The sequence below is a fragment of the Scaptodrosophila lebanonensis genome, unplaced genomic scaffold (genome assembly GCF_003285725.1).
Source record: "Scaptodrosophila lebanonensis strain 11010-0011.00,11010-0021.00 unplaced genomic scaffold, SlebRS2 tig00000043-arrow-pilon, whole genome shotgun sequence".
Lineage (NCBI taxonomy): Eukaryota > Metazoa > Arthropoda > Insecta > Diptera > Drosophilidae > Scaptodrosophila > Scaptodrosophila lebanonensis.
Window position 1 is genome coordinate 10,063,013 of NW_022060545.1, and position 288,358 is coordinate 10,351,370.

General features: G+C 39.4%; 9 protein-coding genes and 2 long non-coding RNA genes across 18 annotated transcripts; 3 read left to right on the forward strand and 8 right to left on the reverse strand.

Moving 5' to 3' along the window:
- Positions 1–30,751: 30,751 nt before the first annotated feature.
- On the reverse strand, positions 30,752–109,596 carry LOC115622449 (titin). The gene is made up of 37 exons (XM_030516391.1): positions 109,274–109,596; positions 104,364–105,942; positions 104,059–104,288; positions 102,633–103,997; positions 99,773–102,571; positions 95,755–99,710; positions 94,095–95,697; positions 93,748–94,035; positions 93,454–93,685; positions 93,219–93,390; positions 92,972–93,158; positions 91,784–92,132; positions 90,397–91,708; positions 90,152–90,281; positions 81,194–86,227; positions 79,729–80,964; positions 79,299–79,366; positions 78,919–79,222; positions 78,468–78,542; positions 69,545–74,891; positions 69,396–69,409; positions 66,574–69,129; positions 52,864–64,443; positions 52,367–52,591; positions 43,581–51,806; positions 37,958–42,988; positions 37,683–37,724; positions 37,363–37,614; positions 36,269–37,237; positions 34,513–36,180; positions 34,308–34,449; positions 33,220–34,235; positions 32,842–33,147; positions 32,516–32,620; positions 32,259–32,453; positions 31,671–31,973; positions 30,752–31,600 (listed from the first exon to the last, which is right to left on the reverse strand). The coding sequence occupies exons 1-37, from the start codon at positions 109,455–109,457 to the stop codon at positions 31,416–31,418; spliced, it is 59,265 nt and encodes a 19,754-aa protein (XP_030372251.1). The 5' UTR covers positions 109,458–109,596; the 3' UTR covers positions 30,752–31,415.
- Positions 109,597–113,691: 4,095 nt separating this feature from the next.
- Positions 113,692–166,677, reverse strand: LOC115622947. 4 transcript variants are annotated; one of them, XM_030517079.1, is made up of 19 exons: positions 166,597–166,677; positions 162,300–162,959; positions 146,012–146,134; positions 144,637–145,944; positions 144,236–144,577; positions 143,284–143,460; positions 142,181–142,939; positions 140,349–140,543; positions 138,943–140,287; positions 137,907–138,067; positions 134,160–135,963; positions 132,678–132,884; positions 132,015–132,175; positions 129,851–131,593; positions 126,886–128,359; positions 125,894–126,352; positions 124,661–124,743; positions 124,367–124,547; positions 123,916–124,277 (listed from the first exon to the last, which is right to left on the reverse strand). In XM_030517079.1, the coding sequence occupies exons 2-19, from the start codon at positions 162,696–162,698 to the stop codon at positions 124,174–124,176; spliced, it is 11,025 nt and encodes a 3,674-aa protein (XP_030372939.1). In that variant the 5' UTR covers positions 162,699–162,959; positions 166,597–166,677; the 3' UTR covers positions 123,916–124,173. The 4 variants fall into 4 exon arrangements, with proteins under 4 accessions (XP_030372942.1, XP_030372939.1, XP_030372940.1 ...); XM_030517080.1 differs by lacking the exon at positions 129,851–131,593; XM_030517081.1 differs by lacking the exons at positions 125,894–126,352; positions 129,851–131,593.
- On the forward strand, positions 148,344–148,628 carry LOC115622948. The gene is made up of 2 exons (XR_003995364.1): positions 148,344–148,386; positions 148,441–148,628. It is a non-coding gene; the product is annotated as an uncharacterized LOC115622948 (long non-coding RNA).
- A 4,280-nt stretch (positions 166,678–170,957) lies between the features above and the next one.
- On the reverse strand, positions 170,958–182,632 carry LOC115622760 (SEC14 domain and spectrin repeat-containing protein 1-B). 2 transcript variants are annotated; one of them, XM_030516815.1, is made up of 9 exons: positions 182,466–182,632; positions 180,503–180,698; positions 179,976–180,089; positions 179,732–179,906; positions 177,088–177,912; positions 176,659–177,023; positions 175,077–175,600; positions 173,283–174,192; positions 170,958–172,082 (listed from the first exon to the last, which is right to left on the reverse strand). In XM_030516815.1, the coding sequence occupies exons 1-9, from the start codon at positions 182,630–182,632 to the stop codon at positions 171,423–171,425; spliced, it is 3,936 nt and encodes a 1,311-aa protein (XP_030372675.1). In that variant the 3' UTR covers positions 170,958–171,422. The 2 variants fall into 2 exon arrangements, with proteins under 2 accessions (XP_030372675.1, XP_030372676.1); XM_030516816.1 differs by having other exon boundaries at positions 171,423–172,082; positions 173,283–173,592.
- Positions 182,633–194,164: 11,532 nt separating this feature from the next.
- Positions 194,165–195,216, reverse strand: LOC115623044. Its single transcript, XM_030517220.1, has 2 exons — positions 195,159–195,216; positions 194,165–195,096 (listed from the first exon to the last, which is right to left on the reverse strand). The coding sequence occupies exons 1-2, from the start codon at positions 195,180–195,182 to the stop codon at positions 194,287–194,289; spliced, it is 834 nt and encodes a 277-aa protein (XP_030373080.1). The 5' UTR covers positions 195,183–195,216; the 3' UTR covers positions 194,165–194,286.
- A 620-nt stretch (positions 195,217–195,836) lies between these two features.
- Positions 195,837–197,782, reverse strand: LOC115622790 (probable serine hydrolase). Of its 2 annotated transcripts, none has more exons than XM_030516852.1 (2): positions 197,648–197,782; positions 195,837–196,903 (listed from the first exon to the last, which is right to left on the reverse strand). In XM_030516852.1, the coding sequence occupies exons 1-2, from the start codon at positions 197,669–197,671 to the stop codon at positions 195,884–195,886; spliced, it is 1,044 nt and encodes a 347-aa protein (XP_030372712.1). In that variant the 5' UTR covers positions 197,672–197,782; the 3' UTR covers positions 195,837–195,883. The 2 variants fall into 2 exon arrangements, with proteins under 2 accessions (XP_030372712.1, XP_030372710.1); XM_030516850.1 differs by having other exon boundaries at positions 195,837–197,180; positions 197,648–197,698.
- Positions 197,783–201,038: 3,256 nt separating this feature from the next.
- On the reverse strand, positions 201,039–203,591 carry LOC115623046 (synaptic vesicle glycoprotein 2B). Of its 2 annotated transcripts, none has more exons than XM_030517224.1 (10): positions 203,337–203,591; positions 203,079–203,241; positions 202,838–203,016; positions 202,247–202,428; positions 201,998–202,194; positions 201,787–201,943; positions 201,611–201,725; positions 201,390–201,549; positions 201,211–201,338; positions 201,039–201,154 (listed from the first exon to the last, which is right to left on the reverse strand). In XM_030517224.1, the coding sequence occupies exons 1-10, from the start codon at positions 203,533–203,535 to the stop codon at positions 201,099–201,101; spliced, it is 1,536 nt and encodes a 511-aa protein (XP_030373084.1). In that variant the 5' UTR covers positions 203,536–203,591; the 3' UTR covers positions 201,039–201,098. The 2 variants fall into 2 exon arrangements, with proteins under 2 accessions (XP_030373084.1, XP_030373082.1); XM_030517222.1 differs by having other exon boundaries at positions 203,310–203,591.
- A 12,497-nt stretch (positions 203,592–216,088) lies between these two features.
- On the forward strand, positions 216,089–216,605 carry LOC115623167. The gene is made up of 2 exons (XR_003995380.1): positions 216,089–216,170; positions 216,227–216,605. It is a non-coding gene; the product is annotated as an uncharacterized LOC115623167 (long non-coding RNA).
- Positions 216,606–225,825: 9,220 nt separating this feature from the next.
- LOC115622864 (probable serine hydrolase) lies at positions 225,826–228,249 on the reverse strand. Its single transcript, XM_030516949.1, has 2 exons — positions 228,104–228,249; positions 225,826–227,174 (listed from the first exon to the last, which is right to left on the reverse strand). Exons 1-2 carry the CDS (start codon positions 228,149–228,151, stop codon positions 226,185–226,187), a joined length of 1,038 nt encoding a protein of 345 aa, XP_030372809.1. The 5' UTR covers positions 228,152–228,249; the 3' UTR covers positions 225,826–226,184.
- Positions 228,250–243,426: 15,177 nt separating this feature from the next.
- Positions 243,427–243,911, forward strand: LOC115623171. Its single transcript, XM_030517388.1, has one exon. The coding sequence runs from the start codon at positions 243,549–243,551 to the stop codon at positions 243,909–243,911; it is 363 nt and encodes a 120-aa protein (XP_030373248.1). The 5' UTR covers positions 243,427–243,548.
- Positions 243,912–277,771: 33,860 nt separating this feature from the next.
- On the reverse strand, positions 277,772–279,657 carry LOC115622970. Of its 2 annotated transcripts, XM_030517121.1 has the most exons (3): positions 278,971–279,657; positions 278,713–278,925; positions 277,772–278,472 (listed from the first exon to the last, which is right to left on the reverse strand). In XM_030517121.1, exons 1-3 carry the CDS (start codon positions 279,607–279,609, stop codon positions 277,840–277,842), a joined length of 1,485 nt encoding a protein of 494 aa, XP_030372981.1. In that variant the 5' UTR covers positions 279,610–279,657; the 3' UTR covers positions 277,772–277,839. The 2 variants fall into 2 exon arrangements, with proteins under 2 accessions (XP_030372981.1, XP_030372980.1); XM_030517120.1 differs by having other exon boundaries at positions 278,713–279,657.
- Positions 279,658–288,358: the final 8,701 nt, after the last annotated feature.

The window sequence follows — 288,358 nt, forward strand, 5'->3', positions numbered from 1 at the left end:
AATGGGCACTTCTTATAGTTTTATAGATTTATTACAATAAGACTTTTTATTCTACTTATTTTTTTGTGTAAGAAAATAGTTCTGAAGATAATTTGGAGACTCTATCCTATTAAGTAACATTTGCTGCCTAGAAATTATATTTAATTTAATTAGAAAATCTTAAGGGATTCATTTATCGTCCAAGCATCACTGACCTATACTTGTAGATATAATTTCGATGTAAAACTGAGACTGCACAAATGAGTCAATGGCGGTTAAAAGAATTAATGAAGTTAACTTAAAGAAGTCAGGGTCATATAAATTACTCCTGCTTTAGCTATATTAAATAAGTACATTGCGTAAAGTAAATTATATATCCGCGTATATTTTATAGTTCGAAAGATCTCCCCGCTCATACAGTCAAACATATTTGTGTGATTAAAAAAATTATGTTTTCTGTTGGAGCTGTCGTACGTCCGGTTGTTACATATAATTATATGAAATGCACATTTTACTATTAAGTCCACATGGCATTAAACAATTTGTTTATTTCTTTGCAGATTTGTAGCCACAACATGCCGTTTCAGTTTCGTAACAACTCCATCAATTTGTGCAGTGTATATATCAATGAGATCCGATATAACATTTCCGCCAAGTCTATGGCCGTAATGCTCTGCTCGGTTTGCATAAACATTATTGTGGCTTTGTTTGTTGGCCAGGGCAATGGACTGGAATTGGCAGTCGACTGTGACCACGGAGCAAAAAATTTGTTTTTCAATTTCGAAAATCGGACCACGATCGGTTGTGCCCTTACACTGAGCGCACGCATACCTTTAATAATTTGAGAGCGGTTGCTTCAAGTTGTACTTTCGAAATAAATAAAAGTAAATTATGAACGTCACTAAATCTTTCCCTTTGCGAATCCCCTGTTTTATATGCAAAGCACGCACTGTGGTCGCTCAAATGAAAAAAGGGTAAAGGCAGCTATAAATCAAGCAAATTTAAGAAAGTACCCTTAGGGTGGTGTGTGTTCGTCTTTGGAATATTTTAGAAACTAGCTAAGATGTTTCTGTACACATAGTATTTAGATATTAGGAAATTATTTCGTAATATTTATGTTTTCAATCTGGCTTTGGGTATAGATTGCTAAGTAAAATAAGTTTTAAATGAAATGTTGATGAGTTGTTTCCGAGAAGAACAGAAAAGGCCACACTAGTTTTTAAAGTTGTTCAAGCGCGTAGCACTTGGCTAGAGACACAAGCACACAAATAATACACACACTCTTTTACGAACACATATCGTATTTATTAATTTGAGTCGAGTGCATAAAAAGTGTTAGGCGAGCTTGTACGAAATCGCTTGAGTTCGTGCCAACCTAATTAGCCCATGGCCGTAGCCGTGCCACAGGGCGTATGATTAACACGACTAATGAACATCGTTGGTGAGCTGTAAATGATTGAATTAGAACTCATTGGATTTATACCAGCCATAATCAATGAAATTATTAGCAATCAGGCAACGCCCAAACCTAATGAGAGGAGGTTCCAACTAGGTGGACGATTGAGAGCCAGCTCCAACCAGCTGCAGCTTCAGTTGGCTGCACACGCACCAAACTATTTCCGTGCTGATTTGATTTCCATTTGCATTTGGCCTGCATTGGAATTGCTGGTTGCTACCACCAGACTTAAATGAAAACTTGCAGTGAACTCAAATTAGGAAAACGAAATGCAGCTGCACGGAAAATATTTCTATTGGCTGCATTATGCGACGGTCTGTGTTGGTTCGCATTGCACTTCCGTTGCAACATTAATGAACTGCTGCCATGGGTACAAGGGAAATGGAAATGGACCACCGTCCCCTTATTGTTCTCCCGTCCCATTAGCCATGCCATTGCCATCAAGAGCTGCATGCGGCATGCACGAGTACGCGTTTAATTGTCACTCCCACGCAATTTGGTGGCTCCTAATTGATATATGTATGTCGTATATTATATGTGTACTCGTATGCTCTTGGCACTGTAATGAGCCCGAATAATGTATGCACTGTACACACGAAACGGTCATGCTGGCCCCTTTATGTATTTTTTAACGAAAGCGCACAATATTTGGTACATACACGGATGTGAGCCATAAACAAAAACATGCCAGCAATTCCATTATGTGCATTTAATTTGTGTTATTAAAGTAGTCCAACACGTGCCTTTGTAGTTTTGCATAATTTATATTTATATTTAGAAGAACAAATATCCATTATTGTTACAAAATAAACATGCTTTTATATGTACATCCTATGTTTATTTACAAAGCATGCAGTATTATTAATTGAAGTGTTGTCTATTGGCATAACATTTAATTTAAAATTTGCTTTTGTAAGACTAGAATAACATTTCGTTTTGCTTCAAGAGAACTAAAATGTTTATGAATATAAGTATAAAGATTGTGCATGTGTCAATGAATTCTGACAAGAATTTTTTAATTTTTTTACATAATCATCATAGGTTTTAATTGAAACTCAAAATGAAACACTGCATTTATTTATCCGATTGCTTGTTAGCAGAATTGTGTTCAATGATTTTCAAAATCTAATAACTCTTAAATAAAAAAATATATTTAATATATTTGTAATGTGTAAATATTGTAATTGTTAATGATAGTTTGCAAGCTCAGGTCCGTATTAAATGCAGAAAAAGAATGATTTTCAGAAACTCTACATAGGGCTACAAACTTGAAATTGTTGTTGTTGTCTTAACTGAAAAATAACTGAAGTGCAAATAATATTCCCCCACCGGGTCGGAGGCGTTAATTAGATATTACCGTAATTTGATTCGATTTCTCCTTGTTAGGCTTTTCTAACTTATAAGATGCTTTTAATAATTTTTATACATATATTTTCCCCCCGTGTCGACAGTCAATGTTTGTTGACATACAAAAATAAATAAATAAATTTAACAGATAGACTTGATACAGTTTTACTTAAAAATGTTTTGAGTACTTTGCTCATTTATGCATAATATCAACAGAAAAGATTCAACAAACCCTACTCAGTTCCATTTTAATGTGAAATAGTACGCCATAATAATGACTGTGTTGTCGACTTCAGATTGCGCCCTTGACGACTGATCATCTAGGCACAATAATCATAGGAATTGCTAATCCATAATAATTATATATTCATCTTTATCATACACATTAAATACTTATCAACTTAAAGTGCTTTTCATTCACGCTTTTCGAGCATCCTAGTAGAGCAGCTTATGGTCGCACACCCTTGACTTATTTCTCCTATTTGTGTAGCCTCTACTGACCGATTTAGATGTCTGTCATCTAGCTTGTTGCCCAATAAATTTTGCAATAGTCGGTTGCGTTTTTGTCAGCATCAAAGTGAAAAGAAATAATAGCTGAATATTGCAATTTGTGCAAAATGCAAATTTCCTCACTGATGACAGACACAAATTCGTACGACCATTGGTGCTGTTTCTGTTGTTGTGGTTGTTGTTGGCACTATTACTTTGTTGTTATTTTCCATCTGCAAAATCCATTGTTTGTTTTGCAATATGTATGCATGAGTGAGTGTGGACATGTATATACTCGTAGGTATGTAAAGTATGTACATACAAGTATAACAAAAGGACAAGCCCCGTTCAATTTCCAGCTGTGTGGCCTAACGATGACATGGCAGCTGGCATGGTCATGGACATGGACTACAACAATAGATAATGGCTGCTAGAAAGGGATGTTTGAATGTGTATGAACGTCCCTTTGATTAGCAATGATTTGCATTATTTTTCCCCAAAAAAAAAAATTGTATTTGGAAAGCGTTGACATTCCATGCATGAACAATTTGGCTCAAGTTGCACTTTATTGATTTATTGTATGGCAGACGCATTATTTCAGAAATTGTGCAGAATTCAGTGCAAGTGCTCAATCATTGTCAAGAACTCACTACAAGAAAAGTATAAAATTTTCATTTTGAAAAGTTGACTTAGATTAATTTTACTTCGGGTTCTTACGAGTATGTTGATGTGCTTTATTTTCAGTCGTCTTTTAATTAAAACAGAAAGTTAGCTCAACAAAAACAGATTAATTGGCTACCTACTCAAATGAATGGCCAATTTTTAAACATCATAAGGCAACTTCTTTTTTGTATTTTTGATTTTTACTCAATATAATTTTTTTAATGGATTAATTTCTTAGATGACAGTACAATCTTGTTTTCCTGTCCCACAAACAGTGCGGCCGGATTTTATAAATATTTTACATTTAAATACAATTGGCATACGTTTACTACCGCCAATAAGCCGAATCTAATAAGTTTCTGTTAAGAAAGTAGCTTAGCATATATAAAATTTATTTTAGCCAATTTCTAATGATACATTCTATATTTGTACTTTCAATGCTAAATAAAGTAATTTTTCATCAAGCGTAATATTTGAGAATGAGTTTTTTAAATATTAAGATATATAGATTTGAAGAATTCAAATCACGTGGAAGACTTAATAAATTAAAATATACTTTATGTATAAATATATGTACACATATATGACTTTATTACACCTTTAGGTATTTATTTATATCAATTTCGTTAATTAAAGGCAGCATTATTATTAACATTTCATGGTAAAAATGAAATAATTGTTTTTAATAATACAAGTAAACGTACAAATAAACATATTTCCAAATGCTTTTTAAGTTTAGAGTAATTTATATTTAAGAATAAATTATCAAGATGTTGAACCATTTTTTTTCGAGTGTATTTTAAGACTAACAATAGAAACATTGCTCATGGTCAGCACACGGCCATAATTGTGCATTTGCTGCAATTTATGAGTGTGCATGTGTGCGGGGGGTGGGTTTGATGATGATGAAGAGAAGGCCTTGGTTGGCAGCGGAAGCTTTTAAACAAACCGGATATGCTTGTGAGCAGCTTTGGGCATTCGTAGGTAGAAGGAGGAGCTCTAAAACAATGCTCGATAAACAGGACAGGGCACGACTCAATGGAAAGCTGCTTCGAGTGAAAAACAAAACATTTGTTATGCAAAGCCTTTGATGTTGGCCTTCGGCTTGTGCAAAGTGCAGGCCCATAGTGAGAGGCTCTAGCTTCTTCCTCAGAGCCCATTTCCGTGTGGGTTCTGTAGGCGTGCGGCTGCATTGGTATATGTGTGTGTGGGTGTGTGTGTGTGTGCAGAAAAGTTTTGGTCCGACAGCAAGTTGTCCGCCTGGCCGTTGGGAAATGGCGAAAATGCGCAGTCAATGACAAAATGATGCCACGCTTAGCCAAAGTGTTTTGCTTTTTATCAACAGGATTGTTGAGCGCCTGCCAAATGGGTCAGTAGTGGAAGCCACAACAGCGCCTTAAAAGTTTACTTTCCCTCGCTTTCGACTAACTACAACAACAATAACAACAACAATAGCAATACTCGTAGCAGAAGCACAAAAGGGGCAGCAATGTGCACAAAATAATTAAGGTCCTTCAAACTTATTGACTTTGTTGTTATTTTTCTCGCTCTCTGCTTATGCTTTTGCTTTTTGTTTTTGTAGTTGAGAATTTGTAAAAAGTTTGTTTAGAAATTTCTGTGAGATAATAATTAGGCCAGGCACAAGAAAAAAGTACAAAAACAGAACAACAGCAACAGAGACATAATAAAAAAATAAAAGGACAGCGGACAGTGAGTGGCAAAGGCAGTGCACAATAAATAAATAATGTGTGCACAGGCACAAAAACATAGAAAGCAGCTCAGTCTTTTAATGCCTACAACATTTTGGCTAAATTTCTACATAAACGAATGCCTCCGCACTTAGCAGGCAATTGCGAGATAATTTAATTATGTGGCAAGATAGGCGGGTGAACCGAACAGAATAAAATAGACCGGACCAGAGCACACCGGAGGCTGGGCTGCAAATTAAGCGCACTTGCCAAGGATAACAGGATAATGCTAGCAAAAATAACTAAGCAAAGCAAAAAGGCTTGCGCGACGGACGAGCAATAAAAAAAACCAAACATAAAAATAAAAACAAAAAATAACAGTCTTCCATAGAACAGAGAGTGCAGATAAAAAGCGGTAAATTAAATGAAAAATGGCCGCAAACGTTGCGGCCAGAAGCGCACGGCAGTCTCTCGCAATGGTCGGCCGCTCAACAGACCGATAACAGCATTATCGGGCTAGCTTATATAAATTGCGAGCTTTAATTGTAGCTGCCCACGGCGCGCACAGGTAGCAATAATAGCAAAAACAACAACTATACTGCAAACCCATTGAATTATGTTGTGTGTGTGGCAACGGAAGCTCAAAACTTGTCGCCGGAAGTGGGCAGCAGGTAGCATTAACAGTTCCTACATCTGACGCACAAACGTTGTGGCTTGTGTTAAGTATTAAGCTAATTAGCTGGCCATTTATTAAAGCCATAATTGAAATGTCTATTTATTCATGGACAGTGAGGTTTAAGATAATAAGCATTAAATAGCAAAATATTTAACCATAGCCACATAAAACTTAATTACTCGCAATAATAAGTACTTCATTTATTCAGTTTTCAGTTTTATGCTATCAATTAATGTTATTATAACAATTAGATCGTCACAAAAAAATAACTTATTGAATTAAAATTTAATGGGACAGTGTTGTTATCTTTAAAGAAATATTTAAATATTGATAAATACTTTATTAAAGCAAAATGTAAGCTATTACATTTATCTAACAAATATACCGATATAAAATAGATTAACAGATTAATTGTTCATAAAAGTAGCTAGTAATGGTCGCCTGCATTAAAATTGAATTTTTACTTTTATCGCAGCTCGGTGTAACAAAATTGGCATTTGCGATAAAAGGGGTTAATATTTGTCTCAAAGCGTTAGGCCCCAGTCAGTTTCGGTTGTACAACTCTGAGTTTTAGTTAGAATAAAAGCGCCACCGACTTTGCGTATTTCCCGAGAACCGGGCAATGCTCGTGCTTCAAACTCCCTCTTTTGATCGACCTACTTCTGGCCTAGCGCAACGCCGTATCCACGCCCGCAGAAAAACTCCAAAGGAGGTCCCCCTCCTCATTGCGGCTGGACTTAATCAGCGCGCATCCCAGACAGCCGTGGAATATTATTATTTCCCTGTCCAAAGTCGCCGTCGCCATGATGAGACTTAGTTGCTGTGCCGCCCGTTTTCGAAGAGATCCAGCAGTTCCAGATCCAGCCGAGCTCCCTGTTTAAAGAGAGAGCGCAAGAGTCCAGAGCATTTCCCAAGGCTTGCTCTTGTTGTTGCAGCGCCATCCAGTCAGTCTTGCCTTAACGCCCACGCGTTAACAACCGCCCTCTCACCACCACGTGCTAGTTCCCCGCTCAAAAGAGAAGAAAAAAATTTAACTATTAAATTGATGAAGTTTCTACCCCAAAAAAGTTATATTTCTATAAAAATGCCATACAAAAAGAAAAATATAATATTGTAAACGTCCAAAAAGTGTACAAGTATGTATAGTGCATCAAACCAACATCAAACCAAACAAAAAAAAGAATGCCAAAACCAAAATAAAAAAGACATGTTTGAAGTGAATTAAAGTCAGCACCAATCTAAAGAAACCCAAAGAAATACATTTAAGTAATGTGTTTAAGTAATTAAAAGCTGAATATAAAAATACAAAGAACGCTAAATGATCTAATCATTTAAATAAATGAATGCTTATAAATCATGCTTCAATGTTGTGAACATATTTATTACACCAACTCTTCAACAGCAACAACACCTTTGCTGGAGGGCCCTTCATCGCTGGAGTTTGCTTGTAAGTTTATATTCCGTTTTTCTATCGCTTCTTATCTGATTTGTAATGTATGTGTGTATGTACATGAGCTGACACATTGAGCTTTTACTATGGCTCGCTGAGTGTCAATTTAATTTCGACTACTACTTACTTTTAATTTTCTCTTATACTAACATGTCTTCGAGAGCACCAAATATCAGTAAAATGTAAACAAGCCAGGGTCAACGCACCTGGCATGCGCTAATCGCGGTACTGCCCTGCTGCTATGGCTCGCCCGAGTATCAATTTAATTTCGACTACTACTTATAATTTTCTCTTATACTAACATGTCTTCGAGAGCACCAAATATCAGTAAAATGTAAACATGCCAGGGTCAATGCACCTTGCATGCGCTAATCGCGGTACTGCCCTGCCTCACTATCGGTAATGTGTTTTTTCCGCATTTAATTGCATTTTAAATAAACCGGCGCTGCATCGGTCAACTCACTTGTTTGCATATTTGGCTAATTTGCGAACTACAGTAAATCTAAATATTAATGGGTGCTGCAAACATTTTCTGACAAATCAAATATATATGTATAAAATGTAGATTTACATTTTAAACACTATCTATCTGATATAACTTTATATACTTGTATATACTTGCGATGTATGTATATATTACTATTGTAATTTCTACATCTTATAGTTGCAATGAAGGCACGTAAAGTTTCTATCATTTTTCTTCGGCTCTTGTTAGTTGCGTAAGTTTTTTTTCTCTAAATATTACCCGACAATAAATCCTGAAAAATGTATAATTTTTATTTAAAATTAATTGGTAACGTGTGTTATGCCATAATGTAGCTAGAACATGTGGTTTAGGGGCACTCCATAAACAATACACAATAGGAGCTCTATGGTTGCGTGGATATAGAACGCAAGCATCGACTATCATTATAAAATCTCGCAAACGTGCTGGCCATATATTCTGATGCAAGAAGCCATATCCTGTACCGTCACATCTCCGTCTACGCATATTCAGCTTTTGATTTGTTTTAGTTGTTTTTTTTTTTGTTGAAATTGGGCCTTTCAAAATTTAGTTTCAGCAGGGGCTCTGGTTACTTGAAATAGGCGAGTACTTGGAACTATAAGGCAGTTGGTAAAAATTTATATTTGTTACAAAAACAACAACAAGTCTTGAGCAGAATATTTTGGGTGTCGAATCTGATACTGATTCCATTGCTAAAAAATAAATAAATTATTAACTGATAATAATCTGCCATGAATCTGCCATCAAACCGGGTAATTTTTTTTTTCCTCATAATCCCTAATTAATGGTAACGAGTTATATTTTTGTGGGAATGCACTCAATCGGAGTCACACCCCCCTCTCTGAAAGCTATTATTCCCCTTTCTCCGAAGAATCTGTGAGAATATATGTATATTCCTTATTAATATATGCAGCTTCCTCAGACAGCCCTTATGTCGCAATTGGGGCATGAATGCAAATGAATGTACGCCCAATCAGACATTCCTGTGCGTCGCGTTAATTAGCATGACTTTGAAGTTGTCACGTACCGTAAACATGTATAAACATTAAGTATTCATATATAAGTATAATTTATATATGTATGTGTGGCCTTAACATTTAAGATTCATGTTTGCCATTGCAGCCGTTTAATGTGCGGAAGAAACAGCTGCAGTTGTTGTTCTTTCCACATATGTTTGTATCCTTGTAGCCTTCCGAGCCAAGTCAGGACAAGTGGGCCGGAGTGGGCGTTGGGTGTTGGGTCCTCCTTTGAGTTTCTTATGCAATAATTAAGTGAGTGCCAAGTAGAGTCAAGCGTGTAAAACGCGCGCTCCCAATATTTTTTCTTCAGCCGCTGCTGCTGGTGCTGCTGCTCCTGCATTTAAAATAAATTCATGCGTTAAACAAACGGAGTGTGTGTTATTTCGGCTACAGGCTCGGAGCTCAGAGCCTTGAAGCTCTTTGGCTGAGTAAACGTTGCACGCATGAGAAATCAAAAGCAGTTGCATGAAAAAGCCAGCCATGGGCATGAAGGCGCAACTTGGAAGCTCCACCAAGAGGGTAGATGTGGACCGAAATGCACACATGCCACTGCCTCAAGTGCTACAGAAATTCTACTTATGACTGCGGACTACACACACACACACACACACACACACACACACACACACACACACACACACACATGGGCGGTGCGCCAAAACTTCTCCACGTGTTCCCTTTTATTTTAAAAAAACAAACAACAAAATCCAACCTGCCCGCGCTTCAGTGCGTGTGGGCCGAAAGCCAAAAAGAAAAACTAACTTAGAAAGAACTTAAAATTACTCGCCTTCATGGCTTACTGCACTTAAAGTTACTTATACTTATACCTACTCGTAATGACGCGCGGCTGCCCGCTATGCAACGCGTCGTTACACGTCCCCCCTTCCTGAGCGGGGCACGTTTCCCCTTCTTGCGCGGAACACGATCCGGTCGAGGGGGGTGGCTGCCAACGCCACCATCGGAAGCCTCCCTTCTTCCGTCATCCGTCGTAGGCCATGCGCCTCCGCTGGTGTAAACATAGCCCATGCAAGGGGCTTGGTGGGGCCGTCGCACCTCTCCAGCACCACCATCGGCTGTTCGCGCGCTGTGCCATCGGGCTCTCGGCCCCACGCCATGAACACTGGCCAATGGACATGCGGCTGCACCACCAGCGGCCCCTCTGCATGCGGCCGTTTTAGCTCCTGTACGCATCTGGCGTACATTAGATGCGCCTCCACCGCTCGCATGGCTACTTCCAGCCGCTGCTGCTCCTCGCGCTGCTCGCGTTGTCGCTGTTCCCGCCGCCGCAGCCTCTCAACGCGCTGCTGCTCCTCCAGCCGCGCCTGTTGTGCCCGTTGGCGTTGCACTCGCTGTTGTTCGTCTAGTCGTGCCTGCTGCATCCGCTGGCGTCGCTCCCTCACTCGACGGCCCCCCCGGTGCCCACGGCGGCGACGTTGGTTGTCTGCCGGCGTTGGTGAGCTCGCGGGCGCCCGAAATTGGCAGTTCCGGGGGTCCCGGTCGAATGCCACCTGTTCCCGCAGCATACACCACTTCTCCAGGTCCTGATAGTCCCTTGTCTCGTCCATGTTTCGTTTTCTTCCTTCAACCTTATGCTGTTTCTCAAATTTTTGTCGCTCGACACGCCGGTCCCCTCGTGCAACGCTGTTGTGCCAGCTGTTTGATTAGCGCTGCCACCTCTCGCAGTTTGCCAGTGCTACCCATGCCCGACGGTCTATCGTCGGTGTTACCACTTGCAGCGATAGTGGTCGGTGCTGCCACTTATCGCATCTCCACGATAACTCGTTATCGACGGCCACCTGTCGCTCTGGTAACCCGGCATCACCGCCCACATGTTTATATTATGCTTGATTTCCGGTCTTGGGCTATTTCAGGCCTGAAACGTAACAGAAAGTTTTGTCTAGTTATGTCTTATGCTCACATGGGTGTCCTCCTCGGCCAGAACGGCCACTTTGCCGCTCCCGCTTAAGTGGACGCCCGTTGCACTGCTGTTGTTGCTGTCTGTGTGACCATTCGGGCCCTGGCTGCTGTAACTGCCGTCTTGGCTGTCGTGCGGCTGTTGCGACCGCGGCTGCCTTCGTCGTGTTCGTTGACATGGCCGGTCTAGTTGCCCGCACTGCCGCTGCGTCTGCGGAGATTGGCGTTGTGGCTGCTGTGAAGCTGTCGGTGGCGTGGTCCCGGTGACCATGCTAACGCTGCCTCTGTCGGCTTCGCTGTCTTCTGCATTCACCGCTTTCAGATCCCGCACGTGTGCCGTTCTACCCCTGCCGCCCGCTACTGGTCGCACACGCACTATAACAGGGGATATGAATGCCCGCACTGTGAATGGTCCATCGAAGCGAGGCGCCAGCTTGGCCGCAAACTGCTCGGCTGCGTTGGACAGGTGATGTTGTCGCACGAGCACCTCGTCGCCCAGTTTGGGTCGCCACTCGCGTCTCCGCAGATTGTACTGGCGTGCCTGATCCTCGCTGGCCACCCCTTGGTTTCTTCTTGCTATGCGGGCAACAAACTGTAGCAGCGTCGCGTGTGTTTCTGGGCTACCTGGTGCTGCCTCAGGGGCATCAGGATCCCTGCCGTACAGTGTGTGTGGGTGCCGTGGTTCTCTTCCAAATAGGATGAAAGCCGGTGAGTAGCCCGTTGCGTCTGAAATTGCTGTATTAATGGCCAATTGTGCTTCCGGCAGTTGTTCGTCCCACGTGTTGTGCTGCCCGTCCGCCAGCTGGGCCATCAATGTTTTGACCGTTCTATTGGTCCGCTCAGTGGGATTCTCCTGAGGTGTGTATGGTGCCGTCAGTTGTTGCTGGATGCCTGCCTCGGCGAGGAACTGCTTCAGTGCGCGGCTCGTAAACTGGGCTCCGTTGTCTGTAACGAGCTTCCTTGGTGTGCCAAACCGTGCCAGAATCCGCTCTCGCAAGGCCAGCTTCACTGCCGCTGCCGTCGCCTTGCGGATGGGGACCAGTTCTGCCCATTTACTGAACTTATCGACCAGGACCAGTAGATACGCGTTGCCCCGCTTGGACCGCGGCAGCGGCCCCACAAAATCGGCGCAGACGAGGTCCCACGCGGCCTCCGCTGGTTTGAAGCGCATCTTGCCTGCCGTCAGCTGTTGTTGGGCTTTATAGCGTTGGCACAACAGGCACTGGTGCACATACTTCGCTACGTCGCGATACAGACCAGGCCAGTGGTATCGGTCTGCAACGCGTGCACAGGTTCGGCGTACTCCCATATGGCCCGCTGTTGCGTCGTCGTGGCATTCTCTCAACACCTCCAGTCGTAGAGGCGCGGCCACGCATAGCCTCCATGGTGACACCTCATCTTCTCCTAGCACGTGAGCGATGCGGCGGTACAACCTGTCGTTCTGTATGGCGTAATCTGGGTACTTGCTGGGACTCTCCAACACCGCTGCCGTCAGCCGCTGTAACCATTTACAAGTTGGTGCTGCCTCTGACTCCACGTGTGCACGGCCGACCACCTCGCGTGGTTGTCGTGACAGCGCGTCGGCCACCACATTCAAGGCTCCTTTTCGGTACTGGACATCGAAGGTGTACTGCTGCAGCTCCAAAGCCCAGCGTGCGATGCGGCCGGTGGGGCTCTCAATCGAGTTGAGCCAACGCAACGCCAAGTGATCAGTCACGACAGTGAAATGGTAGCCTTCCAAATAGTGTCGCAGTTTTCGGATTCCCCACACAATTGCGAGGCACTCCTTCTCCGTGGCGCTGTAGTTGACCTCCGCTTTCTGCAGCTTCCTACTGGCGTAGGAAATTACGTGTTCGTGGCCGTCTATGTCTTGCGTCAGAACCGCGCCCAGCCCATACTCGCTGGCGTCCGTCTGTAGGCAGAAACGTCGAGAGAAATCGGGGCACGCCAACACCGGAGCTTCCATCAGCTGCTTCTGGATACACTGGAATGCCTCCTGCTGCTGCTTTCCCCAACTCCACTTGTGGCCCTTCTTCAATAGTTCGGTAAGGGGCCCAACCGTTGTGGCGAAATTTGGTACGAAGCGTCGATACCACGAGGCCATTCCAATGTACTGCCGCAATTGTTTTAGATTTGATGGCGGCTTCAGCTCGTGGATGGCTGCTACCTTCTCCGGATCCGTTTGGATGCCCGCCTCCGTCACCAGGTGCCCCAGGTACCTAATGGATTTACGAAAGAATTCGCACTTATCTCGATTTATTCGCAGATTGGCCGCTCGCAGTCGCCGGAACACCTCGCGCAAATTGCTCAAGTGTTCCTCGAACGTCCTACCGACCACCACTATGTCGTCGAGGTATGCAAACGCGTGCGGTGCCATGTCTGGGCCAATGACGCTGTCCAACGCCCTCTGGAATGTTGCGGGCGCAGAATGCAGGCCGAACGGCATCACACGCCACTGGAACAGCCCGCGTCCTGGTACCGTGAACGCTGTATATCGCTGGCTTTCGCGCTCCATCGGAATCTGCCAGTACCCATTCCGCAAATCGATGCTACTTATGTATTTGGCCTGGCGCAGCTGCTCCAAAATGTGCTGGATCCGCGGAATTGGGTACGCATCTGGTTCTGAGCGTTCGTTCAGCTGCCGATAGTCGATGCACATCCTCCAGGCGCCTGTCTTCTTGCGCACCAACACGATGGGTGCACTGTAGGCACTGTCGGATTGCTCGATGCAGCCCTTTGCCAGCAATTCGTCGACTTCTTGATTGATCACTGCCTGCATGGCCGGATTCCGGGGGTAGTACCGCTGTTTGATGGGACGCTCGTCTTTCATCCGGATTATGTGCACCGCCGCCGACGAGACTCCCGTGATGCTCTCAAAGCTTGCCAGCTCCCCCTCGAGGAATCTGGCGGCCGTCTGGGTCTGCTGCTCCGTCAGGTGGGCGGCTATAGTGAGCCCCGCCTGTTCGCTTGTCACCAAGGCTGCATGTCGGGCTCTGCGATTTCGCCTCCGCCGTCTGCGTGGCCGTGGATCGTTCGTTCGCAATTCTACAGCTTGACCGCCCACAGTCATCGCCCCGTTGGCCATTTGGACATAATCCAGTCCCAGTGTGAGCTCATCTATGCAGCCGGGGAGTGTGAGTAGCGGCAGTACTACGCGACTGTCGCCCACCGTGACCGTCGCCTTCGTTTCTTCACGGACCGTCTTCTGTGTCCCGTCAGCCATGGACACAGTCACGCTCACGGACCGTACATTTCCTCCGTCTGGCGCCCGCAGGCGTTGCGCCAGCCTCGGACTCGCGAAGCTGCGTGTCGCTCCGGTGTCCACGACCGCCTCTACCAGTACACCATCACAGTCTACCGGTAGCGCGGCCGCCACCCTGCGTGTCGTTGTTAGTTGGAATTTGCCTGCGTGGGCTCGCCGACTGTTGCTGTGGGACGAGCCCCCCTGGCGTTTCCCGTCGCGCGTCGGCAGCATTCGTTCGCACGCACCCCCATCTTACCACAGTCCCAACAGTAGAGCTGTTGAGAGTTTGGGCACGCGTCCGTACTGTGTCCTCCCATCCCGCAACGTCTGCAGATGGGTGGGCGGCGATATGTGTCCGCTGGGCCAACCGCCACCGGCTGTGGGATCGGCGTAGTGTGTGTGGCGTTCGTCTCATCATTGCCGGCCGCCTGTGACCGTGCTAAGATTGCTTGGTGCACGCCCTGTGCCGCCTGTACGTACCCATCGAGTGAGCTCACTTCTTCGCCTGCCAGGCGGAGATTGGCGCGTATTTCTGGTAGCCCGTTGGCGTGGACAAGTCTCAGCTGCTCCTCTGCAGTCATCCCCGCGCCGCGCATCAGTCGTTGCATCGCTCGGACATACTCGATAGGGCTCTCTGATGCGCCCTGGACCCGGCTGTATGCTTCCCGCCGGCGCTCTTCTATGTGGGGACCCGCTGGATATTCTTTTAGTAGGTCTTGGCGGAACTCGGCCCACCGTTGTACCAAATTGCGCCTTGACCACTCCCACTCCTTCGCCTCGCCAACCAGGATTTCCGGTAACACGGTCACCAACTCATCTAATCGCACGTTCCTTATCTCTGCCTTATCTTCCAGGTCCCGGAGGAACGTTCTTGGGTCCCCGCTGCCGTCGAACCGTACTCCCCACTGTGCCACCTCCGTGCCCAGGGCTCTCCGCTCCGCTCGTGACATTGTCGAGTGGGCCGAACCAGCCGCGGATGCGGTTGACACGGCCGATGTTGGCGCTTGTGGTTCTGCCACCGCCTGCGCGCTTGCGAGCGGTGACGCTGGAGTCGGTGCTGTTGGGTCATCTTCGTCAGGCGCATTACCAGCAGGAGCGGTGGAAACGCAGACCTGGCTCGACAGTTTCTGGAACCCATCCTCCATAGCCTGGGCCAACCGGTGGGTGTACTGAGCCAACGCAACTGTTACCGAATCGGCAATCGCTTGTGTCAGGTCCGCCGTTGAGAGCACTGGAGCCACTATTGGCGTCGCTGAAGCTGCCGTGGGCTCCGTTGTGGTAGCTCCCGGCGAAGCCGCGACCGCTACCGAAATGGTCGGCACTGTCGCAGGAGTTCGCGGTGTCGTGTTCGCCTCTGTCCCGACGAGCAGCCCCTCCGGTACGTCCTCTTGTTTCGGGACTCCCAGCCGTCCGCCGGGCACCGGGCTCAACTGACCTGCCGTCGCGGTACGCGACGACATGTTCTCGTAATACGCCGCTAGCTCCTCAAGGCGGGGCCGGTACTCTTCTTGGGCCGACTTCACGAACGTTGCCAGCCGTACCCGCAACGCCTCCACGGTGCCGGTCTCCTCAATGTCGAACTCGCGCAGCACCGTGCTGAGCTCTTCCTTCCGCAGCACGCGAATCCAGCTCGTTCGTAGCATCGTAGGTCCACGCTCTCTCCCCTACTTGGTCGGATCTAACCTCACACTTCTTTGGGGTCCCTGCTCGGGCGCCACTTGTAACGTTGTTACTCTGCCGCACACACACACATGAGAGTGAAAGTGAAAGTGAGCGCGCGGACGTGTTTCTTTCGGTCGTCATTCTTCCTTCATTTTTGAGTAGCAAGTTGGCTGCAACAAATTGTTTTTTACCCAACACTTGGTGGTCACTAAGGTGCGGAAGGTACTCACCCCTGTCTGTGACACAAGCCTGGTCGGGTGCCACTCCTGCCCCATCTTTGTGGTTTGGTGGTCCGGCGTCTGGACTTTGACCCCTGAACTTTGATCCCTACTGAGACGTACTAGCGCTGGTCAAGCAGGCCTAGCGTGAGTATACTTTTTGTTTTTATTTTCGCTGTTGCTCCGCCCACGCGCTATAGGCAGTCGCACAGTTGCATTCACAACAGCTGGCTGCCCAGCTTACGCAGGGTTGCATTGTACCATCTGGTGGCCACCCAGCCGCTCCTCAAGAGAGTGCCAGGCTTTGACACCAGAGGGCGGTTCAAGGCTTGGTAAATTGCAGCGCTGGTGCTGCATACTTTTAGGACCTCCCGGTAATTCGGACCTAATACTCCAAATCCTGGTGCAGCCTTTTAGGATCAAAACATATTTTGGCTGGGTTCTTAAGCGAGTTTATATAAAGGCCGGACGGGCTATATTCCAACCCCTACCGCATCGGCGGTGCATCCCAGTGGGGCTCTGGTGACCGAGCAGGGGCGGGATAACCCCCATCCCGTCAAGGAGAAATACTTGGCCATCGAGGGAACTCGCCACGAATCCGCCTCGATGACCGACATGCAACGGCATGGGCTACAGAAAGTGGCCCCCACCGACCAGCCACCAGGCGTACAACCGGCGCAACCTACGGTCTACCTGGAGTCGCCTCTTTCCTTTACGCATGGCGCGCCTTTGGCAACCCTGGGTGAAGAATTGTGGCTAAAAACCAACGAAGCGGTAGCAGGCGCGAATCCTTTCGCGCGTAGGTCTCTGGTGGCCAGATCCCCACCAAAGTCTGCTCCACCGTCCGTGACGCTCCACAGCTACCCCCTCTTGTGTCCATCTTCTGCTTCTTCGCGTGCAGCAAACGCAGCCGAGACGGCGAATACGCCATTCTCGACACCTCTGGCAGCGCCTTCATCGCCTACGCCTTTGCCGATAGTAGTGGCGTCTAGCGGTCCCCCAGCCCAACCAACCACCGCCCAGGCAGAGATGCAGGAACTGGGCTCCCACCTGCAGGCGGTGTGCCGTCTTTTCGAGGGTCAAAATAAGCGACATGTCAACCAGCAGGATAAGGAGATTTTTGCTGAGATGCTGAAGCTGCACAGCTCGATTTGCAGCAAAATAGACTGGTCATGTACTGGAGTGAAGCAGCATTCGAGAGATATTGGCATTCAAACTGCTGAGGCCTGGCCCAAAGTGTCCAGCCACCCCCAAGCTGGCACCCCAAAAAGGCTCAGGGACCCCAAAAGCAACCAGCGCGCGACTCCTCCAAAGAAGCATAAAACGCGTGACCAGAAGCTCGCCTCCGCATCGCAGAGTACAAGTGGCCAAGCCCTAGACACTCAGCCGCAAGACCTCGCTCAGGTAGTGGAGGGAAATGGCAACCCCCCTGACGCTTCTATCGCTCCCAAGGCTGATACATGGACGAAGGTTCAGCGTCAGACACGACAGAAGACCAGGAGACCCGATGCCATTATAGCCAAAGGCGTTGGAGAAGCCCAGTACGCTGACATTTTGAAGGCAGTGAAGTCGGCTCCGGCTCTGCAGTCACTGAAAAACGATGTACAACGTATCAGAAGAACGGGTAACGGCAGCTTGCTCTTAGAACTGAGCAGATCACCGACGCACGACATTGGTAAGCTCCACGAAGCTGTGGAGGCGGCCCTACAGGGTATGGCTGTGGTCAAGCCGCTGGTGGAAGAGGCCCAATTAGAGATCCGGGATTTGGATGAGCTAGCCACCAAGGAGGAGATACTGGAAGCGCTAAGGTCGGTCAGCGAGGACCTCAGCATCGGGCAGGACGCAGTGAAGTCAATCCGCAAGGTGAGCGGTGGTCAACAGATTGCCGTACTATCTCTGCCAGCAGAGAAAGCAAGGAGGCTCATAGAAGCAGGCAAAGTGAGAATAGGCTGGGCAATCTGCCGCATCCGAGGGGTGATTAGGCCAACTCGCTGCTACAAGTGCCTTGGCTTTGGTCATACGGCAGCAAGGTGTAGCAGCGCGGAAGATCTGAAGGACTCGTGCTACAGGTGTGGTGTAAAGGGGCACCTAGCCAGGAACTGCTCAAACAGCCCGAGATGCGCATTATGCGCAAAAGACAGCCTGCCAGCGACGGACCACGCCACAGGTAGTTTTAAATGTCCGGCGTACAAGGAGGCGGTAAGACTGCTAAGATGATAAGGTTCTTACAGCTCAATTTGAACCACTGCATCGCAGCACAAGACCTGCTACTGCAGACCATCGGCGAGCAGAATATTAGTCTGGCGCTACTCAGCGAGCCATATAGAACATACAGCAACAGCAATTGGGCAGTGGATCTTTCCGGCAAAGCTGCTCTATGGCTGTGTGAGCCTAGAGCGCCCGCTTTCTCGGAATGCAAAGCTGGTAACTTCTTCGTGAGAGCCAAAGTTTCTGACCTGTGGGTCTATAGTTGCTACCTTCCACCCAGCCTTTCCTTATCGGAGTTCGCCTCTGTCCTCGACGCTCTGGTAGACGACGCCAGGGGACGTAGCCGTGTTATTATTGGCGGAGACTTCAACGCATGGGCAGTTGAGTGGGGCAGCAACACCACTAACGCGAGAGGCCGAACTCTACTGGAAGCTTTCTCAGTATTGGATCTGACGCTGCTGAATACCGGGTCACAGCACACATTCAGCAGGGCAGGCAGCGGATCCATAATTGACCTGTCGTATGCTAGTAGCTCCCTCCACAGCCAGATCATGTGGTCCATTAGCGACGCTTATACGGCAAGCGACCATGTGGCCATCACAATCACAGTCGGAGCAACCTCCCGCAACATGCTGAATCCACCGTCCGCCAACGTGGCATACAAGCTGGATTCCTTCCGTCCAGCATCCTTCGCAAGCGCCCTCAGCGGCTTCCGACTCTCCGGTGATCCAGAAGTTATGGCTATGGACGCCGTGGCCCAAATCCGCGCGGCATGCGACGCCAGCATGGACAGACGTGGCCCCTATAGGCGCCACCACGTACCAGCTTACTGGTGGACCAACGAAATCGCGGAACTGCGAAGCTCTTGTATCAGGGCAAGAAGAATGGCGCAGAGAGCTCGCGGCACATCCTCGTCGCCCCTCAGACAGGATGCCTATCGGGAGTCTAGGCGATCTCTGAAAAGGGCGATAGCAGCAAGCAAGAGGCGATGCTTTTTCGAGATGTGCGACTCAGCCGAGCACGACCCCTGGGGGAAAGCATATAAGCTCATTGTGAAGCGAATCTACGCTGGCGGACGCAATGCTCCCATGGATGCTGAGAAACTCTCACGAATCGTTAATACCCTATTCCCCTCGAGACCCGAGTCGCCTGCGATGATCCCTACCAGAAACGAGTTATCGCCTGCCTTAGGCGACGTCACCACTGAGGAAGTGCTGCTGGCTGCTCGTAGCTTGCAGCTCAACAAAGCGCCGGGCCCGGACTCTATACCGAACCGCGCACTCAAACTGGCACTTTGTATGCACCCTGGGGCGTTCGCTACTCTGTTCGGAAGGTGTATCAGGGAAGGCATATTCCCTGCCTGCTGGAAGGTGCAGAACCTGGTTCTACTGCCGAAACCGGGAAAACCACTCGAAGACCCCTCATCCTACAGGCCGATTTGTCTCCTGGACTCGATCGGTAAGGTGCTGGAGAGACTGCTCTGCTCGAGGCTCGAAACAGCAATCGGTCTATCCCCCAATCAGTACGGGTTCCGGAAATCGAGGTCCACCATAGACGCGATCAGTAGAGTGGTGGATCTTGCGTCGAAGGCAATATCAGGTAGCAGATGGAAGGGAGGTGCCAAAGAATACTGCCTGGTGGTGACCCTCGACGTCAAAAATGCATTCAACTCGGCAGACTGGGGATGCATTCTCAACGCACTGGTGGATCAAGGCGTACCCACGTGCCTGGTGCGCTCCATTAGAAGCTACCTTAGCGATCGGATACTTAGGTTTCACACATCGTCTGGCACCAAATCCCTCAATGTTGTTGCTGGCGTCCCCCAAGGGTCGGTCCTAGGGCCGCTGCTCTGGAACGTCATGTACGACGGCATTCTCCGCCTCCAACTCCCACCCGGTACTGAGCTAGTGGGGTACGCAGATGACGTCGCAATTGTAGGCGTTGCGAAGGATATCAAAACCGTGGAAGACGCGTGCAACCGCTGCATCCGGTCGATCATTGACTGGCTGAACACCGTGGGCCTGGAACTAGCGGCGGGCAAAACAGAGGCAGTGCTAATCAGCAGCCGCAAGGCGGTAGAGCAAGCGCACATATCAATTGACGGTACTCTCGTGCGGTCCAAACGTTCAATTAACTACCTTGGGGTTAGATTGGATACGAGATTGTGCTTTCGTGAGCATCTGGAGCAGACGAATAATAAAGCTGCAGAGGCCACACGGGCGCTAGCCCGAATTATGGCCAACACTAGGGGCCCAAAGCAAGGTCGGAGGTTATTGCTTATGAGCGTAACCAAATCAATAATGCTGTACGCGGCACCGATATGGGCTGCCGCGGTGAACAAGAGGAGCTACATCCGCGACCTCGCTGCTACATACCGTCTTGGCGCTCTCCGTGTCTGTAGTGGATTCAGGACGGTTTCTGACGATGCCGTACTGGTGATCTCGGGGATGGCACCTATCGACCTCCTCGTCCTGGAGGCGAACTACCTTCACAGTTTTGCTGCCGGGCGGCCTCGAAGGGACGCGCGGGCGGCGGCTAGACGTACGACGGTAAGCAAGTGGCAAGAGCGATGGAATGCCTCGTCAAAAGGCAGGTGGACCCACACGCTAATAACTAACGTAGCATCGTGGATCGGCAGAACACATGGCAAGGTCGACTTCCACCTGACCCAACTTCTGAGCGGCCACGGTTGCTTCAGAAGTTATCTTCATAGATTTGGGCACGACTCCAGTGCGGAATGCCCGGCCTGCAGAGGGATACCGGAAGATGCTAACCACGTAGCCTTCCATTGCCCAAGGTTTGGGGCGGACAGAAGGAGACTGGAGGCGACAACCGGATCACCCCCAACGGCGTCGAACTTTGTGGCCAACATGCTCGCTAACGAAGAGTCGTGGGCTGCGAGCGCAAACTTTGCGGCCTCCGTTATGGGCAAGCTCAGGAAACAGGAGCGGGACAGGAGCGCGATATAAGCGGGTTGATCGGCCGGGCGAAGCAATGCCTAACGGCCGTACCGCCTGGACTTTGACCTGCGTATATCATTATTATTATTACTTTTACTTTTATTATTACTATTATTACTCCTATTGTTATTTCTATCCATTCTATATTGTTATTTTTCCACTCTAAAAATAAAGAATACAAAAAAAAAAAAAAAAAAACACACACACACATGGAGGTTAAGGAAAGAGAGAACAAATTACATATTACATTAAATTGCATGTTGTTTGGTATGCAAAAACGGTGCCTCTTGTTAAATGGCAGCTTCGCGCATCCGCAATGCTTCCGCCAAGACGCGTGCTAACTGAGCTTGTTTATATTCCATATAGTAGTATGCCCGTTTAATTGCCTTTGTTCCTTTTTTATTACCATTAGTTATTCGAATGCATTTAATTTACTACAAAGCTGCAAACTTAAATGGTTGGAAACATTATTCAATTACTAATTTACCCATTTAATTAGAAGATAATTCACTACCTGGCTTATTTGGGAAAACTGATGAATATTTTAATTATATGTTAAGTATTTTAGTTTGTAAATTGCGTCGATTATCATATAGTTAATGTAGTTTAACAACAGGCTTTTTTGTCACTTAATTATTTAATTATGCCATCCAGCTTATCCTTCCTCCAAATTTGGTATTTAAAACCACAATGATAATAGAAAATGAAATATTTATTAATTAACAAAAAATTTAAAGCTGTTTTGGAAACTCTTTAAAAGCAATTATTCTACCAGCGTCATTGTTTGAAAAAGTATGCTTTCTTTGTAGAATACTTTACTACCCAAGTTATTAAAATAATGAATTACTTTTAAATGTCTTCAATTAAAATAATAATTAAATAATTAATAGGCGAACAGATTCTTACTAGTTTCATTAACTTGAAGATGCACATAACTTGAATTCAGCTTTTTCCAAAGATAAAGAATAAATAGATGAATAGTTAACCTATGTAGGTACAAAGTAGCTGTGTGGGAGATAATTATGTTTGTTGTACTTTCCATCATATGTGTTGCACCTTTGTTAAGCTGGGGCTAAGAACAAGTTGAATGTATAATAGTTACTTCATTATCTTTAGTAATTTAAACATTACTAGTTTGTAAGTCATGTTGCCCTTACTTATTACAGCAACTCTTTGTTCTCGTTTACTCTGAGTATATTGGACTCCATCTGTGTTATTTGCTAAACGCACTTGTGTCAGATGCAGATCCTTTATCGTTTGATTAGTCTTTAAAGTGTGGGCTCAGAATTCAATAAAGTTGGCAATTAATTCCAACACTTTGTAGTTCCTGGTGTTAAATATACGTCGGGAACGTGAAAGGTAGTAAAAATGTATTTACAAGTTTAGTTTCTTAAACAAATAATTTGTGAAAATATGTCAATTCATTACGAGTAGTTCGTGTTACTTGTAATTATTTCACAAATCACGTCAACGACAGAAAACCCAATTAAGTTTTTAGTTTAAATACACACATAGTATTTGATATACAAAAACAACACATAAGATTTTCACAAAGAAACGAGTCAATTTAACCAAATAATAGTTCTTTAATGCAAATGGCAAAAACTATTTGAAGCCCAATGCTTTAGCACGCATTCACTTATATCGCCATCAAATTGTGAGCTCTTGAAATCAAATTTAAACATTTCTTTTCCCTCGTGCTTTGCTTTACTTACCCACACTTTTCCTCGTCCTTGCCAGGCAAGCAAACTCTGCGTAGTTTTCCACTTTTCTTTCATTCATGCAAGCGACACGTACTTCCGCTCATAAGCCAAAGGCACACCGCAAATGCACATACACACGCATACACTCACACACACACACACACACACGTGCATATGCACACGCACACAAAGGTGCACACGTAGTATAAGGGGCGGGAAATATTTTTAACATTGTAACGAGATAATATTTTTCTAACATATTCTTGTAAGGAGTGTGATTGGGAGCGAGTGTGTAAGGAATGCCGCTGCAGGTGCTGCTGTTTGAGCGCTACTTTTTTGTGCCTTCACTAAATGATATTACCTAAAGTAACATCAACATGACAGGCAGGCTGGCAAGCAGCAAAAGCTGGCAGGATAGTAGACGATGACTACGACGACGACGACGATGGCTTGCGCAACTAACGGAAACCGGATGTGCTGGCTTGGCAGTTCTGAAGTGATGTTTAGGCTACGGCACTGGCAAGGACCTTCTCTGCGTGGGACAGTGTACAACGTTGCCAATGTAGTTGGATAAAAATTAGAATAGAACTAGAAGAATGGCCAACCCATAATCATTCTTCAGGCTTTTTGTTGATGTTAAAATTTAATTGGTATCTTCTTATTTTACAAATAAATATATAACAAACTTTTAGAAACGTAAACTAAAAACAAAATTTAGAATTTGATATTAAAAATTTAAGTAGGTTTTGTTTAAAAATTAAGAAATCTTTATTATATAAATATATTAAATTTGTTCATTAGCAATTAACGATTTGTAGCTAATGAACAAAATTAATATTCTTATGTAAGCATTAGTTAGTGAGTTAAGGCAAAACTAAATGATCTGCGATATATTTTATTTATTATTTTTGAAAAATTATCTATAATTTTGCACATTATTTTCAAGATATCCCGTAAATATCCCACAGTACATTGCTAGTTTTGCTTCACTCGCATGTTCCAACCTTACCATAGGCATCGAGTGCCACGTTTTATGTCGTGGCAATGGCAGCTGTACCTATACTATGTATAAGTGCGCCACAGGCTACTGAGCGTCACACACACACACACACACTCACACAAAGAAAGGAACACACGTACACACACACCTTTAACTTGCGACAGCATAAATCGTTTCGCAATTGAACAACGAACTGTGCAGTAGCTCTCAGTATAATATAGCCATATTGGCATTTAATGTGGTGCAAACATTTAAAGTTATATTAAGGAAGTACACGCAAACGCAGCGAGTGCTTCCCCGACCAGACCAAACTGCATTTTAAGTAGGTGGGGGTAATAATTTTTTCGAGAGCACATTCCAAAAACTCTGCACGACAACGTGCTGTGGTCGATAAGAGACTTGCACGTAAACAGCACCAATATACATACAATACATACATACATATGTATGCACACATGTACATACACTTACACATTAGCAATAGATGGGGAGCAGATGTTTTTTCTGAAAGCTCAAATGCAGAAACGCAACTCACGCCCAGTTTATTGGTACGTTCTGCATATACGAGTACTTATTGAAGTTTCAACGCCTCCTATTGATGCTGCCACTGCGGGTGGCTCAGCAACAACATCAACAACAACAACAACACCAGGAACAGCAACAGCTTACTTATCCTGCGGATGCTCAACACGTTCGAGCATTAGCATGCCTGAACCGCAACAACTTCATTTTCAGCTGCGCCTTTTACCAAAAAATACTACAGAAATGCAAATACAGTTAACTCTGCTTAGGCAAGATCAAAGCCAAAAGCACAAAGTCTGCTAAAATTCGAAGTGCGACCAATTTGGGGCGATTCTATGAAAGAATAAGTGACTTTTGCAACATTTTGCCAATATTCTATTATTATATAAACCGAATTCTTCTATTGAAAGTAATGCTCCAACAAAACTAAAACTTTTTTGAACGATTATTGCGAAATTCTTCACAGCCAACTTTATCATATCATGATCATATTCTTTCTTTTGTTGATTGTTTTTAAATATTTTATCAATCAATCTTCATCTAAATCGGAAAGAGGAGAAAGCTCGCAGCTCTGTCCCTATTCGAAGTTTTGTTTTTAAAAGAATTCTATATCCTGTTCCACTTTATCTTGCAACCTTTCCTTCTTGCGAGTTCTAGATTTATTGTAAAGAAAGATTCCAAGCTAGTTCTAGTGTTTTTGCTAGCAATCCATAATGCTTTAGAACGTCTTTAACTTTAACATTTGTGATTACAAAACACCAAGCAAATGGCATGATGTTAGAAATTTTTATGTAAACTGCGCCAAAATAGGGTATTAAAGCCAACTAGCATATTTTTCTCTAACGATCTTCCAACTTTTCGAGGTTGCTAGCTTAACAGGACATACTGTACATTGGCATTTACTTTGCCGGCTGCAACCAAACCCAAAAAATTTAAACGCTTGTCCTGACTTTCAACCTTTGTTGCTGCTGTATGCAAAAATGTCTCTTAATTTAACTTGCTGCTCCTGCCTGGCTTGGAAACTTGCGGTGGCCGTGATGGTGGTGCTGGTATCTCTATTGCAGTTGTCATTTGCATATTTGCTTTGCAATTTTCGGCTCAACTTGTAAATTTGGTGCTCTAGGCGAAAGGTGCAAATCTGTTTAGCAGAATGTCAGCCAAGAGCGGTAAAATGCATTTATGGAAGGGGGAGCAATGAAAACTCGCTTTAAATTAAGCAAATGCTGTGTAAGCTAAAGTTATTACATAGCTGACATTTCGCAGCTTTTGGCTATCAGTTCAGCATTTTATGGCTGCCCAGGCTACAATATTATCTGCAATAGGTTTATTTAAGTACCCTAACAAACGACAAATACAGAAATGAAATGAAATGGAAACCAACTGTGTGTAACGTAATGCGATAAGTGTAACTTTTATGATCACATTATAAAGTCAGCTTGAAGGAGCAATAAAAAAGCCACAGACAACCGCCATTCGACTGCTTTAAGTAGAAAATCAAATTCAAACATTTCATCACCAATGACTAGATGAACAACCATTGTGGGACTAAATGGGAAAATAATACGAGTACACATACTAGAACCTTAACTGTCGATTAAAGTAACTGTGCTTAATGAATAGAAATCCATTAAAGTGCTACAAGCTATAATTGTTTGGAATACTGCTAATGAAACAAGATTAAATAAAATAAATTACGATATAAAATAAAGAATACTGCTATTTTCAAGAAGACTTTGTAACGGGCTGGTTGCCATCATAGGTAAGGAGGGGACGGCAGTTGGTAGTTGGAAAGTAAGTGGAGAATATGGAGTGTGTAGTTCGTCTTAGCCATAGAAGGCGATGTTGTATTTTAATTTACCACAAAAACTAAATAAGCTTTTTGGCTTAATAGTTTAGCGGCGATTTCCTCTTCAATATAATTGCTCGTACTTTAGATCAAGGCAGAAAATTCCTCACGCTTTCAATAACTATAAAGAAACCGTTTCCATAACAGCTACAAGATATAGTAGTCTCTTTTGATTTAAGGCTTACAAAGTCATTGGTTGGACAAGAAACTTGACAACATCCAAAATTGTATATAAATTTTCATAAATTAAGACATACTCGTATATACTTCTGTTGTAAGAAACAACTACTTGCCATCAACATTTTGCATTAAATTCTTTCACACGAACAATCCATTACTCTGATCCCAAAGAATAAAACTATTGTGCATCGTTAAAGCGTTTGTTGATTTCATCTGGTCGCTGGCAATTAAATGAAGTCAATGCTTCTTTAGTTTTTAACAATGGCAGCAGAAAGAATACATGAATACAACACCAAAATTACGTATACGCCACCTAAAGCGAATTTTGGTAAACTGCCAATTGACTTTAATTACTTTGTACACTTTCATTGTTGTAGGTTTGCATATGCGTGTGTGTTAGTGTATGTGTATGAGAACCGGGAACATGACACTCAACGAAATGCTGCCATCATCGTCTGGTGTCATGCGACAGGCAGGCGGCAAGCGGGAACGTTGGCAGGCACTAGAACTTTCATTAGTTTTTGGCTGCTTTAGCCTTTTGCCGACATAGTTACTTCTACACACATACACAAACACATACACAAGCATATACAGCATACACATGCACTGATACATTTTTGTAGCGGAAGCCACTAAAAGTCTTTAGATTGCATTGGAAGCATGCTCAGAGAGCAGGCAAAGTGCCCGCCCCTTGCCCCATTTAGCTGGATATGAAAACCGTTTTGTGAAATTTAATTTTCAGCGTACTTGATTTTTAAATGCCTTGCCAACTGTGCAGCATGGCAGGGGCAATGAAATTTGCGCTTAATTTGTACAAAAATGTCTCTATTAAATTGTAAACTATAAAGTGCCGACAGTCGCTGGCTGGGTAGGTTGGGGCCAGCTACTTTAATGTGCAGAGATAAATGCACTCGAAACACTTTCGGAGCAAAAAAGTATATGTATATCGAAATGAGCAAATAAGTCGGAAGAAAGGCATAAATTCAGCTGCAACTGCAAAAGATTGTCTTAAATATTGCAATCTATATGTACATTTTTGTATTTATTCATTTATTCAGCTGCTGCTGGAAATGGCGGCGAATGAAAAGAAAAGAATTTTGCAGCTCTGGTGGCGGATATCGGATAAGTCCATATGTACGTATTCGTACAACATGTTCTTGCTGTTGAAATTGTCGTCTTGTTGGCTCTTTGGCATTGCATTTTGTAATTAATGACCGCACTGGGCTGTTGCTATAGCAATTATGTAGTAGATTTGCCCATCGTAGTGGCTATTTGGGGAGCACATACTGGGAACAAATGTCTAAAGATATGTTTGAGTGCAAAAGTTGTAGCTGTTTGTGTAACGTGGAATGAAATTAACATTTTATGACATTTCTACACGTCCCTTATTACCCTGCCCCCACATACGAGTGAGTAAGTACGCCCAGTGATAAAAAAGGTAGACAAGGTAAATAAATTGTTGGCCAGTGTCAGGCGCGTGACAAAAATTGATGTTAAAGTCACGTCCAATTACAAAACTCCCTTATAATTTTGTTGACAACATGTTTTTTTATTTTGCTTTTACGAGCGAATTATGTTGCCTATTTTTCTCATTACTGAAGATTACGAGTCTTATAATTAATTTTCCTTAAATGTTATCAAATAATTATTTAAAAAATATTGATCTATATTGGGTTACTCTTAACATCGTATTTTATTCCAAGAAAGTTGTATTTTATTCAAAGTATTAGGAATGCCCAGATTTGCAAGTTTTTGCAAGCGATTTTGATAGAATTCGAATTTACTGGTAAAATAAATTTTTACATATACTTGTATTTGCAGACTGATCTAACTGTAAATGACTGCAGAATAATAGTTTTTGCTCTAGACATTACTTGATTCTTTATGGAGGTAATAAAGCACTACTCCGGTTTTGAAGTTTAATCATTCTTAATAATAGGCATTGAACACTTAACAGATTTTTAAAAAAGGTTTCAAAATTGATTGCCCAATCTTCTTATCTTATAGTCGGCATATATTTGCACTCTATAATACGTATTTTCCTTAAACATGATAACGATTTAATTTTAATTTCTTATTTTGGTTTAATTTCTATTGCAATTTAATTATTTTATTCCCCTTAAATATACAACTGGATTAAACTGCCATAGTAGGTAACAGTACACCTGTTTAATAAAATATAGTACAAATAATAAATTAACAGAAAAAAATTAAAAATTGAATTTTCGTTATATCGTGAATGGTGACATTTTCACTAATTTCACGGTTGTATCGATACTCGTGACGCTCACGATACTCACAAGTATTTTTTAATCATTCACGTTCCCTCCCATCTTTATCACCGGCATTTGTAAATGAATATGCGCACAAAAGTATGCTATACTATATATGTTTATATGCGAACCTCGTTTTATTTTAATGTTTTGTTTAGTGGCTTGTTTATGTTTTTCGTATACGAACGTACGTGTGTATGTCGCCGCTTTTTGCATTCATTTACAAGTTAATAATTAAATTTCTTGCTCATACAAACAAGACGGAACGAAAACGAAAACGACAAAGGCCCGACAATGCAAAGAGACTGTCATTTGTGTTGTTGTTGTTGTCGTCATTATGATTTTGGGAAGTAATTAGGCAAAGTTTTCACTCTATGTGCGTGTCCTTTTCTAGGCAGCACGTTTGATGAGCCTTGTTTGTGCAGTTGTTTAGCAAAAGAAAGAAAAAAGCGCAGCTTCAATTTTCTACGTGCTCACCATAAAGTTTTTGGTCTAATTTACTTTTCTTTTATTCGGATTTTTATTTGTTTGCTTATTATATATGTATTATACATTTGAAGAACTTACACAATTCTATTACAAGTTTTCAATTCTGTTAGTAGAATTATGCGCCTGCCACTGTGACATCAATAAAGCGAAACCGATGGTATTAAAGATAGGTGTGGCAGAGCGGCAACTTAAAGTTTAAGTCAGACTGTTGTCAGGCCTTACACGGAATTCGAAAAAGTAAACTAAGCTGTTGGCATAGCAAGGCATTTTTTCAGAAAGAAAATATGTGTAGGACTATGGGTTCACAAGAAAGAAAAAAAGCAAGTAAATGAAAACAAACTTAAGGAAAAAAGGAAAAACGATGGAAAATCGAATGAAGCAAAAAGCAAACAAGTAAATGAAATTTCCGCTTGTGTGCCAGGACACTTGCTGGCTGACATGTCGATCATTTAGTGGCAACACTAAAAAGGAAACTTGCAACAGTATCAGTAACATGTGTCTGTATTTGTGTGTGTGTGTGTGTGTGAGCCAGTTTTCGCCGCACAAATGAAGCGCAAATCATCAGTTGATTTTGTGCAATTTGAAGTGCCGGAAATATGTTTTGGTTGATAGCCTTAACTTTTATAAATTTTACAACAATACATATCCCCCAACTACGCCATATTTCTAATACGAGTATTGTTTACTTTACAATATATACTATACTTTTATGCGTATGATTGTACATACATACTATATGTGGACTTCTCATGGCGCTGACCCACAGAGAGTTTAAATTATGGCTAAACTTACTTCAACTCGCTGTATTTGAGATAATATCATTTGATTAGTGTGGCCAGCGCCTTTGCCTTTCCTTTTGTCTTCCTGTACTCTGCAATTGCCGCAATATCGCAAAAACTTTAATTAAATTCGCACACAATTCTCGCAAAGTTTATGCAGCATTTGCCTTGTCACCAGAGATAAGTTCAACGATGCGTAGCCCCCACTTCTCTTTGCAGTTCACAGAGCAGCCGGACAAGGACATGTGGTCTTAGTTTTGCTATTTCTATAGGGCAGCATCCAGCCCGTACGCTTTGTTTGCTTACGGACTTTAAGTTTTAGAATAAAAACTTAATGGAAAACTTTTAGTTGAAGTTATAGGGCTTGTTGAACTCTCGCTTGGGCGAGCGGTCTAGTCTAGTGCAAGGACTTCTAATGAATTAATTAGTTGATTTTGGTTACAATAACTTTGCACACACAGGCCACAAAAGCCACAGGAACTTTTTTGTTCAAAAATTCATTTTTATTTGTGTTTTATGTTAAAGACTTGTAGTACAATATAAGTATCTCATAAATGTTTGCAGCTCGCGCCTAGCAACATACCCTTGACAATAGCAATGAAAGTCATCGACCCATAACTCATATATCGATTTGCACCATTTTGTTGTTATTGTTTGTCTCCCTAGGATATTGAGTTGGGGCGTTGGCCCCCATTGCCCGTGCCCAAAGGTCGTGCCGCGCCGCACCGAGCGCGTACATTTTATGCAATTCGTTTGACGCTTTCGATTGATAGATTTATCACAGCTTACAAAAATAAGGAAAAAACAGAAACAGAAAAATCATATTGTAAATTGTGCAAACAAAAAAGTAAAATAAACAGAGCGTTAGATTATGTAATGTTTTTCTGTTATGCTCCCCCAAAACAGCCATGCTCACCCTCTGGTATCCTAAGATTTTCTTCGCTCGCACCCTAAGACCCCAGAGACGCGAGCATCGCTGTAGGCGAGCACTTCATTTGTGTTTGTTATTCTGAAACATTACATGCTCTTTACAAATACAAAAAGCAACCAAATCAAGAGCGTTTTTAAATTAAATACAATTGCAATATATGTTATAGACTAGCCTAAAATTCATTCGTCGTGTCTATGCAAATTATTTTGCCTCTCTACTTAGAGTTTTTCTTCTTTTTTGGCATTTTCGCCCAGATGCGGAAGAAGTACTCATCGCGTCGCAACAGTTTGCCGCGCGCATATGAGTGTATATCCGCATCCATGTTGTGGTCTCGCAGCCAGGATGATGTATTGCAGGTGCTCATTTCTGTACGCGGTTCGTCCGGCAGACTGGCATGACCTGCACACATCAATTATATAATTTGAGTTAACTTCCATCGGATATAAGTTTACAATTATTTATAACGTACCTGCTGTCATAATCTTATAGGGCTCCTCCGATTCCAAAGGTTCACTCAACCCGATTTCATTCTTGGCGAATATGCGTATCATGTACTCGTGATTCTCTTGCAAGTCTCTGATCTGGAATTTCTGCACGCCGGCAGGCACACGACCAACCTCGATCCACATCGACTTCTTCATGTCACGTATGGCAATGTGATAGCCGAGCAGAGGCGCACCTCCATCTGACTCGGGTATACCCCATTCGAATACGTGAGCATTGGCAGCGATGACTCGGGCCTCCAGTGGTGCCGTTGGTGGTGATGGCACGGCTAAGAACAAAATATCATTTAATAATATGTACTACACTGAGACAAACTAAAAATTAAGTATTTTCCTAAATTGGCAAATATTTATCTTAAGAACAAAATCTTACAAATAAGCAGTTCACGTTTTATGCATGAAAATGATTTTTTTAGAGCAGTAGAACTGAAGAACATTTTGCATTTAAAACTATGAATTTTGCTAAGACTATTTTCGTTTTAAGATTTTTGTTTACATGCAAAAAATACTTGGTATAGAAATGTAAATGTATGTATAAGGATTCTCGAACTTACTTGCGTGTGTCTTAAGCGATATGCTTTCAGTTACGGCTGGTGCACCTAATCCAACCTCATTCTCAGCAGAGACGCGGAACCAGTACTCGCATTTATCCTTCAGATTGTCAATGGTATAATGTAGTTGATGAGCATCCAAAGTAATGACCTTTGCCCAAGTAGTTGATGTCGAGGAACGTTTCTCCACACAATAGCCTAAAAAGAGAGAGTGCTGCTAACAACTGCTCGTCTTAAAATATATGTATATATGAGCTTACCTGTGATTTCTGAGCCACCATTTCGTGCTGGCACCTCCCAATCGAGTGTGACACTACGACTCGTAATATCGGGAGCTCTCAGATTTTGTGGTGGCGATGGCGGAGCTACATTTTAATAGATTTATAAACATATTAATACCAAGCCTCCATTTTTAAATAAAAACAACATACCCATATTTTCAGTAGGACTTTCTTTATGGTATAATTAAGCATTGCCATTGGGGTAGGCGCATAAAAAGCATTAGTTGCGATTAGTTTTATAAAGCCGCATAAATTATAAAAAGCTAGCGTATTTTTTTGTGAATGTAAATATGAATATAACTTACTTATTTTACGTCCGACGACAATCTTCTCCGTAGTCTCGAAAGCCTCGCTCGTACCAACCTCATTTCTAGCATATATTCTAAATAGATAGCCCTTGTTGCGGATAACATTTTCGACATGTATGTTCGTCACAGTGCCCGTTGTTGTACCCACGCTGCGATATACAGTCTCAGTCTCTTCCCTGATCTCTACGATGTATTCAATGATCTTTGAACCACCGTCGCTTTCTGACGGCTCCCAAGCTAGTGTAAAGGAGCTATCATTCATACCGGATACTTCGGTGGGTGGACGTGGTGGAGTTGGTTTATCTGGAAGAAAAAAATAAGGTAATGCATTGATTAAAATAATCAATGAAATAAACTTTGTATTTGTATACGTACCAAACTTCTTTGTTATGGTAACAGTCTCACTCTCAGTTGGTTCCGATTCACCAATTGGGTTAATGGCTACAACTCGGAACATATACTGTGCATTCATAGAGAGCTTTTGAACAGAATACGAGTGTATGTCCTTATTGAAATCGGACACCTTCATCCAAACATTATTCTGAACATCGCACTTCTCTAGTGTGTACTGTTTAATGTCCATGCCACCGTCATCGATGGGCGGTGTCCATTCCAAGGTAATTGAGTCTTTCTTAACATCCTTGATCTCCAATGATTGAGGTCGACTGGGCTTGTCGATTACCTGAACAGAGCATTCCACATATGTGCTGCCTGACTCATTTGTGGCTGTGATCTTGTACCGTCCCGAATGTTCGCGAGTGAGTTTTGTCACAGTGTACGTTGAAGTGGTTTCCGTAGTCTCGATTGTGATTTGTTTCGTCGACTTTTGTTCAACTGTCTCCTTATGCCAGGTCACAGTTGGTTGGGGATAGCCTTTGACCAATGCTGGAATGGTGAGAGTGCCGCCAGTACGCAATTTTTGCGACAAGTATTTGTCCTCAATTTCAATGTGTGGCTTCTGTTGTAAAGTCAACTTGCAGGAAGTCTCAACGGAACCCTTCTCATTGGTAGCCACACATGTGTATGTGGCCTCAGTCTCAATGGTTGTCTTTTCAATAGTATACTTGGCTACACGGTTCTCATAGCGCAAGCTGCTGGATTCGAAGATCTGGCCATTTCTCTTCCAAACGACCTTTGGTTCTGGAATGCCTCCGAATACACAGGACAGTGTGACCTCTTTGTCTAGCTCAGAGGCAACATCCTGCAGTGGCTCGCGTACGCTTGGTGCTTCTGTTTCTACCTTTGGTACCAGGCGAATTGGCGGGGAAATTGGCGAAGGCGGTGAGGGACCAATATCATTGACAGCAATTGCCCGAAAAACGTATTCTGTATCGATCTTTAGTTTGCTGACGGTGTATGTGGTGTCCTTGATCTTACGAATCTCAGTCCATCTATAGTGCATTAAGAAAGAATTTTATTACAAACGTTTCTTATAATTTTGTTCTTACATTGTTCCAACTTACTTTTCTTCCTTTACATCATGGTATTCCAAAATGTACTCAATAATTTCAGATTTGCCATCATCTTCTGGGGCCTTCCAGTATAAGGTAATTGAATCGTGCATAACCTCCAAGGGTTGAGGCGTGCCGGGTGCCGTGGGCTTACCTATAGGCGCAAATGAAACTTGGTTAATGTGAAATCTTTTATTTATTTGAGTAAGAGACTTACGCATAATGACCAAATGTAAACTGGCCTCTGCCTCACCCACAGGATTGACAAGCTTGACCGTGTATTCACCTTCATCATCATCAACAACCTTTTTGATGGTTAATGTGGCGGATTGCTCGTCTATGACTGGAATCGTGCGCTTCGACTTAGGTATTACAACATTGCGCGTTGTCCATTGGGCCTCTGGCGTTGGCACACCTGTGTACCGGACAGTGAAGGTGGCATCGTCGTTCTCCTTCACTTTCACTGTTTGCTCCTTCTCAGATGTTATTACGGGTGGCAGCTTAAGCTCTTCAACGCACAGCTTGCTGCTGCTAGTGACGTTTTCGGCAACACAACTGACCTCACCCACATCGTCGTCGGTGGCATCATGTATAACCAAGCGTCTGACAGTGCCCTCTACAAACACCTCATGCTTTTTGTTTGGTTTGATGGGCTTACCCTTCTTGTACCAGGTAACATCAACATCCGGTTGTGACAGCTCTACAGTAAACTCAGCATCTGTTGACTTTGTGGCAATGGTAACGTCTGGTAAGCGTAGGACAAACTCAACCAAAGGCTCTTCAACTGTCAATTTTGCCTTTGATGTTTGATCACCGACTTGAATGGAATATTCGGCCACATCGTCTGGTTTCGCTTTATTTATGCGTAGTGATTGCTTTTTGCCATCGATGATAAGCTGTACGCGCTCATTAAACTGCAACTCCTTGCCGTTCTTGAACCATTTGACAAGAGCGTCGCCCTTGCTTAGCTCTATTTCAAATGTGGCGTTCTCACCCTTAGTTACCGACGTATCGTCCAAAGGCTTCACAATCTCTGGTGGCAACTCAATGACAACCAGCTCCGCACTGCACACCTGGTCTTCCACCTTACACGTGTACTCACCCTCATCGTGAATGGTGGTGTCGCGTATGACCAAACGTCGTGATTTACCATCTTTGATAAATTCACAATTCTTTTTCTCTGGAGTGATTTTCTCACCATCCTTGTACCAGGTTACTTCAGCAGCTTCTGTTGTTAGCTCGACATCGAGTATAGCTGTATCCTTTTCAGTCACCTCGTAATCTTCTAGTACTTTAATAAAGTCCGGCTTGCGCTGCAGAACTTCTACGGTTGATTGAGTTTCCTGGTTCTTAACCTTGCATACATAGGTACCGGTATCGCGCAAGTTTGTATTTCTAATAACCAACTTATGAGTTTTTCCATCCTCAACAACAACGCGATGATCCATGCCGCTCAGTTCCTTGCCATTGAAGAACCATTTTGTGGTAACTACATGTGAGGTCTCACACTCCAGTGTTAGCGATTGTACTTCTTCAATGGTAATCGTCTTCTTCAATTTCTTTGTAAAGGTTACTTCATCGACTTCAACAATCACACGGGCGCCGTGCGAAGTCTTGCCAATAGGATTACTGGCAATGCATTTATAGTCACCAGAATCTGTCTCTGGATTAGCATTTTTAATTATTAACTCAATATTTTCACCATCATAAATTTGTTGGACACGGTCGCTTGGGTAGAGTGGATTGTTGTTGAAAAGCCACTGAACTTCTGGAACTGGATTGCCGGAAACCTTTGCTGGAAGACGTATCTCTCCCTTCTGTGGTACTGATTGCTCTTCGAATCGTTCAACAAACAATGGAGGCTCGGCATTTCCACTAGAGGGTTCTATATTTTAAGAAGTAAGCAAATATTAATTGAAACTCAATATTATATACACACGAAGTTAAAATTAAACACTAAACAAGAATCATACCTTCAATCGTAAGGTTGGCGGAGGTTTCTACACTGCCCAATGGGTTGACAGCCTTAACTGTGTACTCTCCCTTTTCACTACGCTTTGGTGTTATTAAGGTAAGGGTGTGCAAATCCTTGTCAGTCTTTGCATTCTTTATTGGCTTGCCGTCCTTGTACCATGTAACCTTAGGAGGTGGATTTCCAACAATTTGTGTTGAAAGTACCACACTCTCACCTTCACGAATAACCATATTACGTAACGGCTCTAGTATTTGTGGTGCTTCCTGTTGATTTGTTCGCACCTTCAATGTAATTGGCAGACGTGCTTCACCTTCCCGATTTGTCGCAATTACTTCATAGGTGCCTTCTTGTGACTTTTTCACCTTCGTTATATGAACCACACTGCAGTACATATGCATATCAGATTCGGTCACAATGCGCACATTCTTGATTTCCTCTTCATCTATGTCTTCACCATTGAATGTCCAGACAATATCGGGTTCGGGAACGGCCACCAGACGACACTCCAATATGACATTGGTGTTCTCATCGACATATTGTGCCTTTGGTTTTCGTGAGAAGGTCGGAGGTATACCCTCCAGTATATCAGCCAATGATGATTCTCGAGACATGCTCTTGCGAGACAATGCCGTCGCATCCGATCCGTGGTCGGATAGCGGACTCTCCACAATCAACTCGGTTGTAGTTGAGGTAAACCCAGCAGCATTCTTGGCGACGCATGTGAATTTTCCAGCATCTTCTGGGAATACTTCACGAATAATTAAAGTGGCGACATTATCTTCGTCATAGAACATTTGGAAGTCTTGCGAAGGCTTAATGATGGCTGTTTCACGGAACCAAGCAATTTGTGGACGTGGCACGCCTTCAACTTTGCATTCAAATTGTACTGTGTAACCATCAGGCGTGTGAATGGGCTGAAGTTTTTCAATGAATCGTGGTGCCAAAGGTTTCTCATCAGGTCCAGGTCCTTTACACGCACAAACACATCAAAACATAAAAAAAATTGTTATGAACATGACAGGACATATGTATGTACGAGTATGTAATGGGTTAGCAACAAAAAGTAATTAAATACAATAAACTTGATCTTACGTTCAAATACAGGCAGCTTGTCAATTTTCTCATGCAACTTCTTCTGAACGTATTGCGCGTATTCTGCTGGCTCCATTAGATATTGGGCTGGAACCCAACCTTCCTCTTCTGTTATGGTCTTTTTAACATACCACCACTCCGAGCTGTGACGTCCAACAACTTGTACTTTTTCACCTTCCACGAGGTTAATGGCCTCATCATTGTCGGCAATATAATTGCAGATAGAATACATAATATTATCGACATCAGATTCTGAAATACATTTCATTTCATTATTTATTAAACTCTGCGCAATTCGTATCTGTTATGATCTTCCATACCTTCAACATTCATTTCCCTTGTAATGTTAAGTGAAGCTCCATCTGTTGCAATAAAGGTGTAGGTTTCATTAATTCAAGAATTAAATTATAATTTTAAAGTAAATTGGTGGTTACTATGCTCTCGAAGGCAATGACACGTTACTTGTTAGCCACTAACACTGATGAGGGGCACTTTTACCTTATCTTTGTACTCTGTTATCATATAAGCGCAAGCATTTATTTGTATATTTGTCGATGTATATTATACTGAATAGATTTTGAAAACAAATACATACCTTCATTGAAGAGTTGTTGCACAACTTTACGTTTCTTCTTAAAGGTTAAAGAGTCTTCATCGTAGGTCACTGAGTCACGCTTGGGACGACGCAAGCCAATTAAGAACTGTTCCTCTTCCTCATCTTGTATGGAATATCTGGGCTTTGGTTGTTTTTTAGGCTTCAATTTGAAATCAACTTCATCAGGCGGCAATTCTTCAACCAAATACTCCTCAGGCTCCTCAACATCGTACATGGTATCTTCAATGCTACTGTCGTCCCGAATTTCTTCAATTATTGGGCCTTCACCATCATCATAATCCTGTATAATTTTTATCTTGGCCTCATCAGTAGCTTCAGAGTATGTCTTTTTGATTGGCTTCTTTATTTTAACCTTTCCTGACATCGACACCTCCTCCTCAGCATAAGAATCAAGAGCAATGTTGAACTCTTGATCTACATCCTCTTTAGTCTTTGTGGTCTTGGGACGGAACGTTACATTTTCAACATCAGAAAATTCAGGAATGTCAACCTTCTTCCGACGTTTGAGCTTCTTCACTGTATATTCTTGGTCATCTTCTTCAGTTACTTGTAATGGTTTTGCTTTTGGTCGCTTACTTATGACAAATTCTTCTATATCTTCGCCCTCCTCGTATTCTTCTTCTTGACGCTTTATGGAAAGTTCTGCTTCAGCTTCATCCAAAGTTGTTGGCCTTACTGGACGCTTTTTAATGATTGTCGCCCCCTCTTCTACGCCTTCGTTTATAGTGTGTGGTTTCTTTAATGAAAGACTAAATTCGGTTTCTTCTAAGTCTTCAACTGTTGGCTCAAATGGTTTCTTCGGTCTCCTGCGTATCACAACAGCTTCTTCCAATATTTCCTCTTCCTCAATTTCTACAGGTTTTTCTTCCACAACCGTTTGTTGTAATTTCAACTCGTCAGCTGCTTCTTCCACTGGTTTCTGTGGCTTCTTCTTTTTCTTTAGTTGTACAGTTTCATTCGAAGTCTCCTCGGTTACCTTTAATTCTTTAGGCAATTTGATGTCCACAGATTCCCCTTCTTCCTCCACAACTTTAGGTTTCTTTGGTTTCAATGAAACCTCAGCAACAACTTCTTCTTCATCTACAGATTCTGGTTTCTTTAACTTGAATGTAGCTGCATTATCAGGTTCCTCTATTAGTTCCACCGGTTTTTCAATCTCTTCGATTTCCTCGATAATTTGAACTTCTGGTTTTTCTGCTGGAACTTCTTCAGTCACCTTCACTTTTAGCTCTGCAGCTGCTTCTTCAATGGGTTTCTTCGACTTCTTCTTAATTTTAGTTGCCGCCGTAACTTCTTCAACTGGTTGTTTTGTCTGAACTTGGAATTCCACTTCCGGCTCATCAATCACTTTTTGTTCGGGAACTTTCTTTTTAGCCTTAAGCGTAACTTGTTCTTCTGGCAACTCTTCGATGGTTGGTTTTTCAGGTTCAGTTTCTTTTAGAGTAATCTTAAAGTCGGCTGGTTTCTCCTCTGGTATGGCCTCAACTTTAGTTTCTTTTACTTCTTCGATCTCTTCAACTTCCTCAATAATTTCCTTAACTTGTGGCACTTCTTCAACAATTGTAATCTTAAGGTCGGCCGCCTGCTCTTCTGTTGGCTTTTCGGTCTTAACAATGATGTCATGGGACTCTTCAACTTCATCCACAGGTTTTTGTACAGGAAGTGTTATCTCAGCTTCAGGCTCTTCAATTACTTGAGGCTTAACCTTCTTCTTACGTTGAATCTTAACTTCCTCTTCAGTAACTTCCTCGACGACTTCACGGGGTATTTCTTCAATTACTTTTACTTTGAGTTCTTCGAATTCTTGTACAATAGGCTTCTCCTCAACTGGTTGTATTTCAACTTGTTCTTCTTCGATTTTTTCAGGTTGTACCTCAGGCTGTGTTTCTTTAACACCAATTTTATAAGTCTTCTCTTCAATAACCGGTACATCTTCCTTAATCTCTGGTACAGTCTCCACAATTTCTTCTACAATTTCTTTAGGTTGTACCTCTGGCTGTGTTTCTTTAACCCCAATTTTATAAGTCTTCTCTTCAATCACCGGTACATCTTCCTTAAGCTCTGGTACAGTCTCTACAATTTCTTCTATAATTTCTTGAGGAGTTTCTTGAGGAATTTCTTCAACGACTTGTATATTTAGCTCCTCAGACTGAACATCGACAGTTTTCTTTTTCGGCTTCTTGGTCTTTATTTTGGCGGCTTCAGAAACTTCTTGTGTTGGCTGTTTTTCTTTGAGTACAAACTCAGCTTCTGGCTCTTCAGCAGTTATTTCAGTAGGCTTGGGTTTCTTCAATTTAAATTGGGCCTCGTCTGGGACGTCTTCTTCGGCTTCGGTTTCCGAAACACGCACTGTGTAATCTTTCGGTATTTCTTTTATTGGTTCTTCTTTGTGTTCTTCGATTTCAGGTTCCTTTTCTTCGACTACATCAACTGGAACAATAGGAGCTTCCGACTCAATTACTTTAATTTTAAGTTCTTTTGGTGTTTCCTTTATTTGTTCTTCTTGTTGTTCTTCAATTTCAGGCTTTGTTTCCTCAACTACTTCATCTTCCACTTCAGCCGCTTCTTCTGTTTTCTTTGGTTTTTTCGTCTTTTTCTTTTTAATTTCGGCTTCTACATGAGTTTCTTCAATTTCTTTTGGTTCAGTCATCGTAACCTTAACTTCAATTGACTCAGTTTCCTTGGGCTTAAGTTTAAATTCTACTTCTTCAGGTGATTCCTCAGGTTGTTCCTTTTCTACTTCACGTACTTTTTCGGCTTCGGATTCGGTAAGGATAACTTCATAAGAATCGAATTGAGGAACTATATCTTCTACAGGTTCTTCTTTAGTAACCTCAGCAGTCTCTTCGATGACTTCAATAGGTTGTTCCTTTTCTGCTTCAGTCTCTGTAATGTTTATTTCGTAAGCTTTGTGATCCACAATTTTTTCTTCTGGTTTTGGTTCCACCTTCTCCTCTACTTCTTCACGTGGCTGCACTTTTTCTTCTTCCACAACAATTTGTTTTACCTTATCTTTCGAGGGTTTCTTCTTTGTTTTCTCTTTTACGACAATTTCTTCACCAACAACTTCACTTATCTGTGGCTCAGTTAGCTTCAATTCTACCTCGTATTGTTCAGGTTCTTTTTCTTCTGGCTTTTCGCTAGGTAACACAATTTCTGCATTGACTTCCTCTGGTTCATCTTGTTCCTCTCTCGGTTGTTTTAGAGTAACTTCATATTCTTCCTGTGGCTCTGGCTCTGGTTTTGGTTTTTTCTTTCGGGTAACCACTTTTTCTTCTACAACCTCCGCAGTTGTTACTTCCCTTTCATCAAAATCAATGACTTTGACTTGATGCTCTTTAGGTGCCTCTTCGGGCTCTATAACTGTTGTAGTAATCTTGTACTCAACGGGAATATCTTCGGGAGTTTGTTCAGGCTGTGGCACTTCCTCAACGACTTCTACTTGCGACACAGGGAGTTCTTTTGGTTTCTTTTGCTTCACTTTAACTTCTTTAGGTTTTTCTTCAAGCGGCTTTTCTTGTATAACCTGCTCTTCGCTGATAGAAACTTCAAATTCCTTGCTTGGTTGCTCTTCGGGAGTCTCTTCTTCTTCTTTCGGTTGCTTCTTCTTAGCCTTTGTTTTCTTTGGTTTTTGTATATCGTCTTCAGGCTTTGTGACTTGTTCTTTCGGCTGAGAGTCCTCTGTCTCTGGTTGGGCTGCTGTATCTTCAGATATTATTTCCGGCTCAGGTTTTTGGAACGGTTTCAATTTAACCTCAGAGTCAGTTTCTTCTGGAGCTTCACTTTCAGGTATACGGAACTTAACTTCTTTCTCAGGTACATCCTCTTGTTCTTTAGGAACTCCGGGCACAATCTCTGATATTATTGTGTCCTGATCAGGCTTGGATTTCTCTTTTGGCTTATATTTGGTTTTAGTAGTCTTCTTTGGTTTTTCCGGTTTTGTTGGGTGTTCTAACGGCTCAAGCTCTTCTTGTGGATATTCTGGATGCTCGAAATCAGTTGGTTCAAATGGTTCCACGTCTATCTCTTGTGTTTTCGGCTCTTTGGGCTTTTCTTCGATAACAACAACTTCTTTTGGCTTTAGTGATTTATCAACATCTTCTTCAGATGATTTGGGCTTTTCAGGTATCTTTTTAAGTGTCACATTTTCAGGTTCCTCTTCTTCTTTTGGCTTTTTCTTACCTTTTCCAAGCTTTATTTTGGCTTCTTCAGGCTTATCTTCTGGTTTTGGCTTCTTTTCGGGCTTTTGGTATGGTGTTTTTTCCTCAGGCTCCTCTTCGCTGCTTATATACTTCTCATACTTTTCAAGCTCCACTTTCTCCAAGTCATCTTTAATTTTCTTCAATTTCTTTACCTTGCGCGGCTTGAACTTAAGAATTTCCTCCGCTTCCTCTATATTACGGGAGAGTTCACCATTTTCTTTAACAGCACCTATATGAGTAACTTTAGGTACTAAAAGTTCTGGAGGATATTCAACCATAACCATGCGAGCCTTCAGCTTAAACTTGGGTAGCTGTCCACTTTGTTCTTCAACCGGTTTTTCCTTACGTTTCGATGGTTTTAGTTTAACCACCTGAGGTGCTTCCGCAGCCTCAACAATTGTCACTTTAGTTGGTTTTTGATCTTTTCGTACAATTTTTATTGGCTCAAGGTTTTCAAACTCGGGCTTGACCTTTTTGGGTATTTCAAAATCAAGTTTCTCATATTTTTCTAACTCGGTTTTTTCAATTTCTTGTGCCAATAATTTTTGTATAATTTCATCATGCTCATCAGTCTTCTTTTTCACTATTTTCTTCTTCTTTTTCGGCTTTGTTGTATCCTCTACAATCTGGTCAGGTGCTATCTCATCTTCTTCTTCAATTTCTTCCACAATGGGCTGCGACTCTTGGATTTCGGGCTCTACGTCGATCACCTTCACTTCTAAAATTTTGTCTGGCTGCTCTTCTTCTTCAATGGGGTGTTCTTCAATTACGCTTATATGATAATCCTTGTGAACCTCTGGTACTTCACCTGTTAGAAAAATATATAATTCAGCAGGAAAAATACACGGAAAATCATATCCTATGGCTCTGTGCGTTGCTTTCGCAGAAGAAGCAATTGTACAACTTGGTAGAAGACATACATAGTTTAAAGCTAAATATTTACAGCAGCTCAGAATTTTTTTTTTCTTTTTTTTTTTTTTTTTTTAGAACCTAAAAGTCTAAATTAGGGAACAAATTATATTCATATTATTGTATCAGGTTAGAATTAAATATATTGTTTAGAAATTTTGTAACATTTATGTTTCGAAATTATGTAGGAATTATATTAGTGAACAATTATGTGTTAATAAAACAGCATGCATAAGAGTTGTGTTATATATAAGTGGTATTTGTTTTAGAAATAGTTTTAGGGCTGGATGGAAAAGAAATTAAACTGCAGAAGTACTCAAAGTTGTGAGCACTGAACATTGGGCAAAGAGGTAAAGAGGTAAAGGCGCAATAATTGGAAGACAACGTTGGTTTCAGAAGGGACGAACACAGGCGAAAGATACAGACAAGGTGCAGGCACAGCGTGTGCGGCGGTATATTTAGGCTCCATTTGTTCTCATCTATAAACTTACTTGTTTCAACTGTGTCTGGTTTTGTTTTCTTATGTTTAACTGTTTTTTGAACTGTTTCTCTAGTGTCATCTTGAGTAGGTTTATCATCTTGTGCGCTTGGTGTAATATGTGCAGTGGTTGTGTCCTCGACTTGTGCAATTGGTGTAGATTCGATAGTATCAGTAATGTCCGTCTCAGTCACTGTTGGTTCGTCTTGTGGTTGTTCGTCCGGTTTTTCTACCTTTTCTTTTATTTTCTTTATTTTCTTTGGCTTGGTTGAGTCAATACTTGTTGATTCCGGTGTGTCCTTTGGAAGTTCTTCTGGTAAAATTTCAGGGGCTTCTTCCTTTGGTTTTTGAGGAATATCGACTTTCTCGTACTTTTCAAGCTCAACCTTTGGTATTTCTTCCTCTATTAGTTTTTTGACATATTCATCCAAATCTTCCTTTTTAACCTTCTTTGTTGATTTCTTTGGCTTAACAGGTTTTGGTTTAGTGTCTTCAGCTTCTTTGGGCTGAGTTTCAATTGTTGAGATAGGTGTGGTTATTGGCTCTTCACTTAATATAACTGTCACTGTATCTTTATCGTCGCTTTCAATCATTGTTATTTCAAAAGTAGTTTCTTCCTTAGGTCCCTTCTTTTTCATAACTCGCTTAGTAGTTTTTTCTTTAACTGGCTTACCTTCTTCAGATATTGTTTCTTGAATTATAACTTCCTCTGGTTTTACTTCTACAACTTCTACTTCTCCAATGGGTACTTCTGGTTGCGTATACTCTTCTACTACTTGTATTTTTGCTTCTGGTTCTTCTTGTTGAACATCTTCTTTTGGCGATTCTTGTTCCTTTGGAGCCTTTTTCTTTTTCGGTTTTTCCAGAGGTGTTTCCTCTGAAATGTCAATTACTTTAGATGTAGGCTTATCCTTAGGCGTTGGCTCGAACTCAATTTTCTCATATTTTTCAAGTTCCGTTTTAGGGGTTTCCAAATCGATCAGTTTTTGAATATAGTCATGAATATCATCCTTTTTAACTTTTTTAACTTTCTTTTTAGGTTCTTTTGGTTTTTCATCGGGCTGTGTGGGTTCAGGTTCATACTCGACAATTGTGATTTCGGCATCAGGCTGGTCATCCTTTACTACTTCAATTATTTCAATAATGTTTTCAGATGAACCCTGGGGACGTTTTATTTTACGTTTTGTTGTTATTTGTTTATGGACTTCTCCCGTGTCATCTCTACTTTCTTCCACTTTAGTTTCACTTTCAATAACCTGAATCTCAAAAGGCTTTGGCTCTTCAGGTTGCACGACAGTTTCTTCTACAGAAACTTCGTATGTGGGCTCAGTTATTTGATCTGGTTTTTGTTTGACTTTCTTTGGAGATTTTTTCACTTCTACTTTAGGTTTAGGCTCTTCTTGGTTAAGATCAACTGTGAACTCTTCAGTGTCGGGCTGATATACATCACTTTCAGTTTGTTTTACTTCCATATCTTCACTAGGAATATTTTCCTGAGGTTCATTTTCGGATATCTTAACTTTTTCCTTTTCTGGTTTTTTCTTTTCTTTCGGTTTTTTAACTTTCTCAACAATTTCAATTTTATGCTCTTCATCTTCCACTAATGGTGTTTCAGTTTCGATGGTTATGGCGTCTTCTTCGATTGGTACATTTTCTGTTTCACTTTCGGTTACAATTGCCTGATAATCTTCTGGAGTCTGATCAGCTGAAGCCTCTTCTTCGGTCTTTTTTAATGTCTTTGGTTTTCTCTTGTTTTGTCTTTTTGGTGATTTATCCACGATAGCGACGTCATGCTGTTCTTGAACATCTGCAGTAGGCTCTTCAATAACTTCTTTTATAAAGCTTTCCACTTCATTCTTTTTGATCTTTTTGGTTCGTTTTTGTTTTATTGGCACTTGTTCTTCATTGGTTTCTTCAGTTGGAGTAGTAGTTACTATAGTGACTTCAGACTCATTTGAATCCTTATCAATTACTTCAGTAATCTCATGAATGATTTCTTCGGGACCCTTTTTCTGCTTAATTTTCTTAGTTTTTATTACTTTTTCTTTAATGATGCCTTCATCATCCGGAAGTTGCTTCGTTTCAATTGTTTCTTCTACCACACTTATTACAAATTGCTCATCTGGTTTTGGAGAGGGCAAGAAGTCCTTTACTGTAACAACTAAAGGTTTTTCTGAATCTACCACACTATCAATAGGTTGAGTTTCCTCTTCCGGCTTTTCTATAATTTCTTCTTCTGGAGTACTATCTGGTTGATCTTCAGAAATGCGAACTTTCTTTACTGGTTTCTTCTTTTTAATTTTTATTGGTTCGTCCAAGTCGATTTTTTCGTATTTTTCAAGCTCTGTTTTTGGTATATCCTGTTCAATTAGTTTCTGAATATAATCGTGAAGGTCATCTTTTGGTACCTTTTTAGTTTTCTTTACTTTCTTTGGTTTTGAAATCTCTGGAACTTCTTCATCTACTTTGGGTGCTTCCTCAGTGGTCACAACAATTTCATATTCTGGCGAGTCACCAGTTTTAGTTTCAATAATTTCTATGATTTCCTCTTTAGGTCCAATTTGCTTTTTGATTTTACGCTTAGTTACTGTTTGTTTTACCTTTTCACCCTTCTCGTCTATTATGTCTTTTTCTTCTTCTTTTGTTTCAATCTCTTCTATTTTGAATTCAAGATCATCAGTAGGGCTAACTTCCTCTATATCTACAACTGCTTCAATGTCTGTCTCTTCTGTTGGAATTTCTTCTAAAGATGACACCTTTATCAAAAATTCCTCACTTTCATCTTCCGTAGGTTTCTGCAATACTTTGGATTTAGGCAATTTTTTTGATTTGGGTGACTTTTGTGGTTTTTCAGTGTCCTCTCTAATATCAACAGTAAATTGTTCACTTTCTTTCGGCTCGCCTGAAAGTGTTTCCGTTTCTTTAATAGGTTCGACTACGTCTTCGCTTTCCGGCTCTTGATATTCGTTGTCCTCATGTACTACCACTTTGTGTTTTTTAGGCTTAGATGGCTTTTTGATTTCTTCTTCCTTAACATTAGAGCTTTCTTCAACGACGTCAACATCAGCATGTTCAACAAATTCTTCAATTACGTTCATTACATACTGTTCTATGTCGTCCTTCTTAATTTCTTTTGGTTTTTTAATCCTTTTTATTTTTTTCTCTGGCGAAGATTGTTCAGATGTTTCTGGTTGATAGTCTGTTATTTCAACAACTGTAATTTCTGCAATTGGCTGGTCCTCGGATGTTGTTTCCGTTATCTCAAATATATTTGTTTGAGGTCCTTTTTTATGCATGACTTTACGTTTCTTTACAGTTTTTTCAATAGTGCCTTCTTGGGTGGGTTCTTGAATAGTTTCGATAATCTCTGATATTGCATGCAAGGTTGAAGGTAGTTCCTCCAATTTTTTCTCTTTTTTCGGTTTCTTTCTCTTGATGGGCTGTTCCTCAGAAGAAGGTTCAACTAAATCAGTAGTTTCTACAACTTCATCAGTGATGTTTACCAAATATTTGTTATGTTCCTCTGGCTGAAGAGGCATTATTTCTTCCGACAAAACGTGTTCTTCTTCTTTATCAGATGTTTCAGGCTCTATTTCTTCAACATCAAACTCATGTATGGTAACAGGAAGGTCATCCACTATTTCAACAGTTTTCTTGTGATGTGTTTTAACTTTTTTCTTTGGCTGCTTTGGTTTACCTTCGAAGAGGGTTGGTTCATATTGCTCGAGATCAGCTTTTGTTATTTCTTGCTCAATTAGTTCTTGTATGTATTTGTCCAGATCATCCTTAACGGGTTTCTTCTTTTTCACCTTTTGCACAACTTTAATTGGTTGTTCGATGTCGTCCTTTTTATCTTCTTCAGACGGCAATTCGATTGTTGTGAATTCTATATCTGCTTCGGGTTCGTTTTCTTTATATGTTTCAGTTATTTGAATTATATATTCTCTGGGACCTTCCTTCTTCCTCAATTTCTTTGTAGTTTTAACTTGTTTAACTTCTTCGCCAAGATCATTAACTGCATCCTCAATAATTGTTTCAGGTGCAAGCTCCTCTATGCGAATTTTTTCTTTCTTTTGCTTTTTGCTAGTTTTCGCTGGCTTTTTGTCTTTCGGTTTTCTTTCAACAGAATCTTCAATCAGATCTGTGACAAAGTCGTCGATCACCTCTGCATCTTCCTTCAATGGTTCTTCTAACCTATCAGTTACGTCTTCAAACGTAGTAGGCTCATTAAATTCTTCAATTATGTTAAATATATAATTCTTTACATCTTCAGATTTTAACTTCGTTGGCTTCCTTATTGGTTTTTTCTTTTTGACAAGTTCTGGGACTTCTATTTCAGGTTCTTCCGAAACTTCTCTTATTGTAACTTCGCTAAAAGGTTCATCGGATGTTAACTCAGTTATCTCAGTTACTTCAAATACTTGTTCCTTTGGTCCTTGCTTACGAGCAATCTTTCGTTTTTTCACTTGAACCTGCTTTGGTATACCATTTTCCTCAATCTGTTCAGTGATTTCTACAACTTCTCCAATGTCTTCAATAGTGACTGGTATTTCCGTTTTATCTACCTTCGGTTTTTTGCGTTCTTTCGTTTTCGGCTTAGGTTTTTCCTCAGAATTAATAACATCAGTAGGCAATGGTTCATACTCTTCTTCTTCTGGCTCGAACTCTTGTACTCTGAATTCATATACGGTGGTTGGAACCCCATCAACAAGCTCAGTAGTTTTCTTTTGGTGTTTTTTGTATCTTTTCGGTTTGTCAGTAACGGAACTGGAATCTAATGTAGTTGGTTCCTTTTCAGCAGGCGTTATCTGTAGAAGGTCCTGTTCTATCAACTCATGAACATAGTTGTCGAAGTTTTCAGTCTTCGGCTTTTTCTTTTTCACAACTTTTGGCTTAAAATCTTCAAGAGGTTTTTGATTTTCCGGAGAAACTTCTGTAGTGATAACTACAACTTCTGAATCCGGTTTATTTTCCTCATATGTCTCGATAACCTCGATCATGTACTCCTTGTTTCCATCTTTTTTCTTAATTCTTCTCTTAGACGTAACACGTTCCACTTCCTCTCCTATTTCGTTAGTTACTTTTTCTGATATAGTTTCTGGTGCTAGTTCTTCAATGCGAATTGTATATTCTGAAACGGGAGTAGAAATAGTGTCATCCTTCCGCTTTTTACTGGACTTCTGTTTCTTTTTAGGAATCTCATCGGTGGTTTTAAAGGTAAAATCTTCAGCAACTGGTGATTCCAATTCTACTTCTTTTTCTTCTAAAGGTTCCGTTTTATTTAAATTTTCATCCGTCTCTATTGGCTGATGCTCAACAACTTTAATTTTCTTCTGTTTAATAGGTTTCTTCTTTTTATCTTCTGTCAAGGTGGGTATAGTCTCCACAACGTTTTCATCTTGTACAGTTATGTCAGAAATATCGTCAATAACTGTAGTTCTGAATGATAAGATTTCGTCATCTTTTGAAACGTATTCAACAGGAACTGGAGATAAACTTTCGATTAATTGAGAATCATACTCAATAGGCGTTTCTTCAACAATGCTTATAATGTAGTCCTTGAGTTTGTCCTTTTTCACTTTCTTTACTATTTTCTTCACTTTATCGGCTTTTACAATATTTTCTGGTTCAGTTGTATCTTCTATTAGGTCCGTTGTTATAATTGTTACCTCTGCTTCCTCCTCCATGTTAGGCTTTTGAGTTTCTACTATTTGAATTTCATACTGCTTGGATCCTCTTTTTGCTTTTAGCTTACGTTGTTTCTTTAATGTTTTTTCTATAGTCAAAATGTCTTCGACTAGCTCAGGAGATTTTTCAGTAACATCATCCACGACAAGTAAAGGTAATATTTCACTTACATCCGCAATTATTTCATCCAATTCGGGTGTGATTTGTTCATCTTCCTTGGGTTGTACTTTGTTCACAACCGGTTCTTCTTCAGTTGTTTTAACTAAAAACTCATCGGGTTCCGGTATGTTCTCCGTTTCAGTTACTTCGTCCTCTTTAGTAATTGGTTTTAATTTGGGCTTTTTAACCTTGGGTTTCTTTTCTGGCTCATGTTCTGTGATTCCAACTTCTAAAGATTCGCCTTCATCGACAGAAGATTTTTTAGGTTTTGTTTGTTTCTTCTTTGGTTTTTTTGGCTTACCATCAACGTCTATTTTTTCGTATTTTTCTAATTCTGTTTTTGTTATCTCTGCATTTATAAGCTTTTGTATATAGTCGTCTAATTCATCCTTTTTCATTTTTTTAGATTTCCTCTTGGGTTTCTCAGGAGCATTTGGTAAGTTTTCTTTTTCTAATGTTTCACTAGACACAATCGTTACTTCATACAATGGCTCCTCGCCCTCAGAAGGAACTGTTTCAATAACCTCCAGGACTTCTTCAGCATGGCCCTTCTTATGTAGTATTTTACGCTTTTTGACTATCTGAGCTACAGAATCACCTTCATCATTGGTTTTCTCCAAATGTACTATCTCTGGCTCCAGCTCAGTTAATTTAACTTCATAGAAATCTTCAATACTTGTTTCATAGAATTTCTCATTCGGTTGCTCCCGCATATCAGCAATAAATTCGTCCAATTCATGTTTTTTAAGTATTTTAACTTTCTTTTTCTTCTTCAAAATATTACTTGGTTTATTATTTTCAGGAATTTCAGAGCTACTTATTGTTACCTCGTAGACTTTGTTTTCGTCGTCATCTCCCGAAACTTCTAAGATATCAATTGTATTCTCTTCCACTGGAGTTTTAAGTTTGAGTTTTCTCTTCTTTTTCACTTCTTTTTTAGGAACGCCACTTTCATCAGGTTTTTCTTCATAAATAATTTCAGGTTCAAGTTCAACTAACTCAAATTTATGGAACGGTTTTAATTTTAATTTATCATCTTCTTCATCAGGAAGATCTCCTTGTTTCTTTTTCAAATTAATGGTATCCTCTGGTAAATCATCTGACTCTGCGGGCTTTCCTGGTACTATATCATATTCATTAGTATCTGGTGAAGGAGCTAATTTTTTCTTTCTTTTGTATCGTGGCTTGTCAGAAGGTAAATTCTCTTCAGGTACTTCCCCCACACTAAAATCATCTAGCTCTTCCGGTTTGGTTTCTACATCATCGAGTTCAAATGATTCAAAGGAAATATTTGAATCAACTACTTTTGGTTTTTTAATTTTCTTTTTCTTAACACTTTTTTCTGATTTTGGTTCTATTGCTTGATCATCTACACCTTCATCTTCGCTACTGAATGTAACAGGCTTCAACTGTACCTCTTCAACTACATCAACACTTTCAGGAACTTTACCCTTGCCAATTTTTAATTTTTTGATCTCTGTGGTAGTTTCCTTTGGCTTTTTCTCAGCCCGTTTATATTTAGTCGTCGGTTTTTCCTCATCCTGTAATAAGATTTTTTCATCGTCAAACGGTTCTAGGTCCGGTGATTCCAAATCGCCTTTCTCTTTCTTAATGTGCTTAAATTTCCTTGGTTTCTTTTTCAATACCTCTTCAGCTTCTTCTATGTTGCGTGAAAGCTCTCCATTACCTTGATGTGTTGTTATCTCAGTAACTGTATATGGGAAGCAATACGGTGCAAATGGTATGAAATTGATCCAACTCTTTAGTTTTTTATTTTTAAAAGCAGCTTCTTCTTTTTTCTTTATATCCTCTTTCGGTCGCTGCTTAGGCGTTTTCAATTTCAAAATTTGCGGATGCTCTACAACAGACGTAATTTCCACCATCTTTGGTTTCTTGGCTTCCATTTTTTCAATTTTCATTGGAGTTAGCTTGATTGGTTTTATAGAGGAATCGCGGCGGGCTTTTTGTGGCATGGGCATGTCTGACCGCTTGTAGTCTTGTAAAACCGTCTTTGGAATTTCTTGGTGTATTAAAAATTGAATATATTCATCCAATTCATCGTGCTTTGACTTAATGACTTTCTTTTTCTTAGGCTTTTCTTTTTTCTCCGTTGGTTTCTTTTCAACTGTACTGCTCTCCTCAACGTCGTCTATGTCTAATGTCTCGACCAATTCTTTTTTATCAGCTTTTTTAGGCTGACGTGTTTTTATACTCTTGTCTATTGGTGCTTCTAAAACGTCGCTTTCTTCTATTTCTAATTCAATTACCGTATCGTCGATCTGTTCAGATGGAGTCTTTTTACGTTTGTGTTTTTTGTCTTTAACCGATGTCTGTATTTTGTCCGCGCTCACATCATCAGGTTCAATGATTGTGTACTCTTTGTTGTATTGGTCTGTTTAAGAAAAAATTATGTGTTTTTGTGTTAGCACTAAACTAATTTGTTATGATTATATTTGCATTTTATATAATGCTTTAAAACACATATACTTTGCGTAAAGCTATGTGCTTATATTGGTTGCAAATTTAATAAGATATTTTGTCAATATCTCTTTTTACGGTGTACGTATTGGCTCTTTTTGAGCTTCAAAAAACGTACATATACATACATACATACATATATGTGTGTGTGTGTGTCAGAAAACATAGTTAGTAATTATTAAAAAATTGTATATTTATGGATACAAAGAATGTATATGGGTGTAATCATATGATTCTGTTAGTTAACTTTAAACTACTCTGATATACTATAGTCTGTTGAACATTTTGATTTCAGTTTAAGTTACTATAAATGAAAAGGCAATTTTGTGTAACTTTTTAAATATTTAAATTAATTTACGGTTGCTCTGTCTGCACGGTTCTATATCACTTACACTAACCGTATAAAAAAGTGTGCGTGTATAGTATATGTATGTTTATATATATTATTGTATAAAAGCATTTGAAAAAAATCACCTGTGGGTTCGTTGACTTCAACAATTTCAACGTTTGAATGTATAGTGTCTTCTTTAATGGAATCATTATCACTGAGAACTTCCTCAATAACGAGTCCTTCCTCTTTAGAAACTTTTTTATTTTCAGTCTCTATGGTTGTCTCGCCGTCTTCATTTTGTACGGATTTGAATGTTGTAATGTAAACTGGGTGTTCCGTTTCAGTGTGTTCTTTCTTTGGTTTCTCCACTGTGTTTGTTGGTTTCGTGTTGTGGTTATTGTAAAATTATGGGAAAAAATTTATTAGCATCTACATTGGAAAAGTATTTAAAAACCTCAATGCCTTCTTAACATAATCTCATTTTTCACCCATTTGTTTTCTGTATTTTTTTTACTATAAGCAAATGTGTAGGCAATAATAAAAGTTTCTAGGATGTACTATGCTTCAAAGTTAGGCGTATACTTAAATATTTTGTTTATATAATAATTTGTATGATTAGTGTGGTGATTTGTGTTCTTACCCTTCTGTTTGTGTGGCTTTTGTGTGTGTTTGGAAACATTTTCATCGTCAAGCTTACTAATGTCAATAATGTCAGCTATGTTTTCATCACTAACAACTCGTATGAGCGAATATGATTCTTTGCCTTCTTCCTCAACAGTTTGAATTTGATAATATTCATCTTCTTTTGGACCCTGCTTTTTAAATGTTCGGGTTTTTGTTGTCTTTTTCCTAGGTTTTTTGCTGTCGTCGATTTCTTCGGTGAAAGTTATTTCTTCAGGCAGCTCTTCGATGGGTATTGGAGTTGTTGACAGTTCGTCGACTGGGACTATTTCGAATTGCACACTGGTTAATGGCTCCTTATCATCCTCTTCTATAACGTGAACGGTTGTCACTTCATCAAGTTTTTCATCAAGATTCTTCTTAAATGATCGAGTTTTAATAGTCTTTTTCTTTGATTTTCCATCCGGTGATGTAACTTCAAGTTCAGATATTTGAGCAGGCAATTCAATCGTATTAGGGGTGTCAGTAAATGCATGTGTCGTAATGGGCAACTCCTTAACAGTCACGGAATAAGTTGGTTCTGTATCATCTTCTTCCACTATTTCAATTTCTGTTACTTCCTCTTTCTCATCGTTCTTTGGTTTCTTTATAATTCGTTTCTTCGTTGTTCTTTGTTTTTGTTTTCCATCACAATCAATCGTTTTTATGTCGACAATTTCATCTGGCAAGACCACAACTTCTGAAACCTTCTCTTCAGGAAGTTCTGGAAAAGGTGCTTCAAATTTCTCCACTGTAACTGTTGTTATTGGTTCCTTTTCATATTCCTCAACAGTTTGAACCTTAGTAACTTCCATATTCGGTCCACGAACCTTTTTAATTATTTTAGTTTTAATTACAGTCTTTGTCGGGGTTCCATCTTCTTTCTCAGAAATTATAACAGACTTTCGTTCAGGTAGTTCCACTATAGACTCATCCTCCTCAGGTTTCCTTACAATGACCCTTTTCTTTAATTTACCGAAAGCGCTTTTAATATCGGAATTATCCACAGTCACAGTCACAACCGGTTCTTTGTCATCCTCCTCCACAGTTTCGATCTTGGTAACTTCTTGTTTGTCACCCTTGACCTTCTTAATGACACGTGTGCGGATCTTCTTTTTCTTAGGAGTTCCATCTTCAGATACAGTTTCGACAACACGAACTTCTTCGGGCAGTTCTTTAACTTCTTCTGGTTTTTCTTCTTCAACTGGACCCTCTTCCACTGTGACTACTGTTTCAGTTGGCTTGTCATCCTCTTCCACAGTTTCGATCTTGGTAACCTCTTGTTTGTCACCCTTGACCTTTTTAATGACACGCGTGCGGATCTTCTTTTTCTTGGGCTTTCCATCTTCAGATACAGTTTCGACAACACGAACTTCTTCGGGCAGTTCTTTAACTTCTTCTGGTTGTTCTTCTTCAACTGGACCCTCTTCCACTGTGACTACTGTTTCAGTTGGCTTGTCATCCTCTTCCACAGTTTCGATCTTGGTAACCTCTTGTTTGTCACCCTTGACCTTTTTAATGACACGCGTGCGGATCTTCTTTTTCTTGGGAGTTCCATCTTCAGATACAGTTTCGACCACACGAACTTCTTCGGGAAGTTCTTTAACTTCTTCGGGAAGTTCTTTAACTTCTTCGGGAAGTTCTTTAACTTCTTCTGGTTGTTCTTCTTCAACTGGACCCTCTTCCACTGTGACGACTGTTTCAGTTGGCTTGTCATCCTCCTCCACAGTTTCGATCTTGGTAACCTCTTGTTTGTCACCCTTGACCTTCTTAATGACACGTGTGCGGATCTTCTTCTTCTTGGGAGTTCCATCTTCAGATACAGTTTCGACAACACGAACTTCTTCGGGCAGTTCCTTAACTTCTTCTGGTTGTTCTTCTTCAACTGGACCCTCTTCCACTGTGACTACTGTTTCAGTTGGCTTGTCATCCTCCTCCACAGTTTCGATCTTGGTAACCTCTTGTTTGTCACCCTTGACCTTTTTAATGACACGTGTGCGGATCTTCTTTTTCTTGGGAGTTCCATCTTCAGATACAGTTTCGACCACACGAACTTCTTCGGGAAGTTCTTTAACTTCTTCTGGTTGTTCTTCTTCAACTGGACCCTCTTCCACTGTGACGACTGTTTCAGTTGGCTTATCATCCTCCTCCACAGTTTCGATCTTGGTAACCTCTTGTTTGTCACCCTTGACCTTCTTAATGACACGTGTGCGGATCTTCTTTTTCTTGGGAGTTCCATCTTCAGATACAGTTTCGACAACACGAACTTCTTCGGGCAGTTCTTTAACTTCTTCTGGTTGTTCTTCTTCAACTGGACCCTCTTCCACTGTGACGACTGTTTCAGTTGGCTTGTCATCCTCCTCCACAGTTTCGATCTTGGTAACCTCTTGTTTGTCACCCTTGATCTTTTTAATGACTCGTGTTCGGATCTTCTTCTTCATGGGCTTTCCATCTTCAGATACAGTTTCGACCACACGAACTTCTTCGGGCAGTTCTTTAACTTCTTCTGGTTGTTCTTCTTCAACTGGACCCTCTTCCACTGTGACTACTGTTTCAGCTGGCTTGTCGTCCTCCTCCACAGTTTCGATCTTGGTAACCTCTTGTTTGTCACCCTTGACCTTCTTAATTACACGTGTGCGGATCTTCTTCTTCTTAGGAGTTCCATCTTCAGATACAGTTTCGACAACACGAACTTCTTCGGGAAGTTCCTTAACTTCTTCTGGGTGTTCTTCTTCAACTGGACCCTCTTCCACTGTGACTACTGTTTCAGTTGGCTTGTCATCCTCCTCCACAGTTTCGATCTTGGTAACCTCTTGTTTGTCACCCTTGACCTTCTTAATGACACGTGTGCGGATCTTCTTTTTCTTAGGAGTTCCATCTTCAGATACAGTTTCGACCACACGAACTTCTTCGGGCAGTTCCTTAACTTCTTCTGGTTGTTCTTCTTCAACTGGACCCTCTTCCACTGTGACTACTGTTTCAGCTGGCTTGTCGTCCTCCTCCACAGTTTCGATCTTGGTAACCTCTTGTTTGTCACCCTTGACCTTCTTAATGACACGTGTGCGGATCTTCTTCTTCTTGGGGGTTCCATCTTCAGATACAGTTTCGACAACACGAACTTCTTCGGGAAGTTCCTTAACTTCTTCTGGGTGTTCTTCTTCAACTGGACCCTCTTCCACTGTGACTACTGTTTCAGCTGGCTTGTCATCCTCCTCCACAGTTTCGATCTTGGTAACCTCTTGTTTGTCACCCTTGACCTTCTTAATTACACGTGTGCGGATCTTTTTCTTCATGGGCTTTCCATCTTCAGATATAGTTTCGACAACACGAACTTCTTCGGGAAGTTCCTTAACTGCTTCTAATTGTTCTTCTTCAACTGGACCCTCTTCCACTGTGACTACTGTTTCAGTTGGCTTATCATCCTCCTCCACAGTTTCGATCTTGGTAACTTCTTGTTTGTCACCCTTGACCTTTTTAATGACACGCGTGCGGATCTTCTTCTTCTTGGGCTTTCCATCTTCAGAAATAGTTTCGACAACACGAACTTCTTCGGGCAGTTCTTTAACTTCTTCTGGTTGTTCTTCTTCAACTGGACCCTCTTCCACTGTGACTACTGTTTCAGTTGGCTTGTCATCCTCCTCCACAGTTTCGATCTTGGTAACCTCTTGTTTGTCACCCTTGACCTTCTTAATGACACGTGTGCGGATCTTCTTCTTCTTGGGAATTCCATCTTCAGATACAATTTCGACAACACGAACTTCTTCGGGAAGTTCTTTAACTTCTTCTGGTTGTTTTTCTTCAACTGGACCCTCTTCCACTGTGACTATTGTTTCAGTTGGCTTGTCATCTTCCTCCACAGTTTCGATCTTGGTAACCTCTTGTTTGTCACCCTTGACCTTTTTAATTACACGTGTGCGGATCTTCTTTTTCTTAGGAGTTCCATCTTCAGATACAGTTTCGACAACACGAACTTCTTCGGGAAGTTCCTTAACTGCTTCTAATTGTTCTTCTTCAACTGGACCCTCTTCCACTGTGACTACTGTTTCAGTTGGCTTATCATCCTCCTCTACAGTTTCGATCTTGGTAACCTCTTGTTTGTCACCCTTGACCTTCTTAATTACACGTGTTCGGATCTTCTTTTTCTTGGGAGTTCCATCTTCAGATACAGTTTCGACAACACGAACTTCTTCGGGCAGTTCCTTTACTTCTTCTGGTTGTTCCTCTTCAACTGGACCCTCTTCCACTGTGACCACTGTTTCAGTTGGCTTGTCATCCTCCTCCACTGTTTCGATCTTGGTAACCTCTTGTTTGTCACCCTTGATCTTTTTAATGACTCGTGTGCGGAACTTCTTCTTCATGGGCTTTCCATCTTCAGATACAGTTTCGACAACACGAACTTCTTCGGGAAGTTCCTTAACTGCTTCTAATTGTTCTTCTTCAACTGGACCCTCTTCCACTGTGACTACTGTTTCAGTTGGCTTATCATCCTCCTCCACAGTTTCGATCTTGGTAACCTCTTGTTTGTCACCCTTGACCTTCTTAATTACACGTGTTCGGATCTTCTTTTTCTTGGGAGTTCCATCTTCAGATACAGTTTCGACAACACGAACTTCTTCGGGCAGTTCCTTAACTTCCTCTTGTTGTTCTTCTTCAACTGGACCCTCTTCCACTGTGACTACTGTTTCAGCTGGCTTGTCATCTTCCTCCACAGTTTCGATCTTGGTAACCTCTTGTTTGTCACCCTTGACCTTCTTAATTATACGTGTGCGGATCTTCTTCTTCTTGGGAGTTCCATCTTCAGATACAGTTTCGACAACACGAACTTCTTCGGGAAGTTCCTTAACTTCTTCTGGTTGTTCTTCTTCAAGTGGACCCTCTTCCACTGTGACTACTGTTTCAGCTGGTTTGTCATCCTCCTCCACAGTTTCGATCTTGGTAACCTCTTGTTTGTCATCCTTGACCTTCTTAATTACACGTGTGCGGATTTTCTTTTTCTTAGGAGTTCCATCTTCAGATACAGTTTCGACCACACGAATTTCTTCGGGCAGTTCTTTAACTTCTTCTGGTTGTTCTTCTTCAACTGGACCCTCTTCCATTGTGACTACTGTTTCAGCTGGCTTGTCCTCCTCTTCCACAGTTTCGATCTTGGTAACCTCTTGTTTGTCACCCTTGACCTTCTTAATGACACGTGTGCGGATCTTCTTTTTCTTGGGCTTTCCATCTTCAGATACAGTTTCGACAACACGAACTTCTTCGGGCAGTTCTTTAACTTCTTCTGGTTGTTCTTCTTCAACTGGACCCTCTTCCACTGTGACTACTGTTTCAGTTGGCTTGTCATCCTCCTCCACAGTTTCGATCTTGGTAACCTCTTGTTTGTCACCCTTGACCTTCTTAATGACACGTGTTCGGATCTTCTTCTTCTTGGGGGTTCCATCTTCAGATACAGTTTCGACAACACGAACTTCTTCGGGCAGTTCCTTAACTTCTTCTGGTTGTTCTTCTTCAACTGGACCCTCTTCCACTGTGACTACTGTTTCAGTAGGCTTATCATCCTCTTCCACAGTTTCGATCTTGGTAACCTCTTGTTTGTCACCCTTGACCTTCTTAATGACACGTGTGCGGATCTTCTTCTTTTTGGGAGTTCCATCGTCAGATACAGTTTCGACAACACGAACTTCTTCGGGAAGTTCTTTAACTTCTTCTGGTTGTTCTTCTTCAACTGGACCCTCTTCCACTGTGACTACTGTTTCAGTTGGCTTGTCATTCTCCTCCACAGTTTCGATCTTGGTAACCTCTTGTTTGTCACCCTTGACCTTTTTAATGACACGCGTGCGGATCTTCTTTTTCTTGGGAGTTCCATCTTCAGATACAGTTTCGACCACACGAACTTCTTCGGGAAGTTCTTTAACTTCTTCGGGAAGTTCTTTAACTTCTTCTGGTTGTTCTTCTTCAACTGGACCCTCTTCCACTGTGACGACTGTTTCAGTTGGCTTGTCATCCTCCTCCACAGTTTCGATCTTGGTAACCTCTTGTTTGTCACCCTTGACCTTCTTAATGACACGTGTGCGGATCTTCTTCTTCTTGGGAGTTCCATCTTCAGATACAGTTTCGACAACACGAACTTCTTCGGGCAGTTCTTTAACTTCTTCTGGTTGTTCTTCTTCAACTGGACCCTCTTCCACTGTGACTACTGTTTCTGTAGGCTTATCATCCTCTTCCACAGTTTCGATCTTGGTAACCTCTTGTTTGTCACCCTTGACCTTCTTAATGACACGTGTGCGGATCTTCTTCTTCTTGGGAGTTCCATCTTCAGATACAGTTTCGACAACACGAACTTCTTCGGGAAGTTCTTTAACTTCTTCTGGTTGTTCTTCTTCAACTGGACCCTCTTCCACTGTGACTACTGTTTCAGCTGGCTTGTCATCCTCCTCCACAGTTTCGATCTTGGTAACCTCTTGTTTGCCACCCTTGACCTTCTTAATGACACGTGTGCGGATCTTCTTTTTCTTAGGAGTTCCATCGTCAGATACAGTTTCGACAACACGAACTTCTTCGGGCAGTTCTTTAACTTCTTCTGGTTGTTCTTCTTCAACTGGACCCTCTTCCACTGTGACTACTGTTTCAGTTGGCTTGTCATCCTCCTCCACAGTTTCGATCTTGGTAACCTCTTGTTTGTCACTCTTGATCTTCTTTTTCTTAGGAGTTCCATCTTCAGATACAGTTTCGACAACACGAACTTCTTCGGGCAGTTCTTTAACTTCTTCTGGTTGTTCTTCTTCAACTGGACCCTCTTCCACTGTGACTACTGTTTCAGCTGGCTTGTCATCCTCCTCCACAGTTTCGATCTTGGTAACCTCTTGTTTGTCACCCTTGACCTTCTTAATGACACGTGTGCGAATCTTCTTCTTTTTCGGCTTTCCATCTTCAGATACAGTTTCGACCACACGAACTTCTTCGGGCAGTTCCTTAACTTCTTCTTCTTCTTCAACTGGACCCTCTTCCACTGTGACTACTGTTTCAGCTGGCTTGTCATCCTCCTCCACAGTTTCGATCTTGGTAACCTCTTGTTTGTCACCCTTGACCTTCTTAATGACACGTGTGCGAATCTTCTTCTTTTTGGGCTTTCCATCTTCAGATACAGTTTCGACCACACGAACTTCTTCGGGTAGTTCCTTAACTTCTTCTGGTTGTTCCTCTTCAACTGGACCCTCTTCCACTGTGACTACTGTTTCAGTTGGCTTGTCATCCTCTTCCACAGTTTCAATCTTGGTAACCTCTTGTTTGTCACCCTTGACCTTCTTAATGACACGTGTGCGGATCTTCTTTTTCTTGGGCTTTCCATCTTCAGATACAGTTTCGACAACACGAACTTCTTCAGGAAGCTCCTTAACTTCTTCTGGTTTTTCTTCTTCGACTGGACCCTCTTCTACTGTGACTACTGTTTCAGTTGGCTTGTCATCCTCTTCCACAGTTTCGATCTTGGTAACCTCTTGTTTGTCACCCTTGACCTTCTTAATGACACGCGTGCGGATCTTCTTCTTCTTGGGCTTTCCATCTTCAGATACAGTTTCGACAACACGAACTTCTTCGGGCAGTTCTTTAACTTCTTCTGGTTGTTCCTCTTCAACTGGACCCTCTTCCACTGTGACTACTGTTTCAGTTGGCTTGTCATCCTCTTCCACAGTTTCAATCTTGGTAACCTCTTGTTTGTCACCCTTGACCTTCTTAATGACACGCGTGCGGATCTTCTTCTTCTTGGGCTTTCCATCTTCAGATACAGTTTCGACCACACGAACTTCTTCGGGCAGTTCCTTAACTTCTTCTTCTTCAACTGGACCCTCTTCCACTGTGACTACTGTTTCAGCTGGCTTGTCATCCTCCTCCACAGTTTCGATCTTGGTAACCTCTTGTTTGTCACCCTTGACCTTCTTAATGACACGTGTGCGAATCTTCTTCTTTTTGGGCTTTCCATCTTCAGATACAGTTTCGACCACACAAACTTCTTCGGGTAGTTCCTTAACTTCTTCTGGTTGTTCCTCTTCAACTGGACCCTCTTCCACTGTGACTACTGTTTCAGTTGGCTTGTCATCCTCTTCCACAGTTTCAATCTTGGTAACCTCTTGTTTGTCACCCTTGACCTTCTTAATGACACGTGTGCGGATCTTCTTTTTCTTGGGCTTTCCATCTTCAGATACAGTTTCGACAACACGAACTTCTTCAGGAAGCTCCTTAACTTCTTCTGGTTTTTCTTCTTCGACTGGACCCTCTTCTACTGTGACTACTGTTTCAGTTGGCTTGTCATCCTCTTCCACAGTTTCGATCTTGGTAACCTCTTGTTTGTCACCCTTGACCTTCTTAATGACACGCGTGCGGATCTTCTTCTTCTTGGGCTTTCCATCTTCAGATACAGTTTCGACAACACGAACTTCTTCGGGAAGTTCCTTAACTTCTTCTGGGTGTTCCTCTTCAACTGGACCCTCTTCCACTGTGACTACTGTTTCAGTTGGCTTGTCATCCTCTTCCACAGTTTCAATCTTGGTAACCTCTTGTTTGTCACCCTTGACCTTCTTAATGACACGCGTGCGGATCTTCTTCTTCTTGGGCTTTCCATCTTCAGATACAGTTTCGACAACACGAACTTCTTCGGGCAGTTCTTTAACTTCTTCTGGTTGTTCCTCTTCAACTGGACCCTCTTCCACTGTGACTACTGTTTCAGTTGGCTTGTCATCCTCTTCCACAGTTTCGATCTTGGTAACCTCTTGTTTGTCACCCTTGACCTTTTTGATGACACGTGTGCGGATCTTCTTTTTCTTGGGCTTTCCATCTTCAGATACAGTTTCGACAACACGAACTTCTTCGGGCAGTTCTTTAACTTCTTCTGGTTGTTCTTCTTCAACTGGACCCTCTTCCACTGTGACTACTGTTTCAGTTGGCTTGTCATCCTCCTCCACAGTTTCGATTTTGGTAACCTCTTGTTTGTCACCCTTGACCTTCTTAATGACACGCTTGCGGATCTTCTTTTTCTTGGGCTTTCCATCTTCAGATACAGTTTCGACAACACGAACTTCTTCAGGAAGCTCCTTAACTTCTTCTGGTTTTTCTTCTTCGACTGGACCCTCTTCTACTGTGACTACTGTTTCAGTTGGCTTGTCATCCTCTTCCACAGTTTCGATCTTGGTAACCTCTTGTTTGTCACCCTTAACCTTTTTAATGACACGTGTGCGGATCTTCTTCTTCTTGGGCTTACCATCTTCAGATACAGTTTCGACAACACGAACTTCTTCGGGCAGTTCTTTAACTTCTTCTGGTTGTTCTTCTTCAACTGGACCCTCTTCCACTGTGACTACTGTTTCAGTTGGCTTGTCATCCTCTTCCACAGTTTCAATCTTGGTAACCTCTTGTTTGTCACCCTTGACCTTCTTAATGACACGCGTGCGGATCTTCTTCTTCTTGGGCTTTCCATCTTCAGATACAGTTTCGACAACACGAACTTCTTCGGGCAGTTCTTTAACTTCTTCTGGTTGCTCCTCTTCAACTGGACCCTCTTCCACTGTGACTACTGTTTCAGTTGGCTTGTCATCCTCTTCCACAGTTTCGATCTTGGTAACCTCTTGTTTGTCACCCTTGACCTTTTTAATGACACGCGTGCGGATCTTCTTCTTCTTGGGCTTTCCATCTTCAGATACAGTTTCGACAACACGAACTTCTTCGGGCAGTTCCTTAACTTCTTCTAATTGTTCTTCTTCAACTGGACCTTCTTCCACTGTGACTACTGTTTCAGTTGGCTTATCATCCTCCTCCACAGTTTCGATTTTGGTAACCTCTTGTTTGTCACCCTTGACCTTCTTAATGACACGCGTGCGGATCTTCTTTTTCTTGGGCAATCCATCTTCAGATACAGTTTCGACAACACGAACTTCTTCAGGAAGCTCCTTAACTTCTTCTGGTTTTTCTTCTTCGACTGGACCCTCTTCTACTGTGACTACTGTTTCAGTTGGCTTGTCATCCTCTTCCACAGTTTCGATCTTGGTAACCTCTTGTTTGTCACCCTTAACCTTTTTAATGACACGTGTGCGGATCTTCTTCTTCTTGGGCTTACCATCTTCAGATACAGTTTCGACAACACGAACTTCTTCGGGCAGTTCTTTAACTTCTTCTGGTTGTTCTTCTTCAACTGGACCTTCTTCCACTGTGACTACTGTTTCAGTTGGCTTATCATCCTCCTCCACAGTTTCGATCTTGGTAACCTCTTGTTTGTCACCCTTGACCTTTTTGATGACACGCGTGCGGATCTTCTTTTTCTTGGGCTTTCCATCTTCAGATACAGTTTCGACAACACGAACTTCTTCGGGCAGTTCTTTAACTTCTTCTGGTTGTTCCTCTTCAACTGGACCCTCTTCCACTGTGACTACTGTTTCAGTTGGCTTGTCATCCTCTTCCACAGTTTCAATCTTGGTAACCTCTTGTTTGCCACCCTTGACCTTCTTAATGACACGCGTGCGGATCTTCTTCTTCTTGGGCTTTCCATCTTCAGATACAGTTTCGACAACACGAACTTCTTCGGGCAGTTCTTTAACTTCTTCTGGTTGTTCCTCTTCAACTGGACCCTCTTCCACTGTGACTACTGTTTCAGTTGGCTTGTCATCCTCTTCCACAGTTTCGATCTTGGTAACCTCTTGTTTGTCACCCTTGACCTTTTTGATGACACGCGTGCGGATCTTCTTTTTCTTGGGCTTTCCATCTTGAGAAATAGTTTCGACAACACGAACTTCTTCAGGAAGCTCCTTAACTTCTTCTGGTTTTTCTTCTTCAACTGGACCCTCTTCCACTGTGACTACTGTTTCAGTTGGCTTGTCATCCTCTTCCACAGTTTCGATCTTGGTAACCTCTTGTTTGTCACCCTTGACCTTTTTAATGACACGCGTGCGGATCTTCTTCTTCTTGGGCTTTCCATCTTCAGAAATAGTTTCGACAACACGAACTTCTTCTGGAAGTTCTTTAACTTCTTCTGGTTGTTCTTCTTCAACTGGACCCTCTTCCACTGTGACTACTGTTTCAGCTGGCTTGTCATCCTCTTCCACAGTTTCGATCTTGGTAACCTCTTGTTTGTCACCCTTGACCTTCTTAATGACACGTGTGCGGATCTTCTTCTTCTTGGGAGTTCCATCTTCAGATACAGTTTCGACCACACGAACTTCTTCAGGAAGCTCCTTAACTTCTTCTGGTTTTTCTTCTTCAACTGGACCCTCTTCCACTGTGACTACTGTTTCAGTTGGCTTGTCATCCTCTTCCACAGTTTCGATCTTGGTAACCTCTTGTTTGTCACCCTTGACCTTTTTAATGACACGCGTGCGGATCTTCTTCTTCTTGGGCTTTCCATCTTCAGAAATAGTTTCGACAACACGAACTTCTTCTGGAAGTTCTTTAACTTCTTCTGGTTCTTCTTCTTCAACTGGACCCTCTTCCACTGTGACTACTGTTTCAGCTGGCTTGTCATCCTCTTCCACAGTTTCGATCTTGGTAACCTCTTGTTTGTCACCCTTGACCTTCTTAATGACACCTGTGCGGATCTTCTTCTTCTTGGGAGTTCCATCTTCAGATACAGTTTCGACCACACGAACTTCTTCGGGCAGTTCCTTAACTTCTTCTAGTTGTTCCTCTTCAACTGGACCCTCTTCCACTGTGACTACTGTTTCAGTTGGCTTGTCATCCTCTTCCACAGTTTCAATCTTGGTAACCTCTTGTTTGTCACCTTTGACCTTCTTAATGACACGCGTGCGGATCTTCTTCTTCTTGGGCTTTCCATCTTCAGATACAGTTTCGACAACACGAACTTCTTCGGGTAGTTCCTTAACTTTTTCTGGTTGTTCCTCTTCAACTGGACCCTCTTCCACTGTGACTACTGTTTCAGTTGGCTTGTCATCCTCCTCCACAGTTTCGATCTTGGTAACCTCATGTTTGCCACCCTTGACCTTCTTAATGACACGTGTGCGGATCTTCTTCTTCTTGGGCTTTCCATCTTCAGATACAGTTTCGACAACACGAACTTCTTCGGGCAGTTCTTTAACTTCTTCTAGTTGTTCTTCTTCAACTGGACCCTCTTCCACTGTGACTACTGTTTCAGCTGGCTTGTCATCCTCTTCCACAGTTTCGATCTTGGTAACCTCTTGTTTGTCACCCTTGACCTTCTTAATGACACGTGTGCGGATCTTCTTTTTCTTGGGCTTTCCATCTTCAGATACAGTTTCGACAACATGAACTTCTTCGGGCAGTTCCTTAACTTCTTCTGGTTGTTCCTCTTCAACTGGACCCTCTTCCACTGTGACTACTGTTTCAGTTGGCTTGTCATCCTCTTCCACAGTTTCGATCTTGGTAACCTCTTGTTTGTCACCCTTGACCTTCTTAATGACACGTGTGCGGATCTTCTTTTTCTTAGGAATTCCATCTTCAGATACAGTTTCGACAACACGAACTTCTTCGGGCAGTTCCTTAACTTCTTCTGGTTTTTCTTCTTCAACTGGACCCTCTTCCACTGTGACTACTGTTTCAGTTGGCTTGTCATCCTCTTCCACAGTTTCGATCTTGGTAACCTCTTGTTTGTCACCCTTGACCTTTTTAATGACACGCGTGCGGATCTTCTTCTTCTTGGGCTTTCCATCTTCAGAAATAGTTTCGACAACACGAACTTCTTCTGGAAGTTCTTTAACTTCTTCTGGTTCTTCTTCTTCAACTGGACCCTCTTCCACTGTGACTACTGTTTCAGCTGGCTTGTCATCCTCTTCCACAGTTTCGATCTTGGTAACCTCTTGTTTGTCACCCTTGACCTTCTTAATGACACGTGTGCGGATCTTCTTTTTCTTAGGAATTCCATCTTCAGATACAGTTTCGACAACACGAACTTCTTCGGGCAGTTCCTTAACTTCTTCTGGTTTTTCTTCTTCAACTGGACCCTCTTCCACTGTGACTACTGTTTCAGTTGGCTTGTCATCCTCTTCCACAGTTTCGATCTTGGTAACCTCTTGTTTGTCACCCTTGACCTTCTTAATGACACGTGTGCGGATCTTCTTTTTCTTAGGAATTCCATCTTCAGATACAGTTTCGACAACACGAACTTCTTCTGGAAGTTCTTTAACTTCTTCTGGGTGTTCTTCTTCAACTGGACCCTCTTCCACTGTGACTACTGTTTCAGTTGGCTTGTCATCCTCCTCCACAGTTTCGATCTTGGTAACCTCTTGTTTGTCACCCTTGACCTTCTTAATGACACGTGTGCGGATCTTCTTTTTCTTAGGAGTTCCATCTTCAGATACAGTTTCGACAACACGAACTTCTTCGGGCAGTTCTTTAACTTCTTCTGGTTGTTCTTCTTCAACTGGACCCTCTTCCACTGTGACTACTGTTTCAGTTGGCTTGTCATCCTCCTCCACAGTTTCGATCTTGGTAACCTCTTGTTTGTCACCCTTGACCTTCTTAATTACACGCGTGCGGATCTTCTTCTTCTTGGGCTTTCCATATTCAGATACAGTTTCGACAACACGAACTTCTTCAGGAAGCTCCTTAACTTCTTCTGGTTGTTCTTCTTCAACTGGACCCTCTTCCACTGTGACTACTGTTTCAGTTGGCTTGTCATCCTCTTCCACAGTTTCGATCTTGGTAACCTCTTGTTTGTCACCCTTGACCTTCTTAATGACACGTGTGCGGATCTTCTTCTTCTTGGGCTTTCCATCTTCAGATACAGTTTCGACAACACGAACTTCTTCGGGCAGTTCCTTAACTTCTTCTGGTTGTTCTTCTTCAACTGGACCCTCTTCCACTGTGACTACTGTTTCAGTTGGTTTGTCATCCTGCTCCACAGTTTCGATCTTCGTAACCTCTTGTTTGTCACCCTTGACCTTCTTAATGACACGTGTGCGGATTTTCTTTTTCTTGGGCTTTCCATCTTCAGATACAGTTTCGACAACACGAACTTCTTCGGGCAGTTCTTTAACTTCTTCTGGTTGTTCTTCTTCAACTGGACCCTCTTCCACTGTGACTACTGTTTCAGTTGGCTTGTCATCCTCTTCCACAGTTTCAATCTTGGTAACCTCTTGTTTGTCACCCTTGATCTTTTTGATGACACGCGTGCGGATCTTCTTGTTCTTGGGCTTTCCATCTTCAGAAATAGTTTCGACAACACGAACTTCTTCAGGAAGCTCCTTAACTTCTTCTGGTTTTTCTTCTTCAACTGGACCCTCTTCCACTGTGACTACTGTTTCAGTTGGCTTGTCATCCTCTTCCACAGTTTCGATCTTGGTAACCTCTTGTTTGTCACCCTTGACCTTTTTAATGACACGCGTGCGGATCTTCTTCTTCTTGGGCTTTCCATCTTCAGATACAGTTTCGACAACACGAACTTCTTCGGGCAGTTCCTTAACTTCTTCTAATTGTTCTTCTTCAACTGGACCCTCTTCCACTGTGACTACTGTTTCAGTTGGTTTGTCATCCTCTTCCACAGTTTCGATCTTGGTAACCTCTTGTTTGTCACCCTTGACCTTCTTAATGACACGTGTGCGGATCTTCTTTTTCTTGGGCTTTCCATCTTCAGAAATAGTTTCGACAACACGAACTTCTTCAGGAAGCTCCTTAACTTCTTCTGGTTTTTCTTCTTCAATTGGACCCTCTTCCACTGTGACTACTGTTTCAGTTGGCTTGTCATCCTCTTCCACTGTTTCGATCTTGGTAACCTCTTGTTTGTCACCCTTGACCTTTTTAATGACACGCGTGCGGATCTTCTTTTTCTTGGGCTTTCCATCTTCAGATACAGTTTCGACAACACGAACTTCTTCGGGCAGTTCTTTAACTTTTTCTGGTTGTTCTTCTTCAACTGAACCCTCTTCCACTGTGACCACTGTTTCAGTTGGCTTATCATCCTCTTCCACAGTTTCGATCTTGGTAACCTCTTGTTTGTCACCCTTGACCTTCTTAATGACACGTGTGCGGATCTTCTTCTTCTTGGGCTTTCCATCTTCAGATACAGTTTCGACCACACGAACTTCTTCAGGAAGCTCCTTAACTTCTTCTGGTTTTTCTTCTTCAACTGGACCCTCTTCCACTGTGACTACTGTTTCAGTTGGCTTGTCATCCTCTTCCACAGTTTCGATCTTGGTAACCTCTTGTTTGTCACCCTTGACCTTCTTAATGACACGTGTGCGGATCTTCTTCTTCTTGGGCTTTCCATCTTCAGATACAGTTTCGACCACACGAACTTCTTCAGGAAGCTCCTTAACTTCTTCTGGTTTTTCTTCTTCAACTGGACCCTCTTCCACTGTGACTACTGTTTCAGTTGGCTTGTCATCCTCTTCCACAGTTTCGATCTTGGTAACCTCTTGTTTGTCACCCTTGACCTTTTTAATGACACGCGTGCGGATCTTCTTCTTCTTGGGCTTTCCATCTTCAGAAATAGTTTCGACAACACGAACTTCTTCAGGAAGCTCCTTAACTTCTTCTGCTTGTTCTTCTTCAACTGGACCCTCTTCCACTGTGACTACTGTTTCAGTTGGCTTGTCATCCTCCTCCACAGTTTCGATCTTGGTAACCTCTTGTTTGTCACCCTTGACCTTCTTAATGACACGTGTGCGGATCTTCTTCTTCTTAGGAGTTCCATCTTCAGATACAGTTTCGACAACACGAACTTCTTCGGGAAGTTCCTTAACTTCTTCTGGTTGTTCTTCTTCAACTGGACCCTCTTCCACTGTGACTACTGTTTCAGTTGGCTTGTCATCCTCCTCCACAGTTTCGATCTTGGTAACCTCTTGTTTGTCACCCTTGACCTTCTTAATGACACGTGTGCGGATCTTCTTTTTCTTGGGAGTTCCATCTTCAGATACAGTTTCGACAACACGAACTTCTTCAGGCAGTTCTTTGACTTCTTCTGGTGTTTCTTCTTCAACTGGACCCTCTTCCACTGTGACTACTGTTTCAGTGGGCTTGTCATCCTCCTCCACAGTTTCGATCTTCGTAACCTCTTGTTTGTCACCCTTGACCTTCTTAATGACACGTGTGCGGATCTTCTTTTTCTTTGGTGTTCCATCTTCAGATACAGTTTCGACAACACGAACTTCTTCAGGCAATTCCTGTACTACTTCTGGTAGCTCTTGTGGTTCATCCTTGCGTTTTTTAACCCGGGTTCGCAGTTTGGTTTTATTTGTTTTATCATCTTCCAATTTTTCTTTTTCTTCTGGTGTTTCCGTTTTGTCCAAGTCATGCTTTTCTTTTGTTTGTGTGGGTGTAATATTTTGTGTGTGTTTTGTGTCTGTGGCTTGCTTTTGATCTGTGTAAAGAAGTGTCGGTTAGTATAAGTTTTTATTTGTTTGATAATTGTATTTGTTTGTTCTGTGTATTATGTGTTTATTTGAGGGGTTGGTTTGGAATGGGTGTAATACGCCTTTTTACCTTCTTAAGCCTATCTCCAATCTTACTTACCAGAATTTATAAAAAGAGTTATTTCATTTTATTAGGTAAAATTTATATACTAACTTTTTCTGTTGAAGCTGTCTATGTAAAAAAAAATTATTAATCTTATGTACCAATTTGTATAGGTGTATTAATTTTCAATGAAGACTCTTTTTAAATTTTATGTACAGATTTTAGGTTCATAGAATTTATTTCCAGATTACATTTAGAGCTATCTAAATTTTATATATATAACATCGAAAACAAAATTCTTTTTTATTTTCCCCCGTTTTGCTGCAATTCTCAGTTGTTTTTCAATCATTACTCTTTCATTATGGTACGTACTCTGTGTAGTGATGGACGGTATTTCGTGTTTTATGTCTTCGTTTAGGTTGGTGGGCATAAATTCCTTTTTAATATTTTCATTTGTCACTTCTTTAGAAATGGTTATTTGTTGCGCAGTTTCCTCCTTAGTTTCTGGCCTTACAAAACTATTTATTGCCGATAAAGCAGATAATTCTTGTACCACCGAAACATTTAAGTCCAACAGCACAGTAGATTCAACCGATTTTTCATTTACCGCAGGTCCTAATTCATCTTGGTTGCTAACGCTTTCGTATATGTTTATTGTTGATGTTTCTAGGGGCTGAGTAACATATTTTATTAAACCAGGACCACACTCCATATGGTCCATTTTTAGATCAGAAAGTTTCAAAGATGGCTCAAATGTGTACTGTTCAATTACATTTGTCGCTTCATTCTCAGACTGAAACTTGAGTTGAGCATTTTCTTTTTTCAAATTATAAGTTTCTTCTATTGAGCTTAGTCCAAAAATTTCTTCTGTTTGTAGAGGCATTTGTTCAGTATTTGCAACTTGTGCTTTTTCCACTTTTGAAGTTAATGGAGTCAAATCAGTTTCTTTTATAAGACTTTCCTGTATGGATATCAACTGGCTAACGCTTGTATCTTTATCGATAAGAACTTTGACAACATGCTCCTCTGTATCTTTTTGTGTCAGTTCGCTTACTATTTCATATGGACTTATTTGGGATATAGTTTTGTGGATATTGATTTCATCTGTTGTGCTTCTGGCATGTTCCAGCTTTGCATTCTCAATATCTTTTTCACTTTCCCTTTCCAAGAGAAGCTGAGTTTCTGTTATGTGAGTTTTAGTTAAAATGTCACTCGAAGTTCTTTGAGCTTGTAACAGTTTATGTTGCATAGGAGCTTCGATGATTCCAACATTTTCCAACGCTACGACTTCAGCAGTTGACGTCTCATGTGCTGTACCTTCAATAAATACTTTTGCATTTTGACCGTGTAGCCTCTCACTGAAATTCTGTTCACTTTGCATGACTATATCAGCTGCATTGACCTGTACTTTATTAGCATCAGTGCAATAAATAATGTTGTCTACATTGGCATGATCGCGCAATGCTGCATGTTCAATTTTCTCAGTTGTTTCAAATGATACGATATTAGAAATAGTAGGGCCTTGCCGAACATCATCCAGAATGGCCTTTGCTTTCCTTTCCAAAGGCTCTTTTATCTCAATATTTGATTCCTTTTGATAAATTTTCGGCTCTGATAGTTCTGGTGAAGTCTTAAACAGTTCCCCCATAGTCGTTGCTGCTTTTGCAGATAATATGTCGGCAGCTGGGAAGGACTCGGATAGCTCGATGCAATCTATTTGCGAAACTATGACTTCCTGTTGTTGTTCTGAAAAAGTGTGTTGAGCGACATCTTCACTTGCGAAAACAGGCACAAGTTTCTCAGTGCTTTCCGTTGTTACTACTTCAGAACTCAATGGCAAGCTTAGCTTAGACGGCATTGAGTTTTCAGTAGCGACTGCTGAGGAATTCATTTTAACATTTAGAGTTGTAGCGCCTTCCATTGCTTGCTGTAAGTCTGTAACATGTTCATGTGCCAGTTCATGAACTATTCCTGCGTGTAATGTACTGAACGCACCAAATCTAGCCATATCATCTGTTGATTCGAAAACGGTATGTTCGTCTACGTCCTTAGTATGACGAACGGGTACAATATCAGTTACTTTAGCATTAATCAATTCGATGTCTTCAGTTCCAAATGCTGTTTCTGATTCCAATAACCTTTGACTCTCTGCTACTGCTGACTGACTATAATTATCCAATAGTGCTGTTGCTGTCTTACCCACATTATGTGGCTTATTATCGAAATTATCCACTTCATCAATTACAAAACATTCTGTTCCAAAAGTACTATGCTCATGTGAAATCAATGATGATTTCGATTTAAATGTCTCTGGTTGCATAAACTCCACTGGCTTTGAAATATTATCGTATACCATTGCTTTTGTGGATATGGTTTCATTAGAAATTTCAAAGTTTGGTTCTGCAAATTGATTTGAAATGGGGTAGTTTTCCAACCTTTCTATTGACTGATTTTCTTGAACCTCTTCCGTTATTGGCACCTTTAACGATTCAGGCGTTGCTGATATAGCTTTCTGCATGTGAGTGGGTAATATATTTAAGCTTTCCTCAGATTCCAAAGGATTCTCTTGCTCACTTAACGCAACACCAATTGAAGCATCGAGAGACATTTTCGTTCTTTGCTCCACTGGCTGAGTTTCTTGATTAAGTGCATCTTCCTTATCAAATGTTTCAGTTTGTCCAACCTTAATCTCATGAAACGCATCGACAATAGTTGATTGACTCGTCTCTGTTTTGGGAGAGTAGCTGCTTAAGTCCGCAACATTATCCAACACCCTAACTTGTTCCACAACTGGAGTTTTTTGTGAAAGCTCCGATAAGCTTTCGTCAATACATTCCACCCTAGGAATAGTATAATCAGATAATTCTTCAGTGTTTTCACTTACAATAGTTGTTGATGTTTGTAAAGTTGATTGATTTTTAGTTATATCGACATTACTAACTGTGGATGTTTTATATATTGGCGTTGAATAGTCTTCTAGCGCATCTAACGGGAAAGTGCTTTCACACTCAGCTATTCTTATTTCCCCAATATCAACATGAGCTTTCTGTTGGGATTGCATTTTCTCATCAAAGTCTTGTAATGATTCCATGTGTTGAGGGCTAACTGCATTGGCAACTTGAAAAGCACTGGTTATTCCCAGAGCAGCATTCTCCATAACAGTTTGAGGTTCTTGATGTAGGGTAGATTCTTGTTCCAGATAAAGACAAGACCTAACCTCCAGCGGTTGTAACAATTCCGGTTGACCTTGTGAAGCTTGTGTTTGCAATGGACTCTTTTCCGATTTTTGCTGCTGCACTGTCTCCAGAAAAGCCTGTTCACTTATGTCAGCTCCGAATTGAGCGGATATGCTGATCTCTGCTGAAGCCACATTAGGTCGGCTTTCCACTAGATGTTCTTTTGTTGAGTCCAATAGCATTTGTTCTATGCCTTCAGTATGTTTGAAAGCCTCGGTTGTGGTAATTGCATTGGAATAAGGTAATTGTTGTCTTTTTTCATTTAGCTCTGTGCTTGTTTCAGTGAAATGTACTTGTAGTACTTCCAAAGGCTGCGCGTTTGTATCTATACGTACTCTACCAGCTCTGAGATCAGGTTCTTGTTGTGGCTCTAAGAAAGCACTAGTTTCCAGCAAATCTGTTTCACTTGATACCACAATAGGTTTAGTTTCAAATGCTGTATTGGCTGAGACTTGCAAATTACTATCGGTACAAATGTCTTCGGGTGCTTCTTCTGGATGTACTTCTAGAGTACTGGATACTTTTAGTTCCGCTGGAACTATCACCTTTGCAGCAAGTTGATCGGGCTTTCGGAGGGCTAAAGGCAGAACATCTTCCTTTTCAATTGCCGTTTCTTGCTTGATTTCAATGGCTTTCTGCTGCACGTAACTCTGCTCTACCTCTCCAAATGCTGGTTTTTCCAGTATAAGCTGCTGCTCTGCCTCAATGATGTCCAATGCTTGTACTTCGGCTGCCGATTCACCGTCTGTTATGTTGGCTTTTCCTTGAACACTGCTTGGCAATGCAGTTTCAATTCTGTCAACTGACTCATATATAGACTCTTCCGTTCTATCCGCTATCCCACGGGATTTAGTAAACGTGCTCTTCGCAGGCTTGGACAACTCTAAAGTGGGCTTTTTCAATTCCTCGGCAAATTCGCCTAAATGTTGTTCTTGAGTCTCGCCGACAGTAAGTGGTTGAGTTCTGCTTAATGTCGCTTCAAATGCAGGTACATCATCTGGAGAAATAATTTCTTTCGGACCATCTTCTGTAGAAACAGTTTCAAATGCAATGATGTGGGACTGCGTCTCGATAGTCATTTCTGCATCTTTGGCATCAATCGAAAATGTCGGCACGTCTTCTTCAATTGGACTTTGCAAATTAGCTGATGTATTTATAATACCTTCGGTAATTACCAAATTTTTCGTGGCTTGCAATTCAAAATGCCGAGTGGCAAACGTCTTTTCATTCGGAGCAGATTCAAATGTTTCCGTTTCCTCCACGGAAAGTGGGACTTCCTCGAGCCTCATCGTAACATCAGCGACACCTCTCGTAGGCGTAATTTGGGTCTCTATGTCAATTACGCTTTCCATAGCTTCAGATGAAGTCGTTGTAATAGACTTAAACTGAACTACATTAGCTACTGAACTCTCTGGGGAAATTTTCGCGTCTAGTATAAGATCTTTCAATGAATCATGCGCCTGGTATTCAACAACATCAACGCTGCTTTCACTTGGTAATATATTTGGACTTATTTGCTGACCACGGGGTCTTAGTGGTTGCAATTCTTCACCCATATGTTCATGGCTAATGGCTTCAGTTACCATCAAACCCTGTTGTTGTACAAAATGAGTTTGTGCCATTTCAGTACCAATCTCCATCCTCGTGTCTTTCAACTTCTCGACGGTTTGCAAAACTGATGGCTCCTCTTCGTTGAGCTCATGCGAAAGTAAAAGTTCTCCTTGGGTATGCTGTACTGGAATTTCGAATGGCTTCAGTTTCTCAGTTGTACTCTCTGCGCTGGGCACTTCAACGGATAACGAATGAGATTCACTTATCTTCATATCGGCTGTTACAGTCTTTGGTAGCTTAGTGGGTCTTAGTTTATCAGAAGGTTCTTTAGTCTCAGTCTCAAATACATGGGGAGCATGTCGTTCTTGGACCACTATATTTTCGGTTGTTCTTTCATTGGTTGGTATGAACTTTTCGGAATGACTGGTTATATCATCAAGCGTTAAATGCTCCTCTTCGATAGCAACTATTTTCTGCGGGGTTAAATCTTTGTGTACTCGGGCTGGCACTGGTTTCGGGGTGGAAAGTTCTACAGTTTCTGCAATAGCTGTGATTTCAACTATATCTTTTGGTAGGTTCTGCGTGGACAGTGTTTCGTATTGATTTGTTTCAATTTGTTGTAAAGTTTCTGTTTTTAGTTCTTCTGTGGATGTTTCAATTGCCAAAATGTCATCGACGATTTCTCGTTGATGTGTTGTTTCTGTATGTTTTTTATGCTTTTTAGATTTGGTTTTCTTATGCACAATTTTCTCAGCTTGTACTTGGAGTTCTTGTTCTTTTTGCTGAATGAATTGTTCTTCCACTTTTGTGGCAGTTGTTTCTGTGAATGTAATGTAATTAAACAATAACAATGTCGGTTCTTTGTGTTGCAGTTAATAACATACAGTAAATCATTCAAAACGATTTTGTTATTTCTTGCAGAGCAATGGTGTACCTGCGTGTAAGCTTCAAAATTTATACAGCCAATCAGATACTCTTCCTTAGGCTAATGACAAAGCTAACGACTTAATTTTAAACAAAGGTAAGTATTAAAATACATAGTTGAGATATACTATATTTATCGAAAATGTAGCTTTGTACACGACTAAAGACTAAACAGACAAACAAATGGTACTCTATCCAACTCATTTACTTACCTCATGATATTAAAAACAGTCTTCCGGCGAATGAATTAAATGGCCAAAAGTAAAAAAGCTTAAATGTGCACTATTACTATTAAATAAATATAGTAAGTAAGCATGTAATAGCACTGGGCAATAGTTAAAATTTTTGATTAAGATTCTGAAAAGTATTGAATTGGCAAGCTTATATGACAACAGCGATAGTATCTTCTTGGGGATATGTGTGTATATACAGCGGAAAGCATAAAGTGGTGGTAATTAGCAATTAATAGGCGATGTTAATACTTATATTGATGGTCTGTTGCATGTCGTCTTTTTAGAATATACACATGATTTTGAGGTTTAACAAAAATTTAATTGTTATATATTTAGAAGTCAATATTTATTATTGTTTTGCATTAATACGTAAAATTGGCGCATAAATTAATAATATTATTAAACAGCATATATGTGTTGGTAGTTCGTAGGGTACATCGTTTGGCGGATTTAAGTATACAGGTATTGTTTGGTTTTACAGTTCATCTGTGTTTATGTTCAAACCTTCTTTGACAACTATCGTGCGCTCCTCGACAAATGTTTCCTCTACGGTTGGTTGTGTTAGATTTTTGTTGGGATTGGCACGTGAAGCGGAGGTAAGTTTTACAAAGCAGTTTTGCATGTTCAAAATAAAAAGAAATAAAACAGCTATTGAGTAAGTGTGCAATATCTACATCGAATTACAATTACGCTCTATAAGCTATAGAATGCAAAAAAAAATTAACACTCTTACTCACCGATTTTCATATGTGTTACAGCCTCATGACTTTCAATAATCTGCGAAGTCTCTACTATTCTCTACATTCATTTAAATATCAGATTAAATAAAAATGAAGAACAAAATCAATACACCAAATTAAGAAGAAGATTTTAGATTGCAGCATTATGAAAGGTATAACTGCACATACTCGTATGTATAGTTGTAATTTGAAATGCGTTCGTTTGTACTAGTTTCCAATAATTGAAAAATAATTTATAACAATTTTAAATGCATTTCAGTTTTCACAATGCTCTGAAAATTACGACAGAGAGAAGAAAAAAAAAACAATCACGAAAACAGTGAACAAAGCTCAAACCTCTTTTCCACATATTTTCCAGTCGTGCGAGATGAAATCTTCCCTAACAAATTTACGTATAACCATCTCAATCGTTATCTCATACGTCTGTATCATGCGAATGAATGCTTTAAAGCCGACTGTCGCTGCTAATATAGTTTCATCCTCATTCGATGATTCACTCAATATCTGTGTGATCAGCTCCTCGTGACCCTCACGTTCTACAAGTTGTACCAGTGCGGATTGGGACTCGGGCTTTTGTAGTGATATGAAAATGTTCTGCTCGTACATGTACGTTATTTCATAATGATTGCAGCCGTGTCGCAAAAGTAAACCAATCGTTGCAAGATCTCTCAGAGCCGCTTCGCCGATTTTGCCAAAAGACTCGGCTTCGATGGATTCAAGCAACCATTGCACTTCCTCGTGATGACTTATCTCACGGATATCTTCAATTTGTATGCTTTTCTGAGATATCTTCGTTTTTATCAACTCAACGGTTTTTCTTATCTCAATACTCTTGCTTGATATAAACTCCTTTTTCTCAAGGAGCTCCTCCTCCTCCTCTTCTTCCTCAACTTCTTCAATTATTTTGCTCTTCAGGAGTTCGGCATCAGCTATTTTGCGATCTTTAACAATCATTTCTTCAGAAATTCCACTCTGCTCCACTAATATAGAGACCGGTTGCCGAACTTTAAAAACATTCATGGTTGTTTCGGTTACAGTTGCTGGCACTATTTCGATTTCAGTTTTATGAACTGTCTGTCTATCGGCAACGCCCGTCTTCTTGATTAACGTGCTTGTGGTCTTTTTACCAGCTTTCTTCTTTACAGTCGTCTTAGACGACTTTCTTTGCTCAAGCTCCATCTCTTCGATCTTGCTTGACGTTGAGGATATATCGAACTTAGCACGAGTCATTGTCATGCCAATTTCGTTAATCAATTTGCAATTATAATAGCCACAGTCCTCATTTGTAATATTGATAATCTCTAGTGAGGCCTCTGATTCCTGCACTATCATGTGATACTTTTCCGATTCCCTAAGCTGTACATTGTTGAAATACCACTGTACATCTAAAATCAAAAGAACCACACTACATCAGTCAGCATTGACAACGGCTTTAACAGCTCCCCCCTCCGATTTAATTTGTATTTCCAATAGCATACTATACCTGGACATGGATTGCCTGCAAATTGTACTGAGAACTTTCCCGTTTCGCCGGGCGCAGCGCGGGCGTCACGCATTTCATTAAGCAGCGATGGCGAGCATTTAGCAGCTATAAGCACAAAAATTGCATCACATATCCTTGGATTAGATACTACTCTCTACAAATGCCGACAACTCATACAACAAGGCGTCTGTGTTCTGTGTGTTTTTACATACTATACTTACAACATTTGTGTAGAGCCCTGATTTATAATAAATCCACGGGCATAATTGTTCTGTTCAGGTGACTGAGAGTTTCTCAAATACTTTGTAATTTGTTTGTCTGTTTTATATACGAGTATAGAGTGTGAATATTAGCTATATGCAGCGTTTTGGTACACACATATAGGTGCAAAATAGTTTGGTCAGTTTATACAAATACATAACATGAGCAAAATATACTTAATTGTTAATTTCTTTTTGTTTTGTTTTAGTAGGAAAATGGCAGCTGCGCTTTGGGAGTATTACGATTATAAAATTTCCTTGGAAAGAATTTAAAAATAATAATGTTAGCACATTTGAGTTTTGATGAATTTATGAAACTAAAACACAACCAATTAAGTACTTGCAGATGAAATACTGTAAAAAATACATATATTTTTATATACGAAAATAATTGTAATCTATTGGCGTTTACTGTGGAGTGGTATTATGGTTTAATATAGGTACTGAGGGGTGGGTAGTAAGCCCTATGGCTGGCATTGGAGAAATTATAAAGCCACATTGCTGTAAGCTTCTGGGGGTACACTACACAAGTTCACATAAGTTCCTTATAAGTATATTCTTTGTTGAACGATACATTGGACGAAACAAAATAACATAAGTAGAGACAGACAGAAGAAGAGACAGAGTTTGGGAATTGTTTGTTTAAAGACAATTATACTAAAGACATTTGTGTGTGTATTGGGGGACACAAAATTAAAACACATATACACATAACAGCAGTTGAAGGTGTTAAAGTTTGTATTAAATTAAACATACCTTTTAGTGCGATTTGCATTTCTTCCATATGAGTTACCCATTCTGGCTTTCGATAATCCTTTGATCCAACGATGCCTTTTGTAGAGCACATAAATTAAAAGGTAATAAATGCAAAACAATTTATTATTTGAGAAATAAATAAATTGAAGAGAAACAATATCAATTTGATTTTATCGCCTAGTAATTTAAATGTGTAGATATCGTTCCTGAAAGTGTGGGTGAGAGTCATAAGTGTATCGCAAAAGGGAAGTCAGGGTGGGGTATTAATTGGTGGAACATGTTTAGCAAGTAAGGTAAGAACATTAAAATATTTGGCAACGATGCAATCTGAAAGACAAGTTTACTGACAAATCCAAACTCATGTGTTTGGTATTATATATATATATATACTTGTATAATACTTCACATATAGTAAAGTATGCAGAGGAAACCATATCAAACATAATAGTACCTTCGACTGCGAAAAGCGCCGTCGTCACTGCCACACCCAACGGATTGTAGGCTTCAAAACTAATTGTGCCCAAATCATCTGGATATACATGATTGATGACCAGCACTGATGTGCCATCTTCGAAATTTTCGATTTGATATTCCTCGGAAGCAAATATCTCTTCGTCGTCGCGCAGCCATTTGACTTTTGGTTTGGGCTTACCAATAACCTTAACTTCCAGTTTCGCTTGTTCACCCTCTTTGGGTTCGATTTTTTCTGGTAGTTTCTTAACAATTTTCGGTGCTTGTTCGTCGATTGAGATGGTCTAGAATAGTGGCGTTACATATATAGATTGCATTAGAATGGGAGCCTAGGCGCGGCATTTCGACAATTACGCTTACTCTATCAAGTAGATCCTCCTCAGATCCTGTGAGTCCAGTGATTTCAGAATCGGGGATATATTCAAATGCTAAAAAATGATTTATTTATTTAATAGGCTGCGTAAACTCGATGGGCGCAACAAAGGAAACAGGAAAATATATATACAAAAGAGTATGTAAATTCCATACACATATGTATGGTCATACAATAGAAAAAAGAAAGGTGTATTTTTGAGATTCTCATGCAAATGCAAGTTGACCACAAAGTTAGTTAGTACGAGGAAGTTTGGTCGAGGCAATCAAAGACAGGATAGTGGAGAGTGTGTGGTTATTTGAAAACCTATACATAAGTGGATGCAAATAGTGTATTGTGTCGAAAAGGTTTCTTTACAATTCACTAATAAATACTATAAAGTTAACGAGTTGTATTATCAATTGATACTGAATGTACCTTGAATATTAACAGTTGTCTTGGTAACGCTTTTGCCAATCTTATTCGAAGCAACACATTTGTATTGACCCTCATTTTCAGGGAACACTTCAGTTATTTTCAGCTGACATATGCCCTGTAAGTCTTGCGATATTGTTGTTTCTTTAGTCTCTGTGATTTTTTCCTTATTGTGGTACCATTCAACCTTTGGCGTCGGCTTGCCCGTGACCTTGCATGTAAGTAGCAGAGCTTCACCATCCATAACCTCCACGGGAGCAATGAGCTCTTCAATGAAACGTGGCGATTCAAATTCTACGGCTTCTTCCTGAGGCAATGTCTCGAGCAAATTAACTGTAGCTGTTGATGTGACTGATCCACCAACATTTTCCGCTCGGCAAGTGTACGGTCCCGCAAACTTCTTCTGGAAGTCTTCTATCAAAAGAGTCGATTTGTTTGCCTCACTAACAATACGGCATTCTGTGGAGGTCTTAAGTGGTTCATTATGCACGAACCATTGGAACGACGATAGTGGTTCCGACTCAACAACTGCTTCAAGTATGACGACCTCGTGTTCCTCGAAGAACTTTGGCTCCAATGGCTGTATGAAGCGTGGAGGCTTAATTTGTTTATCGGGCGCTTGATCTGTCACCACCACCGACCCAGACGATTTGGCTTCACCTACTTTGTTCTTGGCCCATATCTCATATTTGCCTGTGCGTTTGCGAGTCATGTTTACAATTTTAATTGTTGTTGTTGTCTCGGTTGTTTCAATAATAGTTTCTTCATTTTCTTGTATTTCGCGGCCATTACGCAGCCATTTAATTTCTGGCTTTGGCATGCCATCATATTTGGCCTCAAAGAACAAAGTTCCACCGTTTGGTATAACAACAGCACTCAGTGGAGTAACAGTAGGAGCCTTTAATATCTCTTTAGGCTCCTCATCGAGTCGACTCATAATATTGGCATTTCCAATAGCACGGCCGAACTGATTCTGTGCTTGGACTGTGTAGGTTATTGCCTCGTTCGGTGTGGGGTTGATAATTTCTAGTGCCACATCGCCAGTTTCCTCATTATAGAACATTTGAACTGTCTCGCTTGGTATAACCTCTTCAGTTCCCCGGTACCATTGAACCTGAGGGATCGGCTTACCGGTGACCTGACAGGTAACTGTAACCTTTAATCGCTCAGGTTCTTTTTCTTCTGTAAACACTATCTTCAACGGTTTCGTGAATTGTGGAGGAACTCCTTGTTCTTTTTCTGCATTTAATATGAATAAGTAAAATTTATAGATCGTGTGTTTGTGGTGTATTGGGCAATTTAAATACAGATAGGGGAAACGAAAGGAGGTCATTGGTAAAAGGTTGTTTTCAAACGTTGTAATGTTCACGCAACGTGTGAATTATGGGTTTTGATTTAGGAATTTAAAATGACAAATAGATAGATATGCTATATAAGAAAGTGGGGATCCATTTAATGGTTGACTTACCTAATATAATATTGGTACGGGATGTAGCAACTCCAGCTTCATTCTTGGCCTCGCATGTGTAGACACCGACATCGCTTGGGGTCACCTTAGCTATTTTAAGCTGAGCTACTTGCTCAACAACTGTTATTTCATACTTTTCCGAAGCGAATAAAAGTATATCGTTAAAGTACCAATTGATTTCTGGGAATGGTACACCCTCAACCTTGCACTCAAGCACAGTAGGCTCTTCCGGAATGCATTGTCGGGGGCGAAGCTTTTCTGTGATTCGGGGCGGCTTGATTTCCTTCTTTTTCTTCTTAACCAGCTTACGCTCCTGACCTACAACCTCAGAGGTGGTAGTCTCCTCCAGATTTTGTATCAACTGCTGATCTTCAATTAGTTCTTCATCGGCGACCTTGTCAATACCCTCCTGGATTCGTTTCTGCGTAATCAGCTCCAGTTCTGGCAATGGCTGACTATCATCAAGTACAACCCGCCGTTTCTCCTTCTTAATAATATTAGAGGTGACTTTCATTTCTAAGTCTCTTCGAACATCTTCAACATCGAGTTCAATGAGCTGTTCAGTTGTGATAAATTGAGGTCTAGAGTCTTCAGTCTTTTTCAGTGTAATAGTCTTTTGTGAGATCTCCTGAGAAGTTTCATCTATTTTTTCAATTTCAGCTACAACCGCTTCCAGTAATTGAGGTTGGCCCTCAATTGAGGCTTCCTTAAGACGTTTTGTTCTCTTCTTATGGGCCTTTTGCTTGGTTTCTGGTAATTCTTCCGTGGGAACGACTTCTTCTTCGGGCAGCACATCTTCGGAAACGGCAACCACTTTGTCGTCGTCAATAGGAATTTCTTCAACTTGATCTTCCTCAGCAATTGGCTCTGCAAATGGCTCAGCCATTTCTTCGGAGACCTCGTCGACGGATGGAGTTGCCTTTTTCAGTTTGGGCTTTTTCTTTTTTTCTTTCTTTACTTTTTCCTTGGGCGGCTTTTCTTCTGGAAGTTGAAGCGGCTCCAGTTCTACATCTTCGTCTTCGCTCTTTGGCCGCTCTTCGGGTACAAGCTCGGGTCCTGGTATTGCTTTTTCTGGACGCTGCGGCTCTTCGATTGGTTTTGCTGGTATTGGCTTAAGCTGAACTTCTTCTGGTTCTTCTTGAGCTAGTGGTCGGCGCTTACCCGTTGGCCATTGTTTTTCTTCTAAAGGCTGTTCAACTGGCTTCTTCTTCTTTCCTCTTTCCCATGGCACTTGAGCTGGTGCCTCTTCAATCTTAGGCTCTTTTTCAATATCTATGTGCTCGGCCTCTTCCAACTCTGTTGGTTCTGCATCTGATATTTCAGGCAGATCTTCATGCTTCGGCTTCTTTACTTTTTTAGTCTTGCGCTTTTCTTCTTGCACGATGGTTTCATCCACCTTCTCGACATGCTGCAAGTCAACTTCTTCCAATTTAACTTCTTCAGGCTTAGCTGCTGTGCGTTTTGTTGGCTTAAGACGTACTTCCTCGATCGTCGCTTCCTGAGGTAATTGTTTTTTGGGCCTAGTAACCTTTTTCAAAGAAACTTCTTCAACCTTTTCTACAATTTCTTCTCTCTTTGGTTTCGGCTTCGTTACTTTCTGTTGAGTCTCCTCGATGGGTGTTTCTTCAATAATTTCCTCAGCAACGTCTTCGGTGGGTTCTTCTGGTTGAGCTTCTTCGATTGGTTCTTCAATATCTTCAAGTGGTTCCTCAATGCTGTCTTCTTCTGTGACCTTCTTCTTAGGCTTTTTCTTCTTAACTCGCTTTTTAGTAACGTCCACAATTTGTTCTTCAACGACATCTTCTTCACTCTCAATGAGTTCAGCTTCCGTAGCTTCTGGTTTGATTGTCTCTTTAACAACTGCAGCCTTTTTCAATGGTTTCAAAGAAACCTCTTCAATTTGTTCTTTCTCTGGAAGAGGTTGTTGCTTTCTAGGAACAGGCTTAAGTGTTACCTTTTCCACTTGCTCCACTTCCACAGGCTTAATAGCTGGTTTCTTTGCCTTGGGCTCTTCAGTCGTAGGTACTGTCTCCTCAATTTCTTGTGGCTGTTCCTCTTCGACTTCTTCTTGTTCTTCAGTTTGCTCAACTTCTGGTTCTAATTTTGTTGGCTTAGCCTTTGGTTTCTTTATTTTCCTAACCTTACGGGTTTCTTCAATATCTTTTTCTTCGACAATTTCTTCAATATGGGCATCGACTTCATCCGGTTGGACTTGTTCGATAACTTCGACAGGCTGTTGCGGTTTTTTCTTTCCACGCTGCCATGGAACTGGCTGGGGTTTGTCTTGCTCCTGAGGCTCAGTTGGTAATTCATCTACAGCTTCCTCATAGGTCTTTTGTGGCGCTTCTTCAATTGGTTGCTCTGTAACTTCCTGGGGTTTTGGTTGGATCTTTTTCTTCTTGCCGCGTTCCCACGCGACAGGCTGCGGCTGTACAGACTCAGGTTCCTCTTCTACCAAAATATCTTCAACAACTTCTAGAGTCTTTTGAATCTCTTGCTCTTGTGGCTGCTTCGGCTTCTTCTTACCGCGTTCCCATATTACGGGCTGGGGCTGCGGCTCTGCAGGTTTTGTTGGCTCTTCTACAAGTTCATCTACAGCAACTTCAAGAGTTTTTGGAATCTCTTGAGCTTCTTGTGGTTTCTGGGGTTTCTTCTTGCCACGCTCCCACATCACTGGCTGTGGCTGCGGTTCTACAGGGAGAGTGGATTCTTCTACAAGTTGATCTTCAGCTACCTCAAGAGTTTTTGGAATCTGTTGAGCTTCTTGTGCTTTCTGAGGCTTCTTCTTGCCACGCTCCCACATCACTGGCTGTGGCTGCGGTTCTACAGGGAGAGTGGATTCTTCTACAAGTTGATCTTCAGCCACCTCAAGAGTTTTTGGAATCTGTTGAGCTTCTTGTGGTTTCTGAGGCTTCTTCTTGCCACGCTCCCACATCACAGGCTGAGAGGGCTCTGCTTCCTGTCGCTCGGTTTCTTCAACCAATATTTCATCTACAGTTTCCTCATAAGCTTTTTGCGATTCCTCTTCGACTGTTTGTTGTACTTGTCTAGTACTCTTAAGGGGTTTCAATTGGAACTCCTCAGCCTTTTGAGCTTCTTTTGGCTTTTGTCGTGGCGTGGGCTTCAATGTTACCTGTTCAACTCTTTGCTCAGGGTCACGTGGTGGAAGAACTTTACGCACTGCAACCTTCTTTGTTTCCTCAACAGTTTGTTGCTCAGCATATTGAGATGTTTCCACTAACTCTGTTGTGGCGGTAACCTGTTGCTGTTGAGGAACTGGTTGCTTCTTGCCGCGTTCCCACATGACTGGAACTAAATGTGGTTGCTGTGGTGCGATTGGCTCAGCCAATACATCATGTAGCTCCTCGTAAGTTTGTTGCTGTGGAGCAACAGGCTTCTTTTTGCCTCTTTCCCACATGACTGGCTGAGCTTGTGGCTGTTGTACTGGAACTGGTTCAATCAATTCATCGTGCATTTCCTCATAAGTCTTAGGCTTTTCGACATATTGTTCTTGGATTGGCACCTGCGGTTGCATTGGTTGCGGCTGCTGTGGCTGTTGTGGCTGCTTTCTGCCACGGTCCCACATAACTGGTTGCTGTTGCAGTAACTGCTGCTCTTGTGTGTCTTCACGCTCCTGCAAATGAAGCAGAGATGAATCTTCAACTTGAATGAACTTCTGGGGCTGTCGTGGTTGACGCCAGTTGAAAGCCTCTTGTTGAGTTCGCTGGTTGACCGTCTGTAGATGCTCGTATTGTTCAAGGCTCATCATCTGGGAATCTTCAATTTGCACGAACTGTTGCCGTTGAGCCTCCTCAATTGTACTTTGTTGCTGAACAAGTTTCTGACGTTCACTAGTCTGAGATGAAACTGTGTCCTCGACTGATGTTAGTGGCTGTAACTGCGGTCGTTCCTGCTGCTGCCTCCAGTTAACACCTTGTTGGTCTCTGATTATACGTTGAGCTTCCAGCCTTTCACGCTCAGACACATTCATTATATTAACATCTTCGGTGGTTATGAATTGCTGTTTGTAAAGATTTGATTGATCTTCGTAGTGCTGCAATTCATCGCGACGCATAACCTTCGCTATCGAACCCTTTGAGCTATCATCAATTTTCATAACAACCGTGTCTTCAACAGCAGTCTGTGTTTCCTCAGTAATAATTTGTTGAGCCTGCAAGTGGCGAAGTTCGACTTCCTCCATTTTGAATTTGTCGATTTGTTTAGTCACCCGTTGAACACTCTTCAACTGTTGGCGCATTTCTTTCCATGGAATTGTGTCCTCTTTCTGGTGTTGCGTTATAAGTTTATCGATTTGCTCTGTCATCTCCATTATTTCAACACTCTCCATGCTCTTCAAGCGTTGAATTTCCTTATCACGCTTCACCTGTTCCACTTGAGCCTGTTGTGGTTGTTGTGACTCCGTCTCGATTTGCCCCTCCAGAGGACGCAAATATACCTCATCCAGATCGAATTTATTAAGTTGTTGCTGTACACTCTCGACCTGCTTCAATTTTTCGCGCATAGTTATCCACGGTACAGCTTCTTTTTCAGTCTTCCCGGCAATAATTTGTTCCAATGTAGCACCAAGGCTCATAATGCCCTGATCCCGCTCGCTTTTAATGGACTTAAGCACAACCTTAGCTGCCTCTAGTTTGGGGACGGGCTTCTTTCTCTCAATGGGTGCTGGCTTCAAGCTAATTGTCTCCTCAGTCCATGATTTGATTGGTTCCGGCTTAAAGCCTGGCAAAAATGGCTGCTTATCCAAGGACCGTCCGCGATGAGGTCGCGATGACTTTCGCCAAGGCACAATGTTGGAAGGTGGCTGCAGGGATTTGCTGCGCACCTTGGTCTTCTTGGTCCGCGAACGACCCTGGTGCGGTACTTGACCATTGACGCCAAGGTACTGGCCATATTGTGGTGGCTGCTGCTGTTGTGGATAAGGTGACTCGGGTGCACTATCTTCCCTGCCAGAGGAAGAGGACTCATCTTCGACGGAATCAATTGTGCGCAATTGATAGGCCGAGATACGTCGCTCTAAAAAGTTAGGCAAAGTACATTTTTAGTTCATCCCGGAATTATTGAAGTATTCAACGAGTACGTAGCAGTGTTCAGTCACTCGTGCGAAGTCTTAAGTCCGTACATATAGCATTCATGATCACTTACCTTATTCATTGTTGCAAAGCTCTTAATACAACACAATCTTAAACGATATCTATAAAAACTTTTAAACTAAGGAATTCAAGAGCAGTGAAAACAATATTTATTTTTCAGAGAAATATTTTGAAAAAAATATTGGAGGAAAATAAAATTATATGCTGATTTAAATTTATGGTCTAATAATATGTTTGTTGAACAAATCACATACCCCCTCTGGGGAACGACATGTTTTGATTTCGCTTATGGGACAGCTCATCTTCTTTGACCGTGAATTAATAAATTAGTTTTCGTTAAGGTCAAAAAATGATACACACTTGTTCTCTCGCATGAACAATATTACGAGTATATATTTTTTATAATTGGTATTGTTAAAAATAGCTGTGAATGACTATCTCTAACTGTAGTCATGCCCTAAACAATTGCACGCGAGGCTGCAATATGTTACATATTATATATGGTATGTTGCTCATGAATCATTAATCGAGTGTGACGAATCGTCTACGACATGATTCAAGATGCATTAGGCTCTGCTAAATTTGGCGCAGTGTCATGACAATGAAGCATACTCGTATGTAATGCAACGAATGTGCCAAAATTTTCTTGATCCAATCAATCACTGCAATGAAATTTGACAATCGTTTTGGCTCTGGTATAAACAACTATAAGTCATGGGCTATTTAATGGACCAGCAGTACATTGGCAGGTATGGAGAGCAAGCAATTCAAAGTCTTACAATACCTACAAGTATACAATATTAATTCCAAAAATAGATAAGTGATTAGTGCTGGCTACGTCACCAGGTGGCGTACACGTTTCTACAAAAATTATGGGCGGGTGTGTCTGCGGGTATTTTGGGAACGGGCAGCGCAACGTAGCGCTGCACAGCGCAGTGGGGCGCACTCAACGATCTCAGTCTATGTAGACAATCGAACACAGAAAGTAGTAGTCAGTTGATTGCCGGGCACAAACATACTATACGTGAAAATCATCTCTATAGTGCAGTTAAGATTTTAAACTTACCTGTGATTTATGGCGGCTAAGGATTCAAATAAAAATACATATACGAGTGTACGAGTATGTATAGTGGAACGAGCAAGCAGCAGCTGGAAAGCGGGAGCATGGAGCATAATGGCAGTTATCAAAACGAATATAATTTATTATGCATTTGCTTGAATTTATTTATAGACGCGATATTGGTTTTAAGTATTAAATACATGAGAAATACAATTAAACAACAAAAGTGTGTGGAGTTTGTGAAATCAAATTTAAACTAAAAGTCAATCAATCAATTATGTTGATAAATGAAGTTGAATTTGTTGTGATAATAGTGATAATAGTAATCAAATAACCACTTAATAACACGATAATAAACATTCACATACATTAATGATTGGCAGATAAACGAATACGAGTATGTCGAAAGTAAATCATTTCTCTATATAGATAAACTTAAAACGAAAGTCGCATGAGTTTTTATGATTATTTTTTAGTAAAGCATTTTTTACCACAAGAAACAAAAAACAAAATATTGGCAGCATAAGCAGCTAATACTTTTATCCAATTCGATTGCGCGTTGAGAAGAATTTTGATTTTTGCTTTTCGTTTTGTTTTATTGTTTTTTTTACGAAATGATTTGAATGAATGTAACCAAAAGTGGGAACGGAAACGAAATAATTAGTAGTAAAAAGCGGTAATAAAAAATGAATAATAAAATCTCATGCAACATCACTAAAACATAAATAGATTTAAATTAAATAAACAATACAATTCAACATGGGAACAACATCATCATCATTATCAGGATCATCATTATCAATATCATCATCGTCAGTATTAACACATTTCAGGGAGTATAAGTACAATCATTGGGTGAGAGGATCAACCAGTCCAGTCCGAGTCTTGTTCGGTTAAGTATAATATCTTAAAGCGTCGTTTCAATTCAAAGCCAATCCTAAACAATTTTATTAATTTGCCTTTTTCCCTAAACAATTACAGGCCCCAGCCATGATGTCGGTTGGAAACAAAAATCAAATCTGCACCGATTACGAAAATAAACAAAATGAATCAGCGTAAGGCGAAGAAGAACTTTCGAAAGATTGAGCAACCGTAGCTGATTAATTTAATTAAAATAAACTGACCATAAACTGAGCAATTAAATTTGGTGCTTGCCCAATGGCAACAGCTACTCGCCAAGCTATTGTCGCCAAGCGAATCTAAAAATCTATTGCAGCTAATGGAAGCCGACATCGGCCCACTCGGCAACTCGGACCTGTCACTTCTTATCCACAGAAACAAAGCGAACATCTTTGTGTTATTTGTAATTTTATTTTCGCTAAGGGAGCTAAGGAAAATACATTTCTACCATATTGTTATTTCTTCTTTCTTTTATTGAAACCTAAGTCAAATAAATTAACCATTTCTTTTTAAAAAACAAAACGATATTTTAAGTAAAGTGCTGTTTTCTTTCTACGAACAAGTCCAGGCAAAAAAGAAAAGAAAAGAAAAACAACTCGTCGATGCCTGCTATGTTGGGTGCTAAAAATACAAAACAGATTTAAAGCTAATCTATTGGAAATTAGATTTTCGAAGCAGCATTTTCCAAAAAGAAATTGAAAATAGAATGGGGCATACATACTATACTATATAGCCATACAATGTGTTGTTGTTGCTGGCAATCTGGCAACTGAAATTTGAAATCTGAAAACCCATGTCTACAATGAAAAATTTAAACACTTGGTTGCTGTGTTTCAGAAAATGTTCTACTTCTTGCACACGCTATATGATTGTGAATGTATGTGTGTGTGTGTGTGCGTGTTTTGAAATCTGTATCTGGCAGATACAGAGAGTGCTGTTGCTCGGGCTAGATGTGCCATCCATAATATTTTATGCTAATATTCAAATGAAAAATAAGACTTTTCGCCCGAGCTCGAGCGGAGGCGGCACAAATGTGCGTTTTGCGCACGGCCCCAAAATGGGTGTGCCATATACAAAACTATCATATAGATAGGCAACAGAAATGGACGGACCGACAGATAGAAAACATATACTCATCTGTATGTATGTATCTATAGATTGGTGCTACATGCTGAAGGTATTTATAACATTTCTACTATATACATTCTCATCTGACTAATATCAAAAGTACATAGCTGTCTTATTTTTAACTCAACAGGGCAGATCTACTTTGGCCTGTGCTTCGAGTGCTTTCAGTGTCCAATGAGTGCTTTCTGAGTTTATTCGAATTAATATTCTCTATTCTTTTGCGATCGGAGCGGAACGTCTAATTGACTTTCACTCAAACGGACAATTTCATATTCAACCGATAAACAAGCAAAGAAAGAATTTTCTATAAATATTTATGTTGCAAAATACTTGTAATTATTTTTATTATTTGTAATTAATCTTGATTTTTTTTGTTGTTGTGTAGCTTTTTGTGTTATATATCTTTCGTTAATTTTCACATTTTGCAAATTGTTAGTAGAAATAATTCGTTCGTTTTTAGTATAACTAGCGCCTAGGATTTGCGCAATTTCAATTTGATTTTCACTTTAAAATATTATGCTTAACCAAACTATTACGAGTAGCAGTAGTAGTTGGTGTATAAAGGTTCGTAAAACGTCAGTGGCTTAAAAAATTCGTTGCGTACTAAGTGGTGTTTTGAGCTTTAAGTCAACAAATAAATTACTGTTGTTGTTGGTGGTCGTTGTTTTTGAACATTCACTGGAGTTTAGAACACTGCTCGCTTACGTTTTCAAACTTTGGGCATTTGTTTTGTTTTCTTATTTTTAATTTAATCCTTACTTTTAACAGTCAGTTTGGCTGAGGACTCGACTTGTCCAGTTGACGAAGTCACACGTACTGTAAAGATACCCGAATCTTCTTCGTAGGTCGTTCCGATCAGAAGTACAGCGCTGTTACCATCGAAAATCATCTGAAATGTTCGTATTAAGACAATTAGAAATTTGCAAACACAATTACTATACAAGTAATACAGCGTTTCCTCGAAAAACATATAATAATTTTGTAGTGCTAGATGCAATTCTTACCTGGAAGTCAGGTGTTTCTGGTATCAATTGACCTTCTCGGAACCATTGCACACTGGTTGCCTTCACTTTGCCGGTCACAGTGGTCTTGAACTGGGCTGGCATGCCTTCAGTAACGGAAACATCCTTCAAGGCTGTGATGGTGGGAGGTGCATCCAAGTTCTCGATTGGACGCACCTTAAGCTGAGCGCTGGTCTGAATGCTGCCCAACTTATTCTCAGCCACACACTTATAAGTGCCCTCATCCTCGGGGAATGCCTCCGATATGATCAGCTGGTAGTATTCACCCTGGCGGCTCATTTGGAAGTAGCGCGAAGGCTTCACAAAGTTCTCCCCGCGCATCCAGCGGGCCGTAGGCGTTGGTTTGCCATCAACGCGACAGCGGAAGATAACTTTGCTGCCCTCCTCAACGGATTGGCTCTTAAGTTGCTCGACAATATGTGGCGGTTTTTCACTGCCTGGAGTAGTTGGCTTGTCCGGCTTGGTTGGCGATTGGACTACACAGTCACCATCGCAGCGTGCCTCACCGGCTGCATTCACAGCCACACACTCATAACGACCAGAATCCTCTGCAAATGGCTCAATAATGAGCAATGTATGCACACTATCCTCTTCAAGCATTTTAAATTTGATGCTTGGATGTATCTTCATGCCGTTCTTCAGCCAATACACATCCATTGGACGGGTACCTGTGACCTTAGCGTCGAAGCGGGCCAATTGACCGGTGGCTACAGTGGTACTCTGGATAGTTGTGACAAAGCTTGGTGGTTGTATTCCACCCTTGCCAGCTCGTCGGCGCTCTTCCACAACCAAATTGGCGCTGCACTTTGCAGTGCCACCACGATTCTCAGCCACACAAGAGAACACAGCCGAGTCCTCGACAAAGACTTGGCGTATGATCAGGATCGATTTTCCGCTAAAGGTATGAATCTGCAAATCGGGAGAGTTCTGAATGGGGAAGCTCTCACGGAACCATTTCACAGTTGGCATGGGCTCGCCATCGAACTCGACTTCAAACTTAGCTTGTTCGTTCTCAAAGACGCGGCATGGCTGTATCTTCTTGGTGAAAATTGGCGCTTTGGCTGGTTTTACTGGGCCCTTCACTACACGCTCTTGCGTAGTGCCCTTGTGCTCCATTTCAGTTGTTTCGGTCGATGTTATCTTGCGAGTGATTTCCAAATCACCCTGAATCTCCTTCTGTACCTGCTGTTGCTTATTCATGTGCACTTCGCGGCCATGCACGGAAGACTCTGATGGTTCCGCTGTACCCTTAGGTCCAGCCTTCTTGATTTGAGTGTTGCTCGTTTGCTCTTGGCTGTAAACAAAGGCGAAACAGTAAACAATGTAAAAACGGGAACTACAAATTGAATAGCTGGCGTTTTAAGCTTACAGGTTCTCCTCGTACGACTGGGCCATACCCTTGGCAGCGGAGCTGCTAACAACCTTGTCGCCAGGTATGGCGTACTGATGGTTATCTCTGCGCAAAGTGGTCTCCTTCAGCAGCTGCTCTGTCTCCAATTCCTGCAACTTGTTGTAATACTCCTCGCTCTTCTTGGCCTTAACGCTCTGCTGCCATTCTGGAGTTGCTGGCTTATATTGCTTGGGCTTAAGGTGTTCAACGCCCTTTAGGGTATGGGCGCTTTGTTCGGATAAATATTGCTTACGCTCATCAAATACCTTCTCCAACTCATTTTCCTGACGTTCCTTCTGATAGGCAGCTAGCTCATAATCGTACCATGCTACATTGGGGAAACAGTTTTTTGTTATTTACGTTGTCGAGGGCCAGCTCAGGAAGTTGGGGGTTATATACAGAAAGCAAGTTTTGGATAAAAACTACAAAAAGCAAACTTGTTTGCATGCAGTACAATGATTATTTTGTTGTTTATCAAATACTTAATCGATCATGCCTTTTTAAAAAGTTAGCAGTTCTTTTTAGAAAAGAAATGATTTGAAATTAGTAAACTGTTTTGATCAGAGGTCAACTGACTCCTTTGAAAATCTCTTTAGTAAAGATGAAGACAGAGAGAAATATGATCCTAATAATGCCGGAGAATACACACAGTTTAAAACAGACGGGTTCAAAGGCACATAAAAAACTCGCATAACCATTACCCATGGTCCAGCAATACTTATTATGGGTCGCATCCACCTTCCTCTGTTCCTCGGCTTAATGTCGAGCCCGGCAGGTTTCACGGCGTTGCAATCTCGTCGAAAGTACTACAATAGGTATCTTGGGATAAAGGTGTGGGGGTCTTTTGGGGATCGGATATAAACGGAACGGGGCCTTTTGTGGTTTATATTTGTGTTTTAACCTTTCTAGTCGTTTAAATGTGGCATGTTATTAGAGTGCGTAGTAATACTGTGCATTGAAAATTCTGCTCGCGTTTAATATGGGTTCTGGTGCTTTTTGGTGTATGTATATATACAATGCGGTTTTTACTTAATTTGTTGTTGTCTTGTTTAGTTGAATCATCTAAAGTCTACTGTTGTTAAGTGCTACGTTATTAGGTCATTTATTAATCTTCTCTAATTCCGCTCGGAATTCAATTGTGTAGCCTTATCAGATGGTAATACTTACGGCGTGGCGAATTCTTCAGAACATTACGATAGTCATCCGAGCGAGCGACAACATTCAATTCAGTGGAAGCAATCGATTCACCCACAGAGTTGCGGGCAATCACCTCAACTTTTCCGGTGTCATACTGGCGGGTCTTCGGGATATCCAAATGGAACATGCCATCATTGGTTAACTTGTAGCGAGAGCCCTGTCAATGAACCGTATGTTGAGCAACGTAACTCTAGAAGAGGGGCACACAAGAACTTACATGCACGACGGTATGGCCATTGATGAGCCACATAACTCTTGGACGTGGATGTCCAGTTACACGCACACAGAATCTAGCTGATTCGCCTTCTTCCACGGTCTGTGGTTCCAGTTTGCTGACAAAGATAGGCTTTGTTCTTGGTTTTGCGTCTGGATCAACCTCCTCAGGCACACTATTTCAAAATATGACATGCTAGCTACATATATTTTACTCAACTTATAACTAATCTACTTACACCTGCCAAGAAGCTTCCATTTCACGAATACGATCGATACTCTGCATGTGAGCGGGCAATTGAGAATCGTAAACAATGCCCGGCTTTCCAGCGACTTTAATGAAAGCTCTAGTTTCGTCCTTGCCATACAAATTAGTTGCGCGACAGACATATTCGCCGCTATCCTCAGGGTAGACCCAACCGAAGTTCATCGCCACATAACCAAAGTCGTAAATGGGTTGGAAGCGGTTCTCTGCAGAAATCGAAAATTTTCGGTTACATTTGTAATCCTTTTACCGTTTCAATTAAACCTACTGTAGAGCAAAGGTTTTCCATTAAAGAACCATTCCACCTTCATGTTGGGATCACCAACAGGAGCCAGCTGGCACTCGAATTTAGTGACAGCCATTTCCGTAAGATTGGCTTGGTCTTTGATTTGCGTGACAAAGCGAGGTGGCTGCTTGCGATCGGGATCAAACAAATCGTCTTCGGTCAAATGCACTTCAGAAGTATACTTTTTGATGGTAGCTTCCATTTGCGTCAACGCGTCTGAGCGTTTCATGCCACGAGGCACTTGGTTTTGCAACAAAATAGTGGGCAGTTCTGAAACAATCCAGGCACATTAAATGCTGTTTTCAATGCAGATCTTTAGTTAAACTTACTTTTGCAGGACACAGTTGCCTTGGTTCGGTCTTCACCATGGTTGTTAATAGCACGGCAGACGTACTCTCCAGAGTCCTCTCCGTATACATACAAAATATCCAATGATACAAAGCCCATATCGAAGATGTTCCTATAACGATGACCAGATGGCAATGGTCTGCCATTGCGGTACCATTCAATGCGCAAGCTTGGATCAGTCTTTGGTTCCACTTGGCACTCGAATCGGACTGCCTCTGCTTCTTCGACGGTAACGGAAGTAATTTGAGTAATGAACTTCGGCGGTCCAAACTCTGGCTCTACGACTTTCGGAGCCTCTGGTATGCGTCCACGCTCCAATTCCTTCAACTTTTCAGAGGTCATGCCTTCTGGCAACTGCGATTCGTAGACAATGTTGTGCTTGCCCTTGCAGCTAACCTTTGCAGTGGTAGTTGCTGTGCCCCACTTGTTTGTGGCGCGACAGGTGTATTCGCCAGAGTCGCGTGCATAAATATAATCGATGTCGAGAGCAATGAAACCGAAGTCATTCAATTGATGTACTCGAGAGCCAGTAGCCATAGGAAGGCCGTTGTAGAACCATTCAATGCGCATAGTTGGATCGCCAACAGGCTCAACGCGGCAATCGAAGTGAACTGGACCACCCTCGGGCACATCCAAATTGTCCTTGATCTCTTCAATGAACTTAGGCGGGTTAGGTTGCTCCTCATCGATAACGATTTCCTCGCGTCTATGCATGCTCTCCTCCAACTTCTGCAAACTTTCCGTACCAGTACGGAAGTTTGAGGGTAGTTGAGGCTCCATAACAATACCCTGGCGTCCCTTAACCTGTAGCTTGCATGAGACAGTAGCCTCACCATGCTTGTTGGTGGCCTTGCAAGTGTACAGACCACTATCGCGTTGATAACAACCAGCTATTTCAAGAATGACAAAACCGAAGTCGTTAATAGTCTTAATGCGGGAGCCAGCCCACAAAGCCTTGCCATTGTGGAACCAGTCAACGCGCATGGACGGATCGTTAATGGGCTGCAAGCGACACTCGAAGTGGGCCAAAGAGTTCTCGGTGATCACCATATCGAACGGTGTGGTTATGAACTCTGGCGGCTTGCCAGTGTCATCATCAGGTACAAACTCTGTGCTGCGTGAACCCAATCCTTCTAATTCTGCAATTCTGTCAATAGTGCCCTCCATGCCCTTTGGCAGCTGGGATTCCATAATAATGCTGCGTTTACCCTGAATCTTCATGGTAGCTGTGGTAACGGCTTCACCATACTCATTAATAGCACGGCACGAATATTCGCCAGAGTCTTCGGGATAAACAGGTGAAATTTCCAAGATGACGAATCCAAAGTCACAGAAGGTACGGAAGCGAGAGCCGGCCTTGAGTGGACGACCGTTCCAATACCATTCAACCTTAAGCTTAGGATCATCAGCTGGTGTAATGCGCGCCTCGAAATGAGCGTTTTCACCCTCACGTAGATTTTCAATATTTTCAAGAGGAACGGTGAACACTGGAGCCTTGCCCTTAGTCTCTTCCGTTGTTTCGTCGCGAGTGCGTACCATGCTGTACTCAAGATTGGCAATCTTCTCCAGACCACCTTCCATTCCCTATAAGTAAAGATTTATTAACAAATGAAATTAAATTAAAATAATCGAATAACTTACGCGTGGCAGTTGAGAGTCTAGAATAAGACTAGCCTTCGAAGCGCATTTTAGCGTAGCACGAGTGACATCTTCACCGTATTTATTGACGGCATGGCACTCATATACACCGGAATTCTCCTCATAGCAGTACAGAATATCCAAAATGACAATGCCAAAGTCGTGGAAGGTACGGAAACGATGTCCATGGGGCAGTTTTTTGCCATTGAAATACCATTCGACCTTCAGATCTGGGTCGGTTACAGGCGTCAAACGGGCTTCAAAGTGCGCGCTTTGGCCCTCGACAAGTTTGGTTACATCACTGATTTGGGTAATGAATTTGGGTGGTTCAGCCACAATAGGAGCACTAGAATCGGTCTGTTGGCCTTGTGGACACTCAAGCTCACGAATTCTTGGTAGTGAATCGGGCTGTAAACTGTCGTAGAACACACCGCCGCGACCACCGCAATTGAGTGTCGTTCTAGTAAAGTCCTCACCATATTTGTTGTAAGCTCTGCACACATACTCGCCACTATCATGATCCTGCAAGTAGGCAATATCCAGCACAACGTAACCGAAGTCGGAAACTGTCTTGATGCGGTTCGAATGACGCAAAAGTTTGCCATTATGATACCACTCGACCTTCAAATCAGGATCATTAACGGGTATCAGAGTGCACTCAAAGTGTGCAGACTGTCCATCCTTCAAGCCTTGCAGCGGTTGAATGTGCGACGTGAAGCGCGGTTTCTGGCCACGTGGCTTGTCAACGCACTCCAAAGTGCAGCTGATCTCAGCAGATCCGTATTTGTTGGTGGCACGGCATGTGTAAGTGCCGGTGTCCTCGATCTTAGTGCCGAGCACCTCCAAAGCGACAGTTCCAAAGGCATAAATAGTGCGCACACGATGGCTAGCCTCCAAAACTTTACCATTAAAGAACCATTCGATGACCATACTCTGATCACCCACCGGAATAAGGTTGGCTTCGTAGTGGGCAAGTTCACCTTCGCCGATGTCCGCGATGTTGACGAACTCGGTAGTAAAGCGTGGTGCAATGCCTTCTTCAGGTTTCTCTGGCTTGCTACCATCCCTGCGTAGTGAATCTTCCAGGTCTTGGATTTGTTCAAGACCTTCTGCTCCCTTGGGATGCTGAGTTTTCTCAATAATATTTTCCTTGCTACTGCAGAAAATGGTAGTAGATGTGAAAGCTTCGCCGGCCTTGTTGTAAGCCTTGCAAGTATATATGCCTTGATCTCTTTCATAAACTTCAATCATGTCCATGGTAACGAAGCCAAACTCGGTGGTCATCTTGAAGCGCGAGCCATGTTGCAACAGTTTTCCGTTGAAATACCACTCAATAAACAAGTTAGGATCTTCTTTGGGCTCCACATTTGCCTCCAAATGGATTGGTTGTGCTTCAGACAGCTTAAACTCAGGCTGCAATGGTTTTGTCCAGACTGGAGGAGGATATTGCGTCTCAGGCTTAGTTGACTTCTGGTTGTAGCGGTTAGCCAGGGCCTCTTCGGTTTCCTGAACAGCTTCCAGTCCACTCTCACCCTGAGGATGTTGAGTATCCAAGAACATTGTCTTTCCACCAGTGCACCTAAGCGTGCCCGAAGTTGTGGCTGAGCCCTTGCTGTTCGTAGCCTTGCAAGTATAAACGCCGCTGTTTTCTGCGTACGAGTTGGTCAAATCTAAGGCGCAGTAGCCAAAGTCATAAATTGACTTGAATTTGGCTGCAGCTTGCAATGGCTGACCATTGTAGTACCATTCGATGTTCATGGTTGGATCGCGAGCTGGTTCAACGTTGCACTCAAAACGCACATTATCGGTCTCTTTGCACTCAATGTTGTTCAAGTGGGTAATGAAAACGGGAGTTTCGTATGTGGGCTCAGGTGCCTCTGGGCGACCCTCCTTTGGTGCTTCTAGCTCACCAATACGTGGCAGCGAGTCTGGATGCAGAGATTCTGCATGTAACCAATGACGATCTTCGATCTTCAAAGACGATGTAGAAACAGCTTCGCCAACCAAGTTAGTGGCTTTGCAAGTATAGATGGCTGAATCATCCTCACGCAGACCGTTAATAGACAATGTTACTAGACCGAAATCGAAAGTGCTGCGAATACGAGAGCCAGTGGTCAATGAAATACCATTCTTGAACCATTCTATACGTAGATTTGGATCAGCACGAGGTTCTACTTGAGCCTCCAGCAATACATGCTGTCCCTCATGCAGTTTGTCGTAGCTCTGCAAGTGAGTCGTGAACACTGGGGCTTGTTGCGGTGTTGAGTCAACAAGCATTTCAGGTACGCGGTTCATGGCGGCTTCCTTAAGGCGAATAGCTTCCCAGGATTCTGGAACCAAGGGCTGTCCGTCGATGTTCGCCTTAGTCTTGACCTTCATAGCTGTAGAGGAAACGGCCTCGCCAGCGGCATTGTATGCACGGCACATGTAGACACCGGCATCTTCAGGAACAACAGCGTTAATGTCCAGAGTAACAAAACCAAAGTCATGTGTTGTACGCAGGCGCGAGCCCATTTGCAGTTCCACACCGTTGATGTACCACTCGAATTTCAAAGAAGGATCACCGACCGGAACAACGCGAGCCTCAAAGTGTGCGTGCGTGCCTTCCCACACTTCAGAAGGACCAGTAAGCAATTGCGTAAAGATAGGCTTCTCAAAGAGGCGCTCTGGCTCTGCTGGGCGTGGAGCTACGGGTTTCTCCAATTGGTGGATGCGACTGATACTATCTGGATGTTGTGTATCCATGAGAATACTAGCTTCAGTGACAACACGCATCGAAGCGGTGGTAACGGCCTCGCCCAATGGATTAACTGCGCGGCACATATAAACGCCCTCATCTTCCTTGCGAATGTGAGAGATGTCCAAGGATACGTAACCAAAATCGTGTTGCTTGGTAATGCGGGAGCTGTCCTCAATAAGCTTCTCATTACGGTACCATTCGACCTTCAGATTTGGATCACCCACAGGAATAAGGCGGGCCTCAAAGTGAGCTGTTTGATGTTCGTTAATGCGATCGATATTTTGCAGTGGTTGAGTGAACACTGGACGCTGTCTAGTGCCAGGAGTCTCAATTTCTTGACGCTGATATGGAGCATTTGATTCCAGCTTGCGTATTTTCTCCAATCCCTCAGGATGTTGAGTGTCGGAGATAATAGTACCACGTGCAATGACGCGCAAGTTTGTGGACGAAACGCATTGCCCGAGCGCATTGACGGCGCGCACAGAGTACTCGCCAGCATCTTCGGCCACAGCATGTGTTATATCCAGTGAGACATATCCGAAATCAAAAGTGATGTGGAAACGAGCAGCCGATGGCAGTGGCTTGCCATTATGGTAAAACTCGATGCGCAAGTTTGGATCATGAACTGGAGCCACTTGAGCTTCAAAGTGAGCGGTTTGACCTTCATAGATCTCAGTAGATCCGCGCAGCTCTGCCGTAAAGTGTGGTGGGCTGAGGGGATGGTCGCCAACTTCAGTACGGGTGGTCACTACCTTTGATTCTAGTTTTTGTATTTTCTCCAAAGCATCAGGATGCTGAGTATCCAGAATCATGCTGCGACGGTTCAGCACACGCACGTTGCAGGTATTAACGGCCTCTCCCAACAGGTTTGTGGCCTTGCACATATATGTGCCAGTATCTTCTCCGTAGACATACAAAATATCTAAAGCGACGTAGCCGAAGTCATGAGTGGTTCTATAGCGATGACCAGTTGGCAGTTGTTTGCCATTGCAGAACCATTCAATCTTCAGGTTAGGGTCATTTATTGGTTCAACGCGACACTCCAGGTGAGCGTGTTCACCTTCCTTCAGATGCTCCAGGTTGCTTAGAGGCGTCAGGAAAATAGGCTTTTGACCCTTCTCTTCTACTTCTAGCTTAGTTGGTGGTGCATAGCTCTCCAGTTGACGAATCTTCTCGAGACGCTGAGCATCCATTGTGTCGAGGTCCAATGTCTTATTTGCTAAAAATTACAAGAAACAATTTAATGTTATTCTTCTATAAATTTATCTCATGTTAACCAACCTGTTACGTTTACAGCACAAGTCGTGACAGCTTCCCCTACAGCATTCTTGGCCTTGCACATGTATGTGCCAGTATCTTCAGCATGTGCATATAAGATGTCCAACGCAACGAAGCCGAAATCATAGGTTGTCTTGAAGCGATGACCTGTTTGAATGGGTCTGCCATTACAATACCATTCCACCTTCATGGTTGGATCATTAACGGGGACCAAGGTAGCTTCCAAATGAACTGGAGTGCCTTCATTGACCTTGGCATTACGCAGCGGACGTCCGAACTGTGGGCGTTCGGCATGGAACTGATCTTCGTCGGCCTTGCGTTGGAAACGCGTTGTATCCTCCAAGTGCTGAATCTTGTGCAAAGCTTCTTCATGCTGAGTCTCGTGAATAATAGAAGAACGAGATTGCACATTAAGCACAACAGAGTTCACGGCTTCGCCAAGATTGTTAGTCACACGGCATGTGTACTCGCCGCTATCTTCAGCGTACACAGTGAGGATGTCTAGAGCAGCAAATCCGAAGTCATAAGTTGTACGGAAGCGATGACCAGTGCTAAGCGGCTTGCCGTTGTGGAACCATTCAACCTTAAGGCTTGGGTCAGGGTATGGTTCAATGCGGCACTCATAATGAGCACTTTGTCCCTCAACCAGATTGCTAGGACCAATCAATTTGGTAACAAAAACTGGTGCTGTTGTCACGGTGAATTCCTCTTCCTCGCGGCGTTGGTACTTGCTGTGATCCTCTAGTTGATGAATCTTGTGCATGGCAGCTTCGTGTTGAGTCTCCAACTGTATAGCAGTCTTTGACTGCACAATCAACGAAGCTGAAGTTACAGCTTGACCCAGTTCATTGACGGCACGGCAGGTGTAGGTGCCAGAGTCTTCAGGATTAACATATTTCATGTTAAGCGCCACATATCCGAAATCATGCATTGTTGTCGTACGATTGGAGGCTTCAATGGGCTGACCATTGCGGAGCCATTCTACCTTTAGGTTGGGATCGCCCACCGGGATCAAGCGAGCTTCAAAGTGCACTGCCTGATTTTCAGCAACACGAACATCTCGCACCGGCATGGTGAACACTGGTGCCTGAGAAACAAATTCATCTTGAACGCTGATGCGTTGACGCTTAGAACCATCTTCCAAATGCTGCAAGCGTGGCAGTGCAGTTTCATGTTGCGATTCTAGATAGATAGACTTCTTGGTGTGCACGATGGCGACTGCAGAGGTGATAGCTTCACCAACAGCATTGAAAGCACGGCAGGTATAAGTACCTGCATCCTCAGGTAAGCAGGACATAATGTCCAGAGCTACAAAGCCGAAGTTGTTGGTCTCAGTGAATCGCGAGCCAGATTTTAGTGGCAAGTTGTTGTGGTACCATTCCACGCGCATGGAAGGATCGGATACCGGAATTAAACGGCACTCAAAGTGGGCACGTTGATTCTCCTTTATTTCGATGTTCTTCAAAGAGGTAGTGAAAACTGGTGTCTGCTTCGTGCTTTCATCGATCTCTTCGCGGCGGCTATAACGCGATCGGTCTTCCAAATAATGAATCTGTTCTAGGCCAGCTTCATTTTGGGTAACAGTGACGATTTGTTCACTGCTACGGCATTGCAATTCGACCTGAGTCTCATCGGATCCAATTAGATTAACTGCGCGGCAGGTGTAAACGCCGGAATCTTCAGCAATCAGATCAACAATGTCCAAAGCGACATATCCGAAATCATGAATAGGACGGAATCGGTGACCAACCGTAATCGGGCGACCGTTCTTGAACCATTCCACTTTTAGATTTGGGTCAGTTACTGGTTCAATCTTACATTCAAAGTGAGCATGACCACCCTCACGCGTATTGGTTAAGCTCTTGGGGTGCGTTAAGAAACGGGGACGAATATTGACAACTTCATCTACAAATTCATTGCGGCGGTAACGCGATGAATCCTCCAAGTACTGGATTTTCTGCAAGCCAGACTCATTTTGCGTTTCCAAAATTAAATCGTTCTTCGCAATAATGCGCACAGAGCATGAGGTGACGGCCTCACCCAACTGGTTTCGGGCTTGGCACGTGTAAACTCCCGAATCAATGGCATAACAGCCAAGCAAATCAAGCGCTACATAGTCGAATTCGTAGGCTGGCCGGAAACGATGTCCAGTCTTAACGGGCTTGCCATTGACAAACCACTCAATACGCATGCTTGGGTCACCAACTGGTTGCAGACGGCACTCCAAATGAACATTTGTGCCCTCCATGGTTTCAATATTATGCAAAGCACGAGTGAATTGTGGAGCTTGCATAATGGTAATATCCTCTTCCATATGGTGGCGACGACGCGAATCTTCAAGCAGTTGGATTTGTTCAAGAGATTGTTCGTTCTGAGTCTCAGTCACCACATCCGTGCGATCAATGACACGCACACATGCCGAGGTGTGAGCAGATCCCAAATGGTTTGTGGCTCGCACTGTGTATTCCCCAGAGTCGGCAGCCGTCGCTTGAATGATATCCAAAGCAACAAAACCGAAATCATAGTAGGTGCGGAAACGTGAACCAACAGTCACGGGACGGCCATTGTGGAACCATTCGACACGCATTGTGGGATCGCCCATAGGCTCTAGACGACACTCCAAGTGGATGTTCTTGCCATCGTGGATAGGCTTCGGGTCCGTAAGCGGCTGTACGAAGATGGGCTTTGACTTTGAAATTTCTTCAATATCGTATTGTGGCTCAGCAAATGGACGGTTTTCCAGATTTTGAGTTTTCTCATAAAGGCCGCGGTGCATGCTAGATGTGTCGATGCTGGAACGAGCTATTAATCGAAAAAGTAATTAGCAAAGATTTTCTATTTTCTAACGCCTTATTATACTTACTTTCCACTACCATCGTTGCTTGTAACTGAGCTTCACCTAGTTTGTTTCTGGCCACCACAGTGTAGACACCGGCATCTTCAGCTCGCACTTGGGAGATGTCCAATGCGACATATCCGAAATCGTAGTACGTTTGAATACGGTTAGCTGCGGTGATCGCACGTCCATTGTGGTACCACTCAATATGCATGCCCAAGTCGCTTTGTGGCTCCACACGAGCCTCAAAGTGAGCACGTTGACCTTCTAAAATTTTGGTTGTTCCTTTCAGAGGGCCTAGGAAGCGTGGCGCTTGAGTTATGGAGGTCTCCTCCTCTTCTCGGCGACTGTAGCGCGAAGAGTCTTCCAGATGTTGTATTTTCTGTAGACCACCCGGATGCTGCGAATCAGACACAATTTCGTTCTTAGAAATGACACTCAATTGGGCTGTGGTTGTGTCTTGACCCATTGCGTTATAGGCACGGCATGTATAAGTGCCGGCATCGTAAATTGTCAGCTGCTTGATGGTCAGAGCTACATAACCAAAGTTGTGATAGGTAGTTATGCGAGAGCTAGCCTCCAATGGCTGGCCATCTTTCAACCATTCTACGCGCATTGTGGAATCGCCGATCGGTTCCAGACGTGCTTCAAAGTGGGCATGGGCATGCTCGCGTAGATCCAGCTGGTTTTGAATTGGTGTTTTGAATTGGGGTGGGGCAATGGCTTCAGGTGCCTCTTGGACATGACGTCGCTGTTGTGCTTTCCTATAGTCCTCCAATTCTTCAACTTTTTCGATATAGCGTTGTTGTTCGGGTATGCCCAAGTCAGCGGTAACCTGGGAGCGTGAATGCACACGGATGGTCGACGAGCTAATGGCTTCGCCAATACGATTAACTGCACGAACTGTATACGAACCCGCATCTTCAGCACGGAGGTGCAGTATGTTTAGGGAGACATAACCGAAGTTGAAGATAGCGGTAATTCGTGAGCTGGCAGTAATCGGAAGGCCATCCTTATACCATTCAACGCGCATGGTAGGATCATTGACCGGTGTTACCTGGGCTTCAAAGTGTACGTTCTTGCCTTCTTCGAGCTCACCCAAATCTCTTAGGGGCCGGATGAATTCTGGAGCTTGATTCATTAGCTCCTCCGTGCTCTCTTGGCGCTGGTAGCGCGAGTAGTCCTCCAGCTGATTGATATATTGCAAGCTGTTGGGATTTTGAGAGGACTGCTCGATAGATGGACGCTGGGTTACAGATAAAATAGCGCGTGACTCTGCAACGCCACTTGCATTGCTGACGCGGCACATGTATTCCCCAGAATCGTGGCCCATAATGCTCAGTAAATCGAGCGCAATAAAGCCAAACTTGAAGACAGATGTGGCGCGAGCACCTAAAAGTGTAAAACACTCGTTAACTGATCATTCAAACTATTGTAATGTTAGCGAACTTACTGGCAGCCAGTGGGCGACCATTTAGGAACCATTCAACAACCATTGAGGGATCGCCAACGGGTTCAATACGTGCCTCCATGTGCACCCGACCACCTTCAGTTTGCTGCACATTTTGCAACGGTATAATGAACTGTGGTGGAGGATAGACGCGATCTTCCTCGCCGGGCCGCAAATGAGGTTTTGCGCGCTCAACATGGCGCAAATAAATTATTTCCGGACCAGGAATAGGTCTGTAGAAAAATATAAAAAGAGTAACACTCATGTAATACAATTGACCAAGGAATATTTTGTCACACGTTTCTTACTCTGGTTCGATGACTTTCGTTGGTCTAGGTAGGTTAAGACGCCTTTGTTCGTGACTTGGTTGTTCTCTGGGAACTTCGACATAGAGTCTCGCACGGTTAGCAGTTGAACCGGCGATATTTTGTGCTGTACATTGATACCAGCCAGCATCAGAAGCCTTCACACGAGGTATCTCTAAGCAGGTGGCACCACCATCAATACCAACGAAGCGCTCAGCAGTCGATGAGATCTGTACGCCATCCTTTTGCCAAGTGATGCGTGGCACGGGAGTTCCAATGGCGTTGGCACTCAAGGTAATTGGCTCGCCCTCGCGCACAGTCAATGTACTGAAGCGTTGCACAAATTGTGGTGCGACAACTTGCTCCTTCTCCAATACATTCAATTGCGCTTCTATGGCGACCTCTCCGGCCTTATTGCGCGCTAAGCACTGCACGGCACCGGCATCCAAACGCGTGACATTGGTGATCATAAGGGAGTGACTGCCGGACTCGTTGACTAGAATCTTGTGCGAGGCATCGTCACGCACTTGGCGGCCGTTTATAAACCAGAACACCTCGGGATAGGGATTACCGGTTACGCGGCAGTCGAAGCGCGCCATGCGACCTTCAGTTATTTCGCGATCGGCAAAAGCCTTCACAAAAGTTGGTGGCAAAGCCTTGCCAGCTTCCAGTTGTTCGGCCATAACATCCACAGGCTTAGGCTCATATGCGGACTCGGCAGCGGGTTCTACGGCCAACACAGCCGAAGACACCACACAGCCTTGCAAATTTTCAGCAAGTAGAGTATAATGTCCGCCGTCTTGGGCAGTGGCGTTTTTCACGCGAAGCGTGGCAACGCCACTCGAATAAGAGATCTCATACTTTTGCGACGCTACAAGACGCTGGCCGTTATGGAACCAAGTTAGTCGTGGTTTTGGATTTGAGCCCACTCTTGCGGTGAAAACAGCATCAGAACCCTCAATGAGCTTAGAGCTTCTTGGTTTCTGCGCTATTTGTGGTGCGTGCGCAGGACCCAACGAACGATCCAGCTCCTGGGACAATTGAGAGTCGTGCTCGTATCCAGAGCGTCGCGTTATAGCCTCCCTAAAGGAAACTTCACGCAAAAGTCTATACTCGAAGGTGTCTACGCGGAACTCCTCTTCGATGGATGTGTAAGAGTAGCCGTTGGAATAGATGTTTTTCTCCAAGTTTTGTATGGGCTGCAGTACGGGCATTGGTGCGCCCTCCGGTTGTATGTAGACACTGCAAATAGCTTCACCATACTGGTTGCGTGCGGTGCACGTGTACTCGCCCTCATCGCCTGGTCCAATTTGATTAATTAAGAGGGACACTTCGCCAGTGGCTTCGTTGTAGCTCATACGGAACTTTTGCGACTCGAGAAGTGGTGCGCCTTTTCGGGTCCAAGTTACGAATGGCTTCGGATTGCCACGCAGTCTACCTTCGAACAGAGCGTTGCCGCCCTGAGCGAAGCGAGCATTCTTGAAGATTTGCTCAAAAACTGGCGGTGAAATGTCACCTTGGGCATAGACGTGTGTTAACGATGGCGGTACGTAGGTGCCACCGATGCCGCCTTGATGTTGCACTGTAAAAAATTAATTTAATAATTTAAGTATCAGTCAACAATTTCATTTGTGATGGAGAAGCATATTATTGTGAAAACCAAAATAAAACAGAATTTAAAAAAGCTAAACACCTCAATGCCGAACTATTTTTAGTTGTTGTTTACCATTATTTATACTATTCGGCACATGTACCAATTTATTTTTAGATCTTTGATGTATCTACAAATAGTATACAAGTAGGTATGAATGTAAATATATAAGTATTAGTGTTTATTGGTATGTGCGCTGAAGTGACTCATCAAGTGTGTCACTAGGACGTCTTCACGTTTCTATATGTAGGTTTATTTTTGAATTTGGAACAGGTGATCAAGCATTGGAATACGGCCAAATCAGCTGTTTCTCTCAACCGACTCTCGCGCTCTCGTAGACTATTCTGCGCATGACCAGAGAGATGACTAAAAGTCACTTCGGGTCCCCATATAAGAGTGTTCGGGTGCCATATGTCTTTCTCACTCTGACAACTGGCGCAAAAAATGCAACAAAGTGTAAACAAACGATATAAGATTCTCTTATACATTTTTTGTTTATAAATAAATCGGTGCATATTTGTGTACAGATACGATAATGTGGCAGATGAATGGACGCAATTAAAAATAGATTATGTTGAGTGATAATTAATGAAGATCATTTAAAAGCAATGTTAACACAAGGACTGAAAAAATAATTATTCAAAAATACGAATTAAGTTTTGTTTTATTTCTTTTAGATAAGAAATATTTGAATAATTAAAAGGACTGAAAAAATAATTATTTAAAAATACAAATTAATTTTCGTATCATGTCATTTAGATAAGAAATATTTGAATAATTAAAATATTGGATTAATCATTTTTTCCTTATTTCTCGTTTCAGTTTCGGGAGACGTTACGACTTCTTTTGAGGTAAGACACTTAATGCCAATTATTTACGATTTTGGTACATCTTACAAAATCTGTTTACATACAGGGTGCGCCATCTTTTATGTCGGTATGTAAATATTGAATACCTTTGTCATTAGTGAACCGATTGACTTGATTGATGTTGTTTTCAAAAATTAGTCTGAAGAAATTGTACAGAACCAAATTAAATAAAAATATCTCATACTTGAAAATCGGTTATTTATTTTCAAAGATATTCAATGTTTACATACCGACATAAAAGATGTCGCACCCTGTATGAAGAAAAGCATTTTTTGAGATGTTTATTTAAAAAATGTATAGTTTCCCTTTAAGAATAATTGTTACATGATTAATGTGTAAAATATGAATTTCTATTTTTGCGTAGAAGAGGTAGATCTCATGAAGGATACAAATATTTCTTTAGAAAGTGGTGCTTAAGTATGAAATCTTTTTCACTACTTTGCCAAATGCGTAATGCTTACTTATGATGAAAATTATTAATCAGATTAAAAGTCATTAGCTTTCCATATTGTATCTATTCACTTGAAGCTTAATCCGCTTCTGGTGGATAAATTTAGAATTTTTGTATTCTTGCCTGTGCGCTATTCTTTAAACAAATTTTGTTGTATAGCAAGTAAATAAGGTATTGTGTTTATTTCTCCTGGCTCTTATGTCACTTTTATTAAGAGCCGGGACTCGATAAACAAATCAGTCTTATCATTTGGTTTTAGGCATCTCAGCATTATGTCAAGAATATGTTTAATTTATTATTTACCCTTCAGGGGTGGAATAAAATGCACACTATGTGTGATAAAGCCGGTACTGGATGATGACATCTACTCTACATAAGTTATACTCATCTTCTATCATTTAAAAAAGGGTTAAGGAGGCGTATTATGTGAAAGGTATATGTATATAAGTATATATGTATATAAGGTATATGGGTTTTCTGAGTATTTACTAAATATATTTTGTTCAAATTCAAAAGATTTTCATTAAGTAAATAGTATTGCTGCCCAGTAATTTCAAAGCGAATCCAAATTTTATTATAAATTATCGATTGATATCGAAAAACCAAGATATTAGATGTATATATCAAAAACAAGCATAAAAACATAGGGTGTTAAATACTTTGTTACATTGAATATATAAGTTAAAAAAAAAAAAAAAATCAATTTCGTCATATACTATACATTCATTATTATTACTATTTCGTCTTAAAATGGAACTGAGTTGCATTTGTTGCTGTTTTTCCATCGATCAGATGCAAACATTATTATTTTACTGCATCGTGCATTATTTAATCAAAATTTAACATTTTTTAACAAACTATAACAAAATAATAGCTTGAAAATATGTTGAAAATATTTCAACTATTTCATCTTTTACAATTTGAGCAGGAATTTTATAAGTTCTTTATACCTACATATCAAGTAGATAAGAGATTTATTTCCATTATCATATACTATACTTAATAATGTATAGTTCAGAGAAGGAGTTTAAAAAATACACTTCTTTATTTAGTTTATTTAAATGTTTGATCAAATTTATGGAAATTGATAAGAATGGAAAATAGTTTTTGCAGCTATCGCACATCTTTCATGTACAATGAAGTAGTATGGATCGTTTGATTTTTCGGGCGATTTAAAAATAATGGAATTAAATTGAATGTTAATCCAACAGTCTTTATAGATATAGTGCCAAAACTTTGCATGATTTTAAAGTTGCTTTTGAAAGAAGTAAGTTGAATTTCCCAACAATATTGAAGAAATTAAGTTCTGTTTTTGTCATCAATCCGTTATAGCACAATTGTGTAAGTATGATTTGTATCTCCAAGAAAATGTTACCCCAATTTTCATAAAAAATCGTTTGAAATTTTTAGAAGTCTAGAACAGACAGTAACATATCTGCACCTTAAGACAATTCAAATTGCTAACATACCATTTTATGGTCTCCCAAAAAGTTATAAGTAGCTGGAAAGCACCTTTTTATCGCTAATACAAAATCTGATAATTAAAATAGCTGGTCAGCTAGATTATTCTAAATGTATTATTTTTATGAGATTAAAAAAAACAAAAATGCCTTCAATCCGTTGTATCGATTTTTAAAGTTCTCACTATTGGCGAGCCAAAAACTATCCTCATTTCTGTAATCGATCCCTAAATAGACAATTGAACTTATTTTCAGATATAGTTCCAAACGCAAAATTTCAAGGTCATTGAGGAACTATTGAGAATGGATTTTAGCGTTATGAAGCCGATGTAGTGTGTTATGAAATATGCTTTTAATGTTTTTAACGACCATGATGGACAAGAGCATGAACAGTGGAAATTCTAAATCCACGGTGTGAATCCCACTGTTCACAACTGCTTGATCGGAATTATAGTCGTCTCTGGGCTGGCAGCCCAACTGACCTCGTTGCTGAGTGGTGATCTCTCTCCTCTGAACATGTTGTTCAGTGCGGCTAATCCTTTGCTGCTGGTGTTGCTGAGAAGAGTGTGAATACTCCTGAGTGGAGTATTGTTGCACCTGTTGTTGTTGTTGTTGGTGCTGCTGCTGCTGCTGTTGCTGGTAGGGATTCGAATTTTCTCGTTGCATTTTGAATAGTTATATATCACTATATATCATTGAAAATGACAACCAAATCGATGCAGAATAAACTGCACTATATAAACACCTCAATATCACTGCTCGTTGCTTTGCTTCTTCACTTTTACAGATAATAATATATATATATATATATCTATTTATTGATCGATTTATCTACATATATTCTTTTGCTTCTCTTAATAGCTGAAATTAAATATAATTGGAAAGGAAAAACACATATGTATTATGTTATTATATTTATCACTCGAGAGCTGTGATTTGGCAAACGTTTTATGATTTTATCATTTTACGAGTATGTTTGCTTTTCACATATTTTCTTTTATTTCCCGACACCCGTTTCTTGCGTTATTTTTTTCTCGAATTTTTTATTATTCACCCGAACTGCATATACATAGACACAGATATATCAAAAAGATTTCTTCATCATCCAATCTTCTTCATATTAATATGCTTTGCTTTTGAAGCGTTTCCATCTATTTTTAACTTCGAAAATATTTCACTGCGACACACACTGTGCTGGTTCAGATATTCAGTCAGGCTGGCAGGCAAGATATATCTACATATACTTGTACACTGTGTCGTTTGGTAGCTTCTTATTTTTCAGTGGCTATTTATAAATTGATTTTCAAATCTGCACAAATCTCATATCGGATGAATCACTTGATTATAGATACATTTTCACATTCATGCACATTATCGTGGCTATCCTTGCATGTAATCCTTGGCAGGATAAGCCAGGATAATGCACAAATTTGAATATAGCTAGATATATACATAGATATATATATATATATATACATATATATATAGATAGATATGTATGTATATATCTATATCTAAGTGTAATCGCATATATATCTATATGCACATTTCACAGTCCATTCGTCGAATTGGGTGCGGACTTCACGAAGTGCCATCGAGCAGCAGACCGAGAACCCGTCGATCGCGACCGAAGCACCGCTCGTGTGATATTTATAGATATTTAGCGCACCGAAAAATTCTTTCAGAATTTTCAAAGTGGTTACGAAACCAAAAATTCATGAACATTTCATATATTTTTCACACTTTTCACACACAAAAATCACAGTTATCGCGTTAATCCTTACATTTATGCGTTATCCTTGCGATATTTTTCTATTTAATTATGAACAAACCTCTATGCGAACTATAAAGCAAAACACATATATATATGTACCGTATTCATATATGTATTTCTTTCAAAAAATATCTATTTTCAAACTGTTTCAAGTCATAATCCCCGAGACTGAAACCAAGACGTCGATCGTTATTGAGGTGCGAGCGAAGAATGACAAAATATCTTGGAGAATGCGATCAAATAGCTGCACGAACCGCACGAATCCCACGAAACAAGAGTTCGTTTCAGTTCGTGTGCGCTCAGCTAAAGATATATTTTTGCACTTTCCACTTGATTGTTGTTGTTGTTGCTGTTGCTGCTGTTGTTGTTGCAGCAAGATGTGCTCCGAGCGAAAAATATACGCTACCCCCTGAGCTGTAGGGCATATGCGCATGCTACTGAGCGACAACACCACAATAACTATGACTGTGAGGAGCATTGCTTGCGGTAGCGCGATCTCATATCGACGATATCTAACACCTCGGGCTAGTTTGTCTGAATTTTACGCTGCGTTGCCTCGACACTCAAATCGCTGTGCCTCTGGCTGCATTGCCAGCATGTGCTCATCAGACAGCCTCCCGATTATGGCACAGCAATTTGACTTTGCCAGAGTTCTCTCTCTCTCTCTATATTTCTGTTTCTGTTTCCCAACGGCTGTTCGTTGCGTTTCGGCAAGTGTTCGGCTTTTTGAGCAAGTTGGCTAAAAATATATATGGCGATTTATTTTTGACACGTATTTTTCAAACAAAAAATGAAGAAGTCTGTAGAAATTCTAGATACCGGACGGACAGAATGCATTTCAAATAAAAGGAGCTACCCATCGATTCCAGAGCCAAATGAGCGTAACTCCTATATTGCAGATGGAATTTGACATTTTTAACATGTATGTAGAAAGAGGATTACGGAAAATAACAGATTGGTCAATAACGATAAACCATAAAATTATTAATTAATATTTAATCGCCCTTTTTCTTTTCCTATAATTAAGGATTAAAATGTCTTTTGCTGACACAACATTTATTCACAGTTTATGCCGTATATTCGGTTGTTCTTTCTTTTTTTCGGTCTAAAATTAACATCGAATACATATATTTTGGCCCGTTGGCTGGTTGGTACATATAGTTTGATTATTCATCGGGGGCGGCGTTAATCATCACGTTGTGGACAAAGATGTCGTTCGTTGTAAGAGCTTTCTACTATAGATTTCTTAAGCATTTGGCAAACTATGTGCACTGCCAATAAAAATCAGTGGCATTACAAATTGCACCAAAAATGTAATGATGTTTTTTTTTTTCGCTTTTTGATGTTGTTGTTTTCGTTGTGTATTTTTGCCTTTTTTGGGCCGTCCAACATGCACATAGCCTTTGATTGAGACTCTATAAGGCAACTTGATCGCAATGGTCATGCAATATTGTTTATTTGCTCGTTTTTTCTATAAAAATTAATTGTTAACTACATCAGCAGCTTACACAATTACGAAATCACTCAGAAGGCAAGCGCATACGAGTACATAATAAAAGAAGTTTTCTAAATGCCACGACAAAAGAACAAACGCGACGAAGTCAGCGAGGCGCAGCAGCTCAGAATACTAGCAAGTTTAGTTTATCACTGACAATACATCGGCCATATGAGGCCTCTCCACCCCATGTGGATTGGCACAGAGGCTGATTTCGTGCCACTAACATGCACATTTATCAACGGCCGTAAAGTGGCTCAGATAAGCAAACCACGTAGCGTTAAACGTCCAACATAATCAATGCAGCATATTTTTTTCTGCTTTGGACGAGGCACAACATCAAAATTACTGTTAGATAATTTTGCTATGAACAAAAGCCATACCAAGAACCAGCAGCTGCAGCGATGCGCTACAAAAGTATCTTGAAGCTTGTTTGCTGGCCTGTCTAACAATCAGATTAACTACATACCATACATACATACGTTCACTTATCTGCGGCACTAGTCAGTCTATCTTATCGTTGAAATTTGCAAAAAGAATATTCGCCAGCATCCGATGTGTGTGCTCTTAACCCGTCATATCGTGCTGTGTTAGGTCTGACATCACTTCCAATAAAAACATAACTTCTAGCATTGTCATCCATTCATATAGCTGTGATAACGTGAATTTTCTGTAGGCACTCTTAATATTATTTTGAAGCAGGATTTTGAAATATTTTAAGTTTTCTAAAAACAGAATTTTCATTTATTATTCTTGAGTGTATTTAGCAGAACTGTTTCCACAGTCTCTTAGTATTCCAAATTATTTAATCACTTCATTAAATGGTAATGTCGATAATTCGAATAAATTGAAGCATATCACTATAGTAAAACCTTAAGAAATATCACTAAATGAAATCGTCAAAAAAGAGATATTTAAATATTTTCCATACAATATTTTGGCTTTAAAAAATGTCATCCAAAATTAAGCACAAAGATGGTACTAAACAGATCTAAATTCATTTTTAAAAAATCGTTGTTACCAAAAAGGACAATGTTTTTTCAATTGCGCTGATTATTTTCTTGTGGCTGGGCACTAAGTACCACTAGATGATATAGTAAATTATACAAATTGTGTATACTTATGATTAACAATAGGCTTAATACCCACCAAGCAATATATTTGTCCATAGACGCACCAGTTTTGTTTTGGCTTACCATCAATTCTTTAAGCTTACTCTATCGTCATATTTTGAGATCCTTTCATTACCCGACTTGCAACTGATGACAGTAATAATTTAGATATCAAAAGTCTAGCAAAGGCTAGAATTGACATTGTGGATCCTCCTGTCAGAGGCAAAGTCTGGGTTCTTAGATATTCATATGGTTGGTAATAATTTTCTCAGTTGGGAATGCGTCTTTAAAGACATCATTGCATTTATTGAAGATGGCACTTTTACCAACAAGAAAATTTCATTCCTATACGTTTTTATTATACTTGTATACCACAGAGTATATGTTACGAGAATTTATCCCAGACACTTATTTCTACAATTAAAGGGTTAAAATTCTCTGGAGTATTATGTCATAGCTGGAGAATGTGCTTAAGTACACAAGATATAAGTTTTGTTTATATATTTGGGCTCTTGATTAATTGTATTATGAATAGTTTAAAAATTTTACACATGTTTTTAGTAGAAGTACAAATAAAAAGCAATTGTTATTCTATTAGTTGCCGAAATTAGTTGTATTGTGTGCATTGAATGTGTGAGTATTTCGGGCACACATCGTTCAATTCAACCCATTTGTTTAGGTTTCTTTAGCGCCTTTCGTTCAATTGACTGTAAACAAGAAGAAGAATTATCAGCAATCAATATACATAGAACAACAACACGTTGCTAATGCATGCTACACATGAGGGGGGATGCACTTGAGTTTTGTTCACACGATGTTTTATGAGTTGCTGAATGTCTCTCTTCAAAAGTAATGTGCATGGATTGAAGAGCTTGAGATAAGGAGAGCAAGAGAGAGAAAGAGAGTGAATGTGTGCGTTACATGCAGGCAAGCGCAAATGAGATGAGAAACGATTACAACCCCCAACCACTCATTTGAGACGAGATCGGTTAGGCGGCGGCAGGGACTTGGGACCCCAAGCAAAGCAGACCCCCCACTTAAAGATTTGTACTTTCGTTTTTTATATTTTTTTATACCCTTCACTAAAATGTGAGAGAGTACATGTTTTTGTTGTGTACGTTTGTCCCACTCAGATGAAGAAATGTTTGTGCATCAATGTACATACATACATATGTATGTATGTATGTATGATCAGTTTGAAATGCATTGATGGGGACTTTTAATTCATATTTCCCGTATAATAACGGGGGATTTCACTGTCAGATTAGTATATCATCTATTTATATGAACTTGTATGAATCTAAGATTAATGTTTCATTAAAAACGCTTATTAAACGCTGATTTCATTTTGTTGTTAAACATTTTTTTAAACTGGAAAAAGACCTTAATATTATACAAATATGTATATAAATAAATATATATATATATAAATATTTATCTAAATATACTAGTATTTTAGGGGAGTTTTCGAAACGCAATTTGTACTTTTTCGATATCTTGTTCGGAATTTAAATACATAGTATGTATGGCATGCCTGCCGCAAAAAAGCTGACACCTATTTTGAAAGTTTTTAGAAACATTATGATTTGAAAATATTTTTTAGTATGATAAGATCTTTTTTGTTTGTAAAAATATTGAAGCTAAATTGCTTATAAAGAATGTTGTCGTCCTTCTTAAGGTTGCTGCACCATTCGTGGGTGGCAAGCAGTTGCCATGGATGAATGAAATCTCATGAAGTCTAATTATTTTATGGACACTGTAGGACATAGGTTGGCGGCCCATGACCAAGATAGAGTAGTGTTTTTGTTGAAAGGGACAGTGAAGGGTGTATAGCGTCGTTCTTCTGTGTATGTTCAGTTACAAAAAAAAAAACACACACACATGTGCGCAATATGAAGTTGTCGTCGCTCTCCAGTTGTGGACCCACGGCATGCTGCCAGATGTAATGAGTCGCATTAGCCAGCCCAACTAGCATATGTATGCAAGTGTGTGTGTGTGTTTAAGACGGTGTGTGTGCCTCAGCAAAGAAACCGCGCACTGCAGTTTTATTTTTGTTTGCAGGCGGCATCAAATTTCGCGACCGCGACGGCGCAGTTGTAGCCATTCAGCAAAACCATAAAACCGAAACGTCGACGTTGCGGCGACTGCGCTGCATGCCAAGCGGCAATTTAGGTATAAAATGTCCAAATGTGGTTGTTTTTCATATCAATTGTTCATACAATTAGACACATGGGAGTGTACGAGTGCGAGTATGTGAGTAACATAAATGAAAGTTGCAATGCGGCGCGTGTGGTTGCTGCCCAAGATCGGGCACAGCAATTGCCAGCCAAGAAGCGGCAAGTAATCTATATTTAGTGATTTTACATGCGGTGCCACCACAGCTACATCTAAACATGTTTTAAATATGTACCTACATATACATACAAACAAATCCATATACTTAGGCGTACAAGTATATATACATACAGATCTATGTGCGTGTATCTGCGTTGTGGCATTATTGAAAAGCATTAAATAGTTTGGCTCGGTCGATTTGCTCTTACCGCTGCCGTGTGGCAAGCAAGCGTAAAAATGCGCGCATAGTTTCAACACGAACAATTTTCCAGATCACTTGCAAAAATGCGCAAATAAATAGTACGCAAAATACATGGAGGAGGTAGTTCGAAGAAATCACGCAAACATAAGTCGTTATACTAATCTCCAAAACCACTTTACTCCCATTAGGTCATAAAACAAGTTACCTAAGTAGATTCTCCTTCTATAAAGGCACGCAATCTGCAGACTGCAATTTAAATATTCTTCAAAGCAAGGCATTCAAAGCAAAGAAGAGTGCACTGAGAAGTAGTTTGGCAATAAATTTAACCCCCAAGTGGGAGAATAATAAGGCTACATTTTCACTACCTTTGACAGAAAAGAAATAATTAGACACACCATACATTCTATTATGTTAAGAAATAACATGAGATACCAAAAATACATATATTAGCATTAGTTAAGAAAATATTATCCAATATAGCTTTACATTTCACAAATAATTATATTTGGTTTCTTTTAAATAATTTACGCCGACTATTAACATTTTAACGGCAAGTGCAGACAAGTAGGAGAATTGCAGATGAAGTTATTTAGGAAAATTTAGCTCCCTAATTGGGTAAATGTAATGCTTTTATTTTCCTGTTCGTATTTTGTATTATTTATTAGGCTGTCTAATAATAACATATTCTTAAAGGCAAAAAGATAATGTGCATGACAACCTCTAATTGCTATAATTTCCTAAATCACAAATTTTGATTTAGTTACCGCACTATGTCTTAAGATTAATTGTTTTTAAAAGTTATGTTTCTGAATACAAAATCTAGCTTGACATTGCATGAGACCGCCTCTTAATTATTGACAACTAATCTTCAAAACTGTCCTAAGTAAAATTCATAATACCTACGATATTTGTTTTATCAAAATGGAGGAATACCACAATTGTGTGTACCACTTTTTGTAAAAGGAATTTGTAGAGAAATGAAGCAAGATTTTGAAAATATAAACAGCTATCTTATAACTAAACGCAGGAATATCATTTCCATATTCAGAATATATTTAGCTGGAGGGATAAGTTATACGTTTTAAGTATTTCCTTGAAAAATGAAAGCAGGTTTTGGAAAATTCAACTCCAAAGTGAGTATAAAAAGATATTTTACTTCTATACTTATCAGCCAAAAATGGACATTCTCTACATTTCAAAGATTTTGGCACAGGTTACATTATTGCGGAACTTTTTTTTTTACTTTAAAATACATTTTAGACCAATTTTCAATAAAGTTGAAGGAACAACAGAACGGAACTAGTAGCTTCTATGATTGATTTTTTAAATTGTGCAAGCGAAACCTTTTCGAACACACCACCGTACGTGAGAAGATACATACCATATGGTTTTGTGAATAGCATTAGCTTATGAGTTATGGGCATTGTTAGACATAAACATAAACAAAAACACCATGAGGCTACATGAACTACGTGAATAATGACTAGCCAGTTGGCCAAATGAAAATACTCAGGCTATTTCCTGTGCTCACCTTTCTGTGTGTGGCCATTTTGTAGTTTAGAGTCCATGGCATGGGGTGTCGTCGAACGGGCGCGGGTTGGGGGTGGTGATGTTAGATACTGTGATTCGGAACCCAGATCCGAAATCGATACAGTTTTGGTGCTCACATAACTGATCGATTCGATGGTTGTCTCCCATTTCTGGAATGTGTTGATCGTATCGCTGCGAAGCGTACGTGTGGAGTTTGTGGAACGTAGTGGAAGGGAGCGCAACGACATGGTCGATGTAGCCGAACCGAGTGATGAGGAGACCGGTGAATTGGAGGCCGAGGAGCTGGAGAAGGAGGCAGACTTTCGCAGCTTCGTTTTATTAGTCTGCTGTTGCCGCTGATGCTCGGCATCCTGTGGCTCGGTTATGAGCAGACAGTCCGTTTGAGTGCCCTGATCTGTTGAATGGAAATGCACCCATAATATAGTACTAGTTATGCGGAAAATACAATATGCATTAATAATCAATTTATTGCATTCACAGCATTTCTGTGGCCGCACAAAATTTTCACTATAATTAGATGCTCTGCAAAAACTATAAAATTTTGCATGTGGTAATTAGCGCCATGTTTATTGTACATAATTAATAGCTGCACTTATGATATACATACATTTAAAATACGAGTATAAAATTAATGCTCGGTGCTAGTGCGAATGTGTTTAGCTACACAGAAATGTTTTCTCTATCATTTAATGGCATGTGCCCGCAAAAATGCGAGCCACGCTGTTCGTATTGAAAACTTGACCGCATTTTAATTAAAGCCAACATAAAATTCTATTACACTCGCCTGTCTATTGTTTGCGCTTTTCTTGCTGCATTATATTAGCCAAATGTTTGCTGCCAACATTTTGGCAGCTGAGCAGTTCGTTGAGCTGACAAACAGGCATTACAGGGTCAACACAAACGAACGCGTGGCAAGCACCACGAAATCCGAAATCTTGTAATTTGTCAACGCACAAAGCGCGGCTGTTATGTAATTTTCTGATTTTTCTTCATGGGAATATCGGCGAGATTGTGGCGCTAGCTACTTAGGGTGTCTTCATATACAGATTTGACTTTAAGCTAACAATGTGCCGACATTTGAAATATTTCACCCAAAAGTTAAATACCAACTAGAGATCAATAAAAATTCATTCGCCAGCGGTTTCAAGATTTTTTTTTCTTTTTTTCTCTTTTTTTTAAGTAAGCTTTTTAATTTATTTAATTATTTAATTTTTTATATATTTTTACACTAGTCAAAGGCGGAGAAAGGGGCTGTTGGGCCCCGTTAAAAGTCGAGCCTGCCATAAACTATTGCTCTACAAGTCTAGGATAGGTCTAATAACGTGTCTGACTACTCTTTGCTGTAAATCGGGTCATAGCTGGCCGTTTGGCAAATAAAATTCCCCCACCGAGTCGGATTCGTTATTAGATATTTTTGTTATTTCTATAGGCTTTGTTTTTCTTTAGTTTCATCTAGTATAAGGTTTGTATTGTTTTGATTTTTTTCCCTCAAATCGACAGCTCTGTTTGTCGATAAAATAAATTTAAAAAAAGGAAATCGTAAAGTCGATATTTGATGTAGAACTAAGGGATTCTCCTATGGAGGACATTTTGCCACTCTAAAAAGGTATTGCAGAGCATCCAATCAAAATTATTGCTGATTACGAATATATACAGGTATTACAAACACCTGGGCACAAAATGTTCAAAGGATCTTCGGATCTAACTAACACCCCCGATTTTTCAAACATTGCTTATATTCTATGTTGGTCGGAATTTTGTGCTTTATCGTGCTATTTTTTGTGAAATTTGAAAAACCACAATTAGGTTTATACTTTATTTGTATCAGAGAAAGTTTGAAGCAATGGAACGTAATTTATATTTAAGCTTTATAACAATATCTTCAATTCAATATGATAAACTAATTTTTAAACCAAAAATATTTTTGCTTTGAGAAGAAACACCCTTGCGAACTGCGCCTTGATAACTTAAATTAAGCATTCGAAAAATGTTAATTGAAGTGCGGAAATATTTTAGCAATATTAAGTAGCTTATTTACGTCCACTTTTGCAATCCGCAACTGACGCAAATATTTCACAGCGTTTCTTGCCAGAACTGTTCGTTTTGCGCCGATTTTCGGGTGTTGCTTTATTGCAGTAGCCGGAGGAATGCTTGAAAACAATTTTACGATGCCCAATAGTACTGATTTAAATATCATATTTTCGTTCGCCATAATCCACATCGCAAATACATATTTTGTTGGCGAGTATTCATGACCCTAGCAGTATCTATATAGCTGGCTTATGCCTTTGACGCCTGTTGACAAAACTTGAAGCGGAAATAGTTTATTATTTATACGAGGCATGTGGTCGTCTTCTCTTTGTCGTAGGCAAAACTTTAACGATCATATGAATACAAAATATTGCATATAATACGCCTCAGGCGTAGTTTGCCAAAAATATAATTTTCCTAAGTAGTATTTTCTTCATTAATATCGGGAGTGCATGCATAACTTTTGTTTTTCTAGCAAATACTGCAGACTACATTAATTTCTTTGACGAAAATCGATCAATCAAATCGATAGTCGCTTCGATTCTTAGCTCTTTGATGTATGGTTTCTCCAAGCTGATATTGATCATTGATTGTTTAGATATTTTAAATTATCAATAGCTTCTAAATAATCTTTTATTATACTTGTATAAAATAAATGTGAAGTTATTACTCTTCCTTATTAAGATAATGGGAAAGTCAAAAGATGATAAGAATAATTAAATTAAATTAAATAATATAATTAAGCATTCATTGTCTGGTTCGGCAAGTGTGGAAACTCTTCAAAACATATCTTAGATAGAGCCAAATTTTTATTATATGTTACAGATTCTCAACTATCATCATTGAATCATTCGTAAAGGTACACTCAGTTATCTACAAGTATGCCTATTCTAATACTCTTGAAGAAAACACATCTCTCTCATCTTCATCCCTAAACACAAATACTATAGTGTGAATTTTCAATATGATCAAAAGAAATTAAGATGATTTTGACTACATTGCCGCCTATGATATGCCGAAATCTAATATGTCTTCACACACATTTCTACCTCTTTTTTGGGAAGTAGTGTCTAGTATCTTTAATGTCGTTTGCTATAATAAAACGGTGCATTGTCTTGAGTCTTCCCTTGTGTATGGTACTTTATTATACGTCATCTGAGGAATGTTTTTTTTCTTCTTTTTTTTTCATACATTTTTTAGAGTTTTACAAAGTTATTCTACTATCTTAAGTATTTGTACAAATGATCTAAAAGCAAGCTAATTTTATTCCGAACAAGTCTTAAACATACACCTTAGTATAGGTGTGTTGACTATCGGAACCCTTCCTTGAAATTCTTCACACAGTTTACTTCTCTAAAAATTTCCACAGTCCTAACTATATAGAGATTTCACCAAAACTTTAATTTGGAATAGGTTTCTTTGATAATTATAATAATGGCTGGGATTTAAAATTTCACAATTTCTTTCTGCAGGGCATTAAAATTACAATAAAAATCAGACAAATAGGTATATAGTTGGCTCATAGCAGGCCATTTAATGGACCAGAAGTGTGTTTCATGCCAATGGCCACCTCCCACAAGTTTTCTTTTCTGAAGTGGTGGCACAGCGGAGACTAGAAAATAAAATATATACGTATATCTATGTATATTGTATGAAAGAAAATTAAAGTAGCAAAGAAAAGCTTGTGTGACTGGTGTGTGATGCTAAATAAGCGAGAGGCGATGAGTTCATTTGATATTTTTAGAGAATTGCCTAATTAATTTAGAGAAATTGAGAAAAAACCACCAGCATTTCAATGTTTGTATCACTCGCATATTCATCACACAAAAATGTTTTTTCAAACTTGTATCTCTATTATAAGTATTCTAAGTTCCATTTTGGACATTTGTTGCGATACTTCGCACTCGTACGCGTATTTAAAGGAATTTCGTAAATCATTTTCATAAGCTGCTAAATGTTTTTGGGCTTAAGACGTAATTCCAAGTACACGGTTTTAGCTAAACAATTGCCCTTAACAAAATATTATCCATTTTGTGTTTATATATTAAACGATGAGAAATTGCACATGTGCCAAAAAAATGAAAAAAGAAACAAAAAACAAAAAAGAAAGCAAGGCCACATATTTTTGAACACCACAAAAACAGAAGCATGCGAACATTTGACAAAAAAATGTTTTAAATTAATGAAAATTAATGCAAAAACATACAATTTTTCACAGCGCAGGAAATGTACAATTTCATGAATCATTTCCAAGTGGAAAGAGGCTGACCATATGCTTGCTGTTCTGATACTGTTTCGTGGGCTGCAAAATCAAATCGAATTCAATTATCATGTAACTATATTTTTAATGTGATGTGCTAAGCAGCCATAGCCATCGATATATACGAGTTTAAGAATAATTGCAAGCGAAATGATTCACATTTCTTGAATAGCATCCAACTTTTATGCTCTAATGACTCGAACACATTAAGGTAAGCAACAAATTCAAATTGGCAGGCACTTAACCGAAAAATCGACAGAAGTGTGTCATCCAAAAGGAAAAAAAAACAATAATGTCAGCAGGTGAGTAGAAAATTCATTACCCGCTTGGTCAGCAAACTAAAAATACGCGCAAGTGAAAAAAGAAAAAGTTTAAAAAAAGGCCGCCTGTGCACAATTTTAACGCCAACATCGGCAATTGTGGTCAGTGTCAAGGATTTTTGAACATTATCAGAGAGCGCGTGCCATGGTGGGCCAAGTTTTGGGCTCGCTCGTCGCACCTTGAAGGCCCCGACGGCCAGTGTTTATGTCTGTCAGCCAGCCAGCCAGCCAGCTCTGCACCAAATATTTCAAATATTGCGCTTTTGTTTCATTTCTTATTCTTGGCAAGTGTTTGCAGTTTTGTTTTTGTTTTCATCGCTTGTTCAGCAGAAAATTTCAAAGCAAAACTAGCAGAGAATATGCGAAAGGAAAATAGATAAATAAACATTTTTTGAAAACTGAAAGAATCGTTTATGAAACACACATAGCTAGTGGGAGCCGCAAGCCAATGAGTCAGTCGGTCAGTCAGTCATTCAGTCAGTCAGTCAATCTGAAAAGATCGCCCACACACAGACACAAAAGAAAAACCAAAAGTTTGTTTGGCAATTCTTTAACCTGAATTTTTAAATTTTGAAATAATATTTTGAAAATTGTTCTGTATTGATTCGCGACAGCGTGTTGTTTTTAAAATACCGGGGACTTTTCTTTGATTTGCTGGCAGAGCATCTGGCCTGAAAAATAGTTTACGATTGACCCATATGTGATGATGGCCTTAATATTTTCCACTTGATTTATGCTGTGCCTTTAAATTATTGAACGCAAAAGAATCAAGAAAAATCCACCATATACGAGAAACTCAAGAGATATATTTTAAAAATCAAATATCATGCTTGTTGTATTGATAATCATTGATAAATTGATTTAAAGAGTTGGGTAATCTGTTTTATCAGATTATAAAAGCTTTTATTGCTTTATACTACAAAATGCTATCCGATAGATAGATTCTAGCGTATAATAAAATGTTTGTTATGTAACGAGCTGGCCCCTTATAATTGTTGCATCTATACATCCCTTTACTCTAATCCTAATGTTTTCGATCGCCATATCTTCTGTGTATAACCAATATTCATGATAAAAACATAGTGCTCTTTCCTGTAGGGTGAAGCGTATAAAAATCAGTTTGTTTGTTAACCTAAAGATTTATTTGAAATAAACAAAATACATTTGTATATGTATGCAGACTAAACTAAATAAACTATAACACAACAGTTTACCTTGGCGTCTGATTTATTAAAATGCCAGCCAGCCATGTTGAAAATTAAGGTATGTGTATATATGTATATTTAACTAAAGCGTAGGAGGCACAGGTATTTATCAAGGTCGGTTTTGTCGGTTTATAAAAAACATGTTGACAACTATAGTTAGACAGGACCCTGGCGTATTCTATGACGATATGAAAATATGTGTTGTCTATCTTCTCTATGGCAGCTATAGAGATAATAACAATTATTCATGTTTTCTTAATTATACATATGTTCTGCTTATACGAACGCAAAGAATAAGATCCTGTCTCTTATCATATGTTACAGATCAAAATTAAATATCAGAAATAAGTCAATAGCTTTGATCATCAAATGATCATAAGTAATTATACGAATTATAATTAATTATATTTTTTGTATCATATTTGAACCTCCATTTTTAAATATCAGAAATAAGTCAATAGCTTTCATCACCAAATGATCATAAGTAATTATACGAATTATATTTTTTGTATCATATTTGAACCTCCATTTTCTGAATCATTTATTGCTGTGCGCTGCAGATGTTCAAAAATAGTTGCAGAGATCGCTGACGATCGCACTGCTGTCGCCATCTATTTTCAAAATCAGTTCGAAAAGCTTTCGAGCATACGGAAATAGCTTTTTCGAAATTAACGGGTGGGTTTTTCATCATAGAGAGCGCCACAAAACAAAAAAGAAAAGCTCTTTGCCGTTAAAATTCGAAAAAGAATTTTTTGAACATTATAAAGGAATTTAATGAATTCGGGTTAATATTCAGACAATATGCCCATTAAAATTCTTAAATCAAACACATTTTTCGCATCGTTTTCATGTGATTTATTGCAATTTTCGACAAAAACACTTTTAATACTATATTTTCTTTTTTTCCATATGCATGTAGTATGTAGTTTTGATGTATGTTCACACTTGATTAGCAACAATAACACAAAATCAAAACCAAAATCAAAGAAAAATAAAGATAGCAACACAATTAGACACACACAAAAGCTGAACTTTGGCTTGAATAAGTGATCATCATAAATACGTAATAAATAAATAGCATAATTATTTATTATTATCTTAATATCTAAATCCACGATTCGTGCTCGAAACGTTCAAATTTCCGCTGGTGCTGGCCGCCCCAAGTCCATTCATGGCCGAGCACACATAAGTGCCGGAGTCGTCTGCCGGGAATGAAAGAATAATATGGCAGCGATTAATGGGCACAACGTACTATAAAAGAGTGGGGGTAGTGGGGGGTGCCAGAACTTACCAGGATAGGCCTGGGGTAACGTCAAGCGGCACACACCGTTACGATACTCAATGACATGCCGGTTTCCGTGCTCCAAGTGCCCACCGTTGTGCGTCCAATTGACCTGCGGCTGCGGATATGCCTGGACAATGCACTCGAAACGGGCGGTCCCGCCCACGCCCACAGCAATATCCTTCAATGGCTGTGAATAGGACGGGTTGGGATGGGTTGGGTTGGGTTGGGTTGGGTTGGTTTGATGGTTCATAACGTTTAGTCATTATGAATGGTTTAGCCAGTTTAATGACCTCCGCTTACCGTTATAAATAATGGCGGCTTTTGTGCTTGCTCATCGCGGTTCAAATGCGCATTGACTGGCTCCGTGTTGGGCAACTCCGGCACTGCATTGGAGTTACGGGAATGGATTAGAACTGTGGCGCACGTTTAAAGCGTCCTCTTAAATGCGATTAACACTCACTTCATTTGTGATGGTGGACATGACAAACAATAGCAATTAAACACATACACAACAATGCAACAACAAACGACATCACAATTATGATTTTTTTTTTTTTAACACTTGATGGAACACAATTAATACTTAAAACACAAGCAGTATGTGAGTAGGACATGCAATAAACAAACAACAATAGGCACAACAACAATCAATAGACTTCAAGCGATTTTTTAGAAAAGATTTTCACAGCTTTTAACTCCCTTCAGCTATGATCCCACAGCCAACAAATTTGCATGATTTCAATCATAAATAACACGTTCTGTTTTTACAATTTGTGTGCAAATATTTGCCTGTCTGACCATAGCTTTAGATTTATCATAAAACAGCAAAGGCTGCTGCGAAATGACCGATCAAAAAAGTGGTAATCGTTTGGAACAAATTATAAAAGATTTTAATGAAATATCGTTCAGTTTCAAATGGTTCGATTTATAAAGCTTTGTTTTCAGTATTGAATATTTCAAAATTCTGGTCCACAAATATTAGCAACATATCTCAGAAATAAGTTCAGAGAGAGAGAGTTTCAATATTTCCAAATTTTTGTCCACAAATATTAGCAACATATCTCAGAAATAAGTTCAGAGAGAGAGTTTCAATATTTAAAAATTCTGGTCTACAAATATTAGTAACATATCTCAGAAATAAGTTCAGAGAGAGAGAGAGTTCCACAATTAATTAAAATGTTTACAATTTTTTTTACAATTCCGAACGACATTTCCTTATGTTTTTAATTCTTTAAAAAAGGCGCAGCCAACGTCCTTTTTTATATGTTAATGGCATCATGCAATTGATATTATTAGGTGGGCTAGCTATTTGGGGTGAGGTAAGGTACGCTAAGATTTTCCATATAGTGCTCTGCTTCCAATTTTCACTGCTAAAGACGCGACATTCCAAGCTCAGTTTATAGTTAACACAATAACAACAACTATATAGATTTATATTGTGATATGAACATTATTAAGGACGCCTAAGCTAAATCACAACATCGATGGCCCGAATTGGGGCCGTGCTTGCCCCTTGCCAATGGCTGCCCCTACCTGTGCGCACCAGCTGATCGGGCAGTCGGGGTGCCTGCGCATGCAGACGATCCAGATGGATGTCAAGACTGTGTGTGGTGGGCAGGCTGTAGCGTTTGTTGTAGCGCGTTGTCGCCGGATTTAGGCGACTGGGCAACGTGCCGTAGGTGCGGCGTTGCGCCTCATTGTCGGAGCTGTAGCCGCTGCTGGCTGTGGTGGCCCTTGGCGGAGGCATCGACCGGACACCAGTACGTTCATGCTGGACTGGTATGATCAACTCATTGCCTGCTCCGCCCAGTTTGAGGGGATAGGGCGAATGACGGCCATTGGTTACAAGGCCAGAGGGGCCGCTGCCAGCTTTGCTGTTCCATTGACTGCTCACGAACTTGTGACCCTCACCCGGAAAGAGTATGCCAAATTCGTAGCCAAAGTCATATTTGAAATAGATTAAACCGGTATTGGGATCGACGCATTTTGTGCCTAATTTACGTTTACGTTGGGAAAGGGAATTATTGAAGACCGAGTACTTAAATTAGCATACAAAATGTACAAAATGTTTTGGTTTTTTTTTCTTTCAATGTGTTAGTTTAAGAATGGGGTTTACAAATACAGATGAAACAATAACTTTTTCAGTCAAGAAATTTTCAAATTTTCAAATTTTCAATCTAAAATGTTTAATCTCAAATGAGTTTTCAATACCAATTAGGATCGAATCAATATTTTAAACGCTCGAGCAATTGGGTATTACATTTATGCGAGTCCAAAAATCATTGGTTCTTTTGCGAGTCGAAATTGTATATAATAGAGACCTGTTTGGGTTACCGAAATCGAGGCAATTTCTGAAGTAAAATTTATTTCCCGAGAGCACTTGAATTAACTTTTATAAATTCAATTTCACCCACATTCGAAAGCTCGTATTGGGCCGATCTCAATGGCAATTTCTGGACATCGCACAAATATAAAACGTTTCTGGAACAGTATTACTAGTTGAAGCAATGCAAGCATGCACTTACCATATTGGGAGACGCGAGATTCGTCTCTGTAGGCCTGTGGCTGGTTGCTACCCTCGCTGGGTGCTCGCCTGAACCCGGGTCGCTGACCATTTGTGGCAACATTGCTGCCCCGGCTGTGTACATCCCGACTGATGTCATCGATGAATTGATGCGATTTCTGCAGGAAAGTCGACCCCAGACGCTTGGCCTGACCCTCGGCTTGCTGTTGCAAGTGACTGTAACCGTATCGTGGGAGCGTGCCTCCCCGTATCTGTGTGTCCGTCTGATCGGTGGACTCCTGCAGACTGCTGTAGTGTTGTTGCCTCATGGTGCTGTTCCGATTCAGAGACTGTGTGCGACTCTGTGTGGTCACTGTGCTGCCCCCACGCTGTTCCTTGCGCAACGTATTCACATCTACGTGAATTTTGCTGGGCATTTCGGGACCATGATCGAACTCCATGGGCGAGAGCACGCGCTCATAGGTGCGAGGTAGACTACATGAACGTCCCGGTTGTGGAGCCGCTACGCGACGATAACCCTTGGTCAGACCATCGCCATAGGGCGACCATAGGGGCTGAATGCGTGCACCCTCGACCTCGCTTTCGTAGTCGCTCTCACGGAACTCGCCGGGTATGAATTTTGTGGGCGTTGTGGGCGGTGGCAAGTGAGACTGGCGTGACGGAGTGCGACTGTGACCCGGACTGTAGGAGAAGGGCTCCAGATTCTGTAGCTGATAGCTGTTGCTGTGCTCCTCGTGCTGCTGATTGTCAAAATGTATGACCCGCTTGGTCTGTTGCATGTTGACTACACGTTGTGATGTCTCTGTGGACTCCTTCATCTGCATGACATTCTTCGTTTCGGTGGCCACCTTGGCCGTGTGGAGAGGTACTCCTGCAACCGCATTATAATACATGGTCGGACGAGTGCCAGGCTGTGGCTGTTGTTGTTGCTGCTGCTGTGTAGCCGCTATGAATTTGGCCGCCACAGGTTTCGGTTTGTAGACTGGCTGTTGTTGCTGTTGCTGATGCATTGTCTTGAATTGTTTGCTCTGCTCCTGCCGGCTGCTGCTGCTCTCCGTCTTAATCTCATGGCGTATCTCCTTGCCAATCGGTTCGAACTTGGGACGTGCGAATCCCATTGGCTCGGGCGGCGTAGGCTCAAACTCCATAGGTGATGGCGTAACTACAACCACTGGCGATTTGTGGCCATTAGCTACGTTGGTGCGCGGTGTTGGCGTGGGTGGGAATACCACACGATAACCCTTGATATCAGTATCTGATTCATTAGCTCGCGATACGGAACGGAAACGCTCGTCCACCTCGCTGCTATAGTCACTGAATTCGGCGGCGGGCGTTTTGCGTTGCGCCGGCACTGGACTGGGCGCTACAGCTGCTGAGGGCGTGGCCGTCGACTGATATTTGGTCTCATGATGACTGCTGCTCTGAATATTGTGCGAAATATTGCTGGTCATGCTGCTCGAGGTGTATTTATAGTCCTGTGAATAGACAAGTTCTGCGGATTAGTAAAGATTATAATTTTGTAGGGAAACACACACAAAACAACGACAAGGTGTTAGGGCTTGCGATAAGGTTTTAGGAAATTAACAGAATAAATTAAATTGCAAATTAAATAAGATCCTATAGTTCATCGACTTTCATAAACATTTTAAAATCGCTAAAAAGCTTCACTACGATATTTTTACAAGTTAAAAGTTATATATTGTAATAAGAGCGAGTTTTCCACCGATCGACCCAATAAAAGCTATTGATATAATTACGTCAATATAAGATCTTGAATAGACTGGGTCTGCGTGTACATAAGATAAGTCTAAGTTTGGCTTCGCTAGCTATTATGGTTGAAAAGTTATCGATGAGATCAACCGGTCAAACGGACAAACACTTTGACTTTTGAGTATATCCATTAGGAACACATCGTTTGAGTTCAAACAATAAACGTATCAACTGATAAGTCTATATATCGCTACCTGTTCAGTTAACGTATTATAGCATATGCATACGACAAGTCTATATATCGCTAGCTGGTGTGGTTGAAAAGTTATCGATGATCATACGGACGCAAAGATGATCAAACGGACAAACATGTTGACTTTTAAGTAGTTACACCAATTAAGAACATATTGTTAGAGTGCAAACCGTTAACGTATTCCAGCGTATATATAAGATAAGCCTATAGATCAAGTAAGGCTTTGCTAGCTGTATGGTTGGAAAGTTATCGATGATTATACGGACGCAAATACGATCAAACGGACAAACATTTTGACTTTTGAGTATATTCATTAGGAACACATCGTTTGAGTTCAAACAATAAACGTATTATCTGATAAGGCTATATATCGATAGCTGTTCAGTTAAGAAAAGTTTATAGATCAAGCTAGCTGTATTGGTTGGAATGTTATCGATGATCATATGGACGCAAAGACGATCAAACAGACAAACATTTTGACTTCTAAGTACTTATACCCATTATGAACACATCGTTTGAGTTCAAACAGTTAACGTATTCCACGGAGTTAAGACTTCAGTTCATTATCTCTATAATTAAAGCTTCCGTCATAAAATTAGGCATACAAATTGGAACAATAATTAATGTTTTATTCCTATTTCCTTTTTTAAATAGGAAGTGCAAAACGTGTTAGACTTATGTAATGGCTTTATGCTTTATGGGAGAGTTTCGGCATTAATGGCGGGCATTCGCGTTAGTCGTGCAATAACTTAAAAGAAGAACAACAAAAACAACTGAAGCGGCAACAACGGGACAGAGGCGTTTGGTGCAGATGTGGCGATTCAGCATGCAGGAGAGATTTGTTGCTCGCCGCTGCCAAGGGCCAAGTGCTACACACATAAGTATACAAGGATATATGTATATATTTGAAATGATATTAGAATAATAGGTGGTAACAAAAACAACGACAACGACAACAACAACACAGACAGCTAGTGACATGAGTAGCAGTAGAGTATCGAACCTTCGCCTCCTGACTATAGGAAGATTGTTGTTGTTGTTGTGGTGGTGGTGGTGGCTGCGTAAAGTAAAGCTGTGCCGGTGGCTCAGGCAAGAGGGGCTTAAGAGGTGGTTGTGGCTGTGCCTGTGGCTGTGGCTGAGATGATGACTTGCTCTCATAAAAGCTGGACTCGGATTTGCGATAACTCGAATGCTCCTCCGTGTCGGCCGCATAGCCACTGGACTTGAACACCTCTGTGGCGGCTTGCTGTTTCCGCTGGCCGGCATCATCCGACTCGCTACCGCTATACTTGTAACGATCGCTTTCATAGTCGCTCTCATAGTAATCGCCACGACCCAGTTTGCTGGGCAGGACAGGCGGTGGTGGTCTGTAGGTGGTGCTGGTGTTAAGTTTCGGTGCTGTTACCGGCGTCAATGTGGGCACCGAATGCGGCAGCACTTTACTTGGTCCCTGAATGAGATTCTGCTCGAGTTTTTGCTCCATGCTCTCCACCAGCGAATGACGACGCACTTCGGGCTTCGGTGTGTAGCAAATTTCGGGCGGAGTGCCCGGCTCCAGCTCAATGTTCACCACACGGGTGACCGGCGCCATTGTTTTTGCCACCTGCTGCACCAGAAATGGGGCGTTTAATTCCTTGGTGGGTGTCGGCGTTGGCAATTTGGTAATACTTGTTGATGTTATGGTCTTGCTGGACTCTTGCTTTGACTCGCTTTCACTCTTATGGTGTTCAACATCGCTGGTGGTGGTGCAGCTTTCATAGCCACTGACACCACTGGGAGTCCAAAGCTTGGACATGGCCACACCCTCGGCCGAGGGCTTGGGTGAGGGCGAACGCGTATTCTGTTGTGCTGGTTTTGGTAATTGAGCGGCCAGCCGCACAATCGGTTGTCCGTACTCCACACGCACTTCCTTGCTGCTGAAGGATTCATGATGCACATTCTGCAATGGTGGAGGGAAGACAGGCACTCCTCCCTGTGGCGGTACGTCTTTGGGCTGCACTTCCTCCAGTATTTTGATTTTCTCGTTTATTAGCGGTGGCTTCGGTGCCTGCTTCTCCGTCTTGGGCACGTAACAGAATTCAGGTGGCGGCCCCGGCATTATGTTAAGGCTTCTCAACTCCTCGGCCAAACTGTGGGCCTGCGGTTGCTTCACCACAGTCTCCAGCGGTTTCATAGCCTGCGGGGTTGGTCGTTTGTTGGTGCTAGTTTCGAAGTTCTTGCTCTGTTCGCTGTCGATTTTCTTGAAGTACTCAAATGATGATGATGATTTACGCTCACTGGTGCTGCTCTCGTATCGGGATGTGGACGTAGATGTGGATGATTGCATCTGCGGCGGTTGTTGTTGCAGTGGTTGCATTTGTATGGGCGCTAGGCTCTGACAGAAAGGCGACGAAACAACAGGTGTGCAGGGCTTGGGCGGCACTTGTGGTGGTGTTTGTGTGGCACCTGTTTTATATGTGGCGCTCTGTGTTGTGGTCTGTGTGTCGGTCTGATCCATACCGGTGGCTATGGTCGGGGTGGCAGTGGTGTTGCTGTTGTTGTTTGTGGTGGTAATTGGGGTTTTTGGTCTTGCGCTCAGCTCTGGCAAATCTAGATAGGTCGATTTATGCTCTAGACGCATGGTTGCCTCGGTGGTGCAACGATGCTCAGTAATTACTTTCGACTCGGACAGGCCATGCAAATCGCTGGCAGTGGTTACGTCGGCTTGGTTTGTTTGGAAAGATGGGGGCTCTTTGTTGAAGTTTGTCTATGATGTGAGTTTTATGTATTTGTTTGTTTGGTTTGTGGTTCAATGAGTTCGTTGTTATTATGTGTCAAACATAGAGAGAGAACCCACGTGGTAATGAAGCAAAGCATTCGAGTTTGTTTTGATTTGTTTGGTTTGTTTCGAGATAGCATTCCGAAATGGGCAAACATTTTGTGTGTTTTTGCGAGCAACGGCGAAATAATGAGAGAAAAAATTCACAATATTTGTTTATTATATAAATAAATATGCAAAATGTAACAATCGAAAAGATAGAAAGAGTATAAATTGAAATATAAATTGAGAGTTACGAGTATGTAGGTGGGATATATATGTAAATAATAATAAATACAACATAAGTATTTTCAATTGCATTTAAAGTACTAGGCATAGTCATTTAAATATTCAGCACATGCACACTTACTTCAGTTTTAAATTCACCGGGCGTTTCGTACACAATGGTCTTCACCACTTCCTGCATGCGTTCCGGGGAGGGCTCCAAAATAGCGCAGTCTGCAATGCTCTTTGCCTCGCCACCAGCATTGGTTGCCTTAACCATATACTTGCCAGAGTCTGTGGTTTGAGCTGCAGAGGAATAACAGAAATACCGAAAGCTAATCAGAATGTTCAGTTATTGGAAAAAAACAACTGTGAAAAGTAGGCATAGAACTAGCTCAGAAAATAAGTTCTGTGTTTTGAAATGACATCTGACTCATTAATATCTGACGTGTATCTGATGTGTAGAGAGTTTTCATACATCAAATCTTTCAATACTTAAATATATATCAAACATGTGTAACGATTTTTTAAGTATGGATATCCGTCGTGCAAACATCTGATGAAGTAAGATCTGACGTGTAGAGTTTGACATAAAATTTTTCAATACGAAAATATTATATTAGAGACTAACTACTGATTGTTAATTCGTGGACATTTGCTGCAAAAACAGTTGAAGTAAAAAGGACATATAACGCTGAATTTAAGAGCTTCGTTTCTGCTTCGCCAGTGGTAAGATCAAAGTTATTACCCAGTACCCATTTGCTTATTGAAGTTAAAAATTGTGTCATTCTTTTCATAACTAACTCACCTTTTTCTATGATCAGTTTATAAGAATTTCCCATGGCCAGCAGGCGATGTTCTGATATGCCAGCATCTTTCAATGGCTTATCATCTTTCAGCCAAGTGACTGTTGGTTCGGGCAAGCCCGTCACTTCCACCTCCATGATCAACTTTTCGCCCTTCTTGCTCACCTGGGCCTGCAGGCGACGTCCAAAGACTGGTGGGAAAATAGTCTCTGTGCAAAGTAAAACAACATTTTATTTAGGTCAGTGTCGATCGCCCATTTGGATGGCATGCGCTTTATTGTCTGGTTGTCTGCAAGTACGTTCATATAATTTTGCACCACAACAAATGAAATAACCATCAACCCAAGCCCACATCTCTGATCAAATGAAAATAAATATTAGCTTTAGTTTTTTGTGTGTCATTGCAACAGTTGAGGATTTGGCAAATAATTTACTTGAACAGCCGTCTAAATGATCAGCCATAATGAATAATTTGTGTAGACAGACAGAGTAAAAATAATTTCAAACACATTGCAGCCAACCACACAAGACGACAATGTACTTGGAGTGGAGGGGTGTGTTGCGGGTGGGTTGAGTAAATAAACGGATTTGTATTCAGCGGAATTTACATAATAATCGCATCAACAGCAACCACAACCACATCCACCAAATTCGAACTCAACCCCCAGCATTTAAGCTGAAAGCACACACAAATATTTATAAACTATTTACACAATATACTTTTTGTTCACATCGGCCAAGAAGTCAAACGAACCAATGATGAACTATGGGGAAAATATTCATTTCATAACTTAAAATTCAATGAAATTCGTTCTAGCAGAAAAGGTCTAGTCACTTTAATAGAGACCATCAATTACTACTTCGTGATTAACAAGATATTTTCATTTAGAAATGATGCTCTCTCTGATGAATGCAGTAATTAATTAACAAATCAAAGCTATATGCAGTTTATACCCGAACAATAAAAGACGAAAGAAAGTGATGCAATTTCCGTTCGACTGTGTGAGCATCGAGATCATTTGAGCAATAAAAAGTGGGAAGATCAAACTAGGCATGTGAACTTATATTAAACATATGGAAATCAGGTTGATTACAAACTATATTAAGGCTGATTCCTGTATATAATATGCATATAAGCAATTATCAACTAACTATTAGAGATAAAGAACTATGAGGGACTGCTAAAAAATGATTATTACATTTTTCGAAAGGCAATATTCTTCTATATTTCATATATGAAGTTTGTGCACAAAAAAACAAGTTTGCCCCACAGTGGTCATTCGGACTGTTGTGGTTGTGGCCGCCACTAGAAACTCATCAATATACAACGTTTTGGGCATTGACGTTTGAAGATCTATTATCGCGGCCCACAATGACACTTTAATGTGAAAAGAAACTGATTGATGTGGGGCGCATGAAAGGATGAGGGGAGGGACGATGGAAACAGATGCTGTAGATATGTAAACATATATGCTTGTACTCACTCTTCACCACAAGATCGGCACTGCTGGTCGATTGTCCTACAGAATTGGAGGCGGTGACGGCATAGCGTCCAGCATCTGCCACACCCACTTGCTTCAGTTCGATGGTCACACGGTTGCATTTATTCGATATTTTGGTGTGTGCATCATCGAACAGTTGGCAACCATTCTTCTCCACCTTGATTTCGGGAGAGGGAAAGCCATCGTAAATGGCCTCCATGCTGACATCTGTGCCTTGATCGACAATCTTTCCTGTGAGGGGTGTCGTAAATCTTGGCGCAATCTCCTTGCGCAGACGCGTAGGCGAACTTGGAACAGAGGGGCCGCTGGTTAGAGCCGGAACCGCCCCTCCATTGGCAGACTGTACTAGAACAAAGGATTTCTGCTGCACATTGGGTGTGGACATCTCTTTGCTCTTGTGCAGTTCCTGGTAATGATGGCTCTCAACAATTTCGGGTCGCTGTTGGCCCAACTGCTTTAGGGATTGATCAATATGGGCGCTGGAGAGATGCACCTCTGTCTGGGGCGCATTGCCCTCATATGAGTTGACCTGTGATGTGGAGGTGGTCGTAAAGGTCTGCTTCTTGATGGTAACCCGCGAGGACTCGGTATTGTGCTCTTGCGTGACAGTTTGAAGGTCGCTAGATGCAGGAATGCCGCTGCCTATGATATTGAGGAAGGCCACACAAGTGGCCTTTCCTGCCTCATTCTCTGCCACACAGCTGATCTTGCCGACGGCATCATGACAAAGCTTCTGAATGGTCAGCACCTGGCGATCACCGCTTGTCGAGACAAGGAAGTTGTGCCCATGCACGGGCTGATCATTGAAATACCAGTGTATCTTGGGCGTAGGCTTGCCCTTGACAATGCACTCGAACTTCACAACATCGTCGACATGTGCCTGCTTGTCACTGAACAGCTCCTTGAATTCGGGACACATGTGACGCTCTACAATTTCCACAGAGGATTGGCTGCTGCGTCGATTCTCGGGCGCATTCACCGACTTGACTATTAAATGCGAGAAGCATTTGGCGTCGCCCGCACGATTCGTTACCTTAACCGTATACACGCCCTTGTCATTGGCACTCACATTGTTGAGGATCAATTTGAAAATGCCCGCTGGCGCATCCGCCTGCGTGATGACGCGATCGTTTAGCTGCAACTCCTTATTCGTCAGATACCATTGCGCACTAAGCGGCTGATCCCCACTAGCCTGCACCTCCAACACTACCTGCTCTCCCTCATCGACCAGCACATCGGACAGCAAGCGCTCGAATTTCGGTTGTGAGTCCTTGGGCAGGGACTGGCGTTCCGCTTGGGCGCGCGTTGCTGGCTCGGCTATGTTGAGGGGCGTGACCTTGAGCTCACAGCTGCTCGATGTTTCGCCAGCCGAATTGATGGCAACCACCTTGTAGTTGCCCGCATCCTCCTGATAGACCTCCTGTATGATCAGCGAACAGCGATCTCCTTGGAACAGTAACTGCACATCGGCCGATTCCTTGACGGGTCGCTCATTGTGATACCAAATCACCTCTGGCTCCGGCTGGCCGACAATCACACAGTCCAGGCGCACAGGTTTACCCTCGAATATGGATATATCTTTTAGTGGCATATGCACTGCCGGCTTGATGGGCTCGATGTCGGAGGCCATTTCGGAATCGGACGTCTCGTTCGGGAGGCGTCCTTTCACAATCACGTTGCACGTACTGTACGCCTCGCCAGCCAAGTTCTTTGCACTCAAAACGTAGACACCGGCGTCGTTGGGATAAGCTTGCGGGATTATCAGCGTTACGCGGCCAAATTCGTACTGAAAATGGGAAATGGAAAATGGGCATGTTTAAAAGAAAGAAGAACGCCACCATGTGGTGAATATATCGCATAAATGTTTAAATGTTATTATTTGCTTTGTTGTTGTATTGCGGCTGCTATTATTCTTCTCTTGTTGTTGTTGGTGTGCTCGCACTCAAATTTTCATTTCAATTTGTTTTTTTTTTTATTTTTGTATTCATTTCTTCAAATTTTTTTGTGTGTGTTTTAATTTGCTCTAGTTTTTTGTTTTCATTTAGTTTTTTGCAATTAAATTTTCTCTTTACACTGATTTCAACTTATTTATGTTTGCACTCGGATGTGAGTATATCCGGCAGACAAATAGGTAGCCGCTGTAGTGCGTTTCTACTCGAGCTGTGGGTGGATGCGTGCCTGAAGGTACGTGAGTGCAAAATGTTTATTGTCAAGATATCGAATATCTTGAATTATCGCAATATCTTGATTATAGACGACTGTAGGACAATTCACGAAGACAGTACGAGTACAATCACAAACACAAAATATCAAGTGGTGTGAGGAAATATAAATATTTGTACTTAACGTATAACTAATCTTAGTTTTTTGAATGAAAGTACTTGTATGAAAGTTGAATTGTTTTAGTGATAAAAACAAAACATTATGTAAAAGAAAGGCGCAAAACTCAACACCCGAAAAATCAAATTTGGAAATTGTTAATTGAAAGTTTAAGAAGTTTATGAACTTCCCAAATCTAACAACAAAACGTAGCTCGTGAATCGGCGTGATCGTGAGGTACACGCACAGCTCTAGTTTGCACAAACTGTTTGTGCTGCTTATATTTTACAAAAAGTTTTTTGTTTATTTTGGCGCGCATTTCATTTTTGTGTTCGAAAATTTCAAACACTTTTGTGTTGAAAATAAAAGCCCACAAAATTGCAGGAAGATGTATTCAATCGCTATACAAAACACTTAATTGTTTAATCAGCCAGTAACAAGGAACGCCTGCCAATGAGATCATGAATCTTTATAATTGTCAAATGCAGAATATAACGTATACGCCATCGAGGCAATTAAATGTTGCGCATGAAATCATTTTCTTTATACACGTATATTGCAAATTGAAATTTCTCTTTTCGTTTTAATGAATAAATAAAACGAAATCAAATTTAATATGCCAAAAAACACACACACACACACATTTACTTGTGGCTATGTGTACTATATAGTATATGTATGTATGTATGTGGTGAAATATAGCGCCCACAATAAACAAATTGCTGCGCCCACGACCAGCGTGGTGAATTAAATTTGCAACGCCTTTGGCTCGTTTATTAATGCCAGGGGGGCAGAGAGAAAGAAAGAGAGAGAGCGATACAGAGGGGGGAGTGCATGAATTGGCGCCTGGCACACGCATTCATATAGGCGTTGGGGGGCCGGCACACACTCTATGCGTTGCCAAAAAATTGCAGCCATTAGCAAATTGTGGCATAAGCTAACTGTAAATTATAGTTTTGCATATGCCTGCATCATAATGTGGCCAATGGCCAGTGGGGTATTTATAAAACACACTCGCCTTGAATATGCTAAGCAGCTTCAATCTATTGGACCCACAAACTCTGACTCTGACGTCAGTGAGAATGAAAGAAATTATGCCAGAATTTCTATGGAACTGTCCGAAGAAGAACCGACAAATATTGTGAACACATGCAACGCCCACCCAACCCCAAAAATTTCAGACTAACAGACCTCATACATTTTTTTTTTGTGTTTGTTTTGCCAACTTTGTTGTTCCAGCAAAAGTTTTGCGCTGAACGCTAGTTCAGCCGGAGATCGCAAATTTCACTTCGTATTCATATTCGTACATTTTGCATAAACGGATGTAGGCTGTCACTTTTTTGATTTTCAAAAGTTATTAAATACATATTCATTTTATTGGCTCATAAATCTTGACATTCCACTACTTACTTTGCCTTCGCGTGGCTGGTATGGCTTCCCATTGTGCAGCCAATAGATGTCGGGGCATGGTAAGCCACTCACAATGGCTTCCAGTTTGATTTTCTGGCCCACACGCGCCATAGCATTGGATAGTGGTACCTTGAAACTGGGTAGCTCCGTGGGTTCCAGGGCTGAAGGAAAAACAAAAAGTTGTATTCGATTAATACAAGTTTTATATATGTATAAGACATATTAGGACAGTTGCTGAATATAATTTTTCAACTTAAATAATACCTTTACCTTAAGATACATAATTTCTCATAATCATTTATAAAAAAAATTCTAGTTCTCGATAGTTAAATTATTCTTTAATCTCAAAATTGAAAGGCATGATGCACGTGTAAATTAAAAAGTTAATCAGTCTATTCAAATATTAATCTGAAATAAATAAATAAATAAATCTTAAATTAATTTATAAATCGAGAGATTTGAAGCCCAAGCGGTTGATATCGGCGGCTTTAAAGAATGGCCAATACTCTCTTATGACAAATATTTCATTTGATAATGTAATTTAAGAGATCAAGCTCGAAAAGCTAATAGCCTGAATCACAATAATGCTTTTCTAAACTGCTGAAGATATTAAACGTACTTAGAAAGTCTGCATTTAATTCAAGAGTCGGTAGCTAATTAAAAAAGCGACGTAAAGCAGCAGCAATACTGAAGTATATTTTCTACCCTAAATAATGTTAATGTTAGTGCGACATAACATAATATTTTTACCTTAAATAGGAACAAATTAATGTCCATGCATGTATAATTCTTTTATTATTATTCGTAATAATTCCTAGGCAAAGTCTAAATTAAAAGCTCGACCTTATTATATATGACAACAAATAAGCTGTGATTGATTTAGACCGAAAAGGTTATGGGCTAAGAATTGAAGTAAAGCATTGCCTCTTTATCGAATGAATAAGTAGTTCTCAACAAATTATTAATATTGCAAAAAGTTTAGCACAAAAGTTGATAATTTTTAATAATTATTTTGAATTATTGTTTAGTGACTTACGTTCCACAATCAAACTGGCCGAGCAATGCTCAATGCCCGCCGGATTTGAGGCACTACAGGTGTAGACAGCATCATCTTCGAGGAAGACTTCCTCGAATCGCAATGTAGCCTCGCCATTGTTATAGCTGATGACATAATCCGGTGAATCATCGATGCATTTGTCATTCTTGAACCACTGAACGGTTGGTAGTGGGTTTCCAGTGACTACGCAAGAGAATTGGAAGGAGCTGCCCTCGGTTGCTTTGCCACTCTGCAGGAAACGCACAATTCGCGGTGGCACGAGTTGTATCTCAGCGGCATTTTCGCGCACAGCCAGCGTGGCATTTGTGTCGCAAGTTCCCACCAGATTGGAGGCACGGCAGCTGAAACGAGCCGAGTCTGCAGCAAAAGTCTCCTCAATGAGCAGACGGCAGATGCCTTTGTCAAATGTTGTCCTATAGTCGGCATTATTCTGTATGGAGATGCCATCCTTGAACCACTCCACACTGGGCTCTGGCGTGCCCGTGACTTCGCATTCGAAAACAAACTGAACGCCCTCACGCGTGACTGCATCCTTGAGCGGACGCACAAAGAGTGGAGAGGCGTAGCGCAGCTCGGTGAAGATCTGATTAACCTGAATGTCTTTGCGTATGTTTTCGGTGACAATGCGCTGCTGATCGACCTGATCGCGTAACGTTTGCAAGCGTGCAATTTCCTCGCGTTGCGTCTGTTCGCGGAGTGCCTGAAGTCGTGCTTCCTCCTCACGCTTGGCTTGGTCGCGTATAGCCTGAAGACGCGACTCCTCTTCCCTTTTGGCAAGCTCACGCAAAGTTTGTATACGCATCTCTTCTTCTCGCAGTGCGTTAAGTCGTGCCTCCTCCTCGCGCACAGCTTTCTCACGCAGTGAGAGCTCACGAGCAGCCAGTTCGCGCTGAGCCTGCTCAATGGCCGCCTGTTGGCGTTGAGACTCCAACCGTGCCTGTTCTTCGCGAGCTGCCCGCTCTCTAGCTTCCGCCTCACGCAACGATTGCTCACGCTCTGCCTGCTCACGCGCTTCACGTTCACGCTGCTCACGCTGTCGTTCTTCGTTCTTGAGACGATCCTGCACAATATTGATATCCGACTTGAGCTTGATGAAGGATTGGAAAATGGTCATGACTTCGTTGTAGAGAGAGGAGACTTTGTTCATGTCGTGAGCGCAGTGCGATGCATTGTCTAGTTTGGCACGAAGTGGTCCTTCGCGATTGGCCACATATTTTTCAATATCGTTGACTAAATTGGACGCTTCAACCGGATCGCGTAGATAGGGAACCTTGCCGGACACGCTGTTGTAGAAGTAACTTATCTCGCGGTATTCGGCATCAATCTGCAAGTGCGACAAGGATTAAAAATAATGCTCATTAGAATTTGGATAGATGGCCTCTTACCTTTTCTACCATTTCGAAGAACTCGGTTGCCTGATTGAGGCTCTTTCGTTTTTGCTTCACTTGGTCCTTGAAGCTTTGCCATTTGTCGTTGAGCTTGCGCAGCTCATCTTTTACGTAGGATTCGCTTTCGGGATTACTAATTAGCAGCTGTTGACTTGTGGACTCTGTGAATTTCTCAATACGTTTCTCGAGCAACTGTTGGGAAAGGGGGTAAGGTCAGCAATTAGCTTGAGATATGATAAAAAGACATGCAACTACCAAATAGTATATCTACTCTCTCCTGCCTCAAAAATGAGCCCATTAAGCATAAACACATTTTCGCTAATAAACACGCAGCAAGTGCAGCCCATAAAGCAACTTAAGAAGTCAACAGATATATACATATATATGTATAAAGACCCATGTATATAGGCATAGATATATGTACGCATAAGGGTACTTATGTGTCTAGAGCGCGCGTCAAGTGAAATCCATAAAAAATCAAAACTCATACACAGCGTTCATGTTCGAAGTGAAGCGTCAAAAGCAATTTATAACAGCAAATGTGCGCACCAAATTCATGAGAATTGTGGAAGTGCATTAAAAAGACCATGTGAGAAGAAAACTTGTAGCTGCGAATCGCCGAACTTTTTATACACTGGGGATTTTGTAAAATGCATTAACTGTGTTCAATATTGATTCTATAATGGGAAAGTAGGGAAGGAAGAAATTTTTTTTTGAATATATCTGTATTATTAATATTATACTTGTATGTACATGAACATTGGTGCTATTATTTATTTATGTATAGCATAAAAAAATCTTAAACATCCTTTTCAAATACTAATCAATTGCTACACTTGCATTAGTAATATACTATATAAGAAGTTTCACTTCAAATAAGTAGATGGGCTCGTGAAAAATTGTCCCCTGACGCGTAAATAATAGGAATATTTGAATTTCATTCGCTTCGTTCTTTAAAAATTAATCTTTTTGAATGCATCGTGAGTTTGAAAATGAAATATTTTCTCTTAGATTGATCGTACAATAATCTGTTTTATAAACTCTAAAAACAAAAGAAAACGCTTTTTAGAATTGGCTTTGCTTTTCATGGGGTTTCGGTTGTTTCTCTTTTTATTTATATTTGTAAATGCCTGGTAAAATGTTCAGTTGCAAGAGTATAATAAGACAAATCTGTATCTTTAGCTGTAGATGTATCTGTAGCTGTATCTGTATCTGTACGGACTGTGGCAATCTGTGACTGTATCTTTGGCAGTGTGCAGCATGCTGTATATGTTACTCGTACCGCACACAAAATGAATTTCTCAAGTTTTTAATTACAAACTAACGACAGCTGCCGCTGTCTATTCTGTACTATTCAGTCTATACTGTTCTATTCTGCTCATATGCGCGCTGACAGCGACAAGCAGGCGGCACGCAGCTATTTGAATATATTCGAAATTTGATGAATGTGCCACAAGGCATGAGAATGCATGATGATGTGACCACCCACCAGTCGCAAGGGTGGATGCATGAAGACAAGGATTTTTCATATTGCAAGACACGAAATCATGAAATCATGAAATCACGAAATAACGAAATTTGGGGCAATTTTGTACCTCGACTGAGTGCGCTGTTTGTCCCCAACGGCGCTGATGACGCGTCGACTTTAGAAATTTCGGCATTGAACACTAAAAAATTAATTAGAATTTCGTATTCATTCATTCAATTGGCATACAGAGCGTGCCGTGAATGCGTGCTAGTGTCTGTGTGCCCATCTACTTGTACGCTATGTTTACTACACAACTACACCTGTCTGTGTTTTTTGCCGAGTTGCCTGAAGGTTCACTCACCTCTATGGTACGTTCAAAATACTCGAATGCCAGCGACGTTGTCTTGGCAGCGGCCAAACTATCGACGCTCTGTCCATTGATCTCGTAAAGCTGCTTGCTAACACTATCCAGACTACGATTAATATCGTCCAGATCGCTGCGGAACAGCTCGATCTTTTCGAGGCGCTCCAGCGTCGACATTCTGGTGCTGTTATTCGATTCGAAGTGAATGCGCAGATTCTCCAAGAGTTTCAATATGCGATCCGTATCGATTTCTCGTGCACCCGGCGGCTCCAGTACGCGCACACGATCGATCAGCAGCTCGGATTGTGTGATTAACGATCTAAATTTATCCATGCACTGATCGCGGAATTTCTCATGCTCGGCTATTGTGCGCTCCACACCCGAACTAGCCGGTTGCTGCTGCTGCTGTGCAAAATAGGCATCGATCTCACGACGCAACTGCACAATATTCTCCAGAAATTGCAGTACGCTCTCGATGAGAGTGCGATAGTCGTACTTGATGCCATCGAGTTTTGCCTTCAGCATGCGCAAATTGTTAATGACCTGCTCGATCTTGGCCAGCGACTGCTGATCCTTGGTCTGTATGCTCAGTGTGGTTTGAATACGTTGTTGTATTTCATCCTGAGCCCGTTCTATATCCTGTGTGACGTGTGACAGCTTGTCTCGTGTGATGGTCAACAATTGTTTGGCATCCACACTAGGCGAGCTGAAGACCGGATAAAGCTGTGTGTCCACTTGAGTGGTCTTGGCCACAGTCTGAAAACAATTCGTAATAAAAACATGTTAAGCTTTTTATTTATGCAAGTATGAGCTCTGATCAGACTATGAAATGCAAATAAGTTCCAATAATAGACAATAGCTCTTAGAAGGCGAAATAATTTCATACTTTGTGTGGATAATGAAATAATTTCTAGAGAGAATTTTCAATTTATAATTATTTTGAAGAACATTTCATTAAATATTGGAAAAATAAAGATGGAAAAAGATATTTCATATTTTTATGGATAATGTCAAAGGAAATGGGAATTGCCATTTGAGCTTTCTTAAAGGACACTTGTTGAAAATATTTCATAGTCTGATCAAAATAGTACGACTCTCACCTCCTCGTTATCGCTCATGACTTTCTCCAATAGATATTCTACTTCGCGCTTCTCCGCTATAGTTGTTGTCCAATTTTCCAAACTGCTCGTCACGTCGATCTGCCGCTTACTGAAGTCGTTCAGTATATCTTCCACTGCCTGCGTTGAGGATTTCGTCTCGAGATATGGATCCACAATCTGTAGCAACAACGACGAACCGTTAAAAATAGCAGCACCAGAGAATCCGAATCAGCAGCAGCAGCCGCAAAGATAGAAGAAAAAAGTTGTTGTGGCTTTTTAGTTTTATTTTCAGTTCTGTGTTTGCTCTTTTTCGGTTAAGTTTTCAAGTGTCTGACTGACGGCGACATGTTAGAAATATTGTGTAGAAAGCGTCGCATCTGCCTGCTCCTAGGGTCTGGCACGCTCTGAAACTGGCCGACCCCAGAAACTCTCAACAGTCCAGGCCGTTGCGCGCATTCGTAGACTTGCCTATGTATAGCATAGGAGTGAAAATTGCCCGTTTTTATTTATGGACTTGAAAGCAGCAGCAGCCCCATCAGCAAATAACAACAACAGCATAGGCAGCCAAGCGAATTTTCTAATTTGAAATTCGTATGTTGCGCAGATTTTTTAACCCAGCAGCCGCAAATGTTGCTGTCACATTAAATATATATTTATGACCGACAAGCCAATCAAATTGTTTATAATTTGTGGGCCAAAAACAAAATATAAGTTGCTGCTTTGATTAATGCAACTAATTTCATAGTTGACTGCCGCAGTTGTTGTGCAATTCGCACCGAGGCTTAGCTGCATTATGTTGTGGCACTACATTTATATACATAAATATGATTAGATTAGTTATTCAAATGTGGAAGCAAGCAAAGCGTGCGTGCATAGCTTTAAAGAATTCCCAACAAAACTAAACTATTTGATAATTAAGAGACTTAAGCTGCAGCTACGCTTAGATACCAACTTTTAGATTGATGAAGCGCTGGCCACGTGCTTTGAGCTCGCTGTAGCTGCTACCAATATTGGACCAGGTGGCCTGCAGGAACTGTAGTTTGTGCTCATCGGGCGTCTGCAGCAATTGGCGCTGCATATTGTCCAGCTGACTAGAGAGCTCATTGGCCTGCTCAAAGAACTCAATGAGCAGTGAAACATAATCGACACGTTTCAGCACCAAATCCTTCAATTCGATCCAATGTTTGTGCAACGCCTCAGCCTTGGAGTCAACATCGTAACGCTGTTGTGGACTCAGCGATTCCAAGTGCACCTTAATCGACTCCAACAGCAAGTTAATGAGCTCGCCCTTAATCTAAAATATGGAGAACCATTTAGTGATATCCTTATCTAGCGAAAGAAAGTCCTGCTTACCTCCAGATCCTGCATAAGTTCGTGATGCTGCAGCAAGAACTGCTTGCTCTGCTGCAGATTGCGACCCATATCGACGATCTGTTGGAGCTGTAGTTGCCCGGAGGCGCGCAGCCAGGCGAGCAGTTCGTTGTGCTGTGAGAGGAACTCGCTAAGTGCCTGCTGGACCCTTTGCTGATCAGCATTGCTGTGCGCACATATGCCCTCAATATAGGCCTTGCGATTTTCGAGCTCATCCAGCACACGCTTGATGCCCTGTGTCTCCTGCTGGGTGCGTCCCACCTCGTCGAGTATGCCATAGCCCAGACGCAGCGGCTCTTCGGTAAAGTTGCGCACATCGCGTGCTACCTTGGCGTACATGGCAAAACTTTCGGGCGTGTTGGGCGGTAATTTGACGCTCGACAACTCCACTTCCAGCTTCTCCAGGACCGCCAATGTGTGCTCGGCTTTGTCGAAGAACTCACGTGATTGTTGTAGCCAGTGTTCGCGTTGATCAATCAAATCCAAGTGCTCCGTACACGCACTGAGTACAGCATAGGCACGAGCGCATGCCTCATCCCCAGCAAACGTGCCAGCGGCCTGCACCTTTTCCTTGGCTCGCGTGATCTTCAGCGCACGATCCCGTAGCAGCAACGCCTGCTGTTTCCATTCCCGATAATTCAGCAACGTGCTCTTTGCCGAGTGCTCGCATTCGCCCAGACTGAACATGTTGCTAACCTCGTTGCGTTGTATTCTGAGCGCCTCCTCTAGCTCTATTAGTTCTCGTCCCAGCAACGCCAATGCCAGACATTGCTCCAATTGGGTTTTGCGTGTCTGCCAGGCCAGCTCCAAAGCATTGCGACGATCATGCAATGCCTCTAACCATTGCTGCACCTGATGAACAGCACGTGTGGCATCGCGTTTGATGTGCTCCGGTCGTGTGTCCAGCGTTTCCAGATTCTCCAGCTCCTGCAGCTGCGCGAGCAACTCATTGCCGTCCTTCAGAGCCGCCATTACGCCGGTTAGCATATCGATGCGCAACTGCTTGAACTTGTTGAGGAACTCTTGCACGCCGCCCACCTCAATGGGCAGCATGGTGTCGCTGCAGGCCACCTCCAGCTGGTCCATGCGACGGAAACACTGTGTCATCTTGTCGTGAAATTGTGTGCACAACAGCAGTAAATGCTGGCGATCCTGCAGAAGATTTAGTATGTCCTGCCAGATGATGTTCAGTGTGTCGGCCATGGCGTTGACTAGTTCGGAACTGATGCGTTTACTGGCCAACAGTTTGTCGGCCTTCAGTACAAATTCGTCCATGGGACCGGGCAGGTTCTAATCAAAATAAAAACACCTCATTAAGTAGAGATATAGTGTGAATATTTGAATGTTTCATACACACCTGTAGATTGCGCAGCGTCTCATCGTGATCTCTTTGCATGCGCAACGACTCATCAAGATTGGCGCCTAGTTCTGTGATTTTGGGTTCGAGCTCCACCACTTTGATGTAAATTTTCTCGGGACTCTGCAAATGTTTTGTGTAAAGTAAATACTCAGCCACGGGCAAAACTTAAAGGGGCTTGCTGAAAATATATTTACAATCACTGCAAAAAAAATCCGGTACACTTTCGCTTAGACTCAGCAGCTTATTTTCCGGAAGGATGGAAGATCGCTTCGCCTCATATATACCTATATACCTATACATGGGGTATGCCACTAACCTAGTGCAGCTTTTTTGGGTACCAGAATACTAAGATTTGGGAGAACGTACTCATATAAAATAAATATACCTCGTAGATAAGGGTTGGTAATAAAGCCCCAGGTACTTTTTAAGATGAATTGTATTTGAAATATTTTTAAAATAAAAAATGCATTTTTTTCCGGAACCAATCAACAACTTTCGGATATTGTAGAAGGTTAACAAGACGTCAATTTTTTAAAATTTTAACAGCGTTTTGTCAAAGCCAGGGAAGCAGAGATTTTGAAGATCTAGGTCCATACAAGCTTAGGTGGCAGTGCCAATTGGTTTGAATCGGAAGACGCATAGAAGTACCTGATTTAGAAGTGGAATGATCAATGTTAGCCATTAGTAGGCTTAATAAAGCTGCAGGTCAAACTGATTAAAGTTGTATCTAACATCAAATGAGGTGTAATCTGTATTTTATTTTCCCTGATAGGTTTTTTACTTTGAAGTGACACAATTAATTTGTTTCGGAGGAGGCATGTTTAAAAAATGCAAAACTTAGAAGATGAACTAACTATGCACATAGCAATCATTTATAACAAAACTATAGAAATCGATTTAATTAAGTTGCATTTGTTATGAACATAAAAGCTACTGCAATTTTTCAAACTATCATTTTTTCTTACGTAATTGTTTTGAGTTATATTCTAAAACTAATTTGCTAATCGCAAGGAAAAACTTGGTAAAAGAAACGTAAAATTTTAACTTATAGCAAGAGCTCAGTCTGACCGTACATATAAGAAATGTACTACTTTTTTGGAATCTGTATTTTATTTTCGCTGCTTAGCGTTTCGATTGGCTTGAAGGACCGTAAGTGGCTAGCTATTACAGAATGTTGACAAAAAATTTAATTTTTTGGTTTCAATAGCATTTTGTAGTCCGGCCGTAGGACAGGGCGCGTACTGTGTTGCTTCTGCTCCTATGTGGTCTTATGATCCAAAGACTAAAAAGTGCACCTCCTGGATCAGAGCACTTTGTGATGGCACTTTTAATCAGTTTTTGACGGAGGCTGCATGCTTAAAAAAGTGCAAGACTTAGTCGTGGAAATATCTTCGCATATTAATCACATAATTTTGGAAGAAATTGTAGAAATAAATTGAATTAAATGGCTATCGACAATTTTAAAGTGCAGCAATATTGCAAACTACTTTCGAATTTCAGGTGTAATTATTTAGGTGTGTACTCGTATTTTTGGACCCTAAATATTACAGTACTCATATAACTTCAATTTTAAAATTCAAGGAAAATTATAGCACGGTAGGCAATACCGTGCAAAATACATTTTATGCTTTAATCAAAAGAAACGTAAAATTGCAATTTATAGCAAGACTTATAGTCGAGCTATAGTTGAAGACTATAGTTATTCAGATTCAGGAAGGAATGAGGTACGCCACTGTCATCTGTATTTTATCTTCCATGCTGGGCTTTTCACTTGGCCTGAAAGACCGTAAGTAGTTTTTATAGTACATACATATGTTGATAAAACATCTTATGCTTGAAATTGCATAGCAATTTGTGGATTGCCGTTAGGGCAGCAAGGTTTTGGTAATTCTGTTTGTAAAGTGAGTAATCCTACGTGGTCTTATGATTCAACGATGAATAAATGCCACTACTGGGAATATGGAGGATGTGGTGGTAACGACAATCGCTTTCGTTCGGAGGATGCATGTTTAAAAAAGTGCAAAACTTAGAGGTTGCGCTATCTTCATACATACAGTAATCATTTATAACAAAACTGTAAAGATCTATTTAATAAAGTTGCACTTAAAAACATTTTTTTCCAATATGACTATTTTGAGTTATATTCGAAAACGAATTTGTTAAGCGCATGGAATAACTTCGTAACTTCTTTTTTTGTGGCGTTGAAAATTGATGTTTTGCTTTTATGAAAAGAACCGTAAAATTGTAATTTATAGCAAGTCTTGCCGTATGGCAAGATATGGCAAAGTATGATATTGTTATTGTTATTAAAACATTGAAGAAGACATGAAGTATGAATTGCTTGGCATTTCGATTGGCTTGAAGGACTGACTGTAAGTAGCTAATACAGAAAGTTGACAAAACATCTAATTTTTTGGTTTCAACAGTATTTTGTAGAGCGCCCGTAGCTCATGGCAGGTTATGTGTTGCCTCTGGTCCTATGTGGACCTATAATCCAGAGACTAACAAGAAAGGAATGCTAAAGTCGAGCAGGCTCAACTCTTAAATACCCTGTACCACCCCACAAAAAAGTAATTAAATTAATTAATTAAATTAGTTACCTAAAATAATTTAATTAATTAACTAAATTAAATATAAAATATTCCATGCATGCATATGTACATACATTTACATCAGAATCGTGCCCTATGCGTGTTTGTGTACTTGTACATATGTATGTATGTGTGCATTGGGCCTGGTTATATGGCTATAACTTTTTTTCCGATCACTCTATCATAATGAAACTTGGTATACGGTTATATAATCACTAACCTAATGTGACTAATGTGTGGATCAGAGAAAATTAACAAACTCGTCCTTTCTCGGTCTCAGGAGAATCTGTATACTAAGTTTGGTTATTCTAGCTCTTATACTTTCGGAGATCCTTGCGTTCATACAGACAGACAGACGGACATCGCTATATCGATTCGGCTTATCATGCTGATCAAGAATATATATACTTTGTGGGGTCTACCAAGCCTCCTTCTATGTGTTCCATGTGCACTCGCACAAAACTAATATACCCTTGTACACTTTGGGTACAGGATATAAGGTATTTCGGTATTCGAAAGCGTGCACATTTACATAGCAATTGCGTGTGAGTGTATGAATGCCTATGCGCATCTATTCATGTCTGTGTAAACATGTTAGCAGTCAACCAAACAGCAACATCAACAACAGCCGCGGGCAGCGCTTGAGCAGCGCTGCAGCAGCAAATATATTTATGGCTATAACTTCTTGTTAAATCGGTCTATCATAGTGAAACTTGGCATACGGACAAATAATAACTAACTGAGGTATTTGCAAAATTTTAGTTCGAAATTCCAAGAAAATCGCGATTTGCGTGGGAGAGGGAGGATGGAGGGAAATTCCAAAAAACACACTTTCTGCGTATTCACATAAGGCATCTTGGACTTTAAATTTGATATCCCTAGGTTTTATAGTCTCCGAGATATAGGCGATTATACGAACGGCGTTACAGAAAAACCCCCATAGGGGGAAAGTGGGGAAAAAAATAAAACAAACTTGTATAGCGTACACAAATAAGGCATCTTTGTGCAAAATTTGGTGTCTTTAGCTCTTATAGTCTCTGAGATCCAGGTGTTCATATGGACGGACAGATGGACACACAGACAGGGCTAGATCGATTCGTCTCGTCATGCTGATCAAGAATATATATACTTTGTGGGATCTGCCACGCCACCTTCTGCCTTTTTCACTTCCCGCAAACCTAATATACTCTTGTACATTTCATGTACAGAGTATAAAAATAAATTGTAATGTGTAATGAAATTAAATTATTTGATGTGCAGCTAAAATCTCAATAAATTAGGCCTTTTACGTATGATCGTAACTTTGAATACGAAATTATTTATGTAGATTTGCTTATGTTATAAAGCTGAAGCGAGATGCAGAATTCTCAGCAATTACTGCATTCATTCTTCTACTAATTTTAAAATTGTTGCGCCTATTCGAAAGAGCCTTGTCCGCCTGTTAATTTGCTGATAAACACGCCGAGTGCTGGGAACTCATTCATGAAACTAGTAGTCGTTGACATCTTGGCCAGAAACCTGCTCTACTCAGACGACGATAGAGCTTCGCAGTGGCAAACTCTTTTATTTTGGTTGTTGGCATTGGCAGTTGGTAGCTGTTGGGGCAGGTAGACGTTAAAGGTAGCCAAAACGGCAGCGTGTCGTGCGCACCTATCGATAAGCAGAAACAACAACAAGCTCAAAAGCTGGTGTTGATGCGCATGTTTGGCTTTGCAGTTGTTGTTGCTGTTGTTGCTGTTGTCGCTGTGCATAGAACATAGAAAATTTCCTTTGATTGCAATGAAGGTCAGCATTGGCTGTTTATGGTAATGGTATCCGTTAGTTTTTCCATTCTGCTCCAGCAACGAGTTGCCAGCAAACGACAACAGGGATGTGTGGATGTGGCGAAATATGGTTGTTGCACGAACTAACAACAACAACAACAGCAAGATGCCAGCATGCCACATATTTGGACAGAGCTATGTGGATCCCGTCCAGCGCTGCCGCTGGTTGAGAGAAGCACAAAAAAAGCGTGCTACGTAAATATTCCAAACATTTCTCAGAGTAAAGAGCAGCAGAACTATTAATGTGGCGGGTGCGCTGCTACCGCTGAGGCTACTGCTGCCGCTGCTTAGTGAAAGCGTCGACGTTGACGCTGTCGTCGCCGCCGCCGCCGCCGTCACAGCTGATTATTGCCGAAGACGACACTGGCGGGCCCTGTCGCATAAACGAAAAAACAACGATGCGACACAGCTGTGGCCGTGTGGGCGTTAATTTGTCTGATGACAGTCACAAAGAAATTTAATTTTTTTGGGCAATTTTATTGCTCGCTCGCTCGCTTCGCTTTTTATGATTTTTTAAGTTTGGCAGACGACGCAACTTTTACCAATTTTGGTTTTTGACTCGTTTGGGAACCAATTGCTCGTTTAGCTGACATTAAATTGATTTCTAATTTGTGTGGCTGAGCTATGGAGCAAAAGTTGGTACAAATATTGTAGCTCATGCTCTGTCCATTTCAATGCTCAAGATCACAATCTAGCTAATAACAACAATCAATCAATTATAATAAAAACTAATAACCGTGCTATTAAAAGTGAATTACGTTATGGGGCGCCTCTGGGCACGACTAGAAACGGTTACAAGCAACGACTACATCATAGTAAGTAAGTGAGTGAGTCAGTCAGTCAGTCAGACGTGATTGCACTGCTCAAAACAAAAATCAAAATCAAATAGCGTACAATTCAATTTTCTTATGGCACGACAGACAGATAAAGAGACAAACGGACAGACAAAGTGGGCCGGCGCTTGGGATTTTTCAATAAAAATATAGCGGTGGAATAAAACAAATAGTACACAAATCACGTCATGAGCATCTAACTGAAATATGAACCATAAACGGTATGACATCACTATAAACAGACCCCATAACTGCCTTTATGTCCATACAAACTAAGTACATACATACATATGTATAGTATATGTATGTAAGTAAGATTATATAGTTGGTAATATGCATATGTGTGCCGCATTCCCATTCATTGCGAAAATTGAATCGTATTTCAAGTGGAAGCACCCAGCCGTAAAATATTGTGTGTCTTGTGCTTGTTGGCCATTAGAGGAGCGCTAAACTCACAATCTTGCACGTAACTTATAGACGGAAGTAAACTTAAGACACCCATGTCATGCAGGATATAGCGCCAAGCTATGATATAATGCCTCGGTCGACGTCGGTCCCACTCCACACACAACAATGGCAATTGCCAACAAAGTTCTACATCTACTTGTCAGCATTTGGGCTTAAAGTCACCGCCACGGGCACTTGAAGCGCTTAGCCAAACACGTTTTCGACTTTAAAATTAATACTCTTCAGGCATGGCGCGCAGCGAACACACGACTTCGATATGAAATTACCTTGACGCTCCCGCTTGCTTCGTTGTTATCGTTTGTATGAAATCATTTCGCATTTTGTAGAGCGCCCGCGTTCGCGCTCTTTTATTATGGCGCGCTCCTTGCCGTTGCGCTTAATCAAATCACAAATTGGATGTGCAATTGCGTAGGTTGATGGGAGTTTTTGCCTCCGCCGGACTGATATAATCACTACGGAATATCGGGCAAAAGTTTCGAATTTTCACAATGCACGAATTTTCTAATTTGCATAATACCGCGCGAAAATTTTGATTGGACACACAGATCACCTGTTTCGACTGGGCAGCACTAAGTAACGTCGTGTGCACTTTAAACACACAGTTCACTTTCAATATACATGTATATGTATTCTTTTTGTTTAATAACTGATACGAACATGCAACTTTACTTGGCAATGCAGAAATCGAATCGAATATTTGTCACCATTCAAAATTACCAAATGAAAGGAAATAGGAGCGATCAATGCGAATGCGTGTTACGTTTATGGGCAGCACTGTTTTAACAGTGTGAACATTAGGGTTGCGACAATTATTCTAATGCCAATAGGAACTATTAGTGAAAAAAACAATAATACGACAAAAGTTGTGTAACAAAATTAATGTATTGAATTAATTTCGCAGTTAATATTGCAACAGTTTCGCAAACTTTAATTTGGTTACCTAACATTTTGTTACACAATAAATTTATTCATTTTTCTAATAGTGTGGACACACTAGGTAAAGGGAAATAGGAAGAAATAGATACATACTAAACACACATTTGCCGGGTCTAATATGATTATTGAATTAGATTATTGGCGATCGTCGGATTGGCTGTCGGCTTATTCTATGCGAAAGAAAGTGTAAATATTTCGATTTCAAATCATTCTAAAATCGTAAATTACTTGTATAATCTAACTGCGATTACGTTATGAAACGGTTTTGTAGTGGTGTTAGTTCGCGGCGACGCGCGTGTCCTTCGGGCGTGAAAGTGCAATATAATACAATTTGATTGATATGTACATACATATGTACATACATACACAATCAGCGTGTCTAATTGATTTTATAACTAATGTTGCAACAGTTTCCCCAAATGTAAGATGTTTACCAAAATTACTAGCCGATCATATTTATTGACATTTCTAATGGCGTGGTTACACTTTCAAGGCTAGTAGGAAGAAATATGTAGATACATACACACTTCGCACACATTTGCCGAGTCTAATATGATTATTGAATTGGATTATTGGCGATCGTCGGATTGACGGTAGGCTTATTCTACGCGAAAGAAAAAGTGTAAATATTTAGATTACAAATCATTCTATAATCGTAAATTATAATCTAGCTGCGTTGTCGGTACGAAACGGTTTTGTTGTGGTGTGAGTTCGCGAGGACCCGCGTGTCCTTGGCGTGTCAAAGTGCAATATAATACAATTTGATTGATGCGACATACATACGTATGTATGTATGTATGTATACATACTATATAGAAATAAGGTAAGCTTCTTTACAAATTATTAATCTTCACAGCAACCTTTTAGAAATAACGACGTCGCCCACATTAATAGCAATATATAATATTTTTTAAAACAAATAGTACATAATAGGTAGATGATAATAGGTCTTAAATATACATATGTACATACATAAATATGTATTACTACTTGTTCAACTTGAATTTAATGGCTCATCAAAAGGGCATAAATCCAAGTTTTCCTCAACCAGTGCCACACATTTGAACGATCAGAAAAAAATACATACATATATACATATGTATGTATATGTACATATACACATACATAGACTTGGGTATTTGTACAACTACGCCACTGTGCCATTTGTTCTGCACATAAACTGTCTTGGGTGTACGAAAAGGCACTGAAAATGGCAAACTATACTACATAAAAGTGAAATCCGCGTGCTGTGCAACACAGATAGAGAAGAGCAAACAAAATTAACGAACAAATATTTAAATGTATTCGAGCTGTTTTGGTTTTATTTCACTCGCTTTGTATTTTTAATGAACGCTCTAACGCGTTTTGACATGCGCTGCTCAGTTAAGTGGGGAACATCGGCTCGGAGCAGCATTAGATGGTGAGGCCTACGCTTCACTGATTTGCCATACAGTGCACCCTCGCTGTAGAGCACAAATTTTAACCTGTTATATTACTCCCAATTTGTACTATTTTCAAAAGCTTTGAAAAGTATTGTTTTTTAGCTAGAATATATGTAGATCCAGAACTTCCACAGAAGTGTTCATGAATTTGTTTTTAAAAATTGTAGTTTTAAGGTAAAGTCAGACAGGCAAAAAATTTGCATACCAATTTGTTTTTGAATTTTTTCCTAATTGGTGATTTTGAAGCCTCCAAAGAAAGATTTTGTATCCGATTAATATAAAATAAGTCCACAATTTCTACTCGGCGACGGAATATTTTTGAAAACCCTTGACAATTAAATGAAGAAACGTTAGCACAGTGTTTGGTATTATTATTTAAAAATAAGCATAATTTGTTTACGGATTACATACAAGTATAAGTGATATTTAAATTGGCAAAAAGTCGAGTTTTTCCCAACTGAACTCTCAATATATAGAATGAGCACTGTTCCCAACGGCCACCTTAGAGTTTCCTATTTTCAAAATGGAATGCGTGAACCAAAGTTTATGGGTTCTATATCTGTACTGTAGCTATCATGCACATTTACTCTTTTCGTGAGACAAATTAATTCGTGGCCTGTTAGACTATAATCTTTGGTTTAGCGCACTTAAAATTCGTTGTATGCCTAAGCCGAGCATTAACTTGATTTTATTTTGTGTTAAACAATGTTGTGATGTTTTGTTTTGTGTTGTTTTTGTTGTTGTTTTTATTCATTTGCGTTGTCGACTCTAACGACATGCAAAGGTTAAGCTAACGACGTGTGTGTGTGATGTCAGACGGGCAAGTTCTAAAAATACAATGCTATACCTATAAACGCCAAGTAGCAATAAACCACATTTCAAGTTTTCGAGGCAGGCACAAATATTTCACACACTAATGTACATATGTATGTAAGTATGTACAAATATACTCGCACAGCACACACTTTCCCAAGCTTCAATATAGCAACAAAAATATGAGACAATCACTGCCAGCCAATCGAATGCAATTTAAATTTCAATTTAATTCGCAGCGAGTAAAAGATAATTTCTATAATTGTTTGTACAAATTGCTTGCAACAAGCAAGATGCCACGACTGGACCTCAACCTGGACTTGGACTTGCACTTGAAGTTGGAGTTGGAGTTGAAGTTGGTTGGAGTTGAAGTTGGTCTGGGCTTGGATCGCACCAAGAGATGGTACATGGGGCGATGGTGGCTCAGCATGAAGCCCAAGTGGCACGCCCCACCCCAGTCCCACCACCTCTTGCTTGGCTGTTGGGTAAAAGCCGCAGACTTTCATTGAACGTTTATCAGCAACTATCAGTTTTCATGTAAACATGCAATATATTTCGTACGTAGCTGCCTGCCTGCGCCGCCAATAGTAATTACGGCAGCCGACAATGGACAATGTGAGATTTCAACAATATAGGTGCATTAAATTATAAATATATACGTAGTCATGAAAATAAAAATTATGGAGAAACAATTTTGAAACATATAGTGGACAGCATTTTATAAAATATGGAGAAAGGAAAGTATTCAAAGGCTTTATTTATTAAGTTATGTTAACTCTTTTTTTTTTGTGACGTAAACAAAAAATTGCTAGAATTCAATGATGAGCATTCAAAAGATTTAATTGTTTGAAATTTAATTTAATTGGGAGTTCAAAGGCTGAATAGAAAAAGTTATTGATCAACATACATACATAACAGTACACAAACCGAGAATAGGTTAGGCAGTAAGTAAGGGCATTAGTGAGGAAGTAAGTAACTAAGGAATAAGAAAGTTACATTAAAAGTGAGGAATGTAAATTGTTTAAAATTAGAATTTTATGAATTTTGCATAAATTGGGTGCATTTTACCAAAGATGATCCCTAATTAATAGTTTGTGGTCTCTACGAACCGGTTTTCATTGGCAGATACATATTATCTGCTAAAATGTATATGTTTAAATATCTTTAATGGCATCTTTTCAATGTCAGAACAATAGTAAAAGAATCTGCATTCTTGTGGTGATATGTTAATCAATAGAACTTCAACGAACTGTATTGAAAATTGAATCATACTATGCTACAAAATCATTCAAAGAAAGTGTCTTCCTGATATTTATATGATACAGAATCGTTTCTTGATTAAGAAGTTGAAGGAATTCTTTTGAAAATCGAATTATAGGACACAGAGTTATTTGTGGAAATTTTGAGAATTTAAATACATTTTTTTGAATACGTAAATAATTGCTGTTAAATCTGTAAAAGAAAGTAACGTGTATTGCTGGTGGCAATATTCGTATTTGGTGTTCCTTCTCGTTTTAATTGTTGCGCGTGTAGTTTTGAATCTATATTGGCAAATTTACACACTGTTCAGTGAAGCTTTTAAGACAAATAATGCAGCTGCGCTTCGGAGAGAGAAATATGCTATAAAGTAGCTTGATGGTTGACTGGATGGCTGAGTGGCTGAGTGGCCCGACTTGCCTATGATTATCAATCAGTGCGTGCCAAACTGTTTTGTCAGCTGCGAAGCCGCTAAGCAGCAGCGACGGCCCGCATTAAAGTCCATTGACAGACAAGACGCGACAAGGCCTGGCAAGGAAAACAGAGGGAGAGGGAGACAAGGCGGCTAGTTACTTGAGTGGCTAACTGGCTGACTGGCTGACTGTTTGGCGTCGCGGCTGCGCATAGAATACATTATTTTAGCGCTGGAGTTGACAGCGCAGGCGCAACCTGGCCAGTGTCTGGCCAATGTCGATGTCGTCCAGTTGGCCTCCAAGGTATGCGCAACTTTTCATGCGTAAATTTATGTGCTTGCATGCATCGTAAACATTTCTTTATGCTTTGCTTTCTTTCTGTTGCTGCCACAGCTGCAGCCAGCACTCACAACCACTCGACGTTTCACCCACGCCGCCATAGCCTAGAGCCAAGTCTAAGCACATATACACACACACAAATACACACTCAAGTGTGTGTGTAATTTATGAGTGAAAATCTGCACATTTAACAACAAATGAAATTGCCATAAATGCAATTAGAGTTGCAAGCCTGAAGATGCGCTGCTTGCCTGCCTGCCGTCTGCAAATTAGAGCACGACAACAGGGTCGTCTAAAATCAACATTAAAAATTCCATTAGTCGATCTGCACTAATTACTTTATACAGAAGCTTAGGTTCCGTTATTATAGAGCGCCTTAGATCTGTACCTAAGCTATTAAGTATTAAGGTTTGTTATTTTCGAATAACTACGACCGTTAAAGGATCGTACTTCACGTACATCACGTTAAGCAGGACTGTAAGTTGTTCTTTGTATCAAAAAGTTTGTAAATGTTCAATTGTCAAAGGTATTTATCAAAAATTGCACCAGAATAATGTATTTGGATGCCAATCATCTCTCTGGCTGCGGCATTTTCCAATTTTTCCCCTTTTCCAAGTAACCAGAAACCGGAGATAAAGTCAATTACCAGTCAATTAAGTTGTACACGTACTCGTATGTATATATGCATATAAATTATATTAAAAATTAGACACATTCAATTCAATTATAAGCCCCAATGCTTGAGCAAACACAATCTATTTATTTTTTAAAGCCGCATAGCCTCAACAAATATGTAAATCTTGTATGCCTTTGAAGTTGTTTTTAATCGCTGTTGTTTGGTTTATTTTTCCTGTCTGCTTCATCTACTCGTATTTTTTAATAGCTTGCAGTTAATTTACGTTGCTTGCTGACCAAGAAAACATAAAAGCGGCTACATTTGGTAACAACACACAGGCACACTAACCAAGAGTCGAAACTGAAAGCAGGCCAGCAGGCCAAAAAGTAAAAAAAGCTTAAGACAAAATGCCCAAAAACTGAACAGCAACAGCAACACTTGTAAATATTTTTTATCAAAATGTTTTCATTCTGCCTACGAATTTATTTTCGGGACCTTACATCAACAAACATTGCATAGAATTCTATTGAGTTGCGCCGATTTCTCAAACTCATTGAGATTGATGCGTTTCGTAAAAGTTACATGTGTTCAAAAAACTATACTATAGTATACTATACTATACATAATGTATACATAGGTACGACATCGTTCTTGTGGCTAACTGAGGCCGTTTATTTATGTATGACAGCATGATGTAAGAGTGGAAATTAAAAATTGCCAGCTATGTGGCAATTCAAAAGAATCGCAAACAAAATATGTACATTTTTTTTCGAGAATCAAAGCCAAAAAAAGAGTACTATTTATTTGATTACATAGTCATATTTAATTAGCCAGCTTTTCGAGTAAGAAGCAAAGAATTGGTTTAAAATGTTCATTCTCAGGTCAGAAATATTTTTAATTCAGTTTAAATTTATTAATTTTGGCTTGTTACAAATTCTTAATAATATTTTGCATCTTGGTTTTGCTGAGATTTTTTTCTTCTCCCACTTAAAAATAATGTTGTTGTATGAAAAATTCTTCATTTATGGTTTAATGTTTATAAATTGATGTTTACTTTGAAGTAGGTTCCTACATAAATTTCTGATTAATTGCTGCAATTTTCTGCAACCTCTAAAAATATCTAAAATGCAATCACATGCTCTTTAATGGAAGTTGTTGAAAAAATGAGGATTGTATTATTTTTTTGGGGCATGCGTTTCACACATTTCCAGAATAGTCAGTCCCTGATCTAAATGCTAATTGCTCCAAATAAATCATTGTCTTAAATACAATGTATTTGCGATAGATCTGGCGATTATTCATAAGGAATTTTCATAGCACTGATTGTATCCGTTTCTCCCCTGCTGGTGCTGGCAGCATAAACAGAAACTGAAACGAAAGCAACTAAAACGGAACGGAGCCGCCAAAAAGTATCTTTAAAAACGCTTTTTATGTATACACACAAACATATGTATGTACATCTGTTTGCTTTTTTACGAATTTATTTATCTTTTGTCTTCGTTGTTGTTTCTTTCTCCCCAGTTTGTCGATGCTCAATAATTTGTTTACTTGAATGCTCAAAACGCAACGCGTTTTTTTTTTGGCTTCGTTTTTTTGTTATTGTTGTTTATTTTCAACACTTTGGGGCAGTCAACAGGTAAGTCGCCCAACTTTTCCAGTCCGCACAATTCAATTAGAAGTTGTTTTATAGGAAGGGGCGTGGGAGTTTGCTTTGGCAAAATGAAAATGCTCATCGTTTTCAATGAACGCTTCGTACTTCTATTCTATTTTGTCTTTCAATGAATTTTTATTTCATGGAAATTGTTTTGCTTGGTTTTCCGAATTGTGTGCAAACGTGTTGAAATGTGCTAGCAAACTGTTTTCCACTTAGACACGAATTTGCCGATGAGTACAGAAATAGGCACAGTCAAAATTATAAATCATATCAAATTAAAAACATATGGAGCACTGAAAATCTCAGCAGCCGAGCATTTTTGCCAAAATGTGGCACAAAGTGGCTGCCGCCGTCGCTGTCGACATCGCCACCATCAATGGGTTTTGCGCCCGGTTTGAAAAAGCAACAAAATGAAGAGGAACAACAACAACGACGAACTATAAAAACTTCTCAGCAGAATTTATTGGCGTCTATAATTATTGAATGTGAGGCAATGACGATGGCGGCGGGCGACGGCATTCAGGGGGCCAGGTACGGGTACGATACAAAACTTGTAGCGCTTCAATTTCTCAACTTCAAGCGACAGCTTCAAGTTCGTTGCGTGCCCAAAACCGCTACGCATATGAGGCCGGTAGTTGGCTGTCGCTGTTTAGTACAGTCAAGCCTCTCTATAAAGTCTTTCGTTGTTTTTTGAAAGTGCTTTGGGGGTGTCCATTATACTTACTAATGAGTAGCAGAATTGTATTCTTCTATACTTTCCATTAAATTACATTTATTTTTTTTGTATCAAACAAGATCAAATAAAGTTGATGGACTCTAAAAATATATACTCTACAGAATACGTTTATAAATCCTAAACTAAATAGAAGTCCTCTACAAATATTCGTACAATTTTGTATCGCTTTCGAGCAGGAAGAATATTGCAGCTATAGTTTTTAAAAGTTTAGAAGTCATTTGTGCTAAAAAAGACGGCTTGCTTAAAAAGTTTAAGATACTTTAGTAAATATTTTGAATACAACTAGTTGAATTTTGAGAACTTAGAACTGAAACTTTTTGGTTACCATTCGAGTGATAAATGTTAACTTTAAGTTGTTAATATATTTAATTATGAAGAATTTTCAACACAAGATTAAAGAGAAGAAACAGCATTCCTATTATCATGCTTTAATTGGAGATTAAGATTAAGAAGAACAACACATATTGTTCTATATTTATAGCATTGCCAATTATTATCGACGTATCAATAAAATGATACAATCATACCTAATTGTATTGTGTTTAAAAAATCGCCTTAATGAAGTTCAAGTGTAGTTGTTACTTTTGCTTACTGGCTACCCGCTTCTACAGTATATTGTGCCTGTATCACTTTTTTTATTATTATCTTTTGTGGTTCGTTTTGTTTTTGTTGTTCTTTTCGGCGCACCACATGTGCGTTTGACAGTCCAAGTTGAGCAGAAACGAACCACTGGCAGTCCCAGTCAGGGCCAAAGCCAGAGCCAGAGCCAGACCCGAACCCAAACAGGTAGCAGCTGCTTCTAATATTAAAGTATCTCTCAGTTGCTTTTCTTTTGTCACATTTAAATTCGCCACTGGCGCTGACGTCAGACAACCTTGAACCTTTTGTTTTTGTTTTAGTGTCAGTTTTAAGTTTTCCTATTTGGCGACTTTTGCTTTCGTTATGGCTTCGAGGTGTGTGCTAATTGCGCGGAAATTGTTTGACTAGTCAGTCAATCGATCAGACATACAAATACTTAGATAGATAGATAAACATACAGCTGACCAGTTTGTTTAACGAACTATGCTTCGTTACTTCTGGCAGCTAAGCTGACAGCTAGAGCCAAGCTTATACCGATCACTTCTTTTTTGATTGAACAGCATGGGCTGGTAGTGTAGTATGGAGTATTTAAATAGCAACACGTATTTGAAAAAGAAAGCTATTTAATCAAGCTGATTAACATCTAATCTACATAACTAACATAAACTGTGTTTGCTCCAGAACCGGATACATTTTGATTCTAAACATGAAACTTCTATAGAACTCGAAGGAGAGCACTTGGTTATATATCTTATTATATTCAATTATAAAATATTTAGGAATTAAATAAATAAGATATTAAATAATACATTTTCAGACTCTTGAGAAACTTTGCAAATCTTTAACGTAATCAATATTCAATGACATTAATTTTCTCCAGCCTACAAATTAGACATTCTATAATCTTAAAAAAAAGTGCCTGAAAGGAGTTTGCAATTATTCAATGCTTAAAGCACCTGAAAAAACCTTCAACAGATAAAACGTTGATGGTATTTTATGAACTTCTATTATGCCATCTTCATCTTCCTTTCTACTGTAGCTTTAACTTACTGAGGATTTATCGGAAGAATCTGTTTGGTATCCTTATTCAAACTTTGAACAGATAAAGTATGTTATTTTCCAAAGAAAAATCAATGCGCTTATCTAGCTTAGCTAAGATAATTCAGGTTGATTTAAAACTTTTCTTTAATTGTAGCTTTATCCTTTAATCAAGTCTATCATGTATTCATTTGAAAATGCTGTTCTGTTCATATGTTTGATGACAAAGCCGACTTTTATACTCCAGGAATTGATGACATTTGACTTCATCATCTTTCTAAATATCAAATTTGATCACACTAGTATCTCTTAGCAGATATCTTCTAAAATGTGCGATAATTACCCTAAAAAGAATCTATAAAAATCATACGTTTATTTTCACAGTCTGAAACAGAGATGATATTCATTTCTCTATCAGATTGTTGATATTTTGTGAACTAATGCTCTCATCTTACTTTTATTATAGGTATTAGCCAAAGGCCTAGCGTAACGAATATTTTTTTGCAAAAACGCAAGCTAAGAAAAATGTATTCTAATAATTTCAAGAATCATGAATCAACTTATCGTGTTCATATGCTTAAGAAAATCTCCGAAGTAAAAATTCCAGCTCAACACCCTGACTAGAAAACAGTTTCTCTGGTCAGCCAGTTAGTGGGTGCCTTTTTGGTGACAACTTGGGGCGGCAGCGGCAGTTGTTGCTGCACAACATCCGACTGTGCCACATGTTGTGCGCTCGATTCAACTTACTTGCAACAGCGCTATCACCAGCTGTATGGGTCCACATCTCACCACGACTGTTCCGATGGTTGTGGCGCGCATGCGGCCGCTGCTGCCACTGCCACTGGCGCTGCTATGCTCAGAGCCAGCAGCTGCGTGATGATGAAGCTGCTGATGATGATGGTGATGAGGATGATGAGGATGTGGCGATGGGGAGGCCGGCGGCAGAGCCTGTGACTGCAATCCGCTCTGGCTTGGCGTTGGCGAGCCGGCCGCTGATGATGACATTGTTGCTGAATAATTGAAAGCGTCTTGTTGCTGTTGCTGTTGTTGTTGTTGTTCTTGGTGGGTGCGCGAGGGTGTTTGAGAGACATTCGAGCCGGAGTACAGTGAAGACATCGATGAGTCTAGCGTTTGTCGGCGTTCCATGTTGGACAGAGCAGTAGTGTGTATTTGTGTGTGTGTGTGTGTGTGTGTGTGTATGAGTGATGTATGTTGAGTGTTGCTGTCGCGCAGTTGTTGTTGCTGATGTTGTCGGTTGTAGCTTTATGTGTTTCTTCCACTCTTTTTTGTGTTTTATTTGAAATTTTTGTTGGTTTTGCGTGGGCGTTTTAATCTCTTTCTTTAGCTATTTCGCGATTTTTCTTCTTTTGTTTATTGCTACGTGCGCGCATTCGTTTCGTTTGAACTCTACAATAACAACAAAAACAACAACGACAAACAATTTAGCTACATTTGTTCGAGTCAAGCTTTCGGCTAACGCGTAATACTCAGTTCAAAAGTAATGCCAAAGGAAAGTTAATGAACGACTTCATATAATTTGTGAAACTTTAAAGTTTTTTCGTGTAATTGTCTAAATACTTCAATTTCTAAATATTTTTTGGCCAAAACAGAATTGATAAATTTGAGTTAAGTATGCTTAACATTAAGTTCGATTTTCAATTATACACATATTCTAAAAAACCGCAATACATAATAGTTGATATAATCGAACATTTTTGGAAGATGAAATTCTTTGATGGCACACTTTCTTTTTTTTTTAGTCATCGTCTTCTTTGTTTTTTCATCGCTAAAATTGTAGTTAAAATTCCATCTGAAAAGTTGGGATCAATATATTGTTCTTTATGAAATTTTTTTGTGATTTTTGACGACATTTCTATTTACTTTTAATTTATTTCCAATCTTTAATTATGTTTATAAATGCTTGCAATTTTATTTTTAACTATCACCAGCGATTGTAAAACTTAATACATCTTGAAATTCCAAAGAAACAATTTAATTATTCATGGCACTTTTATTGATATTTTTTGTCAGCACTAAACGGGCCAATGTTTATACTCTGTACATGAAATGTACAAGAGTATATTAGGTTTGCGGGAGCTGAAAAATGTAACAGGCAGAAGGAGGCGTGGCAGACCCCACAAAGTATATATATTCTTGATCAGCATGACGAGACGAGTCGATCTAGCCCTGTCTGTCTGTCTGTCCGTCTGTCCGTCTGTCCGTCTGTCCGTCTGTCCGTCCGTATGAACACCTGGATCTCAGAGACTATAAGAGATAGAGACACCAAATTTTGCACGAAGATGCGTTATGTGTGTATTCTATACGAGTTTGTTTTATTTTTTTGATTTTCCCCCCCACTTCCCCCCTATGGGGGTTTTCCCGATTTTCCATTCGTATAATCGCCTATATCTCGGAGACTATAAGACCTAGGAACACCAAATTTTAGTCCCAGATGCCTTATGTGAATACGCAGAAAATGTATATTTTGGAATTCCCCTCCCTCCCCCCTCTACCCCGCAAATCGTAACTCCCGTAATTCTTGGAATTTCGAACTAAAACTTTGGAAATACCCCCAGTTAGTTATTATGTGTCCGTATGCCAAATTTCATTATGATAGACCGATTTAACAAGAAGTTATAGCCATAAATATATTTGCTGATGCAGCGCTGCTGCAGCGCTGCTCAAGCGCTGCCCGCGGCTGTTGTTGATGTTGCTGTTTGGTTGACTGCGAAAATGCTTACACAGACACGAATTGATGCGCATAGGCATACATACACTCACACAGACGCAATTGCTATGTAAATGTGCAATTATACACCCTTTACGTGAGTTCGAATACCGAGAGAGGTAAAATAGATCAAATTTTTTTTTTTATTTTCTTAATTTTTTTTATTTTCTATAATTATTGTAAACATATGTACAGAGTATTTCAAAGTCGGGACACCCGACTTTAGCTTTTTTACTTGTTTTCTTTTAAATGTGTTTGCTTTTTTTATGGTTTATTGCTTTCAATAAAGAAATCATTTTAGCTAAGAATTCATTATATGTCATCATACGTATGTATTAGTTGGATTTTTGAGTAGCTGCTTGGCCTTTCTTTTGAACTGAGTATAAGTATTAGAAAAAACACTGAATGTTCGTTATTTGAATTTTTCGTTCAATTCGTTTCGATTTTCGTTGCATGAATAACGCGCGCGCTATCAACACTGTTCAATGTCTGCTCAACTATATTCACTATATGTTCTATATTCCGCTCTCAGATCGGCAACGGCAGCAGCACCAGCAGCAGTGGCAGAAATATATAGCAAATAAATCGACAATGACTTCATACTCGCATCGCTTCTGTGTCTGTTTATTATTGTACAAAAAGCACAACAATATAGTCACACGTATATACATAAATATACATACTCGTACTATATACAACACCTATGTACAGTGGGTGCTCGGAACAAAGAACCGCTGCTTAGTATAATTATTACATTATTATTATTATTTTTATTAATATTCTTTTCGAGCACTTTTGAATACTGATAGTTTTTGGATAATTTAGTAGCTCTTTTGTTAGTTACTGTGTCTACTGTAGAAACATGATAACTAACCAATACCTATGCATTCTATAAGTCCGAAAATACTTATCTAAAGCTTTATTTTTGCTTTTCGAGTGTCCACTGTACACATATTAAGACCTACACAAATTGATATTGCTACTAATTGTCTGTTAAAAGGCCAGCTCCGTTTTTATTTGCAGCGTTCTTTTTAGCGACTGCCCATTGTATTAAGCGTGTATATTTTGCATATGCCTTTGTAGAGCTCGGAGCACAGAAATTGCCTTTGATGCGTGAGCCTCTCGCACACATCGGGACCGATGACAATGCTCGATTTAGTCTATTTTTAAAAATTAGCGGCAAAAACTATTGAGTAATTTGGCTGCTGGTGCTGTTGTTGCTTCTGCCATTGTTATTGTTATTGCTGTTTTTGCCAAATACACATGCGCTAATGTACATAATGTATGTATGTCTTTGGCTGCCTCTGTCTGTCTGTCCGTCCGTCCGCTGCAATGCGTGTTTGAATACCCTACATTTTGGCGGATGTGCGTCAAACCCGTATACCCCAATCATGAAATTGTGTGCCAAATGCAAATGCACTCTAAAGGAAAGAGACATTCTCCGACTGCCGCCCTTTTGCAGACTCTTTCATCCGATTTGACAGCTGCAGATATAAACATTGAGCAATTTAGCTAGACATATAGTATACAGATTTGCACCGCGCCTTGAAGGTTGCCTAGAAATTATGATACGTTTCATATGTATTTTTGAAATATTACGTATACGCAATTAATGTCCATTGTGCCTGCGCCCTCCCGCTACCTCCGCCCAACTACCATTGGCATTAGGTAATTCTTGATGTTTAATGTAAACGATTCTAATTGTACTTGGGGCAGTCTAAAAATAAGTATTGGACTATAAAATTCATGTGCTCATGCATCGAAATGTGTGCGCATATGCTTTGGTTTGGGCAGTGGCTGGATTTTTGACTGGAACTGACTGGAACGAAGGCATCAATTGACTATTTAGTATGGTTCACCTATCGAGCGTGCTGAGCTCTTTTTGAACAAATTTGTGTCACTTTTTTCAATTTTGTTTGTTTGTTCGGCTCAGCCCTGAAACAATGCGCAAAATATTTAGGTTTCTGCACTGAATGACTGTTCTTGTTGCTATTTTATTTTGACAGCTGAAAACGACATTTTGTTGTGGTTGGCTATTTTAAAAACCGTGCCGTCAGAGAACGAAACATTTTTCGAATTGAAACCATAAATTGTTATGGTTCTTTGGGTCAAACTAGCTGGCGCCGATTATATATAGGTGTAGCTTATATTTTTCTAAAATGTGGCTGATTAAATTTTTGCATGACAGCGCGAACATTAGTTGTGAATTTATTGTTTTTTAGAAAACAATTCATTTACATTTCTATGCCGACAAACAAAATTGTTGTTGTTGTTTTTGTTATAATATTTCTAATTTAATTCATTCACACATTTTACTTCAAAAAATTGGCAACTGCTGAACGATGGGGAGAGCGAAAGAGATTTTAAGACGCGCGCGCCGCTTGCCAAACAACCGGACGACGCGAACTTCGAACAAGACTGAATTGTGAAAAGCGCCCTCAGTTAGCGCCAAGCATTTGGGGGCCAATTGAGCAGCAGCAATACCATGCATCTCTCTCTCTCTCTCTCTCTCTCTCTCTCTTGCCAGCAATTTGAGATCAGCAGAGAGCAATGGATGCGCACATGTTGGAGCATTCAACGCTCTGTACCGTTTCACTCAAAGCTTTATTCTCACCGCTCTCTGAGCTGAGCTCAGCTCTTCTCAGTCGGATTTGGCTTTCGAGCCGGCATCTAAAGTTAGCGGCGGCTTCGCTGTCGTCGTCATCGTCGGCTGAGTTGCAACATAAATAAACAAGTGCTCTTGGCATTCGGTGCGTCGTTAATTCATGATTTCAATTTTTAATGCGCCGGCACTGCCGCCTCCCCGATTCGCCCTTCGGAGCACCCCACAATGGGCGTCCAAGTGGTTGGCTGTTACTTTAATAACAGCACATGCATACACTCAGAAAAATTAATATTTCACATTAAGTTTCAGCGAGGTATGCTCTATTCTGAGGAGCTAGCGTTCTCTGGGATTATAGACTTCAATGCTGATATTTTAAGGAAATGCTTTTGTGGAATGCTTAATTCAAATACGGAAGAATATACTTCTATATTTATGCTTCAATATTTTACCAATTGCTCACTTGTTCTAGATTTTTGGGAATCGAAATTTGTAAAAAATTTGTTTAGTTCGCTACAAAACACCAAAATTTGTTTTACGGGGACATTTTTCATTTGAAACTAATTCTTAAAAATTTAATTTAAGAGAATAGTTATGGTTATTATTACATTTATTAATTAATATGAGCTATAAGTAATTGATCTGTAAGCGTGCTATGGGACTAAGAGAATAGATTTTTAGTAAGAAAGTAAGACGGAAACTCACAAAATGTGTGCCTCTGTAGAATTTCGAATGTTGTCTCGTGATTCTTACCCACAAAAGAAGTAATTGGCATTAATAAAAGAAACGCAAATAGCTTCAAAATTAAAGTACTTGTTATGTACTAGAAAATATTTTTAATTTTTGAGAAATATTTCCTAAATTATCCCAATTGTACTTAATCTTAAATACATATAACTTCTGCTTAGGAAAGAAGTGATTGTTGTGTTTTAAATTTCGAGTATTTTTTTCTCTGTACTACACGAAACAGAACACGTCGTGTCTTAATAGAATGCAACAGGCATTGGGCAGACTTGAGTGCGTGAGTGTGTGTGTGTGTGTGTGTGTGTGCGTAAGCTTCACGGCGCCCGCCCGCATTTAAAATGTTCTCCCTCCCCCAACATACCATCAATATCATGCATGTTGCAGTTGTTGTTGTTGTTGTTGCTGCTGTTGATGCTGTTGTTGTTGCCCGCTTTTGCTGTCCAGTCGCGCACTTCATCATGCGTCCGCATATTGGATTTTCCGCTACTTGAGCGCCGAAATGCGTGTGGCAGGCAATGGCTTGAGCTGCAACTACGACTAGCAATGCAACTTGCAACACTTTGAATACACTCTGCAACACACTTAGGATTTATATTCAGGAGAAAATCGCTTTTAAAACAAAACTACACAATCCTCCATGAAGTCGTTCTCTAAAATACCAAAACGGAGGAATTGGTACACTCAGCGAAAAGTAGATGCACAATTTCTTGACCGATTTGACTGTGGCTCAGAAGGTAGCAGAAGGTAAATATTTTAAAATTGGCGAAAATGAAACATAAATCAATATACAAAAAAAAAAATACAAAACAAAGTGCAAAACAATGTACGAAATGGAGTACAAAATTAAATATCAAATCTAGTATTAAATATTTGGACATTAGTTTAAATCAAGTATCAACACCGTTCAGATTTGCTTTTACACTCTTTTTCTTAGTGTACTTAAGAGTAAATGTTCTTATACAGCCTTTATATAAAAAACTTGCCATAATTTCGAAAATTAAATTGCGCTTCTATTTAAATTTATGTTTGATATGGATTTTATCAGACAACCCCAAAAATTTGTTTTCCATGCGACAAGGGCGATCGGTCTGATTTCTCTTATTCATAATATAGTTTTGGTTTTACAGGGTGCGCCATCTTTTATGTCGGTATGTAAATATTGAATAACTTTGTCATTAATGAACCGATTGACTTGAGTAGACCAGTGTTGAAAGCCTCAGTTCAAGAAATTGTACAGAACCAAATTAAATAAAAATATCTCATACTTGAAAATCGGTTATTTATTTTCAAAGATATTCAATGTTTACATATCGACATAAAAGATGGCGCACCCTGTATATATGGCGGTACAGTATTTAGAAATACATTCAAATCTTCCATTTTTCAAATTGGAAAAGAAAACATGTAATTGTTATATCTTAACTGCTAGATCTCACAAGGTCGTCCTAGTATTTCAAATTGTTGACATAATGTAAGCCGTTGATCAACAACTGCCAGCCTTTATATATTTTGTTTGTTTAGATTGACGACAAGTACTGTACGTAAGCTTGAATTGTAGAAAAGCTTTGAGAGACTTATATGGCTCGTAAGAAAATTCCTGTAGATTAGTGTGCCTATCTGTCTTGATTGTCTGCTCGTCGTTTTGTGGCAAGTTCGTGCCGTTCCTTGCATGCTGCACACTGGCTTGGCCTACCAATCAGCATTTTGTGTTATTATTTTCTGCTATCAACAGCAATATTTATTGAATTATTTTTTCAGCGCCGCTTCGCATCGACCATTTGGCAGCAAAGCTGCCATAAAGTCACGAACTGAGCTCCTTAAATGCTGCGTGTTTTGGAAATGCCTTGCTTGTCTGTTACATGTTTTCAATGTTGTCTGCTGTCTGCTGTCTATAGCTCTGATTTGATTACTCTTGGCGCTTGATCTCGAGATCTGGTGTGAGAAATGCGCAGCTTTTCCATTCTCATTTGACGCTCATTTCTTTTGAAGAGACACACAAGCCACAGCGTACAAATAACTTTTATTTATTTCGTTTTAATTGAGATTAATGAGCAAACCACTTGAGCCCATATTCGAATCAACCGCCCGCAACCCCTTTGACAGCTCGCATTCCCTATAATTGACGGCGTTTAGAGTGCGTTTGAACAGCTTGTTAGCTTTTTGGGGCCACACATGGGCTCATAAATTTCTGTGTAACAGAAAAATAAAGTTGACATTCAAAAAAAGCCTGAGAAACTGTTGATTTAATTAGTCATTTACAGCAGATGGTAAGGTGTTTGTGTTACACTCAGAAAAAATTAGGTTCCCTCTGTTGAAGAATACAGTTCTTGTTTTCATTGGAAGGTTCTGGACTCGAGTGCGAAATTCTCGTTTTTATAAAAGTAGATTGATTTATTTTTGTTGGGTCTTATATTCAAAATTGTGGATGTGGATGTCGAAGTTTGATTTTGTTTTTGTTTTACATTTTTCGGATATGCTCCATCGTAAATACTCCAAATCTTATTTAAATCTAAGATTGATTTAAGAATTTAAGAACCATTTGAGTAAATAACTACAGAGTGATAGTTAAATTAATTAACCGTTACGCATTCTAAGCAGAATATTGAACCTAACGAACCTTTTAACTGAGAGATCTACGGTCAAACAGGCAAATATTTTGCATGCAGATCGATCGAAAATGTCATGAGAACGCTGCTACTTAAATTTAAAATTATACGATTTATATACCCAGGTACATTTTCCTCCTACAAGAAAGTACTTTACTTTCCTTTTCAAATTCTATCTACCCATATCTCATTCGGGCACTATTCGAATTTCTTCGAATGCCATAATTAGTTTTTTTTTAATTTTCATTTCATATTCTCAAAATGTACGCTTATGCTTATAATTGATTAAGAACTGCATAATTAAACTATTTTAATAATACAAGTAACAATAATAATAATAATACAAGTAACAATTGAATGCATTAATTGTCCATGTTGATTGCGAATGCTGGCGCACATGGGTTAACATTGCGCGCCCTCTGCACTTTTTATCAATGCCAGCCTAAAACTATGCATTACATTTTCCGCAAAGACCAATTAGGGTTTGAGAAGAAACGCTGTAAATTCAGTTTAAAATTGAACTTTAAAATTGCTGTCGTTTATTTTATTAAAACACAATTCGTTTGAACATTGAATTATACATGATAGTAATAATTATAATAATAATAACCGTTATTGCATAAATTTGATGACTCTCTGGACTATGAAACAAACAAAATTGTATTTATTATGCATTGAAATCAGTTTTCAAATCAATTGCAATTCGAATTAAATTTGGGCTTGCATTGAAATAATGAATAAATGTTGCTTTATTAAATTGTTGAATAGTGTCGCAGTGTTGGGAATTCTCTAAATTGAACAGCGAGCAGCGGCATAAAATCATTTAACTAATTAACTAGTAAGAATAATTTAAATAAATACAACTAAAACATGCATGAATGAATGTTTTCAAACAAAATAACACAAAATGGATAGATAAACGACTTAGCTCATAAGCCAAAATAGCGTCTGAAAGATCAAGAGAACAAATAGTATATACTCGTAGAGCTCATGAGTGTATGCCGTTCAGAAAATAATGCGCCGATGTTGTCGCATTTTTGGCTCAAACAAAAATTATATATACTATTTGCAAAAATTGTTGGCAGTCGTAAATTAGTCGCAGTAAAAAAATATTGCAAAGCAAATGGCGCGAGTTAATTAGGCATTAGGCAGGGAATGGGCGGGGCAGGGGGGGGGCGTGGCAGTGCCTCTCACAGAAATCCCTTGATCGTTTGTTTCGTTATATTCTCATAATATTTGCTACGGCGCCAGGCCGCATTCGGCTTCTGTTCGGATCCATTGCTGCTGTTGCTGCCGTTAATGGATGGCGGTGGTAGCGGAGGCGGTGGCGGAAGCGGTGGCAGAGCATTATTAGCAGCGCATGGGGCGGCACTCACCTCGGGCGTGACGGCTGTCGAGGCACTGGGCCCAAATTCTGTGCTCACAGCGGTCAGGCCATAACCCTCCACTTCACTGTCGGATTCGATGGGCTGGGGCAAGGGCAGCTGGAGTTGTTGCTGCTGTTCAGGTGTGGGTGTAACGCTCTGACTATGCAGCTCGGCAACACCCACCACACTATCCTGATCATTGTCGTGCTCGTCCCGTTTGCTGGGCGAGCCATGCTGGGCGGAGAAGAAGCTCAGCTCGGAGCTGTCGAAAGACATGTTGACAGGCGATTGTGGCAGGTCGGGTATTTCGAAATTGCTGAGCGTGGAATCATCGGCCTCGTCGAAGGAATTCTTTGCCGAACCGATGTAGGAAGACGTGCGGCCCGAGGCCGTTTGAAAAGAGGACGAGTGTGAATTGGGTGTGAAGTTGCCCTCAGAAGCGGTCGCAAAGGATTCATCCTCTGTGGAGCGCGAGTGCCAGTCCTAAAAAACAAATGGAAAAGGCATGTAGTGTGTGTGTTTAAAAATATCGATAAGAAAATATTCTTAGTTTTTCAAAAGAGTGCTTGTCAGTCCGTAGATAGTACTCGCGGCTAAATTTGAACATTTTGGAGTCTAAAAACATTTAGTTGCCACTTCAAATGAGTCATTACTGGTCCACATACAACTAAATACTTTTTAAAAGAATAATGTTGAGTTGAATGGTTTTTTCTAAAATAGATCATTTTGGAATGAGTGGTTTATGTTTGGCATAGTTTGAAGATCAATCATTTCGAACTGAAAAAAACTGAGGAAATCATTTTAAAATACAAACACATTTATAATGATTTTTAAATATATATGTAGTTGTGTGAACAGCTTTTCAAATATTTAGTGCTCTTTTATACGAAATGTTGTTAAAATAGGAAGCATATACGCATTATTTTTAATATATCGCATTATATTGTACCCTCCAGTGGATTTGCAAGAATAGTAGACCACACATTATAGGCAGATATATGACCAGAAGAGAGACAAATTCAAGATGCAATGCCTGTCCAGACTGCTTCAATCATTACTCTTTTAATGCGTTGGAATGTTGCATCTAGGCTTTCTTATAACAACTCCTAAATACCCTGTGACCATCCTTTTCTCCGCTCAAGCCATTCAATTGAAATAAAATAAGGCAATGCCTTTTGACAGCTATATGCAAGGCTTATAAATTCTATTGCATAAATGATCTTTATAAACACACAAGTCTTTAATACTATGCTTGATTTTTACACAGTTCTTTCCTATGACAGATTATCGATAGCAGACTTTAATGAAACATAAAGATATCGTGAGATGCTGTAAAACTCCCAACTAATAGACGTTTTGGGGAAATCCTCATAAGCAAGAATTGTTTCCTATTTAGAATGATTTTACGACCAAAATCTCGTATGAAAACTCTATTATTTAAAGAAACGAATTATGTATGCTTTTAAATAAACTTGTTGTGCATATGAGTGTGGAAAGTCTATTTAATAAGTTTGGTGGCCTTAGCTATTATGGCTTAAAAGTTTAGGGTGTACATACGAACACACAGAGGGACAGACGGACGGATGGACCTATATATTTTACATTAAGAGTCCACCCTTGCACAGTTCTGGTACAATATATATAAATTTCTGCTTAAATCGATCTGTCATATATGTACATTACCTCACTGCCGCCACTGCCGAGCTTTTTGTGGCTGGGGTCGGCATCCTGCTGTTGTTGTTGCTGCTGTTGTTGGACATCGCGTATGACCACGTCCAGGGACTCGGCGACCTCGGCAATGGCGTTCAGTTTGTGTGAAATGGCCGCGCAGGCCAACTCATTGCTGCCCGTCGGCGTCACCGTCAGGGTGGTGGAGGCGGCTGTGTTATTGGCATTGGCCTCCACGGGTGTCTCGCTGCCCGCACTGCTGTTGCGACCACTGTCGTGGAGCGGACTGGGGCTGCTGTCCAGTGGCAATTCGTCGAGGACGACACTGGAATCATGGGGTTGGGTTAGAGTCTCATCTAATTGCTGTTGCAAGGAGGAGGCGGCCGAGTCAAGTGAAGCGGTACGGGAGTGTGAGGGTTCGGTATAGTCGCTCTGTGGATATGCCTCGTTGTCGCTCTCTTGATGAATGAGCGCCTTGATCTTGTCCAAGCTGGGTGTGGACTCTTTCAGCTCTTCCTCAGTGATCAGATCGCGCTCTATGGATGCCTTGGCAATTTTTGTTCTATTGCTTGATGTGCTAGCTGTCTCGTCATCATCGTCGTCATTATCGTCTGCGTTCGGATCGTAATCTTCGCTGCTCTGTTCTGGCAGCTTGCTAGACACATTGATGGCATCCAACAGCTGTGACAGCTCATTTGTTGAGGCGCTCAACTCAGCATTGGCGCGCCCATTGCTCAAGTCTTCCTCTTCCTGCGCCAAGGGTGCACCATAGGTGGTGGCATGCACGGTTACTTGGCCGGTGGGTAACACTTTTGTGCCATTCAGTGTCACCTCTTCCACCGAAATGGTGGGCACTGTTAGGGCCGGTGGTGGTGGGGATGGCGATGACGCCTCATCCTTTGATTTGGCAAACAAATTGCGAAATCTGGCAAACATTTTACTTTGATAATCGCACAATTGACGTAATAGTTAAACACGTTTTTGGCACTCGGCCATATACTTTATAAGTATTACTATACTTGTATTTGTATAGATATATAGAGCTGGATGTATTAATTATTGTGCTATATTTTCACAGGATTACACGCAAAAGGCATGAGGAAATTTTCTATTATTAACACACACGCACTCACAACATACTCGAAGAAATATTTCAAAATCTTTTCCAAACTTAAAATTTCCAAAATTTTCTTCCAACACACTTCAGCGGTTGACAGGCGCTTTTCCAAATTTTTCCATATACTATATACTCGTATGTATAGTGTGCACTAATTCTTCCCGCTTTTGACAACTTGACAGTTTCTGCGTGTTATATATATATGTTTGTATGTATAAGTATATAGAGTTTTTCAACAGATTTGCCGGCAAAGCTGTTTTCCCGCTGTTCTAGCGACCACGACGTTCCACACTGGACCACGCACCGAAATAGACTGGCGCTCGATTTTGAACATCTTGAGTGCTTTTCCCACGTTTTGTTTTATATTTTTGTCAGCTCTTGGCTTTTATTTTTGTTAAAGTGACATGTTTTATTATAATTGCGTGGATTGTGAGTGCGTTGAGTGTGTGTCTCATTGTTGTTGTTGTGGCTCTGAGTGAATTGTGTCTGTGTGTCTGTGTCTCTCCTCGTTCATTTGCTATGCGTGCCATGTCAGGGCTTTATGCATAATGCATGCACTATGCGGCGTATGATTAATGCAATTACATGAGAGCCACACTGTGCAGTGCATAATAAGCGATGGTGGTGCTGGCTGAGCTTGACCGCTTCACCTGACTCTGTAACGAAGGCAACTTGCCACTGCTGGTACTTACCTCTTGCCAGTCTGTGCATCCAACACGAAAGGCTCCTTCAAGCGCTTCTTGAGCAGGCGCCCCAAACGCACCATTCGACCCACTTCCACCAGCAGTTGTTCACGCGCCACCAAATGCCGTTGCAGGCTGGCCGTGGCATCCATAGTGGCCGAATTAGCCGCAGCAGCAGCAGCAGCCGCAGTTGTTGTTGCAACAGCAACTGCAGCATCGCCATCAGCATCGCTGCTGATGCCGCTGCTGCTGCGATTGTGTTGCTGCCGCTGTTGTTGCAGTTGCGCTGCGGTAAGCTGACGGGCCAAGTGCAGCCGCAACGCCCGCAGCTGTCTATAATAGGCCTCGACACTGCGATGAAAGACGGCCGAGACGCGCAGTCGGGTCATCTGCTCCTGACTGATGGCCTGCAAACTGTGCCAAGTGCGTTGCAGTTGCTGCTGCGTGCAACGTGCCACCGCCGCATCTAATTTGCAAGAGGCACGCAACGTTTGAGACGCCTCCAGCAGTTGGCAGCCATAGTTGTAGATGCTCTGTCCGAAATGTAATGGAAATTGTTTGTGAAATGAAATGCATTCATTGTTGTTTGTGCCTTGAAATTCAGGAATTTCAATTCAAGATTATGTTCCTAATGCTATGGTCAGACATGCCAATAATTTGTTTCAATTCACGAGTTAGTTTTGAAAACTGGCTTCCAAAAAAAGGTTGTACTTGCAGGAAACAAGATGTTAGTAAGCGATTTCTTATTCCAAGTTTTTGCCAGTCTGAACAGAATTTGTAGGACTCATATAATACTTATACAGACAGAGATATATCTTATCTAATAAGGTTGAAATCATAAGTACAAGTCATTTCATATGTTTTTGAGATCACTTTTGAAAATCTCTTAAATGTTTATGGTATCAGAATCGAATACTAAAGTACTTATATTATTTAAAATATGGCATTGCAATGGAACTCAAAATTTATTAAAATTGAGCTAGATATATATTTTTTTTTGGCAAGCAATACTAATTTTTTATGTAAGCCATTAATAAATGCTCCGGAAATACATGTTTTCATAGAAATCTGAGATAAATAATGCTTAATGCGAATTATTTTAAAATTTTGAAGAATTCTTTTGGTAACTTTTGGTCTCGTAAACTAAAACCATGGGTTCGCTTCTTTAAACTTTTTAAAATGAAGTTTTTAAATATTCGAAGAAATCGTATTCGAGAGCGAACACCTTAGTGAACGCATTCTCTCTCTCTTTCTCAGTTGCACAGACGAAGGTTTTTGAAAATAACATTTAACTAGTACTTAGACTTTTCAACTGATGTCGGAAACAATTATATGTCTATTAACAATTATATTCATCTATAATAATTTAAAATACTGATACATATAAATGAATCGGTTTTAGGGCATATTCTAAAAGATTTCAAAGGAGAGTTTCAATTTGTATCTGAATTTATTGCTGCCTCACAAGAAAATTTGCAAAACTCGTCTACAATTCATGAGTTATGGCTTTCGTTGCGCAGTGTAAACATTGAAATAGTTTTCTTCAAGCCCCCCAAAAAAGTAAAAAAAAAGGAGGGCAAGAGAAACTCACCCGTCCGGTTTCCTCGAACCCCTGCAGCTCATCCTTCTGCACCTGTATCTCGTGTATGTTGCAGCCGACATGAGAATGGCAGCGCACCAGCACCGCATACAGCTCGTCCAGCCACTGCAGCGCCCTCCGCGCGTCCTGCTCGTACGCTTGAATGTGTGTCACCTGCTCCAAGGTGAGCTTCTGCAGTGCCAGGCTATCGCCAAACAATTGGCTGCGCGAACGACTCGCGTCCAGCAGACGCCGGACATTGGCAATGTCGCCGCTTTGGTCGACGTGTAGGTCACGGCCGAGAGCATCTTTGACCGGCATGGCCAGCATGTCGCTGAGCTTTTCGCCCTCGCGCACAAGTTCGCGTTCGATGTTCGCTGGAGGCCAACACAAATATTGTTGTCAGCGTGAAAGGTTCGATCGAACTTGCATGCAACTCACCCAACATTTGTTCGCTGCTCTTCAGCTGTTGCAGCACACTCTCGGCCACCTCGTAGTCCAGCCAGTCCAGTGCAGTGGCACTCGATCCACTGCCCATCATGACCAGACCTTCGAACACCGATGTGGTGCGCTCAAAATATTCGCTCACCAGGCGATAGAAACGCAATGCTGTTATCAGCACATTGCGTCGGCGCTCCAGGCGTTTGGCGAACGCACGACACACAAACTGCATGAAATCGCGTTGGGAGAGCAGATCCCTGCAGGACAAGCTGCCGTCACCGCCTCTCTCACGTGTGAAGCGCTCAATTTTGTAGAGCAGCTCGGCATAACAGCCGTAGGTGTCGCGGCACTCCAACTCAAGGGCATCGTGGGCGGCACGCAAAGACTCGCAGGCACGCACATCACCGCCCACGCCGCTCTGCTGGCGACTGAGCAGCTGCTCCGCGTTGTTTAGTATCCAGTTAGTGACAAAGGCGACGCCCTCCTCCAGCGTGCACAGTTCACGTGCCTCACGCAGCGAGCGCAGCAACTCCAACCAGGCCGTACGTATCTCTGTCTGCTTCTTCTCGATTTCATTGAGTCGCTGCTCGATGCGCGACCGCTCACAGCATAGATCGGGCGGCAACGTGGGCTTGCTCGACGACATTGTTGTGGTTGCGGTAGCCGTGGCGGCTGCGACAGATGCTGTGACCGTGGCATTCGGGCTTGAACTTGTGACTGCAGGTGTTATTGTCTGTGGTTGCAATTCCCCCCCTGCCCGGCTGATCAATTGAGGCGACGGCGGCTGTGCGTAGACCTCGTTGAAGCGCGCCAAGATCGTATTACCTGCAAGAAAGTAGAGACATAGAGGGAGATGCGGTCATCGCATTAGTTTCAATGAAAAGCTATTTATTTGTTGGGCGTGTGCGTGGTGTGTGTGTGTGTGTGTGTTTTTGTGTGTGTGCAGAGATCAGTTATCACATTTTCTAAAAGCATTTAAGTCGGTGCACAAAAGTGAAACCCCAATGTGCGCCACTTTGCTTGTGTTGTTTTAAGTTATTTTCAAATTTAAGTGAAAGGTCATGCAACAACAACCCACACAACCAGACACACTCAGACACATATGCACACCTACGGCTGTTTAGTTGAAGTTTGCGCTTTTGTGGCATTCTCCACACTTCTTTAGAGTGTACACATACATTACTTCTTATAAATAGTTTGACAAATCGGCGTACTTTTTACAACTTGAAGAAACCTAATGATATCGAATGGATGAACAGTTGTATTCCAACAGACTGCCTTGCTTTTTATTCGAATGTTAGTTTTTGTTTTTATAAGCTCATTTTTTCATTTACTAGCTATTAAGTCGACAAATACAGGTTACCTATATAAAGAAAAGTATACAAAAGTTCTAATAACGACTACGCATTAAACAAAACAATTTAACGTCGTTTATTTATTCAAGACTTAAAATAACATTGCTTAAGATTTCTAATCCCATTTCTACTTAATACCCATAAGTTTTATGGGCTTTTAGATTTGGTAGGCAAGTTTGAATGGCCTTGAGATTTCTCAGATATTTCAGACACAAAGAGTTAATTACTGCAAGTCGGCGACTTCTCTTAAAAAAACTTTCTTGAAATGTAAGATGCCGCAGTTAATATAAGCTAAAACCGCAAATTTACTTGCATCGAATTTGTTTTTAATTTTTAATATGATTTCTGATAAGTTGTATATTTACATATTTATATTTGTATATTTTATGATAGCATGTATTCATTTCCTGTGTAGTTGGCATAATTTTATTGAAATCAGACTCAGGAAGTTGTTATTGGACAGGCCATTCATTTACAAAACATTCACCCGATTTGGAATCTGAACTAAACCCCAAAAAAGTTTGCATCTCACAAATTCAACACATTATAATGGATATTGCTTTGAATTGAAGTAATATTTAAATGACGACCTTTAAACTTATTTAAAAAGTGTATAATTGTCGTAGGAACGTTCTTTTGTTTTTCCCAAATATTTACTGTTTGTTTTTCAGGTGGTAGAATGCTTAAAACGATGCATCAATATTTAATAATTTGTCTTCTTAAAGTAGTTATTTATTCACAAAGTATTAATGCACTTAAAAATGCCACCCAACTAAATATCTTAGCATCAGGCCTTAAGCTATTCATATCTTAATAATGCTTTATATAAAAAAAAATGGGATAAAGCAATCCTGGCTTCATTTGCATTTTATGAATTTCTTTGCTTTTTATTACAAATCATTTGCAAATCATTTGGCGCTTCCAAATACTTTTCCCGTCCACTGTATATGTATCATACAAAAAATGCTCACAACAAATTGAAAAATAATAAAAATAAAGCCATAGCCACGCAAAACAAGTTTGCTAAGCATTTTAACTTCTATCTTTTTTCATTTTAAATTGAAGCACGCGTGCTTGTATGTACAAGTTGTTGTTGTTGCTTTTGCTGTTGTTGTGTTTTATGTCACATTCGCCATCAACTCTACAGTTGACACGCCAACTCAAGCGACTCAACTGAACTGAACTCGTTTGGCGGGGGCATTGAAATTATGTTAATTGCGCACGCAAATTGCGTTCGCCAACGCGAGTATTAAACGAAAGACTTAGGCAGCGAACTTGCGCGTACTCACCCATTTCGATGGCCGTCTCAATGCTGCGCTGCACAAGCGCATGCAGTTGTGCACACTTCTTAAGCTCCACATCCGCTTCCGCTGGCCGCAACGACTTACTGTTCGCCAGCAGTGACAGCAACTGTTCCATGGCGGTCTGAGTTAGGGCGTGCGTCTTGTTGAATTCATCGATAGCCTATCGAAGCAATAGTGCAGGCGATTGTTAATTTAATATTGTGGGGCCATTTGATTTGCAAACATTTACCTTGCGTTGTTGTAGCCACAGATCATAATTGAATTGCAGCGTGCCGCCCAGTTCCTCGGGCAGATTATGTGGCTCGATATATTTGGAAAGGCGCGCCTTCGAGAGCACCAGCGGCTGCAAATAAGTGTGTGTTAGACAGGCAGATCGAGAACGGACTAGAAGTTTTACCTTCGGCTATGCCGAAGCAATGTTCCAGTCACTGTTTGTCTGAAAAATGAAATGTTTTCATGTCTAAAAGCCCTTATAATGCTGCCCAGTAAAAATTTGAATTGAAACTTTAGAGGAGAAAACTTTTCATTCAGATTCTTTAGAATATTTATGGCTTCTATGTTTGACAGCCATAAAGTGCAGCGATGCGATCTGATCGACTCTGATGATTACCAAATTGTATACGAGTATACCTCATTATTTACAGTGAAGGGTACAAGAACAGGAACAAAACAAACAAAAAAAATAAAATAAAAAATTGGTATACAGCTCATGCCAATCGCCTTCATTGGCAAACATTTGCATAAAATGTGGGTTACCTCGCCTCGGGTCTGCGACTTGGCGCACGGCTCCACATGCTTCTCCCAGAAACCCTCCGCTCTGACTAGATACAAATCGATGGCAATATCGCTGCCAAAGAGCGCGTACAGCGTTCTCACATGGGTGCGTGTAATGCGTGAGCTGCTCTCCTGGGCGTTTACAATGACTGTGACACCGTTTTGCAAAATGGCAGCGCTGCGAAGTAGAGAGGAAAAAGCCAAGAGTTGTGATGAAAAGCCAGTCCATTAATGTGTTCATTAGCCGCAGATGCTGCTGCCTGACAAACCGCTTAGCGCTTAGTCCGCTTGGGATTTCGTTTAGAGCTCAAAACATTTTTAATTATCAACCTGCCTCGGGCTGTTGATTGATTGGACTGTGCGCTGTCATAAAACATCACCCATAATTTATTTTGTCTTTTGTTGCTTCACGGGTTTTCATTGAATATGCAGTCGATACAAAACAAATTTCATTGCTCGTAAAACTCTATAATTGGCCTGTTGCTTGTTTTTGTTCAGTTGCTACAAAATACCCAACGGAAAACTAGGCCTATGTGGAGCTGGTCGACCCAACGATACGCTTTTCATCAAATTGGGCACAAAAATGATGCAATCTTACGATCTTATTTTATGCGCTCATGCTCTCTACTGGGCGTATTTTAAAATTTTCACACCTTACTGACTTAATATGTATGTGTGTGAAATGTACAAATATTTCAGCAAAGCAATGCAGTTTATAAAATTTTTCAACCGGATGAATAGAATCCGAGTTAAAGCCCAAAAAGTAACTCGCTAAAAAATTAACAATCGAAAAACACTTAAGTTCTGTTTAAAAGTATCTAAAGGCCTCAGCAGTAGAAATGAAACATACTACTAGTTTTTAAGTTTACCTTAAAAACTTTATAATTTAATAAAAAACAAGTTCTGTTTAAAACTCGGTAAATGAATCAAGTTACGATCAGATTACGCGATTCAAGAGTGGTCCTCATTCGTGATCACCTATTTATAATCCTTCAAAACTCTCCATGTAATTAAATATCTCAAAATTAATGATGCAGGTGTGTTTTTGCTTTTTTCCCCACAAGTTTACTGATGACCAATATTTTTCCTCCTTGATCGGCGCTTGATCGTGATTCTAAGCTCGCGTTCTAAGCGTCAACTAAGTAGTTCCTATAGTTGTTTGAATCTGTTCGGTGTGACTATTTCCTATTCTGAAAATTGCTCATGAATGGAAACCGTTTTAAGGACTTCCAAAAGGCTTGTACCGCTCATTCGAAATTCTTTCTGATCGTGAAAGGGATTGAAATTTATTGGAGGGGACTATTTTGAATAAACTAAAAATCAATTCTGTTATATTATTTTATAATTATTGAAATTTTTTAATCATTATTTATTCTGGAACAGAACTAGTACTTAATTTTGAATATTTGAGATGGCTACAGTTTTATCCAAAGAGTTCAGCTAACCTCTCCCATCCTACAAGGCTGAAAAGCTTGCTTATGGCAGCTATTATTGGCTACCGATACCTCATAGCTATATAATTTGTGAGCTGAAAGAGCAGGTGATTATAAGCTGAGTGATTGATTTCGACAGATGATCGATTGGTATTTAATTGTGTGGAGAATGGACTTGCTTGTAAGCAGTTAAGCAAGTAAATACATGCAGTATTGTTTGAGGTTATATATATATTTTACAAGAAGTGTGTTCCTTTCTGAGCTGTAAACTTCAAAAGAACAGGGCACATGCCCAACCCTAACTAGTGTCAGCTGACAATGCGAGTGTGTAGTAGGCCTACAAGTATGTAGGTATGTAAATCATGAGGATTGAACCTGCTGCTGGTCATTTGCATATGGTCGCATGTTAATTAGGCAGCTTAGCGGTATTCACAGCTTTGTGACATCAAGAGGCCAAGCTGACAGGGCATTAATGTTTGTCTTTGTGCCCATTTTGGGGCCAACTTACTTACCTCAGCGAACGCTTCAGATAGTCTAGTGTTAGTTCCAGACAGCGGCGATTCCACAATTGTAAATCATTGAAGATATTCACAATGAATATGATTTTCTTGTCGCGATCATAGCCGCCGCACAGATAAGCGCTGCGCGTCTGGAGAGCATTCAAAACATCTTCCTCCATTGTCTGCTGCTGCTGCCTCTACTCCCTTCACCTTCTCTTTTCTCCTCCACATGGATTTTGTTAATTGTCGTATGGGATCGGATCGCGGACAGCTTTTCCTCTGACACACGAGTCGCTTTATTTCATTTCTAAATAGTCATTTCTGTAAAAGGCAGAGAGAAACAAAATGAAATAACATCGGAGTTAGAAGCGCAGAGAAGTGTTTTCATTTATATGACTATTTATTTTCTTTGCTGGACAAGCGTAGCTTTTATTGTTGGCTTGAAAATTAATACGAGTCGCAGCATCACAGTTATAAGGCAGGCCGTTTGTTGTTGTTGTTGTTGTTTTACAATGCTTTTCCAATGCCGTGAAACACGTTTGACAACTCGCATGGCTTAGCGGCCGTGCCAAGCTTTACAGTAAGCCAGCCATCCAGTCATCTAGCTAGCCAGGCCAGCCAGCCTGCCTACTGCCTTCACTCACATGATTTTCACTATTTTCATGTTAGTTTAAGAGGCCTCGCAGCCTCACTGCGCTCACTGAAAGCCTTAGCGCGGAATACACGCGGAAAATTGCTATAAGAAACCTATTTAAAGCTAAAAAAAAGATCCAAAATTTGCAATCATTTCAATTTTAGATCACAAGGTTATTCAAGAAACTAGCCCATCACGAACATGTTGGAGTGAGAATCAAATTAAAAAACTAATTCTGTTTATTACTTATGCACGTTTTCCGAAATTTGCATTATTTTGGGTCTACATTTTGATTAAAATTATGTATAACTTGCAAAAACCTTTGAACATCGTTGGTCTGAGATTCTCCGTTTTTTTTTTTAAGTAAAAAATGTAGCTAGTTAACAAACATTAACTTGTATTCCTCTTATCACTTTTTGTTAGTTTTAATTAATGTTCCTTAATATTTGTTTGTTCGGTATTTAAACGTCTTCGCTCATATTTGGCTGTACGATAAAACAGGGCACACATTTCCCGAACTTGTCGAAAGCGCTTTTGAATAATTAAATTTTTGAAAAAATACACATTTTTCTTCCTGACATAATCAAATACTGCTTTATGAAGATCCAGGCTATCCAAAAGGAGGACACTGTCAAGCGTCAAGCTATCCCCGCCGAGAGTAGGCGCTACTATGTTTGGCAACGGCATTGTTTTAAAATGTAGCCTCCACATACAAGTAAAAACCTATGGTTTTATTTAATAATACCAAAAACGTGTTTCTTACGGAAGCAAGCGAATTTCAATTGACGATGGAACCGGCCTATGTGAATGCTTTAATTCGAATGACAGAAGATTGTGTTGCCAGTTATTTAAGAAGAAATTTTTCCTCCTATGACAGAAATGTATAGCCATGCCTCCATTTCTAAAAACGACAGGCTTATCTATTTCACTTTTCAAACACAAATTTTAAGCAAGAAAATTACGATCGCAAATGTGCGGAGGAAAGTAAAAGTAAATGACGAATTTGAACTACACTGTGATCCCTCAATAACTTGTTTTGTTAAAACTTGAGATGTTTTATGAAATGTTTGAAGGTATTTTTGAATGGAAAATATAATCAAATTACACGAGCAGCTTAATTGCATTCTTATTATTAATAATTTCTTTCAAAAGTGTCGCATTATCTCGACTGGCAGGATACTAAAGCTATTTTTTTCAATATCACAATTAGCTCAATAAGAGATGAGAGAAGCAAAAACCACGATTTGTTCTAAGAGTATTCTCAAACCCCAAATATTTAAGTATGGTATTGCAAAGACATTCTCTTTTATTTGTTGGACTTTTTCCCTTTGACTTTTTTATAGTTTGCTGATTTATTTCAGCCCTACAATGATATAAACTGTTTTCATTATAAATATTTGCATAGAATTTCCCAGCCCACATCTAAGCAAACTTTTTCGTGTGAAAAACTAATATTTATTGTACTCGCTTAGAAATAGGGCTTCCATGTTTATTATTTATATATGCATATATATTTGAATCTTTTATGTATTCCTTTGACTGCTTGTTTTTTTTTTTTTGATAAACAATAAACTGCAGAATAAGTTAAGATAATAATAAAGGGAAAATAAATAAACTAAATGGAGTAAAAATAACAATCGAGAGATCAACAAGGTTACAAGTAGAAGGTAAATTTCATGCTAGCCCGACTCTTGAATACCCTGCACTTTTCCCCGCTACATCCATTTAACTAACTAAACTAAAACTGCCACGCCTTTTTCTGCCAGAACACCCTTTGATCCATAAATAACATTTTTAATATCTATTTAATGCGAAATTTTTTTTGATTTCTACAAAATTCAATGCATTTGAGCAAAACTCGTTTTATTTCTTGAAGTGTACTTAGAGCTGGTGTTGTTGTTGTTGTTTTTGTTGCTATTGCCTTATAGTTGCCAAATAGCTTGCAACATTCTTCTACTCAGTATGGCCATCTAGAAACTTGAGAATAACTTAATTGGAACACTATAATAGATACATTTTTTGTGAGTGTAGTTTCCGGTGCTGAAGAATACTGTATTCTGTACTAAATTTTGAAACGCCTCACAGAAAAACCATGTTTTGTTGCAAACTTGAAAGCACTTGAGTGCAAATTTGTATCCAAAACCATAATAGACTCAGTTTCTTGAAGTGTAGTTTGAGCTGCTGTTGTTGTTGTTGTTTTTATTGCTAATGGAAAATTGTATTTTTTTAGGCATTTTTCAAATGCCGCATATTGCAGCAAACGGCAAACGTTGACACAAATTGACGGACCAGCCAGCCAGGTTGAGGCAGGCCAGCAAACTTTTTCTGTGCCACCACAACAGGCAGGCAGCTGCTTTTTAAGAAGCGGGAAAGGCAGCGGCAACGGCAACGGCAGCAGCTTAATTTGTTGCTGTTGACTGATAAGGGGCGCGGCACTTACACATGCGAGTTCACACACACACACACACACATAATAAAAAAAATCAACTCTCATCTGGCACGCTCTTCTTTCGCTTGCATAAATCCTGTTTTTAAGCTGCAACATTTGCCTTCATTATACTTTGTTGCTGTGCATGTAAAAGTCAACAACAAGTACAGCAACAACAACAATTACAACAACAACAACAACAACAGCAGCAGCAAGCATTTTAAGTCTGTCTTACAGTTATGCGTAAGTGGCTGAAAACTTGCTACGTTTTTATGGCCGGCTGACTGGCTGCCTGGCTGCCTGGCTGACTCGCTGCCTGGCTGGCTGGCTGGCTGCTAACAAAAATTCTAAGTTGCAACAACAGCAACCAACATTAACAATTTGCACCACTTGAATGCACAACAACCTGTTCAATCGGTTGACTGCAAAACTGCTGAGGCAGCAAACGCGACTCATAATTATAATAATAATAATTGTCAAGTGGTCGGCCATTAGAGCGCAGAAGTCTTTGAAGATGGCGATGGTGGTGGTGCGGTGGTGCGGTGGTGCTGTTGCGGTGGACCTTATGCAACAAACAGCAGACTTGCATGCTTAGCGGTTTACATTCCCTCTTCCGCATTGAATTACAACTAGCAGTTGACATTATGGCGAAGACGTAACTTGAAATTCATGTTTCTTATTCCATACACTGTTTTTGCAAATGTCAACAAAACACAATTCAATACCAATTTGAATGATGAGCTTATATTGAAAGTCAGCAGCAATGGCAGCAACAACAATACTATAAGAATGAAGGCCTGCGGCTCTTAATGGCCCGCTTTTGTTTAACTTTTTGACGGCACACCTTAGGCATAAAAATCACTTAAAAAATGCCACTAAAATAGCCAAAAAACACGTCAAAAACTTGGCCTCCGAGTTTTTCAATTTCGTAAACTTTCTTGAGAACTCTTTCTTTCTTTCCTCTCCATCTGCTGCTTCTTTTGTTGCGTTTTGTGCAGGTTTTGTTTTACGAGTTCAAGATAAGATCTTTGTGGGCTGTTATTGTTATTGTGCGGGTCGGCGAAAATGAGGGACTTGACTTGTCTTGTCTTGTAAATTAATTGAAAAGTTCAGCTGGCTGCCTGTTAAGTGGCATCGGCAGCAGCAATAACAACAACCATTAGCAATGCTCCATTTTAAATTTTGTTTTAACTGCTGACAAATGTCTTCTAATTTTGTTTGTTATTATATTCTTTTTCCCTCCATTTAGTGCCAATTACAGTCGAATTTTTGAGTGAAATTCATCGCTTTTTAATGCAGTTTACTTGTTTGAATTGTTTAATTGTTTATTCATTATGGATTTGGATTTAAAAAAGTGCATTATATTATGCGCATTAATTATACATTACTCTGTTTTTAATTAGGGTTTCATTGCTTTCCTTAACTTTGCTTTTTAGGTCATCGTAAACGAAATTAAGATGCATTCTTTATTTTTCACATTTTAGGCCTCTGTCTGTTGATTTGGTAAAGTTTATTTCCACAAATAGGTATTCTATAGCTCGTTTTAATAGGCGGATATCCAAACTCAACACTTGAATTGTAATTCAAATTCATTGAATTTTATTATTATTCATTACTTATTATTTATTATTGGTTCATTGATTACATTTTCTGCTGCAAATAAAGTTCTTTCTATAACTTCTTGCAACAGATATCAGCATTTATTTCTTGGCAACCAATTAATTTGAATGAATTAAAGATAAATGGCCAACAGAAAATAGTTCTAAGCAGTCTGGCGGCTGCCATAAGAGCACTAATCTCTACCTAAAACACATGGTTCTGCATATCAAAAACCTGTTCAAACTGTATCAAATGTATTTTAAGATGCGATTCTTTTTTTTTTTTTTAATATTTTATGGGATTAAATGCCAAGTTGCTGGGTTTGTCTGGTAAGTCACTTAATTATCAACCTGCTGGTATTCATTAAACTTATTTGTTCACTCATTTAAATAACTTCACTTGTATTTATTCAACTAAGCAAACATTCCACTATGCATGTCTTGGCGCTTTTTTGCTCAAAATATTCCACTGGATAAGCTCTATTTTTCCAAAGAGCTGCGCCCACGATCAGCGCTAAAAAAACTAAACCTTCGCTGATACTCACTGAGCGGTAAACCAACCGTTAACCAACAACCGACAACTTGTAGGACGCGCAAGCAACTGATCTGATCTGTTGGTGTGAAAGCTTTGCCAGCAGCTTAGCAAACTTGTATGAGCTCGAAACGGTTCGATCTATGTGTTGCGGTTGCAATGTGATCGCGTGAGTGGCAACACATACACGTATCAGCTGTTTTGTTGTTGCTGTTGTTGTTGTTGTTGTTGGCGGCGGTTGTGAATCGCATTTGCCCTTTTTATGGGCCACACAATCAATGCAGTTCCTCCGCGGCCAGTCATAAAACAAAAACAAAAACCTGTTCGTGTGAGTTTCGTTTCCACTGCTGCAAAATTAAAAGAAAACATTGCTGGCCAACAAACATTCATACAAACAAACAAACACACATACACACATACGTGCTTGCTGTTTTATTTATGCATTTTGTCGGCTGCGCAACGTTTGAACTTTTAATTGAAGATTGATTTCTGCCAGGAAGAGGCATGTAAAAAGAAGCAGATACAAAACAAAAACAAAAAAAAGAAAAAGAAGAGCTCTCAAATAAAAGGAACTACTGGCTACATTTTAACGGCACCTAATGCGTAAGCACTTGAAATAACAGCGATTTATTGGAACTGAAAAAGGGGCAGTTTTAAGCTTCACTTAATGAGAAAATGTTTGCCCGACAACAAACGAGTGAGTGAAAAGGGTCGAGTGAGAAAAAAGGGCGCCCAACACGCGACCCTTATAAACATGTCAATCACTAGTAAATTGAGGGAGATTTAGTGTCAGGAGAGGATGTTGAACGCTGCTGGCAACAAGCGCTGAGGGGCACAGGTCTCTCTAATACATGCCAATAGCGATTTCTGACAAAACGAAAGATAAAAAAAATACAAACGAATTGATAACCTCCTCTTTTTTCAAATTGGTTAAAAAGAAAACGTGTCGAATGGTATTCGTGCCAGCCTGACTATTCAATATCCTCTAAACCAGCGGTGGGCACGAAATCTTAGTTTGGGAGTCCTAAAACAAAAACTACCGTTTGGGTTATGAGAACATCATAAACTGCGAGCAAAAAATTAGGAAAAAAAAGTACACCGAAAAAAATTTTGATCACATTTATGAACATTCATTTAATAATTTTTCGAAGTCTATTTCCTCTTCACTTAAAGCAATTCGTAATAAATCTGATAAATTTATGTCACTTAATTTATTCCTATAAGCATTTTTAATATATTTAATGTTTGAAAATGCAGCTTCGCACACATAAGTGCTGGCAAAAAAATACCGCGTCTCAATCTCGGAAATATTAACTTCATTAGCCATTGTTCAGTTTTAAATCAAATATAAGTAAGATTATAAGTAAATAACTTGACGAAAATCATAAAAGTTTTACTGAAACACTATAATTTATAATTTGTCAATACACTTTGAATGTCAGTGCATAAGTGACCGTCAGCGGGTATTGCAAATCAATCATCAGTACACACACTGTGTATTTTGTTATTGCATCGATCTACTTGTGCGTCTGGCTGGCGACAACACTGCGTGTATTTTGTTATTGTAAGTTTGCTCGAGATCGGTACTTTGCTTGTGCGTCTGGCTGTCGCCAGTTACCAAAACATAACGGATAGAGCCCTGGGAGCCCAAAGAGCCACTACGTGCCCACCGCTGCTCTAAACCAACAAACACTTTTCTCCGCTACAGCCACTCAACTAAAATTTACTTAAACCTATCTATGGCAGATTCTCGGGAAACTTCGGATAATAGTAAGGCACTACAATATTCTCACAAATACCTAATTTGCTGAGGATATCTTCAAAGCAGAAAGGGTTTCATACTAAGAGTAAGTTTTAAACCTATATACATATGTGTAAGACGAGCCCCTAGCTATTCTGGTACCAAAGTTCTCATCGATTTATCTTTTTAGAATTTGTAGCAAACCTTGTTTTTATACAAAAGTGCATTTAAAATTCGAATATTGGCGAATAGCGACAAAATAGGTATGAGTATATACAAGACAAACGATATCTTTAGAATGTTGATGTTTAAAAACTATTTTCGTTGAAAATGAGGGAAATCTATAACAAAATATCCAAATGAAAACAATATAAATGTATCTAATTGCAAATTATTACCGAATTCGTGTAAATTCGGCTTTGATGTATTTGCTTCCTAAACAAAGACATAAGACTAATTTAAAATAAATAAATGGTATCTATACGATTGCTAAAATACCTTTTCAATGTGTATGCACCGGCATTCATTTTAGACAATATTTGATTGCAAATTGAACTACTATTTATTTATTTCTCTATTAGAGTAAACGAAGCCAAGCTGCTTCGATCCTTCTGTTGCATTTGAGACCCCAATCATCGTTAAACAACGTAGTCCAGCAGGCCTTTTCTTATTAATCATCCATCTTTGCCTTAATGTGCGGTTCTTTTCTTCGTAAGTTGATTGTCGGAGATGTTAACTCTTTTGCCATTTTCCTATCTCGGCCTATCTCTTCTCTTCCGCTCCAAAGGTACACAACTTTTTACCTCATGCAATCCTTTTCTTTGTTGTTGCTTAAAGTGCAATGATCATTTCCGCCTGCTCTCAACTGTTCTCCCTAATTTTTGCAGACTCTGCTGGATCGCAAATAGAAAATGCCGTTCGACAGATTGGAGGCGTTGTAGATATTATGGACATTTTGTTAGGCTCTCTTTCGGGCTTTTTCAGCTACAACGTTCATACTTTTTAATCATTGTCGACTACCAACTCAACCAGTGAGAGTCCTTTCATTTATTCCATTTATTTCTATTTCGAGCAACTATGTATTTATGGACAGTCATAGGCTCTGCCGAGCTTGTTTCTGCATTTTATTTCTTTTAATTGCTGTTAAAATGCGTGCTCTTTGGTTACGGCACGTAGCGATGGTTGAGTTTGGTGCACAGAGACCTCGTTGCATACTGTGGAAATAGTGCCATAAAAGCCAGCCGCAAAATGGCGTCGAAAGCACTTCCGGTCGAGTGCGAGCCAAGTTTAAAATGAAAAGTCATGCACTAAAGTTTCGCGTTTGTGTGTAGTATTGTATACGCAATGTTTTGCACTCTCTTTTTTATATTTTTAATAACATACAAGTAGATCGGACCGTGTCATGAGTCAGAACAGGAGCGGGTGCGGGAGCCTGGTGCCGTATCAGAGGTTTTCCATGACGTAAGCGGCTATTAGAAAATTGCGAAAATTGCGCGCACGTTTCAAGCAGCAGCGTTGCAGAAATCGCTTTCCCCGTTGCACTGCATTCGCAATTGAGTGCAGCTCAGATTTATTGTTGGTAGTTGGTTGGACGTTAGGCATGGCGGGCATTGCTCGAATTTTAAACAGTTTTTCTAGCAACTGGCTATAGTAGATGCACTGACTAACTGACTGACTGACTAACTGATGCCTGCTTGATGAAGTGAACGAAATGTGCCTTTAAACGAAACATACATAATTTATACCGCTTAAGCGTTTGCGTTTACTTGAACGCTTTAAAGTCAAGCTCTCTCATACTTATGCGCTACTTATGCGCCATTTCTTCATCTGCTTCTTGAACGAGTGCTCTTAATTTGGCATGAAAATCTAGGCATATGCCTTGTGGGCTTTTCACTGTCGCGCACCAACACATACACACACTTGCACGCACACACAGCCATTGCACAGTGGGTTGTTGGAATTTGAAATCGAAGGTTATTCTTGTTTTGGTGCATCAAAGAAACTATTCGATTAAAATTACTTTTAATAATCTAATCACTTTGGGAAGTCTCTCTCTCAATCTACACAGTTTAATAACGTCTCTCCGAGGTAATCTCTGACCACATTCGACCGGAAATCGGGACTTGGGGAAATATTGCTAAAATTATATTTAATAATAAATATATACTCGCACAGAAATATCAGTAGAAGTTTGAAAAATACACGGGTGGTGTTAAAATTTGTAGAATTATTTGTGAATTGAATTCGTCATATCAAAGATGTTTCGAATGTAATGATTTTCTTAAAAAATACTTATCTGTAAAAATATTTTATTCTAAACTTATATCCAAGGCATACACAAGAGTTTAATCTTAAGGGAACTTGTATCACCTCTTTTTGTTTGGGAACAGTCGGGTTGTTTCAGGAGTTTATTTTATTGACATTTTGTAATTTAATTTGCCAAGATATAAAATAAAGAAGAACCCTCCTAGAAAGATGTTTTTGGCTGAAAACTGACATGGTTTTATGAAAAGTGAAGAATATGTGAAGTCATCAATAGAAATTTTCAATTGAATCGGACTCCCATATACTTTGAAGCAATTAGTCCTGTGTTGACCGATGGATCTTAATTAACTAAACACGTCTGCCACTGTATCGCTCGATTAACTTAATCACAAAAGCTTTCACCTTTAAATGACAAATTAAATATTTATTGTAAATGTAATGTTAAATTTTACATAAACGATGTTGGTCTATAGCTTAAGTCAAATGGCCTTAAACTTGTGACATCCTATATACGGCTTTAATCTTAATCTATGCTAAGCTTAAGAGATGGAGAGCACATACTACCGTTTGCTTATGTCTAAACGTATGTACATTTGTTTTGTTTCGATTAGTAGGACATAATTAGGTTAATGGAAGTGCAATTTGTTATGCTTTGAGAAACGCTATGTCTTAAGTTAGATTGCCTTTTGTTGGATTAAAAACAACAAATAGTGGGTCAGAACTAATGACAGTCGGAAGAAACGTGTTTCACGAATAAATAAATAAAAAGTTTTCAGAGGCTGCAGGAAATGTTAAAAACTGAATCGAAGGAGTGTTGATATGCAGTTCTTGGCGATAATTTCCAAGGTGCTGTTAAAATTTCCAGCACTTCTAAGGTGAATGTTCTAAATAGCTGTGAGATTGATATTGGTGGATACATTGTATTTATTATGCTGATGCATTTTAATAGCCTTGGCTAAATAAGTAATGTTGAAAATAGATATTTAAATTTAAATCATAAAGCTCCACTAGCAAGGTTTTCATTTGGAAAATTAATTTAATTCTAAAAGGGGACTTTTTGCTTTTCAAAAATTCGTACCACTATGCTAGGTTTATAACGTCTGATGTCTCCATCGATGTGGTTAGGCAAGAAGCCACCCACTAGGTGGCGTCACCACGTCGCAGCCACACCATCAACTTGGCACCCTGCGGCTGTGTCGTATTAAGTCTGAGTTTCGGAAAAATATTCCACGTGTGCACATTTAGCGTAAGCCGCAGCTAAATGGCAAAATCAATAGTGAAATGCTTCAAAAAATACTCTTGGTTAATTTTCCAATGTGAAAATGAAAATGAAAATTGTTGGGCGCACTGCGATAATTGATTGAATTTTGGTTTGTGTGGCAATTATGTAACGTGGCGCTCAAAATTGAAGCTGCCTGTCAACTTTAAGCACACAAATTCACATTTTTATATAGTATATACATATATATGTTTGTATGTATAAGAGGTTCGTTGTATGGGTAAATATTAGCGCCATCCTTTGCGCAGGGCAATCAAAATGTATGACAAGGAAAATTATGCGCGGCAAAACAAATATTTGAAATTCAAGATGGTGCCGTCTGTTCGACAAACGCACGCTACAATACACACGCACACACAAATACAAACATATTGACGCTTTCGCCCACACTCGGTCAGTGGCACGCCCTTTCAAACTCAAGGCCATGGATGACAGTTCGTTACAGCAATAGGAACAGCAACAGCAACAGCCATAGCACGTGTTTAATATGCGTCGCCATTAGCATCGCATCGTCGAGGCATTCATTTCTATGCCCGCCCAAAAGTAGGCAATGAAAATTTGTGCGGCTGCCAAAAATTAATTTTCATAGTCGCGGCCTACTTTTGTGTCGCGCTAAAAGATTGTCGCCATGACAATAAAGGCATCAAATGATTTGGCAAGTCTAGGCACTCAATTGATTATAATTCACTTGCATTATTTAACCTACAGCTTTAAGGCAATTGTCGCCATAACACCCGATATTTGAGCAGCTCATCAGAGTCCGCTACTTCTTACCTATTTCTCTGACTATTAATGCTACCTAAAGTTACGCTATCTCTCTCTCTCTCTCTCTCTCTCTTTCTCTCTCAGGTGCCAATGTCATCTAATTTATGGTATGCTAATTATTAGTTTTTGACCCATGGGAGTCTATGTATAGATCGTTTTGCTGGTATTTATAGCGGTGTTTCTAGCGGGATTTCTATCTATTTAAAGTGGGATTTCTAGATATTTTCTGGCGGATTTTCTACCCTTCCTCTAGCTCTCCAATGTACAAAAAAATTAAATCATTCTAATACAATCATTAAGTTTCACTTCCATAAGCTTGTCGCCCAGACACACACATTTTGTGTTGTTCTTTTTAAATGCAGACTTCCTACTCGATATATTGTATTGTATTATATGCTGTTCTACTTAGTTATTAAAGTGATAAACACACCGTGACTTCCAGCCTCTAAAAACAAAAAACAAAAAAATGTCATGGTATTGAACTGTCTAATATTTCAATTTTCTGTAAGAAAAGCCTCACTAAAAATATATTTATTCATAATTACATGTGATTCGCAATAGTAAGCCGTCATATCTCCTAACTATGTTTTTTTATAATTTGCTCGCAACTGAAGACTTTTGTTCCTGCTGCTGCTTTAGCTTTCTTCGCAGTGCGCTCTTCTCATTTAGCAATGAACAGCTCGTAGGTATCTGCGGACGATGTCGGCGTATGAAGGGTACTATATATTTGGAACATTCTGCGGCATTGGTGAGATGAACATCATGATTTCCAGGCAGTGTGTGGTACTCGAAGTACCAATTGTGCTCGCTTAGAATGGCAACGACGTAGTTAAAGTTTTTGTCGATATACGATGAATCTGAGCCGTTGATAACGAGAAAGGGTATATTCCCAATGCGTCGTGCTATATCGACAGACAGATTGTGAACTTGACTGGTATGGGGCTCCGAGTCGTCATCGTCAATTAAGTGCTGCTCCGGATTATCCTCCACGTGGTCGATTATTGCGAGAGTTTGTAGTGGCGGCATAATCGAATCTAGCGATATAATTATGTCTACGGTGTAGGGGTAGAGAGCGGCGTAAATTAATGATATAGCTGCGCCCATTGAGTGGCCCATCAACGACATTCGTGTCCATTTATACTCCTTCATGATGCGTGCAATGATGAGAACGTAGTCGTTAATAGAATACTGCCTACCCGTTTGAAGGTTCGAGGAATTTCCATGCCCTGGCAGGTCAATACATAGCAGGCCCACGTAACTGGGCATCAGCGGAATGAGTGCATCAAAGGTACGTCGATTATGCTGCCAGCCATGAATAGCAAGTATTGGCCGTACATTGCCATTTCCATACCAGCGACCGGATATGTGGCCCCAAGGCATATCAATCCGTACATCATTGTACTGTCAATCACACAAATTGGACGTAAATGGGTAAAGTTATCAGAACTAGCTATTCTACTCACATCGTTCAGTGACATAAAGGCCATGGCACATCGATCAGAGACCTTTATCTACACGACTATTTAAAGCAACTGTTTCAGCAGATGATTGTTTTTGATAAGGAAAGTCTTGAAACGGAAAATTTGTTCCATAATTATAAATTATCTGCACCGAATTATACCTTGTATAACAGTTTGGCCATTCATTAGTCACAGAATGAAGCAGTCTATTGCAGACTTAGCTGCTTTTGTGAATATGTTTTAATTAATATAGATTGTTGTTCTCCAAATTTAACTCCATTCTTTTCGTTCCCGAAGTCTGGAGTGATATACTTAGCTTTTTGTATGGAATGTGAGAGGTAGAAGTGGGCGTAAGAAGCTTGTATTGTGAAATATGACCAATAGGAAAACATCAAGTTAGTTTACATTTCAGGCTGTACTCATAGGTTCATGCACGCATCTTCATGCCACAGCTGATTTTAGTTTACACTCATAATTGCAATTTCACCACCTGGTTTACTTGCTGTTCATTTATGTGCGCCTGGTACCGAGCTATTGGTTTCGTCACAGAAAAGATTGCCGATCCAGCATTCAAAACCCATCGCAAAAGAGGTTTACTTCTTTATTTAAAATAGCTCCCATGCGATATTTTTATCTAATAGCAAATTAGCAACTAAATATATTATATATATATCTTTTTCATTTTTGTTCACTGTTACGTTTATTGGAATACTATACATTCTCACTAATTATAGCTTATTTAGCACCCTTGGCTTTTGTCTACGCCAAATGAAAAAGCGCTCTTGCGCCTTTCGTCGCTGGTCCCTCTTGCCAGACGCAGCCTCCTCTTCCGCCATTGACCAACTGCCTAATGTGGGCGGACGATGATGCCGTATGAAGGGCACAATGTATTGGGCACATTCCGTAGCATTCGTGAGATGCACGTGATGATTGCCGGGTACCTCATGGTACTCAAAATGTGGGTTCTGTGAGCCCAAAATGGACAGGACTTCGTTGGAACTTTTGTCAATGTATGTCGATTCTGAGCCCTTAATAACGAGGTAGGGTATTTTCTTTATGCGTCTGGCCATTTCGGCAGCCAAACCCGAATCTATGACGAATAAATTGTAGAACTTGACGCGACCATCGCGCGAGAAATAAAACTTATCCGGATAAAGTTGAGACTTTGCCACGCTTCGGTAAAGCAAATGTGGTGCAAATTCTGCCGGTACCGAGTTCCTGCTGCCTCGGGTGATAAGTTCCCGCAACTGGGGAAGGGAATAGGAAGGTGGTTCGTGGAGCTGCCATTCAGCGGAACGTTCGTCCTCGACCAGTTGTTTTTCCGTAGAATATGACATCATGTCTATTAATTTCGCGCCTAATATGGGAGGTATCAGAATATCCAATGAAATAACCATGTCCACCATATGAGGACAAAGAGATGCGTAGATAAACGATATCACACCGCCCATCGAATGACCCATCAACGAGACCCGCGTCCATTTGTACTCCTTCATCACTCGTGCTATGATCAGCACATAATCATAGACTGCATATCGCATGCCTGCCTGTAAACGACTAGAGCGTCCATGACCGGGCAGATCGATGCATAGAACACCCAAATAGTCGGGCAGGAGTGGAATTAGAGTGTTGAAGCTGCCCAGATTGTCTAGCCAGCCGTGTAGGGCAAGTATAGGTCGTTCGTTCCGATTGCCATACCAGCGACCCGTAATGTCACCCCAAGGCGCACAGATCCGCACATCTTCGTACTGGCAATAAATCAAAAAGTGCATACACATAAATAAGTCGAAGTAGGGTTCACAGCAGTGCCGACGGCATTGTCAATTTAGCTATTTTCCCGCCAGTTCTCAAGTTTTTCTTATATCGACTCTGGCTGGTGGGAATAACAGTACTCTTCTTTCTTATGTAACTTTCTTGATAAGCTCTTACCAGTCGGTGTTTAAAAAAATGTTCTTAGTCGAAATTATTTTTACAGTATAAGGCATTCCCTTCAAAAAATGATAAAATGGAAATCTTCAAAGTCCCCTAAAAAGAAATGAATTTTATAAAAGTAGCAATAAATGTAATTCATGAATGTGTGCTTTTCGGATAGAAACGATTTGATTGTAAATCCTAATCTGCAATCGTATCATGCTATGATCATTGAATGGAATTGGTTTAAATAAACAAATTGAGGTCTATCTAAAAAAAAGTGATATTTATTGGTGCAGCATTTTTCTTGCAAATATTTCAACTATTGACACGTTTCACAGAAATTCTCAACTTTCCCTTTTTTGTTGCGGTTTTATTGGATTTGTCCGACAGATGACATGCTTGTTTTTTTTTTATCAATTTATTTACCTGTCTGACCACAAATATTGTTTGCTTAAATTAAGCTTTTCACTAGCCTCAATTTCTAGCTAGTTGTATTTTCCGATCTAGCCTTTTTTGTCGTTAAAGTATTGACAACACTATGTCGGCTACCAGCTGCTTAGGGTTTTCTGCTTACTCACATCAGTCAGAGACAAAGTTCCCATGGCTGTCGAATGAACTTTGGACGCCGCTTGGAGTTGTTTCGGTTTAAAAACAATATTTTTAAAATGTAAAAAATGACTTCTTCGAAGCGAGTATTTTTATGTTTAGTTTAAAAAACAGTTTCTATAAGTTATGTTTACATTTCAAACAAGCGCAAAAAAAGTAAGAAATCAATAAACAAAATAAACACACCACGTCTGCCTTCAAAAACAGCTGAGCGCCAACTAAAACACTCAACTTTTGGTCTCTCAGCGAAGCTTTGTGCAGCTTTTTTAAAGCTTTAACAGCTCTCTCGGCGCTGAAAGCTTTTAACGCTCCCAGAACCAGAATAGATCATTGTTCAAAGACCGGTTGATAAGAAAACAGCTGCTGTGATGTTTTCGTTATTATTATGTGTTGAAGCAAGAGATTATTTTTTAAGATTAGTGCTTGGCAGATATTATAAATATGTATGTATGTATATATATGGGGCGAAATATTATTGAAATCGATGCAGTTTCGGCTTTTTAGCATTCATGCATACAAGTATAATATCAGAGATTGAAGCTGAACAAAAATCACTTAAACATCGGACGTAACCCAGCAATATTTTATTTTACTTTGATTAAAAAGTTCGGACTCTTAATACAACCCTATGTCTTAGACTAGAAATGAAAACCAAAGGTAAAAAAAAGTGAAATATGTATCAAAGATAATAGCTATCTTATCGCATAAATAGAATTGTTCAGTTTTCCTTTAAGTTATTTAAGAAATTTATCAATAATATAAAGAAAAGAAAAGAGAACGGTTATAAAATTTCGATATTTTATATAAGAGAAGGGACTGCCTTCCCTTATTGGCCACCTACACCATAAGAGAGATCTTGAGACCCAATTTCAATTTCCTAGCTCTTAACTTTTTTTGTTCCAATTCTTCAATAGGAAACTTGTAATAACTCATGAAAACACCGAATCCAATATTTTGCTTCTTAGAGTATGCAAATCTGGAGCCTTATTTTCCCCTTTGAAGTTAGAATTTTTCAAAACCGCTTCTTAGTGCTCACATACTCTGTGAAAGAAAACTTTCGTCCCAACTTCAGATTCCTAGATCTTATCAAAAGTTAAACGGCAGTGCGTTGATGGCTTATCAGCTAGTCAGAACAAACTAGCTTATATATAGCATATATCTATTTTAACCACTTAGTCTACCATGTAGATCGTCAAAATAATTATAAGTATAATTCTAACTCATATCATATACTAGAGCGAACTTAATTAATTTCTCTTTCTCTTTGTTTTCTGCCCGTTATGTGAATATAAATAGACCTTTAAAAATTAAATGTTAGTATGAATACCTACAAACGTGTATATAAATTGAAAACAAAGTTTAACAATTAACTAAGAACATCTGCATGGAAACAAATTCTAACACCGATAAGGCAAAATTACTTTAATTATTAAAAAATTTTATTTTGACAAAATGTATTTTCTCAACTATCTACTTTCCCTTTTCGGAAACACAGCGTAATAAAACCTCATTAACTATTGTTTCAACAATCTTTGTTGCGTATCATATTAGTTTATTGCTCTCTTAATGCTTTTCTTATCAGTAACAACAAAATTGTTGGCGCACTAACTCAGAGCTTGCACATCTCAGTCGATCTATAGTATTTATTTAAAAAAGGTACAATCAGGGCAGCAAGGCGCTATGGATGTGTGATGTGAACATAATGGTCCCCAGGCATGAAACACCTCAAAAACATTGTGCTTCCTTAGCCTGAATATTGTTGGTACTATACTGTCATCCATAAACGGCGAGTCCTTCGCTCTTATAAGCAGATAAGGAATGTTACGAATACGTCGGCTCGCTTCTATTATAGCTCTAGAATTGCCTGGAAAGCGACTAAAGTAAAACAAGCGTGAATCACGAAATATATAAAATTTTGCGGCATCATCAGTTGCCGGAACAATACAACGCTCCAGTAAAGGCTGAGCGAGCTCTTTGCTCACAGATGGCGCTGGTCCCCAACGTATCCGTTTCACTTCCTCTTTCGAGTACAGTTTGCCAGGCTTCGGAGGATTCAGCTTAGCCTCTTCCATTTGTTCAATATTCCTCACCAAAAAGTCGTTTGAAGTGTAACGGGAATTCAAGAAATCCAAAGCAATACACATATGAACCTTTTCTTTTTTGAAATAAGGCAGCATACAAGTACAAATGGCAGAGCGAGGCTCCAAAGGAGTGTCCTAGAAACGAGACACGTGGCCATTGGTAGTGAATGGCAATACGATGTATAATGCTGACCCATTCTAAAACGGAATACTGCATGCCGGGCGGATATGGCGAGGATCGACCGTGCCCAGGCAGATCAATGCATAACACACCCACATGCCGGGGCAGCAATGGAATTTATTGATGAAACGTGGCCAAGTTGTCCAAAAAGCCGTGTACAGCAAGCAGTGGGCGCACAGAATTATTTCCGTACCGGCGGCAGGAGATGTGACCCCACGTACTTCTATTTCGGAGTCAATAAGCTGAACTGGTAACTCGTTCTGAAACTCAGCACGATCTTTCTTGTTTTTGTTATCTTTCTCGCCACTCATGTTACGATCGCGTTTTGTTTTAAAACTTTTCCTCAGAAATAGCAAACAGAACACATCTGCCCTAGACGCTTCTAAGCAATAACTGAATCAACAGAAATTCGACTCTTGGCGAAGCGCTGATGATTTTTTGGACACTCTTTTCGTTGCTCTCAATTACCAAAAAATAGAAAGGTTCTTATTGCTCATTTTTTTGGAGACCAGCTGATTAGGCGAGAGCTTTTGCCCAATATTTGTAAGCTCTATTTGGTATTTTTTGATATAGTTGAATAGAATTATTCCAACTTGAATTTGTCACAAATTTAGTGGAAAATTAATTTAAAAAATTAAATTACGATAAAAATGTTATAAAATTTAAATTTTTCCCTTAAGTTTTGGATCTTTAGCTCTTATAATTATCAAATTAAAAAGAATCTTGACGAGGTACGAAATTTTGTAGCGAAAGTAAGCATATAGTCTGATTTTCTATGAAATTAAAGGATGCTTCTGAATTTTAGAGTGGTTGCAAAATATTAGAATGGTATAAATTATACATAATTTAAATTACATGCAGCATTCTTTTAGGATGAACTTTTCGATTATATTGCTTACGTTAAGTATTTTGTAGTGTGTTTTTTGTCGGCTATTAAGGATTTCATTTTGAATTTATTTCCACCGACTGAAAGGCAAATTTCAGAAACTTTTCAATTCTAAATTGTACCTTTAAAAAATATGAAAATTATGCCGAAAGGTCTTCTTTCCCAAAATGAATGTTTGAAAAATATTTAAAGTCTTGGAATGTAAGTTAAATATTGTTGTAGTACATCTTTATTTGTTATAATTTATATACAATTATCATAACATTATATTTTCTTCAGTTCAGCGTCTGCTGACTATCGATGCGCAGGAACCATGCAAATGTGAATGCAACTGTTTTACGAAAGTTGTAAAAAATATAAATATGGAAAAACAATTTCATCACTCACTTATCATTAGAAAACATAGCCAAACGAATGGCGCTACGCAGTTGATTTGAATGAAAATCGGCAGCAACAAGTTGCCGCTGACCGAGCCCAAGCGTCCGCAGGTCATTATCAATAATATGACCATAGTTCTGTGAAAATATTGTCAGACTAAACTATTCATATTTTCGATAATGCCGTACCTCATTAGCGTGGGAAATATGACGACTGTCATGCTAATCACTGTCGTAGCACAAATACCCATCAGAGTGAGATAAATGGCAGCTAGAATCAGAGTGGTCCATGTCGTTTGCGCAAAGTACAAGCTTCCCACAATGAATGTGGCCAGAAAGAGGCAAATTTCTACAAACAACGATATAAGTATTAATGGAAAATTTGATTTTCTTTGCATGAGAATACTTACTTAATATGTGATTGGCGACTCGCGCGATTCGTAGCAATGGAAATACAGCCAAAAAACCGATCAGACCAACAATCGCCACCATTATGTTATCCTGGTATGTCTCTGGTCGCTGATGCTGATTATTTGGGATCATTATTTTAGAGCCTGAACTGGCAGACAATGTGGTTCCTACCTACTATATCACATTCCTCCTGCTGGATGATCGGATCAAGCGGTTCGGTGCGTGAATTATGCTTAAGCACGGCACACATGCTCGTATCGTTGATGCCCTGCATCTCGAACTGTCGCATGGTGGCGAATATTTGCGGCAGCCAGAGACGCACTGAGTTCACCCTGCAAATTAAAAAATGCCATCATTAATTCTATATCTTTATCAACAATACCTACGACATGATCTGACAAAAGTGTAGGAAGTACACCTGCAAAGATATGGTCAGGTATGGGCTAGAGAACATCGGCTTCAGCTGCTTAAAGCCATTGATGAACTTCATCTTGGCTCTGGCATATCGTTCCTGGAATGAGCTTCGCCGTTTGGGATCCAGATCCTCGGAACGATCGGGTGTGTCATCAGTCAGCTTTTTCACCTACGCAACAGCGCCTGTAGTATTTAGCTTCTCTGTCTAATCACTTACTTACCGGATAGCTATCACGACTCTTGTGCTTATTTAGGGCATAGATGCGTTGAAGTGCCAATAAGGCCTTGTTGTAGTTTCCCTGAGCCATGAGAAACTTGGGGCTTTCGGGAAGAAAAATGTGCAGGAAGCCACTTAAAAAGCTCGGCACGGCCGTCACAGCCACAAATATGTGCCATGTGTGAACTGAAAAAAAAAAATATAGTATATGAGCTGGGAACATCAACTTTTTTCTATTGCGAAAAGCCGTTACGCGAGCCTCTAGAAAAAAACTAGGACAATATATTGTCATTTTAATTTCTTTGTTCCTGATAGTTAACCTAAAGTAAAGTAAATACGCGACGTTCTTTTAAAGCTAAAAAACATTAAGTATGCTTTTCAGGATCAGGATCAGGGTCAAGTATCATAAACAAACATACTATATAAAACAAGAGAGACATTTATCCCAACAGACGAACGGACGGAGACTTCTTGATTGATTTGCCATATTTATGGGATGTACTTGAAAATAATATATGGGATCGTAGAAGCTCCCTTCTGACTACATTGGCAAAAGCCCCTCACCTAGAGGGGTATAAGAGCAAATTATACTTACAATGCAGGGGCCCCGAGTTGAAGCGTAAATGCAAGGGCAACAGAAAGTAGGCTATGAGCGGCAGCACCAATGCGGCCATCGATACGCTCAGTCCGACAAAGAGCATAATATAGGGCCTGTGCTTCTTGCCATGGAACTCAGCGAGATAGGAAACGACCACAGCAAAGGGACCACAAATGCTAAAAGGGGAGGGCGACCATTGAACAACATCGGTAGAATTAACAACTTTTTTCAAACATACATGAAACCATCAAAGAACTTGAACACCATTAGCTGGGAGGGATTTTGACTGAGCGCTGCGCAGAGCACAAATATGCCATCAATCCAGCCTCCACAAATCAATACCAGCCGGCGCCCCATTGTGTCCGCAATGAAGCCCCATGGTATGGCGGATATAATCATGCCTGCATAACAAAGGATCTATAAATTAGAGATGCAATGTTTTCACCCTCATTTATGGCATCTCACCAACCTCCATACGTGACCGCATTCAGCATACCTTTTTCCACTAATGACAAATTCAAATCGCATTCAGCTGTTGGCAGTATGTAGGATATAGTGGAGGCCGAGAAGACCATGGCTGAGAGACATGGCACAGCACAACACATTATAAACACGTTGAATAGTCCAAAGCCGCAGGCTTCAATTGCAGTTTCAAAGTCGGCGGGCTCATCTCTTCCGGGTGGAGGTGCTGCCATCTATATTTCAATGATGATTTGTCAAAAATTCTTTCAACTTCTGCATCTATATCATTTCTAAGCACGAAAATTTTGAAATATATCATTCGGCCTTCTACTATCCAATTAAGTTTCAAGGCAAAGATTTCGAACATTTTCATTGTCGCTTTCCATTTTTAGTTTCGTTCTCTAAGGCTTGGGGCGGCTGTCTTGCTATGCCTTAGAATGAAACCTTGAATAAAACACTTGACTTAATTGAAGTCATTAACGACCTCCAGTTTTATCTGAATCTAATCTAATTTTATATTTGCTGACATATTGCATTTCATAAAATATTCCTGATGCCACAATTTGACGCAATTTTAGAATCTTTTCTGCGACTTATGAGCAATACCTGTACTGCTACACTCTTAGACTTGGAAATTCAATATTTAAAGTTACAGCCAAGCACACAAATATTTTACACGCAACTCCTGCATGTGGGGTTTCTTGAAAATATAACAAGAACTAATTTCAAGAAGTGAAGAGCTGTGAAAAATTCTAGTAACAAATACCATCTGACGAATGAAACGCTTTAATTTCAAGATAATATTATGGAAATTAAAAGGTATCTGAAAATATCCCCAACTAACATACTATATGGTCTAGCTCATAGCTTACTGGTTAGAAAATAAACAAAATCTAAGTCAAATAACTTTTTAAAACAAAAGGTGAATGAATAAAATACAAAATATTCTGATAGGATTTGACATTTGTTAATTGTTGGGTAAAGTTAGAGCATTCGAAACTATGGATTTTATTCGCATTTTCTTAGGGCTTCTTCTTCACAATTTCATTTAATTTATACGAACTACTATGCTTACCAGGGTAACAAGCTTACAAAATATGAGCTTCGATAATGCTATCGATGTAATGTATAATAAATTTAAATTTAGATATGTTCAGCGACATTATTTTAAGTTTTAAATAGGCTTTCAGAGATATTACCAGGCAGTGGCTTCATCCTTGCCGAAGCAATGTTTTTCTTTACTAAAATGCCAATTTTTGATTCGAATAAGTATAATCACATAGACCGATATCTGAGCCATATCATCGTTCATACTATACTTTACATTACCTTATTTATGCTAATTCCAGATTGGACAAATTGTTGTGTCTGTTGTCGGCCATTGCGCCTGTTTCCCGGTCGACTACTAATTGGCAGCCACTTCTTGCCTGCCCTCATAAAACAGACAATGGCGATGATTTACATCCACTGTGCTGTAATTTCTCGCCTGCAATTGCAACCATCTGACGACATTTTCAGTCTGCAAATGGTTCTCCAAATGCATATTCATGATTTATCTTTAATTCATGTTGCAGTAATTTATCATTTCTGACTCGGGCAACTTTTGCGGCTGTGCTGTGTATTCTAGGAATTTAATGCAAATTGTCTGGAGCATTCCCCGAAGTGAAAAAGTTCCATTTCATAGGCACACTCGCACACACCAATGAACACACAAATATACTTGTATACAAACATACTTATGTATACTCGTATATTCAACTTGTATTTGCTCTGATGCTGGCCTTGAATCCATAATTTGCCTGTCAGCGGCAGCTTCAAAATTTGCGCACATAATTGAGTTGAAGCATTTGGAAGCCAATTATGATTTTACATTTTCGGCATACAAACGCCACCAGGCAACTACCCCCCTTCCCCACCCACACACACACACACAAACACACACACCCACCCACCATCCTGCCAGGCAGCGAGGCAGTCAGCGAGCCTGCCAGCTTCAAGCCATTTGCATGCTTCTCTTTGTGTTTGAGCTTCGTGCGCCTTTTCACATCTCAATCAACAGAGCGTTGCTTGCATGATGTCCTTGCTTCCTTTGTGCTTTGTTGTCATTATCGCCAGTGTGTCCTGTGTACTGGCATTGTGGTCGAAGCTGCTGCTGATGTTCTGCCTCATTGTTGTCGCTTGCTGCTGTCGCTTTAATTGCTTTTGCCACTTAACATATGCAAATTAATTTCATTTTTCTTGCTCACCATTTCCTTTTCGCATTCGCCTTTTCCATTGCCATTACCATTGCCTTCAACTATCCATTATTGCTATAGCTACGTGTCTTTCCTCTGTCCACTTTCCGACACCTTTTGCGGCCACGCATAAGTGCCTCATCGCACTGACAGTCTGTATCCTTCTCGCTCTCCTGCTCCCTCTTTGATAAATATTTATGATGCCTTGCTTTGACAGCATTGTTGTGGCCTGATATCGCATCCGACCCCAAAGAATATAAAAAGTAAAGCAGAAAAACAGAAAAACAGCGACGGGTTGCCAGCTGTATTCAATTTAGCCTGATGTATAAATTTTTGCTCGTATTTTCTCTGTTACCCAAGGTAAATAAACAATACCTGAGCTGAGACTCTAACCCTATGGAAACACATAAATATACATATGAGGCACTCAAGTATCCTGCTGACACCTACAGCTTTAGTTCCGTCGGCTAAGACACCTTTAACTTAACCCGCTCGACGCACAAAAGACAGCATAGCCGGAAGTTTCACGTTGACACGCGCACACACACACACATACACTAACCAAGAAAGGAGAATTTGGAGCTCCTATTATACTTTATGCGCTTCGGTTCACTTATTGTTGGGAATGTGGCGTATGTGTGTGTGTATTTAGGGGTGAACATGGGCCGTGTTTTCAGACTGTGGCCCTAGTTAGTGTTTATTCAAAAACAATTTATAACATTCTTACCCACTTGTATCTTTATTTTCGATCTGTCTTTTGGGTAATGAGTCAGTTTTGTGGTCCCATTGAAAATACATATATCTAAGTTTAAAATGCGCCCAAATTGTTGAGATAGACTACGAATACTAAGCGACTAGAAAAGAAGATATCAGCCAATAATAAAACAGGATAAAACATCTTAAGAAGCACATTTTTATGCATTTATCCTATATAATTAAATTTAAAAATGTCTTAATGTAAGCTATGTTAAATGTACGAGTATCTTCTTTTTTTGCATATCCAATATAAAATACAAAGCTCTTTCTTATGCACTTTATAATTTTAAATTATATTTGTTTTTTCTGTTAAGAATTTTATTGGTTTTTAAGTTACAATCAACATTTTATTATAAAAATGCCAATTTAATATCATTTTTTAGAGATATGAATATTTGTAATGTACTCATACGAGTATTTCTCATTTTGAAATTGCCTAAAATATATTATTGCGACATCCATTTGTTTATGAAGAATTTTTTGCGAATTTTATGTCTATACTAGGTTTCTCTATATAAGTTAGTTAGCTTTAAGTAAGTCTAGTAGATGGCGCAGGCCTTTGGCCAAGATGCGGAGAGAACATGCCGATTCACAAAAAGCTTAACAATTTCGCCCACCGTTGTCATCATCATGCTCGTACTTACTATATATTTAGAAGTTTAAATTTTTTTCTGTTTAGTATTTCTAAGAGTTTCACTTTCTTCTCATTATGGGTGGAAATGAAAAATTTTTCACGACTATTTTTTGTTTTTGACGATGTTGTGCCTTGCGTGAGCGTGTTTGCATTCAAAAGTCTATTTCTCATGTCCATCTCTAGAGTGTATTTGGCTTAAATTTGAACGCTGGCATAACAAAAGCTGTGGCTTTGAATAACAAACGTCTTGCTATCCAATAATAACGGTCTATGCTGGAACTCTACACATAAGCACTTGCCAAGTATAGTGAAATAAATTGCATTAAAAAATCATTTGCAAACATGCGCAACGATCCGCATTGAGTTTCTAGACAAAAAAGAACCAACTAAGTTTGGTTTTACTTGTAACATTTTTGCCTTTTTACTTGGTAATGTTTTAATCTAATTTGAATTAATTATTCGAACACGAAAATTATTTCAATTCAAACTTTTGTTGCCTCCCCGAACTACTACACAGCTCGTTTTGTGGTCGGCCCGTGGAATTTGAGGTTTTTGCCACATAATGACCAAAATGTAAAGGCATGTGTGCTGATATATACGTGTACATGATGTGTGTGTGTTTGTGTGTGGCAGCAATTACAGAACTAAAACATATTTTCGCCTTGCTACATTTATTTGATGCTAAGCACCTCACAGCCAAATGCTAGGCGGAATTGCAAGCGCAGAAATGTATGCTATGGAATTTCAACTTGCTCTCATGTATGCGACCTAACGAGCGCCTTTACATGCTACATTATACGGCATTAAATCTGTGCATAATGCATCAGCATTTGAACCCACTGACCAAAAACTCTACCAAGTAGGGTGAGAATGAATATTAAAGTTTGTAACATTCTCCTACGGCCAGAAGTGAAAAGTTAATGACATTTTTGTGAATGAGCTGACACCGAGAACTTAAACATTTTTGTTGTGTAATAACAATTTAGGCATTCTCTCATCACCTCGGCTTAGATGTTTTTCATTGTTACAAAAGTTCTGTAATGAAAAGGAAAGATATATCTGCTCGTAGGCTATAATTTTCACTCATAACTGTAGTGTATTGTATAAAATCAGATTGCAATTAATGCATATGTTTGTTTTCTCTTTGTGGTACAATAGTCAGAGACTCTAAAAAAAAACTGGTAAATAAAAAACATATAGCTTACATTAAAGTTTACTGTGTGGAGCTCTTATTTATCAGACTTCAAAGTTCATAGGAAACTTTAAAACTACTGAATTAAGGAATTGCAAAATGTGTCAGAAAAGTTACATAACACCACTTTCTCCAATGGATGGAATAGATGGATAATTTGAACAAATTAAAAAAACTCCTTTTCAAATATTTGTTGACCATTTCTGCAAGCCTATTTTTTAAAACTTATTTTTTTTTTTATTATATCAACAAATGAGCGCGGATTTCAATAAATATATGTAATAATAGTGCATAATATATCTGCCTGGAAACACGGTCCATTGAGACATTTAATCACAAACGAAACACTAAAGATGATTTTTGATTTCGCAGAGACTTCTAGAGCATTCCTCGTCTGTGTTAGGCCTACACAATTGCATACAAATAACTTATATAGAATAGTATATTAGGCTTAGCTCGGCACGCACTTTCATGAAAAAATACGAGAAGTCGAGATGGGAAAAAGAGACAACTGAATGGGCCAAATTAATTAAGCGCAAAATTTATGATTATAGCTCGTTGAGTTCTTTTTTGTCGCTTCACTACACAACCTCTCTTTCATGTCGTCATTTCGTTTGTTTTCTTATTTATTAGGTTCATTTCAGGATAGCATTAACACACACAGCTATAGAGCCACCGAGGCAAAGTGCCGGCTAAGCGCTTCCTTGCCAGCCTCCGAGCCAGTTCATAAATAATGCCGCTAATTTATGCGCCGGCATAAACCAATGTGACAAATATTGTATGTTATTTGGATTTGGGGCATTTGCCAAATGTGTTTATGTGCGCATTTTTGAAGCTCCACAAATATAATTTCACACACGAATCAGCTTACGCAGCACTGCGTACTGTCCATTAGGCAAATTTCGATTTTTCGGAACTACGGTTTGAAAGGCAACTTGAAAACTGAATTGGGCACTCAATGAAATCCATGTCCATGGTTTCATAATTCAAATTGCTTGCGAACTTAGGCTGGCACATACTTGAACACTCAGACAGGCATTTGGGCAGCCAGGCAGCCAGACAGTCCGTCAGTGAGCCGGGTCGATGCTATTGTTGAAGAACAGTTTGGCAAACATCTAAAAGCCTTGGCCGCTAGATATTTGGGCCACTTGAGCTGCGCGCCAATCGTAATTTATGTAACTGAGGAAAAACGCATTTTACTTCACAAGACAATTGGGCAGAATTGCAGCAAACAGGTACAGAGAGAGAAATCGGAGGCTTGCTAACAAAATATGCACTAATTTTCACTTTGGTTACTCTTTTCCCATTTGCATCTGCTTGACCGATTAATGATATTCTTACGATAAGTTTGGATTTATTAGTTTGGCAATTACATAAATCGATTTATATGGGTTGAAGGTTTGAAAAAAAGTTGGCTTGTGTTTTGATTTCCTAAACATAAGGTAGCTTCAATTATATTTTTGTGTCTTCAAAGATGCAATCCAAACGGAGAAATTTTGTGGTAGTACGTTTCAAATAACAATAAAAATAACAAATAAATATACAATAAAAAATGATAGGGATAAATAAAAAGCTTATTTGTTCATTTATCTATTTATTTCTCTTTCGAAAAACAAAGTAGTCGAAGTAAAAAGTTAAAAAAAAGTATATTTTTGTAATAATTGATAATGATTTCGAATTATTGGGGGAATTTTATTTCTTCCGTGGCTTCCCAATCAACGACTCTGAAAAAAGATTCTTTTAGTGAAGAAGGGGATCAGAGTTTTCAGGAGGTAATCAACTGAACGTCTGTCTAATATGTGGATTAATACAATTCCAAGAACTCCCATGAGGTGGACAGGTTTATAAGCGGTATCAGTACAAAAGAGAACTAAAATGTAAGCTTGTAGCAAAATTTCAAATAGAAAAATTTACGAGAAAGAACGATACACATGATTAAGCGATAAATACATTCATTAAGCGATAAAAGTGCAAAATATTTGAAAGAAATAATTTTGGGTCAGTTGTACAAAATGATTTTGGCGAGCAAGAAGTTGTTGGCATGACACCATAGTCAACTATTGAACTATTATCAAAATTCCTGACTGAATAATAACAGTTCGATTCTGAATCGTATTTTCCATATTTTCCAGTGTATCCGTAGAAAAACAACAACTGTAAAACAAGAACAAAAGCAATAACAAGAACAACGAAAACAACAAGTTGCAACTCTGCACTTGATTGTATTACCGTGCGGGTTGGGAATGTCTGGCTGCCATAAATTTTACTCTTTTGGTTAACTGCTCTTACCGGCGCTGTAATGCCTGCATGTGTGTGTGTGTGTGTGTGCTTGTATGCGTGTATTTGCAGTTTTTCCAATTTCGAGAGACAACGAAAAGTGCACACAGCCGCAAAAATAGTAACAACAATAGCAACAAGCCAACAGTTTACAGCCACACAGTTCTTCTGCCACTGCATTTTTCGGCTTAAAAATTTATGCGAGCATGTGTGCACATACACATCTATGTGTGTGTGTGTGTGTGTGTATGTAAAGTTGGCCCAAAACAGTGACTGGGCTGTTTTCACTCTCTATATGTAATTGGAAATTGTAGTTAAAAAGTTTGTAATTCAAAGTTTACTTTTTGATTTAAGTCTGGCCAATTGTTGGCAACAGTTTCCCTCTATTCTGGGCTCTGTGTTCTCTGTTTGCCAATTCTCGTGCGTACTTGTGTGGGCGCCTTGGCTTTTGGCATTGTGAACCTTAATTGAACTCAAATGTCACTGCAGTTGACTGAGTCGGCAATTAGAAAATGCCATTGATGTTGCATTTTGTTGCCTTCTTTGTCAGTGAGTGACACATGAATGAAGGATGGTTGAGTGTGATGTGCACGATCGAGGAATGCATGGACAAACATTTCAAAATAATAAATGGGTTAAATTTTTTGTTTTTTTTTTTTTTGTTTTCAGTATCAACCAGAAAAGCAATTAAATGTTAGTTTCCTTCAAACATTTTCCCTAATTTTCTTAGAAAAATGTTCATGAAAATTTTTGATAGAACATTTGCATTAAAGTTCGGTTTATTGACTTGATCTTATCCCTAATGATCCTCACTTTCTTGAAATCACATTTTGTATATCAAGCAAAAATCATAGTGAATATGTACCTAACTATCGTTTAGTTTCTAACTTGTGAGTAGTCTATAGAATGGGGCAACGTTACCGTAAATGTCAGCTTTAATTTATAATTACGAGTAAATTTTCAATCGAAATCGTTAAATTATTATTATTTTTTGTAGTCTCAACCAGAAAAGAAATTAAATGTTAGTTTCCTTCAAACATTTTCTCTAATGTTCTTTGACAAATTTTCATTAATATTTTAGATAGAACATTTGTATTAAAGTTCGGTTTATTTATTTATTCCTGAAATCACAATTTGTATATCAAGCAAAAAACATAGTGAATATGTACCTAACTATCGTTTAGTTTCTAACTTGTGAGTAGTTTATGGAATGGCTCAATGCTACTGTAGAAAATGCGTTAATGTCAGCTATAATTTATAATTACGAGTATAATTTCAATCGAAATCGTCTTCGTCCGTTTGTCTGTATGAACGCAAGCATCTCAGATAGTATAAGGGCTAGGATAACCCCAGATCCAGATTCTCCCAAGTCCAGCAAGTTTTTTTCTTCGTGATGACCAAACTCTGCCCGCACCTGTTATTACTGCTTTGACTCACTTCTTAAGTGTATTCTTTAAATAATTAATAATAAATTATTTTTTTTGTCCAACAATTGATCACCCTTGACTCCTTTTAAGATTGTCTTATTTAAGCGTTAAAAATTATATAATTTTGTTACCAAAATCGATCCTTTCCTTTTAAAATTTAAGAAATATTTGTGTTGACTTAGCTACACTGCTACTAAATACACATATCCTGAGCTATTCTCGAAAAACTAAAACCCTTTACTCTTCCTCTAACCGCAGACGACTTGCCCTGCCTTTTAACAGGATATGGCTTAGACAAGGTTTAAGGCAATTTCCTTTTGCCTCATAGCTAACAATAGATATTTTCCACATTTTGAAAGTTTTTAATTAAAAATAAATGCACTTTGTTGACTGAACCCCAGCTCGGGCACCTTTTGGTGCAATTTTTCTGAAATTCAATTAAACTTCTTATCAGTCAAATAACTCATACGCACTGTTGTCGCATGTATGTTCATATACAAGTAGTATGTCAAAAACTTGAGCTAGAAAATGTTGAAAACTAAATGGCAGACTGGCTGGCAGCAGCATGACACGAATTTCTTAGCTTGAGCACAGCCACAAGACATTTTAGCTTTTGGCCACGCCCACACCCACACCACACCGCCTACCTTGCGTGCAGCCAACAACTGGAGGTAAAATTTGATTGCCATTTTGTTAAATTTGTTTTTTGTGGTGATGGCGATGGTGTACAAGCAAAAAAAGAAGAGCAGGCAGTTGTACAAATAAATAAACATCATCGCTAAGTATTTGCCAGAACGTGATGTAGTTGCTCGTACACTTAAAAAAATTGTCAAAGACTTTGGAGTTCGTCATCAAAATACCAAAATTAGCGCTGCTTTTAAGAACGCTTTTTTCTTACGACAAGTATTTTACTTTGCATTTTGAGCTGCAATTACTTGGGCGCCTATTTCTTTGCGTAAAACATGTAGAATACTAGCACGCTGTATACCCTTTGCCCGGAATTTTATTTTAAAATACAAACCAGTAGTTCTTTATCGAATTAGCTACCTCAATATTTAAAGAAAATTAGTAGTGCATCGCAATTTAGGGAAAAATTAAATTTGTTCTTAAAAATAAGTAACTAACAACATAAAATATCTACAACATAATATAGTCTATTTGATTTAACTTAAATTTTATAAAATAGGTTAAGCAGGTTAATCAAACCGTCTTAAATTTGTTTAATGAAAATTGTATGTTTCTAGTGACTAGTGCATTAATTTATAAGAATTTATTTCTTGTTGCACTAGGAAATAATAATAAAATAATAATAAAATAATAATAAAATAATAATAACCTACATGATAAGAAGTAAAACGAAAATAAACTTTAATGTGTTTCCCTCTGGATCTAGATGAATCCGAGCACCAAATCTAGAGATTGTAGCTTATATCCTTTTACAAATATATTTAAACAAAAACGTTTTTTCCAAAAGTTCTTTTCGAGAGATTGAAGGTGCTAGAAGGTCTTAGAAGAAGCAGCAAGTTTGTTGACTCTAGCTGGTATACTTTCAGTGAGCGACAGACGGATCGACATGTCTAGAATGTAATGCTGATCAGAAATATATACACTGAGGAATTTCATGTAAAAGTTGTTCTTCCACGTAGTCACAATTCGTATTTATTGTACGCATGAAACCATATATGATTATATTATAGATTTAAGTAAGAACACTAAATACATATTAAGGTCGCACATATTTAAGGTCGCCTTTTACTGGCAGGGCGAGATTTCAAAATCGAAAAAACTGTTTATCTTTTCAGTGTACTGAGTGGAGAAAAAACGTGAGCATGTCGAGTGCCTAAAACAGTAGACCCTCTGCTCCCTATGTTCCTCCCCCGCCCCTCCGTTGTGATTGCATTTAACGATATCCATGCCGTTGGTTTTGTTTATTTGCACTTGCATCCTCTTTTCTGTGTGCTCGTTTTTCAGTTTTCAGTTTTTATTTCTGTGTTCACTCTTTGCAGCTGCCTCGCTGACTGTTTGCATGCCGAATGGCGCTTGACGGTTTGGCAATTGCTGTAATTTGATAAAAACAAGCAGAAAAACATCATCAGCATACAACTTTTTGATATCAATGTAAATTTTAATTTGTTTAGCAAATATTTTGGCATAGTTAGCTGCTCGTATTCGGTTCGCTGTTCGCTGTTGGTTGTTGTTGGCTTTTGGTTGTTGGTTGTACGTTGTCAGGTTTTCGCTTCACAAGTATTTTGCAAATTGCCCAAAAATTTGTGGCAGCCATCGAGCTGTGAAATTGCCAAAGAGACCGCACATATAGGAGCAAAAAACAGAAGAGAAATTGAAAAAAACTTTTTGCTTCAGCACAAAGATTTTTAGTAATTTGGACAGCAAATCAGAAGTCATGTGCAGCCGAAGTAGCTCACATATAGTACATATGTTCCGGTTTTTCAAACTGTGCCCCGTCAGTTCAAGTGTGAAAAGTTTTTAACCATAAAGAAACTTTATAAGTTCTCAAAGCAACAACAGCAACAACAATAGAAAAATCGTATAATGCAGGCAACGAACTGCAAAGAAAGCGCATATTCCTCAACTTGTTTTACTTTTGATTGTCAGAACATTTAAGTGCAAAAATGTAAAGTAACTCTCAACTTTATCAACATCAACATGAACTAAGTGGCGAAGCATTTACACGCATGGCAAGTTATCACTGTGTGTGTGGGAGTGTATTTGTATATGTGTCTCTGTGTCTGTGTGTGTGTGCGTGCGGTGTTAACAGCACTTCCCTTTCCGCTTGTCAAGCAAGCCTGACAGCTTGTTTTCAATTTGTAATTTCTGCTTAGAGTAGCACAAGTTAGCCCAGTTACCAACACTCAGGACTTTCCGAGCAGTTTAAAAGCGCCGCCTTGGCTTAAATAACTCGCACAACAGTTGGGAATGACACCCGTGTGTTTGGGGGGGCAAGGCGGTGTTGACAGGTGTCAGGCACCGCGAGTTTTACTTCTTGGCGTTTTCTTTTTGCATTCTTTGCATACGTGCATATGTTCGTGTGTGTGTGGCACTTGTCAAGACTTTCCATTGAGTACTGGGTGCCATGTCTAGACGACCACAGAATGGGTTATGTTCGTGTTCTCTGGAAATGCCAATGACCATAAATTGTAAGTGTCTGGAAAATATGGAGAGCGACATATATACGAGTATATAATAATTTCGCCATGGTCTCATATAATTTTATGGTTTCACAACACAAATAATTTAATCAAAAAATGTTACTACCAGCCCACCTTCTCTTCGCAGATGCAAAAAGGGCGTCAACCATATTTTGCACTAATTGGATTTATTAAGAAAATAACGAATATAATCGTAATGTTGTTCCAGCGCGACTCTACTCTCCTATTTTCACATCCCTGCCATTCAGCTGTAATAAATTTTAGTTATATTAAGCATTCCTATGGCAGTTATATAGTTGTCTGATATTTCAATTATGGTTAGTAACTTCACAAAAGAAAGGTTTCTAGTACTGAGAGCGATTTTTGAGCAGATTTTGATTTATACAGAATTTAAAAATATATAAAACATAATGTCCACAGCAAGTTTGTCTCATCATGCTCCTAAGTCAGCCTCTGTCTATTACATTCATTAGTCGTTTATTATGCCCCTCAGCTAATAATATAAATTGAGTATAATTGTATTATAAGTTGCCGAACAAGCTGGGGTACCCTGTATCTGTAGTCCATAAGGACTTCCCTTGGAGCAATTTTTCGTGTTTCGCCAACAAAGAATTCAAAAATAGTATAGTAAGATTGCATTTAAAGCTTCTATTTATCGATACCTATTCAAATTAATGCTCGACTTCAATTATATTGAAAATGTTTTGAAAAACCTGCGATTCTTCTAGAATAGTTATATAAAATATGAATTTGAAAGAGACAGAAACAGAATAGTAGAATCTTTGACCTTACAGACCTATTGCTATAGTACCTGATGAATTTAAAACCGCAAATCTTAGCCTAGGTTTCTACAGGATTATACCCTTGACTACCGCGACAACATATTTCGAAATCAATTGTCATATAAACCATTTACTTTAGTAAGGCTTTAGGTAAGTTATGGCTGCCATTTTGGGGAGCTTCTTAATAATTTATATCTTAAATAAAGTGTTTTACGAAATTTTGCAAAACAAATTGCATTCTTCACTGGTAAAATAGCATGAATCTTTGCTAAATTGCTAGTTTATGGCCAACACTCATACAACGCAGACATAAAATTTAGTTATCGAAAGCAATGAAAAACATTGTTGCACTATTTAATCTATTTTTACTGCTTGGGTTAACGTTGAGCTTAAAAGACCGTAAGAAGTGAATATAATATTTGAATAATATTTATATGGCGCTATAATTTTAACAGCAATTTGTGGACTGCCCCCAATGATTAATGGCCCAGGTAAGCCCGCTTGTAAGGGCAACTTTCCCAGCTATTCATATATATTAGAGATCCATGAATGCCTTTATTGGATATATGGAGGCTGTGGAGGTAACGCTAATCGCTTTGACTCGGAGGATGCGTGCCTAAAAAAGTGCGACGAAAGTTAATTAATTTAAAAAAAAACACTCAGCCTTTTTCGCTATAAACAGAATTTCTTCAGCTATAGTTGGTTACATTCTGAATTACTTATTCTTTCACCAAACCGATTACTACGATAAGTTGTACGGTGTATTTCATTAGCCTGGCATGAAAATGTAATGTTTCGCTTTAATATAAATAAACGTAAAATTTAGATTTAAAACTAGACTAGGTAATGGCTTAGTAATAGTAATATAATACGTTGGTGTCTTTTGTATTTTATTTTCACTGCTTGGCATAGCATTAGGCCTGCAAGAAAACATATGACTTTTAAAATTTAACAGAAATATAAAAAGATCTGTAAAGGTCATAAGCTTAGTTGGTCTTATAATTCAAACACCAATAACTGTCAGTTTTGGATATATAATGGCTATAAAGTTAATGTGAACCGCTGTACATCGGCAATAGCATGTGTAAGAAAATGCAAGAAAGTATAACAAAGACTGATTGATTAAAATAAAAAAATTAGATCTTTATCCATTATACTCAAATGAACTCGATTCTGATCAATTTTGTCTTAATACTGTGTTGACTATAAGATATAAACAGCAATTTTCAATAATGCTGAGGGAAAATTTCCGAAAATCAGTTATCTTAATGAAATCGACTCCAAGGAAATTTAAAATGTAATCATTGTTAATTCTCGAATCTGTTTAAATTGCACTTCAAGGTGAACTGCTCTTGAAGATGTCAGTAGAAGTACATTTAATCCAGCATCTTATGCATAGATGTATGCTTAATAGATAACTAACGTTCAAAATTCGAATTAAATCACTCAGAATCTGACAAGCTTGAAGCAAATATTGATTATTATTCCTCGGACTTAAATAATATAATGGAAATTTCAACTTAGAAAAGTTCAATAGAGAAATCTAACATGAACATTGCCATCATCATTAGGATAAGGCATATGTGTGTGTAAAAATGTATGTAAATTCGTAATTCAAATAACTTCCTTTTCACACTTTCCTTTGAATGAATGAAGCTTTTGCCCAGCGCCAGAAAATGAGAATTGTCACGTGCCTTCGCACACATTCTCATCTCTGGAGCAAGTGGAAGGGCAATGTGTCGAGTTTATCGTTAGCACTCTTTCATAAGTTAACTCGAATTCGACCCATGTTGGTTCACGCATAGGCACATACACTTAGACTAATTGTGGCCATAAGCCGAAAAAAAGAGGAAAAGTTTGCACAAGTTTTTAAAAGTTACGAGTATAATTGAAATGGGCCAGAATGCACTCCCCACACTATTTATGCATTCAGAATCCTGAAAGTTTCACTGCACAGCAGAGTGTAGAGCTTTGACAGCTGTCGGGCTGTTTTGAGAAGTTCATTCATTTGCTGATGGCAGTGGCCTCCAATCGAATGGCACAGCAACAAATAGACATGCATATTAAATAGCTAAGTTATATATATTCTAGCTCCGATGCCTATCGTAATGAAAAATGTAGATTGCATCAAAAAATGCCACGCCAGCAAACTGAAAACTAAATGGTCCTTGTTCAGCCGATAAAATAAATAAAATTGTCATTTTATGCAAATGACATTCATGTGAGAGGAAGCGCGTCAAAGTAACTGGAAAGGACAGTAGAAACAAATATGCCAAGAATGTGGAAGTACTGTTCATTTCACACTCAGACACGCACACACACACCAACACGTCTTTTCCTTATCCTTTCACTTGAGTAAATGGCAAACGATTTCAAGTTACACATTACATAATTAATAATTATATCAATGCCTCACTTTATTGAGGCGCAAACGTTGCAATTAGCGCCAAACCCGGAACACTTTACTTTCATGTTTTTTTTATAGTTTTTTTCTTTCTTGTTTGACTTCTTAGTGTGGTTCTTTTCGTTTTTAGGGTCTTGTCCAAATCAATGTGCGAAACGTGCTAATTGCGGCAGCTGTGCAAATGTGTGCGTTGATATTTGATAGTTGTGCCATCATTAGGGACTCACACAGTAGCACATCCTCAGGCTAAGGATACGCACACTCGAGCCCAGCTATGTGGGTCGGCTTAAATGTGCGGCCATTGGCAAAAACTAATTGCCAGAAGCATGAAAACTTTTGCATAAATGACTTTCGGTCCGCACACATTTCTGTGGCATACTTTCGGGGGCCGACAACTACTTCAAAATGTCCGCCATGCTGCGGTTGCGTGCGTGTTTGTGTGTGTGTGGTTGTGTATGTGTGCGTACGCGTCATAAAAAATGGCAGCACCCATAGCCGTAACACATAATGAGATACTTCAAAATAATGTTATTGCTTTATTTATAGCGTCACATAAAACCCGGCATTGGTTTCCCCCTTCTCCATAATTTTTAAACCATATAGTTTCCATCGTCGCCTCCTCAGTTCCCCATACCTTCGAAAGTCGTCAAATTTGAAAAACATAACCTTTTTTATGCTCACATCTGAAAAGCTCGCTATTGTCAGCTTTGCAATCGACATTTATTCAACTCCAACTGTCAATCTCATTTATTATTATACGATATACTACTCGTCATGCTGCCACACTTCAACTGCTTCAAACGACTCTAAGTTGAAATGATTATTGATAATGTCAGGATAGACATGATTTACATTTAAAAAAATGGAAAACTACACAGTATGCTTCAAACTCTTGTCATTTACTGTAATCCTTGTTGTTTAATGTTAGTCCAATCGGAATGAAACTAATTAATTAATTTATATATTAATCCCAATTTTAAATACTTTCAATAATATAAATACAATTCAAATCTATTTTAGAGAGAACAACCTAATTTTTTTACAGGTTAAACTCATATTTTCAATTGTACAATATTTCCTGGATCACCATTCTTATTTTCGTAGCTTTTATTAAAGCCAGCATTAAATTTAGGCAAATGTAAAAATTTTTAAAACCAGTTCATCTGATAGAAGTAGTTTAAGAGCAGCCGCAAAAAAGCTTTAAAAATGGTAGCCCGAGCAGAGTAAAGCAAGATTTAGTAAAGTAGTAGCGGCGTGTAGAAAAATAAATATATGTGTGACCAGCAAGAATAAAACGGATTTGTTAGATACGGCTTTAAAGACACTTTTCTAAGTTACTATCAAAACTCGATTATGTCGACCATATCACTTCAAATAGAGGCAAACAAGTCAAAAATTATAAAATATGAAACCAATTTATACCTTAAAATTAATTAGGAATTAGAAAGTAAAATGAAAATGTGTAGTGTGAGCAACTACAATTTTTAATTTTATTTTTACTGAGAACATGTGCTCGATAGCAACTTTTTCGCATATTTCTATAACTCTATGAACACATCCATCAACAATTTCCTGACGCCAATGACATGCAACGCCCTGAAAGAATTCCAAATTTTCAATAACTGGCAACGAGCTGAGAGCTAATTTAATAAACTTTTCACAAGCGTCAAGTGCCTAAAGCTGCCTCATGAAATATTAACACTTAAATCGCATGGGAGTGGCATTTAAAATGCACTTTGTTGCAGCGCGTTTCACAAAATGCAAAAAAAAAAAAATGTGGAGAAAAGGGGGGAAATCGAGTGTAAAAGGAGAGTGTGGGTGGAACAAGCGGCGATAGCGAAAAATTGCGCAAAATGCTTTAAAGTGCATTAATTTCAATGCAAATATGTCGCATTAACTTTTGTTGCGCTTTTGCCAGCGTGCGATGAGCCCATTAGCATAATTGCGCCAAGTCAGACGAGAAGGGTGTGGCCATCCTGTGGGCTCTGGGAGCAGTGTCGTAAGTGTGACCAAGAAGGCGCAGAGATTTTTCAGAAAAACTGCAAGCACTTTGCACAATTAACGATTTCTCATGATTTCTCCCATGCGTTTTCCCCCTTCGCACTCTTTCCTTTTTAGCATAAATCAGTGCCCAAGTAAGGCAAATATCTGGGATGTGCGCAGCAGCATGCTGAGAAATGTTTACACATTTGCAAATGTCCGAAGGTCAGAGGCGCTTGAATGTGTGGCACATACATATATACTATAGGTACAGCAATAACTACACTTAACAAAGCTTGCACAACGAATTAATTTTTATACCCTGTACCCAAAGGGTAAAACAAAACGAATATACCGTGTTGTGCGAGTGTACATGGAACACACACACACCAAAGGAGGCGTGGCAGACCCCACAAAGTATATATATTCTTGATCAAGATGACAAGCCGAGTCGATATAGCCATGTCCGTCTGTCTGTCTGTATGAACGCAAGGATCTCAGAAGTATAAGAGCTAGAATAACCAAACTTCCTAAAATTGATACCAGAAAAGAATAAAAAATAAAAATAAAAAATTTTAGAAAGCACTCAAGTTGATGTTTTTTTTGTAGATTTTTCCAACGACTTCTTTGACCAATGTTAGGAAATTAAATGTTTGGAAATTATTTTTAAAAATAATTTGAATCTTTAAGCAGACATTAATGCGAGTTCTAGGCATCTATAATGCAAATCATCATCAAAGCTATTAGCGAGCTGTAAAAAGTATGTAAAGTTGAAGTAGTTTCTTCGATTTCGTTCAACGTTTCTTAGAGTACCGCTTTCACAAAAATATACTGTCGGGGAATACAAAATTCAGACTCTGCCTCAGTGGTATGAAGAAGACATAATAAATCCTGCAAAGTATGCATTCCTCAAATACTTGTAGATCAAATAAGCGTAGATTTTAAAAAATTGAATTCGAGTCTAATAATCCAATCTAATTATCCCTTCACATCATAATTTTCATTCTTGTTAAACAGATACTTTTTTGATATCATCTTTAAATGCATATTTATTTTTATTTGTAAGGGATTTTTAGTTATAATACTTGAAGAGCGCAATCTATAATCTATATCTGTCTTATTTATGTCGAATAATTGATATCGGTTCCTAAACTCTTCTTCAAATCATAGAGTTCCTCTTAATTCAGCATTATAAGATGAAACAGGTATTTTTTTTTAAATAATTTTCTAGTTTTTCACTATTTTTCTTCGAGTGCATGGCCAAAGCAGCGGCATACAATTGCCTGCGTCATGTTGTAGGCGCTGTGAGTAATTGCGCGGCAGGCGATGCAGACGTTGGGTTGCTTGATTGTGCTTGCCTCGTGGTCGTTGGCTGGTCACACTGGATGGCTGACTGTGGGGCCAGCTTTAATTTAATTTATGCTGCAACAACGGCAATAACAGCAACAACAACAAGTAACATGAAGAGCCACTAAGTGGCCGCTTCAACAAAATTAAATGCACTCACTGACGTTGTTGTTGTTGTTTTTGCCCCTACTGCAGCTGCTCTAAACTGAATTTATTATTATGGCAACACAATGTGCTTAGTTTTATGTGCATTGCAGTAGCACCAACAACAACAACGACAAGAAGAAATTTTTTCAAAAAAATTTTATACCAAGCGCACAAAAATGTTTATGCGGCAGTTAATTTCTTTGCCTGAGTTATTTAATGTGTAATTACAGCGCAAATCGGACTTCAGAGTCAGTTGGAAAGCAAGCTAGTTATCCATCCCTACAACAAAACTGCAATGTGTCAAAGGACTAGAAGTGGAAGGGGAAGCTAGCAGTTAGCAGAGAACGCGCAATGAAAGTAGCTTAGCAATGCTTCATTGAATTCATAAGCGTCTCAGCAGCAACGAGACGAGCAACCAAAGCCAGCAGAGGCGTCCAAGCTCGTGACTTAGGTGCAGAAAATGAAAAGGAAATTGAGAAAATAAATGGTGTTTTTCCTCGGGTCGAAACAACTATACTCTTTCCATCAAATTTATAAATTATTTTACTCTTGTATACCCGGTATGCGTGCCTTGTCCCACATTCCTGCAACTTGAATAAACATTCGATAAACTGGCTTAATATGGAAACATATTTACTAAATGTATAGTAACTAAAATTGATTAATATGTTTGTGGTATATATTATGAGTGGTCGTTCTTTTGACCACTATATATACCTTATATTCCTGTAATTGACGTCTTCTCTTTCCGATAACATGGACTTGCTTCGGGACCCGACCTTCGGGTATAGGGTATACAAATAGTGTTTGGGTAAGCAGCATTGGCATCTAGGACAACGTCACCCACTGAAAAGTTATTCGAGCTTTGATTAGATAGTACTTTGCTTTATAGCTAAAGCTGTTAATAAGCACTAAAAAGTTAAAAAAAAAAAAATTATCTATTAGTATGTAAAATGTAATATTTTTAATTTTTCGAATTAATTATTGATGGTGGAAGTCGGTAGAAGCGTTAAAAGTTTTCTATATTGTGTTGCCAATCGTTAAGACAGTTCGCCGTTTTTTCCGATTATTTCTATCAGATGGTATTTTTACTCTTTGTTTTGTTGAAAGCATGTTAACTATTTTCCACACAAGGAAACTAATTATTCTGAATTATTAACATTTATTATTTATTATTTACATTTATAGTCAAAAAAGGATTCTATTTTCAATAAATTTATAATTTCAATAATTCCAATAAATCTTTACGCACATTTTGATTTGTTAGAAATAGTGTCGCAAACTGTTCTTTCATTTTTGAAGATTTTTTTTTCAATCTAACAATTTTTGCACTCTATTTTATACCAAGATCCTTTTTAAATAGTTTTTTAAGAGAAGTGGATTTCAAACCTGAAGTAAGACATAAATATATTTTTTATTTAAAATGTGTTCAAGCTCTCTTTATGTCTTCCACTATATAAATCGAATTGGTGTTCATTTCAAAAGTTTACCTTTGCTATTTATATAATCTTTTTCATTATGCGCTATGAATATCAATGTATGTATTCATTTTTTCATCCAATAGAGATATTTTAAATTGTGCATTGATTTATTGAATTAAGAGTTTAAAGTGTTACAAGCGGGATCAAAAAATTTGAATACCGCTTTCGTTTAAAGTGCATATAAAAGCAAACCAAAAGCCAATGGCAAAAGTGCAACGGTAAAATTGTTTAACTCGCACAAACACACACACACACAGAGAGAGACGACCACTTATTCGCAGGAAAAACTGAGCGTCAAAAGTCAATTAACTGGCAACACTTTTGAATGACTTTGCTAATTAAGCGTGTATCTTAAAAAGGTGCATAAATGGTTGTCTGCTTTGAGGCGTTGCCGTTTGATAAAATGTTCAGCATTCTTCAACATTTCTCACATGCCTTTCATACTATACATACAAGTAGATATTAGCTTATACTATGTAGTATGTATGTCAAGTCCTGGCTGCGTCAACTACTTGATGGCTTAGTTGGCCATGCAAGCACTCGAGAAGCGCATAATATGGCGAAAGTTATATTCAGTCTCCTCTCGCGGATATTATTAATTAGACCGTAAAATATTGTTCCCAGTCGCAAATTTGAGGCTGACATATGCATACAAATATTTTTTTATTGATTTTAAGGCAAATGAAATTACGCGTTAACCGCAGTTTAAATTTATCATAAGGTCGCTTTATCAATGCCCGGGCTCAGCTGGTTCAACACCCTTCATTTCTCTTTCTCGCTCCTTGCAGACTTGCACGGCGTTTGTTCGTTCACTTTTTTATTGCCAAAACATTAAATATTTATATCCGCTATCAATTCCGTTGCGGCGGAAAAAACGTAATCGTATTGCTACCACGACCACCGCTACCTCTTCCTGCGCTTCAGCCATTTTTCCCGGACAAACCTAATTTAATTTACCAAAACGAAAGTATACCGCACAGGCACTGGCGCTGGCACTGGCACTGGCAGAGGAGAAGGGCGCGGACTTGCATTGGCAATAAAAACGTTAAATTTGTTTATTTTGGCACGATAGGGCTTGGGTTTATTACCCGGTAGCCGCTGGACAGACAACAACAATTCGATTTCAAGGCTGTTGTTATCTGAGTCTTGTCCGCTCCCTGCCCTGCCCCAGTCGATACCCCTTGACCTACTGTTTAGTGTAGCATACAAAAAGGCGCGCAATGTCTGAACCAACCTTTCGGGCCATTGTTTTTAAGTGGTTGCTGTCTGGGCATGCAGCGCATAATTGCATGGCCAGTGTAACGCAAACCCTCATCAAAACACCAACGCGCTCAAATTTCAATTGGAAAACAAAAAACTGGGGCGGCAATTTGATTGATTGAAATAATGCCAAGCTTAGGATAATCACTAAAGCTACGGTTTTTGCGGATCGCTATTGCAAGCTCTGCCATGCAATTTTTCATTAACAAGATTAGTCTTTGGTATTAGTAACCACAATAAAAGGAAAGCCCAAGCAAGGCTGAAGCTGAACCATATGCCCATGAGTTAATTAAATATAAAAAAATTAAAAAAAAAAGCAAACTTGTTTAATAATAACAAAGCTCTGTCTGCAAAATGGGATAAAGAGCTCATTCATTTTAAAGAGACATAGACAGAGCGAGAGAGTGAGAGTTCATAGTAGAAAGACAACATATTTCAAAACAAACATATTGCAAGAGACATTTACTTTAATTCTTCTGCTCCATACATTTGCATTAAAAAGTGTTACTTTTGTGTCAACAAATAACAGGTATCAATTTTGTCTGCAAAAATATCAATTCTGTATTTAAGTTTATTTCCGACACCGAAAAAGAGTAAGAAATCAAGCTTAGATTTTCATTGTAATTTTTTATGTTCTAAATTAATTCGTTAGAGCAGTTGATGGAGTTTTGCTTCGAGTGCTATTAAAAAGATGTGAAAATCGCCCTTTGAGAGCGGTATTTGCTGCGCAGAACAACAGCGGGCAGGTAGTAAAGCAGCAGCTGAACTATCTACTCGAACGCGCTTCGTCACTAGTCTATAATTTACTTCACTTAACAAACACTTTACTCATCAAAACGTGCGAACTGCCCGTGCTTCGAAGATCAGCGCCACACGAGAGAACAGAAAGAGCAGCACAACTTATTGATGTTGGTTGCAATACCAGCCGAGATTTTCCCAGAACAGGTGTCTACTGTGTACCGGTCGATTTGTAAATGTTTCAAATTACAAAGTGTAGTATGATACTTAGAACTATAAATATATATACCCAAAGGCTATAGAAAAGCGACAGTAATCATTAAAGTGTTATTATAAAAATTACAATAAAGTTTAATTTTTTAATTTTTTTCATTCGCTCCCAATATAATAATTAGTTTTGAGTTTTACTTTTCAACTTAACTAATAAACGTTATATTTTGAGCAAAAAAATAAAACTCATTAAATAATGATTATTCTTGAAGTTTTTTTTAATCAAAACCCAAAACTGCCCAAAACTGTACTATAGGGTAGTATTACCTTTCTTCACTTAACCATAATATAATAAAGAATTTCAATGAACTTTTTGAATTCTTTTTAAGTATATCTTTAAAATATTAATTTTCAGCTAACGAAAAACTTTGTAATATTAATGTTTGAATATTACTATCATAAGATATTGTAAAGAGTTGTGCAATGATTTCCACAAAATATAATTTTATTACAAAAAGCGCGCTTCAAACTTACTTGTATCATCAAACAAATAAGAAAAGAAAATGTCTGACAATATTTGTAGGTTTTTCCAAAATAAGAAGTTCCTCCACACAATCTAAAAGCTTAAAGAAATAAATTATACACAATTTGAAAACGCTTGAGAATATTTAAAGCACTAAAGAGGGAGGAAGAAGTGTCAATTTCGTTGCATAGTTCATACTTAATTGATGACTAGCATAATTAATTCACGCGTTAGTTTTAAGTCTATGATGTTTTGAATAAAACAAAAGCAGTGATAAAATCAATACAGCGCTGCTGCTGTCATCTCAGAGATGTGTGCAACAGCTAGAGGTTACTTTTTCTCTTTCTTCGCTTCACATTCTCTTCATCCTCCACAACGGCTGCGAAGTCCTCTTCCACAGTCCACGACTCGAGCAATGGAGGTCGATGGCGTTGTATGAAAGGATTAATAACCTCAGCCACGCCTGTGGCATTATTCAAATGAACATGATGTGTGCCCGGCACCACGTGCAGCTCGAAATGCGGATTATTCTCTCGCAATATGTCAATGACTTCTTGGCTCTCCTCATCGATGAAATTCGATTCCGAACCCTTGATGACACAATAGGGAACATTCCGTATGGTTTTGGCCAGTTCGGCGGCAAACGGCGGACTCGTATGGAACTCAAAATAGTATTTGCAACGTCCATCGCGTGAGAAATAATACTTGTCCGGATACTTTGTTGACTTGGCTATATTGCGCTCAAGTATGTGCTTGCAGTTCTCGAGGGCAACCGAACGCTGCGAACCCTCATATAGGACCAGCTCCAGCTCCTCGTAGGTATAGGAGGGCGGTTCAGCGCGCTTGGCATTGGCAAAGCGCTCATCCTCCACCATATAACGCTCGATGTTGGTGCGCAGGTAATCGATTTGTGAGGCGGGTTGGCGGTAGCGGGTACGAACAATGTCAATACTGATCAGCATGTCCAGGCGGTTGGGATAGAGCGAGGCGAAGATGAAGCACAACATGGCGCTCATCGAATGGGCCATCAGCGAGACCTTTTGCCAGCCATATTCCTCCATGATGCGCAGTATGACGCACAGGTAGTCGACAGCATGATAGGCAATACCCTCGGGCATTTTCGATGAGTATCCATGTCCAGGCATATCGATGCAAAGGACGCCCAGGTGTTCGGGCAGCAGTGGCAACAGTTCGTTCCATGTGCCCATGTTGTCTAGCCAGCCATGAAGAGCAAGTATGGGACGCACCTGGCGATTACCGTGCCACCTGCCAACCACATAGCCCCAAGGCATGTTGATGCGCACATCCATGGTCTGCCAAAGCAGGTCAAGCAGAGCGGGCCACAGCAGAGCAGAGCAGGATTGGTGGAGAGAAGAGAAAAAGGATAAACGTTAGTCGCGCTAATTGTGAAAGTGGCGTGCAAACTTTTGATCAATCGTTTTGGTTACACTTTACAAAAACGTTCGAACACTGACATTTTTGCATTTGACACCTGCTAGGTAGATTGATGGCAGCCAGGCAGGCAGTTAGGGAGGCAGCATTTGTTGGCACTATTGATTGTTGTTGCTGCAACTAGCTGCTACGATTTATCATTTTTTTCTCTTTACTCCGCCTTAACGAATCCCCCTTCCTTTACGATTGGTTGCACATGCAAACTTTAAATTTCGACAAATGGATTTTCGTAGTTTGGCGACAGGCACACACAAAACTTTGCCCAACACTTTCTGTGTTGTAGTTGCTTTTGTTGTAGTTGTTTTTGTCGAAGCATTCAACTTGAAAATTAGTGCAAATACTTTGAAGCGTAACGCTGTGCAAAAGTTTTTGATGAACTTCTAATGAGCTCGATAAAAGCGGCATAGCGCGTAAGTTCTCAAGTGGACCCTGTGGACAAATTCGGAGCTACTTAATACTCTTTCAAAACTGTTGTTGTTCTTAATCAGTCGCGTAATCGATTCTGGTAGTCGTTTACGCAGCTAACTCGCAACTTATCAGCACAGCACAGCGATAAGCTACAGCAGACATCAAATTATATTAAATATACCCGTATACTATATGGTCAGGTGCGGTCTGTCGCAACTCAAAGGTGAGAAAGTCGTTTGCATTCGGCTGGGGTTTCAGACTGATAAGGTCAATTAGCACGTGGCTGACTGATATTGCAGTTTATTAATTCTCAGTACCTTTTCACTATTAATTTATTAATTTATCACAATAACATCATATTTTATAAAATTGATTTATTTACCGGTTCTTGTTCAAGCATTCCGTTGCTATCAGTTTGTCGCGTCGTCATCTTCTATTCAGCTTTTATAAAAACCATTTAATGCGACACATGCACACACACACAACTACATATGTATACGCACTGCTTAGATATGTGCGAGAGTTGGTCTATTTTTATAGAATATATGAAGAAAAATAGTCGAAAATTTCCGGCTGCCACTGCTGCTGGAAATTGAGGAAAAGCGCAGTGCGCTCTGCGAGCGTGTAAACAAAACTAAATGATATTCGTTGAGCTCGCTGATTAAATTCAATGAAAGCCGAGGCAAACACAAAACGCACAAAGAGCAAACGCCAGTGCCGGCAAAATGAACTTTAATCAGACGAACTAACAACAACAGCAAACGACGATAGCCAGGGGCCAGGGGCGAGCAGAAACCGCCTACACAGCAAACCCCAACAAAACTGAGAAGCAGCTTGCATTAAATGAGCACTACTGAGCGCTATCATCCAAATATGTGAGCGAAAGAACTCTCTGGAGAGGCCTCCCACCTTCTTATACTCGTACGGGGGAAAGCTTTGAGAGCAACCAACTGAGCGTTTACATTAGTATTTTATAACAAAAGACAGCGTATGTATGTTATTTTTTAAGTAAAAATATTAACATGATTTTTCTCAATAAAGGGAATTGTTTAAAAAACTATTCTTTAAAATGCTTGAAATGATTAAATAGAGTCAAATAATAGTTTTATACCATTACTCTCAGAGCTTGGATAGAATAATATTAGCATTTTAATTTCAAAGAACATGCTATATGGACGTAGCATTGGAAGATTGTATATTACGTACTGTTGTCCATTTATTGCTTATTCATGATCGTACGAGTATATTGCAAAAACCGCCGTTTACAAATTTTAATAATAAGTTTGCTTTGCCGGCCTTAAATATCTATTTTTATACATATATGAAAATAAACTAATTATAAAAGAACAATATAATTGCTTACATTTTACGGCTCCCTATAATTATTCATAAATACTAGTATCTCTATGATTGGATTTACAATTTTATTTTGAATGCAAAAACGGTTCCAATACCAGGTCACTAATGATGCCAATAGTTCGATTAATAATTGAAGAAACCGTTTGTGATAACTTAAAAATATTTGAAAAAATTTGATTAAAAAGTGTACATTTTACTTAAATGATTCTCTTTTTAAAATTTTGTTTTGTAATATTATTTGATCAATATTTTAATAATTTACTATACATTTACTAATTTTGAAATTGCTTGACAAAAGTTTTTAAAATGCATCGTTCAACAAGTCTATAAAAGAACTAATAGGGCTTCCCTACTTCAGGAGGCTGAAAATTTTAATAAATACTGCACGAATTTAATCGGTTATTTAAATTCAAAGAGTCTTAACTCTAGGATATATCACTTCTGTATCCAGAACAGCTTTATAAAAATAAAATTGAAAAGCCAATTAAAACTGTTGTCCTACAATTCCATGCAGAGCTAAATATGCATAAGCGTTTCTTCCTAAATTTTATTATTGAGCTTTGTTTTGAACAACGATGGTTGTTTTTGACACAAATTGCCACACACAGCTATGAAGATTTATAATTGATTTTAAATTGTTTTTTCCAACCTATTCGCAATTTGAATATATTTGGCTTGTCACGCATTTCTTCTTTTTTTTTTGGCTCAACTAGAACCAAACGAACAATTTATATCAATAAATATTTATTAAGCTCTTTTTTATTCATCCTGTGACCTCGACACATGCGGAAACATATTCAAAAATCCATTAGCATTAATGCCCGTTTGCCAAAACGCAAAACTGTTGTCGACAGAGGCTTACACAATAAATTTGTTTAGTGTTTGGTGGCTCTGTGTATGGCAGAAAGCTGAAAAAGCTGAAAATCCCGAGCGTTGTTCTGCTCAGTCATGCAGCAAAATAATCAAAATAGCGGCACAAGTGTGTGGCTAGTTTTTCTAACCAAATCACCAAATAGCCAAATAACAAAATAGCGAAATGCCAAACATAAATCTTTATGCAGTGCAAATGGAAAACTGTTATTGAAAAATGAAGCGCGACCGCGAGGAGGTTCGAGGAAGCGATAAATAACAAATTAAAATCATAAATCTACCGCTGAAAAGTATGCAAAGCGTTTCAATATCAAAGCAATTAAAACAGGCCCACCCATACACACACGCGCGCGCACACACACACACCACCACCACCATGCAGACAGACAAGTGCACTCAAAGCGCTGGCCAACTAACTGATTGGCTTATGAAACTGCAACAACATTTAATCAAAGGCCTGAGAGTCGAGCAACCTGCTAGAAGATAAATCCCCTTCCGTTGTCCCCCGCTGTGCACACACTTGAAAACGTAATTTGTAAGCTGAGTGGCCAACGTAGGTGGCTGGGTGGTTGGTTGGGTGGTTGGGTGGTTAGCATGGGGGCAACCGCCTGCAATTTGCGCGTTTCAAAATGAAATTACGCGAGCACCAGCAGCCACACAAAAGCGCAATCGCAATTGTATGATGAGGAAAGCCTGCATGCGCTCACCTGCCACTTGAACCGGCACCACAGCCAGGGATGCAAATTAATCACAAAATGGAGAGGAAAATTTCAATCAAACATCTTTTCCAACTTGACACCAGAACCTAAACACTTATACCTTCATATTAACTAAATTATTCACAGTCCAGTACTACTCCCACAAACTGATCTTCTTGTTATTTTTATACCCTGTACCCGTAGGGTAAAAAGGGTATATTAGGTTTGTGCAAAATATGTAACATGCAGAAGGAAGCATCTCCGACCTCATAAAGTATATATATTCTGAATCAGCATGACGAGAGAAATCGATTTAGACATGTCCGTCCGTCTGTCCGTCCGTCTGGATGAACGCAAGGATCTCAGAAACTATAAAAGCTAGAATAACCAAAGTTGGCATCCAGATTCTCCTAGGTCCGAGAAAGGACGAGTTTATTATTTTTTTTTTTAATTCCCCCCCCCCCCCTCCCCCGCTACAGAATTTCGCCAATAGCGGCCACATTTCAAATGCTACCTAAACCAAACTTTGCACATATCATTTATATATAATTATCTACTGTTGTTTATTAAATTTGATTCAATTCGGTCAATTCTGAGAAAAGTTATTAGCGAAACAAATTCTCTACAGTACAACCCCCACAAACTGCAGCAACAAGTTCGCTCTTCTTCTTCCTCTTTTTGCTTCTGCTATGGACGCATATAACTCAGTGACGGAAGCTTACCTGGGTACAGGGTATTACACTGTCGGGCTTGCTCGACTGTAGCGTTCTCTCTTGTTGCTTCGGCTATGGACGGTTAAGTCCTGGGATTTCTTCTTCTACAATTGATGGGAAATACTTTTTTCATAAGTTATAGACTAGCTTGTTGGATTCTATATTGTATCTGGCAATACTAGAAATGTCGATGGTGCATTGCTATTGATTGATTCACTTTCAGCAAAATTCTACGCATACAATTAATAGCTTGTGCTGCAGTTCGTAGAGAGTTTCTGCAATGCCTAGAGAACTCTTATTTCTTCCGGGATTGCAATCCTTAAAGGAAACAATATACTTGTAGAATTATATACATGGTATATATGAAGATACACGTCCTTTTTTGTACAAATTTCAATTCACATTTCCGTTTCTGAGCAAACTGGTGTGCTAAGAAATAGATGCCTTACCAATTCTGCATCCCTATGAAAGCTAACGTCAACGACACTAATGACATTTGAATGACGCCTTTGCGACATGACCAGCCAACAAAGCCAGGAGCATCGCCTCTGTCGTCCAATGCGTTGGGTGACAAGATTGAACCGTCAGCCAGTCTGTTCGCTAGCTTGGTTGGTTGGCGGCTAATGACCGCTTCTGGGCGCTGCATGGCGGCCTGCCAGGCAGTCAGGCTGCTTGGCAGCCATTGAGATAACAATTGGCTTTAACTTTGTCAGCCAAGTCTCGTTTCAGTTTCATTTGTGCAGCCATCACGGATATACTTCATATATTTCTGGATTTATGCCAAAGCGGCACTTTGCGGCTGAATCTATGATGGGAGCGCATTAGAGGAAGGCAACGGCCACGCCCAGGTAGATGGTACTGTTACTGTTGTAGCCAGCCTGTTGTCAGGTGTGAAATATAAAGTAATGGTTTGGAATATGCCTGTTAAGAGGTAGACAGGCAGACAGGCAGGCAGGCATGCCATCTTCTCGTCTTCAGCGGTGTCGGTCGGTCGTGAGAAGGCTTTTGTCTGGCATGTCGATGTTTCTGCACTCAAGTGAAAAGCTTTTGTCAGCGCATGGAAATTTGACGGAAATTGTTGGTCGGATGGATAAGACGACGGCAACGTTTTTACCTTTCTGTCTGACGTAATGGGCTTTTGGTCTCCACCTCCTGGCTCTTGGCTCGTGGCTCGTGGCTCTTTGCTCTTGGTTCATGGAGTTTTAAGCATTATGGTCACTTGCTTTTAACGCTTCTAATCCGCAATTGGCTGGTGCAGTGCAGCTTATAAAAATGAAATGGCTATTTCAATAAAATTAAAAGCACAATTTGTTGCCAGTTGCAGTTGCCAGTCGTCTGCAAGTGTCGCCTAGCCTGGATGGAGTCGTTCGTGCAGCTCTCTAGGAAAATAAATGCAAATCGCATTAAAATAAATTTGTATTTTTTGTTTTCTTTGTCTCTTGCCCTTTGGCTTGTTGTTGCAGGAGCTGTTACTGCAGCATAATGACCTCAAAATGGCAACCGAGCCAGCAACAGAAACCAGCCAAAGTTTGTGCATTGCTGACAGGTAGTGGCAACAGATCATGGCCAGCTTGAAACTTGAACGTGACTGCAAACGTGAACACCAACTGGCACAATTACCCAGGCAGAGAACACAATCAAAATCAAGTTGAACGTTGAACTTTTTAATGCATAATTTATGGTTTGCTGGCTGTCGCGTCTCACTCACTGTATGCCGAACTCGGAAGGATTTGTCCGCCTCCTCCTTTGTTTTTATGCATGCCATAGAAAATCAGTTACAACAATAGGGACCTGCCCGCCTGGCTATATCATAAATATTTATGAGAGCTGCCAAAAGCGCACGTCCTGGCTCAAACTTCTTCTCCTACTTTCTCCCAAGCACGTTCACAGCTGCGACGTCAACGCGTGCCGCGGTTTATGGCGCCACCATTCAAAAAAATTTATTTCATTTCATCAAAAACTCATCTTTAATGCCACATGCTACACATAAATACGTTTGGCCACTGGCGTGTTCAGCCTCTTCGGGCACATCCGTCCAACGGAAATATGTTTTTAAATTGATTTGCTTGCTGCCATCTATCGCCACGCCACCATCTCCATCCCTTCGCTTTCCGGCAGGTGGCCGTTCCGGCTGAGCGTTAAATACCCGACTTCCGTTAGCTGCTCGCCACAAGCTGTCCGCAAACGAAAAAAAAACACTTGTTTGGGAAGAAAACAACGAAATGCACGCACAAAAAGCGCAAACTAAGCCAAACTATCAATTAAACTAATTTGGTTTATGCCCAAGTTGTTATCTCCGTTAGTTAGTGGCGCACGCCCACCGCATCAAGCTTCTCCCGTCTCCCGTCTCTAGTCTCTAGTCCCTAGCCTGCCAGCGAATGCGGAAATTTCAATCAGCGAGCAATGCAATCAAACTGAACCAAGTGAATGACTTTGTGGGGAAAGTGGTTTGGGCGACAAACGACAAGCCATCACAGACAAACAGTTACAAAATGTGCACTTGGCCAACATGTTGTGGCATTTGCTGCACGAGTAGTAATATAAAACAAGCCACTCAGTGAAAGAGACACAAAGACGCTCTTAAAAGTGAGCAAGGATTTACGATTTCTGCAACCTCATAGATAAATGTTCAGACAACTTACGGAAAATGTAGACGTGTTTGTACAATAAGAAAAATATCCTTTTAGAACAACGTTTGCCAACAATACATTGATTAGAAAAAAAGGACGGAAATTTCAATATTTACACGTAGATTTAACTATTTTTACCATCGATTTTACACCATCGTGTATTTTAGTAAATATGAAGTGTGCACACTTAAATATAAAAATTTAATATTAAAATATTAAATTTAAGGTGTGACGATATTAGATCACAAGTGATGATACGGAGACGTGGGTTTGATTCACGCCAAAGGTTTATTTTTATACTCTGTACATGAAATGTACAAGAGTATATTAGGTTTGCGGGAGCTGAAAAATGTAACAGGCAGAAGGAGGCGTGGCAGACCCCACAAAGTATATATATTCTTGATCAGCATGACGAGACGAGTCGATCTAGCCCTGTCTGTCTGTCTGTCCGTCTGTCCGTCCGTATGAACACCTGGATCTCAGAGACTATAAGAGATAGAGACACCAAATTTTGCACAAAGATGCGTTATGTGTGTATTCTATACGAGTTTGTTTTATTTTTTTGATTTTCCCCCCCACTTCCCCCCTATGGGGGTTTTCCCGATTTTCCATTCGTATAATCGCCTATATCTCGGAGACTATAAGACCTAGGAACACCAAATTTTAGTCCCAGATGCCTTATGTGAATACGCAGAAAATGTATATTTTGGAATTCCCCTCCCTCCCCCCTCTACCCCGCAAATCGTAACTCCCGTAATTCTTGGAATTTCAAACTAAAATTTTGGAAATACCCCCAGTTGGTTATTATGTGTCCGTATGCCAAATTTCATTATGATAGACCGATTTAACAAGAAGTTATAGCCATAAATATATTTGCTGATGCAGCGCTGCTCAAGCGCTGCCCGCGGCTGTTGTTGATGTTGCTGTTTGGTTGACTGCGAAAATGCTTACACAGACACGAATTGATGCGCATAGGCATACATACACTCACACAGACGCAATTGCTATGTAAATGTGCAATTATACACCCTTTACGTGAGTTCGAATACCGAGAGAGGTAAAATCGATCAAATTTTTTTATTTTCTATAATTATTGTAAACATATGTACAGAGTATTTCAAAGTCAGGACACCCGACTTTAGCTTTTTTACTTGTTTATAATTTAAAATATTTTCACTTTTTTGTCTAGGCTACGGTTTTTATATTAACTCTTTTCAATACTTCCATGATGCATATTTTATTTATATGTATATATATTTCTATAGAACCACCATTTTTAGCAGACAGTAATTTTAAAGTTCTTTTGTTATTATGAATTAATTGTTTGTATGCCTTTTAGTACGGATATAGTGTGAATCAATATTAAAAGAGAGAAGCAGAGGGCTGATTGAATAACACTTACATACTTGACACATACCTAACGACAGTTACACTTTGTATTTATACCACACAAAAGCTGAAAACCGACTTGAGAATTAAAGAATTAAAATTAAAGTTCAGAAAAATATTATAATTTACTATGGAATATAGTAAATATAACTATTTGTTTTTTGAAGTGTGCGCATATTAATATTTAATATCACTAATTGAATATGTTTTTAGTAAAATTTACGATGTTTAAATTTGATATGAATATGAAATAGGTGAACATTAAATTTAATATGAAAATATTCATCTGTATTATGCAACTTTTTTATAAGTGTACTCGTTTCCAAATTGAAAACTATATAAGCTTTTTTAAAGGAATTTTAAGTTACACACCGTTTAAGTATTAAACACATTTCCTTAAGGAATAATCGTAATAATTAGAAATCACTGTTTTATTTAAATTGAACTGCTGCTTCTAAAATGTACCACTTAGTTGGTTTAGACGTTGCAGGAGCTCCTAATATGAAATATACTCGTGTTTAACATATGATTCTTTTCAATAGATCATAACTGACATAATTTGTTATTAATTTCCGAAAGTGAAAATGGAGACCCCACAAGCAATTTCTATTGAATTTAATGACTTCATTACATGTACATAGTATTGTTTGAAACATTGTTTGAGTGTTTTTATATGTTCTTTAGACTTTTGACGTCGGACAGCAAAAATAATTTATTAATGACAAACACGGTATTCGTTTTTTGTGAGTTTTCGCTTGTTTCAAACAGCAACTCGCACCAAAGAAGCTAAAATTAAATTAACTAATTTTCGTTGCCTGCGAGCTCATTCCCTTTAGGTTTTGTTAACAAAGCTGTCCATACTTAAGTCTAAATAAGCCATTGGACACAAGAAAAATGAAATAGAGTGCAGACGACGAACTTAAACAGCTTCTGTCTGAAAACTTCTCAATTTTAAGCATATCTGGCCGGCTAGACTGAAGTAACATGGGTCGTTTTGCCCACGCATAGTGCTTCAATTGATTGACAAACGTTCAACTGGGCCCTAATATTTAAGCCAGACACTTCTTTCTATCCGACAATTGTTATAGTAGTAGTAGCACAAAATTCTTCTTTGGCCGAAAATGTTCAGCTGCTCAACATATACGAAAAGGCCTCAATTTATGTTCGATTTTTGTCAACCACAAATATTGTTTAACCCTCTTTAATTGACTTGTCACATATTTTTCGTTATTCATTTATCTCTTCTCTTTCTGCTCATAGGATGCGATGCCAACGCTCATCACACTCAGTGGGGTAGCACTGATACCAATGTACGGGGTGAGTCCATTTTTAACTACATCCTGTCTACTAACATACTTTTATGTAATGCTGGATCAGATCCAACTTTCGTGGTAAGGAACCGTAGCCAGGTTCTTGACCTTACTTTGGCGTCAGACGCACTTTACAATCGTATCTCCAAATGGAGAGTCCTATTAGAACACTCCTTCTCAGATCACAGATACATCCAATTCGAAGTATCTCTAAAGAATGAAAGACCAATCGCGATTAGAAATCCTAGACGCACAAATTGGTCTTTGTACTCTAATCACTTAAGTAACTTACTTCCATACTACCCTCCCGAGGGCCCAGACACAGTCGAATTCACCTCGTCGCTAATAAAACAATTCACCACAGCGTGCAACACCGCGCTGCAGAAATCATGCCCCACTGGGAAACCAAGAGGCAAACTCAAGCCTCCCTGGTGGACTCCACAGGTCAGTGAGGCAAGAAAAAAGGCTAGGAAACTCTTCAATGCAGCCAGATCCCAAGGGGGAGACCAACACTGGTATGCATACAAACAAAGCCTGTCAGAGTACAAGAAAATACTCAGACAGGCCAAACGATCTTCATGGCAGAACTTCTGCTCAGATATTGAGAACACCTCCGATGCCGCAAGGTTAAGGAAGGTCCTCTCTAAAACTCCCTCAACGCTAGGGTACCTTCAGAAGCCAGATAAGACTTGGACGACCTCGAGTCAAGAGTCTTTAGAGCTGCTTCTAGGCACCCATTTTCCCAGCTCTACAAGCATCAAACCAACCGGCCGTTCAGCAAGCGCTGGTCCATCTCAAACGCCACCCTATCTTCTATCTGAAAATAATATCAGATGGGCAATAAAAAGCTTCAAGCCCTATAAGTCTGCAGGGCCGGATAATATCATTCCGGCGCAGCTTATTCACGCAGGAAATACTGCCATCAGATGGCTGGCAGATATTTTTCACAAGATCTTCCTGACAAGGAATATTCCAGAAGCTTGGCTGAGATCAAGAGTGGTCTTCATACCCAAAGCAGGTAAAGCCTCGCACACTACCCCGAAAGATTTTAGGCCGATAAGTCTTTCATCTTTTCTATTAAAGACTTTCGAGAGATTAATGGGTCTCTATTTGAGAAGTAAGATCCCCCTCTCAGAGCTTTCAAGCTCTCAACACGCATACTGCAAAGGCAGATCTACAGAAACGGCACTCCATGCTGTCACTTCGGGCGTCGAAAAAGCTCTAAAAATCAAACATTATACTCTAATCGCCTTCCTAGACATAGAGGGTGCTTTCAACAATGTGTCTCCAAGCGCCATCACAGGCTCACTCACCGATCTAGGGATGGACAACTCCATTGTGGAACTGATAAGACAGCTCCTTACTAGGCGGTCCATTAAGTCTACACTGGGGATGTCCACGGTATCTAGATATGTGAGTGGCGGAACGCCTCAGGGTGGGGTGCTCTCACCCTTCTTATGGAACGTGGCAGTTAACTCACTCCTACGATCCTTAGAAGGGATAGGGGGATGCCGCGCGATAGCCTACGCAGATGACGTGACCATTTCCTTCTCGGGTAAATTTCCCCAAACCTTGTGCGAACGCATGACTGACGCATTAAGCACACTTTCAACTTGGGCAACGTCAAGTGGCCTAAGTGTAAACCCCAGCAAAACTGAGCTGGTACTATTCACGAGGAAATACAAAATCCCATCTCTTCGTCCCCCATTACTAAATGGGGTACCATTAGCTTTCAACAGCTCAGCCAAATATCTAGGCTTGATACTAGATAGGAAGCTGGACTGGAACTTGAACATTGAAGACAGAGTGCGGAAAGCCACAATCGCACTCTATACCTGCAGAAAATCCATTGGACTGAAATGGGGCATGGCCCCCCATGTGGTCCACTGGCTATATACTGCAATAATCAGACCCATACTTTTATATGGTGTCTCCATATGGTGGCCATCCCTTTCGAAAAACTCATCTCTTCAGAGACTTAACAAAGTTCAGCGACAGGCTGAACTAACGATCTCGGGCGCTTTACGCACTACTCCAAATGATGCACTAGATGCAATTCTGGGAATACTCCCAATACATCTCATGGGAAAAATGAACGCCACGCTGGCGGCTCTTCGCATGAGAGAAACAAACCAGTGGTCAGAGGAATGCTTTGGTCATGCCAAAATTCTGAAGGGAAATGACAACATCCCATCAGTCACTGACCACTGCATCGCAGAAGAGTATCCACATACTCCTTTCCACACCATCATTCCCTCTAGGGAAGATTGGAACTTCGGCCCGCCAGGCCCAACCAATTCCATCAAAATATATACAGACGGTTCTAAGCTGGACAACCGCGTAGGCGGGGGTGTCTTCTGCGAAGAACTCGGAATCAGAAAAGCCTTCAGGCTACCGGATCACTGCAGTGTGTTCCAGGCGGAAGTAATAGCCATTCAAGAAGCTCTTCTCATACTGCCAAGCCCAGCCACACATACCAGAGAAATCTGCATTTACTCGGATAGCCAAGCGGCTATAAAATCCCTTAACGCCATCACGTCGAACTCGACGTCAGTACAGAACTGTCGCAAATCTCTTCACGAGATGGCAACACAGCTCTCTATATACCTCATTTGGGTCCCAGGCCATAGGGATATCGAGGGAAACTGCATAGCCGATGAGCTGGCAAGACACGGTACTACCGCCTCCCTCCTCCCAGACAAGGAGAGCGTCGGTACACCGATGGCCAGCTGTAAACTGTCAGTCCGAAACCACTTTGACTTGGTCGCCAATCAAATGTGGACCACCGACACAGACTCCTGTAAAATCACACGCCAAACATGGCCAATCCTCAACAAGAGACGATCTTCTGAACTCTGCAAACTGAGCAGAAGCCAATGCTCAGTCGTAATCAGAGCCATCACAGGGCACTGGCTGGTGGGCACCCATGCCGCCAGACTAGGGCTCCACCATAACGATTTCTGCAGAAGCTGCAGAGACGTGGAAGAGGAGGAAACGGTAACACACCTCTTCTGCGACTGCCCGGCCTTGTCAAGAACAAGACATCGATTCTTAGGAGACAGTCTCCTACCAAATCTATCGGCACTAGCAAACAAGAAGCCGATAGACATCTTCAAGTTCATCCAGGCAGCTGGATGGACGTAATATTCGCGCAGACATGCAGCCAAACACGGGTATTTTGGGAAGTGGACTTGTCCATGCGGTATCACAACGGGCCAATCTACAAGGCCTAAGTGAGTCGGGGTGCATACCCTGGCTGCCGCTCCGACCTACCTACCTATCTCTTCTCTTTCAAATGTTTTTTTATGCATTTGCTTGGTAAAGAATTTATTAAATTTTAGCCGCGTAACTGGAGAGCTGGCAAGGTACCTTCCGGTTAATTCCCCAAACCTCTACGCTGCTTACTGAAATTATAAAGACCAAGGTCATATCTTCGCCACATTTTGCAAATGTCCGAAAGAAAAGCGTAAACTTTAAGCACACAAAGGCGAGAACAACAACAACAGTTGCCACAGAAGGGCAACTTTTTCCACTTTGTGCTCCTGCTGTTGCTTCTGCCACTGACATTTTCCCAGAGCGAGCAGCACACGCGACCAGTTAGGGATACCATTTGGTCGATGCTGTCGTCCTGGTGACCAAACAAAAATGTTGGCCAAAAAGAGAATTTAAAGCAGCAGAACTGGGCGAAATGTTGAAAAAGTTTTTGGCTCCCTAATGAGTGTACGCCGCACTGTGCCATTGATTAGAAAAAGGGCGTCGATTTTTACTTATATATTTCTTTTTATTTTTTACCAGCACTCATGTCAAAAGCAACGTGCAACGTACATAAAGAAAAGATATTTTGGCCATGTATTTTATGGCATGTTTTCTATATGCACGACAACAAAAAATTCAAATTCAATTGACTAAGAGTTACGGGTATCTGGGTGCCCAAGGCGCTAGTCGTAAGAAATTCGAGGAACGGGCAGTCTGCCGTATCACGTCCCATATGCGCTATTCGCTGCTCATTTTTTGTGAGTCGAAAGGAAATTTATTTATATTCAATTTTAGATTTTTTTTATGGCATATATATTTGCCAGTCAAGCGAATAGGTACGTGCCTACTGAACATCCATATATACATATTCGTATGAATGTGCGCACATTAGAGTTGCATGTTCGATTTATTAAACCAGATATTTAGTTCATCTGCTGCCTGAAAGCTTTTTTTATTAAACAATCAGTTGAACACCTTTGAGTTGAGCACAGAACCGATATCTGACGCTATCAGTTTGACAAAATTTTACCAAATAAACCACCAACTCTGACACACCTGAGTAGTAGAGATCAGATGCTATCCTTGAAGTTGTAGGCATTATAAAACTGGTAGCAAGTATTGATGTTATTCGCCCAATTTACTTTGATGAATGATGTGTGAATGAAGCAGCCAAATATGCAAAATATTGTCAACATTCTACAAAAGACTTGTGAAGAAAACACTTGCCAGCAAGTAAAGCAAGGTCAGGCGTAAGTCAGGATGTGTACGACTACCATTACAATAATTTAAGAATTGGTAATAACCTTTCAGATCTTGAGCTTGCCTCTCTACGAATGTAATCTAATTGCAACCAAAAAATTTTCAAAATTGGGAATCCTGACAGTTTTTGAATTTGTGGATAAGCTATAATTGATTTTAGAAATGCTGTATCCTCTCTACGGATCATGAAGCCATAAAAGAAATATTTGAATCGCAGACAAACAGAAGTGCTTGTGTGAAGTCTTTATTACTTTACTAGAAACTAAAGTTACTATAAGTGCCCAGGGCTCCAGGGCATTTGACAGAATCTTGGAGGAGAACAGTACAGAAAAAGACAGGCAACCATTTAACCGACCAGATATTACTACCACGGAATTAAGATAGGTGGAAAACTCTTATTGAATATTTATACACTTCTTTCAAAATGATCCAATTTTTCTCAACGATATATGTAAAATAAAAACTAAACGCAGACTCCAGCCCTTCATTCTTCACAAAATGTATTGTATTACCAAAAAGCTGACCTTGGTTGCATTTAGAGATAAAGGAAAACAAACAAAACATCATCAACGTCATCATATTGCCGATTATTGATTTTTTTATTGTAAAATACAATTTTGTTCAAATAATCCCCTTCATTATAAGCCATAATTTATTTAAAAGAAATGTAAACTTGTTTTCTGTTACCACAACATTCTTCTCGATTGTTAAGTCAAAAAGATGATCGAAGTAGTCGAAGAAAATTCGAAATGTAAGGCTAATTTTTTAATATCTCTCAAATACCTAATTATCCGAAAAAGTTCTTTCGAAATGAGCACAGATGATGTTTGTATTCTTCAATGTTGCGGCTGCTGTACTATGCGAAAATGGAGTCTTGCTGCGGCCATTGTCTTACTTATATACTCAGGACTGTACATCTTGTACATACCAATTTATCGTAAGGTATATTTGGTAGTCCATATCTCTCTCAACTAACTAACTAATCCATTTAAGTTAGCCTAGATGTGAAGATAGGCTTGATTGGATACGTTTTTGGTTGCTCGGCACCGATTATATTATTAGCCGCATTGTGTCTACTCTACGGAGCTATAAAGGTATTGGTGTCTTAAAGTAATCATTTCGTCTTTCATTTTCAACTTTCTTCTTGCATTTCTTTAATCTGCAGGAAAAACGTAGATTTGTGTTGATCTTTCTCTTCATTTACGCTCCTTGTGTCCTTTGTTTGTTAGTGTTCTCTGTGTGGTATTTCTATATGTACAGCTCTGGCGCAGTAAGTTCTATTAGCGGCATGCCGGAGAGCCTGTTCTGTTCCAGTAAGTTTTGCTAAAATTGACTGCTCGACATAATATTGACTTGGTCTTCTTTAAGTACTTATGTTGGTTGCCATATGGATTGCGTATTCTTATAGCAGATTTTTACGTATTAATGAACGCAACTTAACGCTTTCATTATGATTTGTTTATTCTATTTTGCTTTAAATGAATGTCTATGATCCGAGCAGAAAACTTTCCACTGGTATGTAGACTATCAATATTACATTTTAATGCAGAAATTGCTACGCTTAGCAATATACTTAGTATTCTTAAATCGTTTTTATTTTAATTATATTAACTGGTATTCCTCTACTCCTCTATTAGTTGGCAATAACTTGACAATGTTGCAACAACTTTAATGTTGATGACAAAAATATTCGAAACAATCTTGAGCAACAATTCTTATAATAACTTGTAGACAATTGAAATAATAATGTGTTTTGAAGCAGAGAGATCGCTTTATATATAGACACATTGTACGCAAGGGTGAGTTTTTCGTGAAAAGAACCCAAGTGCCGACTGGCTTTTAGGACTGTCGACATAAAGCAATTGCCAGTTAATTTTTTTCCACAAAAATCATAAACGCATTTGCGAGTAAACAAAATTTCCGTCTGCTGGCTTGCTGGAGAGCATTACCTAATCTAAAGGACTAGCCAGCTGAGGATGTCGAGCCGTACCTACAGCGTGCTCTGAGTACAGCCTGCACCTTACCTACTCCAATTGACCTGCCCAAGCCCAAGCTCAAGTCGTGTCCAGACTGTCGATGGTTAAACCGTGACTACCTACATAAGTAAATGGCTAGGTAGAAGCGTTTATTCGTATATATGGGCGAGGCAATGCCTCTTCGTTCACTCAGTCGCTGTGCCACAGTCGAAGAGGCACAACCGGAGCAACAGCAAACACCGCCACCAGTCGCCTTTACGCAGCACGTACTGTGATAGCTCAGGTCGAGCCCAGTGCACGTTCTGCGAACGCACATATTGCCAGCATTGGAGAAAGCGACACTAACGTCGTCGTCGTCGTCATCGCAATGTTGTTCTTGGCACCCCGCAAGCATCTCTTTGCCACCAATCTGATCATCTTGCTAATGATCTATGTGATGCGCAAGTGCCTCCAACTATTCTGCATCATTGAGAACCGGGCTTGTAATAATGAGGAGTGCTCGCCGCAAAGTCGCTGCGAGCAGCCGGATTGCCCGGGAACGCCGCCGGATTCCCCGCTTCCGCAACGGGGTGGCTTCAAACTCATACCGGACGCCATGCGTAAGACCATGCATGGCTTTGGCTATGGCGAGGGACACTTCCAGATCTTTGTGGAGAAGAAGGAGCGAAATTTGCCCACCAAGTCGCGCTTAAATGCGGCCACCGCCGAAGTGAAGCTCAATCCCAATTAGAGGAAGCCAGCACATTTGCTCAACACGCTTTTTGGCAGCCATGGACAATAAGCCGCTGGCTTTACTGCGACGGCATCATCGAGACAAGGACAACTACTAACTGCTACTAAAAGGAAATATATTTTTTATTAACTACGATACAATTCTAATTCTTCCATTTTTTAATTAATCATTAAAGTTTTTAATACAAATACCATACATACATTTTATTATATCGAAAGTACATTTTGGCCATCAATAAAATTTATAAAAATATATCTGTGCAGCCACAGGCACTTCTGATTGATGTTCAAGCACTGCTGCTCCTCCTGGTCCTGCCCCGCTTGGTCCTTTTTCGGTGTGGGACAAAAAGAGAAAAATGTGTCAGCGTTAGCGCCAAAACGATCGGCAACTTTTCGAGACACACACGCAACTCACATTTGTGTGTGTGTGTGTGTGTGTGTGTGTGTGTGTGTGTGTGTGTGGGCGAGTGTTGTGTGGGAGGCTGCCTAGAGTTTTCCTCGATGTCAGTGCTTTATTGTCTTGCCAGAAATGGCACAAAGAAATAAAAAGACAGTTAAGTGGCTCAGCTGCTGGCGGCTGCCGTTTGAAAAATTATCTCAGCAATTGTGTGTCATGCAAGCGGCTGATCGTTTGGGTGTGTGTGTGTGTGTGCTTATTGCGGTTCAGCCTGCAGCATGGAATGTCGCTAAATTTATCACAAAGTGGCAAACCCTCACACACACTTACATACTCGTACACATGTACGTCAACAATGTCAGACACTCTGCTGCCAAATTCAAAATACTCTTGCCAGTTGAAAATAGTCTGCCGCTTTTCTCATGCAGCTTACTTGGCGTGAATTAAACGCAGCTTTTTCTTTTTCCATACAATCAAATGCTAGAAAATAGTTGAGAATATAGAAATAATTGAATAATATATATGTATGTTTTCTTTTTAACATTTTGGTTCGTGGTTTTACAGGCAAAGAATTTAATTTTGTAAAATTAATATTGGTTATATACTTACTTATGGTATATGTATACTTTGTTTTCAAGATACCTCCTTTGAGAGATGATCTGTAGACTTCTGCTTGTCATGGACAAACATGAAGTTTGGCTATCATCAAAAACTTCCATGTACACAAAATATAGTATTCATCCGAACAATATATATAAAATCATTTGTTTTAGTAAAATCCATATTAGGAATAAATATTAAACAAAAAGATACCTAGAACCACATTAATTGCGAGATGTCAGCTAAGCAATTTCTACTCCCTCCTCTGCAAAGTGTTTAGGTCTGTAATACACACATGTGATGATCCAAATCGCGATGTTCTCCTAACCATCCATCAACATATTTGTTTATTCCATACATTACTTCTGTAGAACAATAAGACGGCACGGTTGCTGTTGTGTATTTTGTTCGCCTCCTATGATTCTAAAGGAATCTAGTTTTTTTCTAAAAAAATTAAGAATTTATAAAATGTACACTCACTTTTTTGTGGTTAGAACTCTTAGGTGATATGTAATTGGATTGAAAAATGTGTACGTCTTCGCTTATGTAGAGTAAGAGTGTAATCTGTGGCTTGCATCCATTGTACTTCGCTCCTCGCTATTCTGCTCTGCTCTACCATGCGTCATGGCAGACAGGCGGGCAGACTTAGATAAGATAAGCAGGAGAGCGCGCACGTGCTGCTTTAGCGCAGCAATTGTTCGCAAATCTATCATCATCATCTTCAAGCGTGTGGCAGCAGCAACAGCGCACGCTTACAGCTGCAGTTCTATGAATTCTTGTGCGTGTGCATGTATGGATGTGTGTCTATGTGTGTGAGTGCTGTACATAGAGAGCGTCTATTATTGCCGACGTTGAAACTCAAGGCTAAATAAGTATGTTTGCAGACAATGCGCAAATTCTCCGACATTTTGCATTTCGCTATAAATGAATGCAAATTTTTATGCAAAAAATAAACCAAAAAAGAAATGCTTTTGTTGCATTTCGCTCGACTTGCATATAAATTATGTACACTAATACATATAAGAACGTGGATATAGTAAATATATCCCTTAATAGTTCCGTCCTATTAGTGAGAACACAACTGCTCCCATCATTCTCATCATTTCGCTCACTGCTGCTTCCGTTATTTGGTACTGAAGCTGTCATTATTGTCGTGATTTTGTGTGAACATATATGTATGCATTATTATTGCTGTAATTCTAATTATGCTTGCAGCATTTTGCTGAAATAGCATAAAATGCTAAGCTAAAATGTAAATCATGTCACCATTGTTGGGCTTAAGCGCAGCCAAGTTCGGACTCATTATAATTAACAATTTATAAAGCGTTAATCCACAGCTATGCACACAAACACACACACCCTCACATACACGCTTACAAGCTTGTACACCCACAACTGCAGAGCAATTTGCCAGGCAGCCAAAAGAGCATGTTCAGCAACACAATACAGCAACGGAGTCCACACAGCCAAACAAACAAACAAACATGCAAGCAAGAAGGTGGGAAGGCGGGAAGGCGGTAAGGAGGTGGCAAGGCGAGGCAGTCAGCCAGCTAGGCGGCAAGCAGGAGCAGCCATTTACTTGTAAGCTTCCGCAGTACGTGCCACTGCTGTTACTACTGTCCTTCTCCTCCTCCTCCTCCTCCTCCTCCTCCAGTCTCCGCAATCCGTCCCACCCACCACTCATCGCCACTAACAACAGAACACAGCACGTCGCTCGCATTAAGAAGATGAGCTGCATTTTTCATGCATGCGAAGTTGAGATTGCAGCACACGCCCCTTGCCCAACATACACACACACACACACACCTCTCTCTCTCTGTCTCTGTCTCATTCACCCACACAGAGCCACACGCGTTCCATTTTAGCTTTTGCTGGCTTTTGTGCTTGCCAGCTAGCTAGCCAGTCAGCCAACCAGCTTTAGCATTGGCTTTCCTCTCTCATCCTCACTTCGACTGCTTCTTCTGCATTATCATGCTCATCAGCGTCATTTGTATTAATTGCCGAGCATTTTGTTGCGCAATGATACCGAAAATGAGCGTGTTGTTTTTACCACGTTCTTCCTTAATTTTCAGTTGTCGTTCTGTTTCGCAAAAAAATACCATCATTACACGCTGTTATCCTTTAAATCGTTAAATGTGCTTGCTGCCTTCATTTTCTACAATACGTGTTTGTGTCATAATAGGAAGGAAGCAAGGAAGGAAGGCTTCTGCTTCGACGACCCCTCCAATATATTTACGAAATATGAACTAACTGGGGAGAAATGCATTTTAAGGAAGCAGTTAATCATTAACTAACTAGGGAAAATGCATTTTAAAGAAGCAGTTAATCATAAGTGAACAGAAATAAAGGAGGGTGGCAAGTGCAGAGGCGAAAAACTCAGCCAGTACTGATTTCCGACAAACACAATTTCAGTAAAACTACTTCACTTTTCGCTAACACTTTTAAACTTAACTTTTGGTATAACTTTGAAGAATAAGCAATAAGAAACTAATCGATTGAAAAATAAGTTCCTCTGTAAGATTAAAATACCGTAAATCCATCTATTACTCTAGTCATAATATCTGTATCTTTATATCTATAATTATTACTAATCTCTCTTGGTTATAAAAAGGCATAAAATAAATAAATATACAAGTAATAATAAAATAAATAAATTACTTCTTAAAAATGCTTTATTTTAATTCCACTCAGACAACACAAAATTCCTTTTTATAGACCGGGCTCAAAACAAGATGGATAGCTATTTGGTTCCAAGAAAAATATAATTGTTCATATAAATATATATTTATTGATACTTTGGTAACCTTTGAGCGCTTATTTATTAGATGTGGATACGTTCTATATTTCGAAGATCGATCTTTTCAGTCTTAGCATAAAAAAACCAATTAGCCGAAATTCGAATTTAAAAAGGGTAATTTTGTTACTTATTTCTACAAACATAACTTTTTTCTTGGAACCCAATAGCTATCTATCTTTTTTATATATATATTTCCTATGACTTAAGAGTGCAATTTAACAGCAAAAATCATTAAAAAAAATATTCATTCATTTGAGATATTTCATTTGTATAATACGATAGTTCAGTTAATGATTGGAAACAGTAATGATATTGAATTCCTATAACTTAAGAGTGCCATTTAACAGCAAAAATCATAAGATTCATTCATTTGAGATATTTTACTTGTATAATATGAAAGTTCAGTTAATCATTGGAAACAGGAATGATATTGAGATAATAATATTAACAAAAACAGACTACAAATATGAACAGAACCCAATTAACTTTGTCAAGAAAATACCAAATTTTTCATCTTAGGTATAGCTCCACTTACTAAGTTTGTGGTTGTATCCACGTGTAAGATGTATAAAGTCGTTTCGATTTTTAAGCATTGTATTGTTATTATGCATTCAATTCGATTTTATCGAGCCCTTTTCAAGCCTTTCTATTCGAGTCGCACAAGCTCCTGATGATACACAGATTTATATATATATTTTCCACACACGTTGCTACTAAATAATTAATGGATTTGTGCTTTTTGGAGCTTGAATCATTATTTTGTTGATTAAGCTGTGAATATTAATGCTCAAATGTTTCATCACAAATAGTCCCTTTTATTAAATCGTATGCGAAATGTCCGCTTAAAGCAACAATTCTGCGCTTATTGCTTGACAGCTTGACGGGCATATTGAAGCTAAAACAGCTCGTTGTGCTTTTATGGTCAATCAATTAGGCGTCCGAGCATGCACACTCAATTCCGATGCTCATTCAATTGGATTTTATTGAGTCTTTAATTGGTGCCATGCATGTGTGTGGCACGCAGCGCGTGGCATGAAAAGCATAACAATTGCAGCATCATTTGCTGTGCGGACTATCGCATAATTGGCGGCCCAATTGCTATAAACAAAACAACGCTGCGATTGCGCACATAAAATGCATGCACCCACATATTCACACATACACACACACACGCACACACAAGTAGATAAATGCAATTAACGAGATGACAACAAATTGCGAGCATTGCTTAAGGCAGTGCAGCGGTTTTTGTTCCATGCTGAGTGAGAGAGGAATCGAAACCGTATTGTTGATCTGATCACTGGGCCAAAGCACAATGCAACAATGAAGCGCTAATGATGCAACGAGCCATGGAAATCACAATTAAATAATGACAAATAGACAATGCCCGCAATAAAACAATCGAATTGGCGGATGGAGCGTGAAAATTGTGTCGAACAAATATTAAACGTAAATAAAAGAGAAAATGGCGTACGCTCCTATCAAGCACTGACTGACACAAATATGTGCATACACGCAAGCAACACTAACAACAACAAGAACAGGAAAACAACAACAGCACACAAAATAAATAAAATGGCAAAAATACATAAATAATATGAAATAAAATGTAAATGGAATTAAATCAAAAATAGAGAAACGAGAATTTTAAAGCGGATTTTCAAGTCGACAATTGTGGCCACAAAAAGCACACCAATCGACCACCCTTTTTTACTCAAATATTGCTGTGGTTGTTTTTCCTTTCGCTTGCTCTTTTATGGCGTATAATTGAAGCATTGAAATAAAATAAACCACAGAATATCCTGGAATCGTATGTCAATAAAATAACAGCAAATCATAAATAAAAAGTGTTAATGGCTCGACTTGCTGAGCTCACAATTCCCGACTATTGACTTTTGGCTACCAATTTTAATTAAAATTTTAATTCAATTCACTTAAAATTTCCGAAAAACGTGCATATTATGAAAAGCAATTAAGTTAAATTGTACAGACATGGAGCACACACGAATTGTTTAATAAACAAAATGCCAAACATTTATATCAATCGACTGCGGGGCGCCAGTCTCTGCAACTGTTACTAAATTATTACCCACTCATAAATTTATGGACGAAATTGCGCATACGCTCTGTGGTACACACGTTTATTACTTGCGTTCAATAAACTGCAACAATCGCATAAATTTTGTCTCAAATACGAAAAGAAAGTAAACATAAAGAATATTATGGCCAAGCAAAAAAAGAACACTGTGCGTCAACAACGTGCACATGCGAAAAATTCCCAAGATTATGAAATCGAAATACTCTACTGAGAAATTGTTTGTTTACACTGCCTATTTAAATAAACTATCTATTTTTTAATTACCTTTTTTTGTAACCAAACAATTAATCTCCAGTGCTTCATGTTTGAAATGTTTGAACAAATAAATGATTTCGAAACACTGGAACTTACATACAGTGCCACAAATTAAAGGCACAAAATGTATTCGAATTAGAGAAAACTTTGTGGCAAGACCTTGTTCTAAATAAGCTTGAGTGCCATTCAAAGCATTAAATACAAAAGAAATATACAATTTCTACTTCACAACATTTGTAAATAACTTTTGTTGGTAAGTTAATAAATATGTGTTGTACAAAATTTTAATTCAATTCACATTACTTTTGCCATTACTTAGAAACAAATTAAATTAAATGGAAATTTAATCCTGCAGCTTAATGTGAAGACATAAGTATACGGAATACGTCGAGCAAAGCACTTAAAGGAAATGTATTTAATTATAAATAGTCCTATAGAAAAGTTTGACTACCTTTTTCTTCTCAACCGTTAGCAAAGATGTAAGTTTTCACTTAAATAGTTCGAGCATTTCTACTTTCTGTGTTGCTTTCTGTTTATTAAGCTAGAATACTAAATTGCTTCAATATTGGTACGAAAAACATATTTTGATAACATTTAATTATGCATATGATTTATTTTTACACACAAAGAAATGATTTAATAATGTAATACGAGTGTTAGTTCACCAAAACAAATAACTTACTACGATCCGTATTATAACACACGTTCTCTGTGAAGAAAGCGACTTTCCAACTTTGAATTCTAGCTAAAGAGCATTTAACATAAACTTAGTGAATTCTTAAAGCATTACTCTATTTGTTGCACTGTACAAAATCATGCATAAATTTGTGTTATTTGAAACTTTTTTCGGTTTTTTCATTCTTGTTCATATTTGTGCCCTTCTGTGTTTGCCTTTATGGCTGTAGAAGTGAATGCAAATGTCGTGTGACTCTCGTTGACTCGTTGGCGCTGCCAAATGGGTCAAAGTGGCAGTCAGCCAGTCGGCAAAACCGTAGCCAGCAGAAACGTTTGCCAAACCAATACAAACGCAGACGCGCACACAAACACGCGTTCGCACACACGCACAATGCAAATGGGAAATTGTGCCCGGTAAAGTATGCAACAAAAGTTGCTACCACACGCTTTTGCCCAAAATTTGTACTCTAAACTCGAAATCAAACAAAAAATGTTCATATAAAGCGTAAGTAAATAAAAAGAATGCAGAGACTAAGCGGAGCCAAATGCACCAATACACGCAGAGAAAAATACTGAGTTCTATACATGAATTAATTGATTTCAAGTGCAATTTTAAATAAATAACGTTCAATTCATCCATAAATCATACTTGTTACAGTTGAACAAAAATTTTTTTTGTGTTTGTTTCTTTTTAGTATATGTTATTGAAGAGGCAGGGGTTCTTTAACGAACACAATTAAACTCTTTGCACGTGTGTTTCACATGAAATCTGGTTGCTTTTAAAATTACATTGCGGAAAAATAATCAAAATTGCGGGAAGCGGGTTTTTTAGCTTTGTTTCATCTTTTTTTTAATATTGCCATATGTTTCAGCAGAAAAAGTAAATTCTTTTAATTGGTGGCCCATGAAGCTATCGCAGCCTAATTGCTAATCATACGGCAACCCTTTGACCACCTGAAAACTTTTGCACAACCTTTTTTAAGACACATACGAGGACGCAAATATCATTTAAGATTTATTTATATTTATGTCAACAAAAATTGACTGTCGACATAGGAGGACAATATACAAAAACTACAAAATGCATCTTATAAGCAAAAAAAAAAAAACCTATGTAGTAGAAATCTAATCAAATTATTGATTAGATATTAGATATTATTTGCCTTTCGTCTATCTGTGCCCCGTCTTACAGCCAAATGTGGTGAGAGGCGTCAATAGCTCTCCATTTTTCTAATCATTTTTTATAAAAGGAAATGAAGTTCTACTTCACCCTCCTTTCCGTCAAAACTAGCTTTTTTCTTCTAAAAAGTTGGCAACACTTCATACGAGTATGTATTTGTGTATATTGGGCTTGTGGGCTTTATATTGCATACACATTCAAGGGACATTCAATTTCGCAATATGAAGTTGGTCACACATTCATTATGAAGTTTTTTTATTGATTATTAACGTATCGTGCATTATTTAATCTAAATTTTAATGTTTTTGTCTCCCTTTTACACATTCTATATAATACATATATCCTCCTCCATTTTCTTATTTATTAGATGGATATTCGAATAGTTACAGTTCAAAAATGTCGAATTGAAGTAGTTATTCGTGGTAGTCCAATTCATTGAATATCTCAGCAACAGCTCTGTCCAAATCTAAGAAGCCTAAAAGTCTAATTTTCTTTATGAGACTATGTTTTTACAAATTCTTCATGCAGCTGTGTTCTACAATAATTTTTTCATATGGTATCTTAATTTTTGACTTTTTGTTTTGTTCTTTAATATTTCTTCTTTCCATCCGTGCTAAGTCGTCTCTAACTTTGCTGTAATTTTGCAGTTAAAGCTTAAATAGCGTGCCCTCGCTTTTCAATTGTAGCTCTCAGTGTACACATACTGTGGCAAATACAAAGATGGACAACCAACGCGTTGGCACAAATGTTGGTATAAAACCGTGCGCATACACACACATGTACACACACACACACACACATAGCTATGCATACACACAAACATGGGCCAGCATAGACAAACATTAGTACAGGAGCTGCCCGTACGCCGTTTGCATTTTGGTCAGGCACAAGTTCGCTGAAGCGCAAAACGAACGTTGTTGTTGGTGTTGCTGCTATTGCTGCTGTGGCTGTGGCTGCGGCTGTTGCTGATGTTGGATTTGTTGTTGTAGCTGCATTGGGGCGTGGCAGCTTCTATGTGCAATCGAAAAACTGGCATTCAGCCGTTCGGCCAGCCCGCTAGCACGTACAAATCCGATTTACACAATTCAAATAACGTAAATTTTGAGCATACTCGATATCTACGCCCATGCATGAGCAAGGATTATTTGTTGGATACTCCCCAATAGATGACGGGTGGACATGTTTGCTCAAGCGACTGGCAGGCTGGTCAGCTTGTGCTCTTTGTTTGCGCCATAAAGTGCGGTTGATAGAGTTTGTAAAGAAATGTCGCTGTCGCTGTTGCTGTCGCTGCTCTTTCCGGCCATTATTTACCACCAGCTCTCGGCCGTGAATTACATGTACACACAGAAAAAAAAAAAGAAAAACACATGTAAGAATTGTGCGATCATGCTTGTAATTCGAATCTGAAACTTGAAAAGGCAAACATATTTAGTTGACTAGTGAGTGGATATAAGTACGATATGTATATATAGACATTTCTTAGCTATGAGTTTCAATTATTTCCTCTTGAGAATTTTTTAAATTGTTAAATAAACTTTAGATTTGTTTTAGCATCCATAATTGTAAAATTATGAATTAATTAATTTCCTTTATCATTTTATTACAATTATATAATAAATCTATAATGGTGGAAAGACATTTATTAACTGGATATACAAAGAAAAACACATTTAGTTTTATGACATATATTTTGTGAAAACTTATTTAGATTACTTTCATTTTCGAAAATTAAGGAGAATTGTGGGAAGTTAATGTTTTAGGAACCTAAAGCTTTTTAATTTCCATCTTAAAATGCCTGAGTTGTTCTTTTATATTATCTCCATCTAGCACTAAGTATTGATTCGCATACAATAAGTTTAATGTTGGATGCCAGTACAAATTTAATTAGTGAAAATCAATTTTTTGTTTGTCTCTGACATACAAAACAAAAAAGGTAGTAAATAGGAAGTCTTTTTCTTATTTAAAAAGAGGTCGGCTTTTAAACAGTTACTATTTGTCGAAAATATTATTGAAATTATATTAAATTCTCATCGGATTAATGCTTTATTTACAAGTAGCTGCATTTTGGTTCTGTGTGGCACCATCGTCATAAAGCAAACGCACAGCTCATGACTCTTGTGTGGACCCTCTCTGTGCACAGCGAGATGTTTATGTAATTTTAATTAATTTTCTGTGGTCAGCTTAAGTTCTCGAATGCGCAGCACTTCGCTTCACTTTCACTCACCAGTCGGGCGACATTTACAGGCGATGATCGGGGCGGGTCGAGTGGAGAAGGGCGTGGCAAGTGTGGCTTGGAGCCAACTTTGGTCAGCACTGTCGTCGACAACGGCGACATTGTCGTCATCCTGGCTCAGCAGCCCGTGACACGCTGGCGCCAACACTATCCCCATTCAGTGTCACGTTAATGCTCAAGCTTTCAACTTTGCTTTCATTTTAATTAAAAAATGCGTTTTAATGCGCACACACTCAAGCACAAGTTCAAGAGTCCACCACCCAAGGATTTATTATTTAAAGTGTTTGGTTTACTCAACTGCTTGAGCAGTGATTTAATTTGTTCTTAAAGCACCAAACATCGTCAGCATTTGCATCATCTCTGCGACCATAAATTAAACCAATGCCGGCACACACCCCAAAATGCACGCAGTGCAGCAATAAAGCCGCACGGAGTGTCAACTTCAGCCGGGAGTCAACTTTTAGATACGAAACCACTCCTAGCACCGCCAACGGCATCGCAACCGGGCACGCCTCAACCATGAAAGCACGACAAATGAGCCTCACCTAAATGACGCAAATGAAGCGAAAGACATCGCTATCGCTGGACGATGTCGGCAGTTAGAGTCGAGGCCATTTCAGGCGCCCATTATAGGCAATTGAAGCGCCAGTGGGGCCATTAGCAACGCCAGCACGTTGGTGGAGAACGAGACTTTAATTTGTTAAGAGCATGACGCCAGAGAGATAGTGTTCAATGGATTAAGTCACTCCACTTGACCACACAGACTACTTTCCCCGATTAGACAAGTGCTTGTACAACACTTATTAAATCAGAGCTGTCAAAATGGCTTATTATCTTCTAGCCATCGACTCCCTCTCTTTATTAAACACAAATGTTGTTTGATATCATCTGATAAGGCCTCGCAAACTCGAACAGAACTAGAATATCAAAATACATTTCTTGTGTCTCAATGCCTGCTCAGCATTTTACAAGGTCAGACCAATATGGTTCTACGTAGTTGTTATTAATGTTTAGAGAAAATAGTGCCGAATCAGCAAATGTGAATAACTAATAGGAGTCGCTGCCTTAACTTTTACTCAGATTTCCCCCATTTCCCAACGACTTTTTTCAAAAATTAAAAAATTAAAACTTAAACATTATTTGCAGAAAGGATACAAAAAAATATTAAATTTTTTGGATAAAACATAAGCAATGGATGGATTAAAGAACTGAAAGGAAAATAAAATGAATCCTAAAGGATAAATTTTAATATAAAACTTAGAAAAGGTCTAAGTTTTAGACCCAAGAATAGTCTATTAATATAAAGTACCGCAAATGTCAGAAGTGGTATTTGAATCAGTTTGTGAAAACTGATTGTGACAGTGAGCACTCAAATTTAAGATAATATAATATTTAATAAATTAAAATATCTAAAATATTTGGCAATACTACTGTCGTCGCAAAAGCCTGAAATATGTTGCCATCATCAATCAATTCGTAATCATTAACTCATCCATTTTTTAAGCAGAAAGATAACTTTTAAATTCTCAATATCAAATTATCATCAAATCGAATCATAATGTGTGTAACATTATAGTTGTGGCAAAAAAAAATCCGTTTGTCGACCTATTTTATGTTAAGTATTTGCAAAATATGAATTTATTAAATCTGTAAAGTTCGCCTTAAGCGATATACTCGCACTCGGACATATGCATTCCTCATTCCTTTTCCCTAACCTATATGAGTCAAAGCAATTACATCAGCAGAACCATCTATCTTATCTAACCTTGACGTTTCGCATGCTTCAACATCAGCTATGGCCACACAGACATTAAATTTATTAAAAAAATGAAATGTATGTAATAAATTGTCATGCTAGCGAAAAAATATGCCAACAATGACATTAAATGTCAAATAAAAATTCAAAACAAAACACAATCAAAATGACAGCTACAATTCAAGACTCAAAAACCAGAACCATGAGCAAACATTTATGGACAAATGTGCTGTTTGTGTGTGTGTGTGTGTATGAGCATAAGATGACGTATTGTTTGAATTTCTGTGGCTTGCTCTGTAGCTCTAGCCCAGCATATTTCAATGTCAAATGCAAACAATGCTGAGGAGTTGACTTAGTAGCAAAGACACAGCCAGACTGCATAGAGAGAGAGAGAGAGAAAGAGATGGTGTCTGAATAGAGCAGGAGGAAGTGCAGGAAATGCATCGACAGTTGGCTAACAGGAGCAGGAACAGCAGACACATCACTCAAACAAGAGGAAACGACGCACACACACTCACACACTCAATTAGATGAACAGCTTGCAAGTTCTCTGTTTAAATCCTCATATCTCCTCCATCATTCCTTTTTGTGCCACATTCATGCAGCAACCAGCCTCTACGCCTTAGCCCTTACAAAATTCAGCCCGCTTTTATGTGCCACACGCATCTCTGCCATGTGTTCCCACTTTTCTATCGCATGGCCACAAATTTTTCAATGGTGCATTAAACTGCTTCAAATTAAGTTGCATAGATCCAAGCTGGGCGTATCTAAAAGAAATTATAATGCAAAATCACACACATTATGTGCAGTTTATAACCCAAGCAGCCATAACAACAATATCAGCAACAACAACAACCCCATTAAACTGTAAAATGTTCGAAGCGTGTTTTGAGTGCAGCATTAGCTCGTTATTATCACACAACTTTTATTGTATAGATGTACGCAGTGCATGCAGTGCATAGAAGAGGAGCAGCGATAGCATCAACACAGTGGCACAAAAAGCAATTTAAAGCGATTTTGAACTTTAGTGTATAACTACAGACGTTTAAACAAATATATACATTGCTTAAAAAATAAAAAGTTACGAATTACTAACAATAAATTGAAGAAACAGTCAGATAACTGCCACACATCAGAAGTCTACCAGACAGATGATTAATCTCTAGATGTAGAAGCATGAAATGCCTATACGTCGGATTCATAGGCGTCAGACCCATATGCCTCAGACTAATATGTGTCTGATGAGCAGGCGTTAGATATATAAGCTTAAAATATATAAATGTCTGTGGTTTTTTTTCGAGTTTTTGTAGGATAGCTGGCTTTTCGTTTAATGAATGGGCGTCAGATATATAAGCGTCAGATCCCAATGACCTTATTCTTCTCTTCTAAATTTGATTATTAATGTCAGAGAGAGGAATCTCACTCGTTTAGTGAAGGCAGAGTTTGTCACTACAACAAATTCGCAATTTGTATAATAATATAATATACTTACTATTCTATCTCGACATATTATTGTATAATTCGTGTTAATATTGTGTCTTCCTTTCACTTAATACTATTTAGATTTTAAATTTAAATAATATATTAATTATATTTGGCAATTGTCTAATATTTCTGTTTTCTCATTGTAGTAATTCTAACAAACTGAACTGAAAAATAGTTTAACCTTGGGAACCTCTTCTGACCCTACAAGGTTTCTTACGGATCAGCATTAAAATTTCCATTTATTCTTTAGTTTGCTCCGCCAGATGATTTTATGATGACCCTGCTCGCCCCACTGTGCCGCATTGCACTCTCTCTTTAGATAGTTTTTAGTGCACATTATGGGAAAAATAAACAAGCGTAGTGTATACTGAGCTCTGCTTAAACACTCACCTCCCCTGTACATACATACACACACACACACACACAGGCATATACACACTCCTGCTACTGCTAGCATCGTAAATAGCGCATACGCCATGTGGCGCACTTCGGCAGTTAGGAAATAAAGTAGCTGCCAACACTGAGACCTCCATATTTTTATGGCAATATTTTTGCACTTGATGCAATGCCCAGCACTGACGCATACGTAATAAAAGGAGCAGCAGCAGAAAAAGAAGACGAAAGCATCTTAATAATAAAATGTAAGCAGCATATACTTAAGTATATTTATGTAATAGACACGCCATCTCGGCCATATGTCAATGCGGCAGGTGCGTTCAAGGCAAAGTCAAGCGCTATCTGCCAATATTTATCGCCTTAGCACCAAAAGCCACTTAGTCCATAATTCGCATCAATAAATTTATATTTTTTTCTCCCCGCTTTACGTCGCAGAACGCAACAACAAACACACATAGGTTCAAGAGCAACTTTCTGTTTTTCTTTTCTCTTATGCGAGTAGACAGGCAAAGCAAATTTTATGTGGCATATAATTAAAACGAGTCTGGCGCTACACCAGACCGGCCCGACCCATTCCATTAAGTTAATTTGGAGGGCATGGCGGGCTGACCACTGTGGCCACCATGCGTAATTGAGATTGTAATCGTTACTTATTGTATATATGTATAGGTCTGGCATGCCCCGCTGAGCTGCTACTGTTGCCTGAAAATACGAAACTTGGTGAAGGCATTAAGTAATTTATACGCCTGTTTGTTCATTTGCTGTGCACCCGAATCGCCCTTCGATACCCATCGGCCCAGCTAAGCCCATATTTAAGTGTTCTGTTGCCGATTAATAACAAGCTCTGCGTACATATTGTGTCTGATCAATTGCGATTAAAATCGAACAGTTTATTGTCTAACTGACTACAAAATACACTATGTTAAGGACCAACACGATTGAGAAATATAGTAAAGAAAAATGCTTAACAATTATTAGTAATTACAAATCAAACACTACAAAATTATACGCAAGTGGGTTATCGAATTATATTTATAAATAAACACTACTTTCATAAGTGTTGAGTTCTAAAAATTATATTTCAAGAAAAACAGAACCTTGTCATGGTTTTGATTTTCCTTTAAATGTCTTTCTGATTTTTAAAGAAAATTAGACGATCCAGTTGCTAGAGTTTTAAAATTATGACTATGACTATATTGCGGGGTTTTATCAGAATTAAGAGAATCAACAGAGCAATTTTTGTTACTCAAATTCTTCCACTTTAAGAGGTCCCTGCATTAATACAGTAGGATATACCTGCTGATTATCAAGCGTAGAACGGAATCTTCAGACTCTGCTGGTAAATTTGAAACTTAAATGTGGATATTTAATCCTAAAAAAATAATGACTTAAAAATCGAATAAATAGGTAATGGAAAATTATTAGTACCATCAACAATAACATGAAGAATATTTGAATAAGGAGAAATTTTATATTTTACAGACTTTTACACAACTAATAACACAAAAAATAAAAATAATAAAAAAAAACCTATACAATTTCGAATACTAAGTACATGTCGCTTAAGTATTCAAAATATATTTATGCGCTTACCACAACATCAAGATTTCATAGTACCATTTTTCCGATATACCCTTTATCGGCTTGCAACAATGCAATGTGGCAAGCAGCTGGCGCAGGTATTTCATTTCATTGTCATGGCACGTGAGGCCACACCAATAATCCCATCGAGTTGCACTTGAAACAGCAGCCAGCGACCTTCCACCCCAGCTATGTAAATGCCATGTATGCAGATATTCGCAGATATGTATGTACTTGTATAGTACATACTATAGTTTAAGTAAGTATGCAACATTGCACTAAGCTTAAAGCTAACCTTCAGCATATTTGCGCTCCCACAACAGCCGTCGTTTTTTCAATATCAGACAAATAGACAACGAATTACGTTGTAAGTAGCTCACGTGCTCGGGATTATGCGTGATATGCTTCGAAATTACTTCATTAGCAGCCGCAAATGGCGTGCTGCATGCTAAATACCTACAACAGAGCTCTCACACACACACAAGCACATACGCACACATACATACATACATACAAACTGATGATTGGCGCTTTTTATGCAAAGCAGCACAGAAAATTTGCTAAACACAGCACAAACTAAAACGTGGCTGAGTTTATTTTGTGTGACAGCATCCTTAAATGGCATTTGAAATGCGCTTAATAATCAATATTTTGAGGTGATAATTGTGTGCGTGCAGATGCCCCCTGTTTGACATTGTTCGGCATTATCAACAACAACCGACACCAGTTCATTTAAATGTGAAACATTAACGTGTGTGCCCAACAATATTCCCCAGCAAAAATTGCATTTATATTCGACGAGCGATTAAAATGTGCAAAAAATTGAAAAAACTATTGAATTGAAATTTAGCGAGTATCAATTTTTTAGCAGCAATAACAACAATAGATTTGATATGTGAGTTCATTAGACTGAATTATAATGCATGTTATAATCGACGTTGTTATCATATTGGAGGACACAGCTCTAGAGCGAACAATGGATAAACAGCATAGGTATAAATTTAAATTGTTCTTCAGCAATGTAATGAAAACTGTTCATATTCTTATTCTTAAACAAGAGAGAACGCTACAGTCGAGCAAGCCCGACAGTGTAATACCCTGTACCCAGGTAAACTTCCGTCACTGAGTTATATGCGCCCATAGCAGCAGCAAAAAGAGGAAGAAGAAGAGCGAACTTGTTGCTGCAGTTTGTGGGGGTTGTACTGGCGAGAATTTGTTTCGCTAATAACTTTTCTTAGAATTGACCGAATGGAATAAAATTTTGAACAACAGTAGACAATTATATATAAATTATGTGTGCAAAGTTTGGTTTAGGTAGCATTTGAAATGTGGACGCTATTGACGAAATTCTGCAGCGAGGGAAGGGGGGGAAAATTAAAAAAAAAAAAATAAACTCGTCCTTACTCGGACCTAGGAGAATCTGGATGCCAACTTTGGTTATTCTAGCTTTTATAGTTTCTGAGATCCTCGCGTTCATCCAGACGGACAGACGGACGGACAGACGGACGGACAGACGGACAGACGGACGGACATGTCTAGATCGATTTCTCTCGTCATGCTGATCAAGAATATATATACTTTATGGGGTCGGAGATGCTTCCTTCTGTATGTTACATACTTTGCACAAACCTAATATACCCTTTTTACCCTACGGGTACAGGGTATAAAAATATGCATTTTGAATAGCCTTTTAATTGTTGAAGTTAATGCTCGCCACACAATATGAAAATATGAATAATAGTGCATACTCAAAAGCTTTGTTTATTTATTAATATGCTTATTATATAAATATGCTTCCAAAAGAATAATTGTATTTATAGTACTTCTTAAAATTCGTAAGATTCCGTAAAGGAAACATTTTTACATGATGGTTAAAAAATCCCGAATTCTGTCAAGAATAATTTGTTTGAAGATAAAACAACATTTTTTTCGCTAGATATTAAAATGTCCGTACATTTGTTGCCATTTATTATTGCTTAAAGCACAAAAATTATTCATTTTTTATACTTACGACGACGGACATTATATTCTTAATTTGAGGAGTTCGAAGCAGGCATAAGTAATTCAGTAATGTACTACTTTAGGGATAAACAATAAGGAATTATAAAAGATAATAATAATTCGTGCCTTGCTCATCAATCACATGTCACTCGAAACAATTGAAAGCGTTGAAAAGCACAACGACAGGAAATAAATTTTCATTTATTTTAAATTCAGGCATTCGTAGAATTTTACATACTTTTTGCCCGACAATCAGCAGAAAATATATTCGAAGGTAAATTAATAAAAGTTTTTCTCTGCAATTGAAATGAAAATGGATTAAAACAAAAACAAAAAGTTCACATGCATATGTGAATTGACGATTATAAATGATTCGTTTGTCCATTGGACTTGCAAATTAACTGAATTGCGACTTTGTCAGGCACATTTAAAAACATTTAAACTACTGGTTAAGCAGAAAACTGTTGAAGTTGTAAAGATGACTTTAAAGCAGCGCACGATCGATGCCTGACATGCATGGCCTGACCAGCGCATATGCATATGTATATTTAATTAATTTGCATATTTTGAACATGTGGAAAGTTCTAATTAATGGAGTTGCATGCAACAACTGCTGCAACAAGCGTGTCCGCATTCATTCGTGCGAGCACGCTCCGAATAAGAATAAAAGCTGTTGGATATTAGCAGCAGAAACTTGGGAGTCGAAGGATATCCAACCACAAAACGTGTTAAGACAGGCAGAAAGTTATCATATATTATATATAAGTATACTGATACACTTGCAAAAATTGGTAAAAAGATAATGAATGCAATGCGTGCAAAAAGTCAGCAAATATATAAAAATTATTCTATACACGTAATTTATGATTACAATCAACTAACGGATTATGACTTTGTAACTCCCCTATAGTTTTAATTAACACTTGCAGTGAAAAAAGTATTAAGTTGCTTCGTTTATAGGCTAGACATCGTACTCTAAAAATTCAAATATAAAAGTATAATATACAATTTTTGTCTTCGAAAGTGAATTTCTTTGGATTTAATCTGGAATGTGTCGAAACTTTCTAACTAAAGTAAAATGTTTAAAATGGGAGCCAAAAACTAAATAAACCTTCTTAACGTTCTTAACCACAACCTTTTCTTAATATTGAAGGTACTTTTTCCCAGAATTATCTAAAAATGTGTTCAAAAAGTTAAAAAATTTTAAGGCGCACCCTATAATTTCACAATAATAGCCCATTAATTTTATTTAAACGTTACCGATTTGTAGCATGAAGCTTAAGAAGAATCTTTCATAGATTATAGTCGTCCAATACTCAAGCCTTATTAGAAAAAAAAAAACGAATTTCAAAAGAAATGAAGCAAAAAGAAAATTTCTATCTTGCTACCTACTTTAAGTTCAACGACACGTTTGTAAGCACATAACGTCATTTAAGTCACCGACAAATAAGTATAATATAAAATTATATAAATTCCAGTAACTTTTAAAATAGAAAATAGCAAAGTATTATGAAGCGTTTAATATAATTGTAGCACGAAAGAGTGCTGATTAAAATGAGATAAGGATTTGAATAACAGCTGTTCATAGACATCTCTTCAAATTTCGAAGGGGAGGCCGCAGAGTTTTCCCAAAACAAATGAACAATGAACAAATCCTTACATAAGAAATAAAAATATAGTCATCTGTTTATTTAACTAGCAAAGAAGTATTTGATAATTGTCAATGCACGAGAATATTGGAACTCTGCTAGCTTACAGCTAACCAGATAATTCCTCATTATTTTATAAGTAGCTGCTAAGGAATCGATTGGTATACAAATCACTATGAATATGATGACTATTGACACTTTTATTTAAATCGGGTAAACTACATCATATAGTTGTCATAGGAACGATGAACTAAGCTGACTCTTCCACTTGATTTCTCTGAGTGCATTAATGCGATTCCCATCTACACGAAAACGAAAATCTGAAGAATTTTGTCTTACTCCCATATAAGTGACAATGCCAGACTCGGTTGGCTCACGCGCCTTGTCCTACAGCACCAACTACGACAACGACAACAACCACACCAATATTAATAAGCTAGTGATATATGTGTGTGTTTGACGGCACGCGAGCCTTGCATGTGAAAGTTGTGGAAATTGTGCACGTGGCGTATACTTAATTTCTCATGCATGCAATATATGAGAAGAGACGCCCTTGCTTGCGCTTTTGTGTTGTTGCTGTTCGAGTGAACGAATAATAAGGCAGCCGAGGCATTTTGTTAATGCGGCTTATTTGACAAATTAGTTAATTGCGACTGTTTTGGTAAGCTAACCAGGCAGCAGAAGCTGCGTAAAGTTGCTCGTGTGTGCACATTTATGCACACATATGTGTATGCGTACAACTGAATAACTCAACGCACAACGACACACAACAACGACAAAATTAAATGTGTTTTGACTGCAGCTTTACGCTCTGAAGTTGTCCTGCCTTCCAGCGTTAAGTGCTCTTCAAATTGAAAATGCTTTTTAATGATTTTGCTTTTGCTTTTGATGTTTACTTTGGTAAATGCCTCACAAGCAGCAACACTGTATGTAACAAATATATATATACAACATACAATATACTACAAGTATATACCCGCCACCCACACATGTGAGTTGTGGTGTCGATGCTTTTATGGGTGTTCGTTTGTTTGTTCGCTTGTTTGCTTAGCCAAACAGCAAGCATTTTAGAAAATATATAATTAAATCCGGTATTAGTTGGAGCACTTCAAGTGTATTTGACAGCGTAGTTGCAAAAATATTTATGAAATGCTTGAAGTCACGGCCACAAGTGTTTGACAGCAGCCATCAACATCAGGAGCATCAGCATCATCTGATGAACACATCATTTCGTGTATTTGTTATCTTTGCAAATTGAAAATAATTTAACAAATTCAGGAAATGGCCGTACAAGCAGTTCCCAGAACCAGCTGTGTAATATTTAGGCATACCTTGTGTATCTGTGGAAAATATTTTAAAGTTGCACTTTTAAGTATCGGTCCTTTATGCGTAATGACTCTACAAGGTTAAGCACTAGATAAATATGTTAGAAAATTTGTTAGTATACGAAATAGCAAACAAATTGCAACAATTATTGATTAGCAGGCTTAAAGGGCAAACAATTGAATGAAATATTTATACCAAACAGTAGACTGTTAAGTGCATATAGTACGTGTATGGATAAAAATATTATTGGTTATCTTTCATATGCTCTTAAATCAATTGAAATGTTAATTTAGAAATTTTTGTGTTTATGTCCCAAAAGTTTACGAAGAAAGAAAGTAAAAAATACACTGAATTAAAAAAAATTACAAAAACTTTTCAGTATTTCATCACACCATGTCGAATCGAATTTGAAACAGGTTTCTGATGACCAGATAAAAATTAAATAATGCAGACAGAGCTTACGAAAATAAACAAGAAATCTGCGTAAGAGGCCTGCATATAAGCATTAACTAAAAAGTAATTGATTTTTTTATGTTAGAGCTTAGGGCCAGCATAAAAGCAAGCACATAAAGAAGAAGTCATTGGTTGAATAAACTGTGACGAAAGAAAATCTAGTCTTACACTGCCAAAATGGAATTGGAAGCAGCCGAGCAGAAAAAGGGCAAATCATATGCATTGAGGAAGGAGCAAGAAGGTGGCTTTAAAACTCAATACAGCTCGATATGGCGGAGCTGCGGAAAAACTTTGATTGGCAACGCAATGGCTACAACAAATTATTGATAATCATGAGAAAAGCAAATTCCAAGCAATTGCTTTTCAAGAAAAACTTTCAGACGCTGACTGAAAGGTGATTGAGTTAGACCGTAAGACTGAGATAAGCAAGCGTGAATTTATAAAGTTAGAGATGAAGATAAAGTACGCAATGGGACGCACATTTCATTTTAATTCCATGATGAAACTGGAGGACGTTGAGCAAATTAGCGAGCAGGCATTGTGCAGCAAACAAACCACGATCATGAAAGAGAAAGCTCTAAAATATATTTTGGCCCAATTGAATAAAAGAATGAGCAGAGCGTGGAAATTCGTAGACGAGAATATTCATAAAATATTTAGCACACTGCTGCCGGGCGGACAAACCTACTTCCATCCTCTTATAAAAGAAGGCCTATTAGCCGGACTGCAGATAAAAGTTGGCTTCAATGGCTTCTGGACGGAAAATCCTACAGCTCTGTCCGACGCTCAGAAATTGTTGGCCACCCTGTCCATTCACAGCACCGCCGCACTTTGTGGAAGCCGACCTAGATCCATCGAACACACAGAAAACATTTAAAAAAGGAGTCAGTAGCACAATTGTGATATATTCAAAAGGAACAGCTATTTAATGGAAGGCACTAGTTGTTTTTCGCTTCGATTCCTCATGTTTCGAGAATTTAACGGACGATTAATTGAATGTTATAAATAAATTACAGAGCCGTTCAGCGAATTCTGTTGATATTTCTTGCACTTTCGTGTTTTTCTTTCTTTACATATTTGTTTAATTAAAAAAATGTTTAAAATATTTTCGTTACGTATTCATATTATGATTCCAGATTCAAAATAATTGTTTGCTTTTTGTGAAGAAGAACGTTATTTTAGGTTTTATTAAGGACCATTTGCTAGGCTTCCAAATTTGCAAGCAAAAAATTGGAAGCCATTTCGGAGTGCTATTTTATCGAAATCTTAAAACCACAATAGCTACATAGGTAGATGATTATCGTCAACGTTATTTTCTATAAAGCAAAATTTTAAATAAATTCTAAAATTTCAAATGAATTTTTAATTCCAATTTGATTATCTATTTGTCCGCATGTTGGTTTCAATTTGAATGTTTTTGATCATGCATTATTTTTACTTAATTATATGAAATTGTTATAAAATAAATTGTTGCGCATTTTTATGAGTATTAAAAGCATCCGAATCAAAGAGATCGAAATATATCAACTGGTTGTCTCGCTTTACTTCCCTCTAGTAAGTTATTTACATAAATCCCTTTCGTAAAATTTTTGCAATTTATAAATAATTTAAATTACTGGAGCCACACTTTGAATAATGCATTAAATGCCATAAATCTTGCCAAGCAATTAATATTCCCGAAACATGCGTTTAATGAAAAATTTTAAAGGTGAGCAGAGCAGCCTATTATGTATATTTTACTTTACCTGCGAATTTGACCTTAGAATGAGCTCAACACAAAGATTAACACGGTGACAAAATGGACAGAGTCGAGCAGCCCCAATAGTGTAATAAATAAAGTTTACAGTCGCAGTTAATTTCAGCAAAAGCAGCAAACATCCTCCATGAATGGGAGGATGGAATGCGAAGACAAAAAGTACATCGAAATCTCACAAAGAAGTGCCAGTGGACTCGCTCTAGACGACTCAAGTTGTCAGCTGAGCTTTCTTTTTCGGTAACAATAACAATGTTACTCAGAACAAAGTCCCCACTCCCGACCCCCGGACCTTTGTCAATTGCCAACAACAAAATACCAAAAGCAAGAGCAAAAGGGCAAGGCAGTCGCAGCTATGGGCCGATTCAGTTACAGGTTAGACCTTCTCGTGTTGGCGTCTTTAAAATGGAGCATAATCACATAATAAATATTTTTCTCTGCAACTAAAACGACGAAAAAAACAAAGGAGAATAAAAGTATAAAAGCATAAAGAAAGTGGAGCATGTCAGTTTTAAAGACAGAGTGAGGATTTCATTAATGCACAAATAGCGCGCCGGGAGGCTAGAGGCAGTAAACGGAAACCGACATGATAATAAATATGGTAAAAAAGTGTAAAAGAAAAATTTGAATAGAGCGGCTATGCAGCGAAACACACTCACACACAAACACGAAAAATATCAAGATAAACGGCAGGGACAACAACAAAGCTATGTTTATTAGAGATGGGCACATGCCGTGCATATTTTTTTTATTATTTGAAGACCCACACAGGCCCCCTGCATGGGCACCAAATTGATATTAGTGTGTAACTTCCACAAAGGGTCAGAAAAATTCATTTAAAATGCTTAGTAATAGAGCAGTTTTGGGCTCAGTTTTGACCTCTTCATAGCACCGATTTATGTCCACGACTGTTCCTTTCGACTATCTATCTTAGCTAACCATTATAGAAATTACTTTTTCTGCTTTATTAAAAACCCACGCTTGGACAGTGTTCGGGCATTCCGTATTTGAAAATTCGCTTCTAGCCCAAAAAAAAAATATAATAATAAAAATATAAAAGTCGCAAAAAGAGACTACATATGTAATGCTATGGAAAGACTAGCTTTTTAGCTCTGGTCACATGAGTTTAAATTGTAAAACTCATTATCATTTTAAATAATGTGTTCGATGAGAAGTTAAAGTTCTCTTGTCAACTAAATTATAAGATGGCGGCACTCTTTAAGGCAATTATCAGCTGCAATATATTGCCACGATTCTTTATGTAATTTTTATAGATATTGAAAGAAACTGAGAAATTTTCTTTATGTAAAACCTTATCGATTCTACAAATAATTTACAACCAAACAATCATCTGTAATTTCTTATGTTTTAATGTCATTTTATTATGGTTTGTGTAAAAGTGTTTGCAGCTCAAAATTGTACATTAAAAGTATGATTGAACTTGGCATCTTATTTGTTTTGTATTTTACACATAAGGAATTATTATCTATCACATTATTATCCTGTTAAATAAATGTGTATTGTTCTTCGTAAAAGAAAGGCCGCAGTAAAATATTAACAGACAATTAATAGCAGCATGATTATCAAATTTGACAGCAACTTCAGAAAACGAGCCCTAAATAAGTTATTAAATTAATTATTAAGTAAAATATAAATAATTCAAATTCAAATAAAGCAGGATTTGTTGTGGGGGTTAGGAATGAACTCATTCATGTCGTTGATCTGTCATTTGTTGCCAGTTCAGGTCTAGAAAGCGAGTCCAGCTCCCATCTCTAATGTATATTAATGGCTTGCCATGTTCCGCACAAAAAGCGTGCGCGCCACATACACAATCACAGACCCTCACACACCCACACACACACATATATATATATATATATATGTCATGATATACGCTTAATGGCCGTTGCCTCCGCAAATAACAGCAACAAAGAATTAAACGCGTTCCGTTGAAGCGTAGCGCGCGGCCCGGCCCTGAAATTGTTTGGCAATGTGTAGGCGCTCGCTGTCTTCCAATAAACCCACTCGTCTGGCGCTGTCATAAAACTGTTGAAAGCTGGCTGCATTTGGTTTGGGAATGAACACAGGATCCGCTCGGTCCATGCCAAGGCCAAGGCGTGTCTGACAGCTGACATGCTTAGGCGTCAGTTACATAGAGCAACTACCAGTTTTTGTGAGGAGAGGGGGAACATATTCACAGATTTCTTTTTTCTGCACTTAATTTACTCTCAATGTCATTTCACCCTTGGTGATTTTTTTGCGTTATTATGTTTTTTAATTTCTGCCTTTTCCGCTACAGTGTTCCAACGAAAAAGGGAGAGAGCACTAGGAAACAACAATTTTATGGCAAAAGTTTTGTGCGTAGGCACAAGGACACGCCCAAGCCCACTCTTCTAGGCTGTGCAAATTGTTTTGGGAATATGGCTCGCTGCCGTGGCACCGCACAGCACGCAAACCATCATTTAATTTGATTTAGCGCGCACAACTAGGCGTATGATGAATGCGCCAGTGAATTCGAGAGCGAAGAAGCGTATGAGCTTTCATTTTCCAATGGGCGCCGGTCAGGGAGCAAAACCTACTGAACGCTGCCCCTGATCAGGTCCACTAAATTATTTAAATGTCATAAATAATGTTAGATTAAAAAAGAAGAGGCCCAAGGGGCAATATAACTTCGAGTTTAACGAACGCTCTAAAAACGGACTTTTTTCAAATTTATAAGCAATTTTTTTAAGTGGATTCTTTTTGGACTGAATAAATAACGTTGAATGAGTTTTCTTCGTAGAGAGAAACTTTGCAAAAAAATAATTCAATACTTCAAAATATATTTCATGAGCGTACTTTTTTTTGCGAAAAGACTTGCAATTATAAAGAAGCCTTACAAAATGTAAGTTAGTTATACTTTTTTTTTAGATATCTATGTAATTAAATTTTTTAATTAACTGAATTCTGATATTTAGAGACTTCAATGTCCAAATATAAAAGACTACTCCAAAATATTGATTGGGATATATTACATAATTTTTAAATATAACCATACATTTTTGTTCCGATTTTAAGTAAACGTGTTAATTTTTCTATGATAAGAGTTTAAAGGAAAAGCTTTATCTTAAGTATGTTTTAAATTAAATGGAGTACTTACCAATATTACTAACTTGTATCGTTTCAGTGTTACTAAAATACTGTTATCCTAATGAAAGGCATAACATTGAAAAATATGAAATATCGGTTTTGTTAAGCGGGTAAGTCTTTTCAATTATTATTAATTATTATGTTTGTCAATAAGTTATGCCAAAAAGTCTATGTGGCGACTAAAAGTAATCATTTAAGGACTTGAAATTCTAAATCTTTTTTAAATCTAAGATGGGACTGTTAAGATTTTAATTCGATACTATTTACACATTATATATACTGAATAATTTTTAATTTATGAAGGATGTTTGTCAGAATTAAGTCAGTTATACGTACTTCGACTGGATTAAGATCCAAAATTCAGAATATTTGTTACTCCACACCTCCAGAAGGCTGTCAAAATTAATCAAATATTATGAAAAATACTAATTAATGCTGGCCTTAAACAAATAAAAGAGATGCAACTCCGTCTTAATTGAAAACTGTTGTTGTCAAACCAAATAAAAATAATCAGGACGATTGCGTGCATCACAATTTTTTTTATTTAGCATTACCAACTGGCATATATAATGGCCACATATCTGCTGCCGAAATAGAGGCAGAACACATTTTTAAAGAACAGCAATTTGTCAGGAATTTCGCTTCCCACAACAGACCAAGCAGTTATTCGCTTCGAGCTTCATTTTAGGTCACGTATTATTCAATCCCAAACACTTATTTCACTTTTGGCCTATGTTGAATTTTTGGCAGACACACCCTTGCCCTTGCATATGTATAGCATGTCTGAGTGTGGGTCTCATCCTTCCTCGTCCTCCACAGCCTTGCTAACTATGTTCCCGAAAGCTACTGCCCCGGCCACTGTCCTTTACCGACTGCAGTTGCCAGCAAAAATCTCAAATTCGTTTATCGCGCCACAAAATTGCACAAAATTGTTTTTGTCTACATACTCATACATACATACATACGTAAACGAGTACATACAGTATACACATAGCACATAATACAAGTTTACAGTACGTATTTTCATTTTTCCTTCTCGTTTTTGTGCTATGAGCTGTGTCTTTTGCTCGTCTTGCCACTTAGCCATCATGTTGTTTTTGTTGTTGCTGCTGCTGTTTTTTAATATTTCTTTTTCAGTATAAAACATTACAAACAAATTGAGTTTGGTTCAAATTATGCTCGGTATTTTGCACCAAGGATGCGCTAGCTGGCTAGTTGAATAGCTAACTGGCTGGCTGTCTGCCTGTCTGCCTGGCTGACTGGCTGCTTGGCTGGCTAGTTGGCTCTTCACACACACTTACATACTTATTTACAAGCCAGAAATGACTGCAGCAAACAGTTTCATTTTTGGAAACATACACAATAGCAAACAGCCAAAAGTCATTTCGACCTTTTTGCTCAACTTCAAAGTTGCGTATACCCTTAATTTTCACTGAAAGAGCATACCGGGATAAGCAATAAGTTTGATAACGGCCCGAGTCACTAAAGCTAGACAACAAATTATAAAAATGGATTTGCAACATCCTATTGGGGCACCAACGACTAATGTTCAAATGGAGAAATCTTTGTAATGCTTTTATTTCGTCCAATAGTTAACAATCCCTAGTTTGAAAATACGAATAGGCACATTGAAAACTAAAAAAAAGAAATATAAATGGAGAAATAGAAATTAAGTTTCCATTTTTCATAACTATGTTACAAAAAGGTTGTCTACTGCATCGAAGGCTTCAGCTGCTCCAAGCTCCTGTAGATTTTTAAATAAGAAAACGAATTTGCATTCAGCCTTATAATTTATAGTATACTAGCAGGTATTGCCCGTCTTAACCCGGCTCAATATAATGTTTCCAATTGTATTTATTTTGTGTGTGCATAACCTACCCATATGTTTTCACCTTATAAGTTACCAGTAGGAAGGCATTTAAGGTATTTAAATGAACATTTTCTGTTCTTGACAAAAAATTGTTCAGTAGTCCGTTACATTTTTGTTCTTGCCAAACTATTTCGTTCAACGAACATGACCACTATAACTAATATTTTTTAAAGCTCGTTTTCCCCCCGTTGGAGCTAGAATTTTCCAAAAGCCTTTCTTAGTGTGCTCCTACACTATGATGGATACTATGAAAAGATACTTGAGTCCAAATTTCATCTTTTACCGTTTGGGCTGTGCGTTGATCACCAATTAGTCAGGACAAACTGTTTTATATATAGAGATAACGCAACGTTTTAAGATAGACGATTTGCAAAAAAGGGGGAATAACTATAAGGGTATATCCTAATTTTAAATTCACATTTGAGCCTTTTCGTGTCATATTGAGTCAATACGGTCGGAATATGAAACACGGCACTCGTGTCAATGCCGTGCAGCGATGAGCCACGATCAAAAAGCACTGACAATTCTCATCTCAATTTGCTAGAGTAAAACTTTCGATAGTTGAAGCCACCGATACCATCAAAATATCGAAGTTTGAATGCAATAAGCAGAATATTTAAATAATAAAATCTAATTATTTATTGAGATCAATAAGAACAAATCATACATACATACATCTGCCCGCAATGCGAAGCAGAATATGCGTAGCTCCGTTATTCGGTTTCTGCTTTTCTATCGCTTACGGAGTCGTTGCTTAGCGACGGTAACTGTAAACTTTTGGCGTTTTGCCTTTGCAATTAACATTAAATGGTCACAACGAAAGAAGATGTGCGAGCCAACAACTTAAAGTTGTTGTTGTTGTTTTGTATGTACATGCTACATACATATACAGGCATACATGCATATGCATGTACATATGTATGTATGCATGGGCACACATAGACACGAACTGTTGCTTGTTGTATGTATGTGTGAGTGTGTGTATGCGATGTCCCCAACTATTTGATATTTGATATATGGCAAGTAAAAAACATATTGCTATATTTTAATCGTTGAATGCCAATTTGTTGATATAATGTTGATTACATTACCCAAATTTTAAATCGATCGGACAAAATTTATAACACAAACTATTCATTTGAAAAAGTGAATAAATATTAAAACCCCAATAATAAAATTAAATGCGATATATCGAAAATATCGATACTTGTGTTGATATATCGTAATACATGTCGAATACAAATACATCGAAAAACATCGTTTGAGAGTTATTGATTATAATACTGTATTCGATTGTTCACTGTACACATATGTACATACATACATACAAATGTATTTGTGTGTGTACGGTAACTGTAAACTTTTGGCATTTTTCGTATGCAATTAACAGCCGTAAATTATCAAAACGAAAGAAGTTTTGCGAGCCAATAACTTGTTGTTGTTGTTTTAAAAATTTTGATTTGAAAACATAGAACACTATTTATTACAATTAAACAACAGTGTTCGATGGCCCACTGCATACATACAAACCTATATATGTATATAAGAATGTATGTGCGTACATACATACTTATTGATGTACATATGTACATACTATACATACAGACGTATGTATATATGTATGTACGTATGTAATACATATGGTGCTGGTGTAATTCATAATGCGAAATTCTTTCTAAGGGGAGCAATGTCCCCCCTGACCAACCTGCGTACGCCCTTGTAGTCCGTTGTCCTAAAATCCCTTATGCCAAATGTACTAAACAAAGAAAAAATAACATAAAAATGTTTATGTTATAATGTTAATAATTTTTAATTAATTAACATTTCTTGCCCTGTCAGTGCAAGACGAATGTACTTTTATACATATGTATGTATGTATATATGTACATACATTTGTACAAATGAACATTCACACATTAGTGTCTCACATTTTGCTTTGGCTACTTCAACCGTTTGCACGCAACTACACGAACAGCTGCTTGTATATATGTATGTGTGTGTGTATGTATACTTAGTTGTCCCCAACTGTTTGATATTTTGTATTGTTTGTTCTGCCTGCATTTGTAAAATGCATATTTTAAAAATCGTTAAATGCAAAGTTGTAATTTTAGTTACGTAGATTATATTACCCAAATTTGAAATCGATCGGACAAAATTTATAACACAAACTTTTCATTTGAAAAAATGAATAAATATTAAAACCCCAATAATTCAAGCTCCAACACAAATTTCGAAAAACCGAGTATGCAGTTTTGTTTGTATTCTTTTATAGATTATAAAAACCAAATTTAAAGTTGATCGATTCAGAAATGCAGAATTTTCAAACAAACTTTGGAGCTACTTTTCCCCCCTTTGGAGCTCGAATTTTCCAAAATCCCTTCTTAGTGCGCATCTACACCATGATAGGATACTTGAGCCCAGTTTTCAGTTTCCTAGCTTTTACCGTTTGGGCTGTGGGGTGTTGATTGTGTTTCAATTTTTCCACGGAAAACCCCCCCTTTTTCATGCCCCAGGAAAAATGGTGAAAAACCAAGTATACAGTTTTTCTTGTATTCTTTTTGAGAGTATACAAACTAAGTTTGAAGTTAATTGGATGAAAATTGTAGATTTTTCATACAAACGTTGGAGCCCGTTTTCCCCCCTTTGGCGTTCGAATTTTCCAAAACCGCTTCTTAGTGCTCACCTACACCACTGAAGACAACATGTATCCAATTTTCAGCCTCCTAGCTCTAACCGTTTGGGCTGTGCGTTGATTGCACATAGCTTTTCGTTTACCGAATTTTCCACCGGAAAATCATTATTATTCAGGCCGCAGGAAAAATATTGAAAATCCAAGTATACAGTTTTTTTTTGTATTCTTTGTGAGAGTATACAAACTAAGTTTGAAGTTAATCGGATGAAAATTGTAGATTTTTCATACAAACGTTGGAGCCCGTTTTCCCCCCTTTGGCGTTCGAATTTTCCGAAACCCCTTCTTAGTGCTCACTTTCACTATAAGAGGGATCTTGTGTCCAAATTTCAGCTTCCTAGCTCTTACCGTTTGGGCTGTGCGTTGATTGCCAATCAGTCAGTCAGTCAGTCAGTCAGTCAGTCAGTCAGGACAAACTGTTTTATATATATAGAGATGAATATTTGATTAGCGTCACAAGTCATAAAGTAATTTTCTTTCGAAATAAGAGTTTGAAATGCTAAGGAAATTTTCTTTACTCGTCTAACCTGAATTGGAGCACTGAATTGGGTACGTACATTATTAGCATAAGACATATACAGATATCGAACTTAATCTGCCTATTTCTGTATAGAAAATAGATGTGAAAGGATAAACAACGTGTAGGAATCCAGAGTAGGAACAAAATCAAATAGTTACCCAATGTATTCAGAATAAGCGCGAACAAGGTCTAGCAGATCTAATTGCTTTAGAGTGGACATAAACAAACTAATGACTCAACTGTAATCAATCAACTGTAACATGGTATATTAAAGTTACTCTCAACCCAAATCAGACAATGTTTAAACAGCACGCACATCGCGTCCTATTCGTCGAAGACAAAGTTTTCATATGATATAATGGAAGCTTATACAGAACACTAAAGTCAAAACGAATTCTTTTTCTAAAAATCGACAATAAACCTCAATCACTTTTTCGAAACACTCTACAAAACTATTTGCTATTTGTTTATATTTTTTTAAGCAAAAGTAACTGTAATTTTTAAAAATTATCAAATGAAAAAGTAATTATAGGGATTTATTAATAAAGTTTTACTCATAAAACTGTTCAACTCATGTTCAACTGTTCCAGCTATAAGAAACGCTATTGTAAGAAAAGCCAATAGTAGAGTACTTTGAATATTTTTTGCGTGCATTTTGTTTTTCTATTATTTATGTGTTTGTGCCCCAAGTTGTGGCACGTAGCGAGATTTTCTGACTGCCTAACCCATTGGCCCGCTTGCCCTCCCTTGCTCTGCCCTTGCCCCGCCCAGCATAGACTAAGGCCTAAACCCATTCTGCTTGGGTCGGTTCTGTTCTTTTCTCACTTTTCGGACCGTCATGTGCTGCCTGGACCCGAAAAATGCTGCAACGGCTTATCGTCAGTGTCCCTGTTGTGTTATTGTTGCTGCCGTTGTTGTTATTGTCATCAGTGTTGTTGTCTTATGGTTATGTACTATACGAGTATGCCTCTGTTTGTGTGTGTGTGTGTGCCGCAGCCATGTGGCAGTTTATGAAAACTGCAGCAATTGTTGGCTTTCGTTTCGTTTGGCGCTTGCAAGTACCCTGGAGTGCAATGTCCTTGTTTATGCGCTGACACTCGTTGCTATTGCTTTAGCTGTTGTTGTTGTAGTTGTTGTTGCTGTTGCTGTTGATGCGGCTCCCTACTTGGGCTGTTTTTGTTTTCGCTGTCATTGTTGTTGTCCCACTTGATTGAATTGTGCGCTTGATGTGGCTGTGGCTTGGGCTGTTGACGCTACCCTTGCCGGTTGTCCTTGTTGTTACATATTTTCCACACACACACACATTCATATACTTATGTATGTATATGTATATGTGCTTGTCGTTAGCAACACAGTCGCCAAACTTTAATTAACTTTTCTGGCCAATTTTCTAAACACCTGTTTTTTTTCCTCCGACTGATTTCGTCTGGCCAGGACATTTAACCTGGAGCTGTGGCACATGTCGAAAGGTTAAGTTGTGGTCGCAGCAAATGCGGCAAAAACTAATTCAACATCCACTTTAAATAACCCACACAGACACAGACATACACACACACACACACACGCCCACATCCACACTCATGTTGTGTGCTTGTATGTATGATTTTTCTTTGAACTCTCGAGTGACTTTAAATGGCAACGACTTTTGGCAGCTGTGAGCTAACGGTATTACGTGTGACAGCTGGCGTCACTGCGGTTTATGTTAAAAAGGCAAAACTCGGCTCACAACACACTCACACACACAAACACAAACATATACAAGTGAACAGCCGCCACCACACACATGTACGCGTCTGTATCTGTGCACACAAATTTATGTTTATGTTAACAGAGTGTAGCCATTCAAGTGGCAAACCAAAACAAGTCAAGCAGTCAGTCAGACTGGCAGCCAAAATGACAGTCCGAGGGGCAGGCAGGGCGGGAGGAGGATAAGTGGGCAGGCAACACGTGCTCCATCCCCAAAGTGTATGCAGTCATGTGCACAATGCCATAAACGTTGTAAGCGAGCGCGAGCTTAGAGATAACAGAACAACAAGCGAACACCGCCGATGCTCATCCAAATGATAATGACAATGTTGCTGATGATAATGATGATGATGAGGACTATGCTGATTATATCAAATAACATTACACTGACCAAAATTATACTTTCAATACCAAATCTCAAATATGCAAGCACATGGAAAGAGTTATCCAGAAGGTGCTTCTTTTTAAGTGCAATTCTAGTTGACTACAAAATCATGAAAATAGAAATAAATAAATAAACCGACTAACAACTCACCCTAATTAAGTAGTCCCAGGTAGCTAGTAAGGACTAAGGAAATGTTTAAAAATGTTTACAAATAATAAGAGGGTTTATATTTTCTTTTGTTAACAACAACACCTGGCTTATAATTTATTATTATTTTTGGGAACATTTTAGCGCCAACTTAACTTGAAAATGAAAGATTATGCAAAAGTTTTTTGCAAATTTTATGAAACACTAGCCGTAGGTATTGAAGTCGTATTAAAATAAAATCGAATGAATAGTTTACTTTAACATAGCGAGAATGCAAACAAAACAGAAAGCACTTGCATTATATTGACGTTATTCCATAATGATAACGAATTGTTCAGACTTCCCACAGATATTTCAAATGTCATAAGACACAAAGATCTTTTCCCGAACAACCTTTGACCGGGATACCTCATAACCTTTTTACTGTTCTGTTTCGCCACTGAATCAATTTTATACGAAAATATCATATTTATTGTATAAATCGAATCGAAGTGTACTACACTTTATATATCAAGGTAATTGAAAAACTACACATGTATAATATACATTGAACGAATTTATTTACATATATTTAGAGTGGTGCAATATTTACCTAAACTTGATACTACTTAGAAATTAGCTTCGGACAAAACTAATTATGCCTACATATGTACTTAGAAATCTTTAACCAGTTTTATAGGAAATGCCTTTCTAAATTTTTTGGAAATTCGAGTATATTTAATGAAACAACAAAGTCGTGATCGAACCAAAAATGAATTTATATAATCAATTACATATTAAATACTGAAACTCAATCTAATTAGTTTTATTCCCCTTCTTCCTTTGGCTTATTGGGTGGTACCTCTTCGCCCTCCCCCTCCTCCTCCAATAGGAAGGAGCTGCGCTGGGACTCCTGCTGCGATTCACGTGCACGCTTCATAAAAGCCGCATACTCGTTAAACGTCAAATTAATATCGAATGGAGTGCGTCTGAAGATATATGGCGGTGTATAATTGTTCTGTATGGGCCAGTAATTGCCATCGTCATCGGTGGTGAAGGGCACCTGCCCATATAAATCGGAAAATTGTCGAAGTGTATTATAAAATCGGGTCGAGGCTAGCACCAGTTCTATACGCTGAATTTCAGGCAACAATTTGCGATATATTTCCACGGGCAAATTATCCATAATACCCGAGTCAACAGCCTTAGGGGTACTGCTATCAGATAATTGTGAATCATCGGTCGATTCAGTTGTGCTCTCCGTTTTGTCAGACTCGGAGGACTCGACCGGTGCTGGCTCCATGCTCTCCGCCACCATGCGGCATATAGTAAATAGCTTATCCTTAATGATCTTGTGCTGCTTACCCATCAGATATTCGTCATTGGGCGTAGAAGTGGGAAACTTCTCATTTATATAGGCACCAGGAATTCGACGTGCAATTATCTCTTTCGTGTATAGCTGTATTGAAATAGAAATAAAAATATATACACGAATTATTTTAGTTTTAGAAAACCTATACTCAAAAGATGACAGATTTCAAATTTATAGCGATTTCGAAACATTAGAATAATGCATTTTGCATTTTTGTAATAAGGTGCTGATTTCTAAACAATTTCTTCCCCTTTCTTTCTTAATAAACATTGTAATTGAAATTACGAAAGATAAGAGATAAAGATCAATAATCTTGTAAAACTTTACCTCCTTAATGTAATCCTCTACAAGAAAAACGCGATTATCGCGCCAGAACTCATCGATGGTCAGTAATAGGTCTCGACAGAAAAGTCCCATCATATCCTCGCTGCCCTCCAGCATTAGCATGCTGTACTCTCCCATGTACAGAAACAAACCGCACATGGGATCTGGTGTGAACATTTTACGCAGACAATTGTCGTGCAATGCTTCTAGGTGTTCCTTAAAAACTATGAAAAAGTCTTTGGGCTCTTCGATCATATCTACCGAAGGTTGTTGTGGTGGCTCTTCTGATGGTGCCTCTGGTTCGTCGGAATCACCCACATCGAAGCGAAATGTTTGTGTTAGAACCTCTTCGTCATCCTTATTTGGCCGTTGTACCTCAACTTCTGCATTCTGCTGCTCTGTTTCGCCACCGTCTGCTGTATCTGGTGATGATAATCGTGTTTCGCCTTCCCCTTCAACGTTTTGATTCGCTTCGGCTGCTTCCTCGACCTCAGCTTCATGTTCTTCGGTTTCCGGCTTTTCCGTATCTGCTCCCACGACTTCCTCTCCATTATCGTCTATCGTACTACCTGTGCCCGCAGTGCCCGCAGTGCCCGCCGTGTCCCCTGTACCAACCGTACCCACAGTGGCAGTAGTCGCAACTGTTCCTCCCGATATAAGACTAAAACGTGTTTCACCCAGGGGCGCATTCTTGGCCAACACATAGATGCGCTGATAGAACACCGATGTTTCCATATCCTGGAGTTCCTCATCCACATAGTCCACCAAAGATTTGCGCACTGTGAACCCTTTCTCGCGTTTCAGGGTGAAGCAGGAATGGCGAGTCAGACGATTAGCCCGGGTTTGGCGCTGACGCGGCGCCACCGAGGGGTGCTTCATCATGGTACCGTATGAAGACATCTTGCTGGTTTTGTTCGGAACTCGGAGCTCTGCTGCAAATGAGTTTCAGCTAGTTTGTTTCGTTTCTAAGAAATTTCAAGTGTGCGTAGCAACGAAATAAAATGGTTGCTAGGTTATAAAACATAAATATTGATTATTAACAGAACTCAAGTGGTAGCCTAGTTAAAGTTCGGAATGCTAGGAATGTCCATGACATGCAAGTATAACATAAAATTATACAAAAAATAGACTTTTAATACGAAAGTCACTTCTTGTGGTTTTTAAAATTATTTCTCGAGCGCAAAAGGGTAAGTGAATTCTAGCAATTATAATTGCAAGAATTCCATCAAAGGATGGGAGCATTGTACATTTTTCCCCATTCATCGGTCAAATTTTCCATAGCCAACAGTTTGAATTATTATAATTATTCCTTGCTCGATCTTAAGATCATTTCCTGAAAAATAATTTTTAGAGCCCCTTTTAAATAAGTATATCGACAAGTTAAACTATTTTTGGAGGAAGTAAACAAAGTGGATTATCCAGATTAAACTTTTAGGTTTTTCAATGAGAATTTGAATCAAACATAGTACTTATAATAAAGATCATTTTGGAATAAGTATCTTTAGCAGCGAATGTAGTTTTATCTAAATCGCTCGTTAACTGCAGTTCAATTTATGTTTTGCTTCTGCACTTAAGAAAATTATTTTCCTGAGCATTTTCGCGCAGTGTAATCAGAAAACATTGTTATCTACATATGCACACATACTCAGAAATACATACTATACGAGCATATGTTTTTGTGTGTGTACATATACGGCTTCGCTTCAATTATTATCATTTACTAGAAATCCAAGAGCTGTCTGCCGCTTAGCTGCCGCCTTTCAGCAACTTAATTTATTCATGGCACATTTATGAGCATAGTGATTGTAACTTCACCTTCAACCAGACAACGGCGCAACCAGCTGGAGCGAGGCGATCAAGCAACAACAACCAGCAACAAAGCTGAAACTTCTTCATCAGACAAAGTATGAAGGCCGTAAGCGGTAAATGGTAAACGAAAAGGAGGCAGCAGCAGCAGCAGCCACAGTTGCTCTCAACAATTTGAAACACTTGGGCATACAATATGTTAAAATGATAATGAGAGAAAATTGTTTTTCGAGTTTCTCCCCAGGTGTTTCGTAACACAAAGGCCACAATTTGCTTCAAAGCCGACTGCTGCAAGCGTAGAGTTAAGTTCCTGGGCGCCCGGTTGGGCTTCCTTGTCGTACATCTTGGGCATATCTGCTCGTCGTATACAATTTAGTTTATTGACTTGAAAGTGGCTAAGCAATTTGTGTAAATGTGTCCTGTTCCTCCTGTTTTCCTCATCTCGCCTCCAAATACTTTTGCAATTACACAATTGTTTTTTAGAAAATAACCTTAAAACATTTAACGCTTTAAGTTCTCGCGCATTTTCACTTTTCATTTGGTCCGCTGTCGGTTTCAGTTTCATTTTCACTTCTCGTTGTCTCGCTTGCGATGCAAATATATTCAAATGTCCTGCCACTACCATGCTTGTTGGATGTTGCCGTTAGCTGCTGGAAATGTCGGCAAGCCGCCACTCCCATTTGGCGTAGCTGCCTGCGCTGATTGCACTGAAGTTCTTAGTCAATATTTGCCAATTTCAATGAAATGAGAATTTGACATGCAAGCAAACATGGCGACAAACTGGGGAGACAGGCAGGCTGGGCAGAAAGACTTGGATGCATGCAAATGGTTACATGCCAACAGAATGACAGACTAACCGGTTTGCCAAGGTTGGTCGAATGGGTAGGGAGATGATATGTATGGACAAGCGAAGGTAAATTAATTGTGATGTGTTTGCAATGACTTTTTTATGTTCCCGGCATGTTTACAATCGATTGATGAGCTACTAAGACGCATACTAAAACATGAGACAGCAGCAGGATGCCAGTACCGAAGATGAAATTCGAAATTAATTCGTTTCAAATGCTCAATATTCATGTTTTCTTTGTTTTTAAAGAGAAATTATTCAATACAGTCTGAATTCGGTCAAAACGAAATGGAAATTAATGAACATTGTTTCTGATTCAGAAATACTATCAAAATATTACATTTTATAAGTGCGCAATATTTTCAAAAGTTCAACAATCATTTTCATTTTCACAGAACTGCTTTCTGTAGCATTGTTATGTATAATTTAACTTGTCGAGCTAGAATTCAGTGCATCGTTTTAAATTTCAATAGAAAAATAAGTACCGCATAAATCGATGACTATCACATATCTCTCATAGAATTTTTATATTAAAATATTTTGTATTTATATTCAAAAAGGCAAATGGTCCGCACAAGGTTATACAAGAAAAATAGTTGCCCCCTCATTGCACATACTGTTTATTGCAACAAATATTTGGGCCAAAATGTATACAATTAGTGGGTTGGGTGTCAAATTTTAATCCATTAAAATTAAATCGAATGCAAAGTTCCAATTACTTAAACGAAACTAAACAAAAGCCAAAAACAACTACAAAAACAAATTTCGTGCAATCACCACTACATACGAATATATAACCATTCGACTACAAATATATAGAATTATATATAGAGAAAGTCGTGGCTACCTCTTATCTTTATGAATACTAGATTATACATTTAAGAACGGGGGGTTATCCAACTTATAAAGTGATTGAAAGTTTATTGTTATCGCTGATGGATTATTAATCAAATTCATATGGAAAGTGTAGTCAGTACATATATACAAACATTTATGACTATGAAAATTAACTAGAACTCAACTAAACTATTATTAACCAAACGAAAACACGATTTAAGATCAATTAAAAATATATCTCATAGTGGTTGAACCTCAATATTTTAATTTCTGTTCCATTGTTTTTTATTGCAGAGCTTTTAGTTTTTTCTAAACCTTTAGTTTTACTTAATTAAGTAGCTTATAGTACTTTTTAGACGAATTAGGGGAAAATCAAACTTCCTGCTTAATTTGGTAAATCTTTTCATAATCAAGGAGTTTTTCTTATCAAGGGAAATAATAAAATGACCCTCTCGCTTTTGAATATTTCTTACTAAGCCATGTTATTATTTACTCGACCTGTCAAACCGCTTTAGTTGTCACAATTTCCAAGTCAATTATTATCTCTTTGTGGAGTCTAATCAGCTGGTGATAAGTAAAGTGTGTACGCCGCATGTAGAGGCCTGCAGTTGCAAGATAGATAAGCAATGCCTCACTCACAGCTCTTTAATCGCACCAAGTGCAGTAAAAGTGTCAGTCTCAGATGTGCGGCGTTTGAAAAATGAACGCACCAATAACTGCAGCTTTAGGAGGCCGCGTAAGTTGAAGCAATACATACATAAGTAGCAGTACTTATATTCTAAATACACATGTACGTGTATGTCATACGTTCAATTCTTTACAGACTAGGGCGCAGGAGTTGCAACAACGCATGAAAAAGCTGACGCAGCAATTAAACTTCAACTACTATTTAGATGCTGAACCTGAGAGGAAGCAGACACAGCATATACAGCCTGAAGGAATGGTCCTGCTAATTATAAAATCAAAATTGTAAAACTGCAATTCAATGCAATTAAATTTCCAATGTTAGACAATAATTTTGGCTTTGGCGACTACAAAGTTTTAATTAAATGATGTGTGCACGCAGAGACCAAACCACAGGCAATTGCACAGGTTACCAAAGTTTGTGGTCAATATAACTTTTAGCCATGAAATTGCAATGGCTAATGCATTGGCATTGGTATTGGTATTGGCGTTGGCATCTTGTGGCCAGAAATTGATTGCCTAATGGCCACCCACGCAACTTTAATCAATTAAAGCCATTAGATTCTGGTGTCGAACGCTTGTAGCGACAACTTTGGTCATTAGTTTCACTTCTTTGCAGCATTTCTTTAAAATCAACCATCCTACAATGCCAACTCGAAATGAATATAAATGACTTCCTTTTACTAATTAGAGCCGAGCGAAGGCACTGGGCCAAGGAGAACATCTGCAAGGGGCGCATGGCAGCTCAAATTGTTAGCCTGTTAACCCTCGTGCTTTGGCGCGTACTTCTAATTAATTGCCTGACCGCTAACTAGAGAAATGGACAGCCTCAAAAATTGAGCGAAAATCAATAGAGACTTAAGCCATGTGGTCATACTTTAGGGTCCGAGTCTCACCGCCCTGACAACTTAATTATGCTTTTTATTTATGCGCCAGCATGCGCGTCACAATTAGAAATACAAACAAACACAATACGCGGTAGCATCCTTTTGAGAGGACAATACATAATTTTATTGTTTCGCCAATGTAAGCAAATTCGTGGCTAAAACTTTTGTTTGGCATTTTATGCTTTCATTTCTGTTGTTGTTAATATTGCCAGAGAATAAATAAAGTTATTTGATTATGAAACAGCAGTGGGAACTGAAGCCGTACCAAATGAATTCAATTGCCTGTCAATGCTTCGCTGCGCAGACAAATCATAAACATTTCATAAAGGAACCAATATGCGTGCTTTATGGAAAGATTCCTAGGGCATAACTTCCTCCTCCAGAATGAAAGTGGTCAGTCAAGCACACAAGCTTCATGTTCATGTAGCTGAACAATACGAGCAGCTACCGATTCATACATATTGTATGCTCGTACATAAGAAACCACGAGCTTGCCTTCAATTGTGCGAAAAAGTAACATATTCTGCTATTGTATGTCGCCAGTTGACCCTTTCTGTATACCCTTCCCTTTGAGTTGGCGGGTTCGTTGCGTTACACAAGAAAGTTTGTAACCCATTGAAGGAGCGATGCTGTTTGTTAATTAATAAAAATAATTAATATACATACAAGTCTCTACTACTAGCGACCTATGAAGATTACTTCATATATATTAAAGAATATGTAATAGAATCGATTGGTTCCAACAAGGAAATAAGCAAGAAGTTAGGTGTCTGTTGGTAATATTTGGTAACTTTGGCCAACAAGTTAGGTGCAAATACTAAACAAAGAACAAACAATAGAAATTCTTTTGGAATTAATATTCATAGCTAATTAAAAAATCGTAATGTCCCTACAAGCTGAGGAACGAGAGAGAAATCGATGTACTTTATCATTTAGCTCAGACAGAAATTATTCCATTTATTACATTTGTTTCATTAACAATATTGCATTTGTTTTGTGAGAGAAGTTGGTGAATAGAGTATAGGTTCGTCGCAGGCCTACAAGTACACAGTGTATAAAAATGTTGAATGTCTTCTTGTGGCATTCCAAAATGGCATATCAGTGGAATGTGTGAACATCGCATAACATTCTGCGAATTTTTGTTAACAAAAGCAACAGCTAACAAAGTCAGCCAAGCACACCTAAGGAACTATAAACTTTTCCGAAGCTTAAGGCAACAGTACAATGAAAAAAAGGAATTGTGTTAAAAGGTTGCATTGAGTTCAAGCAACTTTATTTTATTTTAAATAAAAATCGAACTAATAATCTAAACAGCTATCAACGTTTTCTAAAGGCCTAATGATAGCAAATTGTATCTGTAAATTTTAGGTTGAATAAAAATACATATACGAGTATAATCAAAAACAAAAATCAAAAGTGTACCAATGTCAACCTAAAGAAAAACGAACTAAATTTATTTTATAAAGACTGGAAAGAGCCATCAAATTTATCTGAATGCCTTCTCACTACACGATTATTTTGAACAAAAAAATGTGCCTTGCAAACATTTATTGTTGAACATACTTATTGTCAAACTATTCCGCGCAATTCCCTAATTTTATTTAAATCTGGAATACTTATTCGTATGTATAGCAACGGTCGATGAACAATTTATAGTTCAACGTTGATAATAAATTTAAATAACGCCTTTTTTCAAACTGAACAATATTTAGTGTCCCATATAGCAACAATAATAAAACGAGCGATTTCACCTTTGATCGCTTATAAATAAATACTAACGACATAACCTCGACCAACATAAAAATAATGATTGTTTCTGAACTTTGTAGTGTTTGTGTTGATTAAAGTAAAAATAACATACAAGCAAGCTCAAACAATACAAAAAAATCAAACAATTAAATTACACGCTGGCAAAACAAAATGGAATCCAAAGTGAACTCAATTTGCTAACATCTAAATCATTTTTAATTTGAACAACAACAACAGCCGAAAGAAGGGTAGAGGTGGCTGCAACAAAAAGGAACTGTTGTATAAATTTATAACAATAACACAAATGCAACAACGTGACCGGACACACACACTCACACATACTCGAACATGTAGGAGCGAGTATAAGTATAGCCCAGTAGAATTTGTCTTCGCATGTCTCTCTCCAAAGAAGCGAAGATATTATTGTGAATTCATTAATGAACATCTAGTTCACAATAAAATGGTTCAAATATATACTAGATTATTGCAATATACAGTGCCTAAAAGACTTTGTCTGTTTGGTTATTGATTCCGTTTCGATCGAATTCGATTCCCACTGATTTCTTAAAATTAAATGCATTATTCTACCTCTTTATATAAATAAATATTAATCCTAGTTAAAATATACCAATTCTATCAACAGCTGATCAACACATTAATTGCTGTGAAAACAAACAAACGATATTGAAAAAATTAGGTCAAACCATCGAAATCATTAACACTATTATTTTTATTTTCAGAAAATAATTTTGGCAATGGTTATATTTTAAAGCTATAGACCGCCTTTAAACAAATGGATAAGAAAAGTCTACGTACTAGGCTTAAATGTTATCGGTGCTCATACGCACGGACATACAGACCTTTATTTATACTTTAGTTATTCATTGGTCCCTTCGACAACAGAAACATTAATATTAAAACAAGAAAGGAATGCTAAAGTCGACCAGGCTCAACTTTTAAATACCCTGTACCACCCCACAAAAAAGAAATTAAATTAATTAATAAATTTAATTAAATTAATTAACTAAATTAATTTAATTAATTAAATATAAAATATTCCATGCATGCATACATACATTTACATTTACATCAGAATCGTGCCTTATGCGTGTTTGTGTACTTGTTCATATGTATGTATGTGTGCATTGGGCCTGGTTATATGGCTATAACTTTCTTTCCGATCATTCTATCATAATGCAACTTGGTATACGGATATATAATTACTAATGTGACTACCAAATTTTAGTTCAAAATTCCAAGAATTACGGGAGGTATAGAAAATCGTTAATAGGGGGGGGGGAGTGGGGGGGGTGGATCAGAAAAAATGAACAAACTCGTCCTTTCTCGGTCTCAGGAGAATCTGTATACCAAGTTTGGTTATTCTAGCTCTTATACTTTCGGAGATCCTTGCGTTCATACAGACAGACGGACAGACAGACGGACAGACGGACATGGCTATATCGACTCGGCTTGTCATGCTGATCAAGAATATATATACTTTGTGGGGTCTACCAAGCCTCCTTCTGTGTGTTCCATGTACACTCGCACAAAACTAATATACCCTTTTACCCTTTGGGTACAGGGTATAACAAATCCTGAAAAAAAGCTTTTACTGAGCTGATAACCAAATTTTTCGAAATAAAATTAAACTTAAACATCCTACTGGGTAGTCATCAAATAAACAAATACATGCATAAATAACAGACAACAGTGCCGCGCACAGTCGGGAGCAGAGGCAGCGACGGTGCACAAAAGCAACAAGGACAACAACAACGTCAGCAAAAACAGCAACAACAACAACGTTAGCAACAACAATGCTATGCATGCACCGTTACACGCTGCTGCACAATTATTCAAATCCACGAGCCATGAGACTGCGAACTGATGTGAGTTGGCAACAATGTGTGCGCGTGTGTGCATGGCCGTAGTGAGGGGGGTGCAAAGCGGGCAGCTGATTTTATCGAAACCTGAGGCAATATATATTAATGCGACTAATTTTATAACCTAAAAATGGTTTTGGTTTAACAGTTCAGAAAATGCAGTTTCAGTTCTGAACTGTCAAAACAAAATAATTTAAGATTTCTTTATCTGCCACAACTTTCATTTGATAACTGCCCCGACCCCAGTTACGGCTCCCATTCCATGTTAGCTTGTAAAAAAATTCTATACAACTGAGACGCATGCGAATTTTTTTTAGAAAATTAACAAGAGTTAAATTGATTTTCAAACTGAGAGCAGAACCCATTAGAAAAATTACATATTTTTCCGTTTGCACGCCTCTTTATTTAGATTTCAATAATTTTAAAGTATGTACACGTATATATATACAAATTTATCATTTGTGTAAGAAAAGATAATTTCAAATTGTTCAATTTTACACTCTCGATGTCGCACGGGACCAACTTTATATTAGTTCCACGATCCCAAATCTTCTCATTTTTATTTTATTTATATATTTTTTAACAAGATTTTTTACATTTTATTGCATTTGAAATTTTAAAATTTCATTATCTTGAATTTCATAGGGTGAAAGGCTATACTAGTTTTGTGCGCATGTATGTAACACACAGATGGAAGCGTGGTAGACCCCACAAAGTATATATATTCTTGATCAGGGTGACAAGCCATGTCGATATAGCCATGTCCGTCCGTCCGTCTGTATGAGCGCAAGGATCTCAGAAGGTACAAGAGCTAGAATAACCAAACTCGGTATCCAGATTCCAATAAGCCCTAGGCAGGTCAAGTTTATTTTTTTATTCTGATACACCACCCCCCACTCCTCAATTCGTGGTTTTTTTTATAACTTCCGTAATTCTTGGAATTTTAAAACTTTTTTTCA

Coding starts and splice junctions, on each gene's coding strand:
- LOC115622970 (XM_030517120.1), bottom strand. CDS start 279,609: ATGTCTTCATACGGTACCATGATGAAGCACCCCTCGGTGGCGCCGCGT. Junction 278,473..278,712: donor TAGAGGATTACATTAAGGAG/GTAAAGTTTTAC, acceptor ATTTCAATACAG/CTATACACGAAAGAGATAAT.
- LOC115623046 (XM_030517222.1), bottom strand. CDS start 203,535: ATGGCAGCACCTCCACCCGGAAGAGATGAGCCCGCCGACTTTGAAACT. Junction 203,017..203,078: donor AAGTTCTTTGATGGTTTCAT/GTATGTTTGAAA, acceptor CTCCCCTTTTAG/CATTTGTGGTCCCTTTGCTG. Junction 201,550..201,610: donor AGTCGCCAATCACATATTAA/GTAAGTATTCTC, acceptor CGTTGTTTGTAG/AAATTTGCCTCTTTCTGGCC.
- LOC115622947 (XM_030517079.1), bottom strand. CDS start 162,698: ATGGAACGCCGACAAACGCTAGACTCATCGATGTCTTCACTGTACTCC. Junction 145,945..146,011: donor AGACGCTGCGCAATCTACAG/GTGTGTATGAAA, acceptor TATTTTGATTAG/AACCTGCCCGGTCCCATGGA. Junction 132,885..134,159: donor TGCCGATCTTGTGGTGAAGA/GTGAGTACAAGC, acceptor TACTTTGCACAG/AGACTATTTTCCCACCAGTC.
- LOC115622449 (XM_030516391.1), bottom strand. CDS start 109,457: ATGCAACGAGAAAATTCGAATCCCTACCAGCAACAGCAGCAGCAGCAG. Junction 105,943..109,273: donor GATCACCACTCAGCAACGAG/GTCAGTTGGGCT, acceptor AATTTTTTACAG/TGCAACATCAAGGCGGCATC. Junction 32,621..32,841: donor TGTCGTCGGACGTAAAATAA/GTAAGTTATATT, acceptor ATTAAAATGTAG/CTCCGCCATCGCCACCACAA.
- LOC115622790 (XM_030516850.1), bottom strand. CDS start 196,933: ATGTGTATGCACTTTTTGATTTATTGCCAGTACGAAGATGTGCGGATC.
- LOC115623044 (XM_030517220.1), bottom strand. CDS start 195,182: ATGGCCTTTATGTCACTGAACGAT. Junction 195,097..195,158: donor CCTTTATGTCACTGAACGAT/GTGAGTAGAATA, acceptor TGTGATTGACAG/TACAATGATGTACGGATTGA.
- LOC115622864 (XM_030516949.1), bottom strand. CDS start 228,151: ATGACGACGCGACAAACTGATAGCAACGGAATGCTTGAACAAGAACCG. Junction 227,175..228,103: donor GAATGCTTGAACAAGAACCG/GTAAATAAATCA, acceptor CTGCTTTGGCAG/ACCATGGATGTGCGCATCAA.
- LOC115623171 (XM_030517388.1), top strand. CDS start 243,549: ATGTTGTTCTTGGCACCCCGCAAGCATCTCTTTGCCACCAATCTGATC.
- LOC115622760 (XM_030516815.1), bottom strand. CDS start 182,632: ATGGAGGAAGATGTTTTGAATGCTCTCCAGACGCGCAGCGCTTATCTG. Junction 180,699..182,465: donor TATCTGAAGCGTTCGCTGAG/GTAAGTAAGTTG, acceptor TCTACTTCGCAG/CGCTGCCATTTTGCAAAACG. Junction 179,907..179,975: donor TGTGGCTACAACAACGCAAG/GTAAATGTTTGC, acceptor TTGCTTCGATAG/GCTATCGATGAATTCAACAA.